General features: G+C 43.7%; 1 protein-coding gene and 2 pseudogenes across 1 annotated transcript; all 3 read left to right on the top strand.

Moving 5' to 3' along the window:
• The first annotated feature begins 18,569 nt into the window (after positions 1 to 18,569).
• Positions 18,570 to 18,678, top strand: LOC144756531 (5S ribosomal RNA; annotated as a pseudogene).
• An 18,723-nt stretch (positions 18,679 to 37,401) lies between these two features.
• LOC144752468 (ubiquitin-conjugating enzyme E2Q-like protein 1 pseudogene) lies at positions 37,402 to 120,256 on the top strand (annotated as a pseudogene).
• Positions 120,257 to 135,628: 15,372 nt separating this feature from the next.
• Positions 135,629 to 137,745, top strand: FNDC10 (fibronectin type III domain containing 10). The gene has a single exon (XM_078640921.1). The coding sequence runs from the start codon at positions 136,122 to 136,124 to the stop codon at positions 136,941 to 136,943; it is 822 nt and encodes a 273-aa protein (XP_078497047.1). The 5' UTR covers positions 135,629 to 136,121; the 3' UTR covers positions 136,944 to 137,745.
• The last annotated feature ends 123,454 nt before the right edge of the window (positions 137,746 to 261,199 follow it).

Here is a 261,199-nt window from a genome sequence, read left to right as displayed (position 1 = left end):
CTTGAAGACAGGGTATTATTAGATCCAATGCTGGATAAGGCCATTTCCCTAATATATAAAAAGATAATGAACAACACGCTGGACCACCTTGGAGCTCTCCGGGAGGCATGGGAAGCCAAATTAGGTATACTAGAAGATGACGCTTGAACAGAGGTAATACAGAGTACCGAGAGGTGGCCATAAGAGCACGGTTTCGCATTATACAACTGCATATTCTGAACTGATCATACACCTCAAGGGCGCTGATACATGGAATGGGTCGCAGTGCTACTGTACATTGGACAAGGGGCTGCGGAGAGGTGGGCACTTTCATTCATTCATACATTGTGGACCTGCCCCCGAATTCAGCAATACTGGAATGGGATTGTGCAAGTGTTGTCTGAGGTGGTGGGCCAGGAGATAAAACTGGATGCTCAATGGCATATATTATGTGTGACGGGATGACCTGTGGCCAAAATACACACAAATATGGTTAATGGTGGCAGACAGAGTGGGGAAAAAGAAATATTGCAAGGGCGTGGGGTGCAATTAAACCTCCTGGGTTTACTGAGTGGAAGGCGGACCTCAAATGGTGCTGTGCAGTTGAAAAAGTCATATACCAATGGTGTGGATGCCCGAGGAAGTGGGGCAAGATATGGGGGCGGTGGGTAGAGTATAGAGGGACCTGAAACATTTAAACGGTGGATGATGCCTCGATGGGAGGGTTGTATGGAGGTTCATAATTGTAATGGAATGTCATGGGGATTGAACACAATGATACTGTACTGTAATGGACTGACTGTATTTGATTAGGAGAGATGAACCCGATGCACTCAGACATTTGCCAAATGATTCTGTTTAACTAAAGTGTGCTGTCAGGTATTTGTTCAATAAAGAGAATTACAAAAATGAATACATTCCAAATGATAGGCAGATGATAGATCCATCACACTAAATAACGTGACATTTGAATGCATTGTCAATGCTTCCGAAAGGTTAAGAAAAGACTCATTATCCAGATTAACCTGTTTAAATCTCCTAGTTCCTCACATATGTGAATCCTCTTTCCCCTGTTGTTGACTGCCAAGCTCACAGATGAAACCCATTCTAAGGCCTGGATTTCTTCAATTACCCCATTTGTGCAAGAACTTGTCTAACTTCTCTTTCAGCTGACTTAACATAAGGTTTGGTACTTTTCTTGCTTTGTGAACCATGGGTTTTGCACCCTTCTTTCGTACTATCCTGTGCTCATGAACTTGGAGCAACCCTAAGTCTATTCTCAAACACCCTGGGAAAGGTTTCATCTGTATCCTAAGACTCACCCCCTGCCTCCACAATTGACCATTATAGCATGCTCGTTGGGGAGGTGGTTGGATTTAGTGTAATCTCCACATAACTTTGCTGTCTCCACTCCAGGAGCCTCTCCGACAAGTTAATCTTGCCTATTATTTCTGCGCCCTTAAATCGTAGCTGTATCACAGTGTATGCAATCAAATTAACCCTGATGCCCCCTCACCATCGAGGATTTACATCAAGTGCCCTAAGTTCAGTCCACGCCTTATCAAACGTCTCCAGGTTAACTCTCTTTTGAAGGCACACTGTGGCTTAAGGACCTCATTTGCTGCACTCCCTGTAGCGTCTCCCTCTAGCAAAACAATTACTATTACTAGACATGTCCTGAATTACCCCATGTGTAACATTTAACAATTCCCAAACTTTTCTCTTTCTCCATACGTACTTTATTCACTGATTTGGGATGAACACCAACTGCCGCCACAGTTATTCCCCATTCATTAATCCTCTCCAATTTACCCACCTCACCCTATAGTATCTCCCTCATGCACCCTGAGGCATGTTACTTGCCTTCTACTACCGATATGGCCTCCTTTAAGGCTGGATTTTTAAAAAGAATTCCTTGTTCACTTTAGGATTGCTCATGCATCTAAATAACTGGGCTCTGATCAAAGATTCAATGACCTCTCCAAATGTATACATATAGGCCACATTCTTCAAACAGGAAACGTAATTGCTGACTTTTTTGCTCTGTGGTCTCGCAAGCAATTTATGTCGTTTAGGTACAACATTGATTTTGGAGTCAAAATGTTAACTCCATCTTGACTGACATTTCATATACATCATGATGTGGTTCACCTTTGCCATTTCCAATCGATACCTCATCCAGGGTTTCATAAATCCCTCTTTCTTCAATGCCTATATTATGTAACAAGACTGTTTGTTTCTGTGCTGGATAAAACGTTTTCCCACTGACCACAATCAATTAAAAATCAAATAATCTTGTCCAACTCTTACAAAGTCGTAAAGTTTCTCCCGCCTCCAAGAGGAAAAGAGACAGTTATGATCACAACCACGGTGTCACTGTTTGCACGCAAAACAACAAACTAAGAGAACAAACTAAGATAGCATGCTAACACAACTGTATAATGTAACAAACTAACCTAAACTTAAATAATGAAATGCTTAAAACTATTGGATTATGGTTCTCCTTTGTGCCATATAGCTTGAGGCCAAGACACGTATACTCATCCATTTGTTATGCAATCCAGCTCATAAAATTGTTTCGTATGTTCTTGCAGTAGATTTAGAAGTGTGATGTGTTTCATCAAACGATCACTTACTCCTTGGTTTTTGAGCCTGCACACAGTTGTACATACATTAGAGGGCAGTTGTACCGTTATTATTTTTCTTGTTCGCACCACACCTGTACTTGGTAAACTGCACTATTTTTATTGTACTACTTCAAATATGGCTGGCAAAATCACGTGCCACTACGGCTATTAACCAATGACTGCATTCTGCCTAAAGACAGGCAATCTTTCTATGTCGCAGCTCGCGATTTGTTTTTTCTGGCAGGAATTCAGATGGAAACATAAGCGTCCCCACCATTACTGTTACGTTGCTTGTAGCTGCAGCTATGGTAAATAAAACCGTTTTGCACTGTTTAACATGTTTTACTTCAAAATCCTCATTCATTAGCAAGTTTATCTTTAAGATTTATCTGAACACAGAAATGTCCACTAGTTGCATCCAGGTTGGGAATTTGATGGTGTTCTTGCATCAGCCATCTTCCCACACTAGCCAAAGCAGGTTACCATGTGGACGCCCAGCTCTTGGAAGCTTCATTTTATTAGCCCAGCACCACACAATCAAGTTTGCATCCAACTTGATCCATGAACTTAGAGCACTTGATTCTGCAGACCCTCACCAACATTCTTTTTCCAAGGTGACATTGCAGTGTTATGGAAAAACAGAGCGACCATAACACCTTGTGAGCCCAGATGAAGGTTTATTGATTTGAAGGAAGTTCTATGCACCACCAGGCCAAAGAAAGGATTGGACCAAGCATAAGAAATTTGGTTGTCCTTCCAGGACAAAGAGTTATTGTTACCTGAAGGTGAAGAAATTTGAAAGTGCTGCACGTTGCAAAGCAACAGCTTTTCCGAAAACTGCTTTAAGGATTGTGAGAAGGGTGCAGCATTTGGGAAGGTTTCAGGGCTGCTGCTGTTGGAGGTGGTCAGTGGGATCCTTTGACCCCGGGAGCCTTCTGTGCCCAGTGGTATTACTGGGCTTGTTTCTTTAGCTGCTTAAACCGGGCAAAGCGATCCTGCACCTGGTAAAGCTGGTGGTGAGTACACAGAACCACATGGAATTAGATGAGGTGTTAACCTGCAAGAATACAGTTCCACTAAATGGTAATACCCAAAAAGGCAGTGTTTGAAAGGACTTGAGTACAGGTTAAATAGGATGTATCCCATGTTAGTGTAATTCTTTTCGAGTTCTATTGCTTTTGTTAATTGAGAACATTATATTTAAGTTTCATTCTAGGTATCTTGTCAGTCTCTTGGAAGCTCTGTAATATACTCAAATGATGTATTGCATCAATTTATTTACCAATATAAAAGTCTGCAGGCTAAGAGCAAAATTGTGCTGTGCCACACAAGTGTCTGCGCCCCCCTTAGTAATCTAGGCGTCTGAATTACAAACCAAATATATTGCACTAATCAAACCATAGCATACAGTTGACGACACTCCAGCTCCAGAAAAGTTTCCAATAACAAGTGTAAGCTTCTGAACCAGAATTCTGTAAGGACCCAGGGAGTTGCACATGGCGTCTAGTGGCATAGCTGAAAGTTAAAAGCCCATATGTTCAAATAGCCATAAGACAGTGCTGCAGTAAAGTTTACCATGCCCCACCAACTACGAAACACACAAATCTTAATTGGTAACCGGTCACTCAATGATACATTGGGCAGTAACCATGAAGATGATGTATATGTATGTGAGACATATGTATGTAAGACGGACAACGCCCTGGACGATTATGCAAATTAGTCACTGAGATTAAGCCCCCTACCCATCCCATCAATACAGGATGACATCTTGGACCATGGTGTGACAATACAAGAGTAAAGACCTCCAGTATACGGCTAGCGCAGCCAGACTACCTAAGTGTTCATCACAAATTATGTGTTGGTACACTTGAATGCCAAAATAGAAGTCAAAAATAACAAGGCCAGTATATTGACAACCAAAATATTGTCAGATTAACTTAACTGCTGAAGCTTTTCTATCCTAGTGCTAAACACGTTATTGGCTATTTGGGGTACTTCACACTTACGCCTCCATAACTTTTTTAATGCTGAATATGTGCCTTTTCGTTACTCAATATCTTGGGCATACTAAATGCACGCAGTGTTTGTAGATTCCCCTGGAAAGGACAGAGAAAATAGTCATAATATAGCTACATTTAAAGGGGGCATGTTGGAAAAATGGGGACAAAAATTCTGTATAAAAAGTCTGTTTTTCCCCCCTAAAAATGGCATCAATAAATGGTTAATTGTGCTTAAATCACCATCTTCCCCGCTTTCAGGAACATGCAGAGCCAAATCAAAAATCTTTTCTAACCACAGGTTTGGCATTTTTCTATGAGGTAACCTTTTTTCCAGATTTTTGTGCTTTCAACCAACTTCCAGTTTGCAGTGAAAATGGGCGTGATCCTGGAAAGCTATACATTTCTGAAAAGTAGATCTCATTCTAAATTCTGCAAGGGGTCATTTGTGTAGATCACTCAAGGTTTGCCCAAAGAAACAAACTGCTGAAATAAATAAATATTGAAAATTAGTTTTTCATCTGAAACTTCTTGTCATGATGTCCAATTTGCAAAAGCAATATACCGTTACATGTGCTAGACCCTTCTGGTCACGGGACTATATAGGGTTTGTAGGTTCTTCAAGAACTGGTGGTACCCAGACCCAACAAATGATCTGCACCTTGCAATGTGTTTTCATTGTGTACAGAGTATCGAGTAATTCATATGGTAAAATATAGAGTGAAAAATGGGTATGAAGGAAACCTATGTATTTCTGGAATGTATACCAAATAACTGACTTTAGGAGTAGTGATATTTCTAGATCTCTGAATCTATGGGTAACCATACTAGCCTGAGATTCAGAGGTTATTTTGCAAAATGTTTTCTTGTACACTGGCTTACATTTCAAAGGCACAAATGCAGAGGTGTTTGATTGGTAATATCAAATGTTCTACTATTCTGTCTTCCCGCACATCTGATAAAAATGGTACCTCACCTGTGTGGCTGGGCCTGACACCTATGGCACAATACACCCCAAAACTAGACCTGAAGATATATTTTACCCAGCAGAATCCATGTGGGGGAGGGGCAATATCATTAGCCCATTGCCGGGGGGCGCTCTACTCTCTAAAAACGTAATCTGCGCTGTCTGGGCTTTCTCCTCCGTCCCCCAGGGGGCAGATTCCCTTGGGGGTGGCAGAAATACCTTTTGGATGTGGGTGGAGTCCCCCCTCCCCCTGAAAAAGCTTTCTGTTCCACCCTCTGGCGGGCATGTTGGAGGTGAAGCCACCCTATCTGCCACAGGGGGTGGCAGAAAGACTTATTGGCCCAGGCAAATTGGTGTTCTAGCCCATTGCCTTGGGACGCCGCTCCCACCCTAATTTAAAAAGAATCCCTGTTGTCTAGTGTGTTTTATGCCTCCCATCCCTCCAGAGAGAAGATTGGTGGTATTAGCCCTACATGGCCCAGGGCGGGGCAGAAATACCTTTTAGGCTGGGGAGGGGATGAACACAAGTCCATTGCCAGGGCACCACTCCCCCCTGAAAAAAAACATAATCCCAGGTGTCTAGTGGTCTTTCTTCTCTGCTACCACCCGGGGGTGCAGATTAGATGTACCACATATCTGCCCACGGAAGGGCAGAAAGACTTTATGACTGGGCTGGGAGCGGGAGGGTTATCCAATGCCTGGGGTGCTGCACGTGCCTCAAAGTAATCATGGTGTATAGTGTTCTTTCAATATACTATTCAAAGAAATGCAACTTTGGCAACAAGCCTCTGATAACAGATGCAGTACAATTTGAGACAGAGATGACAAAGTCTATGGAAACTACACATGCCATCTTGTTTTGTAAGATATCAAAATGACCATGTATGCAGTGGTAGTCCTTGAGGCCTACAGAGTCTTCAAAAGGCAATTGGTGCTTGTAGGGGTTCAAACGCAAGGGAGCGCAAGCTCAACTTTGGTCCTTCATAATCAGTGGTAAGGAAGAGGCAGGACAAACTAGATTATGTATGAGACCTCCAATTAACTTTATATATTAAAAGGTAACTACATGGACTGTAGAAATGAGCAGGCAAAATGGCTATCCGGTAGCTGACTAAATTGCACCTATCAAATGAACTAGTGAGTCAGTCCCTCTACCAAACCCTTGCTGACTCTAAATAATGTGACACCTGAGGCTTGGATGTGTTTGGAATCAAAATCAGATATTATGCATAGTGGCCTGAAGTAAACCATACATGTTATTAAGTCCCAATTTCAGTCAACGAATGCAGCTTATTTTCAGTTTTAAAGATGACCTGCAAAAAACAGTGAGTAGGAAGTTAGTCAATCCTAAATTGGAAAGTTATGAGGCTAGCATTTCTTTCTCCCTAGACTGAGAATTTGTGATAAGATTAAGACGTTGTTTTGCATCAATAGGGTAGATTGTCTCATTTCATATGCATAGTCCGTAAACAATGGGGGTTAAATAATGTTCCCATCTTTAGTTATCCTATATGACTATATTTTGACTTATGACTATATATTTGGGACGAGTAAGACTACAGCAGTGTCTGCGGAGGCAATCGACACAAGAATCGCCCACTCTTTCCCTGCGTCCTACAGAGGTTCCGTAGATTCTCATTTTAAGTCATAGGCGCCTATGAAACTGTCAGCAGCGAGCAATTAAGTTAGCTGACAAAAGGTGGCAGGTGATTTAACTTATCCCTGTTAAACACAGTGCTCTAAATTCTAGACCATTCTCTTACACATCCGTACTGATGAAGGCCACCTGACCCGATCGTGAATCTTTCTGGCCGAAGCTTGTTGACCCCACATGAGGTGCAGTGGACTAATTACTAATCCACTCAAGCACCACTGTCTCTTTTTAACCATATCTCTTTTCTGACCAATAAACTTCTCACAAAAAAGGAGATTTTTTTAACCATTTTTACAACTGCCACTATCTAGACAGTCTCCCTCCAGGTGGGGGATTGTAGATCACTTGGAGAAGTGAGCACTCAAGTGATAAGACCCAACAATGATACTATCCACCTAACCACACCAGCCGAAGAACATACCACATACTGTGCTACCACATACTGTGCTATTGTGGTTGAGGGTCTCCGATCCTATTCTCTGGAGACTCTAGAATATGGACATAAGTGATTCTTTCTCCTATTGATTAAAAATATATTTTGTTGGTACCTTTCTCTTGTGGAGTGTCTACGATTCAGTGAAGTAAATCTTTATTTAAAATTGACATTGGACCTTGAAACGTTGTCAAATTGTTGTTCATTAGTGCTGCTCCCCTTTCTTAGCATGACTTTTATAAAAAGATAAAACCAAGTTAATAATTTGAAGTATGACTATTCACAATCAAATCAAAAGACCTTTATTCGGCCAAGTGTGCCCATAAAAGAGCTTTAAAAGGCATATTTAAAAAAAAATAGATGGTCAAATAGATACTAAAAGTCATAAAAAATCGTTGAGTGCAATCTATTAATATAGCAGCATAAATGACCGGGGGAACACTTAAAATGACTGACAGCAAACTAGTTATTCTTTGAACTTTGCGATACAGTAGCTTTTAAATTTAAGGCAATAGTCATAAAATGCACACAGATCGAGTACAATATATGCAAAACCGATACAAAATTAAGGTGATGCAATTTAGTTGGAAGAGCAGCGATAGTTGCACATTTTTGTGCATATAAAAGGCCGCTAGCAAGTGCTGCTGTCAGTAGTAGGTTCACTGTTTTAGTCGACAGGTAAAGGTAAGCTTCACCCAAAGGCTACCCTTCGATTGATTTGTCTGCATCTCACTGAGGCTTTGAGAAAGGAGGTAACCCTCAGGCATATATCACAGCTGTTCAGCAATTGCAAATGGAAGAATGCTCCCCTACATTTGTGGTGCCCCTTGTTATTTAATAGCGGTTTGAGAAAGTGTCTTCACAGAGGATCAAACAATTGACATAAAAACATAAGATGCAGTAACGTTTGCTCTGCTGTGCCGTCACAAGGACAGGGTGGCGCTGGTGTCTCCCCAAAGCGTAGGAGCCGCCAGACCATGCCTGCTCTGAAGCGGAAGAGAAGAGGCCTCTCCCAGTGCATGAGATCTAAGGATAGGTAAAGGGCAGGTTCAGCTGAAGCAAAAGACCTAGAAAAGATCAGCTCAGAGCATTTCAACAGTTCAGTTTTCAGCCTTCTTACCACACTCATTTCTAAGAATTGGCGCTTAACCCTTAATTTATCATCTTTTTTTAATGCTCTTAGGGATCATGAATAGGGCAGACCATTCCAGTGCGGCAAAGGTTTTTAAGATGTAGTCTAACCACAGGATTATTTGCCCCATGTCCAAGCTGAGGCAATCCATAATGATGTCTCTACATAGTGACGCCTCCGGGTCAATTATGTATGGCAAGATTCAGAGTGCGTGATAAAGCTGGAGCTAGACGACGGAAGGCACAAGAGCCTCTGACAAATACAGTTTTACTCAACTTGGAGAGGAGAAATGTTGTTCTAACTCCAGATCCCTGCCCCATAGGTGGCAGCCGGTATGCACAGGGTGTTGTAAATGTTTAAAGGAGGGGAAATGGTCCCTTTCCAAATGGGTCTTGGTAAATTAAAAATGGCTCCATCTGCTCTGCTGAACTTGAGACTTGAGCTGTTTAGCTGTGACTGCCAAGAACCTGTAGAGTTGAAAATTACATTTTAATAGCTAGAGTCACTTACACTGCTGAGCGGCTGTCTCCTGATAGCATGGGAATATTGATTTTACCAGGCCCACTGTGAGACTTTTCAAGATTTGTGACCAAGTCAAGACTGCTCATAAAGCAAATGAAGCGTTCCACCAGCACGCGTAGAGCATTAGGGTTATATGCTAGTAGGACTGCATCATCAGCAAAAAGCAGTGTAGGCACCTGGGTACGAGTGATCATAGGGGTATCTACAGTGGTCGAGGTCAGATGGGAACACAGGCTATTTATATAGACGATAAAAAGTAATGGGCCAGAATACAACCTTTGTGCACTCCTCGCTTAAGGGAGAATTCAGGGGTTGTTTCCTCATTATTGCCCACACACACTTTTGCTGCTAGATCGATGTGCAGCAAAAGTGCAGAAAATTCACTAGCGATAGCTCAACCCCAGGTCCAATAGCATCTGCCACATTGGTCCTGTTCAGAGTCAAATGCTGTGGATAGGTCCATGAAGGCCCGAAAGTGGGCAATGCTTAACAAAAGATGCATTTCTTCACTAACGGGCTCAAATTCATGCATTGCTCCACCATACCCAGCCCAGGACAGAACCCAAACTGGAAGGGGGAGAGGACGTTATGTTCTTGGGCCCATGTAGCGCAATGATTATAAACCACTCTTCCTATGGTTTTACTGCACTATCAATGAGTGACATTGGTTTATAACATTTTGGGGCATACGGTCTCCCTTTTTATGTGGAGCCTGGGCAGCGCTTGTGCTACTCTGTGAGGCATGCTGTATTGGAGTATGGACTTAAAGCTCCGCCCACTCGCCTCCCAACTTTTCAATTGGCTCCTGTTACTGTCCTTTCTAAATGCTATCTTTTGATTAGTGAATAGGCTTAGTAGTCCCTCCTTAGTACTGCCTTATCTGCATTTATAACCTCCCATGAGGACTGGACCTTTTACTGTGTTGTATTTACAGTCAGTGAGCACTATTTTTTTTTTTAAATGGCTTTATCTTATTGTACACAATAGGTGCTTTCCTGCAGGGGACCGCCTTTCAACTTTCTGCTGTCTCCTCCTTTTCTCCCAAGCGCCGTTCTTAATGATTCAGCAAAGCACGGCGCATACAAACATTTGGCGGCCTTCCTCGCTAATGGCACTTCTTAAAAAAATTATTCTCCTCTCTTCCTTTAAAAAAAAAGTGTTTTTATTTATAAACAAACTGGCATCAAGATTACAATGTGCGTGTCCCTTATCTTTCCACCCAACAACTGAAAGAAAATGAAGAAATCCTTTGCCCTAAAACAGGACAGAGGACTCCCAGCTTCTCATGCTGGTCGGCTTGAAGCTGCTGTTAGCTGCTGCTGATGGGCTGCACCGGCCCCAGTTCCGGTTCCAGGCCCCCTTCTCTTGGCTGTCCCCAGCAGCCCGGGAGTAGGGGGGTGGTGAGGTAGCAAGCCAGGCCAGTGGCATTAAGAGCCAGGGACTCAGCCAGAACTTAGATCCTGGCCTCACTCTCTATTCTAAATGCACACAGCACGAACATTATTTGCAAATGAGGGGCCTGTCCCTGATAAAACAAGCATTTGCAATGCAATAGGTCTCGCATTAGGAAAGTTTGAGCTATTGGCATTGTAAATGGCAATTTTTTTATTTATGTGTTGGTTTTGAAAATAGATACATTAATAGCATTGTCATTTACAATGCCAATAGCTTAAACTTTCGCAAATGTTACACCTATTAAATTTGTAATGCAATATGTAATGAGAGTGAGTGAGTGAGAATGAGTGGGAGAGTCAGTCAGTGAGTGGGAGAGTCAGTTAGTGAGTGAGAGAGAGTGGGTGAGTCAGTGAGTGTCTGGACAGTGAGTCAGTCAGTGAGAGAGAGAGTGGGCGAGACGGTCAGTGAGAGTCTGTTAGTGACAGTGAGTGGGAGAGTCAGTGAGAGAGTGGGAGAGTCAGTTAGTGAGAGAGTGAGAGTGGGAGAGTCTCTCAGTGATAGTGAGAGAGTCAGTGTGAGTGAGAGTGTCAGTGAGAAAGTGAGTCTGTGAGAGTGTCAGTGAGAGTGTGATAGTCAGTGAGAGTGAGTCAGCCATTAATGCAAGGCATTTGCAGGTAGGGTGAGTACTCTAAAGCTCAACTTTCATTGTGACAATGGTTCGAATATACTGCCATTGCCGCTGGGTGTTGTACTCATGTCAACATAATCCTGCATCAAATGGCGTTGGTGTTCAGGGATATTTGTGCAGTTTTAAACGTCATAAAAGCAGTGCTTACAAGGAGTGTGCGTTTTTTTTTGTTGTTTCTTTTTGCAGTTTTAAAGATCATTAAAGCAGTGCGTACAAAGGGTGTGTGCGATTAAAAAATTTTTTTGCTGACTTCTTGTATTAACTTTAAGTTGCGTAGGTTCCAACATTAGTGCTAGGAGTGTTCAGTGTGCGCGTACCAAACTACTATTCAAGAAATAAATATACTTAATATCCTCCTGTGATTGTTAGCTTGGGTGGTTGGGGGGGCTGAGCACATACTTATAACTCTGTTAAAGATCATTAAACCAGTGCTTACAAAGGGTGTGTGCGATAATAAAAAAGTTTGCATACTTCTTGTATTACATATGTTTGTAGATTGCTTTCATAATATAACTTCCCTTGCAAAGTCACCAAATAATAACTTTTGAAAAGCTGAACGAGGAGCACACCGACATCATGCCAAGAACAGCCTCGAAGTGTGTATGTTAAAACATACAACGCGAAAATAACAATAAAAAGTTCATGTTTTCCACCAATGCCTTGCATCAAAAGGGTCACATCAGAGCGTGGCAGACGTTTGTTCCGAACTGGAAATAGAGTTTGGCGAACAGCTGCGCGAGACCTATTGCATTGCAAATGCTTGTTAAGCTATGTATCGAAATCTCTGAATCTTCTGCTGTGCCTTATTGTATGAAGTAAAGCATATGCCCAGCATTTCTTGGTGCTAAATGGAGCATTATTAACTATAATGACTTCAAAGAGATTGTTTAAGGCAAAAGTTGGTGGCAGCAGACGCTAATGATGTGCACATCATGCCCCCAACTCAGCTAAAATGTTTTAATTTTAAAAGAATTACATGCGTGGTGGTCCAGTAAGAGCTTGTTATTAAGAAAAGTGCACATTCCCATGTATTTGAGTGATTTGCATGGAAATGTACGCAATTTTTAATCTGTTGTCATCCTTCTATAAAATTAGTACAACTGCTTAAAGCGTGACCACCATAGAAGCCAGGACCCCTGCCAACTTTAGCGCTCAGCTAATGCTGTGGACTGCAGATTACTTGGAATAGTCTACATGCACCTGTTTAAGCTGCTAAGCAGAACTAATTCTGTATGGAATTGTAAGACGCCTTGAGAAAGGCATCTGTAGGATTAGGCTTCAACACTACAAGGTAATCACTTGGCAAACTACTTAAGGGAAAGTGCTGTTGGCATGGTGTGGAGCAGTGTGCACTGCTGCCCCATGTCTCAGCCAGCCACACAAGAAGCATGGCTTTAGAGCAGACAGGTGATAGTGCCTTGTTTGAATGCCACCTCTTTTGTAAAGGTCTCTGCTGGGGGGAGATCAAGGAACTACCGTGTGATAAGTTCATTAGCATGTATTAAACATTTTGTTGCCTGTCACTGCTGCTTTTGATGATAGAAATTCTGAGAAGGGAAAAGGCCATTTTGGATGCTTTAGAACGGGCTAAGATAAAAAAAAACTGATTGCATCACAGAGTAGATGGGCAGTTTTTCGGTTAAGTGAGTAGACCTCCTGCCTTCATGCTCTCCTAAGCAGCATATCTACCTCGGGAATCTTCAGATCCGTTTAGTTAAAGGAATCCTAGCTCATTTGAGGCCATGTGTACAACTCAGTTTCTAGAATCTGGAAAAAAAGGCTACCGCATAGAAAAATGCCAAACATGTGGTTCCAGTCTGTGCCTTGTGATGCTCAAGTTGGTGTATTCCTACGCAATTAAGTAGAGCTAATAAAATGACCCAAGAACAGGTAGCTACTGAAATATTTCTCATATATGTCCGCCCAGGAGGCTGTTGGAGAAGCGCTGTCACAGGAAGCTGTGAATCACGTTAAGGAGTTGGAGGGTAGAGCAGGTCGCGGGCTGCGTTGCTTGCCCATTGCTGAGTCGGAGGTATGCGCTCACTAAGCAAGGCACATTCAGGAAAAGTTGCTAAGGGGCACTCCTGAAGTCAGGATTTAGAAAAAGAAATCAATGTAACAGGAATGGTGCAACATTCTCACAGTCGCCTGCAGTCGTCCTTTAGAATGTGCTTCCCGCCCCTTCTGTGAGAGCTGAGCCCTATTGCCTTTGCCTGTCTCTAAATTGCTGCAATATATCATGTACTTCAAAAGCTTGTATGGTGACTTTTATTGCAGAGCTGCATGCACTGAACCCCAGCAGACTCTACTGAATAGGGAAGTAAAGCGCACATAGACCAGCAACAGCCTGGCCTGGGTAAATTGGCACAAGAGTAAATTGTTATTATTTTATTTTTATAGAGACATGCCTAAAAAAAAAGCATTTGGTGCGACGTGGGCAGGGATTTCAGTGGGAAAGTAGCAGCAGAGAGACAGAGGTGCAAAACGCACGCACTCTCACGGAGTGCCTAACGTAAATGAAACAAGATGGCAGGCACATTTTGGATCAAAAGCATGTTTTTAAAAAGTGCTATGATATGTTTTGTTTTGTTATACTATGCTTTGCGATGCTATGTTTTGTTGTATTTTGTTATGCTAAGCTATGTTTTGTTGTGTTTTGCCATGTTTAGTTATGCTATGCTTTATTGTGTATTGTTATAGCATAACATAACAAAACAAAGCATAGCATGTTTTGTTATGCTATGTTTTGTTATGCTAAGCTTTGTTGTGTTTTGTTATGCTACGTTTTGTTATGTTGTGCTATGCTATGCTTTGCTATGCTGTTCTGTTTTGTTGTATTTTGTTATGCTATGCTTTGGTGTGTTTTGTTATGCTATGCTATGTTTTGTTATGCTATATTTTGTTATGCTGTTTTTATGCTATGCTATGTTTTGTTATGCTCTGCTATGTTTTGTTGTGTTTTGTTATGCTATGTTTTATGTTATGCTATGTCTTGTGTTATGCTGTGCTTTGTTATGCTATGTTTTGCTATGCTATGTTTTGTTATGCTATGTTTCGTTGTGTTTTGTTATGCTATGCTATGTTTGGTTATGCTATGCTTTGTTATGCTATGCTTTGTTGTGTTATGCTATGCCTTGCTTTATTTTGTTATGCTATGTTTTGTTATGCTATGCTATGTTTTGTTATGCTATGTTTTGTTGTGTTTCGTTATGATATGTTTTGTTATGCTATGCTTTCTTGTATTATGCTATGCTATGTTTTGTTGTGTTATGCTATGCCTTGCTTTATTTTGTTATGCTATGCTTTGTTTTGTTATGATAGGTTTTGTCGTGTTATGCTATGTTTTGTTAAGCTATGTTTTGTTATGCTATGCTTTGTTTTGCTATGCTATGCTATGCTGTTTTGTTGTGCTATGTTTTGTTGTGCTATGCTACGCTCTGTTTTTTTGCGATATGCTATGCTTTGTTATGCTATGCTATGTTTTGTTATGCTATGTTTTGTTGTGTTTTGTTATGCTATGCTATGTATTGTTGTTTTTTTATGATATGCCATGCTATGCTTTGTTTTGTTATGCTATGTTTTGTTGTGTTTTGTTATGCCATGCTATATTTTCTTTTGTTATTCTCTGTTTTGTTATGCTATGTTCTGTTGTGTATGCTATGCTTTGCTTTATTTTGTTATGCTATATTTTATTATGCTATGCTGTTTTGTTATGCTATGCTATTGTTTTATGCTATGCTATATTGTGTTTTGTTATGCTATGCTATGTTTTATGTTATGCTATGTTTTGTTTTGTTATGCTGTGCTTTGTTATGCTATGTTTCGTTGTGTTTTGTTATGCTATGCTATGCTTTATGCTATGCTATCTTTTGTTGTGTTATGCTATGCTTTGCTTTATTTTGTTATCCTATCCTATGTTTTGTTATGCTATGCTATGTTTTGGTGTGTTTTGTTATGATATGCCATGCTATGTTTTGTTATGCTAGGTATTGTTTTGTTATGCTATGTTTATTGTGTTTTGTTATGCTATGCTATGTTTTGTTGTGTTTTGTTATGCTATGCTACGCTCTGTTTTGTTGCGATATGCTATACTATGCTATGCTTTGTTATGCTATGCTATGTTTTGTTGTGTTTTGTTATGATATGCCATGCTGTGCTTTGTTTTGTTATGATAGGCTATGTTTTCTTTTGTTATGCTATGTTTTATTGTGTTTTGTTATGCTATGCTATGTTTTGTTATGCTATGCTTTGTTTTGCTATGCTATGCTTTGATTTGCTAGGCTATGGTATGCTATGTTTTGTTGTGTTTTTTATGCTATGTTCTGTTTTGTTGTGTTTTGTTAAGCTATGCTTTGTAATGCACGTTTTTTTGTTATGCTATGTTATGCTATGCTATGCTTTGTTTTATTATGCTATGTTATGCTTTGCTTTGTTATGCTTTGTTTTAATATGCTATGCTATGTTTTGTTGTGTTTTGTTATGCTATGCTATGTTTTGTTATGCTTTGCTTTGTTTTGTTATGCTATGCTATGTTTTGTTATGCTATGTTTTGTTGTGTTTTGTTATGCTATGCTATGTTTTGTTATGCTATGTTTTGTTGTGTTTTTTTTATATGCCATGCTATGCCTTGTTTTGTTATGCTATGTTTTGTTGTGTTTTGTTATGCTATGTTTTGTTTTGCTATTCTCTGTTTTGTTATGCTATGTTGTGTTGTGTATGCTATGCTTTGCTTTATTTTGTTATGCTATGTTTTATTATGCTATGCTATGTTTTGTTATGCTATGCTATGTTTTTTATGCTATATTGTGTTTTGTTATGCTATGCTATGTTGTATGTTATGCTATGTTTTGTTTTGTTATGCTGTGCTTTGTTATGCTATGTTTCGTTGTGTTTTGTTATGCTATGCTATGTTTTATGCTATGATATCTTTTGTTGTGTTATGCTATGCTTTGCTTTATTTTGGTATCCTATGCTATGTTTTGTTATGCCATGCTATGCTATGTTTTGGTGTGTTTTGTTATGATATGCCATGCTATGTTTTGTTATGCTAGGTATTGTTTTGTTATGCTATGTTTATTGTGTTTTGTTATGCTATGCTATGTTTTGTTGTGTTTTGTTAAGCTATGCTTTGTTATGCTCGGTTTTGTTATGCTATGCTTTGTTTTATTATGCTATGTTATGCTTTGCTTTGTTATGCTTTGTTTTATTATGCTATGCTATGTTTTGTTGTGTTTTGTTATGCTATGCTGTTATGCTTTGCTTTGTTTTGTTATGCTATGCTATGTTTTGTGGTGCTATGCTATGTTTTGTTGTGTTTTGTGATGCCATGCTATGTTTTGTTGTGTTTTGTTATGCTATGTTTTATTGTGTTTTGTTATGCTATGTTTTGTTGTGTTTTGTTATACTATACTATGTTTTGTTTTGCTATGCTCTGTTTTGCTATCCTGGTGTGGGGTTGTGTGTGTGTGGTTGTGTGTGTGTGGGGTTGTGGGTGTGTGGGTGTGTGTGGGTGTGTGTGTGGGGTTGTGTGTGTGGGGGGGTTGTGTGTGTGTGGGGGGTTTTGTGTGTGGGGGGGTTTGCGTGTGTGTGGCTGTATGTTTGTGTGTGGGGGGGAGGGGTTGTGTGTGTGGGGGTCGTTGTGTGTGGGGGGTTGTGTGTGTATGTGTGTGGGGGGATTGTGTGGTGTGGAGTTGTGGTTATGTGTGGGGGGTTGTGTGGTGTGTGGGGCTGTGTGTGTGTGGGGTTGTGTGTGTGTGGGGGTTGTATGGGGGGGTTTGCGTGTGTATGGTTGTGTGTTTGTGTGTGTGTGTAGGGTTGTGTGTGCATCTGGGGGGAGTGTGGGGGGTTGTGTGTGTGGGGATGTGTGTGTGTGGGGTTGTGGATGTGTGTGTGAAGGGGTTGTGTGGTGTGGGGTTGTGTGTGTGGGGGGTTGTGGTTGTGTGTGGGGGTTGTCGGGTTGATTGTGTGTGTGGGGGGGGTTGTGTGTGTGGGGGGGTTGTGAGTGGTGTTATAGAAGTGCTCTCCGTTTTAAATTGAACTTTTAATAAATACAGAGTACTATATATACATATTTCTAGGTGGAGGGGAAATTAGGTCTGTTGTGACATAATTTTTCTAAATTACGCTCAAGGCGAACACTTAAAAAGCAATATTTGTGCTGTTGTATGCAGTACTGTTATTCTGTCTCTTTGTTGAATGTTGATCTTGTGATGTACTTATTAATATAATATACAATGGATGCCGTGGTAGGAACAGCACTTCAACCACCACATGATCAGAATTTAAGACAATATTGGCCATGTTAGAGCCACTCAGATGTTCCCCAGTATACCCGCTGAAGCACGTCTTGAGAATACTTTTGTGCTTTAAATAAAACAGTAGGTGTTATTTACAACAGTTCAGTGCTGCCTGAGTTAGGCTTAATGTGCACCAGTATGCGTAAAGTGGCAAGGGGCAAGACTGATATAAGGCATGGTGAAGTGAAGGACATAGGGAAAAAGCACATTGTAACTGGCGCTTGTGAAAAGCTCTCTCAAAGAAAACAAGCTCTTGACATTGCGTGGCGGGGGCGGGGGCGGGGGAGCGGATTCCTTTGAAGTCTGATGCCGAGGCTCACAAGCTGCCCAATGGTGTGCTCTGTGCACACATGCACCGTAGGCAATCCGCCTAGAAAACACATTGGGAGCATTTTTTAAAGCCCCTACATAATATCTCGCAAAGCATTGCTAACGCAATGGCTATAGCGAGACCTAAAAAAGGACACTTGCAGCCAGAGCTTCATGGTAAAGAACTTTCCTCCCCAGAGTTCCCAAGGGAGCAGAAGAGCGGGTGAGCATCAGCTGCTGAGCGGCAGTACCTGCAGCCCCTGCCACATAGACAACTGGCCCAAGTAGATTGCCTTAGAGCTTTGTACAAAGCAAGAAAAGGCGCTTGGTAAAAACACCATGCTGCTGGTTTGCTGCTATTAATGTTGGCCCCTAAATAAGGAAGGTCCCATCCTGGGCATAATTGAAAAATAAGCAAGTGTAACACAAAGCTGTGGTTGGCATTCTGTAGGAAGCTTGCAAAGGAGGGCAGTTGGTGAAGGTAAGTATACAAATGTGGTTGAAGGTAGCCTGCTCCAGACACGTGGATAGTGTAAGCACAAGAGGCCTGAAATGAGATCCTCCGATGCCTTTGAACATACCACGCTGAATGCGCCCGATCTTGGAAGCTAAGCAGTGTCGGGCCTGGGTTATACTTGGATGGGAGACCACCTGGGAATACCAGGTGCTGTAGGCATTTTGCCTCTCGCTGAAACCAGCTGGTGCTCGTTCACTGCACAATCACATAGAACCTTCCACGCTAATGTCACTTTTTAATTTTTTATTTATTCTACTCTTGCATTTTTTGTTTCTTAAAAAAGAAAACGCCATCAAGTTCACAGTACGCTGGGCCGATTACTTTCCACTTGAAAATTGAAAATTGGGCTGTACTTTACACTGGGTCTTTTTACTAGTGTCATTACACGGTCTGCTTTATAAGTATAGTATAAGCACTATTTTCTTTAATGATCTTCCCCTATTCCACCCACAACAGTGCAGCATACCGTATGCTTTTAGTAATGTATTTATTTAAATTAAAGCTCAGTCCACTTTAACTATAGCGGTTGTGCTTATTTAATTTACAGTACGGTTCGCGTTCACTTTAACACCTTTGCCGCAGTGGACATTCCGCCGCGGTGCTGAAAAAAATGACACGTGCGCAGTTTGGACGGCTGGTGGCACACGCCCACTGTGACGTCAGACGGGCAGGGGCCGTCCAACGCATTGAAGGGATTAAGGCCGCGCTTATTAAATTATTTATCTTACAGCGCGGGCTGCTTTCACATTAGCGGCTTCACTTATTTATTTATATAAATAACAGTGCGGACCGCTTTCAGTTTAGCGGCCGCACTACGGAACCTTTCTAAAAATATATATTTTTATTCACTTTGGGTGAAAGTGCACCATACGCGCTTTCACTTTAATGTTGGTTGCGCCCCTTTCTTTAGATTATGCTCACTGTAACATTAATACAGCGTCTAGAGAAAGGGGCGTGGCCACCGTTAAAGTGGTTTCTCATTTGCGAGAGTTTGAGCTATTGACATTAAAAATAGCAATGGCTTTAATACATGTGTTGCGTTTAAAAACACATAAATAAAAGGCTTTGTCATTTACAACGCCAATAGTTTAAACGCTGGTAAATGCAAGACCTATTGCATTGAAAATGCTTGTTACATGAGGGCATGATGGTGGACAGAGCCCAAGAGCGGGGGATGTTTGTATTCAGAGAACGATTAAAGATGCTGGTGATCAAAGGACCCCACAGATCAATTCTGCATGTTATGAGGTTGATTGGGACTCTGTCAAGCCCTGTGGCTTTCCGACCCGAACTCTGACGTATTGCCAACTTTGCTTCTGATACAAATGTGGTATATGGTGGTGAAATGTGAGACACAGATCCTAATTTGTTACGGTACCGAAGGGGGATTTCCGGAGCATTACTAATCCTAATTTTTTAGCTGCATCCCAAACGAGCTTGCTGTTAATCTTTCCCTGCTCCGGCAAGCTCTCGAAATTCCCAATCTCTATTTTGTAAAACCTCCTTCCTAGATTTAAGGATGAATTTATAAGCCAGATGAGCGCCCCGAACCTCTGTTCATAATCATTGGGGTGATGCTAATTCAGATCTCATTCTGGGTGTAGAACGTAACAGGTGGCCAGGGTTGGACAGACCTTTAGAGCAATCAGGCCGTGTCTGACGGGTCGGTCTGACAGGTAAGTGCGTGGTAGTCTGTGGGCCTATTTTCTTGTCTGCTGGGCTGGTTTTTACTGTTGATTTCCCTGATATTAAAACAAACATTGCGTGCAGCAACCTCAAATACATACAGTCTTCCATACCTTACAAAACACTTATACAGTGTGCCTTTGCAAGGACAAAACTGCCCCAATTTGTGAATATGGGACACTTTTTTAGCTATCTAATTGACTAATGAAGACCACCTTTATTTTGGCGTCTTGCCTTATTTTCTGGCCCAGGGCGATCTTGCATGTGACAATTCTACAGATGGTTAGTGGATGACTGCAATGACTGTCTCCTGGCTATATTAGGACTCTATTTGACTTTGATACAATGAATGATAAGATTATCAATACTATGTTGAGAGATCTCCAGGCTTTTAGGGCTGGTTGTGGGTATTTTGCTCGGAGTCTGGTCAGTCAGTGGTTAATAAGCTATAACTGGGTTGCTGCTACTGTTGTTTATCACGGGTGTGCTGGGGTTAAAGTTATTACTGCAGTTCAGCTGGATAACCAAGTTACTGCCTGTGCACATCTGACTCTGAAGTGTGCCAGGACGAACGGTCAAGTGTTACCCCATGAGGTGGTGGTTTGGAACTCAGCTGCTGCATGACCCAGTAATCATACACAATAATCTCAATAAGAAAATATGTCTATTTGTAATTCCACATTTTCACCCTTTGGAAATGCCTTTGGCACCCACAGAGGATCTCCTAAAGTGAATACCAAACTGAAGAGGGCATCTCCTGAAATCTGCCTACTGTCCAGTGGTGGTGCATTTGCAATCTTCCCAGCTGAGCTGAGCAGCAAGGCTATACTGATGACCTACGCTAAGTCCCAGCAGTGGCTGGGACAGCAACACAGAATGTGCTGGCCTTGATCAGATGTCACTCTAGGCTGGTGATGTAGAGCTTCTTTCAAAGTCCAAATGAATAGAATGAATGGTTCTGGTGAGTCAATACTTTTCAAGGTCAAGGGAGCCTTGGTGGAATGCTTAGGACCAGTAAAGGGCTTTCTGTGTCCATAATCCATACTTCTGTACCAACTCCTGCTGCACGGGTCTTCCAGAGCTTTCCTTCAAAAGGTGGATGGAGGAAATAACTGCTGGTTAAAAGACAGTGGCTGCATGAGGGAGATTAGGCCTGAGTGAGATTGCTCCATATCCAGGCAGGCAGCAATGCAGGATTAAGGAGGATACTACGGGGCTGCGTATGAGAGTGACAGACCAGGCATCTGAAGCAGGCATTAAGGATCTATGATAAATCTAGTAGCTTTGTCAGTCAGCTTCTTATTTCAGCAGAGCAAAGTCCTGGCAGAAGCTGAACGTGGATTTGTTAGACCTCTGCCAGACGATTACAGTGCTCTGCAAGTGTATAAGACATGAAGGATATAACACACTCAAAGGCCAGTGGAGGCCGGCACAGGCACAGGTAAGAGCGGTGTGGGGGGGGGGGTTTAGTCGACAGACACCGGGATAGGTAAAATTAAATAAAAAAATGAATAAAACATCTTTCCTTGCCCTCGCAGCATTGGCAACACGAGGAGCTCAAGGTAAGTGGTTTTAGTTATTTTTTTTATTAATTTTACCTACCTCTGTCGTCTGTAGACTTCCCGTAGCCCCACCTTACCGCTCTTACCTGTGCCGGCCGCCACTGACAAAGGCAACATGGAGGCAGCCCTTCATTCTGGACTGCAGTCACCATGTCCTCTGGAACACAGCATTTGTGCACCGTGCCATGTGGCACATGGAAACAGCATGCGCTACTCATGGGTAACGTACTCTTGGGGAGAAGCGAAGCACGCCAGACATGGGAGTCTGAATGGAGTTTACACAGATAGCTTTGTTACACTTTCTCCCAGCTGTATAGATCCAAATACACCTGTACCTCACTAGAGCCTTCACCTTTAGTCTCCCATTAGCCTGATATGAAGGCAGCAGCTTCCCTTTACTACTGGTGGAGTATACTTTGGCTGTAAACCACAGTAGTAGAGGCGTGTTATGGTATGTGCTCTGCTGCTGGAGCTTCAGGAACATATGGAGTACCCACAGTGGTCTCACAAATGTTTATGTATAATTGAATGGAACATGGCAGGATAAACCAGTCTTTGATTGGTTTGCTTCAATTTTAGACATTTGCCCATGAATGAGAATTGAGCCGAATAAGCCATGTAATTTCCATGTCACACAAAACTGCTACATTGGCTGCTGCATTGTTCAAATAATACATGGAGAGCCAGATACTGAGTAATTATATTTATTTGCAGGTGTATATAGTGCACACTCGACCTTAAGGTATTGGGGCACTTTACATAAGCACCAGTTACATTACATAGGGTCACATTCATTTTGATGTACAAGGGGATGAAGTGATTTGCCGAGAATCAAAGGATGTTGAGCGGACACTGCTGAAACTCGAACCTGGTTTAAGAGTTTAAAAGTCAGCAGGTCTGGCCTGTAAGGCCACACATCCTCCCCCCATGCACTATTATGCAAATAATACTCAAGCATACCTCATAATTACCACCATATATGATATTACACATCTAAAATAAGCATGTGGCGCATTAAACCCTGGATGATTTGGCATTTTTTAAACTTAATCCAACTAATGTAATATTTCTTCCTTTACCTCGGAAGTCTTGTATTCTGTAAGTGAAGTTGTATCTTAATGGAATAACTGGGGTGGGAGAGGGCGTCATTCACTACAAAACCTCGTGGATTCACCATTGACAATAAACTGTCTATATCTAAGCATATAGTGAAATTATTGTCTAATTATCAACTTTTCCTTCAGTGCCTAAAATCTTTTGTGGCCAGAGAGCATTTCTGAGTCCTGATTTTGTCCAGGGTGGACAAAGATAATTCTAATTCGCCAAATCATCTTGCAGAGAAACGCAATGACTGTGATGTGTCTCTCAGCACCAGGAGAAAGACATCTGCTGATAGCTTCTACAGATTATCGTGCACCTAACACACTACATCAATACTTTTCAGGCTTTTCAACAAGGTTTTAGAATGCGCTGCCATTGAGGCCAAGGTTCCTAACACCAGGACTTTGAATTTAATTCGGGTATCTACAGGGAGCCGATGAGAGCTTCACGAGCAGGCTTTGCATGACCCAGCGCTCTGAGGTTAAGGCACAGTCTGGCTGCTGGATCCTGGAATGCTTTTTGTGGGGAGAATAGAGTGGATGACGTTATAGTAGTTGAAGCAGGCCTGAACAAGGGCTCTAATCATATCGATCCTCTATTAAGTTTGAAGGAGTGTAGCTATTCACAATCTTGGTCATAGAATTGACTTGGTGTCAAGGGCGAGGCCAATGTCTCAATGTACTTAAATGTGTATTGTGGGAACTTTTTCAAGAGACCCAAGGCAGGCAGGGGTTACTGAGCTCAGATAGTTTCAAAAGTTATTAAACAAAAGGTTCCAGAAGTGGATCTGCACAGAGCCTTCGAAAAGGTTAACTTCTACCTTTTCAGTTACTGATTGACTTATTCAGGTGTTCAATTTCTAATATTAAGTTGCAAGTTCGCCCGTACTTTATGAATAGTTGTTAAAATGACAAGATAACAAAATATTACTGCCATAGACCGTAGAGCATAATTGAAACAACTCTGTCGCATAATTGAGTCCTTCACACTTGCATGATTCCAGGGGCTCCTTGGTGTGGTGAGGTAAAGAGGAGCGAGGTATAAAGAAGAACAATTGATCAATGACTGGATTCGATCGACTTTTCCCTTTCTGATGGGAGCCTCCCGGGGTTGACATATGTCCCTTGCACCCTCTTCTGTGCAATGTTCATGCACCTGACTTCAGGCTCAATGACTTCGTGGATCTGTGAGATGACCTGACTGAGCACACTTTACTGGCAGTAACACCACAAGTGGTTGGACTCTCAGGGTCCCCTCATCACATACGCACGAGTCCCTATCATTTAGGATTGAGGCACGGAATATTCTTCTCTAAACAAACATGTTTTTTCCCATGTTTTCTCAATTCATCCTTTCCAAATTAATCCTGACTTCTGATATTTTTACGTTTCCATGTGTATTTGTATTTTTATTTTGTGAAGCACAAAACAACTGGAATGAAGCAGCTTCAAGGCCCTCAATGACTAAATATAACAATGACATTAATAATAAAAAAGAGTGAGAAGAGTTTTACTGTCTTGAGAAATATTGTATGATTTTTTTTAATTGACAATAAATTAATTATTTTGTTAAATTAATTATTTTTGTTGGTAGAGTGTTACACAAGGTCATATTTATTTTGGTGCACAGGTACATTAAGTGATTTGCCCAGAATCTCAGGATGTTGAGCAGACGCTGAGACTTGAATCGTCAAGCTGAATACCAATACACTCCCTACTCTTTTATCTCACTCTTGCGGTTTCCTGCTTTCCCACCATCTTTCCAGTTTGTGTGTATTTCCCTCTCTTGCCCTCGATAATTATCTGATGTGAAAAAATAAGTGCCGGTACCCAAAATGAAGTGCTGGTGGCTCCCTCCGGCAACCACTGTCTCAAATTAAGCACTGAATAAACCATAGCCAGGAAAACAGTAGGAAAAACACCCAAGACACGTAGTTACAATGGGAACTGGGTGTGGTAACTCCAGCTCCAGGCAATTCCACATTTCTGAGAGTTGCCCTCAGGGCTGGACTAGGAACCAAAACCGGCCTAGGCTAAGTGCTTGACCGGCCCCCCGCCCCCTCGCCCACTCGTCCCCTCGCCCGGGGGGTTGTGGGTGCCTCCGAGCTCTTTGCCAGGGCCGGTTTTCGGCCGATTTTGTTACAGGGCCGATTTTGCAGCAAGCTGCAAAATCGGCCCTGTAACAAAAACGGCCCTCCACCCGTGCGGCGCACCGGGGGATTGCCTGGTGCCCGCTATGGCCAGTCCGGCCCTGGTTGCCCTCAGAAAACAACTTGGAATACAGAGTTATGCCCGAATGCCATGATTACGATACCTAGAGAACAGCATATCGGTATTCCCACCCCCTTCCAATGAAGGCCTTAATGTTACTGCTTTTCGAAGTTTCTCAACCCAAGATTCTTGTATCCCAAGGTAATTTACTAGTGAAAGATACATCCCTTTTTCATATTATCACATGATCTCACATCCATCCTCACCCTACGTCCTCGGTTTCTCCTGCAAGCTGCATACTATGCATGCAACTTGGACCTTAGCTTCGGGGGTAGGGTGTATGGAGGAAGACACCCCCCGAATAATTTCTTATCGGGTCAGGGCTTGACAGTGTTCAGGGTCGGACTGGGACAGAAAATAGGCTGTACACTAATACAAAAGTGGCCACTATTAGTGAATTAAATAGCTGAAAATATCTGCCAGTGTTTGCAAATCGGGGCAGTTTTGAACTTATAAAGACATGCTGTATAAGTCTTTTGCAAAGTTTGGGAGACTGCATAGACTTGAACTTGCTGCAGTCAATGTTTATTTTAATATAGGGGAAATGAACAGTAAAAATAGATCCAGCAGACCGTGAAGCCACAAACAGCCAAAGAAATGGCCCCCACAATGACCTGTATAACCAAAAAGATTCTATCAAAAAAGTGAATAGGTGATGGTTTTTATAATTTTTAATTTTTAACTATTTCAGAAGTGGTACTAGGCTCTCTCTTAAGCATGGAAAGATGGGAGCACAATGTGCTTGTTAAAATACCCCTCACACACTAAAAAACCGTTAGTGTCATGCTTCATCATAGGGGTCTTCCCGCCCCTATAACGGGACGGACTACGCGGGAGCACTTAAATTGTGACAGAGGCTATGTGTGGGTGCATGGGTATCAGTGAAAGTGTAGGGACCTAACACTAGTGAGTGTGAAAAAAGTGAAAAAAGATTAAAAATTCCCTGGCTTAGTAGAAAAAAATAATTTTATTAACTTCTCTAGCTGGGAACGTTAAGAAGGGGTTGTGTGGTAGAGCATTAGCTGCTACCTAGTCACTGACTAGGTAGCAGCTAATGCTCTACCACACAACCCAAAAAAATAAATAAAATATATAATAAAATATTATTTTTTTCTACTAAGCCAGGGAATTTTTAATCTTTTTTCACTTTTTTCACACTCACTAGTGTTAGGTCCCTACACTTTCACTGATACCCATGCACCCACACATAGCCTTTGTCACAATTTAAGTGCTCCCGCGTAGTCCGTCTGGTCGTAGCACGCCCCGTCCCGTTATAGGGGCGGGAAGACCCCTATGATGAAGCATGACACTAACGGTTTTTTAGTGTGTGAGGGGTATTTTAACAAGCACATTGTGCTCCCATCTTTCCATGCTTAAGAGAGAGCCTAGTACCACTGCTGAAATAGTTAAAAATAAAAAATTATAAAAACCATCACCTATTCACTTTTTTGATAGAATCTTTTTGGTTATACAAGTCCTGCTCTGGAGGGTGATTCTGTCAGTACCTCTACGCTTCTCTTTTTGGTTTGGCCCCACACTGACCTGCCAGACCAGCCCAATGGGCAAAGCTGATTGCCCTTTAGCTTAACAAGGATATGCATGCATTCTTTAGCAAAATCAGGTTTAAAAAATTCTTTCAGCGTAGACATTGAGAAGATCAAGAAGAGACAAATAGTTTGGGGTGTAAACCCAGGTCAACATTTACACCTACTTTAGATATGTTGGGTCTGGAGGTAGGTGTTTTCGAGGAAGCAGTATTGAGAGATTTAGAAACAAATACAAAATGTATACTCCCAGTCCATCCTAATCTATCAGAAGGAGAAAGAATTTCATTCAAGAGACTACAAGAGAATAAAAAGATGACAATGAAACCCTGAGATAAGGGTGGAGGAATAGTTTTGATGGATACAGACCACTATGTACATTAAATCAACAAAATGCTAGCCGTACTTGTTTATCATAGGTAGATGAACACGGAAGTACTTGTGAAATTGAAGAAAAATTAAGTGAGGTCACCTCTATGGCCATTATAAAAGGGTTGAATATGTAAGAAAGAATTTTAATATCTCAACAAAAGTGACCCAGTCCCTAAGACACATACAAGTTAAAAAGGTCCTCCTCTGAGTCCCTTTATCTCGACTATTATTGCCATGATGGAACCACTCTTCAAGTATATTGATACTTTTCTGTGTCCCCTGATGAAAAAGCTTTAAGTTTTACATTAAAGATATAGTGGATTTGGTAAGAAAAATTGGAAATTCACCTTTCTATATGGATCACAAGATACAAGTAATATTATATATTGAGGCACATTATACGAATATACCGCAGAAGAAGGAAAATTAGATTATTGGTGAAGTACTGGCTAGGACACCTGGAGAACGACCAAATGAATTTAGTATGGAATGTTTGGCGATTGTACTTTACAATAACTTTTTAAGTTCAAGGGCAGTTGTTTCAACAAATCAAAGATACAAGTATGGGAGCATCTTGTACCCCAAGTATAGCAAATATTTTTATGGGAGTGTTTGAAGAGACACATATCTACAATGAGGTTGCGCCATTATACGAGAACATGAAGAATTGGGTCCATTTTACAGACATCTATTTCATTCGGAGTGGTGAGGAAAAAGTACTTAATGAATTTCTTCTATGGCTTAATTCTAGTAATTCAATCTTGAAATTAACAACACACAGAGGTAGAGCGAAGGTGGTGTTTTTTTACATCTGGAATGTAGACACAAGTGGTTATCAGGAGGTGGGTCTTTTTAGAAAACTTATGGCACAGAGCAGGCTCTTGCATTTTCTAGCCTTCATCCTAACTGTCAAAAGGACTCATTGCATTTGAACAGTTCCTTAGAATTAGAAGGAACTTCTCAAAAATGTAGGACTATATAAGAAATGGAAAAGAGCTAAAAAAGATATTGTATGAAAGAGGTAATCCTAAGCATTTAGTGAAGAGTGCTTTTAAGAGAGCTAAATATTCCTAACCAGAAGCCCATCTTTGTAATAAAGAAAAGAAGAAAGGGGAGCGATTGGTATGTGTCACAAATCACTCCAACATAAATAACAGGACCAGAAAGATCTTTTATTCCAATTGGAAGATCCTCAATATCAATAAGTAGAACCCTCAAATTGAGAAGCCTTCATATGCATACAGAAGGAATGACAATTTAAGAGACAGATTAGTACAACTTGGATGAAACAGTAAATAGAATGGACACAAATATCCTCAACAGGTGGTATCCCAGTAAAAGGGAACCACAGCTGTGGGAATTGTCCTGCCTGTGAGGCGGTGATTGTGATGGAAAAAGGGAAACATAATGAATGTAAAATATATCTTAAGGAGATGATAAAGAGTAAAAACCATAATCTCATGTATGTAAGTCTATGCCCCTGTGGCCTTGGATATGTAAGAGAAACTAGGAGAAAACTGAGAATTTAATTTGGAGACCACAAATCGGTGAGAGGGACGAAGAAAATACAGGCATCTTTAGTGGAGCATTATATCTAAGAAGGACAAACTGAGTTAGATCTAAAATGGCTGATCCTTGAGAAGTTGACACAACGTCAGATGAAATCAGAAATTGTCTTACGCAAAGAATAGGAATCGTTTTGGATGTTCTGCCTTAAGGCTAATGCGTTGGGGCTCAATGATGAAATTATCTGGAGGCGAATTTAGTCCATAGGTCCATTTTTATGATTTTTTGGTAGTTTGTTTACTTCCTCAGGTACCATTTGTTGACATTATGTCCAATGTAATCATCTTTGTTATGGACTACTGTTATAGCATATGATGCATCGTTCTATTTATTGAAACCACTCTTTAGTGTCTCATAAATGTAGGTAGGCACACACTAAATGAAGATAGTGGTAGTAGTTGGAAGGGAGAATGTAGTGTATAGCCTGTAGTAAAATGCAGGCAACGAGAATAAAGGTATGTAGGTTAAAATTTAAGGTTTCTGAGTTTTTTCCGAATTCTTGTTCTATGGTGAATAATTGTATGAATTCATGCATGGAGATATCAGTAGAGTGTGTAGGTAAAGAAAGATGATAGATATACATTACCCATGGATATAATCAGCAATCCAGCTACGTTTTAGATCTCATTTGAGTTACTGCAGATTATGTCATTTAATTGTATGTGTGACTACACTATGTATTATTTTATGACCTGGTAGGAGGTCGCTCTGGACTTCAAAGGATGGAGTAATGGTTAATTTCACAAGTGGGTAGTAGACTAGACCAAGAGGCGACTCTCTTGTATTTTGTTGTCATAGCGCTGTAAATATATAATACGGAGGTTGAAGCAATACAATATAGGGATTGATTGAGGCAGGTAGGTAAATGAAGGACGATGGTAGATAAAGATTCATTATGGACTTAGTCGACAACTCAGTTAGGTCTGAGTTGATGAAACTGTATGCCCTCTGTACCTATAAATGGGAGTTTTACTAGATCAAGATGGTGACTACGATTTGGTTGACAATCACATGACTTTATTAAAGTGTGGTTTAAAAGTGGATCACCTGCTTTGAATTGTCTGTCGACAATTTGTATATAATTATATGCCGACACCAAAAGAAGCTACTGTCTTAAACTCAGGAATGGCACAGAGGAAGGTCGATCATCACACTTAGTGTAAAAAAGGTAGGGTTTGGGTAGTAACTAAAGGAGGACAGTCTGGGGCTACTTTGTAGTGGGACTTAAAGTCGGTATTGAGAGATATATATATATATATATATATATATATATGAGTGTTAGGGGAGTGTGCACAGCAACATCTGGGAGTTTTGTTAGGAGATGAGCGCTGCATTATATGCCAAATATATATAAATAGGATGAGGATTTGAAGCGGCTGAATCAAGTAGTTGGAAGACTATGAAGATGTACTTGTGCCTTTTTTTCCATGTAATGTTTAGTCAAATTTAAGGGAATTTGGGATGAGCTAACACCTGAGTTGATATCTGGCATATGAAGAGCAGAGCAAATCTATGAGGAAATGAACCGACCAGATACAGCTGCGGGAGGGCTGTAACTCGAGCAAGTTACCATTTTTGGTGGAGTTAATACTTGTGTTAATAGTATACCTGATCTGTTGAAGAGTAGAGAAAGTATATGGGGATGTTAGTTGTCGTCATGTATCTGTGTAAAGGCAGTTGGTCTAGCAACTTTTCATATTGTATTGTAATATTTTGTCTCAAGTTATAGGACGCTGTAGCATTATCAAAAGAATACCAACTATTGTCATATTGTGGAGCCTTGAAATGTGATACCTCAAAAAAATGTGAGAAAGAGAGAAAGGGCGTTTTTGAACAGAAGTCGCATAATATGGTCCAGCAGTACCTCCTCTCTTTTGTAAAGAGTAATGTTATTGTTATACTTCTAGGGATTTCAGTTATATAGGTTTTTTTGTCGTTTTATTTCTAAGGTATAGTGACTATGTACAATCTCAAGTCATTTACCATAGGAGTTTGAAGAAGACACAGGTATAAATGTACTCAAAGAAGCAAGTAAAAAGAGATTCTACAAAAATACATGTGAGTGTATGATCTGGACATATATGTGTGTTTTTGGTTGGTATAATGGATACACTGTGGGTGATGCATAGAATAGGAATAAGATGACATCTGGGTCTTCTGCTGGTGAAGATTTGGAAACTGGTAATTTTGCAAGGATTTTGCTGAGGAAAAGAACTATGCTTAGGACTAAGGGTGGGCGTAGTTCGCGAAGTAGCGCTACGCGAAGTGCACTTCGCACTACGCGAACTTCAAGTAGCACTACACGAGCTGCGTAGTAGCATGTTCGCACTGTGCAGAATGCGTTTTCAATGATTGCACAGTGCGGACAAGCATCCGGCACTGTGCAAGCATTGAAAACGGCATCTTGCACAGTGCGAGCTGTAGTTTTCTGCTGCTCGAGTAGATTATTACTCGAGCGGCAGCTTTCTCAACGCGAACAGGTAGTTTCTCATTGAGAGCGGTCGCGAGCATGCGCAACCACTCACAATGAGAAACCTGACCTCCTCGCGTTGAGAATCTCGCCGGGATGTCATTTTGCTTGCTCGCGGTCGCGAACATGACGTTCAGGACCGCGAACAAGCAAAAAATGACCGCTGCACTACGCTACGCTGCACTACGCATGTTCGCACTGTGCTACGTGCAGCTCGCGTAGTGCGAAGTTGCGAAAACTTCACAAACTCCGCGAGCGTAGCGTAGTACTTCGCCCAGGGTTACTTAGGACCATAGAACATCAGCATGTAGTTCTGCATACTAACTCAGTATCTATGAGTCCGAATCTGACTAGCTATAGTGCCTCACTTGCCCTCCTAACCTTTCCAGAGAAACAAGTGAGTTGGCACCCCAGAACACAACACTCTTGATCCTCTCAGGGATCGCTTTAACAGGACACACACTTTTGCTCTCTCACTCGTATTTGTCCACAATATAATAAACAAGAGACACAAAGGAAGTTTAGAATATTAATTCAACCTATTGTGCAATGGGATGCAGTATTTGTACCACAACTAGAAAACAATTGCATACCAAAAATATTGTTAGCATGGTTAACAAACCATATACCATAAAAAGCCCTGACTTGTTAAACAACAGATTAGCCTACCCCCCCCCCCTTCCTACTGAAGCTAAATGGTTATATATCAACGATCTCTGGGATTAGTGGGGGACCCTGTACCTTAGCATATATAGATGGACTTTCTCAGCTGATGCAGTAATATTGCCTCAGGACCTTCGCTCAGCGTATGTTTAGAACTCCTGTCCTCAGTTATATGACAAGACATATTTGCTCACAGACAGCAGCTGCATTCTTGTGTTATGTCTAGGTGCTGGTGCCTGACCAGAGAGAATAACAAGGACATCTTTATTTTACCTTATCTATGGTGTTCGGACTAAATCCCATAAAAAGAACAGAACAAGAAAACATATGCAGGTTCTGTGTGAAAATACAATGTGACACAAAAACGTGTGTTTATAGAGTAACATGTGCAAAAGAAATATGGCCTACAATGTGCACAATTAGGGGAAACAACAATGGGCTATACAGGAAACACACAACAATAATACAAAAATGATTTAACCTCTTCAATGCGTCGGACAGCCCCCGGCCAGCCAGCGTCACGGTGGGCGTGTGCGTCAGACGGCCGGGGGCCTTCCAATCTGCACACGCGTCAAATTCCGCTGCACCGTGGCGGAATTTGCGCCGCGTCGAAGAGGTTAATGCAAGAGCATGAAGGTGCCTAAGCTGGCCTAGTAGTATCTAAGCCTAGAAATTGAAACAATTAAGTAGTTTATAGATTCAGTCTTAGCATTATGCTGACCTCATAGAATTTATTATTTTTTGTTATGTTTAAAGCAAACTTCCTGTGTTTTGCTGTGGAGTATAAAATAGTTGGACACAGGTCCTTAAGAAGGTGGTCTATACTAATTTATTCAACCAAATCCCCTACCTAATTGACCATTACCTAAGACCACCGGCTGGGACATAATGAAGGAAGACTATGAAATGTGGTCTGGTTGCTATGTGGTCAAGAAAATTACTGGGGGTAAATTAATCTTTTGGGGGGTTGAATGTTTGTGGCTTTGGCCGCTAAAAAGTGGGGTTTGTGATGTCTTAAGTAATATGCTTTTAGCAAATTGATGAAATTATGAGATGTATTGTGAAATTTGATGTCATGTTTTTTATTGTAAAATTGATGAAAGACATATAAATGGAGTAAAGTCTATTTTTGTAAGGAAACAACAAATAATTTTGTAAATATGACTGGGTCACTGTTTATTCAGTATTAATTCTATGTAAGAATTATACAGCCTAAGCTGGAATTTCTATTAATACTTTATAAGTTATGTCCACCTTTCACGGTCCTCAAAGTATGGGTGTACCCTTTATTTGAGGAGCCCAACAGGCTACTGGGCAGAGGTGGGCGAGACAACATATTAACAGGGAGAGTCAAGCAAGAACCAAGCCAAGGTTCAGAGTCCATGCCCGAAAGGGCTCTTAGAGCCAAGCTCAATCATTAAAAAATGTTGGTATGTAAGTATGCAACAATAATTATGTAAAAATGTAATAAAGTTGCTTTAAAAACGTGTATTTCTTTAGCATGCAGATACGTTCCACCTTAGTACTTCAGATTATATCAATGCATTGAGAGACATTAATTCAAAATAATGGTTTTACAATATAAACTTAGAACTAATCATCTCTCCCCACCCTCATGATAATGGCACTAATTAAGTCAGTTGTCCTGTGTAGCCTATATGTGGCTTAGTTTTTATAATATATTGATCAATATTATAGACTGATAGACTAAAATGTTTTTAATATACTGCACTTCCTGAACTCACACTTTTAAAAGTACTCTCATTTGTGATAACGGAAAAAAGGAGGCTCTGTGGAATAAAATATTTGCCTAGAATCACACTGTTTGTTCAAGTGGAAAAGCTGGGATTTACCCCAAATTTTCTTGTTTAATATTAAGAAATTCAGCTCCTAGATGGGTATATCTTTATCTCGCCTGTTTTACATCAAATGTCACTGATTTCTCATTAATTATTCTTGCAAGAACAGTGCTTCCCTGAGAGGAAACTCAAAGCCTGTGCTTGGTAGGCAATAATTATGTGCAGACTTATAACAATGAAGATAGCAGATTTTTAATTACTGTATAAGATATTGCAAAACAACAGGCTGACGAGTAGGTGTTACAAAGACCGGTGATGATGATCTGTACAGGAAGTCAAAAAAAATTCCAAAATGTCCAGAAAACAAATACTGTTGACTCAATGTCTTCTTGATTTCTGAAACATAGATTCAGAATTTGAGTACAAGTTCACCGGTCTACCGTAGCCACCTGATATAGTCAACATAGAAAAGTGTTGACCCATTTAAAAACAATTTCACGTGGGGTCATCATCAGGACAATGAATCCTGCTTGGGGATCCACAGTGCCTGGCAGTTCCAACAAATACTTTAGGAGTCGGATCATTTATGAACATATCGAGCGGATTCAAAAGCTTTCTGGAACACATGAACAAAAAGATGCTTCCTTACACATTTGACATATAGTGGGATGTTGCTACCTGTATGGTTCTGATGAAGACCCAGTGTGAATTTTTTTTAAAGGGGTTGAAACGGTGATACATTTCTATGTTGACTTTAACGGATGGTTTTTGTAGTAGGATCAACCACACATTCCCTTGTGTAGAGCTTAACTATGCCAACCACAGACTCCCTCATGTAAAGCTTATCCGTGCAGTCGTAGACAGGGATCAACCGCACACGCCCTCATGTGCTGTTACAGACAGGAGCGAACCACATTTAAATAAGCCTTGGTTGCACCTCAAAAATGGACAGCCTAGCCTGATCTGCCCCTTCTTATTATTTCTGAATTGGAATACAAGTGTTTTGTTTCAGCCTATTTGAACCTCATCACATGGTGCAGAGTGAATCCCTGCGCACAGCAAGTTCAGAAGTGACAGCAAACAAATCCATGCGATCTTGCCCTTGGGCATGATTTGATTGAACAGGAGAGGTGTAGTCCCTAGACAGAATTTGGTGCTTCCCGCTAAACTTGTCTCAACTTGAGAAGTCAAAGGTGACCATGCCAAAAATCAACAAATTTTTTCTACAAAAATGACAGACAATAAAGTATTAACCTTAAAGGTGTGATTTTAAGAATTTTAGGCATACAGGCCTAATTCAATATGGTCAGTCCGTTAGTCCATAAATCAGAGTGCAAAACCCAGTAGAAGTACAGAATCAATCAAAAACTCTGTAACGGTCAGATCATCAAAATACAGAGCAGAAAATGAGACAGAAATCCAGCCTTCTAAAGTGAGTAGAAACGGGCTCTCTATCACATCAACAAATCATATCTTTTTTTTATAGGGTTCTAAACAAAGGATTGCATACATTCACTATAGTAGTACATGGTTCAAGTGTTCTCAACCAATCAGAAATAAATACAAAAAAAACATACACAACTAAATACATTCAACAAGTTTCACATAATTCCACCACATGGGACTTCTCACAAGCAATCGACTACACATGGCACAGTAAAAGTCATATAGTACACGTTTCTCCCTGGGACAGCCATGTTTAAACTTCAATGTGTATACTTCACCCAGACCAATCTGTGAAAGACGTCATCCTTCTCTGTGGAATACATAAAATGTTATAGTGTACATACAATATGCAAGTCGCCCCTCCGTGAGCAACATACTTATCTTATCCTCATTCCCACCCCTTAGCACCATAGAAAGACATTAGACAGATAGTTGGTCATCACTGCGTAGTCGTTTATTACACCTTTAAAACAGAGTAACCTTTATTGTTCTTAACTGAAATGCTTGGCCATTTCAAGGCATAGATAAATCAATCAACACATATGTTAGCCAAAAGAAGTAGGTTATTTCCATTCCAAGGAATATATTTTGCAATGATATTATTTACATTCTAAGCATGGCCTTAGCCATCCGGATATTAATACACGCACTTCGGTAAAGAATCCAGCAGTGCTTGCTGTGCCAGCAGGCCCCAACTTGCACTGTTTTCATCCATATTAACTTTCAGTCCTCCATCCCAGCGAGGCACTGAACACCGGACACCGCCTCCAAAGTTTAACACAAAAACACCGGCATCTTCGGTAGGGCAGGAGAGTCCAGGACCACCAGCAGGTCAGTCCCCCCTCCAGCTAGCCCGGAGCCCCCATTGAATACTATCCCTGTTCCAGGGTCAAACAGTTCATGCCAAAAAGGAGTCCACACCATTTCTGGTGCCCGGGACCCCGCCAATCTAGTCCTTATTGTTAGGGATGGGTGGGTGGGTAACTTGTTGCTGGTCCGCCACCTCAGGAGCTCCAGTAAAGGACAAAGAGGGGTTCCTCCCCCTTCGCACGGCTTTTATCCTTGACGAGGAGCGGGCACGACCTCTTGCCTGCCCCCTCTGATGACGCTGAAGGGTGGCCGCCCACAATACTTTTCACTTCCGGCCTCCCCTCATGTCCCTCCTACTGGAAAGGACAGAAATAGTACAGGCTCATGCCCGAGATGCCACGCTCATTCTAGTGAGGTGTGAGATTGCAAGTCTATTCACGTGGTGCAATGGAACGTCACAGTAAAAATGGGCTCTAAATCTAGATTGTAAATTAGTTTAAGTGCGAATTTTCATCACTGCAAAGCATTAATTTCAGCAAAATCGCTAAATCACGATTGGCCCCCTCTATGTATTTACAAGCATCAATAAAGAATCCAAACATGTTATTCCTCACTTTTGGGTCTTTTCACCACAGTGTTTTACACAGATTTCAATAACTCTAGTGTTTTTGTTCTATTCACTAGAAGGGAGTCTGGAAATTCTGTAACGTTGGTGAGTACTTATTTCGAAGGGTTAAGGCAGTAAGGTTCGGCAACAAATGGCGTGGGCGATGCAGAGAAGAAGGAAACGGTGAGTGGGTGGTGGGGAGAGGTGTCCTTGAGCTGTAGAGAGCTCAGTCATTGGAAGCCCCCCGGGGCTTGAGGCTATATTCGCACTTTTTCCCTGAAGTGCTCTCGTCTGAACATTCCCATTAAAAGGACAGATTCGAACTCCAAGTGACGAGCTTTTACCGCTCCATAAAAACAGACACAAACACGAGGTCAGGTGACAAGTGGAGGGGCGGGAGCGAGGGGCACGGGAATAGAAAGAAACCTGCAGGCGAATTATAAGAGTGTTGGGGTCTGAATAAAGGAGACCGCAGCTGAGGCATGTTTCAAGAGGTTTATTCGAAAGAAAGCCTGGTGCCGAAAGCATTGGCAATCCGATAAATCTGGCCTTGGAAAGCTGGCGCAATCGTTTTTTAGGGCTCGGACTCCACCCCCTGAAAGGGGAGGAGTTAGAGAACTAATGTTAAAGGAGAAAAAAAAGAAGAAGAGGGCCTTGGAGAGAGAAATTCCAGACATTCCTTAGCGTTTTCTGTCATCTGGTCAGTGATTCGTCTTCCTTGTGTTTTCTTTTTAATAGGCTTGAAGTGATAGGGTAAATGTAGTTTTGTTCCGCCATTTTGAGGCATATTTCGTGCGTGCTCGCGCAAAGAAGTACATTAATTATATTTAGGAGCTGTCAGGGTGGCCGTGTAATGCATTGCAGATGGTGCGCGCGCGTTCACCATCTAGCAGTGTGTTTGTCGGGCGCGCGTCCTCCTCCTTACGTGCACACAGGCATATACGCCGTGTGCGGCTCCTTCCTGCCGGGTGCGCAGCCGGCGGCTGATGAAGGAGCTGCAGGACATCCGCAAGCTGAGCGAGCGCTTCATCACGGTGGAGCTGGTGGAGGACAGCCTCTTCGACTGGAACGTCAAGCTGCACCAGCTGGACAAGGACTCCACCCTGTGGCAGGACATGAAGGAGACGGGCACCGAGTTCATCCTGCTCAACCTCACCTTCCCGGACAACTTCCCCTTCTCGCCGCCCTTCATGCGGGTGCTGAGCCCGCGCCTGGAGAACGGCTACGTGCTGGACGGCGGCGCCATCTGCATGGAGCTGCTCACCCCCCGCGGCTGGTCCAGCGCCTACACCGTGGAGGCCGTCATGAGGCAGTTCGCCGCCAGCCTGGTGAAAGGGCAGGTAAGCTTTTATCTTAAGAGGGAGAGTACCGGCACTTCGCAGAAACAAGCCGGTACTCTGATATTTGCGTAGTGACACAAACTTTAGCCACACAGGAGAATTTGCACCCGTGCCACCCGCCGAGCAAGCACCTCGTAGAATCTTATCCTTTCCGAGGCAGAGGTCTCGATGATCTGCTGTAAGGGTAACATTTGAGAGAAATAGTATTTTAAATGGACAGGCGAGTGTTTGTAAATAGCAACACCGCCGCTGAGCCCCCTTCCATCAACGCAGTGTTTTTCCAGTTTCCTCCTCGCTCCGCCCGCGGTATTGCCCAAGATAGTTCGTTCATTCATAACGAGGCGGGACTTCTGCGAACTGTGCTCGTGAGTCGCTGACCTTTGAGCTATTTCCCTCGAGCGTGGCCCCTCCACCCGTGTCCTGTTACCGTGGTCTTAAATGACATGGGCTTCAAGGGCCCGAGGCAGCCCCCCGGTATGCCACCTGCTCCTGGCATCAGAATGGAGTGACTTCTGGGTCGCGGAGTAAGAAGGGAGGGTATGTATGGTAGACGTTTCCATACTTGTGTTGTATAGTAGGCACGGCGCTGTTTTCTGCGATTCATTTTCAACCGGGAATGTCATTCAGTGGAATGCGGCTTCAGAGCTCGCTTACATCGAGGCAGATACATCGAATGACCACGAGTTAGCTGAAGTCCTATCAGTGCACTTCGAGGCAGTTCAAATGCAACCCTCCCAAAAAGGATTCAGAAAATACGGATGATGGATTGTGTTTAGCCCAGTAGCTAGGAAGGATGCCACGGGCCCTGGACCAAGCAAGGAAAACGCACCCGTTCACTGCTGTAGGGATAGTAAAATGATCAGGCTTCAACGTGCCCCTTGGGCCTCTAGGCCCCAGTGCCACTGCACTTGCTGCACTTGCTGCACCAGTGGCACGCGCCTGGTTTATTCTTCACATACAGACACATCTGGGCCTCTGAAGACATGGTGACAACACACACACAAGTGTTTGGGCACATCACGGCTTGCTGGAAAGACACAGTAAATACTTTGAAACCACCATTGCCACTGGGGTCAGAGACGGGGCTGCCTTCTTACCACCCTTATTTTCGATTCACCCGTGGAAGGGGGATCTCTAAAGTGTTCTCCAAAGTTGGGGGGTAGGCACACTGCTAGACTGCTCAAGGTCAAGAAACAGAGATGGTACCTAGGATCTGAAAATTTGAAGGTTGTCTTTTACTATACCAGTAGGGGGCTCCAGTATATCTTTGATTTCAGCGTCATTGTTTTTTATTTTATAAAAACATACGATTAACACAATCAAGACTGAAATACATTGCTATCAAGTCACGATCAAGTTGGCCATTAAATCATCACCACATTAGGATTGATAAAATGACCGACATTAGCGGTTTTAGGATATTAAACCTAGAAATGCTGTAAAATAAAATGACAACAAACAGGGCAAGATTTTCTTCATTATCGCATATGAAAGCACTTTCAAATATGTGAGTTCAGGATACCAGTTGTACAAACACCGATTGTGTTCAATAGACTATAATGTTCATCTATAATAATCTGGGCCATTACAGGGTTTACATGACAACTGTCCTGCCTTTTAGTTCACTAATGGTTCATGTTTAAAAACGATCACTTGTACAAAGTACTTCTCAGTGCAGAGCTATAAAGTGACGTATTAATATCAAAGTTTCCACATGTTAAGGAAATGCACATTTTGTTTTATAATATTTTACGTGAAGTTTGTTGTATGTTTTACATAGCAAACATTTTAAGGGCTCGGCTCGTGCACAGGCTCTAAGAGCCAAACCAAACCCTTGACTGGGCTTGGCTCTCACTGTTAATTTGTTGGCTCGATCATCTCTACTACAAATTAAAATGTTCAATTCATGAAGGTGGTCTGCATTCTAAATAGAGCTAGGTCATGACGGGTCTCCAACCTAATGACTTTCTGATTATGTCTCCATGTGTGTGGCAGCGTCATACATAAACTTAAACTTTACAATCTACACCTCTGGAGTTTTGAGGCAGTTTACCGCGCCCCACATATGATCCGATTTACATTCTCAACCTTTACGAATGAGCGGATAACTCCGATATTCTGTGACAGACAGTCACACCTATGATTAGATGTTTCACATTGAACTCAAAACCTAAGTCGCCTGATCTTGGGAGGCCATCCTGTGATGCGTGTTCCCTATACAGAGCAAACTGGGTATCCATAGCTTTTGGGGTGCATAGTCTAAAAGGACTAACTGCTTCACCTGCATTAAGGTGTGATTCTCTCACCAGCTCAACTCAGATCATCCCTCCGTCTTACCAACTAAAGGTGTCTGCACTCTTGCAGTGTGCTAATGTGGCCAGATAACATTACTGGGCCTACTAGCTGGTGTTTACTCACACACCTATTCAATCAACCATGCGACCTTCACGCTGTTGCACCCATGCTAAGATAAAAGACCATCAGTTAACAGCATCGGATCCCATAAGACACAGTAGGGTGATTCACCATTAATCTTACAAAGATAAACCCCAGGCAATAATCTTCACCTGTATAATGCATGAAACTCTGGATCCGTACAGCGTTCCTCCTCACCCTTCTCTTTCGGACTACAACATCAGCATCAACACACTAAAATGTCTCAGATCTGACATCCAGTCAGCGTGCAACTGTTAAAAATAGTGGAGCAGCAGCAATCTGCCATTGAATACTAACTACTTCAGCTAAAGGCACATTTATTGCAAAAAGAGCAACCTCCACTTTGAAAATGCAGCACTATACACATTAACAAACAGCACAGATGATTCAGGGCAATGTAAGTCAATACCACAATAAGGAAAAAAAAGTGCAGGTAGGTCTCTTTCCAGGCACATTGACTACATGCACTACGTGCCCTGGATCTCTGTTACAAAAAAAACATGTAATACTGCTATGAGTTTTAGGAGAACTGACGCAGTCTATGATGTTTTAACGGAATACGTATTTGAATTTTATTATCATTATAGATGTCGAACTTTTCTAATTGTTCTTTTATGTAATGTGATTACATATTGTGCTATTATGGTTGTTTGTTTCAACTGAATAAAGCTGGGAGGAGTTTGAGAACTAATGTTAAAGGAGAAAAAAAAGAAGAAGAGGGCCTTGGAGAGAGAAATTCCAGACATTCCTTAGCGTTTTCTGTCATCTGGTCAGTGATTCGTCTTCCTTGTGTTTTCTTTTTAATAGGCTTGAAGTGATAGGGTAAATGTAGTTTTGTTCCGCCATTTTAAGGCATATTTCGTGCGTGCTCGCGCAAAGAAGTACATTAATTATAATTAGGAGCTGTCAGGGTGGCCGTGTAATGCATTGCAGATGGTGCGCGCGCGTTCACCATCTAGCAGTGTGTTTGTCGGGCGCGCGTCCTCCTCCTTACGTGCACACAGGCATATACGGCGTGTGCGGCTCCTTCCTGCCGGCCCGGGGAGCTGCTCTGCCGCTCTCTGCAGAGTACGGGCGACCGAGCGGCGAGCAGCATTCCCAAAAGAGGGAGCCCCAGAACCGAGGCCCACATCCGCAGGCCCATGAACGCCTTCATGGTGTGGGCCAAGGACGAGCGCAAGCGGCTGGCTCTACGGTTCCCGGATGTGCAGAACGCCGAGCTCAGCAAACTGCTAGGTAAGGCCCAGCGCCCAGAAGCTAAAATAGGCAACACTTAATAATAATGATTAATAAGACGAATTTCCAATCCTTTGCATAGCACTCAAGTTTTGCTTTAACTTTTTATGTACTCCATGTTGCCCTATAAGTATTGTCGGATTCCGTGAGATAGGTTGATTTGCCCAGGACCGCGAGGTTTGAACAGAAGCCTCCTTGCCCAGAGCCAGATAGCCCACTTCAGAAGAAATGCCTCCTACACTATTTCCTTAAACAACACTTGTAGTTGACTGTGCATAGTGTCCACACACTAGAGGCATCAGATCATTCCTACTATACATATATTGTTCCTAAAGAACCCGAGGTTAAAGCGAACGGGGCCCGATTGCCACTGCTGTATGTTACTGCTAAAACTGTTTATACATATTTTCATATTACTGATGCTTTCAGCGCTTAATTTGAGCCGGTGGTTTTCGGTGCTCGGCACTAGCACTTAAATGTCCGCACCGGCTTCAGTGACAGTCCACCACATGGTGGCGCGGTCTTTAATTTTGACATGTGCACAACAAACTTATTTATTAAGACAATATAGATTAAAAATGAATTCCAGCCTTCCACGCCATTATTGTAGCTTAGTGTGGCCTAAAACAGTTTGAATTGTCACACTTTTAGGAGTGAGATGGTTAGGTGGTTTGTTGGTAATGGTATTGGCAACAAAAAAAAAGGGAGGGGCAATATGTGGTGCAAGCTGCAGTGGTCTTCCGTGATGGGCCCTGGCACTTTTTTTTCTCCAATTTTTGATTTATTCTGATTTCGATATTGCATTTGAAGCTAATTATGTTACTAACGCTGGCGGTGAGTTTCGAGGCTTCTGTTAAGTATGATGCATTTCGACCTCGTCTCCTCCTCAGACGGCAGCATCACCCCCGTTCGTCCCCACTCACAGTTACGCTACTACGCATGTGTTCTACTGAGGGGTGTTCTATATCACATTAATGTCAAGCCCTGGCCCTATGAGGTGACGTCCCCACTCTTGTGTGATTGAGGGCGGGTCGCGCATTCTTCTTGGGCCTCTCTGGACGTGTACGGAGGCCGGGCGGTGTGCAACAAGTCACTTCTGGTTACAACCGACCCGAGCCAGTCTCGGACTGTAGATGACCCCCACTCCCCTTGTTTAACCATAGCGCTCCGACGCACTGAGAGGCTAATCAAGGAATTATTGCTTTTATGGACTCTTTCCCTGTTTTTTTCTTAGTTTAAATCGGACTGTGCGTGTGTGCTGAATATTTGCAGATTGCTTTTTAGAAACTAAGTAGACACTCGCACAGAGCGACTTTTATGGGAAGCCCCGTCGCTATGTAGGCTTAAAAACTCCTAAATGGCGCGCAGATAATAGTTGATAAAAAGACACTCGCGTGTTCTGATTTTACGGTACATTTTTCCGTAGAAAATTCAATGTAAATGAAAAGTATGTACTGGCAGCTTTCTAGCTCGCTGCTTGTCTTTTGCCACCTCTGGAATTATAGTGGTTTCAGTGGGGTAACATTAGCACCTGCTTTACCGTGCACAGGCTCAAGTTTCGATACCTCACAGGGTGGTTGATCACGTATTTAACACACGATACAGTTTGAATGGATGAGTGAATCAACTAGTGAGCCCCTGAAAATAAATAAATGCTTGAAGGAGTGAACAAAGCAGTGTCTAAACGAATGCATACTTTGTGCTTAACGCACCCAGTTAGGGCTTCGAGCGCTTTGGTGATCATGGTTAGAACAACGGAGGGACCGATTTAGAATTTAGACACTTGAGTTAAAGATGCTTTTTCAGGAACCCTTTGAATTGCATGAAAGGCACTTTTCAGAATGAGTATTTAGTTGGAGCAAAGTACACACTTTTAAAATGTTCAACTCTGCTGTGTACGAAAGTTTATGGATTTGCGTTTGCGTGCAGCTTCATGTGCACGCGCGCAAAATTAAAATAGTCTTGGAAATACAGGAAGGACATCACAGGCAGTAACGGTGCAATATTCTCACACTCACAAGGAGATCACTGGCAGTACACACCACATGAACACATTCCATAACACATAGCAACAATACATTGGCATTTACAATGCCATTAGCTCAAACTCAAATAAATCCGAGCCCGATTGCATTTCTAATGCTTGTTTGTACAAGCATATGCCACAATTTAAATTTAAAAACAGAAGCGCCCATAACCTTGCAGTAGAAATAATTTTTTTTAAAAAGTCAATATAATAAAAAAGAAAGATTAACGGCTGCATAACATTTTGCCAGAACTGTACATGTTCATAGCAGGCAGCAGAACTACTTACAGGCAAAGAAACAGTTTTACGTTTTCTTGTTCTTCATACTGTGTTTATTTCCAGTTTCATAGATAAGAAAGGCTAAGGTCTTAGAGCAAAGCTATTCGTCATGTTGCCAAGTCTGTCTCGAAACTGTTCACTTAGAATAAACATATGTCGTAGACTTAAGACACTGACAGGCAATCTTACCCTCAGGCAACACAAAACTGAAGAGCTCAAACGTGTGACAACACAGCTACAACTCAGACTACATGGATCCTAACAACCCAAGCGTCTGACTGCAAGTGCACCCAGATTGCACCAATGCTCCAGACGTAGGACTCTAAAAGAAGCCCTTAGTTAGAAACCATTTGAAGGCTCGCGCAGTACAAGGCTGCAGGTAGCTAAGCGCTTGAAGGCTGAGACATCTAACACAGAAGCTATGCATCAAATGAGAAAGTCCTACAGGTTCAGGACTTTGACAAAATAGCTATCCTTCAGGTACAGAGCTTTTACAGGCTCAGGCATCTGACAGCAAATATGCTTCCTAACCATATATGTTCAGGCCTATGACACTTCAGGTTACAAGGTATCAGTGGTGGCTGGTGAACTTTCAAAGTGGTGGGGTGTAAACTAAAACTACTTTGTGAACAAACCTGACCAACTACGAACAAACCTGACCAACTACCGGGTGGGATATTGCTAATTTTTTCTATGTACCTGAATGATGAGCTTATCCAGTTCATGGTTTTATTTAACCCCTCCCATGCTGGTGACGGAACCGCTCCGTCACCAGCCTCGGTCGCGCTGTGCTGGTGACGGAGCGGTTCTGTCACGAGCATGGGAGCGCCGCGTGGGCCCCCCCTAGCGCTTCGGCAGAATTGCCGCCACAGCGAAGGGGTTAATTTGGATCACTTTTTAGTCCTTTTGATCCAATATAAAATCTTTACTACTCTCAGAATGCAGAGAAACCTGGACTCAATGAGTGTTCTATCTCTGGTGGGGTTGCTCTGACCTCCGTTTAGGTAATACGTTAATTCATGTTATTGCCACTCCAAAAATTCTAAACTATACTTGATGGTTAAAGTGAACATATTTTTATTAAGTGCCCACGGAGGCATTTATTGCCATTGTGAATGATTTGTAAAAACTGCTTAAAGTCTGGCTTAGAGACAATGTTAGCCGTGTTGCCAGATTCATGTTTTTCAAAAGATTCATGATAAAAATACAAACGTTTTAGGTATATATTAAGGGGCTTTCAATCAGCCCTCTTCATCCATTGGTCTGGTCAAGAGTCATTCATATTTTGCTTTCTCTCTCTACTGCATATAGCTCAGCCCACTTCAGCCACTGATTCTCTTCACTAATGGCATTTTGTTTGCGCACAGCTGGCTACAAAGTAGTCCACTTCAGTGCCAGTGCTGATGGGCCAATCTCTGCTTGGATTTAATGCTTATTTTTGAGACAGGTAATCACCATCTTTAGATAGCAGCATTTTGATTTTTTTAACTACAGTATTTGTTAAAAAAAACACACACACATACATTAAAAAATATGCAAGTTTGCCAATGCCAGACCAATTGGCTTTGCCACTGCTTGATCAAAACTGCTTTCAGTGAATACTGGTATGACTCACAATTTGGATTCCGATAAGCAAGGTAGAACTATTTCATTCAGCTGTTATTTCTCTTACTATTTGAATGTTCAATCTTCCACCTGTGTTACATACTGCAGCATTCAGAGACTCTGGATCTGAATGTGGACTTGCAGCATAATATGATAGCAGAACAGGGGCGGCTCCTCCACTAAGGCGGAGGAGTGTCACCCCACTGCTCTCAGAGCAAGAAAAAGGAAAAATAAATGATAATAACATAGTTATCATTTTATTTTTCATAGCTATGGTGCTGGGTCAGTGCGGGGCAGGGCTGGTGTCACTGCTGGGAGGAGGAGTGGTTTGTGCACCTTAAGTGCGCATGACGGTTTGGCCGTCTGTCTTGGGCCGGACAAACAGTCCTGCGCGCTTAGCATGTTCTCCACCAGGCTGTTATACACAGTCTGGGTGGAGAGCATGCACCAGCTTTATGTCTTCGTCTGAGCGCCCAACCATGGCGTTCAGACCAATCAAAACGCAGCATAGCAGCGTTGTGATTACCTTAGAGGAGCATGTGTGCTTCCTCCTTCCGGGTTGAAGCAATGACAGTGGAGAGACGCCGGCCGGCGGCTGTGTGGAGGTTAGTGGTTTATTTTGTATATTTTGTCCTTTCAACCCCGGGACCCCCATCTCCAGCCAGCTGACACTGTTTTTTTTATTTGTGTGTCCTCATACCACCATTGTTTGCAACGTCAAGCTTGACATCCGACCTGTACCGCTCCAGGCTATTTGCAGTATCACAATAATCCTGCGTACTAGCCCGCCCAGTTTCCTGGTTGCTAGTTCCACGCAGATGTAATCATTGGACACGAGGGATTAAGTTCTTATTGTACCATTCCAATTCAAAAATTCATCCCAGATCTTAGAATGTGTGCCGGTGTCGAGTCATATGTCCATTTTGCAAATAGTTTTAACTGCCTAGAGCCGGTTGACCCTTGAGGCGGTACAGCGTCTGTCCATTTTTACAAATTTCTCTCCTAGTGAGAAGAATCCGATAAAAGAGTACGGCCCACCTGTTCGTCGATAGGGGCAAGGTCGGCTGATCCTCCAACCCTATCATGATCAACATTAAGCTTATTTTTGTATTAGTGCAGAGAATTTCATGTATTACTTTCTCAACCAACAACCAATAATCCTGTGACAGGTGATTCAAAAAACATATGCCGATCATCCGCACTTATCATACCACATCTGTGACATCTTGGGGCTACAGCTGTTACGAATTTTGCCAGTTTATTTAGTGTCCAATATAGCCTATTGACTGTGAAAAAATGGTTCCTTTTCAAATTTGCTGGCTTGACCACCTTATACAGCAATTTAAAAGAAAGTAGCCACATTCTCTGTGGTTCCGTCATCTGAATAGCACCATCCCAGAACTCATGTGGTGCTTTCAACTTCTTTTCTTCAGAGAACACCAGGGTCCGGTACCAGTCGGTAACTTCCTTCCTTTTCGGAGCCGTGTTCTGTAATTTCTTTTCAAACTCCCAAGTTCCACCGATCTCTATCCTATTTGCCTCCACATAGGATAACAACTACAAGTATTTAAACCTTGAATTGGACACCCCTGTCTTTGGTGTCAAGATTTCCCATGGCACCACCTCTTTAATCACCATGAGATCCCCTCATAGTGCAATTCCCTCCCTCCAAAGTGGAATGCTTAACTGGTCTTGCAAGCATTCTGGCATACCTGGTGAATCCCATATTAGTGCACCATCCGAAAAGTACCCCATTCCCAGTATGTTCCTTATTCCTACCCAGAGGATAAGTGCTGCCTTAAGCGTCTTCAGTCTAACTTTTTTGAAGATTCTTTTTTCCCCAAATTTGTAAAGAAACCCTTTCGTGCCCCACTCCTTAACCATCTCCTCCAACAGCCCACCCCACGCCATGGGCCCCGGTGTACCTAAGGGAGCTATGCACTTCTTGAACTGAAATGCCATGCAGTATAATCTTAGGTCCGGAAGTGCCAACCCACCTTCTGCCAATTTATGCTGCAATATTTTTCAGGACATTCATGCTCCCCTGGCTGCCCAGCCAAAACTACCTAATTTGCCCTGTATTTTATTATTCAGGCCTTTGGGGAAATTAAGAGGGACACAGTTAAAAAGAAATGTCAATTTAGGAAGTAACACCATTTTAATTAGATTTACTCTTCCATATAATAACAGCGGCAGGTTCTTCCATCTAGTAAGTGTTTTCTCGATGTCCTTTACTACCCTCTCTAGATTATGCTGGGGGATTCCCTCTAATGAATTAATAATACTTATTCCAAGATATCTGGTCTCTCTCTGTACACTTCCCCTCCATTCTGAAATATTCCAGCACATTATCCCGGTTTTCTCATTATTTACCGAATATCCTGAAAAAGCTCCATATTCTTTTGCTAAAAGCTCCACACTGGGAATTGTAACAGCCGAATCTGCTGTATAAATTATAAGATCATCCGCGTATAACGCGATTTTCTTTTCAAATGCCCCTGCGCTAAAAGAAATAACCTGTTCATCCTGGTGAAGCATCTGGGAAAATGGTTCGATATATATATATATATATATATATATATATATATATATATATATATAATATATATATCAAACAATAATGGGGACATGGGGCACCCCTGTCTCGTCTCTCTAAGAATCGAAAACCTCCTAGTGAGAGTGCCATTAAGAAGAATCCTAGCTATAGAGTGGTGATATAAAGCCTTTAGTGTTGTTATAAAATGTGGCCCAAACCCCATGATCTCCAATACTGCCCATAAATACTCCCAGCAAACACGATCAAAAGCCTTGGCGGCATCCACTGTAGTAGAAGTTGTAGTACCACACTTGATAATGATTTGATATGCAAATAATGACGCAAGTTTATTCGGACAGTAGAGATGGCCAGTACATGCAGTACTGGTGAGCAGATTACTTAGCATTGGTATGCAGTATTCTATACTGGTGAACAGTAGTGAGCATTGAAGAGCAGTGCACATACTAGTGCTTAATTTGTATTTAAAAAAAAGATAAGTGCAAGGGTTCTCGTCAGGATGCCACAGCAGCTTGCATCACCCATTGCCCCTGCCATGCTGCCAATGATAGTAACAACACAATGACATACCATCACACTCCTACAGGTGTGACATTTTCGACTATTTGAATCCTCCGAAGTTATAAGAATGGCTTGGGTTCAGGTGATAGAAATGTTTTAATGTATATTGAATTAATAATTACTTGTTGTTGTGGTCATCTCTAAATTAGTCAGACAGCGCCACCTTGTGGCAGACAGTTACAAGCGCTAGTGTGGCAAATTAAGTGCTGGTGCCGAGCACCGGAAACCACCAGCTCAAAATAAGCACTGCATGATGCGTCATACCCAGTGCTTTAATTGGGGGGAAAATAGTGCAGGTACTCATTTAAATATGGTGAGTGGGTGGGACTTGGGGGCGGGGCTAAGGGGAAGACATGCCAATACTTATTGACTTCGATACTACTTGCACCACATACCAAAACACCTGAGAATTGTTTTTCAACGAACAAAGCAGGTTGGTTTACTCATTACAGACAACGAAAACCAAACACGGCGATATTTTAACTTTTCCTTGCTATGTAATATGTGCAACATCAATACTGTTAATTGCTGTTGCTTGGCAGAATTCTATATATTGTCGAGTGACACAGAAAGAAACAAGCAGACATGCACACACAAAGCATTCCACACATCTCCTTTAATATAACTTCCAAGAGTGTCTCTATTCTCTCCCGACTTTCTCTCTCGTTTTTGTCTCACACAAAAACAATCACAGGCAAGCAGACAAGCATAGATAGTTAACAAAAGAATCAGGTGGGATTAAAGCCATTTGTACCTGGTTACCTCCCATGGCTTTCTTAATTACGCTGTCACCAGGCTGCCTCGATGTCTGTGTTTGCAACACAGCATGATGGTGAACACCCGGACGGTATGCAAATGAGCCAACGCTGAATTGTTCAGCTGGGCTCGGCTCAGGTCTACAGAAGTGCCTGGGCTATCAAAGAAAGGCCGCCAGCACTAGCGTTTCATGAGTACCGGTACTCTCCTCGGCAGTAGAGAAGTGCCGGTACTCCGAGTGATGAATCTAAGAAGTGCCGGTACTCAGTACCGGTGAATACCACCCCATTTAAAGCACTGGCTATACCACACGTTCTACCATGCGCCCTTTGCATCAGGCATAAGAGACAGCACTGTGGATAGTCTGAGCAGAGTCATTGACATTGAAAGGATGCTGATTTCTTGTCATAGTATCCACTGGTGCTTATTCTTATAATAGAACTGTTTAAGTACAACAATAGCTGTGGAACTCGAGTCGCTGAGTTACTTAAAACTGCAAGTCCCAGAAAGCTTTATGTAGCTAAGATCGTCTCATTGACTCCAAGGGTGGAAAGCCTTTTTGACTTTTCAACTTTGTTCATCATCTGCTCCTACCAGCAATCAGCATTTTTATCAATGGTGATGTATGCATAGTGTTCCCCTAGCCATTCTAAAAAGTGTGTACAACCCTTGATGTACACACCCTTCCCCGTGCTGATCTTAGTGCACCTCATTGTTCAGTACTGTTCACCTATGCCAGTGCTTTGCACACCAATGCTCCGTGCATTACCTTCCAATACTTAATACCGCCATCCAGTGTTATGTGCAGTGCTTAATTTGTAAAATAATAAGTGCCAGGGCCCTCGTCAGTGGAGACTTTTGCAGCTTGCACCATCCATTGCCCCTACCAGCGCTGCGAATGACAGTACAAACACACCTGCTAACATCACACTCATACAAGTTTGACCATTTAGTCTGTTCCAGGCCCACCTAAGGCTGTAAGCATGGCTTGGGCGGCAGCCAAAATCCATTTTTATTGTATATTGAATTAATAAACAACTGTTGTTGTGCACATCTTTAAATTATACAGACAGCATCACCATGTGGCAGACTGTTACAGGCCCCAGTGTTGACAATAAAGTGCAGGTGCCAAGCACCGGAAACCACTGCCTCTAATTAAGCACTGGCATCAAGACAAGTTCGTTCGTTCTCTCTCTCTCTCTCTCTCTCTCTCTCTCTCTCTCTCTCTCTCTCTCTCTCTCTCTTTCTCTCTTTCTCTCTTTCTCTCTTTCTCTCTCTCTTTCTCTTCTCTCTCTCTCTTTCTCTCTTTCTTTCTCCTTTCCAGTCAACTTGCTGGCTCATTGGACTTCTCCAATCTGATTGATCGGACTAGAACCTGAGGTCCACCCAGTTCATCTCTATATATGATTTTTACTGCTGGAAGATCAGCTTCTCCAGTCTACACTGCTACTGTTGGTGAGTCAAAGCCCCAGCGCTCTCAATGCACAGCCGCCACTGCAAGGCATCGTACAGAGGGAAATATGTGTATGCAAATCTGTCCATCAGGTTTGATCTGATAGGCTCAGACTATCAAGAGAAGAGGTGCCCCCTAGGTTACAAACATCTTCTAGGCTCAGGCTTTTGACCTCAGTACTATTCTTCAAGTTATTCCGATATCACCAGCTCGGACTTTGGGCAGTAAACTAATCTCTCATTGCACAGAGATCTTGCAGGTCAGTTCTTACAGGTGAGTTACCTTTCTCAGATATATTATTGTCACAGCAAGGCTATCCCTCAGTTTGCACAGATTACTTGCTCAGGCCACTGACAGCCATAGCTACTCATCAAACACAGAACTCCCACATATTCCAGCTTCTAGCAGAAAATCTATACCTCGTTCTACACAGATGTATGGCCTTTCATTTGACAACACAGCTGCCTCCCTGGTGACTAATTCTGGAAAATATCCCATCTCCTGAAACATAGATGTGCTGCTTCAAGATTCTGATGGATGGCTTTGAAAGGCAGAAAGACATGCCACAGTACAACTGGCCTGCTTCTTAAATGGCCCAGAAATAAATGTAAGAATGAATCCGTGTTCAGTGTTTGTAATAGCTTTTGTAAGAGATCTGTCCACCTTCCACCGAAACGTTCTGCGTTGATGAAGAGTGCTGTAGGGATGTATGACATTACAACGCATGCTTTTACATCGCATGCCTTTACAACGCAAGTATTACAACACAGTCCATTACAGCGCATAGTGCTTTGGGGTGCTGGAGAGTGAATAGTTTAATTTACTATTCCAACTCCAGTCCCCGTGGACACTAGGGAAGGTTATTGGATAGTAAATTAACCTATTCCCTATCCTAGAGTGCCCCCCAGAGCAATGCGTTGTAATAGTTTGCGTTGTAATGGTTGCGTTGTAAAGGCTCTGCGATGTAAAAGTTGCGTTGTAAAGGTTGTTTACCGTGCTGTAGTGTTATCTGATCGGCACACATATAAACAAAAGTCAAATTTTTATACTAAATGGTTATTTATTACATGTACACATTGCATATAGGTGATCCCTCGTATTATGGAAAAATTAAGGATCTAATTTTGTAAATATATAAAGAGATTTAAGCTTTTATATCAGCCATGCTGATTTTAAACAACATCTATAATGAACAGCTAGGTTATGCCGGTGTGAGCATGCTTTCTTCTCGAAAACTCAGGGCATATTTACAAGGGCTTATCGCCACCAGAACGTCACTTTTTATGGCTTTCTGTTGGCGATAAGACCTTCACCTTATTTGTAAGGCGGTGTTAAGCCCTTAACACTGCCTTGTAAATATGGCACTTTTTCACGCAGCACTTATCGTGAAAGGGGCGTGCAATGGGTGTTGCAGTGGGTGTTCCGCTGCAACACCCATTGCTTTTGATGCTGTCCCATATTTAAAATGGTGAAGTAAATATGGGGCACTGCCAAAAATAAGACCAGGGACAACCTGTCTTAACCTGCCAAAACAAGGAGAAATGATTAATTTCCCCTTGTTTTTGCTGTTTCTATGTGTGCTGCATTATGCAGCACACATAGAAAAAACAAATAACCACTAGTGATTGTTCATAGCCAGGAAGGTTTCCCTTCCTGCACATAAACAATTATTAAATAGTGAATAGTTGCAACTATGATGCAACTAGATTTAGCGCCAGCTAAGGGAGACGCAGGGGTGCGCCACATTCTTGTAAATACAATGCATCGCTGCATTTTTAAACTGACGGAGTGCGGCATTAGCAATTTAGGAGCTAAATGAGCTGCGCCAGTTCATTGTAAATATGCCCTCTCGTTTTCGCTTGGCACTCGAAAGCGAGAACGTTCAAATCCTTTTAGCTCAGCACAGAAACCTCTGCTGTGCATCTCTGTGTATTTCTGATTGTTTTTGTACGCGAACCAGGTCTGCCTTAGCTCCTACAATCTGCAGTTTCACTCTTAACCATGTCACTTTTTCTTTGACTATGTGAAAAATGTGTATAAAATAATCCAATTTGTAGACATGTTGGCATTTTATGCTGAATAACTTTGTGAGGGTGAAGCTAAGTTGGTTTGTTTTGCGAATATGAACTCCGTTGTTTTCTTAATAAACATGTTCCAGACTTCGAGTAGAATGAGAGAGCGAGTTTTTTTTAAATGTATTTACTGCTTTTGTGGCAGGAGTGTCTGAATTATGTAACAACAAAAATGCTAATTATGTGGCACGCTATTTAATTATATGCAAAATTTGATGCTCATTTTGTTAATATTATTTTGAAATTGTAATACTTTTGTAAATGCTGATATAAAACAGATACCAGAGCTATTGGAAATACATAGGTTTATGAAAAAAGAAAGTCTTGAACATTTAGCCGATCCTTGTAAATATGGTATCCCCCAAAATGTTATAATTGTATCTTGCACATATTTACATGAAGAGCGTTTTTAAAGCTGTCCTTTCAGCTTTCAGAGTGAAATAGTCTGTATAAAACAAACACAGTGTTTCACGTGGTAGTGAACAAGCTTACATGTGAACACTGGTTTGAATAAAATGCCTGCTTCTTTTATTCTGCTTCTCTCAATTATGTTTTAAATTGCATCTTCAGTTTTAGGTCTATCATGTTTTCACCATACTGGGCCTTTGAAAGCACCTCATTCCGCAGAGCAATAATAGTTTGTATTTGTCATTTTGCCTAACAACATGGGAGAGGTCTCTCCTTTTCCATTCTAGGGCTGGTACAGTTTGGCGGCTCATGAGCGCAGGTAACCCAACTGATACGTTGGGAGAGGACACATTTTAATTTGATCCTCCGAAGATGTCTCTGAACATTGATAATAGCGAAAATGTGTCTCTTTATATCGCATAGCAATAGCACGCATGCCATTACAACGTGGGTGTAGGAGAGTGGGGTCTGCAATCCCATGGCCACCCCAGATTTTTGCTTTTTGCTTCACTGGTTTACGACTTTCCCTGGCTGTGGGCCTGCTAATCAGACCCACAGCCTAGCTGTTCTCTCTCTAAATTACAACCATGTACCTTAGTTGCATTTTACCAATTGGTACTGGGCCACCTTATCAGTCCCTGTACAGCATACCTTAGGTATCCAGGGCATAGGTGTACTCGGGGCCTACCAGGGGCTGAAGCATGTATTATGCCACCCCTGGCTGGCCACCCAAACAGACACAACTGGCTGCACGACAGCTGGGGCAAGGTGGTGTAATCACCCTTTGCTTTAGATATAGTATACCTATATCTAACCCTAAAATGGACACATATATTCCTATCAGTCACTCCTATGGCAGGCCTTATCGATCCTGAAGGCAGAGTGCTTGGAATTATGTGAAATGGTGCTCTGGCATGAGCTGAGCCCGTTTGCAGCTTGCGGAACCAAGTCCAAATAGCTGTTCCATGATAACGCTATACCATATACTCTTAAGTGCATTATAATCCTCGCGGTTAAATGCTAACTTTGGTATAGCATTATCAAAACATGTCGAGTAAGGTGTCATACGAATTGGAATACTAACCCCTCGCCAATTCTGGCGACGGGGTTAGCATTTCACTCTTCTAGAGGGACACGACATGTATGTAACTGTGAACCCCGGTTAAAGTCAGACACAGCCTCAGCTCCACAAAATGGATGCTGCCACCGAGACACAAGTCTGCCCTCCTGCTGCTGGGAGTCCTTCCAGCAACGGAGGCCTGGACAAAGGGTTTCCTGTCAGGGGCGGTGCTAGCACCATCCCAGACAGGATTTTGTGTATCCCAGGTAGGCAGGGCTGAAAGGAAGGTAACTGCAAGTGGCACCCCGGTGCTCACTGTGCATAGGCCGACTCAAACCAGTTCCTGGGGCACCCCAGCCCCTGAGCTGGGGAGAGACCGGACAAAGGAGAGGGGTGTAACCATCCCCCTCCTGGTCCCACCCATAGGGCAGGACCTAGTCGCGTGCCAGCCCCTTTTCTTAGGATAAAGGTAGGAGCAGGCCCCCTTCCCAAATTAGATAATCTTGAATCTTGAACTACTTTCCACGAAAGGAACTCTTGACTTTCTCTGAAGACTCTCCCTTGTGGCTAAGGAGTAGCCACCCTGCACCAGCAGGCACCAACGAAGCTCTTGCGGTTTGCTGCAGGTCCATCCTCCGGATCAAGACTGCCCAGCTCGACGAGACCCGGATTCCCTGCCATCTCTGACCTCTACCTACATTATCCAGCCCAGCTGAGATTCGTGGGTGTGACGAGACCCGTGGGACCGGCCATCTTCAAGACCTGCACGACGCTTCACCAGCACGACCCCCGAGTGACCCTCGAGTAAGTGCACTGGGGTTTGAGAAGCCCTAACCCTAAGCAGCTCCAGCACCAAAGTCCAGCCCCCCAGCATCCACGAGGTCTGCGTGGGGCCCTTCTGCTTCTTTGCTGCTTGCCACGTTGTCCGGTCACTTGCCCGTTGGCTAGTGACCCTCTTGACGACGTACCACGATGTTTTCACCGCTGGTCTAGGTCCCCTAGACTGGCCCTTGCTTCTTGTCCAACAAGAAGTGCCCTGGACCCTCGTGGTCCACTCCAGACGCCATCTTGACTCCACCGCGTGGGCTTGCCCTTGTCAAGGTGTGTTGCTCAAATCCTGAGTCCAGCATCGCCGACAGCCGACAGCCTCGTGGGACAGCTCGCACCTCCAGCCTGGACGCCGACAACGCCTCCTGGCCCGTGTGACTGCAGAGTCCAGCGTCGCCCACTCACCTGGTCGAGGTGACTTCATCCGGTGCCATCCTGGTGCCCACATAATCACTGGCTAGTGATTAAGAACTAAGTCCCCTCTGCTTTCAGGTCGTCTCCTTCACTGATCCAGCCTTGGATCACACCGAACATCTTCACTGGTCGCCTGCCAGCAACATCTTCTTTCAGGCTCCATAGACTACAACGAGGATTCCCGACGTCATTTGAACCCTATGCAGCCGCAGCCCCTGGGCTAGGTAACTCGAGCATTTCGGTGCTCCAGCACAGGTTCACTCTCCTAGTGTCCAGATCCTTTTTCGTTTTTAGTCTACCTAGTCGGATTCGTCCGGAAACAGTAACTTTAGAAACGCTAGCATCCATAGACTTCTTCCCGCATCCCGCGTGAGAGTGCACACTCTGCACCCGATCTCCCTAGGCCTCCTGCTCCTAACCTTAGGGTTCAGTAGTGTAGTCCTAGCGATCCTGAAGCCTCTGGATTTTGTTACTTACCTGCTAGTATTTCGCATTCCACTTTTTGTGTATATGGTTTTTCGTGCCCCTCGGGCATTTGTGTAAATTGTGCAACTTGAAGTATTTTCATAAGAGTTTTGTATTGTGCTTAGCTCCCTGACTCATAAAGAGTTCAGGGTAGACTTGTTATTAATAAATATCCTATATTTTTATAACAACTTGTGTGGTGTCCTTTCACTTGGTGTTCAAGGGGTATATGTGATGGTAAAACAGCTGGCTTAACACGCCCTCTAGAGTTTAGCCTAAAGACTGCTCTTGTCCACGCTACTAGGATAGCTGGTCTAATAAGGTTGACTTACAACCAATCATCAATAAGGGTTGTTTGGTATGATACAAAGTGATCACTAGAATAGTGAGCACTATATATCAGGCCAACTTCTCACAGTGGGTATTACTACTCAATGTCAATTACAATGACTACCATTACAACGCAACATTTTACCATGACTCTACCTTTACCACGCATGCCATTACAACGCAAAGGCATATGTGGTAAAGGTATACTCATGGTAAACGTTTGCAAGGTAAGTGACTCTACCTTACCCTAAACCCTAATGTAGTACTGCCACAAAACCCTCCCCCGACTCCCAGTCCTTTCCCTACAATATCACTACACTACCCTGCACGACCCCCAACACTACCCTAAATCCTAAAACACTACCCTACACTACACAAACACCACAACACTACCCTAAACCCTAAAACTCTATCCCCAGCACGACCCTCCCCCTGCCCCCAGTCCGGTCCCTACACTGAAACACTACACTGCACGACCCCCCGAAACTACCAAAAACCCTAAATTACTACCCTACTCTACACAAAAACCACACCACACCACAACCCTAAAACCTAAAACACTACCCCCAGCACGACCCCCAGTCCGGCCCCTACACTGAAACACTACCCTGCACAACCCCCCAACACTACCCAAAACCCTAAAACACTACCCTACAAGAACACAACACCACAACACGACCCTAAACACTCCCCGCACAACCCCCAATCCGGCCCCTGAAATCTAACACTATCCTGCACGACCCGTACGACACTACCCTAATCCCAAAAACACTACCCTACACTACTAAAACACCACAACACTACCCTAAACACTAAAAACACTACCCCCGGCACGACCCTCCCTCTACTCCCAGTCCAGTCCCTACACTCTAACAATACCCTGCACGACCCCCGACACTAACCTAAAACACAACCCTACACTACACAAACATTACAACACTACTTCGACACTACCCTAAAAAAGTAACCCCCACCCCTTGCCCAATCCCCCTTACCTCTCTCTCCTCGTGGTTCCTCTCTCCTGGTTCCTGCTTCACATCGTCTGAATGGTGCACGTTGTTATGAGGAAACGGAACAGCCTCATTTTCCTCACGACAATGTGGATAGCCATTACATTGCATGCCTTGTAAAAGCGCATGCAATGTAATGGTATGAATAGTGATGGCTAAGCGTTGTTACATCGCATGTGTTATAACGCATGCGATGTAATGACTTGCGGGGTAACAGCCGCATTGTATTGGCTGTTTACCATTACGTTGTATGTTTTTCTGCAACTTTTTTTGCATACCATATCAGACTTTTGCTCAAACCTCTTACAAAATCATTGGCCCATCGCAAACGTAGAGAGGGTTTGTTCCATTGGCAACTATGGAATACATCTTCTATTTGCTTCAGGTTATGCTCTTTTTTAAAAGCTGCTTTTTGAACTAGGAAAATCATGGAGGGTCCATTCTGTTGAAACAATGTTTATCTGTTTGTTGCTTTTTAAACTCTTTATTTTATGCTTTTTATCATAGTTGAAACAACTTTTACCTATTTTATTTGGCACTTGAACTCTATTCAAATGTTAAAAAAAAACACAGAATAAGTGGGTTTGCTCCAATTGACCCGCACATCTACTGACTTTCTAAGTCCATAACACAATTTTTTTCTTAAATTCTACTTGTTCAGGGGTGTTTATCAATGGTGTTTTACACCCACTCACTGGGGTGTCAATCAATCTATGGACCCATAAGATCCTGACCAAATATTATATACACTACACCCAAGCACACCCGATCATTATTTCTATTATCCAATTATAGCATGTAATGTGTGGCACCAAGAGAATCCTTTCTCATTATCATACAGATTTCAACAGAGTCCTTAGTCCAGTTTCCTGAGATTCCTCTTCATAAAAGGACTCAAGTCATACTTTACAATCAGGTCCTGTGTACTTTATTTCAAATACAAAAGTGTTGGCATGAACAACAGCCGACGTGCGTTTCGCCCACAGGGCTTTTTCAAGGCTAAATAATTAAGTTTTGTATCAAGGATTGTGATTTGTAATTGTTCTGTACAGTTCAATGTATTGTTGATCGATTCCGTTTGCGTACTTAATTTGAAGAGAAGCGAACTCGCTCGAGAGAACTCCTTTGACCAAACAGGTGTTTGGACTTATCACGGTCCATAGAACGAGTGGGACACACCCTTGGAACATATGCGACTGCAGTTAATGATGATTACATGTATATGAGGTTTTCTTCAACCATGAAGATACGCAGTTGCTCCCCTATGGGAAATTGATTTTTTTAAGAGAAAATCGATCAGCATACCACCTGTAACATAGGCACGTCACACTATGAGGCAACTTAGCATTCAAGATATCCAGCCTTAAAAAGTGACATGACTCTAGATGCCCCCTTAAAATAAATCTTTCATTGAAAACAGTAAGATATAAATTTGATTGTTGTCAATTATAAACCAAGACAATTTTTATGACAAAGGAGGACCCAATATTTCCACCAGATTTTAAGTCCATTAAAGGATGAATTGTTTTTGTTCTATACTGTAAACAAAAGCCCATCTGCTAATAATTGGGGCTGTTACTACCATTTGGGCTAAATGGTCACCTCTTTAAACCTTGAACAGAGCAAAACAGCTGAAAGGTGACGCTTTAACTTTTGAAAAGTGTTTTCAATACTTGTAAGAACTTTTTGTTGAAAGCTGCAAATGTTGCAGCAAATGATGGACTATGCAACAAGTGTCACAAATCCATGTTACACAAAACATGTAGTGGGTGCAGAACCATGCAGTGCCAGTGGGCCTCCATGTTAAGGTTGGACACAGTAGTGCAGGAACCGACACTGTGGTCATCTTTGTCAACTTTGTTTACGTGTAAGAGGCACAGTGTGAGGCGCAGCCTCAAATGTGTGTCCCCCGTGCAGGGGGCAGGGGCTCTCGGCCATAGCCCCCCTTGCCTTACTCCTTAAGAGACCCCTGGTGCATGTTCTACCTGTGCCGTGTGTGGTGTGTCGTTGTGTGTCTGCGTCTTTTTCTGCGGTACAATTTTCCAATATACAAAAGCCACATTTATTGGCTTTGTCAACTTATACTCTTGACAATTACGCCCAGAGTAAAGTTCAAGAATCCAGAGGAATTGGGTTATCTTCTTAAACTGGAATTTCAGTCGAACAGCTCCAGGCATCTTCTAATAGACCTAGTTGCAACATATGGGGTTTTGGACATTAGACTGCAATGGACTAAGGGGTGTATCTCACCATATTGACTCCTGAAATATCGATCTGCAGATATATTGTGACCGTAACAAAGGTTACCAAAATGACGTCAAGATAGGTGAAGATATACTCTTATGAACTCCGCTGTGACAATATTTCAGAATTTGATCATATTTGGGTTGTGTGAAATTCCCGTATTTTGATTTTGCATAATTAGCGCAACATTTCGATGAAATGATACCTAATAATGTGAAATGCACAAAATAAGTTCTTTCATCAATTTTTGGTGCACAAATGCATTCCACGCTCAGAAATGGGGCAAAATACAAAAGCACAATGAAAGACAATCGCTCGCTTTCTGTTGTGCGCTTATGTTCGCAGCAAGGCACATTTTTCATTATTTTGTTTTACTACGAATAGTGCATTATTATGCAACATGGCACACTGGTGCAATTTCGATAACTCGACATAACAAGTGTACCGCGAAATTCCTAAAATTCGCCAAATTGCGCCATCTTAATAAAAATTTCTCCCGTGCCTAGGTAATATAGTCATGCTGTATCTATCAATCAATATTTAGACTGCGTCATTTCGAAAGAACATCCAGCTAATAGAACAACACAGGGCGAATCGACTGATTTGATTCTTGTGCCTGAAAGCGCCAGGTGCCGGGTTGAATTGGCAGGAAGGAGACGTGTTCCGTATGCCAGGCACTGGGCTGCGCAACGCGCCGGGTTGTTAGTATGCAGGCCCCGTGCTTCGAGCAGCAGCGACCCCTGCGAGGGACGCCGCTCACCCATCTCGGATTAGCCACGATTGATTTCTACGATCCTTCTCGACGGACCGGAGCCCGCAGAAGATTTGTTAGCTCAATGATTTGTTCAGGAGACAGGACTCGAATCGCAGGGAGATGAGGTTTCTGCAGACAATTAGCCCAGGAGGGGTGCCCCGAGCGAGAATGCCGCGTGTCAGAAGATTTACTCCAGATAGACCGCACGGGATTTCCTTTATAGCGTGGGCCGGCTCGAGGCGCTTTGTCAGGGTTCTATATGTGTTGTGAGGGAGAGCAAAGCGTGTCAGAAGAAACTGTAGTCTAGAGAGGACCAGGAGAGAATTTTTTTTTATAGCGTGGGCCAACTTAAAGCGCTTTAGTAATGTTGAATATGCGCTGCCTGAAAGCGCAATGCAAATATAACATTATTTATAAAGTTACATGCACCTGATTCTATAGTCCATTCCAAATAACACATCGCGATATATGAACGAAGGGTCCTTATCCAGTGGTCGAAGTAGTGGGGGGAAAAAAAAGTAAGGGAACTGTGGGCGGAGACTCCGAGGGCGTAGCTAACCCAAGAATTCGATCAGTGGGTGGAGTCAGAGGTGTGTCCAGAATGTGCCAAACATCCCAATTTTTTGTATTTGTTTGGCATTTCATCGACCAGTTACAGTTTATTGTGTTATTTATTTCAACCAATGGATTCACTTGATTATTTAATGTTTAATAGGAGCTATTGGCATTTAAATACATTCACAAATTGGGAAATATTTCCAATTACCATGTCCCAAATACGCTTAAAAGTGGAATCATAAGCCATTTGTCTCCAAGCCATGCAGTTTCTCTCATTAGCACTTCTCCCTTCTTCCACAAGAGCAGTTCAAACATGAATGGCAAAATATCCTAGTTTGCAAATGTTTTCTATATAATAATGGCTCTGTCATATTTGCCTCAAAATGCATCATCCACTGCAGAATGTTACAGTTTTAACTAATCATTTTTGTAGCTCAAATGGATAAAAAGTTACTAAAAAACGTGACTTGTGTTGCTGCAAAGTGGACAGCCCTTTTCAAAGATTGACTGATCACCTTTCTCACTGCTTCATTTGTATGTTATACTGATACAAATGAGGCAGAATCTTTGCAGAGACTTAACATGTGTAAAAATGTCTAAATAATAAAGTATAAGAAAATATATTTCATTACGCTGCAGCCTTTTTCTTGTTGCATAATTTAGTCAACACTGCATCATCATTTTGTCCCCCATTTCTGCATAATTCCAGTGGCTCCAGAGCAGGTAGCACATGTTAAAAGTGCATATGCATGAAGCAAAGAGACTGTGAAGTTTGCAACCTTAGTTTGGTGTGAGTGCAAATGCTGCATTGCCAATACCTGGTGAGTTGCAGCTACTACTGCTGAAACAAGGCCAATGGAGTTTTTTTTTTTTTTGTAGAGTTTTATATAGCGCGAACTAGACCCGAACCGAATCAGGTATCAGAGCGCTTTACATATTTTCCAGTTACGTTACATGAGGACACACTTTCATTTTTAGGCACGGGGAGATTAAGTGATTTGCCCAGAATCACATGAGATTTTGGCGTCGTTACCGAGACTCGAACCCAGATCCCCAGGTCCGAGGCCGAGCGCCCTAGCCGTTAGGCCAACTCCTCTCCAAAAAGAGGTACCAACGGGTGAGGTGGACTGGCCTCAATGGCAGGGCCGGCTTTAGTATTGGTGGCGCCCTGTGCAACAATGTTTACTGGTGCCCCCAATGATCACCTATGCCTCGGACTCCCTCACTACCACCCTTTAACAGTCCCGCTCAAGTCTCCATAACCAGACTCTTTCTCAGATGCATTTAATTTGATTTACAGCGCCACTCATACCAGTGTACAGTGTCAGAGCACTTTACATCACACACACTACACAGAGACAATCATTTATACGTATGTAAATCACTATATAGGAAATGCTACATAAGACAAAGGTGTAGAAGCCACATGACAACCATACATGCAGTATATTTTAATAACTCACTGTTCTATTTTAGAATTTTAACTTATAAACTGCAAGTAACAAAAGGATCTCTCTGACAAAAGCAGTAACCTACTAACCTAGTTAACATTAGGTGCACTTTGTGATCTGCATGGTACATGTTCTTTGCAGCAGACACATTAACCCTCCTTGCTACCTTTCCAGGAGTTAACCCTTCCACTAGACAAAACTCCCATCTCTCTCTAGGAAGAACATTAATCACCTAAGTTATCATGACATTCTCGTTGTTGCTGATAATTGCTGGAGGCCAGGAAGGAGGCTGCAATTTTTTTAAAAACCATAATATACTTGCAACACTACGCCCCCACCCGAAATAGGTACCCAGTGCGGTAACGCCGTTCGTACTGCCCTAACCTGCTCAAGGTTCATGTGACCTCAGTGACAGAGTCACAGTGACTGGATCACTGTTGCTCTAGGGTGTGCTGCTTCGTAGGCCTCCCCGCAAGACTGGAGATGAACTTCAGTATGGATTGTGGTGGACAGGCCTTCAAGGTTAACCCATAATTGACACCACTAGGGTACACCTGCTTGTGCTAAGACATGTGGGATACTTGTAAAGCGCACTGTTACTCTACCCGAGTGTCCTGGCGCTGTAGACCGCTGGGGAACCCGTCCTGGCTTTCCCTGTGAGATGCTCCCTTTCTGGGTATCTCCAGGGTGAAACCAGGCATCCCCGGCGTCTGTGGGGGGCCGTTGTAGAGATGAGGCAAGCTTAATGCCCAGAGTTACCGAGTGTGTTCCCTGTTTAGAGTAGGCACTGAGGCGAGAATTATCGAGTCCGTTGACCCTGGTCCAAGACCCTGCCGCGTCGTGAATTGAACCCTGGTCCCGGGCCGTTCTCTGCTTACAGGTCTGCCGCCTCTAACCAGTGAGCCACACCTCTCCACTATCAGGCCTTCTAAGGTCTAGTGAGGCCTTCTAAGGTCTAGCATGGGAATATGCTCCCACAGGAGAGTGGTCCGGTGGACTGGTCATGAAGGCTGAACCCGGTTCCCCACTTCCAAATTCGACAGCTCTGGCCATAGTGCCACATCCTCTCCCCCACTGAACACCATACTGCCCCACTGAGAGAAACTCGCACTGCCTTCAGCTACAACTTAATTGTGCCCGCTATAAACACTTGGATGTGGTTCAATTCAAAATATGCACTTGATATGAGTATTATGCTGCCTAAAAAAAAAGTGAAAGCAAACTCTCATAGGGAATGCAAGATTAAGTAAAGCCTGTGAAACGTAAGCAGAAACAACATGGTTACCTTAACGATCTCTCACTCACTATTCAGAAATCAGCGAGTGATTTACCTGAAAAGTTAAGGACATGACTACAGGGTACTGAAGGGAACTGTTTCAATGTCCATTGCTTATATCTTTACAAAATGCTAGTATGGTTTAAAAAGACCACATCCATAAACACAGAGCCATGGTACACATTTTGTTTTCCAATCCAACCAACAACCAGGTATTGCATTACAGCCAGGAATGGTGCACTTCCCCACCTGGGCACAACAATGCTGTTCAAAGAAAGACCAGAAAACAAAAGTAGCTCTTTACTGCAAAGTCTGTAAAGTGAGGCGGATGCGTTTGGATGTGAATGAAACCAATCTGGCCACTTTGCAACCACTCTGTCTTGCTTTATTTGGTTATGTATTTATTTTTCATATTTAAAACCTGTTATTTCTCTCCATCCCGGTGTGTTCGCTGGGCAGTAAGGAAGAGACAGAGTCATTATCCTTCTGTGCCCGTCTCCGAACGTTCACGAAAGCAAGCCCACCCTTATCTGAATGCCTTTGCTATTTCTGCCGTCCTGGGACGTAGTTTTGAAAAAGAAAAAGTAGGGGAACGGAATCGTTTTATTAAAAGTAGGGGCACGCTGTGCCCTTCTGATCGCGCCCACTTCAACCACTGCCCTTATCCACTGTGCAAATGGCCCAGTTACGTTTCTGTGGCCGACCGCCCTATGCCCTAAGAGTGCATATGCGCCCTTCACACACGCAGTAATTTCCATGTTTTTGCGACATGCCTCAAAGGTGCTGGTGGGCGCCTGCCAGTATGGAAATACATGAATTTGCATCAAGATGGGCGTCCACATTAGTAATAAACCATAGAAGCAGGACTTTAAGTGGGATGAAGAAACTGGGGGGTCTCTCAAAGGGGAGTGGGCCAAGTAATTAAGGGCGTGACTTAAAAACACCGAATCTAAAAATCTGTGCTTAGCATAGTTTGCCGCCCGACTTGTATTTTGCTGTTTCTGTCATTGCATCAAGATATATGATACACGTAACATCATACCTACAAGTCAGGACTATTGGTTTTGTCAATGGTTATTAGTTGCATTAGATAATAAAAAAGCTGCAGCTATGGCTTCTATATAATATTGAAAAAGCTTCCACTTAAAGCCCTGGGGACACCACGACAATGTTGCTGCTAATGAGTTTCAAAAAGAGAAGGGAAATCCAGAGAGAAAATGACTCCCTTTAAAGAGTTTCCCTTCCCCTACAACGCTCACCTGACATGATGGCATACCGTATCTTCTCCACTAGTGAGAAGTGAACAGTGTGAGCACGCACACATCGATATGCCTGCTGTCACTGCAGTCCGGAAAAAAACGACTGCCTGTGCCAGGGCACCAAACAGAGCCGATAGAGACCCATTTCAAGGCTCTCTTTAAAAAACTGCAGGTGCTCAGACCCAGTGAGACCCGGCCCACTTAAAGCCTTGCATAGAAGCTTTCTGAATACGCAATCGAATACTATTATATACCACTATATTATTTGGAAATAACATCTGTTATTTATGTTATGTTACTTTGTTATGTTACTTTGGTTTATATAGCGCCAGCTCACCTACAGGTCTCGAGGCACTTTAGACCAAAGAAACCACCCACATTCTTACCAGCAAAGGGGGATGAAGTAGTAAACATATCATCATATGGATCTAAAAGCCTCCCTAAACAAAATTGTTTTCAGCTGCTTTCTAAAGCGTAAAAGATTAGCCTCTTTACGAAGGGGATCTGGCAACTTATTCCTCAACAGTGGAGTTAGTATAGAGAAAGACCTTCCACCCCTTGTAGCCAATATAAAACGAGGGCAGGCCAACAGCTGAGCTGTTATAGGGTTTAGAAGGTTAACCGCAGTGCTAGATAAAAAATAATGTAATGAGCTATTGGGATGACTAAACTCACTCTTGCAGATGTAGAAAAGGTGCATACATGGGTTCAGCTTTTAGGTTTGGCCTAGGGATGGTGGTGTTTGTCTTTTACCTAGAGTCTAAAATTGGCTTTTGGATTAGTCTTACTGTTTTGTTTATTCTGCAGGTTTTGTTTCAGATATGCTTGTTTTTGTTTAAGAATGGCTCGTTCTCCTTAGTAAATGTAAAAAGAATTCTTCTCTCAAACAAACTTTAAAACTGTTTAAACTTAAAAAAAAAACCTGCCCCTTCCATTTAAGGCAAATGATCTGCATAAAAAAAAGATTAGATTGAAAAAGCGATCACAAACATGGTGGTCTGTTGACCCCAAAAGGCCACCATCCCGGTGATGGTCAACAATCACAGCAAGTCACAATTTGTGCCCTAATGTAAGAATGTTGATGTGGTTCTTCAGACTGTGACCCACTATGAATAGGAATTTTATGAACTGACCTATTAGTATGTATGCTGGTTTGCAAATGTTCACAATGGTCATAATTTGCAACCAGTTTTTTTGTGACCAGTGTTTCGTGCTTTTGTTATGTGCCCAGATTAGGCCCAAGTAATGGAGCTACACATTTTTCTTACATTGGCCTAATTGTGCACAATAACAGTTCTGCTGTGAACTTTGGCACATATATGCATGCTCAACAATTTTAGATTAGTTTATCTGAAACTACTTTGTTTACACATCGCTTTGCATAACATTATCACGATGCCTCGAACACCATGCACAAGGCTCTAGACGCACTATGAACAAATGTCTTTCTATCTTCATCCACGGGGCGACAGGGCTATCTACATATCCATAACATTGCTAATCTATATGCACAAACAAGGATGCTTTTTATTAAAAATAATGAGCATCCCAAAAGAGGAGGCACTTCAGCTGACACTGAGGGTCACTGCATGCTGAGACTTCACCTTGCAGCGGTCTGACATCTCCGTGAGGGGGTTTCCAGTTTGTGACCAAGACGGGCAACTACATTCTCTCCTACTAGGTAATGGGGGTTGGATCGTCACTTGGGGGGATTCTTGGCTTCACTCCAACACACACTCTAGGTACACGCAGAGTAGGATTTGCATAGAAGGAGTACGCCTGATTAAACACTGTTTTAGCACCATGGTAGAACTATATCTACTATTCACTCTTTTGGTGCTTGTAATCACTTTCATCTGCTTCTGTCTACTGATTATCGCGATACATATATTCTATATAAGAATAATGTTGGTTCAATAAATACATTGAAAACATCCCACTGAGTATTCTGTATATTCCCCTGATAACAAGTAAGGACGAGTGACTGAGCAAAAGGTTCTGCTTTGTTTCCACGATCCCCGAGGGGCCAGGGTTGTCATGTTTAGTGGTTGCCATAAATAATTCGCTCCCTGGTAAGGTTAGGGGGGCTTATGGTGGCACTGTGAGCTAGCTGGTCTCTAGACCAACATATCCTGCAAGGGTGCCCGGAATCAGTTTGGGCACCTCGCCCAAAGTCTATGTTGTCCAACAAACACGCGGATCCTACGGATTAGTAGGAACTACACAACACTTTCGGGTCTCTGTGCTTAGGACATTTGTGAATCCATCCACCAAATAGATGCAGTATCCAAAATGCTACTCTGAGTTGAAGGACAACGTTCATGGCCATCATCCACTTTGGACATTATGACCACTTTGAAATCCTCATAGGGTGCAGGCACTTGCAGTTGCTTTGTGAGACTAGAGTCTGCTCACACAAGGGTAGATTTAGGCACTGGAGAGACAACAATATAGATAGAGGAAGTGTGGAAAGCAGAACTACTAGAAATGGCTACAGTGTGGGTGGACAAGAGGCAGCAGAGTTTTTGGTGCCTCTTGGCGTGCCTTCACCTCTGCCTCCACCTCTTGAAGACCCTAAGAGATCGCCTACTGCCCAGCAATCAGCTGCCCCAGAAGGTCCTGGAACTCTGCAGCGGTCACATACTCCTGGTGGTACTCTATGTGGGGCTCAGGGATAGCAAGAGTGAATCTTACCCTCTGCTAGAGAATGTGAGGGTATTCACTTGCAGCAGGATGAGGGGTAACGGGGAGTGCCGTAAAAGGAGTACAGCTAGTATTTGGACTTGTGCAAGGGCTTCTTGGGAATGGGATGTTGGTGAGGTAAGCTCCCCTTTCAGTTTGCAACCAGGTCAAGGATCCCATCAGGTGAGAAGCAGGATATAGCAATTACTGCTTCACTGGAAATCCCAAAGAACAGTACGCACACATAGCATAAGTCCTCACAATTGTGCAGGAACTAGTGGGATATTTGTGAGTATACATGTTGCAGCTTGGTCCAGGCCTATGCACTTTTACCTGGACGTAGGAGTCTACCGGTTTGCTACTAGGTCCTCTCAGACCCACTACAACAAACACAGTAATAACAAGCATTTGCAATGCAATAGGTCTCGTGTTAGTAAAAGTTAGGGTTTTTGGCGTAGCAAATATTAATGCAACATTACTAGCTTGAATTTTGTTAATGTAGACCTATAGAGTGTAGTGTGGTACAGTGAAGTGGTGTAGTATAGAGTAGAGGAAATTATTATAGAGTGTAATGGAGTTGAGCGTGGAGTGGTGTTGAGTTGAGTAAAGTGGAGGAAAGTTTATAGAGGGGGAGTGTGTGCGCTTATATTACGATAAAATATAGTAATATTATGTAGGAATGAACGTATGAGAAATATAGATTGGTGGTACTACATTTGCTGTACCAATTTATTTATAATGTGTTTTGTTGTGCAAGGTGCCTTTACTTGTAACTGCTTGTTTAGTTGCCTGTTTGGGCTTCAAGCAGTGCATAAAACAATTGTATAATAAGGAATTTTCTGTAAGCAGAAATAATAGAGAAACATTTTGTACAGCATGCAAAGAGCTGGTAATTTAGTTGGAAAGATAGCTGTTTATAATATTTGAAGTGTATAAAGGCGCATAAAAGGCAAAAAGTTAGTAAGCAATGTTGTGCAAGCAAAAACTGTAGTGTAATAATGTGTACAGTATAAGGTTATTGGTAGCCCCCTGGTAATAGGGAGTGTTTGTAGGGTGATGGGGGCCTTGGGGCAGCCTATTTGAGATATAGTAGAGCTAAACAAATTGTGGGGAACGTGGGCTGTATTTAAATGTGTGATGTACGTGGCGAACTTTAGCGGCTGTTGGCTTATTTGTAATAATATATGATGTTTACATTGTTACAATTAAAGGTGTGTGTGTGTTAATGTGGACAAAAATACACGGGGAACAATAAAAAAGGTGTAAAAGAAGTTGTGTAAGGGTATATAAGATAGTAAGGCGCTATTGTATGCTAAAAAGATTAAAAAAATAAGCATTTGGAAGAGGAAAAAAAATTAAAGAGCATTTGTGTGGGTATTTAATAATGGAAATGGGCTAGCATTTAATAAAAAAAATAGAAGGGGCTTGTTAAAGAGAGGGGGAGAGAGGAACACCATGGATAAAAGCAAATAGTAGTGGCATGTAGGTAAAGCAGAAGGGGCCTGAGAGAAAGAGAAGAAGGGCATGTAGTTAAATCAGTAGGGGTTTAGAAATAAGGAGGTAGACTCAGGGAGGGAGGGAGAGAACGGGCAAGTAGTAGTTGGGTAAAAGTAAGTTGGTATTGTGTGCGAATGGGATGGTGTATTATAAAAAAAACAGTAGGGGCCTGATGGAGAAAGTGTAAGTTGGGAGCGTGAAAAATGGAAAGGAAATAGTAGTGGCATGTAGTTAAAGCAGAAGAGACTTAAGAAATAAGAAGGGATGAAGCAGGGCTGGAGGTGTGGCATGGCAAAGTGGTAGTTTGTGATAATGTGGGCAAAAGTATATGTGGAATAATAAAGAGAAGTGCAAAAGGGGATGTGTATGAGTATATAAGATAGTAAAGCAGTGTTGTATGCTAAAAATGGAAAAATAAGCGTATGGATGAGGGGAAAATGGAAAGGGAAGTTTCTTTTTAATTAAATGCAAAACCATTTGCTTTATTAAATAATGCAAATGGGTATTTAATAATGCAAATGGTTTTGCATTTAATTATAAAGCATTTTTTTGTTGTTGTGCCACAGTCATTATCATTTTCTGAGCTGCCCCGTCTGCCCTGTTACAGCTGTTAACTGTACATCACACAGGAGTGTGTGTTCTTATTGACAGTAAGCTGTGTTAGTAGTTGCTTGCACTAACTTGTTTTTGGGCAGGTGACTGTGAGAGCCATTGTACTTCTTGCTAACAAAACTTTTCAGCGCGCCAAGCATCACTGAGTCAGAAGAGCCTGTTGTGTAGCTTTGTGTGACCGGCTGCGACTGGTATGTTGGTGGCACTTTGTAGCTAGTGGGCAGCATGTAGAACTGGGGTGCACAACAAAGTAATACAGGTTGTGGCTTATGATGTGACTCGTATTAGAGTTCCTTGTTGTTCACATGTGTTTAATTTCGGATATTTACGTTTCCCTAATTTTCACTGCTTGAGTTTGCTTACGAGAAAGTGTCACTGATAGTCCTTGAAATGTCACCGATAATTACTCTGAAATTAAGAAGATGTCACACATAGCAATCCGATACCTTGGCAGCTATGTAAGCTGAACCATAACATATAAGGGATGACACAGAGCTAGGGAGGGAGCGAGCACGAAGTGTGATGATGCCGTGTGCAGGACACGTGTATATATATCTAAAAGGTATCCCAGGACGAGTGCATATTCTTTTGTGTTTTTAGTGGTTAATGCTGCTGTACGTGTGCGAGGAAGAAGGAGGGTGCATGTTAATGTGCTGCGTGCCATACACGTGCACATGTCCTGTCCTCTGAGTTTTGCTAACGGAGTTATACGTGTTCACAGCTGCTGTTGCTTGTACGTGTGCACATATTTGGAGCGGGTGGCGAGAAGCTGAGCAGCATTGGAGTAGCAGTTTAAATCGTACGTCCTTGGTAAAGCATTATGAGTAAGTGTGTGGCACGTGGTGTGCAGAGATTTGGGGCTTGCGTTAATGTGCAGTGGAGTTTTTTGTTTTGGTGGTTGGATAAGCGGTGTTGCTGAGTGTTTGTTGGGGCGGAAAGTCTCCTGCATGTCTCTGGAGAGAGTGCTTCCCCTGCCTTATTCTAATCTCCAAGCAAGTCACTCAAAAGCTACTGTATGGTTTCTAGATCCCTACCTCAGTGAGCATGAGTCCACTCAGGGTCTCCCTGTTTACATGGATTGAGACCCTAGAGCTTGGCTCTGAGGTCGAGGAGGCATGCCTAGTACAACCCTATTTTTCAGAGAATGGCTACTGCCCTCTCTATTAAGGCTGTGGTAGACTGACAGGGGTGGCAGCAATAAATCTATAGTCAGGAGGGATGAGTCCCAAGGCAGCCTCCTGACCAAGTCTGTGCAGTTTGCCATGCCTGTGGGCCTGTTGCCTTTGTCTACCTGATGTGTGTTTGGGAGCCCGTGGGTGTACTGGGGAAGAATGGTGATGTGAGCCAGTGTGAGGAATGCGAACTGTTCTGCTGCACATCCCAGCTCCCCTGTGCCCCTCCCTATTTCCTTGGAAAGGCCTGGTGGGCTGGGGTAAACACTCAGCTCTTATCTGGGTTTAGCTGAACTAACTCTGCGAAGAGGACCCTCCCCCACTGGTCAGGGCCTCCTGGGCTGGAGTTAATTAAAATACCTCTTTAGAGAGTTGCACAGCCTGATACCAGGAAGGGACCTGGTGCATGCTTTACCCATGCATTGAACACGCCATTAATGTTTTTTGATTGGATGTGTATTCAGGATGCAAAAGTAGCAGAACCTCTGATTGGATGAGCCTATCATTCAGAGGTGATAAAAGTCTGGCCTGAGTGGTCAGCTGTTGTTCAAGACTGATCTTTGACTGAAGAGGCGGCCACACCAGGTCCGTCTGAAGATAGCCAGGCGCGACCCGCAGTGTGAAGGCAGGAGATAAGACTCTGGTCACTGAGTCTGGAACTAAGGCATCAGCAGCATGGGAAAAGACCAGCTGTCTCTGTGAGGCTTGGGGGAGCGTGCGTTTTTGACCAAGGAAATTACAGACAGCTGCCCAAGGTGTGGAAAGGAAGCTTACGGCACATCAACGGATTTGGTGTGAGATAGAAGCTTGCGGCACATCAAGAAAAGCTGGTGGAAGGAAGCTTGCAGCACATCAAGAACAGCCAGAGAGAAGGAAGCTTGATTCTAGTCTTTGGTATCAAGGCTCTAGTGAATGAGAGCAGCCCTGTGTAACATGATCTGTAATATGCAATGCTTATTGTGTGTTTTCATGTTAACTGTGTTTTTATAGTGCTTGGTGTCTAGGCGCTATAATACTGTTTGGGGTCAGTACTCTGTCCCAGAGGGTTGTGGAGACATCTGGTTTTCACTGTTTATCCTAGTTTTATGTGTAGTATAATTATCTTGTGTGTATTAAAGTACTTTTCTTTCATAAAAAGTAAAGCACTGACTGGACATTGAGTTTATCAGCTGGTGGTACGGTTTACACTGTATTTGGATGTCTAACCCCAGCTCACCTCCTTGAGTAAGCCTTGGACTGCTCTGTCTCGCTACCCTGGGAGAGTCAAGTGCTGGAGAGGAGTACTTGGTCATCCAGTTTTGGGTCCACTAGTACTGAGGCCCCAGAACACCAGTGGGGGAACACTCCAGTTGATGCGATTGGAGCGCAGTTACCACTGAGTGCCCTGGTGCCCAGGAATTCGGGTCTAACATTGATGGCAAGCGGAGAGGGATCACTAGACTTCAGGATCAGTGGACACTGAGGCCAGTTGATAATTCAAGCAAATACCCATAAGCTATATGTAAAATGGCAGATAACATTGGAGAGGAATTGGAACTGCAGAACTTGACTGTGGAGCAATTAAAGCAAATGTGTGCTGAAAGGGGGTGGAAAGTCCCAAGGTCTAAGGACAGGGAGCACTTGATTAGCCACATGACAAAATGCTTTGAGCAAGAGGTCACGTGTGGGGAGTCAAGTGCTGGAGAGGAGTACTTGGTTATCCACTTTTGGGTCCACTAGTACTGAGGCCCCAGGACACCAGTGGGGGAACACTCCAGTTGATGCAATTGGAGTGCAGTTACCCCTGAGTGCCCTGGTGCCCAGGAAGCCGGGTCTAACAGTGTTTATAGGGAAGTGGCATCGGTTAGGGCGGTGGCTTGGAGTGTGTAAGTGAGGTTACAGTTTATAGTTGTGAACGTTGCTACTTTGAACATAGTCGCTAGCTTTGGCAGTAGATTGCAAATGTGAGCTAAAAATGAGAAGGAACGGTGAGTTTGCATTATTGAATTAACACTTGCGGCATCGGTCAGCTTGAAAATGGCTGTGCCAGGGACTGAGAGCAAGGAGAAGCCAGGGACTGAAAGTAGAATGGGCTTTGGAGAGAAGGAGGGAGGGAGGAAGCAAGCAGGAGGTGTGTTATGGTAAAGCGGTATTTTGTGGTAATGCTTGTAAAATGATGCGGGCAACAATAAAACAAGTGTTAAAAAGGCATGTGTATGGAGATATAACAATGCAGAAGGGGCGGCAATATGTATAACAAGCGAGCAGGACATGGGATCACGCCGTGCGCCAGACGCGTGCATGTCTCTTAACCCCTTCCATGCTCATAACGGCCGCGGCACTCCTACGCACAATTGATTACCCGCCTGTCCGGGAGAATCAATCAGTGGGCGGTGTCGTGACGAGCCCATCTCGTCATGAGCACAACTCCACTGTGCATCATGACGAGCTGGGCTCGTCACGAGCACCGCGGCACTGCGCGCCCCCCTCCCCCGTGCCGTGGGGGAATTACCCCCACGGCGAAGGGGTTAAACCAGTGCGCGGTGAGAGCGTGTGAGCGCGCGGTAGAGTGTGTGAACCTGAGAGGAGATGCCATGCGCGTGCACATTGCCTGTCCTGGCACGCACATGGTTTGTCTCCCTTCGCGAACCAAACCGAAAACAATAGTCTCGCCAAGGCGATCAGCGCATGTGCTGTGTTCTCTAGGTGAGACCTAAAAAGAATGTCTGGAGCGCTGGATGACTCACCCTACAGTACCAGTGGGAGGAGTCTGGAACTATTGAAATCTGTCCGATGTAAGTGCTCATCACACTGTGAGAGAAGCTCAGCTGACTGGTGCTGATGAGACATTCTGTGGGGTGCAAGTCAGACTGACTTTCCAAATGGGGCATACTGGTGAATTACAATCATTGTCCAGATCCCGTGCCCAGTGCCGCGCAAATATGGCTGGACTCGCTAAGGCCTCATGTATCATTCCACCATTCTGCTGAATACACATGCCTTTAAGCATTTCATCCAGCAAATATAGACTCTAGCATCCACCTTCAAGTCGCACACAGCGAGTGCACCCTCAATGCCTCATGGGTCAGGATAAATTTGTTCTCACTGTAGTGGTGTCTCATTTCGAGAAGGTGGTGAGATGGTATGAGAAGCAGATGTTCTTCACTGCTGTGATACATTTCTTTACCTTTATGCCCCTTCTTCTCGTACCAATCATTACTTTGAGGTGGATCCCACCTCTGTCTAAGACAGGAAAGAATACAGCGAGCACCCAAAGACTTCAGTGCTTCCCTCCCATCCTCCTCCTGGACATTTCATTATGACTCCTTCTCTGGCTTGCTGGAGAGGTGTTTGTACATGCAGGCAATGCATGATGGGAAGATGTGCATGCCCAATTTGATTGGACACACATGGCTTGGATGGATGCTGGACCGGCCTCCTTATGTTGTGTTGAGTTCTCCTATACTAAAATGCACGAATTGCGCACTGGACAGTGAGAGTGCTCATGTTAGCAGGGTCAATTGGCATTTGATTTTGAATGCTAGTGCCATCAGGGGTGGCTTTCATGTTGGCATTCACTTGGCGATTTGTTGGTATGGAGGGAAACCACTCCCCACAGGTCAGGGGCATGATGACTGACAGATATAAGGCAGTTGTGTCTTTCAATCACAGATATGTTACGTGCTGTATGAATCTTTAGTCATCAGTAACCCTAGACTGTTGTGGTCACAGTTTGCAGCGCAATCACAAGAGCGACACTGCTGCTTCTAATTAAGTATGCACTAAGGTTTCGGAAATTCACAAGCTTTATCTGAATCCATTCATTAATTTTTCTTGTATGCCATAAATTCCTATACGTATGCAGGGGTGTAGCTACAGGGGGGTGTTTGGGGTGCTACACCCCCCCTAATAAATTAATTTTCTGCTAGGTAATTGGGTACAGATGCTTTCAGTTAGGTATAGTGAGGTGTCTGTCGGATTTCTGCTCAGATTTTTGCATGTACTCTTTCAACCCTGTATGGAAAGTCCCCAAAAATGTGGTTTTACAAAATATTGTTTCTCCCACTTAGTACTCCTACCAATCCACGTTCCTCTCCCTTTCCCCTGCTCCTTAAGCCCCTCCCATGCGCCCTGCTTGTCGTATAATTTATTTAAACATTTTAAGCCAGCATGATTGTCGGGAAATATGACGCTCCCCCTCTCCTCCCCATTCTTAATGCCCACGCTGCACCCCTGTACCTGAGTTATGGCCTGTTATCTCCCTCACACGTGCGTTCCTGGTGCCAACATAGAATGCTAAAATCCAGTTACCTTTGGGATTCTAGGAAGGACGAGAAGCAGGAGGCGTGAGGGAAAATGAGGCTGCCCGGGCCACCTCAAAAGGGCAGCCACCTTAGTGCCACATTAGGCACACCACCACCCCTCTAGTTGAGGGGACCCCGGGGAGGAGTCCCCCATCCCGGCATGCCGGCCGCATCACTTTCGGTGCACAGATGGTAGGGGTGAGGTATTTATACCTGCCCCTGCCCATCTGGCAACCTCTTTTGCTCGGGACACGCCCTCTCCCACCCTACCGCATACCCGGCATGGCAGCTGGTGAGCACGGCTAGGTAGGACTGTTTAATGTTTTCATTTGTGATGCAGGCGGAGTTACAGGGCGATCCGAAGGTGGAAGGGTACAGGAGGGTACCTCTTCAGAAGCACTAGAGGGGTGCTGTGCCAAACCCCAGGAGTCTTTACTGCAGGACCTTGGAGAAAAGTCGGCGTCCCGCTAGTCCTTCAGGTGGTTGTAAGCCCTGAGCAACCAGGGGCTTGCCTTGCAACGCCCCGCCCTTAAAAGGGTGTGAGTAAAGTGGTGGACCGGTGGTTCACGGTATTGAAGGGGAGAATCCCCTCATAACGGATAGCACCGATTTGTTTGGCCACTGTGCAATTTATCTCTTCAGGCAGGCAGGGCAGTCGGTCAGTCATCGCTGCCTGCCGTTGGATTAACCCACCACATTTGCATACTTCTGTATGGAATAAACCTGCAGCAAACTTTTCCCAACAAAATTGTGTTTTGTGATTATTTATTCCAAGTGCATGTAATGTTCTGCAAAGGTGGGGAGGGTTGCCTATATAGGGACTAGGTGGAGGAGCCGTTGTGAGTGGTTGACTATTAACCGCCCCCTTAAATAAATCTATATTGACCTAATCTACGATTGTGTCTCTAACGTAGCAGTACGCATGGCCATCTTACTTGGAACACGTCATGGAGCACCGTTGGGCGTCGTTACTCTGCGAGGATTTTGAACAAAGTAAATAAAAGTTTGTTTGGAGATATAGCGATTCTCATTACTTTGAACATGCAATTGGGGAATGCAAAGGCTCATCACGTTGCTCTCCCAGAAGAAGAGGATTGAGATGAACATGGAAATGCACCGGGGATTGATCCTTTTGAGCGAATACGTAGATCAATTTACGGCTCTAAAGCACTTTCTTTCAAGAACATTCATGAAATCTAATGAAATATAAAAAGCAAGTGTATGCTTGATAGATTGCACGTTTTTTATGATTTCTTTAGTGCATATAGTTGTGTCTGGCACATGTTGTTTTGCAATCTGTAGGGCAGGGTATTATTGCAAGTATTTCCTTCAAATATGGCATTCTGATTAGTGGAAGCCTGGCATCCACTGTCATTGTACACTTGGAATACATCACACAGCTGGCACCCATTTTGGCTGTAGTAGTTTGCAAGTGTGGTCATAGGGGTGGCGGATCAGCCAGACAGTGAGTGGCATTATGTGTTTGAGGTGTACATGAGTTGTGCAGACCATTGTGGAGCGCTCTTCAGGCATCGTTCTAAATGTTTTTGTTAGACTAGGTAGCATTATGTTCTATTCACCTACACACTGTGTTTTGACCTCTGTTATTCTGAATGTCGTTGTAATGGATCTTGCGTTGTAAAAGTTTTGTTGTAATGGTAGTGCGTTGTGAAAGTTGCGTTGTAATGGTTGTTTCCCGTTAGTCTACAGTTATTGTTCATTACTGATATCGTATTCCCATGGCCAAAGGAGTTATGCAGCTGCAAAATTTTAGGCATACTTACTGATTTGGCACCTGATCCGTTACCTGCTGCATAATGTGCAGATTTTGCCAATAAAAAAATAAAACTGTTTCTAGCTCAAACGGATGAAGTTAATAAAATGCAGCTAGGTGTAGCTGTACAGCGGAAAACCCTTCGCAAAGGTTCACCTTTGAGTTGCTTATTGCTGCAGATGGGTGTTAAACAGGTACTAATGAGATGAAACCTTTGGTTAGACAGCATTAATGTGCAAAAATTACTAAATCATGAAGTATTGCTATCACAAAACGTGCCTTTTTTTAGGCGTGTCTGCCGAAGCAAATGTTATGTGCAGATTGCTTCTTTGCTATGAAGTGCCATTCGCACCATACTCTATAAGAAACCAATTTGTTTGGCTGTGAAAAGTGGGCAATGTTTATGTTCTAGTTGTTTAGTAGTGAGCAGTAGATGTTGCAGTGAGTAGATGTTGAAGGCATCATAGTGGTCCTAGCCAGGGGAAACAGCCACCACAATGCAGCTGTTTCCACGCATGTCAGTACAACGCAATCGTTACAACGCATGCAGCATTACAAAGCGTATACTTTACTACGCATATGCGTTTACCACGCATGCCTATACAACAAATTTTGTTGTAAAAGTATGTGAGGTAAAGGCATATGTGTGGTAAAAAAAAATATGCATATGCATGGAAACAGCCGTGTTGGTAGGCGATCCTCGTCATTAGAGGAAACGGAGAGACTCCTCCGGTTCTTCACAAAGACATGCACCACCCCCCTCAGATGAGCTCCTTGCACAAACCACAAGGAGATTGAACCTGGGCGGGGGCCTCTATTTTAGGGGCTGATGACCGGGAAACGTCAGGCAGGGGTGGTGTTTTATGGTTTAGGGTAGGGAAAGGGCTGGGGGCGGGGGGGTCATGCGTGGTAGTGTTTTGACATTCAAGGTAGGAAAAGGGCTGTGGGCTGGGGGGAGGTCACACAGGGTTTGTGTTTTAGGGTGTAGGGTAGGAAAAGGGCTAGGGTCCTGTGGGGGGTCGTGCAGGGTTAGGGTGTTAGGGTTTAAGGCAAGGGAAGGGTTGGGTTGGGGGCCAGGAGAGTCTCGTTGGGGTAGGATTTTAGGGTTTAAGATAGGGGAAGGGTATTGTTTTAGAAGGGTTGGGGCCCGGGGTGGGGTGTGCAGGGGGTCAGGGAAACGTTTGCCACACATATGCTTTAATCATACATGCTTTTGCAATGAATTTCATTGTAAAGGCATGTTTGGTAAAGGCATAATTATTGAAAAAATATGCATGGTAAAAGGTTTGCGTTGTAATGGCATTCGCATTGTAATGAATGCGTGGTAAAGGCATGCGTTACAATGGAATGTGATAAAACATCATACAACCCTTAACCAGCTCCCCTGCTGCCGGTTCAGTACCTCTTCCTCTTGCACTGCTAAACTGTGCCTGCCCTACTGGAGAGCCTAGATAGCCAGGCTGACAGCCAGCACATAGCCTCCCCTGCTGCCAGTTACTGCCCTAAGGGTTACCCTAGGCGCAAAGATGCAAAAAAGAAGGCCCTTGCAGACCACATCGAGGCTAGCACCAACCACACTAAGGAAGTCTTTACCAATGTCAGAGAGTTCTCCTGCCCAGCAGCCACCGAAAACTCGATCCAACCCTCACAGGAATTCTGCGACACTCTAGTTATCACTTCAACAACAAGATAGCAACCACCTACAGGAACGTTGACCCCAACCCACCGGCCTCCTCAGCCTCGCCACTTCTACGGAATCCACCCTGACCACTTTCTCACCGCATGAGAACAGCTTAACACACCGGCACCCACAGCCATAATGAACACCATCCACTCAGGAGCACCCACCTACCCATGCCCCCACCGCCTCTTAGACCTCAGAAGTGACAAGGTCAGTCATCAACTCAACGCCATCCTCAATACATTCATCACTACCTCCACCTTTCCGGATGCCTACTAACATGCGGAGGTCAGACCTCTCCTCAAGAAACCCTCTACAGACCCCAGCGATCTCCATAGCTACCACCCTATCTCGCTGCTCCTGTTTTGCTGCCAAAAAACTGGAGAAGGCCATCAACTTTCAGCTCATGAACATCTGGAGAAGAACAACTAGCTAGACTCTTAATCTGGTTTCAGAGCCAACCACAGCACTGAGACTGCCCTGATCGCTACCACAGACGGCATCCACACCCTACGCGACAGAGGGTAATCGTCCGCTCTGATCCTTCTCGACCTCTCCGCTACCTTCAACACCATTTCCTACTACACACTCATCAAGAGACTGCATCAGTTTTGAATCAAAGAAGATGCACTCAGATGGATGACATCATTCCTTATGGGACGCACGCAGAGAATCTGTCTTCACCTCGTAACCTGAGAGCACCATCTGCGGTGTTTCACAAGGCTCATCCCTCAGCCCCACCTCCTTCAACATCTACATGACTCCGCTAGCCGACATCATCAGAACCCACGACATCAACATCATATCCAACGCCGACAACACCCAGCTGGTCCTCTCAGCAGACCCCACAACCACGAAGACCAACTTCCACAATTGCGTGAAGAACATTGCAGCTTGGATGAAGGGCAACAGCCTGAAGCTCAATACGGATAAGACCGTAGTGCTGATCTTTGGCAACCATACCTCCCTATGAAACAACACCTGGTAGCCGGCGGAACTTGGACCCACCCCTACACTGCGACATCCACTTGGATAGCAAACTCACCATGAAACAACAGATCAAGGCCTCCTCTGCCTGCTTTCACACTTTCTGCATGATCCAATGAATCTTCAAATGGCGCTCCACAAGCACCAGAAAAACAATACCCCAAGTCCTAATCACAGACCTGCTGGACTACGGCAACGCTCTGTATGCAAGGCATCACCAGCAAACTCATGAGAAGGCTCCAGACGATACTGAACTCAGTGGCCAGACTGCTCCTCATCCTGGTCAAATGAGCCCACATCACTCAGCACCTGAGAAACATCCATTGGCTACCCATCCGGAAAAGATGCCAATTCAAACTCCTGACACACGCCTACAAAGCATTCCACAACCAAAGACTAGCATGCATAAACCTCTGCCTGAACTTCCACCTACCGTCCAAAAACATTCGCTCCACCTCCCTCTCCCTGGCACAGACACAGCACATCCACTGTAGTCATAATGGAGGACGCTCCTTCTCCCACCATGCTGCCTAGTCCTGGAGCGCCCTCTCCCTTTGAACATCACCCCGCGGGTGGACTTAAGGATGAAAATCAAGACCTGGTTCTTCAAATGAACCCAGCTTCCCAGTGCTTGGATACCCTCATGGGAGACAAGCTGTGCTCTACAAGTATTAAGTGATATGATATGATATGACAGTGCATAGGTGCACATTTATTGGCTGGTACCGTAAGTGGCTGTGTGCCTCTTTTTATACCAGATTTTGTGGCTGTAGTCAATGTTTAACACTGGTTAGATAGCTCAGTGGACTAACATACCTTTTAAAGATGTTGGGGTGCTGATCACTGGTTAAAATTCTGATAATGATGACTGATACTTTTAAGTGTGCAATGTTAATACAAGTATTAATAATAACTCAGTACTTAAGCCCTCATTACAAGGTGCCCTGTGCAGGATGACATAAGTTTCACACCTGACAAAATCTGGCACCAATGCATTCCGAATGTATTGTGTCATAATTTTCACTAATTCCAAGTTTTGTCCTAGAAACATGAGGCAGAACATGCAGATGTTGGTGTTTACTACCATAAAAACTACACATTTCAGTATTTACTGGGCATTTTCCACTGGTAAATTGTGCCCTGGAAAAAACTGAGTGGGTGCAGCATGTGCTGCACATAATGTCAAAAAGTACAATTGATGGATGGAATTCAGAACAATGTCATAAATTTACCCCAATGCAGAAATCTGGACCTAAATCCATCATTTTGTTTCTTCCCCCTGCCATTCCGGTTTAGACCCAGCCACATGCAAATCAGTCTTCACCCTGCTCCACATGGGAACAGTTCAGCCAGGACTGCCAGGCCAGGTCCTCCCCGGACTAGAAACAAGCATCCTAGGACCGATTCTGAGGTTTCACCCCCCTCCCCATCTGCCAGGCTAGCTTGACTCCAGTCGCATGAAGAGCACGGGTGCCACACATAAGGAGACTTAGTATCTTGAAATGTATAACAGCAACCGTGCTATCAAAAATATGTCATTCCAGAGCTAGATGAGAAGGTTTTCTTTAATATGTGACAATAACATGGTTTTTCAACCTAATTTAACCCAAATAAGAAGGATCTCAAGAAATTTAAAGACTGGCCAGAATAAATGGTTCAAACTTTTTTTTAAATTATAAATAGGCATCTAGGAAATAACACAGAATTGAACAAAAAAATAAATCTTTAAAGGCATATGTTCTAATTGACGGAAGTACAAAAGGGAATAAAATCGTTACCATCAAGGCCAACATTCCACCACCCTCACCTGCATTTGTTGATCCTTCCCCCCCCACTGTTCGATGCCCTCTCACCTCCATTCCCCCCCTTACTCAGGAATCATTTCTGGCAATCCTTCCCAAAGTGAAGTCGGGGTCTCCGGCGGATGTCTGTCCGGCACGTATCCTGCAGCAAATTTACTCCTGCTGTTCTGAACCCCCCATTGTCTTCCTCAACAGCTCCCTAGCACAGGGTGTAGTGACCCCCGCGCTAAAGGCAGCCACTATAGTACCCATCTTGAAGAAACCTGGCGCGGACCCTTCCATCTCGGCCAACTACCGCCCCATCTCCCTGCTGCCCTTTTTGGGCAAGGTGATGGAACGCCCCGTTACCGCGGTACTTAGCGCCCATATTGAGACCAATGGGGGGCTGGCATCTCGCCAGGCCGGTTTCCGTCCCAGACATTCGACCGAATCGGTTGTGGTCTCAGTCCTAGACAACCTCAGAAAGGGTATGGATGATAACAAATACCAGGCACTGGTCCTCCTTGACCTGTCCGCCGCCTTTGACACGGTGGACCATACCATCTTACTGTCCCGTGTAAGGGCGGCTGGAATCGGGGGATCAGCCCTGGTTTGGCTCTCCTCCTTTCTAAGGGACCGCACCCAGGCAGTGCGGCTAGGCAACTTCTCTACCACTCCCCTCCCTGTCACTTGTGGTGTTCCCCAGGGATCCTCTCTCTCCCCCCTACTTTTCAATCTCTATATCTTCCCTCTTATCTTCGCGCTCCAGCAGCTGGAGGTCACCGTGTACAACTACGCGGATGATCTCCAGCTCATCTTTGATCTGTCCTCCTCTCCCCTCTCTGTCTCTAACTTTCAGTCTACTATGACTTTCATCAGGGACTGGATGAACCACAACCACCTTAAGCTGAACCCGGACAAAACCGAATTGGTTCTCACCGGTGGTTCATCCAGCCCCTGGAACTCTCTCTTCTGGCCCCCCTCTCTTGGGCCTGCACCTTCTCCCTCAACCACGGTCAAAACACTGGGTGTTAAAATGAATCACCAGCTCACTCTCCACTCACAAATCAGCTCCGTTGTCTCTTCTTGTTTCCTCACTCTCCGCACCATCCGCTCTGTTTCCCGCTTTTTCTCCCCTCAGGCACTCAAGATTATCATGGCCGCCCTGGTGATATCAAGGCTGGATTATGCCAACGCCCTCTATCATGGCATTCCAGCATACAGCCTGCGAAGACTCCAGTCGATCCAGAACCAGGCGGCCCGGCTGGTTTACGGCCTCCCACGCTATCACCATTCCACCCCCCTTCTTAGGGAGCTTCACTGGCTTCCCGTAAAAGAACGTTCCCTCTTCAAGACGGGCTGCATGGTCTTCCAGGCCCGTCAGGGCACTGCCCCCGTTTTTATCTCTTCTTTAATAAAACCCTATGTTCCCACAAGAGAGCTCCGGTCTTCCTCTAAGTCCCTTCTTCAGATTCCCCGCTTCACACGTAAAAAGTGGGGTGGGGCCAACTTCTCCACCTTGGCCCCAACATTCTGGAACTCCCTCCCTGACCATCTCCGTTCTGCTACCCAGTACCTCTCCTTCCGTAAAGATTTAAAAACTTTCCTCTTCAATCAGGCTTTCCCCGCTTAGCTTTTCATTCCTATTACTCTTGTCTTTCCCCTCAGTTGCCGATCCTGCTCACTAGCGCCAAGAAACCGCATGGTGTACGCTGCGCTTTAGAAATTTTTTAAATTTAAATTAGAAATTAGCATCTCGTGGTGCTGTTTTTTTCAACAATTTTAAGCAACACTGCAATATGAATAGGTTTGCCTGCTTCTGTTTCACAATTTAAAGCTCCCCTTAAGACCTGAAAAGATACAATAACGCTAATAATGTCAATTGATATAGGTAGGGCTTTATGTGGAATAACAAAACTGGGGGGGGTCTCTCGAAGAGGCATGGCCTATGTAATTAAGGGCGTGGCTTAACACCACATGAGCCAAAAATCTGTAATTAGAATAGTGTGCCGCCCGACTTGTATTTTGCTGTTTGTGTCATTGCATCCAGATATATGATACAAAAAGTAGCATCATACCTACAAATCAGGACTATTGGCTTTGTCAATGGCTGTTACTAACTGCAAAAAAGAAGGGAAATCCTGAGAGAAAATGTCTCTCTTTAAAGGGTTTCCCTTCCTCCTACAACGCAGCTCACCTGGCACGTCATGCCTTGACCTCCACTACTCAGTAGTGAACAAAATGAGCATGCGCAAATGGATGTGCATGCTCTCACTGCAATTTCAAGAAAAATAAAATGAAAATGGACTACCTTTGCGAGGCCCGAAAATAGTGCCCGATAGAGACCCGTTTCGAGGCCCCCTGAAAATAACTGCTGGTGCTCAGACCCGGACAGACCGGGCCCACTTAAAGCCCTGGATATAGAACACACCATAAGGTGAGTGGTATCTCAGCAAATTAACCAGGGGTGTTGCTATTGCCCTGCAGCGTTTTTTTATTGACCTCAGAAGGATGAGAGTTTGTTAAAACCCCTGAGAAATCCACAGGGCCTCATTTATGAGAAATGACGCATCGCTGCGTGAAAGCAGCGATGCGTCACTTCTCAGTGCGCCCTCCTTGCGACATACCTGATGCGTCCTATTTAATGTATTACGCATCATGTCGCAAGGAGTTACAGATACGTCAGTATTTCTGACGTATCTGTAAGCGCAAAAGTGACGCTTTGCTGGAGTGTGTCACAAAAGTGACACAACTCCAGCAATGCTTCCTTTCACATGGGGCAAGCCCCATGTGAAAGGGCCTGCGTCAGTCTTATGCCTGCTGTGAGGCAGGCGCAAGATTTTGACGCAACGGTGTCCTAGAAGTGACGCAGTGAAATCTCATAGATTTCACTGCGTTACTTCTACGAGGCTTTTTACGGGGAACGCCCCCCCTGCATACATTATACCTGACGCAGGTATAATGTAGCGCAGGGGTTTACAATGTGACGCATCTGCTTAGATGTGTCACTTTGTAAATAGTGCGCAACAGGAGGCATGTTTTAGGCCACCAATGCATCACAAAAAGTGACGCATCGGAAGCGCAAAACTGACGCACGGCCTCATAAATGAGGCCCCTAGTCTCTTGTGAATAAAGAAGCGATCCCGGTTTGTTCTGGGAGGGCCGGTCTAGTTATTGTTTACAGAGACTGCTTTACCCGTGCCATTAAGGATTTATATATTACAAAATGCTGGCATTCATCCTCAGAGTGATTGCAAGCAGTTTATTTTGGCACCCACTTCTTGCCTTTATGGATAGTACCAGTAGTATTTGTAAATTGTCCTTAGTGCTTTGCTCGCTTGAGGATGTCAACATGATTTACAATGCAATATCTGGTGCATTTCACACACACTCTCCAGGGGAACATTAGCTTTCAATGTGTTCTTCTGTAGGCAGCAGTTTTATTGTGTTGAACGATAATCGTTTATGAGGACGACACGTTTTACGAGCCTGGCCTTTTGCTCAAGAGAGCGTGCCTACCGTTTATTTCGAAAAACACACTTAAGGTTGGGGGGAGGGGGCAAAGAGATTAGTGCTAGCATAGCAATTCTGTGTACTAAAGACCCTCGTTAGATTCTATGTCAGGACCTGATGGTCAGATTATGCGTCTCTAACTTTACTGCAAACTTAGCAGCCAATGAAAAACGATATAACATTTCAAAAACGACATTCTGTATTAGGCGCAATCATGGTATTGCATTTGATTTCCCTTCCCTGTTACTTTGTTCCACCACAACAGGCATATGATTACACAAGATCTTTGGGTGTTACCCACGGTCCTGGGGTTCAAACTGGAGTTTTATGTGACTCCCAGGCAGGTTTGTCCTCCTCTTCAGTTTTCATTTTCCCGACAAGAACAGAGGGGCATATTACCAAGCAGGGCGACAGGCAATTATCGCCGCTTTAGCGGCCGTTTTCGGCTGCTAAGCGGCGATAATTCTATCGCCCTATTAGCAAGCTGTGGCTAACTGATGTTAGCAACAGTGAGCGGTTTGGGGCCCGCTTTGCATGTCAGCGATGTTTATCGCTAATGATATGCAAAGTGGGCATACCCGACCAGTTAGCGACTGAAAGCAGTCGCTAACGTCGCTATCGCATATTAGCAAGGCAGGCGTAGCAATGGAAATATTTGCGCTAAGCGCGAATGTCTCCAAATACTAACACCTGCCCAGACCAGTTCTTAGCCATGTTATCCAATGGGAGGTGGATAACATGGCTAAGAGCATTTTGTCGCTAATGCGTGAATATCGATGTATTCTCTGCAAAATTCACGCATTTCGCCGCTATCGCTGGATATTTTAGCACAATGGAGAAAAATGTTGCTAATAGAATGTTTTCTCCGCTAACATATCCAGCGATAAAAAAAATGCGCTAAGCGCATTTTGCGATAAATATCGCTATTCTTTGGTAATATGCCCCAGAGTTTCATAGACTCAGTAATCCTGAGTCTCTTAGACAAGAATGTGATTTGTCATTCACTTGCCTATCCACAGGGATTCGTCCGTACAATCTACCCGGTGTCCAGGAAGGGCGGGAGTCACAGGGTGTATCTGAACCTGAACAATTTCAATGCCTGGATAATTTACAGGCACTCCAAGATGAGCGGATTCGCCTACAGAGGGACCTTCTTCAGGAAGGGGATTGAACGATGCGATTTGAAAGGTTCATATCTTTCAGTCCCAATTTTTACTCAGCTCAGGAAATTTCTCCAATTTCAAGGGCAAGATGCTTGGTTTGAATACAAGGCCCTACCGTTTGGTCTGTCACCAGCCTTTGGTGCTTTACCAAGTTGATGAGGCGAGTGGTAGACTCCTTGAGGATGAAAGGGGTTTATCTTATTGTATATTTAGACAATCTCACTCTCATTGCCCAGGATCGGGCTACGGCAATGGTCCAGCTGTCCTGGGTGATTCACGTCTTCAAGAAGTGGAATTCATCATCAATGTTCTCATGTCGGTGCTGGTCCCTTGCCAATGTGTAGGCTTTCTGAGGTTTCAGCTAGACTGTGGTGAAACCCAATTATGACTTCCTTTACACAAAATCGAGGCTATCAAGAGAGAATTGAGGTCCACATTGGTCAACCTGGCCTGTGTCCTTGAGGTCCCTGGCCAGGATAGTTGGGTTGTTGGCTTCATCTAGCCAGGTGATATTATTTGGCCCGCTTCTCTCAGACCTTCAATGTCTAAAAATAAGACAGCTCCACAAAGGCCTGTCTTCTGCGGAACAGATAGCCCTGTTCTTTGAAGCAAGAAAGGAGTTGGAATGGTGGTTGGCCCATATAGAGTTCTGGAATGGCCTATCTTTGAACTAATGCCGAAGACAATGATAGAATCCAATGCCAACCGGTGGTGCTGGGGAGCGAGATGTGCGACCGTCTGGACAGGGGGCCGATGGTCTCAGCAGGAACCACATTTCCACATAAATTGCCTGGATTTGTTCCGCGAATCCTTTGCCATTCAGATGTTATCCCAGCAGAAGTGCAATTGTTGCATGCTGTTGAAGATGGACATCTCAGAACAGTAAATCAGCAAGTTGGGTGGAACGAAGTAACCATCTCTCGATGAAGATCGCCAAGGTCTTCTGGTATTACTACCTGAAACATTGAAATCTGGTGATTGCAGAGTATGTGCCAGGCCAAAAAAATGTTGTGTCCGATTGAAACTCTAGGTATCTGATTGATTACAGTGATTGGAAACTGCCTTTCAGAGCGTTTCAAGCTTTCAAACAGCTTTGGGACCCATGTTTCATAGGGCTGCTTGCCTCTCAGTTCAACAAGCAGTTGCCAATGTTCTTCAGTTGGAGGCCAGATCCTATGGCTCGCAATATGGATGCCTTTCTCCAGGAATTGCATCCAAACCTGAACTATGCAATTCCCCCATTTGTGATGATATCCAGAGTAATCTAGCATTTCAGATGGCAGGTAGCAAAGTTGGTTCTGGTGACTCAGTTTTGGAAAGCACAACTTCCAGAGCTTCTGAAACTTTCCTGCTTGATGCGCTCTCCTTGACTTAGATATTCAATTTTATGGGATGTTAATATTGCCCTACGTCTTTTGGAGGGATGGCCAGGTATTGATATTTTATCCAGGTAGCAGTTGTCAGCTGAGTTGACTATGTTTTGTGCTTCATTTGTTTCAGCAGAGTGTTGGATGTCTGTGCTCTGGATTTAGCAAGTAGAGTATTTTTCCTGCATTGATTGTCCTTTACTATTGCTACAATAAAGGATTTTCTAGCTATTGCATTTAGAATGTTTGATTCTACTAAGGACACAGAGGTGAGGATTATCCCACCCATGTTGATGCTGTAAATGTTCTATGATTATAAAGTTGCTACCTACTCCTATATGCTATACTTTACTGGTGGTGATTGTTTTTATGATCACCATTTGTTTTAGGATCAGAACAGAAGCAAGACTGATTCGATGGATGAGGAAATCCTCTTCAAATTAGGGAGCTGTTGGTAAGCCTGCTTTCTCGGTTCTGGACGTTAAGGACTTTGGAGTTGTTGGTTGGTTTTGGATCTATTTTCGTATGACTGTTGAATTCTACTTTACCACAAAGAAAGAGAAATTAATCGTGTTGGAATTATTTATGGGAGCTTGGTCCCTATGATTGCTCGTTGGTCTATGGTATATGTAATGGCGTTCATGGGAAATGTAGTTTTTGAAATGTTACAATGCTTTTCATTGGTTGTTGTTAAATTTGCAATACAATTAGAGAAGCATAATCCTCAGTGTCCTTAATAGAATATTACATTCTAGAATTGTCTTTATCCGTCAACACAAACATAAATGAGAGTATGTAGTACTACGGCCAGAGCTGCTAGCTGTGGAACTGTGGAACCTGGTTCAAGTCTTAGCATCGACTCAACATTCTGTGATTCTGGTCAAGTCACTTAATCTTCTCGTGCCTAAAAAGAAAAGAAAAAAACTTTTCCTTTTGTATGTAACTGGTGCTCATGTAAAGCGATCCAATACCTTTGGGCTGAGTTTGCGTATATAAAAACAAAACACGCACACTTGTAAGGACTAGGCCTGGGCGGTAAATTCCATCTCGCTCGTGGAATTTGGGTAATTTCGTGTTCCACGGAGAACGCAAAATTGCCCAAAATTCTGCTTTCCGCGACTTCCCAAAATGTTTTGCTTGTTCGCGTTCTCAAAATGCGTTTTCGCAAGATATTTCCCCCTGAGCATGCAAACAGCGATTGCGAACAGTAAAAAAGCATCGCGAACAAGCAATTCCGCGTGTTCGCAGAGATTTTTTACCGTTTCGCAGAGATTTGCGATTATGCAAATTTCGCCCACCCCTAAAAAAGGACCACCCATAATAGTGTAATAACAATAGTGCCTTGGGCCCTAATATTGAGAAGAAAAATTGGCCTCCTGATTGCTGGGTGGGTAAAAAACATAATCCAGGTTCATTTGTTCATCAGGACTCTGAGTGGCCCCAGTGGCACTGCGTTTGCTGCACTACTGCTGGGTATGCCCGTGACACAAAGACAAGTACATGAACACATGAGCGCTTTGGTACCTCTGCTCTCACATTACCTCAAACCCTCCCCTTTCCACCATATTCACAACTTCCCCGCAGCTGTCTGGGTGATTGATCACCTCGCAGGTGGATGCTATTTGTTGTATGCCCAGAAGGAAACACCGAGAAATCACGTGTAATAAACTCTGCGCACAGAAGTGACAAGCAGCAGGAAGAACTGCCAGGTACAAAGAACAGCAGTTATTACTTTTCTGAAAAATCTGCCCACACCAGTGAAATTGTCATATTTATAACTATATACTTGCAGTGCAGGAAATGAGGGGAATCCAGGCGGATTCCGGATTCAGCAGCTATTATGGAGCTAGATCTGAAATATGCTGAATTTGCCCTGCACATTGACTGCTTGTGTTCTGCAGAAACCTGAAGGACCTTAGGTAGGTTTTATTTTCATTTCCTGCTGGGCCCAACACAAAGGCCTCACTGAAAGGGCAATTAGCCCTCCCTTTTTTGGAGTTTCATCCTGCCTGTGAGCTACCTGGAGCCTAAAACCTAGATGCCAATGCACCAGAGGGAAAGAAAGACTTTCAGCTTATCACATCACAAGTGCCTAAGAGGAAGTATGATTTGAAGACAGGTTTTTCAATGCATGTAATAGATATTCAAGTACTGTAAGAATGTCAGATGAATCTGTCTGCATGAGTAATTACACTAATAACGATTCACATAACACTTACCAAATATTTATTTTACTTTATTTCATTTATAACTGTAATGTAGGGTGCACATTGCACACAGATATAATACAAAGACAATGAATCGCACAAAAGTATAAATCAATGTACAGGAAATGTTGCTTAAGAAGACAACGAGGGTTACAAGTTGTAGGAGTCACATATCATCCATACTGGTAGGCATTATATATTAAGTGCTTTATCTCGAGAAACAAAGTCGGGATTTAAAAATTGGGGTTATCTGAATTGAGACTTTAATATTAATGAAAGCAACCTTTTCTTTATCAACCTTAAAAAATGAAAGATTGAGTAAAATATATGTTTCTAAACCTATGCCTTGCAATTTGCATGCAGCTCTTTGATGCCAGTTCATAGCTTACTATGCTACATTAGAAGAAATCTAACTTACGAACTGCAAGTAACAAAAGGATCGCTGTGACAAAAACAGCAACCCACTGAAGTATCTCCATTAAATTCTACAATTTGCATGTTACACGTGCTTTGCAGCAGCTACTTTAAGTCTCAATTGTGCTATATGATGAGTCAGAACTGTAACTAGACAAAACACAGATCACTCCAGTAAGTGGATTATTCACCAGAGTTATTTTACCACTATGCCTTAAAAATGTTTGGCACACAAAGATGTCTGCAACACGTACCTTAACTCTGTAAGATATTTTTTAATGCAGCCTGTTTGTGACTAATTAAGTAAGCCAAACAGATTCAATGTCACATTTGTCCTTGTTGCTAATTTCTTTGTGGCAGAGGTTTTAAAAAATATATCTGTAATTGACTATTAGACTCCGCCTTTCATGAAAACGACCCTTGTTACTCCACCCCCTGTCTACTGCTTACCTTGACTCTCGATTCATGAGATCCAGAGTAAATACTTTCCATTTCCAGCACTTTGTACTTGTGTATAATGCCTTCTAATCAGCGGCACTGGGATTAATAGTTACTACTACTCCTCAGTCAATGGTGCTCGTTTTATCGACTCCTCTAGGATGAAATTTGCTGGCTGGTTAGTAAGGCTTCATGCCACAGAGCTCTATATTACATACACCCTAATGTAAAGGCAGCCTTGAGGGCTGTGAGAGACAGAGAAAAGAGAGCGGTCATGCTTTTTATGGACTGCGGACAAGGCACTGTGGCTATGCCCTGTGTGTAGTGTACACCAGTAGCGGCTTGTGTTGTTGAAGAGTGGTGGGCGGGGGAAGTTGTCGCCAGATGACAAAATAAAAAAAAATTACAATTATAAAAAGCTTACCTACAGCCGAATGCGTAGCTCTGTTCTGCTCCTCTCCTATGCACGCACATGCTCCCAGACTCCACTGCGGCCAATCCTGACTCTGCTCTCATGTCTTGAGAGCAGCGTCAGGATTGGCCTGAATGCTCTGAATTTGTGCTCCTAATGATACTGAGAGCCTGTGCCTGCTGTCACCAATGCAGCTCGGGTGGAAGACAGTTTCAGTGCACATGGCGGTTAGGCCAAACTGAGAAGGCCGGCCAAACCGTCACGCGTGGTGACAACAGTGCCCACCACTCCCCCTGCAGCCAATTATCCCCCATGGCCCACCCCCAAAGACTTGGCAGGAAAAGAAAAGTAAAACAATAAAAAACATGTTTATTGTCATTTTATTTTTCCTTTCCTGACGTTTTGATGCAGCTGGCAGAGGGGCGACACTCCTCTGCCATAGCGTAGGAGTTGCTGCTGGTGTACACAGGGCATAGCATGATCGCATGCCCTCCTCTTGGCGCATATATGTCACAGCCTGATGCCTGTGTGCTGTGTACAAACTGGTGGGAATGGCAAGTATCCAACCCTATCCATAATGTCCCTTCATGCAGTTTGTTTTAGATAATGTCACAGGTGTTAATATATTTTGGCAGTTTTCGCTATGCCATTTGCTGAGCACATGGCATATCCATTCAGCCCAGTGCATGCAAATCACTGTAGAAAGCTGGGAGCCGAAGTAATGGGTATACACTATGACCACAGACCACATCCTGTGGGTACAATCTGCAGTAAAACACAAACAATTGAAGAAGGGTCTGAGGGAAATTTAAAGACCTGCCCAGTTCGTATCCCCCTAACTGTAATCCTAACAACAAAAGAACCGGGGGTCTATAACGGAGCTTCAAGTACTCCGAGCTGCTGCAAAACTCCTACATAAGTGAGTTAGGCGCTAATAGAGCTACATAAGTCTCTATATCAGAATGTGTGCCAGGACAAACCTGTCGAAGGACCTACTGAGATTGTTGGTAAGACCCGTACAGAGATGTGTTGGATTCCCATCAAATAGGTATGTAGATCAAGTGTTCTCATTTGGTCATCCAAAAATGGGGTGGTATGTCTCTTGATCAATGAGACCCATCCATCGCCCTTACTCAATTGGGTCGCACCATCAATCGCTAAGGTACCCATGAACAAATGATAAAGATGGGATCGAGTGCAGTGCAAAAATCAAAAGATGTGTGAGTTAAAAACAAGGGGTAAAAGGATCAATAGGCGAAAAACTCTAATGTAATTTGTCCTTTCCCTCAAACAAACAAGAACAATGCAGAGGAAGCAGTCTAAACATATAACTGCTTTTACATGGCCAAACAAACAAGAACAATGCAGAGGAAGCAGTCTAAACATATAATTGCTTTTACAAGGCCAACATGTTTCAGCCGGTAGGGACAAGATCCCATGGCTTTCTTCAGGGCCAGAGTTCTAAGCATTAGCTACTGCATACATAAAGTGAACGTAACGACAATCTGTAAAGGATATACATAAATAGTCCAAAATCGTGTTCCTCTGTACCAAAGGGTGTCTCTTAAATCTGTTAACAAGAAACAAGAAATAAATTGTAGTAAGTCCTATCAAAACAGGAAAGACCTGGCACTGGCTTCTACTAATTAAGCCAATTTATTTTACTAATGTTACTCACCTGAATAGTACAGGGAGTGTACCTCACCTCTCCTGTAACCCAGCTCAGGAAAAAGGAGGCCCCGCTCTGTGAAGGCAAGGAAGGGGTAATGAACGGAAGGGTGGACAGTACTACTCTATCTCTCCCTCCAATACATAATATAGCCCCTATAACAGTCAAGCTTCACAGAGCCACAAAAAATCCTAAGGGTGGAATAAGTCACAGAGCCCATAAAAGTCCCAGGTTCCCAAGAGCCATCACTTAATGTAAAAAGCTTTCCTCTAAATATGAGTGTCCTAAATAGGATGGAGCTAAACTGTAGCAGGTTTAGATCTAGGCTAGCAAAAGTTTGACAGACCAAGCCTGGTCTCATATTCCAGAAACATAGGTGAACCAGTCTATGCCACCCCAAAAGAAAAAAGGCCAAGAATAAATCCTAATGAGCCACTAACCTGTCCGGCGTTGTCTCATCGCAGGACCCGAGCTTGGTGGAAGGCAAAAAATGGCTGCCCACAGGAAGCTTATAAAGGAGATAGGGGCGGAGTATCACGTACTCTCGCGGGATTCGATTGAACTACAGAGTGATGTCACAATCCACTGTGTTGTAGTTCACCCAAGAACTACAAGATGACATCATTACGGCCATCTTTGTAGTTTGAACTAGTTCAAAAATAAAGGTGCTTTATTTAACCATAGCGCAAGCGTTTGCAAGCGCGAAATAGTCGACCGAGCTTATGTCTATTTATAAAGATCCATCAAAGTGGTCTCTGATACTGATCCCCAAATGAACCCAAAGAAAGGTAGCCAATGGTGGGAAGAGGGGAGGAGGAAGAGGGGGGCTGAATCATCCGCCCCTCACTTCAAAAACTGAAGTGGTAGAGGGCTGTCAAAACAGTACAATATTGTGCTGTGCCTGCCATATCAGAATAATGATGTTGCTTGTTAGTTCAAACTCACATATAGGCAAACAGTGTGCCAAGGGTACATCTGTAGAGAGCCCTAAAGGACCAAAGTGAAGGTGGGTGACCCTAGACTCAAAGGAAACTGAACCTAATACCTCCCCAGAAGATTCAGTGGTGCAGACTACAGCACACAGTGTCCCTAGCGAAAGAACTACCTCCATAAAGTGTAGTCTAAGAGAAAGACCCGCAGCTGGCAGCTGCTCTAAACAGTAAAACACAAACAATTGAAGAAGGGTCTGAGGGAAATTTAAAGACCTGCCCAGTTCGTATCCCCCTAACTGTAATCCTAACAACAAAAGAACTGGGGGTCTATAACGGAGCTTCAAGTACACCGAGCTGCTGCAAAACTCCTACATAAGTGAGTTAGGCGCTAATAGAGCTACATAAGTCTCTATATCAGAATGTGTGCCAGGACAAACCTGTCGAAGGACCTACTGAGATTGTTGGTAAGACCCGTACAGAGATGTGTTGGATTCCCATCAAATAGGTATGTAGATCAAGTGTTCTCATTTGGTCATCCAAAAATGGGGTGGTATGTCTCTTGATCAATGAGACCCATCCATCACCCTTACTCAATTGGGTCGCACCATCAATCGCTAAGGTACCCATGAACAAATGATAAAGATGGGATCGAGTGCAGTGCAAAAATCAAAAGATGTGTGAGTTAAAAACAAGGGGTAAAAGGATCAATAGGCGAAAAACTCTAATGTAATTTGTCCTTTCCCTCAAACAAACAAGAACAATGCAGAGGAAGCAGTCTAAACATATAACTGCTTTTACAAGGCCAAACAAACAAGAACAATGCAGAGGAAGCAGTCTAAACATATAACTGCTTTTACAAGGCCAACATGTTTCAGCCGGTAGGGACAAGATCCCATGGCTTTCTTCAGGGCCAGAGTTCTAAGCATTAGCTACTGCATACATAAAGTGAACGTAACGACAATCTGTAAAGGATATACATAAATAGTCCAAAATCGTGTTCCTCTGTACCAAACGGAGTCTCTTACATCTGTTAACAAGAAACAAGAAATAAATTGTAGTAAGTCCTATCAAAACAGGAAAGACCTGGCACTGGCTTCTACTAATTAAGCCAATTTATTTTACTAATGTTACTCACCTGAATAGTACAGGGAGTGTACCTCACCTCTCCTGGAACCCAGCTCAGGAAAAAGGAGGCCCCGCTCTGTGAAGGCAAGGAAGGGGTAATGAACGGAAGGGTGGACAGTACTACTCTATCTCTCCCTCCAATACATAATATAGCCCCTATAACAGTCAAGCTTCACAGAGCCACAAAAAATCCTAAGGGTGGAATAAGTCACAGAGCCCATAAAAGGCCCAGGTTCCCAAGAGCCATCACTTAATGTAAAAAGCTTTCCTCTAAATATGAGTGATAATGTCACAGGTGTTAATATATTTTGGCAGTTTTCGCTATGCCATTTGCTGAGCACATGGCATATCCATTCAGCCCAGTGCATGCAAATCACTGTAGAAAGCTGGGAGCCGAAGTAATGGGTATACACTATGACCACAGACCACATCCTGTGGGTACAATCTGCAGGACATGACCGAAGGCGATGTCCACTTACCTTTGGAGTTAAGAGAAGTGGATACTGAGAGTTTCCATAAATCACTTTACATTCCATATTCCTTGAGCCCACATAGCTTAGCCAAAGGACATGCGAAGATGGTGTGGTGGCAGAGGTATTGGGCACAGAATATGGCCAAAGTCCATGTCCTATGCCCAGTGTCTGTAGGACACATATAAAGGCCACGCTCAGAGGGTACAAGAAGTTGAGTACTGGGTACGGGATCCAGGATGTGGTACAAAGCCATGCCCTGAGATCAGTACAACTAGAGCTGAACCACTGTGACCAGTGGGACTGGGCTTGGAAGTGCTGGCAAATACTGGGCAAGATATGCAAATTGTAATTAACAATAACAATTTCAAAATCCCCAAAATTTATAGAGAGAATTGTTAAGACAAATTGTGGTTGCCTGTTAAGAAGGTTTCTTATTACGAATACAATTCACTACTTAGGATCAGAATATTATTAATGTTAAAAATATATAAAGAACTTTTTATAATTTAATTGCACTTCATATTTTTAACAATATTTTGTATTTATATTATATTTTAAAATAAAATATGTATTTTCTTTTATATTTTTAACATACATTTATACATATTTATACATTTAACTATTTTAAATAATTTAATTTAACATTATTCCCTATGGAGTTGTATTTTAAGTCACTGCCCCCATTATTGTCTATGAGGGAGTGTGGCTGCACCAGTGATTGACCCTGTGTAGTGCTGGACTTACTACAAAAGTTTAAGATACAGCAAAAGTGTAAGTTACTACAGAAGTAAAGTTTGTGAATACCGAAAAGTAGTAAACTTACTCACAAGAGTAAACTTACAAAAAAGTGTGAGTTACCATTGTGAATCAGGCCCTATGTTGTTTGAATAACGATGTTTTAAACTCTGCAATAAACCCTTGTAAGGTTGATGTTATTTATATGATTACTACATAGATAAAACTAGGTGAAATGTTTGTATTCATTTGTATGTATCACCAGTGCAGGGATTAAAATAATTTGCATGGCTTTGTAAATGTGTACAACTCTGATGTACATTTCTGTCTGACTCTGAGTGTGTTTCCTTCCAATCAGGTTAGCCATCATGTAACTGCCCTAAGGGTTCTCCCTTTTTCTCAACTAAGAAATATCAGAGCAAACCTTGACTTTCCAAGGAGCACACAGACAACATAGGGGCAAATTTACGACTTCTGGCGCATCTCTGCTAATCAGCAGAAATGCGCCAGAAGAGTTGCGACGCACCTGCCGGCCCGTGCGCCACCACTGATGCGCCACATTTACAATGGAGCGCACCGTGACACTCGGATGGGCAGATGCCTGACGCATCCCAGGCGGAAATGCGTCCCATTGCTGGAGTTCCGTCGAATGCGCAACGCAGCTCCAGCAATGCTAAGGGGTGCCCTATCCCTAACATGCTGCTTCAATCCTTACGCCTGCTTCAAGCAGGCGCAAGGTTTTGACGCAGCATGGCCCTAAAAGTGACTGAGTGAAATCTTGTAGATTTCACTCAGCCACTTTTAGGAGGCGTCCCTGCGCCGGAACCCCCCCCTGCGCAGGAACACCTCCATGTGGCGCAGGGCTTTACAACGTGACGCATCTCCCAGATGCGTCACATTGTAAGTACCCACACCATGGTGCTGGGTTTGTGCCGCCGCTGCGTCACAAAAGTGACGCAATGGCGACATAATAGAGGCGCAAGGGGCTTGTAAATCTGCCCCTAGAGCTTTAAGAGGGTGACTAATGTCCCCTTGCCTAGCCCTTGTATGGAATGACAGCAGTGGCAGTCTAATTTTTACTTTTGGATTCCGGTCTTGATTCCAATACAGCTATGAAGGAATTGCGCATTAGCCCACCACAAATAAAGTCTGTTCAGTGTTATGTAACTTGGGGCCCGCGGTGTACATGAGATCAAACTCAATGATGATAGACCCCTCACTGAGTGAGTGACTGTGTGTGTGTGTGTCTGTGTGTGTGCATGAGTGTATTCATGGATGTGCGCATGCCTGCAAAAAGAATAATATATATATATATATATGTGTGTGTGTGTGTCCATACTGTTTCATACATGTGCTTTGACAGATGAATGGTGGAATCAACAGGATTTCAATAATGTGGCAACACAAGATGGTGGTTGCCTTTTTGCTGGGCTGCCAGTGTCCTTTTCTGACATTGGGGCTTGCACATACTAAACGTATGTCTCCCTCACAGAAACCACCTGTCTCTTGGGTTGGGGAACCTTTCAGGTCCATTGATGTAGGCTTAAGTTCTCCTGCCAGAGTAAACCCCACCCCTCCCCCTTTCTTGTTTAGGATGTGTATTTCTTTGGAGATGGCCCTTCTGTCTGAAGTAAGTTCACATTTTCCCAGAGACAGACAGAATGAGAGTCAGGAAGGGCCAGCAGTCCTGCATTACCTAGACAAGAGGAGAAATTGCCAGATTCATGCCCCTCCATGACCCGTCGGAGGTCAAAAATAAAGACCACCTAAATGGGCAGGCCCTCAGAGGCAAATAAACAAGCACAACTGTCTTGTAGATGGACCTGACACACTGCCGGTCTGCCATGAAAACTTCTAAATCGTATAGAACACCCATGGACAGATGAAAGGGCTACAAGGCCATACCAGTGACAGACTGTCTGATAGGTAAGTGTTTATAACCAGGAGCACTGGAATTATAAGATTCTGCCGGTGCTGTGTTTTTTGCATAATTATGGATTTACCACATTTCCCACATTATCCATCATCTGCTTCATAACCTACAAATTTTAACAAAAAAAATGTGTTTCTCGCTCAAACAGCTCAAAAATTACTAAAACTTATGGCGACTTGTGTCCATTTCACAAGGGTTGACTGGTCATCTTTCAGTTGCTTATTGCTGTTTTTGGGTGCTGCTAAACTGGTACTAATAGAGGGAAATCTTTTCCTAGAGAGTGTTAATGAGTGGAGGTGGATTTGTTTTTAGAAAATGACATAACTGGCACAAAATGTGCCTCCTTATGCCACATAAATTGCCTTTGCTTGCCGCATAATTTAATCAACTCTGCCGAATAATTTGGCCCTGCTCTGACGAATAACTCCGGTGGCCCTGATTATAATATTTATATAGAGAGAGCTTTTAAGTATAAACTATTAACTAATTTTGGACACTTTTGAGACAACTCGGCGTGTTTAAATGTCCTTGAGAAATGTCTATGTGTGTGTCATTGGATCCAATGGTGAGTGCTTCGGCCGAGCTTTTAATCTGTGCCATGCGGATAAAATGAGTATCAATAATATCCAAGTGCCTAAAATGTGCAAGTCTGAGGTAGCAAACGTAAGATAAACAATGTATGCTCACTGACCTAGATGCGATTAAAGCTTTCTATATATTGCAATACCACCTGCTTAAATCTGCTATAACCAAAATAAATGCTCTGCATACACTTTATGAACGGAGACTGGGCAGAATAAAAAGTGCACATTTTTTAGGAAAAGACGCAGTCAGACAATACAGCAGATTCTGTATAAAAAAGTACTGTCTATTCTGTTACTGTCGTCTTATTTACACTTGGTTTATAAAGTTTAAAAGATAGAAAATCCTGGAATTTGTCATCGAGTTATTGCAAGCCATTTATTTTTAGAACCCGTTGTTGTATTAATGTACTGTACTACTTTTGTGAGTATTGTTCACCGTTTTACTTACATGAGGATGTCAACCTGATTTACACAAAACAACTCTCCAGGGGAAGATTGGCTTTCATACCTTCCAACGTGTTCATTCTTATGCTGCGGGTTTATTTTGTTGTTCATGAGGGTGACACATTTATGAGCTGATTTACATGTTTCTGTATAAATCAGGAGACGAATCAACATGGCATGCGAAAAAAATGAACCTGCAAATTATGGTAACAAATATGCGTGACTGACAATAGATAAAGCTGTTGATAATATGAGAACCCTGCGTGCTAAAACACACACGCAGGCATGCCATGGGCGTAACACAGGCCCCGGCAGTGCAGGCGAGCCCTCCAATCACAATGGGACCTAAGAGTCTTCAGGGGGGGTCCATTTCGCTCAAGGCCAATGAATATCTTTGCTATAACCCCTTCGCTGCGGGGGGGGGGGGGTTTAACTCCCCCGCTGTGCTGGGGGTCGCGCACAGCGCCCCCATGCTCATGACGAGCTCAGCTTGTCATGAGGCACGGCGCTCCGGTGCTCATGACGAGCTGAGCTCGTCACAGCTGCACCCGTTCCCGTGGAGGGCTCAGCACAATAGGGGAATTATCCCCGCGTGTGAGCGTTCCACGGCTGATGACGAGCTGAGCTCGTCATGAGCACCGAAGCACCGTGCCTCATGACGAGCTCAGCTCGTCTTGAGCATGGAAGGTGTTAAGGAGATTCGGGGGCTCTTCTTCACATTTTGCAGGGGGCCTAGGGTTGGATTGGGATTCAAAATCGGCCCGGGCACGCTAAAAAAAAGGGGCTCACATTTACATATTGCCCTTCCTCAAAACACTGCTTCGGCGAAATTTTATCTTAAAAAAAGGGGGGGGGGGTATAAAAATGCACATATCCGTTTACACTGGTGACTGAAAACAAGTGAGGCCACTTCTGCTCAGACGCCCTGCCCTGTTAAGTATGCATACGTTAATGAATGGGCCGACCCTGCGAGAGAAAGAAAGTGACACCTCTGCCTGATGCTAAACATGAGGTAATGAGAGCCCATCAGCCTCCAAAAAGGCCACTCAGACACCCACTGGGCCGCTGGCTGTATCCAAACAACAGCGACACTGCCCAAATCTGCCCCCCAGACTGCTCCAAAAAGCAGCCCACAGTTGGAACTTGGCAATGGCCCCTCGGGCATTGCCCGAGTGCCCGCGTTACCAATCCGGTGCTTAGGGGGCCCCATCTTTTTGAGTCATGCCACTTGCGCATGAACACGTGCACACACACCTACCCCATCCCTCCTTTTCAGAACAAAACATGCTGGGGTTATTAATAACCTAGGAGGTAGTTGGTGTTCCTTGTACTTCCAGAAGAAAATGTGCTTGACACAAATGCAGTGGCTGCTGCCACTAAAACTTGGTGGGCAGAGCGGAGGAGAGAGGGGAATAATTTTTTTTTTAAGTACCTGCTGCTCCTGGACACCGCCTCGGTGTTCCTCTGCTCCAGCCACCTCGGTGCTCCACTGTTCCCCACCCTAGCAAGTCCATACACCAATCTCATGTTTATTACCCAGTATGAGAGAAGCGTGGGGATTGGTCTGAGCGGGCTGAAATGCTGTTCAGTTAGGGACGGTGCCTCTTCTCCCACCCTGCTGTGCAAGACAGCTGGGTTAAAGAAATGTAAGTGTTCATGTCAGTTTAGCCATCCTAAAATGGCTGGCCAAACCGACATGCGTACTTACAGTGCACCTACCTCTCCTCCTCCCTGGGCCTAGATGCTGCAGATGCAGAGCATGGCCCCCTCCCCTTCCTAGACTCAGCGGACTGAGGCGAGGAAATGAAAAATAAAATGATAATAAAATAGTTTTATTATTAATGTATTTTTCATTTGCTGCCTTTCAGCAGTGAGGTGATGCTCTTCTGCCATAACGGAGGAGCCGCCCCTGCACAAATGATGTTTAGTAAAGTTTCGTCAAGCGGTGACCAGTAGCAGGGGAGGCTTCTGGGAAATCAGTTCATATCAGTGACAAGGGTCAGTTATAGGATTTTTTGGGCAGCGGGCAGAGAGGGAATGTTTGAGGCCCCTCTAATTTGCACACAGTGTGAAATCACAGGCAATGACATCACAGAAAGTGCTTCAGTTGACTATTGTTGAGCAACATAGCAAGAAACTATTTTCTTGGTGGGGATATCAGTTAAAAAAATGCGAACATCAATTTTAACACTAATAAAATAAGTACATATAGTTTAATTTTCGATTAATTGTAAATACAATATATTAGCCACATTGGGTGGAAAGGTTTGGCCTAGGTCGTTTCAAAGTGTGTAAGTTTAATCAAATGCTAACAATTTCTTTCTGGATTAGTGCATTAGATACGTATGTGTGTATGCAGTATTTATATAGGGCAAACCTAGCTGAATGGGTGCGAGGCACTGTAAAGGATTAAAACCAAAGACACGCTCAGCATGTGATAGGACTGCATCATGATGTGTTTTTTGGTTTTTTTAAGTTGAACATTCAGCTGTTTTCTAAAATGGATCTGGTTTCAGGCTGTCTGTGTCCGGATGGATATTGGGATATCATTACAGATCCTTGGTGCATAGATGGGAAATGCCTTTTGATTGTTTATTCTCTTTCCAACACATCACCTTCTTCTATACGAAAGAGTCCTTGATGCGGTTACGTAGAGAGCCACTGGAAAAGGCGAGGTTGTCATCCAAGAAGGCAGGGGTGTCAGTCATATAGTGGCAACCTAGCCAAAAGCCAGCGGAGCACGGTACAGTGTCAATGACAAGCATAAAGTAAAGGAGAGACAGGAAGGAGTTCCATCACGTTGGAATGATGTGGTCATATTTTTTCATTCCCTAGTGAGGTGTGATGCAACATGCAGGATGACCTTAAGGGGGCAGTTTTGATTAAAATTCCAAGATGCTTTTCCAGATACCCAGTGCAAGATAAGGTAAGTGCAAGAAAGATATCAAAGTAAATAAAAGTTGAAAACAGCTTTCCTTCTATTAACCCCTTCGGTGCTGATGACGGCTCCTGGTCATGTGCTGATGACAGCCGGGAACCGTCATGACCACGCCCGCGATCGGAATGTGCCGCACAGGCGCAGAATTCCGGACGCGGCGGAGGGGTTAAAGGCATCACCAAGTCACTGTAAAATATTAGAAACTACCAGAATCCAATCATATGTAGGAAAAAAAGGGTTTAATGTAATTTGCCATGAGCCATGGCTACAACAATTCTATCAAAATCCTTTAAATATTCTGATATTAATATTTAGTATACACTTACATGCTTCTAGAGTGCATTTCGTATTGTAAATGAGAATGATTCAGATTCAATTAACAGATTTGAGATACATCTCCATTCATTTGATTTCTCTCAGTTTTGAACAAAACCTGGAAAGCACACATTCAAATGCAATTAAATTATGCTGCGAGCCAGGCCCACTAACCAGCCCATTTCCTTGAGCCTGACCATGCTGGACTATGGTTGCGAAGCCTATGGGAGGGAGGCCAGGCCTCTAGGGTTGTGTCTGGTCAGTATTTTACCATCACAGACAGTATATTTATGTCTTAACCAGAGCAAAAGGGCAAAATATCTCAACAGAACATTTTGGGATATAATATTATAGAACAAATAATCCTTGTCTCATCAACTAAGTAAAACATCTCTCAAATTGGAAGTGCACAAAATATAAAGACAAATGGTGTAAGCAAAGGTCTTTAAATTAGGGGGAGCCCCCACCCCACTCCAGGCAGGCCTCAATTGATCTCAGGAGACACAGCCTCAGTAGTGGTTGAGATTAATTCAAGCATTTCATCCATCACTATTTTGAATACTTCAGTGAGTCGCCCTAAGTAGGATTGGAATGCTTAGACATGAGTTCCTTAAGCACTATCCCTGGAACCAAGCTCTACTGCTGATGAGCCCTAACTAAGGCAAGACCAGTCCTGAGTTGGTGGTGTCCTGTTTCAAGGAGGCCCTGGCCTGACATTTTGTCTGGACTGTTCCCATTGGAAAAGGGTCAAGATTGATTTACATATTGCTGGGTCCAAACTGGGGGCGCATAGTGTGCAAAATAACAATGGATTGGGATGCTGCCTAAACAATTAGCAGATGCCGAGATTAATTCAAGCATACCATCCATCACTTTTTGTGTACTGCTTTGTCAGTAGTAAAATACAGCCATAATTTGGGTGCATTGGACCCATGACCACACAAGACCATGGTCCCACTGTACTTATTGATAGGTACACCCTTCTGTGGGGCCTCTTGCCCTGGGCATTGCGGACATGGACCAGAGCTGCAGGGCCCAAGAGAGCAGGTTCCCTCCTTTGGGCCTCTCAGCACTGGACCATGGCTGGTGCATCTAGGGGAGTATGGCCCTTTACTGGACTACCCACATCTGAACCATGGCTGTGCGGTGTATGAGAGAAGGTGCCAGTGGCGTACTAATATATCCATGAGAACTGATGTATAAAAATGATGCCGGACGGTAAAATGCAGCCATAATCTAGGGGCATTGGGCCCCTAACATCCATTACCCCTGGTGCAACTTCACCTACTGTACTACTGATAGCTACACCCAGGAGAGAGGCCCCCCCATGAGCCTCACATCCATACTCCTGCACTGCTAAGCTCATGGGTTGATGCCACCTCCACAGGGTGTCAAACCACAGCTGAGTGCGAGGCCCTCTCCCAAGCCTCACAGCTCTGGAACATCGCTGTGAGGCCCATGGAAGAGATGCAAGTATCTCAGCACTGCTGACATGGGGCCTGGTGCAAAGTAAAAGCATCCCCTCAACCTTGTCCACTGGCTGCACAGTAAAATAAAGACATAATATGGGAACATTGGGCACTTAATACCCCTGGGTCCAGGGCTACAGCACCTGCTGCATTACTGATGGCTATTTTCCTGACATGGAACCATGCACAGACCCATGGTACAAAGCTCTGAGACAGTTTTGATTGGGCCTAAGGGAGGGTTCCACAGGAGGCATCCCTGCCTCCTGGGCCTTCCAGACGAGGTGTAGCACTGAGAGGATTAGGAATGGGAGCCCACTAACCTATAGGCCCTGCAGCAAATAACCATGGCTGTGAGGCCCATGGAAGAGTGGCCTTCCCCAAAGCCTTGCAATGCTACACAATCGCTATGGGGCATAGGGTAAGGGTCCCCACTTCCCTAAGGCCTGCAACCATCATCTAGTGCTGTGAGGCCCAGGAGAGAGGACCCAGAAGAGGTGAGCCCTCTACCATGAGACTTATAACAGTGATGTAGAGGTGCAAGGCCGGAGGGGTGCCATCTCCCCTTGACCACCCTACTATTATCCAAAGCTATGAGGCACAGGGGAGGGTGGCCCCATCTTCTGGGCATCACAGCTATGGTCTAGCTCTGTAAGGACCATGGGATGTGGCCCCACTGCACTGAGCATCACATCCATAGTCTGGTGCTGCAAGGCACAGGGGAAGACAGTCTCCTTCTCTGGTTCTTGCAGCCATGATCCCCAGTCACAGCTGTAAGGGCTAAATACGTGGCCAATTTCCCATTACCACTTCACAGGACAATTTGTGCCTTTGGAGAACGTATGCGTGGAGGCACATTGCGAGTGCAGAGACGTCAGAAGATGTTTATTGGGGTGCTGGGAAACTATGAGTCACATAGCAGATTTTTTAGGTTTCAATTGAAATCCACCCCTCTAAACCAGGCCTTGCTAAATGATAACTCAGGTGGAGATTGAGTTTATCGGTGTGATTAATCTTTATACTATATTTGAGTTTGAATTCCTTTAACACCTTCTGGAGAAAGCATTGAGTGCTCACGTTTGCAAATTTTGAGCAGCAAGATTAGAAAATTAACTGTGGTATCCAAATAGAGTGAAATAGTCTTACGCTTTGAAACATCAGGATCTACCACGCAAACTGTCCAGTAAATACCCACTGCCACAAGACCTTGTGCAACCAGTACGTTTTAACCATGGAACTAGGATATTTGACAGCTAATCTCAGTTTAATGATAGATGTTCTAAAGCTGGGTAGGGCCCATAACAGAGTGACAGTTCCCTGGGAGGAGCACTCCCTGTGCCTTGCCATCAGAATCAATGACACCTCAGTTGTGGTCTAGTGGACAAGTTAGAATTATGGAACAAGGATAAGCACTTTTTAATTCTTGCCTCACATTTGGCCAAATGGTGTGCTCTTGGGCAATCACTTTCCTGAACTTATTCCCAGGGTCACTGGAATTACTAATTTAACAAGCACTTAGATCCTGGGCAAAAAATACTCTACATGTGCCTTGTTCGCTGATCCGACAATATGGCTACCCTTTGAAACAGGCTTTATGTGAGAAACAGACACCAAGGGCGTACTGCCCTGCTCTGGCTCAGCTCGAGGTCCTGTTGGAACCTTGAGCCCATAACGAGTCGCCATTTCATGTCGTTTCTGCCTGGCACTCTCCCTCTAACCGGGATGTGGTGTTATGGTCAGAGCAGACAACTGAGTAACTGGAGAACCAGGTTCCAGTCTTTGTGTCAGTTCAACATCTTGTGATTCTGAGCAAAGCACTTAATCTCCCTGTGCCAAAAAAAAGAACGTGTTCTTATGTAATGTAACCGGTGCTCATGTAAAGTGCTCAAATACCTTCGGGTTGAGCTCAACCTATAAAGAAACTGCGAAAAAATGTTTCATTCACTCATTCAAAGCTGTTTCCATCTCCGGTTGCAACCTGGCTGGTTTTCTGCCGGCACCACCGGTATTTAATGTCCCGGTCCAAATCCGCAGACCTGTCATAGCTTATAGGTGAGGCTAAATATGATGTCATTTGTTAAGTTATCTGTGGTGCCATTTGAGTCATGAGCGGTGCATGAGGGAAGGACTATATTTGTCTTACTGACCATAACTGGCAAATCCCAGCACATTTCTAGATACTAAGCACTATGCCGCTTTCCCAAATGAAGATTTTCTAGGAAGGTATATAAGGGATAAAGTATCCCGTGACATACATTATAAGGATATTGCAAGTCACAGAGGAGTTCCATCACCGTACTGAGGAATGAGGCCAGCGGTCGAGTTCCTTTATATGGTTATGCAACTTCAAGGTCTCTGGCAACATCCTTATCGTGTCTGGTAGGGGGGTACTTTATCCCATATAATACATTGTGAGGGGAACAGCCTTTACAACGCGGGCATTACCACGCGCTGCCATTACTACGCTGCTTTTACAACGCAAGTCGTTTCAACGACTTGCGCTGGAGGGCGCTGATGGACAAGGAATAGTTTAATTTTCTATTCCAACACCTTCCCTACTGTAACGTGGGCTGGAGTTGGAATAGAAAATTAAACTATTCCACTATACAGCGCTTACAGCGCAAGTCGTTGTAACGACTTGCGTTGTAAAAACAGCGTTGTAATGGCAAGCGTGGTAATAGCCCGCGTTGTACTGTCATACAACCCATTGTGACATCATCACTTTTCCTACAAAACACTTCAAACTTTAATGCATAGCTCTTTCATATGAAAGAGAAAGCATGTTTGCAAAAATGAATAATAAAATAGCACATTTTGTGCAAAAGTAAACACATCAAAAACCTATTAGATATTTGTTGCAAAAGATATTAGAAACAGTTCAATAAAAGTCTGTTTTAAAAGAAAAAGCTGCTGTAGCTCAGAATGTGTAGAAACATGCAAAAATACTATAACTTTTCTATAATTATCTAAGGAATGTATAAAAATAACCATGTTCTTTCTGATCGTCACTGTAAATTCGAAAAATAGAGCAGAAGTAAGAAAAGCAACATCTCCTTTCCGTTGCTTTATACAGCTGGTCTGTAACCTGGCCTGACTTTCACTCTGGCACTGGCATCGAGCATTTTGACTTCAGGCCTCAACTGTAATAACTTATTACAGTTGAGTTCTGAATAGGTGTGTCACAAGTCGCTGATTACAAAATAATTAGAGTAAGCCATTAATTCAGGGACTGCAGAATCCTATGTATTACAGAAGAGATAAAGTACCATCTACGCTGCATTATGTGGTATTTTGCAAGTCAGCAAGGCGGTCCACACCCATAAAGAGGAATGAGGCTGGAAGTGCTTTTGCTTCGTAAATCTGACTTTAGTATTGCGTTGCCCTTGCAACACCTTGCATGACGCAAGGGCAACGCAATACTATCATAAATCTGGACCCTGGTGTTCTGCATATAGATGCTCTAGCGGGTAACCATGCACTTTACAAGTAGTTGTGTTGTGCTGTGTTATGTAATGTTATGTAGTGTTACGTTAGGTTAGGTTTTGTTACCTGAAGATTTTTCCCTATGTCACACAATCTGATCATGTTGCAGAAGCCTTGGCATTAGATGTATCATCATATTCTGGGCAGTTGTTGAATAATGTCATTGCAAATTTCCAAAAATAGTGAAAATAATTTTGGTAATGGCAATTAATTTTTCCAGCCACAAAGATGAGTTATAAAGTATTTTCAGTCCAACCGTTTTGCAAAAGTGGTGTTTGTGGTATCTTCCTCCCACCGTGTGCTGAACGACCAGTGTTTTAACGACTGATCTTCAGCTATTTGAAGCGGTTTGTGTTTTTTCAGTGGTTACACCAGGCTTATCCAACGAGGAGCTCGTGAGCTAATATTGCCTCTTCACCTACCTGTGAGTAGCTCTCCTGTGTGCAGCCCAGCCAACTAAATTAAACACCTTTACTCGATTTAATTCATCTATGGGTACCATAATTGAGGGCTGCATTTGAGATGAAAATGTGTGTATTTCAGAACTCATTCATGTTATACGAAAAATGGCCCAATTTTCAATACATATTAAAAGCTGATATATAAGTGATAGATCATAGTGTGGAGGAGAATTATTACTAATATCATTTTGGCGCATTTGGCATTGTGGCTATCGCTGCTATGTTATATCAACGTTGAGGCATTCAAAATTGACAAAGACTGCTTTTTAGGTCTCGACTAGCCGCGCGAAGCGCGTCTCCACCGAGAACCTTTTGTCGGCATGTGTGCTTCCCAGGAGACAATCCTGGCCGCGCGCATCGCCTTGGAGGCGATTTGAAACTGGCACGCGCCGACTGGCACGCGCCGCGCTCGGCCTGGCTGTCTCCTGGGAAGCGCAAACATACCCAGGCACACCTCCCCCTGCACGAGCGCAGACAGAGACACTCCCCCCTCCCCCCGCCGTCGCACACAGAGACACACACACAGGAGCGCACATACACTCACACACACGGGCATCCCCCAAGGCCCACTTACCGCCAATCCGGTGTTCTGTCGCCTCCGCGGTGCTCTCCCTCAGGCATGGGAGCCCCGCGTCACGCACTGCTCTTCGGACCAGGAATTCCGTGGGCGCGGGCTTCGCGCACAAGACGGAAGTCCCGCCCCCACGCTAGGTTTCGTTTTGGAATGCGCGTGCAGATATTGCAGTCATCTCGCCTGATCTCCAACAGAAACCGACAGCTATCCCCCCTGGTCAGGCTGCCCTCGATAACAAAGTAACCTCCACAGGCATGCGGCACTATGGGACGGGGTGGTTGGGAGAAAGTGGGCGTCCCTGCAACTGTCCGAGACATAGGGGAGAAGGAAGGCATTTATTTGACAGTTTTTAACTCTGTGGACAATTGTGTGAGTGGACCTTACAGTGACACTGTTAAACGAGCATTTGCAAGGCAATCGGTCTCGTCTTTGGGACCTTATAAGTATATAGCAATGCAGCACATTCTCGCATATTAAAAGGTATCTTATAGGAGTTGGCACATGAACGGTGTCCTCATAACATATATAACAGGGTGGAAATACATCTTTCATTGCAATACCGATGGGGTGGGTGCAGAGAAGTGAGTGCAGAGAAGTGAGTGCAGAGTGAATGTGCAGAGAAGTGAGTGCAGAGAAGTGAGTGCAGAGTAGTGAGTGCAGAGTAGTGAGTGCAGAGTGAATGTGAAGAGTAGTGAGTAGTGAGTGCAGAGTAGTGAGTTCAGAGTAGTGAGTGCAGAGTAGTGAGTGCCGAGTAGTGAGTAGTGAGTGCAGAGTAGTGAGTGCAGAGTGAATGTGCAGAGTAGTGAGTAGTTAGTGCAGAGTAGTGAGTGCAGAGTAGTGAGTGCAGAGTAGTGAGTGCAGAGTAGTGAGTAGTGAGTGCAGAGTAGTGAGTGCAGAGTGAATGTGCAGAGTAGTGAGTAGTGAGTGCAGAGTAGTGAGTAGTGAGTGCAGAGTAGTGAGTGCAGAGTAGTGAGTGCAGAGTAGTGAGTAGTGAGTGCAGAGTAGTGAGTAGTGAGTGCAGAGTAGTGAGTGCAGAGTAGTGAGTGCAGAGTAGTGAGTATTGAGTGCAGAGTAGTGAGTGCAGAGTGAATGTGCAGAGTAGTGAGTAATGAGTGCAGAGTAGTGAGTAGTGAGTGCAGAGTAGTGAGTGCAGAGTAGTGAGTGCAGAGTAGTGAGTAGTGAGTGCAGAGTAGTGAGTAGTGAGTGCAGAGTAGTGAGTGCAGAGTAGTGAGTAGTGAGTGCAGAGTAGTGAGTAGTGAGTGCAGAGTAGTGAGTAGTGAGTAGTGAGTGCAGGGTAGTGAGTGCAGAGTAGTGAGTGCAGAGTAGTGAGTAGTGAGTGCAGAGTAGTGAGTAGTGAGTGCAGAGTAGTGAGTGCAGAGTAGTGAGTAGTGAGTAGTGAGTAGTGAGTAGTGAGTGCAGAGTAGTGAGTAGTGAGTGCAGAGTAGTGAGTGCAGAGTAGTGAGTGCAGAGTAGTGAGTGCAGAGTAGTGAGTAGTGAGTGCAGAGTAGTGAGTAGTGAGTGCAGAGTAGTGAGTAGTGAGTGCAAAGTAGTGAGTAGTGAGTGCAGAGTAGTGAGTGCAGAGTAGTGAGTGCAGAGTAGTGAGTGCAGAGTAGTGAGTAGCGAGTGCAGAGTAGTGAGTGCAGAGTAGTGAGTAGTGAGTGCAGATTAGTGAGTGCAGAGTAGTGAGTGCAGAGTAGTGAGTGCAGAGTAGTGAGTGCAGAGTAGTGAGTAGTGAGTGCTGAGTAGTGAGTGCAAAGTAGTGAGTAGTGAGTGCAGAGTAGTGAGTGCAGAGTAGTGAGTGCAGAGTAGTGAGTGCAGAGTAGTGAGTAGTGAGTGCAAAGTAGTGAGTAGTGAGTGCAGAGTAGTGAGTAGTGAGTGCAGAGTAGTGAGTGCAGAGTAGTGAGTGCAGAGTAGTGAGTGCAGAGTAGTGAGTAGTGAGTGCAAAGTAGTGAGTAGTGAGTGCAGAGTAGTGAGTGCAGAGTAGTGAGTAGTGAGTGCAGAGTAGTGAGTGCAGAGTAGTGAGTAGTGAGTGCAGAGTAGTGAGTAGTGAGTGCAAAGTAGTGAGTAGTGAGTGCAGAGTAGTGAGTCCGGAGTAGTGAGTAGTGAGTGCAAAGTAGTGAGTGCAGCGTAGTGAGTGCAGAGTAGTGAGTAGTGAGTGCAGAGTAGTGAGCAGTGAGTGCAGAGTAGTGAGTAGTGAGTGCAGAGTAGTGAGTAGTGAGTGCAAAGTAGTGAGTGCAGAGTAGTGAGTAGTGAGTGCAGAGTAGTGAGTAGTGAGTGCAGAGTAGTGAGTAGTGAGTTCAGAGTAGTGAGTGCAAAGTAGTGAGTAGTGAGTGCAAAGTAGTGAGTGCAGAGTAGTGAGTAGTGAGTGCAGAGTAGTGAGTAGTGAGTGCAGAGTAGTGAGTAGTGAGTGCAGAGTAGTGAGTGCAGAGTAGTGAGTGCAGAGTAGTGAGTGCAAAGTAGTGAGTGCAGAGTAGTGAGTAGTGAGTGCAGAGTAGTGAGTAGTGAGTGCAGAGTAGTGAGTAGTGAGTGCAGAGTAGTGAGTGCAGAGTGAATGTGCAGAGTAGTGAGTAGTTAGTGCAGAGTAGTGAGTGCAGAGTAGTGAGTGCAGAGTAGTGAGTGCAGAGTAGTGAGTAGTGAGTGCAGAGTAGTGAGTGCAGAGTGAATGTGCAGAGTAGTGAGTAGTGAGTGCAGAGTAGTGAGTAGTGAGTGCAGAGTAGTGAGTGCAGAGTAGTGAGTGCAGAGTAGTGAGTGCAGAGTAGTGAGTAGTGAGTGCAGAGTAGTGAGTAGTGAGTGCAGAGTAGTGAGTGCAGAGTAGTGAGTGCAGAGTAGTGAGTGCAGAGTAGTGAGTATTGAGTGCAGAGTAGTGAGTGCAGAGTGAATGTGCAGAGTAGTGAGTAATGAGTGCAGAGTAGTGAGTGCAGAGTAGTGAGTGCAGAGTAGTGAGTGCAGAGTAGTGAGTAGTGAGTGCAGAGTAGTGAGTAGTGAGTGCAGAGTAGTGAGTGCAGAGTAGTGAGTAGTGAGTGCAGAGTAGTGAGTAGTGAGTGCAGAGTAGTGAGTAGTGAGTAGTGAGTGCAGGGTAGTGAGTGCAGAGTAGTGAGTGCAGAGTAGTGAGTAGTGAGTGCAGAGTAGTGAGTAGTGAGTGCAGAGTAGTGAGTGCAGAGTAGTGAGTAGTGAGTAGTGAGTAGTGAGTAGTGAGTGCAGAGTAGTGAGTAGTGAGTGCAGAGTAGTGAGTGCAGAGTAGTGAGTGCAGAGTAGTGAGTGCAGAGTAGTGAGTGCAGAGTAGTGAGTAGTGAGTGCAGAGTAGTGAGTGCAGAGTAGTGAGTAGTGAGTGCAGAGTAGTGAGTAGTGAGTGCAAAGTAGTGAGTAGTGAGTGCAGAGTAGTGAGTGCAGAGTAGTGAGTGCAGAGTAGTGAGTAGCGAGTGCAGAGTAGTGAGTGCAGAGTAGTGAGTAGTGAGTGCAGAGTAGTGAGTAGTGAGTGCAGAGTAGTGAGTGCAGAGTAGTGAGTGCAGAGTAGTGAGTGCAGAGTAGTGAGTGCAGAGTAGTGAGTAGTGAGTGCTGAGTAGTGAGTGCAAAGTAGTGAGTAGTGAGTGCAGAGTAGTGAGTGCAGAGTAGTGAGTGCAGAGTAGTGAGTGCAGAGTAGTGAGTAGTGAGTGCAAAGTAGTGAGTAGTGAGTGCAGAGTAGTGAGTAGTGAGTGCAGAGTAGTGAGTGCAGAGTAGTGAGTGCAGAGTAGTGAGTAGTGAGTGCAAAGTAGTGAGTAGTGAGTGCAGAGTAGTGAGTGCAGAGTAGTGAGTGAAGAGTAGTGAGTAGTGAGTGCAGAGTAGTGAGTGCAGAGTAGTGAGTAGTGAGTGCAGAGTAGTGAGTGCAAAGTAGTGAGTAGTGAGTGCAGAGTAGTGAGTCCGGAGTAGTGAGTGCAAAGTAGTGAGTGCAGCGTAGTGAGTGCAGAGTAGTGAGTAGTGAGTGCAGAGTAGTGAGTAGTGAGTGCAGAGTAGTGAGTAGTGAGTGCAAAGTAGTGAGTGCAGAGTAGTGAGTAGTGAGTGCAGAGTAGTGAGTAGTGAGTGCAGAGTAGTGAGTAGTGAGTTCAGAGTAGTGAGTGCAAAGTAGTGAGTAGTGAGTGCAAAGTAGTGAGTGCAGAGTAGTGAGTAGTGAGTGCAGAGTAGTGAGTAGTGAGTGCAGAGTAGTGAGTAGTGAGTGCAGAGTAGTGAGTGCAGAGTAGTGAGTGCAGAGTAGTGAGTGCAAAGTAGTGAGTGCAGAGTAGTGAGTAGTGAGTGCAGAGTAGTGAGTAGTGAGTAGTGAGTGCAGAGTAGTGAGTAGTGAGTGCAGAGTAGTGAGTAGTGAGTGCAAAGTAATGAGTGCAGAGTAGTGAGTGTAGAGTAGTGAGTAGTGAGTGCAGAGTAGTGAGTAGTGAGTGCAGAGGAGTGAGTGCAGAGTAGTGAGTAGTGAGTGCAGAGTAGTGAGTAGTGAGTGCAGAGTAGTGAGTGCAGAGTAGTGAGTAGTGAGTAGTGAGTGCAGAGTAGTGAGTGCAGAGTAGTGAGTAGTGAGTGCAGAGTAGTGAGTGCAGAGTAGTGCAGAGTAGTGAGTGCAGAGTAGTGAGTAGTGAGTGCAGAGTAGTGAGTAGTGAGTGCAGAGTAGTGAGTAGTGAGTGCAGAGTAGTGAGTGCAGAGTAGTGAGTGCAGAGTAGTGAATGCAAAGAAGTGAGTGCAGAGTAGTGAGTGCAAAGAAGTGAGTGCAGAGTAGTGAGTGCAAAGAAGTGAGTGCAGAGTAGTGAGTAGTGAGTGCAGAGTAGTGAGTGCAAAGAAGTGAGTAGTGAGTGCAGAGTAGTGAGTGCAAAGAAGTGAGTAGTGAGTGCAGAGTAGTGAGTGCAGAGTAGTGAGCTGCCTCAAGTGAAGTACTCTGGTACCCAAGGATGACTAGCAAACAATATTATTCACAACGTTGCTTACTATTCAGCAACATTTGACAGTTTGCAAATCATCTTTATACAACAATTCAGAGTTTGATAACAAATTAATGTAACACATTGTAATATACAATGCCAATAGCTCAAACTTTGATGCTGCGAGACCTATTTCATTGTAAATGCTTGTTTGCATTGCTACTGGCAATCCTGCCGGATGTACTGAGGTAATCACTGCTATTAATCTATGATATGGTGACCACTAATGTAAGCTTGTCTGATGTAGTCAATAGTACAACACTACTAACATTGGTAGCGCGGGATGATCTTCGTTGAACACAAGTAGCTCTGACAGAAAAGGTTGAAGACCCCTGTTTTTTACACCCTGCATCTGGTCTGTATTGGACCACTTGTCTCTTGCCAGCAATGCATGGCATGGAAATTGCAGGATGATAAAGAAAAACAACCTGAAATTTGAGCTGGGAAAGATGACTTCTGCCTCTGTTAAAACACGTATAAAAACAAATTCATTCTCACATTATTATGCCCGTGACAGCACCATACCACACATTATTAAATGACTGCATGACAGTTCTGCTCACATCATGTGTGCCACTTTTAAATGAGCCTTGCTTTGAAAACAACAGTATTCTGGAGCTTGCTGCTTTGCCAGCATAGAAAATGATGTTGGCTAAAAAGACTTTCCTGGCTCTGACACAAAGTATAGGAGGATCACATTCCGTGCTGTAAAATCAACTATTGTAATAAACTATCTTTGCAGAGCGCCCATATTTGGCCAAATGTACAATTGTTAACTTCATATTCCTATCTGCAATGTAACTTGACAATTCTTTGTGCTGTGCCGGATGTATCATCAACCTGGCACAGCAGCATAGAGGATGTTCACAAAGATTCCCAGCCAGAAATCCTGCCTCATAAATATTGATAATGCAGAATTTCTGTGTATCCTTCCGACAAGCTGCAGAAGCAGAGACGGAAGCCTGCGAGGGACAGCAGACCTCCCTCTCTTCATTCGCATTCTCAGTATGCCATCAAGGGAGAGAGATGCAATGCCAAGAGCAAAGGTACAGTGCAAGTGGGGCATGCAGCAGCTATATGGGACCTCTGCTTCCATCTACTGCCCACAGCTGACACTCACACATGAGAAACTGCCCCTCAAGGACAGCTTCTAATGTGCAAATGGTTACAGAGTGACAAGGCTGCTAACAGTTCAATGCTTTTCCAGGGCCACAAATAAAGGGAAATGTCCTTTTGCCACCCATTAAATTCACAGGGAATTGCATAGTTGATATTGTGATCGGCAAAGACATTTGCAATGCGCAATGTTACTTTATTCAATTGAGTGTTTGTTGGGCTCCCACAAAAGTCTGTCACTATGGGCAATGCAGGCTTTGGGAGAAAGACCATCTTTCCATACACCAGGCTCATTGATTGACACGTGTGAGCACTTTATTCAATTCTAACTTAATTAATTGCATTCTGGTATGTGCAGGTTTTGTTTTTCTTGCAATGCAGGTGTACTAATCCCAGAATAAAAAGAAAACAAATAGAACGCGAGGCCCAATGCGCAAGAGTTTTCCTTTTGTAAAGTATAAAATTTTCAAAAGCACAGATTTTGCAACCACAAAACGCAGAGTTGCAGTGTGCAAAGAGTACTTTGCAAATTAAAAATGTCTGTCTGACTCACAGAGTCATTTTATAAGCTTTGTGTAACAGAAGGTGAAGAGATGTGAAAGCAGTGGGATGCATCAATTGTTTGTAACACTAATTGTAGGTCGATCTTTCTAGACAGTGGAGCTGTCTGATTGTGAAATGAATATTGCAGGCTTACCAAGAACTTGAGGTGCTTGAAGTCCACCCATTGCTTACCATCGGTTGGCATTACTGTCACTCTCATTTACCTCCTTTTTATTCAATGGCTTACCTTGTCCATCTTGCATCTGTCTTTCCTATAGGCATTTCAAATTTACTTTTGTCTTTCCACTTCTCAATTTTATGGAACTACTTTTTTCCTTTGTCTTAGGCATTACACAAGAGTGCATGTGTTTTCCAGCTGTTTCCCTAGTGTGCTTGTGTCTTCCCCTTTCCTACTCTTTGTTGTTCTCTCACCCATGTGCTTCTCCAGCAAGCTCCACATTAATCTCTCTTGTGTGTTTGTTTTTCTCTCCCTCATGCCATGTTGCTCTCTCCCTTACCCATTCGCTGTTCTCGGCCCCTCCTATCCATGCCCTCCTTGTTGCTTTCTCCTATCTCCTGGCCCATGTTGCTTCCCCACAGTCGGAAACCGCGAGTTGGTTTCACCCCAGGCCTCCTGTGTTGGGTCTGAGCACTGTGTTTGTTCTAGTGCATTATGTTGATTCCACCCACATGCTTAAAAACACATGCTTTCACTCTTTTCATCTTTTTATTTACTGATCCCACTTAGATTGGTAAATAAAAAGAAAAAAGTGCCATGTTACTTTTCATGCACATGTATGCATGCTGTGTGCCTAAAAAATGCAGTGGGTAACCATATCATAGGCGTTGTTTCTATGCTTCCCTAGCATGATGCACCTTATTGGGGTGTTGTGCAGAATTCCTAAAACTCCATTGGTGAAGCCAATAGGTCCCAAAGCCAAGACCTATTGTCTTTGCCAATGCTTCCTTGCCTTTCCTCTCACATTACTTACGTTGTATTTGCCTTTTTGTTAGCTCTTATGGATACTTTCTCACTTCCATTTGGTTTCCCTTTCCACCTATTTAAATCTTTCTTCCTTTCTTCTTTCAACCATCTTTCCATTTTTCTTTTTATCCTTCTTTTTTCCCTTCCATCATTCCATCCTTGTAAAGTTCAATCGTTCCTTGCCGCTTTTCTTCCATCTGTCCTTAATTAATTCCTTTAATCTTTCCCTAAAAGCTTTAATCTTTTCTTCCATCTTTATATCCTCTGCCCTCTTTTCCTTCCATTCTTCCTGCATTCTATATATCCTAACATTCTTCCATCGAGTCATCATTCATTCTACCATCATTTACTCATTCCTCTTTTAGTATCATCATTCCATCTTTCCTTCTGTCCTTCCTTTGATTGTTCCATCCTTCACATGTCCATCCTTTTTTCCTTCTGTCCTTCCATCTTTCATTCCATCCTGTATCATTCCATATTTACTTCCATCATTCTACTGTTCCATTATTCCGTCCATTCTCCCATCAGTAACTCATTTTTGCCACTGTCCCATCTTTCTATCTATTTTTCATAAGCCCATCCAACTATCCTTCCATCTTTCCATATTTCTTTCCAAACATCCATTGTTCTATCCTTCTGTCCATCTTTCTTTTCGACATTCCATTTTCCTGTCATCCTTCCCTCCACGGTTCCTTCCATCATTCATTCCACAGTCATCCTTCCTTCCATTAGCCATCACTCCTTCCATCTTTCATTTAACCATTTCACCCATCCTTCTATCTTTCCTTTTATTTTCACATCTTTCCTTCCATTAGTTCATTTTTACCTTCATCTCCTTTCTTCTTCTGTCCTTCTTTATTTTCCTCTCTTTCTTATCTTCCATCCTTACTTTTGTGAAAGAAAGTTTTAAACATGTTCATTGAGCAAATATAAGTACAAAATAAGCCATCGGAGAGACAGTGCATCACCGCCTCAAGATATTGACTCAATGCTACCTCCTCACACAATCTAAATACATTTTCAGTTGATAAGCTGCAATGGAAAGGATACATGTGAATCTTTAGTTGGTGGGAGTTAGCAGGTGTACAGATGCCACTTATCAGAAAAAAGAAAAGATCCTTGAAAAGACATAGATAATTTATAATTCCAGACACTGAGCTCGTTGTTTTACAGATGCTTGCTTGGTGCCAGAATGAAAAGTTGAACATGTCAGAAACAGGAAGACTGAGCAGGCCTAAGTATAAAATTGCATATACTGTGGTTCAACATGGTTTCTGTAATATGTAAAATAAAATAGTATAAATCATAATAATGCAAAACAGGTTCACAATCCCTTCCCTTTGGTACCTTAGGTATAAATTAAAGTATATATAAAGCCATCTTTCTATGTAATTTAATAGCACATTCATCTTCATGAAGTGTTTCAAAAGTACAAACAATGGAGTTTATATCACTAGCACCATCTCCAGCAACTGTTAATAGAACCAAAAGCCAGTCCCTTTATTAGCTGAGAGTTTTTGAATGCTGCACATGCATAGTAATGTAAAGAATCATTACAATAATGAATATACCAAGTATTATTTCAAAGACTATCATTCCCTATCCCCAGAAATGTCCTTCAGCCATGGCAAAATCCCTTCGTAATCTAGTCTAAATGTTCTGCATCTTGTTTAGCTACTTAATGCTACTCTTAATTGTGTATTTGTTCATGAATGTTGAGTGAGTTGTTGGGTACATAGGTACAACATGGAGACCCCACTATAGTACATACTCCTCCCTTGGGAGCCAAAACTACATCCACAGCCATTCTGTTTCATAACCCCTTCGCTGCGGGGGGTAATTCCACCGCTGTGCTGGTGGGCGCGCACAGCGCCCCCATGCTCATGACGGCGCTCCGGTGCTCATAGCTGCACCCGTTCCCGTGGAACGCTCAGAAAGGCAGGGGAATTATCCCCGCGTGTGAGCGTTCCACGGCTCATGACGAGCTGAGCTCGTCATGAGCACCGGAGCAGCGTGCCTCATGACGAGCTCAGCTCGTCATGAGCATGGAAGGTGTTAAAATAACAGTTTGTTGGGCATCAAATCGATCTAATGCAAATCTTAATGCTTCAGTGAATACATTGGACATGTTTGACAAAACTTGGGCAGTTATTTTCTACTTCACAAATTGCCTGCACTACCCTATACAACAGGAAGAGAATGGAGAAAAAGTGCTTGGTTCCTGAAATGGTGTGGTGAAAACTGGCCAGCGAGAACCTGTTTGGAGTGTACTGGATCGGAGGAACTACATAAGCAGGGTAGCATGTGTCTGCCAAGTCTCTAGGCAACAAGAAAAAGTCTTGTTTGTGACAACGTACATGCCATATTCCTTATAGAGTTGAAAACAAGTGTCCATGACTCAGTGGCAATTCTGAAGTTAAAAGGGCCACATATCAGGGATCACAAATCATCCTAACATTGACCACCAAAGACACTGCTATTGCAAGTTTCACAGACAGACCCATGTGCAAGTAAGCACTGTGGGTTGGTGGGGGCATGATACCTTCATCGTGAATGTAAAGAGCCTTGTGTTCAACAGGAATTTTCATTAGGAAAGGAGGCACAACTCTATGTGGTGCCCATCAAACTACAGGTCGAGGCAAATTACTTCACCATCCCGAGGCAGGAATTATCAGCAAACTCACCTGGGAATTACTAAAATGAGAGGCACAAGCTCAGTCTATATGCCTCCAAAAGGAGCAATAGAGCCTCTCAATAGAAAAAGTAGTGAAATCTCTGAGGTGCAGCAAACGTTGTGCAGTTCTTTTCCACACAGATGCACCTCCCTACCACATGAAGTTCCAGATAGAGATCCAGAGGATGAGGCTTGTAGCAAAGATGGAAAGCCTGATCCACAGGGCAGCTCTGGTCTGAGAACAGAAACTGCAGAGACAACCAATTGCCTGCATTACTCCAAAACCACACAATCATTCAGTTCCAGCTCTAGATTAGCAGGTGAAACATATCAGATTAGGGGTTTGCCCATGATTTTCCCTGATGACTCTGGGTGTTGAGCACAGTGGAAATGTTCTTTGACCCCTAAGGATTTAAAGACTTGCTAAATAAAGAGTGAGCCTGATCAGTGGAGATGCGGAGGGGTGTTCTGAATTGGGGAATTGAGGTCTCTCAACAGTTTCTTAGCTAGTGATACAGCATCTATGTGAGTATAGAGATAAACCTTAACCCACCCAGAGAACATGCATACAATTAAAAGAATATATGAAAAACACATATTTGAATAATGTCCATTTCTAGATGGACAAATGGCCTTCAAGAAGGCGGATAGGTAGCAGGAGTGGTACTGACCTGTCTTCCAATATTATGGGCTTAGCAGGTGACACAGAAGTGCCAATAATTTGTGGAGACAGAGGGAAAGAAAGACGCATACCAATGGGTCGCAGCAGCATGAATCATTACAATGCTTCTTTCATGGGTAAGGCCATGGTACAAACTTGCTTGTTTGGTGTGTAAAACGTTTGGCGGCAACCACTTTCTTAATGCAGTCCCTTCACAATCTCTCAGGGTCTCTTTTACAGTTATTTCACTTTAGTTTATCGAACCTCGGTCAAGTGTTGACTTTCAACAATTGCATGCGAGGTGCACAGAGCATTTATAGCTACCAATTCTCCAACATCATTTATTAGACAGGAGCCATCTACCAGGCAGAAAAGATCGCTATTGTGTATTGGTGCATCTAAAAGATCTTTAATCAGGAGTTCGGTCACTAAAAGGCACTCATGTGGCTCACCCTTCTTGTAGGTGGGCACTAGCAAGGCTGGATTGAAAGAGGGATAGCTAATAATAATAACCCACATTTGTAACACGCACAATCACCCGTAAGGGTCTCTAGGCGCTGGGGGCCGTCGGGAAGATTAAGCAAGCTATTGCCCAGAGTCACATGGTGTTGGACTACTCTGCCGCCGGGGATCGAACCGTGATCCCCAGATTCCATAGTCAGTCACCCTAGCCGCGGCGCCACACCTCTTCCGGTAGCTAATCAGGGTAATGTGAGAAGTGGATAATAATACAATTTCGTACCGGGACAGTCTAGCAGTGGAGAGATGATGTGACATTGTAGTAAGTAGGAGAGCAGCAACAGAGTAGGGAATAGCATCAATAAAAGTGAATCAACACACAATATGTTCTATAACTTCTACAAAATGAACTGCCTCTGCAGCAGAATGCAAACAAAGGTTGAGCAAAGTGGCTACAGGATCAAGGACAAAAGAATAGGATGCAATGAGTTTATCTCATCCTTTTTATAATGCACCATATACTCCCAAGCGCAACCCTGTTTCGATCATGACAATACAATGTGAATAGTTTACTGTAGCTGGGCAAGCCCAGTTCAGGCACAGAGGTTAAAGTCTGCTTCACCTACACAAATGTTTGTGCTGCCTCCTCAGACCGTTGTAGGGGTATCTTTTCTAACACAATTTTAATGGGACAAACACCACAGTGAAACCCAGTACCTCCTAAATATACTTTTCTACCTTTCTCAAGAATGGGCATCCCTGATAGGCAGTCACTTGTGTGGGGCAACTTACGTATGGCTTCAATTTAATCAGCCAATAGATTTTGCTCTCCGTCAGAGATATTGTAAGCTTGATATTTTACACTGGGGAGACAAGCTGTCATTTTTCTTTTGAGGCCTTGTGCCTTTTCTAGCCAATTCAGTAATCAAATATAATGACTCTGTCTTATTCTTAGGTGGCAAAGGGAAGCAGTAAATAATCAACATACTGGACCAGCGTAGAATTCTAGGGGAAGACAAAGGTGTCCAAATCTCATTTTAGGGCTTGGGAAGAGATTTAAGGAGACTGTGTAAATCATCAAAAGGATCAAAAGAGGGAGGTAGAAGCGTTATCACGTGAGGTGTACTCTGCTTCCAATGCTTAACATATGGGTAATCACAAGGAGTGCACTCTCCCAGACTGTGTGAAGCCTGTGAGAATCTTCAACACGTAAGAGAAGGGGTATAGACTGTCATCACGAGTAGTGATAGAAAAGAAAGCTGAGCACTGATTCACCACAAAAAGCCCCCAGGCACTGCAAGAATACTGATGAGAATGATGCAGGATTGAACACTCTGGTAAAGCTGGAAATCACTGTTTCTTGATATTGATCAAGTCTGTTGGGACCAGGTGAAATGCACTGGTTTTCACCTGTGTAGCCAGATATTCCCTTAAGGCCGTGGTACTCATAGTATGGGCAGCAGGCCGCCAGCAGCCCGGCAGACCTTCCTAGACGACCCGCGGATCTTTTTCACGGAACCACATTTGTAGGTGCCAGGCTCCCAGACACTCTTAGTATACAGAAAAGAGGGTACTGGCGGGCATGCGCGACAACATCTTTCCTGCGCATGCTCCAACGGCCCTCTTTTGTGTTTCTCGAGACCCTCGGTGACATCGCACGCCTGGTGGGTAGTGAAGGCCCCCTTAAAGTCAGATGTTGCATATGCACAGTTGACTTTTATGGGGCCTTCTGAAAGCTTCCTGCTGCCTTTACCGATGGTGTCGCCGCTCACAGCCTGCTGTTTTCAACACCATTTACAGCCTTTGGGAACGGCCTCAGGGGGACTCCCATGGATTGGGCTAGCCTATACCCCTCCTCGCCCCCGCAGACCATCTTATTTGCGAGCCTGCTTGCTGCTTATTTTGATGTCACAGACTGTACAAAAATAAGCAGTCACCTACAGCTGTATTTTCAGCACTTATCTGTGCATACTTCGAACAGCAATTTAATAGTGTTCTAGGGCTGCCTAAATGATCCATGACTGATAACTAAAGGTAACAAAGACAGAAAAGTCACATTACAAAGGAATACATACTTTTTAATTAATAACCCTATTTGGCGTCAAGACAAGGTCTTTGCAGAACCTTTAAACACATGGCTGGCATTTTTCTTTTGGGCAACCCTACTTTATATTCCTTTTTATGAAAGAAATTCACACACTACTTCGGCCGCAAACCCCAGTGTAAATTTGGCCCCTGAGAAAAAGTTTGGGAAGACCCATGCCTTAAGGGAAGAAGGGCACCGGGAACCCTCATCATCAGCATTTATTTATTTTGGCATTTTTATTTAGCGCTGCTGGACCCATGAGTATCAGAGTGCTTTACAAGGTAGGTAGGCATATTAAGAAATAATCAACAATTTACAATGTGCAGAAAAATTCACAAAAAGGTAAAACATTGAATTAAATGCTAGAGTGGGGCAGAGAAACAATGGGATAATAAGAGGGATAAAAGGGAGTTGACATTAGGGAGAGAAGGGGGTGTAGAGAAGGGGAGGGAGAGAATGGAAGGAGGGAGAGCGGGTGGGTAAAAAGTGAATCATAGTGGGGCGGTAATGAGCGGGGTCAGAGTCAAAAACATTAGGAACCCGTGTTTGTTGAGGAGAAGTACTTTGAGTCTTTTTTTGAAGAGAGGGTAAGAGGGGTTGCAGCGAAGGTCTTTGGGGAGAGAATTCCAAATCGTCGGAGCAATATCAGAGAATGCACGAGATTGGGTCTTTTTACGTTTTAGTTTAGGAGGGATCAGCGTAAGGGAGTTAGTGCCCCTCAGGGAGCTAGAGCATCCTGCTTTTTGAAGTTTGCTTGAAAGGTAAGAAGGGGTGTTTTGGTGAAGAGCTTTGTGAGTGATACAAGCAATCTTATATGTGGATCGTCCTTTGAGGACAGGGGAGATATGGTCACATTTTTTACAATCAGAAATAAGTCTGGCGGCAAGGTTGAGAACAGATTTGATCGGTGCAATGTGAACTTTAGGAGTTCCAGCAAGAGTGGCATTGCCATAGTCAATCTTGGAAAGGACAAGTGATTGTACAACGATTTTGAAGTCATCAGCTGGGATAAAAGGTTTAATTTTTTTGAGGTGGTGAAGGGTAAAAAGAGCACTTTTGGCTGCATTTTTAATGTCACAAGAAGTTGGTTTATGCCGATCGTCCTGATTGTTTTGATTTCTCTCTTGTCCAATGAATTGCAGTGCATCAACTTGGACTCTCCAGGGGATAGCAGGACAACTGTCCCAGCCTATCTGGTGTTATTTAGGAGTCAAACTGAAACACGGTCAGCAGTGGGAAGGCTGAGTTGTAGAAATATCCCCATTGTTTCCTTGTGATCCAGCCATCTGCAGTATCGCCAGTACTGCCCTGCTTGCCTGCAAGTATGGAGGTGCCCACACGTCCCTCACCGGCAAGGGGAGGCCCTAAAAATTCTAAAATGATACGGGACTGAGGGACCTCTTGGTTAATTCTTCTAACTGATCTGTGGATGGAGTAAGCAAAATATGTGTTGCTCTGCACACTCTCCCCCTTGCTTTTGGACGTTATCTGGTTAATGCTGTGATACTAGAGAAGGAGCCATGGCAGCTGGATCAGTGGCCTATTTCAGGCACAGATTCATCCTTACAGGGTTTGTGTTTGAGCCCTGATGCTCCTTCCAAACTTCCCTTTCTGTACACTATTCTAAAGTCCACCCACTCTAATTCATGGAGTACACGCCTACAAAGATTCTACTGGGGAATCCTCCCTTCCATCTGCCCAACCAGTCTAACCCGTCCCTTGTACCTGGACAACTTATTGTTAAAGTACACAAATAAATAATCATAGCAGGAGAAAAATAAGCCTGCTTAGACCACTTTGCTAAAGCTGTCCCACCTCAATCAATCAGTCAATCAGCATTTCTAAAGCGCAACATTGTCACGCTTATGGGTATCTGGGAGCTGCGTCTCCGTCACAGAGTCAGGTCTTGAGTTTCTTTCTGAAGTCTGCAGTGCGGGGCTGTACGTAGCTGGGGGGAAGGTCTTTCTAGGTCTTGGTAGCGACGTCGCAGAAGGAGTGGCCACCACTGAGGCTGTGACGGATGTGGGCGGTGTGTGTGTGTGAGGGCGAGTGAAGAGGAGTGCAGGTGTCTAGAGGAATGGTGGAAGTTCAGTCGCTGATTGATGAAAGCAGGTCCAAGGTTATGAAGGGCTTTGTGGGTGCGCATGAGGATCTTGAACTGGCATCTCTTCTGGGCAGGGAGGCAGTGGAGGTCTCTCAGGTGAGGGGCGATGTGGGTACATTTGGGGATGTCCAGGATGAGTCTGGCTGCAGCGTTCTGTATGGTCTAGAGTCTTCTGAGGAGCTGGGTGGAGATGCCGGCATAGAGGGCATTGCCGTAGTCCAGGAAACGATTACGAGGGCCTGCATGAAGGTCTTTCTTGTGTTGGTTGGGATACATCTGAAGATTCTGCTGAGCATGCAGAGTGTGTGGAAGCAGGAGGAGGTGACAGCGTTGACTTGTCTTTTCAAGGTCAGTTCGCTGTCGAGGCTGATGCCGAGGTTGCGTGCATGGTTGACTGGTGTGGGTGTAGGATCGATTTCTCCGGGCCACCATATGTGGTCCCAAGCCGAGGTGTTTTTTTCCCGAAGAGCAGAACTACAGTTTTTTGGAGTTGAATTGGAGGCAGTTGTCTCTCATCCATTTGGCTATGTTGATCATGGCATTTCAGAAGTTGGTTTTGGCATAGGAGGGGTCCTTGGTGGGAGAGGATCAGTTGAGTGTCATCTGCGTAGGTGAGTATGTTGAGTCCGTGGGATCTGGTAACGATTGCAAGGGGGGGTCGTATAGATATTGAACAGGGTGGGGCTGAGGGATGATCCTTGTGGTATGCCGCATATGATGTATTTGGATGTGACGGTGAAAGGAGGCAGTCGGGTGCTCTGTGAGACGATCTACTGGAGGGTGTCTTGCTGTATGCCTATGTTGTAGACTCTGTTGATGAGGGTGTTGTGGGAGACAGTGTCAAATGCCGCAGAGAGGTTGAGGAGGATCGGTGGCACAGTTTCTTCATGGTTTAGGAGTGTTCTGATGTCATCTGTTGCGGCAATCAGGACTGTCTTAGTGCTGTGTTTGGCACAGAATCCTGATTGTGACTCGTCCAGTAGGTGGTTTTATTCCAGGAATTTGGTGAACTGCTGGTTGATGACTTTCTCGAGTACTTTGGCCGGGTAGGGGAGCAGGGAGATCGGACGGTAATTTTTTAGTTTGCTGGGGTTGGTGGAAACTTTCATTTGTAGGGGTATGACATCTGTGTGTTTCTATGTGGGAAGGTTGATGGAGGTGTTGAGGATGCTGGTAAGTTGTGTGCTGATTAAGGTCGTTATGAGGTCATAGAGGTTGTGGGGGCAGGGTTCAGAGGGTGCCCCGGAGTGGATGAAAGACATGATGTCTGAGGTGGTCAGGGGGGTGAGCAGAAACCAGTAGGTAATGGCTTGGACGATGATCACTGGTTGGTAGAGGGGTTGAAGGAGGCAGGTTGGAAGTTGAAATTGTTGTAGATGTTGGTGATCTTGCTGTGTAAGTAGACGGTGAGGGTGTTGCAGAGTTTTTGGGAGGAGTCGACAGTGTTCCCTATTGCTGTTTGGTTGGAAAATTCTTTGACTATTTTAAAGAGTTCCTTTGTGAGGTTGGCTGTGGGGTCAATGCAGGTAGTGATGGCTGCTTGCTTGGCTTGTTTGATGTTCCTGTGACAGTTGGTGAGGGCTGTTTTGTAAGCTGCTCTGTCTGCAGGGTTCTTGATGGTGTGCTATTGTTTTTCAAGTTATAGTCAATTACTCTTGGTGGTCCTGAGCTCTGGAGTGTACCAACTGGCCTGTTTGGAGGACTTTGTTGGATTTAGTAGTTTTCAGAGGTGCAATTTCGTCGGCGCTGTCAGTGATCCAGGCGGTGTAGTTCCTGACGGCCTAGTCAAGGTCTGTTGAGGCATTAGATTGGGAGGTGGTGAGGGTCCATAACTACTGAGTTTCAGTGATCTTGCTCCAGCTGCAGTGGGGGGAAATCTCATGCCTGGTGATGGAGTGCTGGGTCCTGGTGATAATGAAGTTTATAAAGGTGTGGTCAGTCCAGGTGAGTTCTGTGGTGTGGCTGAATTTGATTCTGCCGCTGGAGGAGAAAATGGGGTAAAGTGTGTGCCCAGCTTTGTTAGTGGGTTTGGTGACCACTTGGGTGAGGCCGATGTTGTTCAGGTTCTCCAGGAGGGCAATGGAGTTGGCGTTGTTGGGGTCGTCGATGTGGAAGTTGAGGTAGGATGTAGTGGTGAGAGTCGATTGCCAGGGGGGTGATGATGTTGGGGATGGTGCCAGAGAATGTTGCTCGGGGTCCCAGGGGTCTGTAGACAAGGTTGCGTCTTATTGTGGGTTTTGCATCGGTTTGTAGTAGGAAGTTAAGGTGTTCCATGAGAGGTGGGGGTTGTCGTTGGTGATGGTGCATCTAATGGTTCCTTGAAGAAGATGGCAGTGACTTTATCTTGTTTATTGGCGCGGTCTCGGTGTATCATCTTGTAGCCTTCGGCAGTGGCGGTGGTGATGTTGGGGTTTGAGGAGGGGTTGAGCCACGTTTTGGTGTTGAAGGCAACATCCGTGGAAAAGGTGATGATGGTGTCCCAGATTTCTGTGGCGTATTTGCAGAGTGAGCAGGCATTCAGCAGGATGCAATGAATCAGTTGCGGGATGTTCTTGGTCTTGTGTGCAGGAGTGGTGCGGGATCTTTAGTAGGTTATGACACAGGAGAAATGGCAGTGTCGGCAGCGGAAGGGTTATTTGGTGAATGTGGAGAGGAGGAGAGGAAGCTGTTGTTTTTGCATCTGGGGTCCAGGTCTAGGAGTTCCTTGGCTGTGTAACATCAGGGTGCCCTGGGTCTTGGGAATGGAAGTTGTCCAACGGGCTCTGCGTTGGCGGTGTGCTGGCGATGTGCCTACTGCGTGCAGTGGCTGTGTGGCTGTGCGACTCTCTCCATTAGTGGTTCAGGTAGTTGGTCCGAGGTGCCAGGCAGGGACCTGGAATGGGCAGCGCAGGGGCAGGGACAGCAGACAGTGCAGAGGCAGGGACAGCAGGCAGCACAGGGACAGCAGGCAGTGCAGGGGCCGGGATAGCAGCTAGCACTGATGCAGGGACAGCTGGGAGCGCAGGGACAGCAGGCAGCGCAGGGATAGGATGGCAGGCAGGTCAGGGACAGCAAGTAGCGCAGGGACAGCAGGTAGCGCAGGGACAGCAGGTAGCGCAGGAACATCACGCAGCACAGGGACAGCAGGCATCACGAGGACAGCAGGCATCAAAGCGACACAGTACCTTAAGCTGAGGGTCAAAAGAGATGTGGCCCAGCCCAGCCTCCTCCAGTCCCTGAGGGGCGCCGATGGGCCCGCCCTTAGCCCGGGCATTGTCTGCATCCCGCAAAGCGGGAGCGGTGGGGATCTTTATTGGCGGCTGGAACCATGAAAATCTGCTCAACCAGCTAGCTCAGCCTCCGTGGCTGCTGGGAAATCAATCAATCAATCAAGGGTATGTTAAGCGCAGCTACTCAACCGATAGGGCCTCAAGGCGCTGGGGGGAGGGGGAGGGGGGAGTTCAGGTACCGGATTTTCATGGCGATCAATCGAAGAGCCAGGTCTGGAGGGCTTCCTGAACTTGGAGAGTGTCGGAATTTCTCTGAGGTGGAGTGGGAGGGTGTTCCATGCCTTGGCCACTAGGTAGGAGAAGGAGCAACCTCCTTTGCTGGTCTTCTTAATGTGAGGCACCTTTTCCGGGGAGAGCTGGGCTGAGGACCCTTGGGGCACTCCGTAGGTGGTCGGTGTGGGATCCGAGAGGAGGTATGGGAGTCTGACTTGCTGCGTTCTGCCAGAGAGGAATGAGCAGATCCAGTTGAGGGCCTTTTTCCAAATCCCTGCGTTGTGGAGTCTACTGCGGGTTAGGGTGCGGTGAGAGACTGTGTAGAAGGCTGCGGAGAGGTCCAGAAGGATTAGGGACACAGTCTCCCCTCTGTTGAGGTGGGAGCGCATGTTGTCTGTTGCAATAAGGAGGGCGGTTTCGGTGCTGTGGTTTTTCCTAAAGCTGGATTGGGAGGTCGGTAGAGGTCCACCAAGGGTTTCTTCAGGAGAAAGTTGATCTTGGCGTGATTCCAATTGTCGGAGAAGGAGGTGGTCTCGAAGGAGCGGTTGATGATTCGGCGTAGCTCGGGCGATGATGTTGGCAGCTCTGTGGTAGATGGTATTGGGGCAGGGGTCTATGGGAGCCCCGGAGTGGATTGACTTCATGGTCTTCAGGGTGTCCTCTGTGGTGAGAACGGCCCAGCTGTCAAGTGTAGGCTGCGTAGTGATGAGAGTGGGAGGTGTAGGTTGTCATCGTCAAAGTTGTCATAGATGGTCTTAATTTTGTGGTGGAAGAAGGAGCTAAGTTTGATGCAGAGGTACTGGGATGGGGGATGTCTGTAGTCTCACTATTGGATTGGGCGAATACTTTGATAATGCAGAATTTTTCCTTACTATTGTGTGCGTGGGTGGAGATTCTGTGCAGGAAATGGAGTCCTGGTTTCATCCGGTGGTGGGAGGGGGTACGAGGCATTCTCTGCGCTCTCAGCATAGTGATGCAGGTGGCAGGAACAGGAGGGGAGACACCTCCTGGAGGGAGAGGCGTAGAGCAGCCTTTTGATGAATGAGCCACACTCCCCCCATTTTCCCTAAGGAAATTTCTCCCTTAATTTATACATATTCAAAACCCTGCGAGAACAGCATATTTGAACTGAACATTAACTCTAATTTCTTCAACCATCAAATATACTGTATAGATAGGACGTTGTGTAAAACTATCAATTTTCTCAGAATAATGTAATATCGCCTATTCAAGAATCTTATCCTTCTTGTTACGGAAACTGGTACATAAGGAAAAGAGAGTAGTAAGAATGAGGGGAATGTTCGAGGATGTGTCCTATCCTGTCTGATCTAAACACCTCATACTATGCTCACATGTATCTAAACTTAACAATACATGTTTATGCCAGGAGTGGAGAAAGGGGAGGGGAATAAGGGCTGGACCAATGGCAAGCACCTACTTAATTTATTGAAGTTTTTTGTACAGTGCTGTATGTGGTTCTTGAGCAGAGGTGGACGAGCGGCCTAAAGTTTGAGCCAGGCTCAAGCCAGGGAGAGGATGTGGCCTAATGGGCTAGGGCAGTCGATCTCAAATCTGGGGAACCGGGTTTGAGTCTTTGCAATGACGCTCAACATCCTGTGGTTCTGGGCAAATAACTTAATCTCCTCCCTGCCTAACAAAAATGAATGTGTCCTTGTGTTATGTAATTGTTGTTAAATGTAAAACGCTCTAATACCTACGGGTCGAGTTTGCGCTAGATAAAACTGGAAAAAATGTTGCTTGGCTGTGGCTCAGCAAGAAGTCATCTTACGCCATTGAGCCCAAAAAGAGCTGAGCTGTTAAGTGGCTTCTGCCTGCCACCTGCGCTCTAACTTAGCATGCTAAGAATTAAAGGAAAAAAGCATTATACTTTGATGTAAATCAGGAGAGAGGTAGTAATATCCACCCAGTGGCTGAGTGGCACAATGTGAAACCAGAAAACTTGGGCTTCCCCACTCGCCAAAATTGTGTGACCCTAACCAAATATTTTATTTCAGCAGGCCTCTTTAGTTGTCATTATTGGATTTGAGGGCACTTTGAAATACATGTGTTCAGGGTGTGCTATACAAATAGATCTCACCACGGTGTCTGATTTAAGTAGACTATAATGTTACTCCATGTAAGAATTTAGGCCGCGTATAGGGTGCACATAACAGGTAACTTGCCTCTTAGTTAACTAATAGCATTGCCGCCATGCCTGGGGCATGAATATTTTTTAACTAATTTTTAAAAAAGCGTCACTTTTAATTAATGCCTTTCAATGCAGTGAGATAATCTAATGTACAAAGTTGAATCACTCACGCACATTAAAGGAATCCGCTTTTTCGAATTGTCAAGTGTCTTCACATGGTTTACATGCCAAAAACGTAAGGGCTTAGCCCGGCTCCCTCTCTTAATGCGTTGGCTAGCTCGTATCTGTTCTTGAGTTACTTCAATGCCTTCTAACAATAACAAAGTCTGAACGTGAAGAATTTGCGGCCAGTCGGTAACTCCTGGTCTAGCTCTGTGATATGGGGTGACTAGCAGTCACACCAGGGCCGGCGCTAGGCATGGGCAGTGTGGGCAGCCGCCCAGGGCCTCGCGGGTGTCTAACTGTGATGGGGCCCCCCCACGAGCCCATCAACCTTTTGAAATGGTGCCATTGTAAAAGTGACAGGTGGGGAGCCCCCTCCCTTGGGGTTTGCAGCCATGGTGTAAAGTGCGAGGCTCACGGAGGGGGCCCCCCTCACCTCCTCACCTCGCCCGGCTGCCATTGACTGAAAAAGGCAATATGACACCGCATCGCTTTCAGGTGCTGCAGAGTGGGAAGGCGGGTTTGTGGCCGTGATCAGCCTAATCGATGCATCTGCATAACATCAGTTAGGCAGCTACTTGAACTGGCATGAGGTGTGAAGTGAGCCCTGCCCCTGCATGAATGAAATGCAGAGCATCCTGCAGGGCTCACATCACAAAAGGCGCTGCTCCTTCCATGGAAACGAGAAGACAGAAAATGGATAAAGGGCTTATTATTCTTTTCTTTTTTTGCAATTCTGTTTTTTTTTCTCAAACAAGCACGTTCATCCAAAACAAACATTAAAGGAGTAAAACATAAATAATAACTCCAGTTATAAGCGCTTGGTGTTTTTTATTTTCATGTAATTTACATGAACCGAAGGAAGAATGAGCAATTGGGTCTTTAAAAGTTTAGTGGAGATGCTAACATTCAGTGAGGGGGAGGAATGGGGGGGGGGGGGGGTGGTGGATCCCACATCCATCCTTATCACCCAAGGGGAGTGCAATGAACCCTCCAAGATATATCCAAGTGATATAACCCCTCAAGCCACTCACCATTCATTGCTGTATGCCTGAAAAGTAACACAAAGGCAGTTATGTAACAACAAAATTATGGGGTCCCTCTCTGCAGAATGTAATAATGGGCCCCAGAGTCTCCCAAATCTCACAGATATTCATTTGCCCTAGGCTTCATGGGAGCCCCCAGGTGGGATGGGGCCCTCAGAAGTGTTGTGGGCCCATCTGTGCTGCAGGGGCCTGTATTGTGCCCAGGCACAAGACGTGAAGCAATGTAAGAGGCCAGAGAGAAGAGTGGTGAATTACAGGGCATGTAGGGGAGAGATGGAACTTGAGAGTCAGAAACAGCGAATGGAGGGTAGAGGTGAGAGAGAGATAAAACATGAAGGGGGAGATTTTCAAACCTTTTGCCCTGGTTTTGTGTCACAAAAGTGACGCTAACCGGCGCAATTTTTTTTTGCTGCTATTTTCTTTCCAGCGAAAACTTGTTTTGCGCTGGAAAGCACCATCTAAGTAGTGCAAAGTAGTGCAAAGTAGTGCAAAGCAGTGCAAAGCAGCGCAAAGCACCATAGCGCTTCAGCGCTAAGGTGTGTGCATGGCGCACAGAGCTGAAACGAGTAACGGTGCAAGGGAAAGGGGAGGAGAGAGCCATGTGTCTGAAGATATGGTGCTCTCTTGCTCCCTCCCTGTCGCGCACTGCAGCGCAGCCTCACCGGGGAGTGGGGGGGAGGGGGCTGCGCTGCATCACATGACTTTTTTACATCTCCCCTAAAGAGTTGAGCATGGAGGGGAGAGGTGGACATGAAGGAGGCAGAACCTGTGAACAAAGTTGAGGCCGAAGAGAAAGATGAAAGTCAGGGCTTGGATAGGAGAGTTAGATATAAGAGAAGCAGAACCATCAGGAAAAGTTAAGTGTCATAGAGAGGGAATGGTAAGTGTTGGATGTAAGAGGGCAAGACAACCAAGAGCCGGTAAGAGGCTGGGGTAGAGAGGCAGGGGAGAGGTAAATTTCAGGAAGGTAGAACCAGAGAGATAAGGCTAGAAACTGCAGAGAGATGAGAGGTGAAGGGCTCAGCAGGTAGGTAGGAGGTGGGTGAAATATAGGCAGAATTTGGGAGAAAGGTAAGGGACAGTAGGTAAGATAAAGTGAAGTGTAGAGCATGGAAGGGAGACATGGATTTATGAGACAAACAGTGAGACAAGGTAAGAGTTAAGGGGATCAAAGAGGAGAGGTGGCTGTAAAGGGGACAGACCAGCAAAGAAATCTTAGGAGGCTGAAGGAAGAAATGAGAGGAGAATGGCAGTACATGGATGGGGTATGTAGATGTAAAAGAGGCACTACAATCAAGAAACCTTATACAGAGAAGAGAGAGGGAATGATGAGAGGTGGGTGTAGAAGGCCAGAATCAGTGAAAAAGGTAAGAGGCGGGGGGGGGGAGATGAGGCATACAGCATGGAGGAGAAAGGTGGATATAAGAAGGACATAACGAGAAAGAGAAGCAACAAAGCTGGGGATAGCAGAGAGATTGATGTAAAAGGTGCAGAATCCACAAAATAAGGTTTGAGGAAGAGATGAGAATAAGAGTAGAGTATGAATGGAAATAGGTAGTGTAAGGGGCAAAATCTGTGAAAAAAGATTAGTGTTCAAGAGGATGAAAATCGAGAGAAGATGTAAATGGGGCAGAACCAGTGACAAAAGTTATAAGGCTGGGGGAGAGATGAGCAGTGAAGGTAGTGTATTGATAAAAGTCATAGCTGTAAGAGAGACATAACCAGCAAGAGTACATATGCAGAGAGGCAAGAGAGAGAAGTGGATGGAAGAGAGAAAAAACAACAAAAGACAGAGGTGAGATGAAGAGTCAGAGAGGAGGGGAAGGTAGATGTTCGATGTGCACAACCAGAAAGAGAAAGTTAAAGGCTTGGTGAGAGATTAGAGATGAAGTGTAGATCAGGGAGGTAGAGTTTGATGTAAGAAGGGCAGAATCAGCAAGGAGAGAGGGAAGAAGGAAGGGGAGAGGTGTATGTAACGAAGCAGGAGCAGAAAGAAAAGATAAAAGGAAAGGGAAGATGTTAAAGGCATGGCTGGATTTAGGATGGCATAACCAGCAAAGAAGATAAAGACTGGGTGGAAAGTTGAGATGTGAAGAGTAGGGCAGGGACGAGAGATGTGGATTTAAGAGGGGAGGAATCTGCAAGTGAATATGAGAGGCAAGGTGGAAAGATGAGAGATAAAGAGTCGAGCATGGAGGTGTGAGGGTCAAAGATGGATGTAAGAGTGGCAGAACAAGAGAGTACAGGTAAAAGGCTTGGGCATTGGGGAAAGATAATACTAAAAGGAGAGCATGCAGAACGAGGTGGATGTAAGAGGGGCTGAACAAGAGGTGAGATAAAAAGTAAAGCACAGAGAAGAGAGGTGAATGAAAGTGGGCAGAATCAGCAAAAAAAGTAGGAGCCTGGAGGAGAGGTAAAAGTGTCTTTGAACTAGCATGTGCTGATAAGTACATGTAGCCTTCTGCCAAAGTTTTCAATTACCTGTCTCTTTATTTTCCAAGTAGAAAGTGTGGCTTAGATTTGCGATGTGTGTCATCCTTCACAAAAGTTTGTGATCTCGAACCATCCTTGACATGTCCGCGGAATTACAGCCTGCTCTCTCCGTACTATTACTACTCTTACTACGCTTTATCTTTCTATTAAATGTAGCTCCCATTTGGAAACCCTCTCCTGCCCATTTAATGAATGGATATCTAAACATCATAGACCCTGCCCTGACCTCCATTTCCAATATCGCCCTTACGTTATCATCTGTCTCAACCAATGTAGAAAAAAAAAAAAAAAAAACTAAAAAGCAGCGTTTGTTCCTCTGCTCAAAAATCCTTCAGCAGGCTCAAAGCTTCTCAGCATCTTCTAACATCTCTTTGCTGCCTTTTTCTGAAAAATCCTTGAAAAATAAGTCAACTGACAAATCTGTTTCATATAAACTAAATTGCTTCTTAATCGCTTGCTAGTTGGATTCTGACCTCTCCATAAGTTGTAAGCATTTCCTGCTGTGTCGAACAGTTTGTGCCTGATTCTTGATCAGGAAGGCAAAGCAGCCTTGATATTACTAAATTATATTGTTGAATTTATCAGTTTCCCATCTGGTGCTTTTGAATCAACTGAAACAACCTGGAATTCAAGGTATTCCCCTGACGTGGCTTCAGCTCTATCCTTTCTGAGAGGCCTGGTCTCTAACCAAGAAAATGTTTTGGACTTGCATGCAATCAGTTGCTTTTTGGATAAAGACAAATTCATTAAAACTAAACAGCAAAATATCAGACATCCCCATCTTTAAGGGGCCTGGTACCATACACACTGCTCTTTGGTGGCTTCTGGAGCTGGGTCAATCAACCACCATGGTTGTGTCAACAACAAAATCTTGGATTTATTTTCCAATGTCTGCTCTCTGTGTGTGGACAAATGGTGTGTTATCTACTTCTACTACATCCATATGCAATACCAATTTTCACCTGTCATTAAGCAAGACTGTTGTACAGTCAATTATCTTCTCACAACCAGATTATGCAAGTGTTCCCTGTCTTGAACTTCCCACCTTATGCATTTGGCACCCTTCAGATCATTAAGAACACTGATAGGATTCTAATCTGAGGCTGCTCTAGATACTCTTTCTGCTGATTACCGAAATCAAATGATCTATCAGTTTGCAATTGTGCACTTCTTAAAAGGGCCTGCTCATTCTTCAGTACTATATTAGTCCATCTGTTTATTCCAGAATCCTACGCTCTGTAACAGCCATGCACCTGTGCCATCCTAAAATTAGGAGGAAACATAGTGGAGGTAGATCTTTCTCCTTTCTAGCTGCAGAGGACTCGAAATGTCTCAGTCTTGAGCTACGGTCATCTTAAATCTTCTGGGGGAAAAACGTAAAACTGGCCTTTCAATACATTAGTATAGCATGTACCTTTTCCTTGGAAATTGTCATTCATCTCTTTCTATAAAACAATAACTAAAGAAATTTGCTTTATCTGCACAATTTGGTGTAATTTAACAAAAAAAAACCTGAGGAAAGGGGCAGGAGAAGAAACCCAAATATCTTGTAAAAGTAGTTTGCAGGCCTATTAGGTATCTGCTCCAACATGTTTTAAAGTTTAGCATTTGCCAATAACTGTCCAAGAAACTAGAGCCACTAGAACACTAGGTATCCTGTTTTTTACCTGGATAAACATTCTTGTCCCTATTTAGCCATCTCATCTTTATATCTTTAAGTTAGTTCTTTCTTTTCATCTCTTAAAAATGAAGTTTGACAGTAGTTGCCGGGATTAGGCATTCAGTTTGTGGGAAAGGTCTAGCTTCTGGTGCTCCTGCCACCCAACCTGTGTATGTCATCTGTGCCATTTCATCCTCTTATTTGTGCTTTCTGTTTACTGGAGCATTTTCAGGTCGCTCACCCGAACCAGCATAGATCCCTTTATTTTGATGTCCATGCCTGCTAAAACCAATCCATTGTATAGCTATGGGACAGTCTGTCTTAGAATTTTATTCATTCATTGATCTGGCAACGTCGGTTTTGAAGAAATAGAGGCCTAGCTTTTAAACCCCGTTTGACGTGTTGCATTTCCACATAATAGAGCTTAAAAAATATTTGCACTTATTTCATTAGGGCTATTATTTTTATTTGTAACCATCTCAGTGATACACATTAGAGAGGTAACTTCTTGCAAAGCTACTTCAACAGTGCCAGAAAATGATTAGTCAGTGGACACTTCTTATGATGTCACTTGCTGTGATACTACATCTTATGCAAATTAGAGGGGCCTCGCATGTTCCTATCCTGCCCGGGGCCCCACGAATCCTAGGACCGGCCCTGAGTCACACAATACGATTGTTGTGGCCAGGTGGCGGTAGGAGGGACAACACTGTGGAATAAGGAGCCCCCATTCTCCGGTCGATAGTTCCATCCGCAAGCAATCTTTCTACGCCTGGTAGTACAGCACGCATTTCCTCGTTACAATCAATCGTAAAACCGGTACAGAGATGCCACGTACGGGGGAGAAGGTTGGTGGAAGGGGGTTACGAGGGGGGGGGGGTGATAAGCGTGAACGTTCACTGACAGAGTCTCACACGTACACACAATAGACTAACACACCTATACACAGAACACGCAACTGCTCACCCATTCCCGCCCATGCATGGACAATATAAAACACATTTACAAATATATAAAGACAGGTTCCGGATATGCACATACTTGTACACATAAATGCATGCACACTGACGAGCACACGTACCACGCACTGATGCGCTCCCACGCATGCTCGTCATACAAGTTCCCGCGCGCACTGAGTGACAAACCCAAACACACCTAGACATGCTGGGCTGGGTAATCACCAGCCTCGGGTCACGAGCCCCGCTCAGCTGTGCCTGTCCGCCGGCTAGGACTGGGTTAACCCGTGTGCCTCCTCGCCATTGGCGGGCAGGAGGAGCCGCGCGCTGAATGCGCTCGCGCTGGAGAGCCGCGCGGGGCTGATGCAGACACCGCCTGCTCCAGGTGGGCACCTCGGGAGATGCGCCTACTGTGGGGAGACTGCTGGAGAGGCGGGCAGCTCGCTGATGCCATCTGGCATGGATGAACAGCCTCCGGGCGGTGCCAGCCAAGGTGCGCGAGCGCAAGGAGGAGAAGTCGGCCAGCGAGGGATGCGTTGCTCCAGACGGACCGACGATGACCTTGGTGTGCAGATGTGCCGGTGTCTGGAGCGGACCCGCTGACCCTCAGCTCAGAGCCCCTCGGCTGGGCACCGTAGAGCTGCAGTGCAGTCTGCTGCCCGCTGAACTGTATGCCAGGCACACCTGACTCTACCCCAGCCCAAGCATGCTCGCCTTCTTCCTGGGAACGCTGCAGTCCCTGCTCTGGATCTGTCACTGTGATTGGAGACCTCTGCCTGTGCTGGGGAGGCGGAAGGGCATTGGGGACCCGCAGGGGGGTGTGCCCAAGAGCACTGGTCTCGGGACCTGGGAGCTGTCCACCTGGGGTTTTGGTGAGCCCAGGAAGACCGAGTATCTGAAGGCGCCTCAGCTGCCCCAGAGGAACCCCAGAGGCATCATCGCCAGGAACCTGTCCCGACATGCCTTCAAGGAGTCCCTCGTGCCCAAAGACCCTCTCTGCCCATACAAGGTCCTGGGTGAGGACCACTCAAGCCCTCGCATCTGCTTCCGCACTCTGGACCGTAGCTTCCATTGCAACCAAAGAACCTGCAAACTCCATAGCTCCGGAGGGTCCTTGTTGGCCAACGTCTTGAGGAACAGCAGTGTGCTCCTGCAGTGGGACGCCATGGAGCCCCAGGACCTCAGGGGCTTTGCCCTCAACTGCTCGTGGAACGGCACCTACACGCGCTTCCAGTGTGACTCCGTCCAGTTGGGAGCCAGCTGCCGTGACTACCTCCTTACTGAAGTCCACGACAACGTGAAGTACAGAGTCTGCCTACATACCCTCTACAGGAACCAGAGCGCGCCGGCCGAGTGCGTGGACTTCACGGTGGAGCCGGCGGGCATGCAGGACATTGTGGTGGCCATGACGGCCGTGGGGGGGTCGATCTGTGTCATGCTGGTCATCATCTGCTTGTTGGTTGCTTACATCACTGAAAACCTCATGCATCCCGCCTTCACTAGGGCACCATCCAAAAGGGGGACATGAGGTAGGCCGGTGTGGGTCTCCCTCCGCCTTGTTGGCCCTGCTGGTGCAGGTGGTGTTGGCGGCTGTGACACAGGTGATGTAGGTTGCTGCATTGGGAGTGTTGGTAAGGGCTGCTGCATTGGTAGTGAGGGGTGGTCTGTTGTCTCTAGCACTATGTAGGAGGTCGCAGGTGGTAGGAGCCAGTGTTTTAAACATTGTGTGGGCTGTGACTAATAAATGTAAATCAGGTTATTCTGGGATATTTATATCACAGTCTGTTACTATCTTCCAACCCCCTTCCTCCAACCCACAGCCTTGAGCGACAGAAGGGACCACCCCGCAGTTTGTGTGATGGAGGTATGCATGCTCGTTTCTCTAGCTCTGAGCCAGTAATTGTCCATAACCTTGAGGTTTGGAGTCAGATACACTCCAGTGTACTTTCAGTCCGGTTTGTCTCAATATCTGAGAAACGTCAGATAGGACCAGACCCGAAACATGGCCAATCCTGGACACACAAGGTCTTAGCAACAGCATTGCTTTCTTAAAATAGCAGAGCACAAACTTTTTAGGGTACTTCATGTGCCATGTTCACACCATTCCTGCCTCAGACACCGTTTCAAGCGAGGATGAGACAGCAAACATTCTTCTAACAACATTTAAAAAATCCTATGTTAGCTTGAAACCCACTGTGTTCCCATGCGTGCAACAACGACTAAAAAAAGCCTTAGAATTGTATTGTTTTCTCTGTGTGTGTCTAGAAGACGTCCGTAGAGCTACTTAAGTGTTGATATCTCATTTTGCCTTATATAAATATATAGTCTTATGCTCGTGTCACTTTTATTCCTCGTCAATAAAAAAGACAGGGGACAGAAATAAAACCAGCTGCTGCAAGGTGCTGCTTTGAAACATGGCCGTCAGCCGTACCCTCCACGCCTATCTGTTTTGCATAATTATGGATACTGAGCCACGTTCATTTTTCAGGCACGCGGGTGGATCCCCCGTGGACACCCATAATAACTCTGTTCGGCCAGAGTAACCTTAAGTACTCAAAGTTCCTGCAGTATGGTGGTGTCAGAGCCAACTGAGAACAAGCCTATAGGGGAAATGGGGAATTTTGGAAAGACTGGTACCGTTGATGAGTCAGTAGGGTGGGCTGAGAAAGAGTCAGTCAATTTTCCAGACTTCTTAACGAGACTGACCCTTCCCCCATACCCACCGGAGCTTTGAACATTAATATGAATTCTGGAGGTTTAATGTCAGAATATCGAGCCACAAAGTACCAGCCGGCAACAATGTCGACTCCAAGATGTCGATTTCCAGTACCCCTTCAAGGTCTGTAGAAATAGGTCATTCATTTAGATTTACTGTTCTTAACACCACTTCTTATTATCTTGGCAATATATATCTAAAAATATGTCTACATGCTTAACTTGTAGATACTAGGTTATATTGCTCTGGGTCGATATTAAAACCTCGACATTGTGTAAAAGCTCCATTAAGGATGTCCAGGAGAAGGAACTGGTACCCCCTGGCTAGCTGTTTGCCCCCCATGGCACTGCACTTCCTCCCCCTGGTCTCATGGTCCAAGGAGGCGATGGCTGGAACAAAAAGTAAGCTGGGGTCTGAGCGCCCAGCTTCCTTCTGCTTGTCCAGCCCCCCATGCTGCTCTTTAGCAAATATTAGGCTATTTATGGAAGCAGGGTAGAACAAGGGGCCAACCTTGGGATCTGATCAGGTGTCCAAATGTGTGCGTGACATCACACCTGTCATTTTGGTCAAGGACATCCATGTTTTTTAAGGCACTCTTGGAAATTCTCTATTTCACAGTAGGTCAGTGTGTCTAAGATAACACGTATTCAGTGTGTCTAAGATAACACGTATTCACGCTGCTGGCTCTGCCGGGGGAGCGGTGCGGCGCTAGAGAGAATTTCATCCCAGAGTGACTCATTGAGCTGAAGCTGTCTGCCCTCTGTGAACCGAGTGATATTACGCCCCCCTTCGCTGCCAATATTGTCTGAACACCGCTGCCGACAAAAATAGTTATCCAGTTTGTTTTGAAGCATATCGGGGCGAGCGTGTTATCAAAAGAAAAGCGGCTGTCCATAAAATGTAGCACCTGGGGGACCTGCTGATGGTTTAGAGTGCTGAAAGCATAGCTGACTGTTCTACATGTCTCAGAAATGTGTATGTTGACAGAGGCGCAAAAATCCACATTTATATCACAGGTAAAATATGGTCTTGTAACAACATGAACACTTGTTTTTAAAAGGAAAAATAAAATATATAGCAAACCGAACAACTTTTCTCAGTGACTTCTGTTGTTGGTTCTTCAAACCCTAAAGTGTTGCCTCTGACTTCTGAATAATGTTTAAAGTGAGGTCGACAAAAGCTGTTGTGCTGTCACAAAACCAGCTCGTGTTGTTATCGAAACCGAATTAAATGCCAATTAAATTCGTTTTGATGTCACTGATAACTGCTGAGTCGACATTGATGTTTCTTACGATGTCCTTGAAAACTGCTGTGAGGTCATTGACACTTTTGGGAATGTCACCAAAACCTTCTGTGATGTCATAGTAAGCCCAGCCATTAGAAATTGTAACGGTCTGAAGTAATTTACATGATAAATGTCTCTGCTATTTACCTTTATTTTGAACTTTCATGTTATAACCTTTGTCCCTTGTCCTATTTGTCTAAAGGTCCTTGTTGAGAGTTTTCTTTATTTTTAATTTAGAAAGTAGGCCCGAGTACACCACATTGCTTTAATTCAGAATGTTACTAAGGATCTGGAGTTTCACCTGATGGATCATCTACAAAAGCAGGGGAATTATTCGGATCCTGGACACGTGAAGATTAACCCCTTTGAGCATTGCACCTACCTGAGGACTTAGGACTTTCTGATTTAGGAGATTCGGTGTGCCATTGACTGAACTAAGTACCATGGGCCTCATTTATGAGGCTGTGCGTCACTTTTATGCCGCCGGTGCGTCACTTTTTGTGACGCACCGGTGGCGTAAAAAATGCACCTTGTTGAGCCATATTTACAAAGTGACGCATCTAGGTAGATGCGTCACTTTGTAAACCCCTGCGCCACATTATACCTGCGCCAGGTATAATGTATGCAAGAGGGGCTTATTGACGCAAGGAAGGGTCGTAGAAGTGACGCAGTGAAATCTAAGAGATTTCACTGCGTCACTTTTAGGACGCCGTTGCGTCAAAATCTTGCGCCTGCCTTACAGCAGGCGTAAGACTGACGCAGGCCCTTTCACATGGGGCTTACCCCATGTGAAAGGACGCATTGCTGGTGTTGCGTCACTTTTGTGACACACTTCAGCAATGCGTCACTTTTGCGCTTACAGATACGTCAGAAATACTGACGTATCTGTAACTCCTTGCGACATGATACGTCATACATTAAATATGACGCGTCAGGAATGGCGCAAGGAGTGCGCACTGAGAAGTGACGCATCGCTGCTTTCACGCAGCGATGCGTCATTTCTCATAAATGAGGCCCCGTGAGTGGGACCACTGTATTGCCAACACTGTTGGCAAGTGCAATGTTCTCAAAGTTCTCTCTCATTCAATGGGAGATGTGGTTCAGGCACTTGCTGATGTTACCCATGTTCCTGCCTCCCCTTTCAGGCACAAATCGATTTGAGAATTATCTGCATACCAGGGTTAGATTGTAGATTAAATTCAGCGTTGTCAAAGATGTGCCCACTAACCCTACACTCCAACAGGTGGGGATTAGAATGGGACCTTGGGGAATGGCTGGATCAAGGCCAGGCCTGTGTGGGAGCAAAATGGGGTCCACTCAATAATTGAGCTCCAGTTCGATGAAAAGTTAAAGGGTTTTAGTACAAAAATTTAAAATAAGCGGTACAGAGTCAATGTCAGGAAGGATCTCAGATGCAAAGTTATACAAATTATATAAAATCAGAACATATTTCAAGTCCCAAATGAGCAGCATCATCAGAAACATATGCAAGCAGCATATCTAGTAGATTAGGAAAGCCCTCTGCCTCACCCTCAAAATTAAGGTGTTCTTATCACAATTCTTGGACAGGAAATTAGTAACACTGAAAAATCATAGTGATGTGTGCATGTATTATTTCTTTAGCGAATCAGAACACAAGAATAATACATATCATTGCCTTAATACATAAGTACCATCACAATTCTTAAAAAAAACATAATTCAATACCCTCTATGCTAATCTCATCTGGAGATCTTCGAACAAATATGAAACATTTTACGACAAGACTTTCTCTCAATGAATAGATCCAGTGAAAAAACAAATGAGATAGCTACTTGTTGCAATCTTACATCCACACTATAGAAAGTTAATTGTGAGCAAAGCAACACAGGTAAGAAAATACACTAATATGACCTTGGCTTAATTGTGCACTTTGGATCCTGTGGGCAGAAGATGTACACAGGCGGGGAAGCAGGAGAGAGTGACAGAAATGGCATCCATTTAGTCTAAAATGGCGGTTTACAGAGAAATGTGGCATAACTAAAACACATTATTAAATACACTTCAACATATAGGAATTTTGCTTCAATTGTAATAATGTTAATTCAGTCTGTATAGGTAAAATCAAGTGTAAAGAGACATATTAATTATCATTATCAATGCAGAAAAAATAACAGAAAAAACTCTATCAGAAATCCCTCACCCTTATTATTTTATAATAACTGAAGCAACAACTTTATTATTCAGGAATTCTCTCAGTCTGCATCAGTCTCTGCTTCTTTTTGAATTCTTCGCCATCTTTAACTGGTTGTAGACACGATCCTCGTTTATCTCCATTTCATAATTTTCAGACCAGTTTATCTTTAATCATCCCTTCTCATTTTAATATACATAATTTTTAATCAGACACCCAGATCATTTTAAAAAGAGAAACATAATAATTCCATGTCATTATAATTATTACTGGGGTTAATATAATACATGAACCCCCCCCACCCAAACTGTTGATTCATTCATCAACCTTGCTAAAACCCTCCCTATCTCACTAAACTCACAAACTTATAGCTTCCCATAAGCAATGCTCTTCTAAAGATTGAAGTTCACGAGAAACATTTGTCAGGTTTCTGATATAAAAGTTACTAATAGGGCTGTTATCAGGAATACAAGTGCAGTATCTCTTGACTTTTAGTACTTTGCTAACATCACCTTTCCTTGCAAGAAGAATATATAATGCTAAGGGGTTCAGCATCAACATTGCTCTAATAAATAGCAATACGTTCTGAATCAATTAGAGTTAGTGCTCCAGCCGTGCTTAAAGCAAGTCTATCCACCAATGTAGATAAATGTCTAATTTTCACATCATTCATTGCCAGACCTACAGGAGGCATAATAGCACTTAATATATCTAAAGCTATCTGTCCAAAACCTTTTTTCATTCTGCTTAAATCAAATGCATCATCTGTTACAGTCATATGATAAGCTCCAGGAAACACTAAAGCCAGACATCTACCCAATTACGTGGCAAATTACCACACACATAACAAACTCTGCTCAGAATTGGCTCTCCACGAACCAGATAATGAACACTTACAACATAGCTCCTTTCACACTCAATCTGCTCCACATAATGAGCCTTGCCGCTTTTAAGAGGATTACGATGCACCATACCAGTTTCACCTCTCGTCTTGTTCCATTCTCAATCTTGGATGTAGATTTGACAATTTAAATTCTTCTCTTAATGCCTTTTTATCTTTCCAATCCCTCACAAACTTCACTCTCCTCTCATTGTATCCTTAATAAATTAATGTTCTTCTTCACTTAAACCATCCATATGCCCGCTTTTAATAGTTTTTGTTTTATGCTTAATTTGTGCTAAACTTTTTAGAAATGTGCAATATTTACTACCATTATTAGATTCTTCATTCTCCATGATTGGTAAATTCTCATGTGACACATTAAAATCCGATAAATGGGGAGAGAAAAGTTAATTATTAATAAATATAGTATTAAACACTTCAAGATAGCCCATAGGAGATAGAAAGCTGTGTATATGTAACACCCTGACCTGTAGAAGAGGGGAAGGAAAGTACAACTAAAACATATTATCAGAATATTCCTGTGCCGTTTTAGTATAAATGTTATCTTCAAATCCATTAACAAAACTTTCCCTATGTATCAGTGTGCTATCTTTTACTCCATTATATACTGTAGTTAATTCAACTCTTGTGGAGATGTATCCCACTGGAGACAGTAACTACAACAACAGGCCAATTAAGGCTATTAATATTATTGATAAAACAGTTAAACAAATACTTTTAAAGCATTTGTTGTACTCCATTTTCTATTAAAACTGAAACAAATTAATCATGAGGCTCAAAAATAAAAATAAATGTCTTTAAAACAATAATAGATTTCTTCCTTTCTTCTTGTTTCTTTCAAAACAGTAATCAAATCAAAGCTTCAAAATAATTGTCTTTTTTTCAAATGTTCTTTCAATACAGGCTCTCAGAAATCTTTATTTTTCTCCAATCATTTTAATAGAAAGGTTCACTTTTACTTTATCATTACAGTCTTTTGAATCGTTTCAAAGGGTTTCTTCTTTCTCTTCTGAATCTCTTAAAAATTCACGTTCTAAGGAGTATTTCCAGAGATTTACTGTGCTATAAATCTCCGATTATGATCCGTCGTCTTCCTTTGACACTGTAACTAGTTATACCCCTTCAGGTGATGCATAATTTCTATTTGGTGTTCTCCTTCTTTCTGGTCTTTTATTAACAGGTGATTAATTTTCACTATTTTCTGAATCGAGCTCAACTTCTTCTGAACTATCATTGATTTGCTTTATTGCTCCTTGTTTCTCTTGTTGATAAAGCTTTTTTTTGCAGGTTCTTTTCAGAGACTTATTTCCCTTGGTTCTCTCTTTTTCACCTGCTTCTCTACTCACTGATGGACGTGCACCCAGATCAATGTCGACTGCACTGTTCACTATGAACTGCTTTATTCCTTTGAGAGTTCTTGTGACTCAAATTTCCTCTGATTTCTTTCATTGTTTGGATCATAGACTACTTCTTCCTACTGCCACTCATGCCTTTGACATTGCAACATCTCTTCTCTCTAATCCCTATGTTGAAACTGGACAACAGCGCCACTGGTAGAGGTACCAGGATCTCCACCAGACCTTTCCTTTTGACTGATCTGGACTTTTATGACTTCATTTTCTTCACCAGTATCAACATTTTCGACGCTCCTCTTGATCCACGCTGCAAACTTGATCTTGACCGTGAGAATCAGTGGTTGTTTTCACCACTTCTTTATCTGCCACATTCACTATTTCGTGTGAGCAGCATAGGTCCACTCCAGGATGGAGCACAGATCACCGCAATGTTTGTCATCAAAATCATGTGATAAGGTACCAGCTATCCTTCCTCCAGGCAGGTTTTCACAGATGTTTTTTCAAAGCACTATCCAGTCTCTAGGTTTCAATCTATGGCACATTGTTGCTTCTGCTAACACGTTCACCTCATGGGAGACAGATTTCACCATATCACCCAGACCTTTTGTAGTAATCTAGCATGGTGTCATCAGTTATTGAAACTGGCACAGCTGAGGGAGTTTAAGCCAACTTCATTGCTTTGCCCATAATCAATTCATGGGGCAATATATCAATCTTTTTTTTTGGAGTACTTCTGATGCTCATCAAAGCAAGAAAAAGAGCACCTTGCCACTTCAGACCAGTAAAAGAATATATGTTGGTTAGTTTGTTCTTGAGAGTTTCATTCACCTTCCCATCCACTCCGGAAGATTGAGGATGATAGCTACAATGGAACGTCTGATCAATTTGGGAGGTTTGTGCTGAAGTTACATTTGGCAGATAGAATGCTTCAAGAAATTCAGAAATGGAACATAGTGCACAGGCAGCCTTCAGTGCTTGATACTGGGCTCTCAAACAAGAACCATCAACAAATAAAGTCAGATCAGCCACTTCCAGAGGAGGTTCTTTAGTGTATGGTCCTGGTTTAGTAAATAATTCAGTAACCGCAATGCAATCATGTTCATTCTCGTCATCTTCATTTTAATCAAGGTCAATGTCTGCACAGTCTTTATATGGAAAAGCAAGTAGCATTGCTGGATTAAGTGAAATTAATCTCTTAATCAATATGTACTCTGCTGCAAGTATGGCTTGCTCATATCTGGTTAATCGACTGTTTGTCATATGCTGTGTTCTGGTGGGAATTAAAAGAATCTCCACTGAGTGTGGGACATATAGAGTTGAAGTATGTCTCTTCACTATTCCTTCACTTTGTTCAATAGGCACAAAAACAGCTGCAACCTGTTTCAAACAGCTAGAGAGAATTACAGCTACTAGATGCAACACAACTGAAAGGTAGACTACTAGGCTCATAATCCCACCATTTCTCTGGGTAAGGATTGTTAATGCAGACTCACCTCTCTCATGGCAGTACAAAATGAAGGTCAAAAATATAATCAGGCATCCCAAGGGCGGGTGCATTGCATAGACTCCCTCAATATTTGGAATTCCTCAGAACCCTCTTTGTCAAATGGTACCTGAACTTTTATGTCACTGTGAGTAAACCTTAATAAAGGTTTTGCATTCAAGGAAACATTTGGAAACCACTGACAACAGTAGTCGACAATTCCCAGAAACATCCCCGCCTCTCTCTGGGTGGTAGGATGATTCAAATGTATGGAATTGCAGAAATACATTCTTTTGAGACTTTCCTTGCACCTTTCTTAATGTGATGACCAAGATAAGTGACTTCTTTTTTACAATACAGCATCTTTGTTGAGGAAACCATGTGACCACTATCAGTTAAAGGATTCAGCAAAACAACTGTATCAAGTTTACAACCCTCTTTTGTCTTTGTTGCAACCAGCAGGTCATCAATATACTCCACCAAGAATGATTTAGATGGCAACCTCAAATTTTATAGATCTTTCTTCAGAATTCTACTCAAGATTGAAGGACTTACTGGATACCCTTGTGGGATCCTACACCAAACGAGAACTTTATTTTAAAAATGGAATGCAAATAAGAATACTCTCCTTGTGCAAAGGAACAGAGAAAAAAGCTTGGCATACGTCAATGTTAAGAGTCTGTCCTCAGGATCGGTTTTTTGATTAGTATGTCCACCTCTAGATCTAACCAACGCCTGAATTGCTGTGATAGCACAGAGCATTGGGAGGATCAAGCAGGGGAAGAAGGATTGGAGGGGGGAAGGAAAGGAAGGGAACAGCGGGGAGGGAGATCTGAAAGACACAAAGAAAGAGTATACTATGAGAACACTAACTCTCTTGATATGCCTAAAACATTTCCTTACACCATATATTGTAACTTTCTAGTGTCATCTACCTGTAAAGGAAAATACGTATTCGCAGATGTGCAGAGCTGCCTGACAGAACTGTGGATTGCTTTTGTATCACTGCATAAATACAAAAGGAATGTAATATGTGAACATAAATATCTACACACATACAAGACACAACAAGGTCCCGAGAGAATCACCCTTATGTAGCAATGAACATACCCATGTCTAAACTCCTAATCGAATCACAGGGGTAGAGTGTAGCCACTACCACTCAAGAGGAACCCCTGTTAAATAAAGGAGTCATAGACAGAAGGTTAATACACAAAAACACACAAGCTACTACTACTGTTACATCAATAGTGGATATGTGCAAAGGAAATACTTCATAGGAGATACACCAAAAGACCAGGGATCATGGAGTTCCGATATAATGCGTCTTATATGGGCAGGTGTAGTTCCCAGCATGAAAGAGACAAAACAAGGCTTGCCTGTGGACAGTACGAATATCAAAACAATAGGGGAATCACCCTGTGGATCTCAAAACATCCACTTCCCCGTCGGCCGGCAATACCGACCGAGTCAATATCCAGCAACTGAAAGTAACTGACCCCCAAGTGCAAGGTGCAGCTTGCAACCTAGTCGCGGTACAGGGTCATCAAAACTCAGCGATCCCGCTGATAACTCTAATCGGTGCAGAGCACTCTTACCGCACCGCGGAGATGAAACGAATCTTAGAAGCAGGCAATCCTGGCGTTCGGACTGGAATTCCCGACGCCGAGCCCGGGCTGTAACTTCCATTTATGCTTCCTCACGCGAGATCCACTCGCGTCATGGAGGCTCATGGGAATTGTAGTTCTTGGCTCTTGGCCTACAGGGAAGTGTAGTTCAATCGTGGCGCAATCGTGACAGTCAATGACAGAATACCATTCTGTATCTGAAGGAATTTGGAACAAAATCACTGCTATTTTCAGTATCATGGGACATCATGGAATGACAATTTAAATAATTTTTCTCAGGTCCTGCACAGTGTGCATTTCCGACTCGGTTTCTTTATTCCCATCAAGGGAGAGTTGCAAGGACTATTAAACAGTTCCCAAAGGATTCACTGATTAATCATTTTCTCAGTAACAGGTTTCATTACTTCTTCTGCTTCTTTTGCAAGTTTATACAGTTTGTTCCTGAGTAAAACTGCATCAGGCTTTACCTTAATTTTAACTGGTTCAGCATTTTTTATCAGTCCGATCACTTTACCAGAGAAATCCCATACCTCTTCTTTGACAGTGTGTCTGAAATCCTATGGTAGGTCGTCTTTGGTTAACAATTGAATCCTTTAATCTTGTGACTTGATTTTAAAGACTGAATCCCCATCTCGTGTTTCAATCACAACACTATCCGGTGAGCAGAAAATCACACAATTCATTTTGTAAAGCAAGTCCCTGCCCAGCAAATTTACAGGACTTGAATCAGGCAAAATGAATTGATGTTTATTCTCCATTTGTCCTATTTTAACTGGGATATCTGCTGTAACCTGATTAACAGTTTGTTTATTTCTGTCCCTACAATTTAGACTTCACTTTCTTGAGTGGTGTGAGTTTGGGACTTCAACAGAATAAACTGTGGAAAGGGTAGCCCCGGTATTGATTAAAAATGAAACAAGGAAGCCATTGACTTGACTATCAATGTATGGGTTACTTGGTCTACCTTTAGGACTGCTGCAAGTAAGCAATCATCCACCCCTCTCGGGCACCATCATTGTGAATTATTCCCTGAAGACAACTGATAAGAATCATCAATTAGTGCTTTCAGTTGGTAACCTAGACTATATGACCTTTTGTTTTTGATGTTTTGCTGCAACACTGGGGTTGAAGGCATCATCATGCAAAATGGTTTCTGATGATACATACTTTGCACAGAAGCTGATTAGTTGGGACCAATGACCATGTTTTTTTCTGCATCCGGGGAACAAACTAATTTTGGGTTCTATCTGAATTTTGTCTACAGTGCCCAATTTTACCACAGAAGTGACAAGCAGTGTTCCTCCTCACCATTTTAACATTTATATTCCCTCCTGAATTGTTCACCATCCCTTCTCCACGACCTTGCCTTTGCGTTGACCCATTTCCCATTTTCACAGCTTGCATTGGAGTAATTCAATTACCTCCAGCTTTACCATATTGAACATAACCTGTGTCTGAACCCAATAAATGATTTCAAGCACTCCTCTCAAATTGGTTAATCTGGGCAACCATACATTTCTCGTTGATTCTCTTCTGCTTCAAATCAAATCGATCATTACTGTATTTTGCCAGCTTCAAAATCTCAAATATACTCTTTGTCTGCCAGCACATTTCACTTTGCTGTATGTGATTACTCATTTCTGGATACAAACTCATAACAAAAGCAGAAACAAAACCACTGGCACCATTTTTCTTGGTATTATTTACTCCACTGTGCCTCTTGAAAATCTGCATGAGCTCTCATAATAAGCATGCACTGACTATTTTGGTTCTTGTGAGGATCTCAAACTTTTTGTTCAATTGTTATCCTTTCCATATACCCTCGTTTTCAAATATTCAATCCCCTGTCCATATTTGTTAGCTATCTCCTCAGGAGTATTATTAGGAGCAATCCTAGCTGGTTCTTCAGTTTGCCAAGCAACAACAACATTACATTCGAACCACAAGTCACTAGAGATTACAATTTCAAATAATGAATTCAAATCAATATACAGCATTTGTGAAATCGTTGTCAACCTGTGAACCCCCCTGTACCACCTTTTCGGCTCCTCTCATACTTTTGGAAAATTTGTAGTAAATACATAAAGATCAGCTCTCATCCATGGCACATGCGCTACATTTGTCCCAGGGACTTCTCTTAATGGAAACTCCAAAGTTGTACCTGCTCCTACTTCTGAGTCGCTAGCTGACCCTTTTGACTTGCTCTATTTAAATACTGTATACTTCCTTTTATTTGCTGTCCCTCTTTTCCATCTTTCTGTCTTTCTTCAAGTCACTTAGGGCCATATGTATGAAGCTGTTTTGCAATCGCAAACACTGCGAATCGCAAAAAACTATGTTTGCGATCGCAAAACACAGCCATGCTATGTATGAGCGACATCCCAATCGCTAAAATAGCGATTAGCAATTGGGTGAAAAATGGAATCTGAGAAAATGTTGCGAATTCGCAAAATGCCACACAGCCTTTGCGAAAATCGCTAACGAGGAATTCCTAAATTGCGCATTCGCAAAATGCAATACATAAAAAATTCGCAAATTGCAAAACCCCGTAATTCGCAAAATTGCTAATCGCAATTACCACCAAGTCTGAACAGGTGGTAACCAGGTGCAACATATTTAAAGAGGCCCACAATCCCACATTACCTTTCCACAATGGCTGGGCTGTATGTAATAGCCAGAAGGCTGCGACTCAGAGCGGCTGCACAGAGGAGGAGACGCCAGGAAAGGATCTTCAGAGCATGCATTACCCTGTTCCAGTGGACTGAGGAGGATATCAGTATTAACTACAGGCTTGATGAAGAGAGCATCCTGGACTTAATTGAGGAGCTCAAACCCATACTTGAACACCCCACATGCAGGACACACACCATCCCCACCCATGTACAAGTCCTGTGCTCACTGCACCTCTTGGCATCAGGGAACTTCCAGGGGCTGATAGCCACAGTAGGAGGGGCCTCAAAGAGTGCACTTTCGCGTTTTTTCCACGCATTCCTCAATGCAATGGTCCAGAGGCTGCATCACCACATCCACTTCCCCAGCACACCACAGGCACTAGACCAGACCAAGCAGGAGTTCTATCAAATTGCACAATTTCCCCACGTCATCGGTTGCATTGATGGGACCCATGTCGTTATCTCCCCTCCCTCCCAGAATGAGTATGTGTTCAGGAATCGCAAGTCCTACCATTCCCTGAATATACAAGTGGTGTGCAATGCCAAGCACATTATCACTGACATTGTAGCTAAATACCCAGGCAGCACGCACGACTCATTCATCTTTCGACTCACAAATGGGGAGTTTGGAGAGGGCTACCTGCTAGGTAATTGCATAGAAAACAGTGACACAATAGTAAAGTATAGCAATGGCAGGACAGTGTTTAACCTATTTCCTCTTTCCTCACAGGTGACAGTGCGCATGCTGTCCGGGACTTCATATTGACCCCATACCTAAATCCTGCCAACACAACAGTGCCCACACTGCCACCGGCAGTACCATTTAGCGGACCTTTGGTATACTCAAGAGCCATTTCCGCTGCCTGCATAAGAGTGGAGGGGCATTGCAATACAGCCCTGAGATCTGCTGCAAGATTGTGGTTGCGTGTGCCATGCAGCATAACATCGCCACCAGGAAAGGCACCCCAGTGGAGCTCACCAATTCAGAAACGATGAGGAGAGGCCAGATCCAGGATGCAGGCCAGCCGGTGTTATTGGTGCGGCAGCCGGGCACCAGAGGCGAGATGACATAACACACAACTATTTCTAGGTGAGAAATGATGACACAATGCTATGTATTCATGCTAACCTGTGTTTAATAAACTTGAGTTCAGGATGTATAACATCACACAGCTTGTCCCGCACATGTTGGATGCACTGTGCGAAAAAAACAATTGTTCACAGTTGTCTGTGTGCAATGGGTTAAGCCACCCATTGCCATTTGTCAGTCAGGGCACCTCAACGGTGGCGCTGACGTCCCATAGCTCCATGCCCGGATTACACATTATTCTTTTAGTGTCATCTGCAGCCCTGCCATGACGCACACTATGGCGCCTGTTCTGTGTGAGCGGCGGAGTGATTGGCTGTCCTCCTCCAGTGAACTGAGGACTGCTGTTCTACCAGTAGCAACTGTCTGCAGCTGGTCCACAGCACATGTGACCTAGACTAGTCCCCTGGCCACGTCCTGACTGCAGTGTGCCACCTCATGCTGCATGCTGATGCTGCGCCTTTACTGCACTGAGGGGGCTGAGGCCAGACGGTTGACAGCACTTGTAAATAGGTGAAGGCGTGTGTGGAGGTGCTGCCTCTACCTGGGCCTAGCAGCACGGTCCGCCCTTATCTCCGCACAGAGTGCCTCCAGGACACCCGTAATGCCCCTGAAGCCCACCCTAAGCTGCCTCTGAATTGCCCTTATGCTTCTCCCCTGCAGGTGCTGCACTTCAAGCATGTTCCCTTTGAGGCCGCTGAACACTGTCTCCTCTCCTGCCGCAGATGTACTTGGGGATTGGCATGCCCTGCGCCTGGATGGAATGGCTGGTGTGGGACTTGGAAGTGCTCGAGGTCTGGGTTGTGGCTCAGACTGTCCCTGGACTGCTTTGGCATCTTCATCAGTGTCACGGATTTCATCCTCCAGCGGTCGCAACGGAGCCACTGCAATGAGCCTGGGGCGTTTTGGTGGGATGACTGGGCTGCCCTCCTCCTCCTCCTCCTCCACTTGCCCTGGCACTGCTGCACTGTGGGACTCATCCTCCCCTCTGGGCCTCTGTCCCTGTGTTTCTTGTGGTGCTGTGGACGTAAATGCACACATTAATTTGCTGTCCTGCCTTGCATTGGTAATGCAATAAATTGATTGGCTGTCCTCCTCCAGTGAACTGAGGACTGCTGTTCTACCAGTAGCAACTGTCTGCAGTTGGTCCACAGCACATGTGACCTGGACTAGTCCCCTGGCCACGTCCTGACTGCAGTGTGCCACCTCATGCTGCATGCTGATGCTGCGCCTTGACTGCACTGAGGTGGCTGAGGCCAGACGGTTGACAGCACTTGTAAATAGGTCAAGGCGTGTGTGGAGGTGCTGCCTCTACCTGGGCCTAGCAGCACGGTCCGCCCTTATCTCCGCACAGAGTGCCTCCAGGGCACCCGTAATGCCCCTGAAGCCCACCCTAAGCTGCCTCTGAATTGCCCTTATGCTTCTCCCCTGCAGGTGCTGCACTTCAAGCATGTTCCCTTCGAGGCCGCTGAACACTGTCTCCTCTCCTGCCGCAGATGTACTTGGGGATTGGCATGCCCTGCGCCTGGATGGAATGGCTGGTATGGGACTTGGAAGTGCTCGAGGTCTGGGTTGTGGCTCAGACTGTCCCTGGACTGCGTTGGCATCTTCATCAGTGTCACGGATTTCATCCTCCAGCGGTCGCAACGGAGCCACTGCAATGAGCCTGGGGCGTTTTGGTGGGATGACTGGGCTGCCCTTCTCCTCCTCCTCCACTTGCCCTGGCACTGCTGCACTGTGGGACTCATCCTCCCCTCTGGGCCTCTGTCCCTGTTTTTGTTGTGGTGCTGTGGACGTAAATGCACACATTAATTTGCTGTCCTGCCTTGCATTGGTAATGCAATAAATTACACAGTTTTGTTTGTTACATGTGTCCTGACTGTCTGTATTTTTCCTTCACTGATCCACACATACTGCCTGAGCCTAGCTGGGTTTCACTGCTCCACTGTTTGGTTCATGTGACTACATCTCCCGTAATGCATTGCTGTGGTTGCTTGTGTGCCTGCACTGGATTAGCATTTCTGATGTGTGCCTGGGTCTCTCCTGGGTGTGGGGTGAAGTAGGTCGGTATCAGGGGTGTGATGGCATCGGAGCTGTCGAGATCGGACATGCCGCTCGCACTCTCCGGTAGCAAGGTCCCCTCGACCATTTCCTCCAGTGGCGTGGAAGTGGTGGTAGTGGAAGTCCCTCCACCGGTCTGTTTTGCCTCCTGCAGCCTGGCAGCAACTCTTTCCTTCGAGGACTGGCGCATATCATACCACGGTTTGCGCAATTCTTCCACGCTGCGGTGGGTGACGCCAATGGAGTTAACCTTCTCCTGTATCTCCGTCCATATTCTTCTTTTGCGGGTCTCTGGCACACAAAGGGATTTTCTGCTGAATAGCAGCTCATGGCTCACCACCATCTCCTGGATGAGCACCTCCTGCTCCTTTTCAGAAAACTTCTGTTTTCTCTTTCTGGTTGTTTCACCTTGCTGCTGCTCCTGTGTGGCAATTTCTCCTGTCTCTGTAGCAGTTCCCTGGTGCCTCAGCCCTCCTTCCAGCCTCTCATTCTGCTTCTGAAACTCAGGTGCAGCATGGGTAGTCACACTTCCTGGTTGTTCTGTCATCAAGCTGCACCTGAGTTTCCGATTAGCAGATTTTCGATTCCTTAATTGCGAGTTCGCAAATTCTGCGAATATGCAAGTAAGAAATCGCTATTTGGGTATTCGCAACTAATTCTGCGATTTTTAAGAAATCCCTAATTATTTGCCATATTTTATTTACATACCGATTTGCGATTCTCAAAATGCGATTCGCTACAAATCGCAATCTGAGAATCGCAAATTTGTTTTTTCATACATATGGCCCTTAATTCCATTGTTTTTCAATAACATTGTTAATGTGAGAACTTAAAGTCATTAAAACCAATTTCTTTATTTTATGATGGGTCAAATCCATTTTGTAATTTTGTATCACATTCTCCATTTTGCTGAATTCAACCTCACATTCATCAATTCATTCTTTCAATGTATCATGTACTTCATTAGCACATCTGTCTGCTTCTTTAATCAAAAACCTATTTTACCAACATTGCATAACAATGGTCTATTTAGATCAATTGTTCCTTGTAACATTGCTCCAAATTTTATTTTTAAAAGACCAACATTAATAGTTTTCTCTTTAGGAGTCTCTTCAACTACAACTGTAGTATGAGGTGTATCCCTTTTAATTAGAAAAACAGCATGGGTATCTCTGCTAGTACTCAGCAATGCTGTCGTTGCATTTTAAGGTGAGGCGCGTGCTACCGTGCTCACAACCACAGCTGTAGATGGACTCTACATCTGCACTGCAGTACTATCGCGTGCTAAAGCCATTTCTGGTACTCTACCATGTCCTATCGGTATATGGAGGAGGTCTGGAATACAAAATATCATTAAGAAAATTATCCTCCTTGTCTGTATCATGCTTTTGCTTTTCTCCCTCAGTGGTTTTCCTTCTATCATCGGTTTAGTTAATTATTGCAGGGCAAACTCTTACATTGTCCATCGTATCCTCCCTCCAACATTTCTCTTGTGGATCCCACTTGTTTTCTAACTTTCCTTCTCTGTGGCCATTTAATTCTATTTCTTTAATGCCTAAAAAATTGTGTGGGTCCAGGTAACTGCTTTCTTTCATTCAATATTTCTCTTAGGAAATCAAGCTTTCTAATGTTGATGGTACCGTCTAAAGGGAACTGTAAGTGTTTTTATCAAAAGCAGTATAATCATGCCATTCAGAAATCCAGGTACACATATAGAACCCAATGTCCCTCATCATTTTGTATGCAGACGTTCCCCCAGCAGGCGTTTTCAGACCCTCAGTAGATGGCACAACAGAACCTTTAGGCTTTTTAATCACAGCACCTATTATTGTGTTTCAAACTGATCAACAAATCACACAAAACAAACTAGCAAATAGAAGTCAATCCCAGGTGGGTCCCTATCACAGCATGGCTCTGTCAGCAACCAACCAAAGACAGCACAGCTTTGTGTTGCCATCTCACCAATCCTAGATCGGCTCACTGGCTGACTAACCAATCACAGTGCAACCTCTTTGTGAATAAGAAACCATTTGCAGAACCTTTCTTACTTAATTATACACAAAATAAACCTTGTCTGCTCAAACTACAAAGGAAGAAAATCAGCATTTTAAGGTATGATAAATCTCACCATCGATAGGCACAAGAAAACAAGAATAGCAACCTTCACAGTACTGTCTTAAACCAGAATTCACACTAGGTAAACTTCCATCCAACTATAATCCACCCTGCCTATCCAGTGCACTTAGGAGCAAAGCACATCAACTCGTTATCAAACACACAACCCTGAAAGAGAACACTCCTTAATTCAGAAACCCCTATTTGTGTGCATGCAGCGTCTCACAGTACGCACTTCCTTATGCAGAAAAGGAAACCACAATATCTTGAGATCTTGGATTTTGACGAATCCATAACCAAACCAAACCAACAGATAATAAAACAAAGCTTTATGAGAAAAATATCACAAACAGGAATATTCAACAATTCAAAACAACAGTAATGAAACCACAAACCGAGCATAACCAAACCCTTCACATATAACATAGCAATCTACCTCACAAACTCACACTTCAACACTCACCACAGACTCCTCAGGAACACACCTCACTTACAAAATTATTCTACTCTATCTATACTTACACTCTGAATTGTTCAGGAAGAGTACTGCAAGTAAGATCACTCGACATAATCTTGACATGGGGAACTACACCAGAAAATCCACTAGTCAATCAGTCCGTACTTGTAGACCCCGGAGGGTATCCACGCCCTGTGCTGCTTGTCTCAGTTGAAGAGCCAGGTCTTGAGCTCCTTCCTGAAGTGGCTCAGGGAGGGGGCGGAGGTGGAGGGAGAGGGTATTACAGGCTGTGGTGGAGAGGTGAGAGAAATAGCGTCCTCCTGTGCGGCTGCAGCGGATGCATGGGGTTAGTGCCAGTGAGAGGTTTGTGGTTGGTTGGTGGAAGGTCAGGTGGTGGTTAAGGTACTGTGGTCCTTGGCTGCGGAGTGCTTTGTATGCGTGGGTCAGGAGTTTGAACTGGCATCTCTTCTCGATGAGGAGCCAGTGGAGGTTTGTCAGGTGTTGGGTAATGTGTGTCCTCTTGAGCAGGTTGAGGATTAGCCTGGGTGCCTGGTTCTGGATTGTCTGGAGTCTTTGCAAAAGTTTGGAGGTTGTGGCGGTGCTAAGTTTGTTGCTGCAGTCGAGTCGCCTGGTGATGTGGGCATGCGTCATTGTTTCCATGCTGCTGAAGGGGAACAACCCAATAAGTAGTCGGGTCCACTCAATAATTGAGTTCTAGATCACTTAAAAATTAAAGCGTTTTATTACAAAAATTCTAAATAAGTAGCACAAAGTCAATGCCATGAAGGCTCTCAGGCGCAAATTTTTACATAGTATGTGAAATATTTTAAGTTCCAAATGAGCACCAGAATCAGTGAGAATTTAGGTAGTATCCATAGTAGAATAGGAAAGTCTTTTAGCTCACCTTCAAAATCAAGGTTCTCCTATACACAATTCTTGCATGGGAAATTAGTGATGCTGCAAAATCATTGAAGGTGTGAGAAAAAGTATAATTCCTTTAGCAAACCTAAACACAAGAATAATACACGTTATTGCATTAACACATAAGCACCCTCCTAATTCTTAAAAGAAAAATTAAACACCCTTTATGCTAATGTCATCCAGAGATGTTCCAACAAATATGAAACATTTAACATTAAGACTTTCTCCCAGTGATTAGATCAAGTGAAGAAACTAATGCAATAGATACTTGTTGAAATCTTACATTCACACCATAGAAAGTTAACTGAGAGCAAAACAAAACAGCAATGGAAATCAAATAATATGACCTCAGTTTGTGTGCTGCGAATCTTGAAGTGAGGGGATGTATACAGGGGGTTAAGCAGGAGTGAATGGCACAGATGGCATCCATTTTGTTTAAAACAGATTTCTAAAGAGAAATGTGGAATTGCTAAAACACACTAATAAACACACTTCTACACATCACATGAATTTTGTTTCAATTGAAAGCCATGTTCATTCAGCCTAAATATGCAAAATCAAGTGTAAAAAGACATCTTAATCATCATTATTAACTCCTTCCATGCTCAGGATGGCTCCTGGCCGTCATGAGTCACAGTAGGGGTGTGCTCATGATGGCTGGGAGCTGTCCGAACGTTGCCGCTTCGCCCACAGGCAAAAAATTCCCCGCCTGTGCGGGAAAATGTAAGAGTGGGCGGAGTTCGGACGGCTCCCGGCCGCCATGAGCACACGTCTGCTGTGACTCATGACAGTCGGGAGCCGTCCTGAGACCTGAGTGCCATGCCCAGCCCCACACCCCCTCGCACCGCGGCGGAATTTGCCCAGCAGCGAAGGGGTTAAAGTACAAACTATAAACCACCCAAAAAATTCTCCCACACCTGTCAGAAGCTTTTGTGATTCACAAGTCACAAACGTAATTTGTAGCGCCGCTCTTAAGTACATTGGCATTTCATTCAAAAGAAAAGCAATGGCCTGGGGCATATTTTAAGGCAGCTCAATTGTATGGTGCTATCTAGTGGGGACCAATGTTACCTGCTTCATCGTGACTATATCAGAAACGTTTTTGTGATGTATAAATACATTTAGCAGTGGTAGCGCAGGAATCAGAAAAAAGGTATCCTGGAGTATTTCAACCCCAACTTCACCACTCTCATGAGAGCTCTGGTCATAGTAGCCCATCCCACTGTTTAAGCATTTATCAGTGATCAGCTTACCGGGGAAATGCCTACATGTCAAAATGCTCATTCTGGCCCCACTACTTGTACTTGAAACAATGCAAGTAGCTATTGATAAGATGGGCTTCCAGGATAGGCGCACATCTAGTTACTGAATAAGAAGATGAAAATTTGAACACTTTGATTGGGAGACTATAAAGTCCTACTGTTCGTTTTATTGCTAAAAAATGACTAGAAATATTCCAGGGTGGTTTTTGAGATTAACATTCCTTAAAGGTTTTTCACCAGGATGCCATGGCACATGGTTTCTAAGGCCACTGAAAGCTTGGGAAGAATCAGGACTGCTTACCTGCAGTCCTACACCCTTCTACCTCTACCCACGCCTGAACCCTAAAACTCACACTTGATCCCTAGAATCACCCTTGCCTCTTCTTACCTCTACCCACCTCTGAACCCTAAAATCACCTTTATCTGCCTTAACGTCTACCTACCCTGAACCCTAAATCACCATTACCTCTCTTTCACTTTAGCCTTTCCAAATCCTAAAATCCCTCGTACCTCCCTTTCCCTCTACCCACCCCATAACCTTAAAATCACCCTTTTCTGCCTTTACCTCTACTCACCCTGAATCCCAAAATCACCCTTATTTCCCTTTACCGCTATCCCTTCCCTAAACCTTATAATCACTCTTCCCTTCCTTTACCTCTACCCACCTCTGACCTCTAAAATCACTCATACCTGCCTTTATCACTACTCACCCCTGACATCACCCTTTCCTCTTTACCTCTTACATCACTGAAACCTAAAATCACCCTTAACTCCCTTTACCTCTACCCATCCCTAAACCCTAAAATCACCCTTACCTCCCTTTACCTCTACCCACTGCCGACCCCTAAAATCACTCTGACCTCCCTTCACCTCTACTCATCCCTACACCCTAAAATAACCCTTACCTCCCTTTACCTCTTCCCATCCCTAAACCCTAAAATCACCCTTACAACCAATTACCTCTTCCCATCCATAAATCCTAAAATCACCATTTACCTATACCCATCCCCAAACTCAAAAATCACTTTTTTTTAAATAACGTACAAAGTATGATATTAAAAAAACAAATACTTACCTGTGTGTTAAAGTGCTGCGAGTGAAAGGTACAAATACAAATAACTGATTGGTAATTACCTGTGTGGTAAATAACTGCATAATAAAGACTGTGTGCAATGTCATTTGCAAGACATTTTGGGGCTTATTTATGAGAGCCCTGCGTCACTTTTGCACCACGTAAAGTGATACATGTGTGAAGCAGGGCTCTCATAAAGATTTATGAAGCCGCGCAGCCCATGTTAGACTAATGTTCTGATTTGTTGCCTTTACCTCAAATTGTAAAGCGCTCTGATATCCTTCGGGATCAAGTTCGCGCTATATAAAACTTTATAAATAAAAATAAAGCCACCCAGCATGGCTTTGAGTGGCCTCATAAATCATGAGTAAGCTAGTGCAGCTCAAATCGCTGCGTCACCTTTCTCTGTGCCCAGGAGGCGTTCTATGGGAGCTGTGGTGGGTTACTCCATGCAATACCCATGGAATTTGACACTGCCCCAGATTTACAAAATGATGTAAGCCTTGGGAAGTGTCAAATACGTAAGCCTCCCGAGGTGAGCCATAACAAGGAAAAATATGATAATTTTTCTGCGTTTTGTCCTCTTTCCATGTATACTCCATTCTGTAGCACCCACAGAAAAAGGAAAACGCCTCGAGGGTTTATTTCTGTCTGCAATGGAGACACCCTTGTACCAAGGTGCAAAAGTGCCTATGTTGGTACTAGGCTGCCAAAAACGCGCCAGCGCAGGCAGAAAGGACAGGAATGCACAGTTTTGCTTCCTGTCAATGTAAAGATTTAAGGCAACCATTCAGTAAATAATAATTGAATACTAAGTACTACTCAGTAAACAATAAAAGAACCAAAGACAACCAATTATTTATCAAAAATACAAAAACGGGCATTTATTGGTTATTAAGCAGTTAGAAAAAATATAATAATCATTCATTCACTTTCATGTCCATCATGCAGACTCATAGACACACTGAAAATAATTTAAAAACATTGTTGATATGATAACATTTTGCTCAACAATGGTAGGTTAACATAGTATATAAAAAGCAATTTCAATAAGAAGTTGAGTGGCACAAATTCGAATGACTGGTGGTATTCTACGTGCGTTTCTACGTGCGTTTCGTCACAACAGAGGTACCTTCGTCAGGAAGAGGGCACAGTAGGAACAATTGATGATTTGTCGATGATTGATAAAAGGCCAATCAAGTTAAACAGTCTATAAAGACTATGCAGATCTTGATGAATAATCTCAAGGCAAAAAGACGCTGTCAATACAGCATAAGTGAATGAAAAATGTAAGACCTCATGATGTTTCAACTGAGATTTGCTGTATGTCTAATAGATATTAGATGAATGATGGATTAAACGTCACCATTAAAGCCAGATAGCGCTGTGGTGTCTAATAGTGACCGAAGATTACTTCTGTATTTCCGGAACGTGATACAATGCTGTGCAGATGAACTGACTCATTAAAATTCTTTTTTGTGAATTCAAAGGTTATTTTGAGCCGATTAGGGACACCATATGGGGTTCCTTCTTTCCGCAAATACGTCCGTTTTGCTTCCTGTCCTTTCACTTTGGCATAGTGCAGCGCAGCAAGGTGTCTTGTGGTGCTGCACTATGCCAAAATACCATAAATTAGGCCCAATGTTTACTTACAGCAGGGGGCTTAGGGTCATATTATCAAGAAAGGGCAATACATTATTGCCACTTTTATCGGCAGGAAACTGCCGCTAAAGCGGCAATAATGGGCTTGATAATATTCCCTTGTGAAGTCCCATAGAAGCCCATGTTCTGGTGTTAACCTAGGCTTCGATGGGAATTCACAAGGGAATATTATCAAGCCCATTATCGCCGCATTAGCAGCAGTTTCCTGCCGATAAAAGCGGTGATAATGTATCGCCCTTTCTTGATAATATGGCCCTAAGTTCCTGCCCCCTGGTTACCATTGGTTGGCTTCATCATCATTCTCTTCCTTGCTTCACTTTGGTCAGCCAGTACTGGTTTCACTTACTCTTTGTGTGTTTGTCCCTTCCCTGGAGCGTGGACAAAGTACTGATTCCCTTGCTCAGTGTCCTTCAAACTGCTTGCCGTTTTCATAGGTATTTATTTTTCTTTTACTTACACCCTCATCTTCCTTCCCTTCTCCCACATTGTTGATTGCCCCACTCCCCAGAGGCTTCCAGCATTCTTGCTTGTCCTAGCCTGCACTCGCCCATACCACCTTGTTGCTTTCCTTGTCTACCCCCAAACCCCTCCCATATCTCCATTCGTTAATTGGTCAGGTACAGGTAAGGGTGGTAGGGTGGTGGTGCGGGGTGGGGGTGGGGTGGGAGGACGGTAAGTCAACAGACATCAGAATAGGTAAAATTAAATAAATAAATGCAACCTATTCCGTCATCTGTCGACTTCCCCCACGCCCGCCTCATTCCAGCGCCCCTGTATTAGCCGCAACTGAAAACAGATCACTGCCCCACTGGCCCCGTCATATCGCTTATCTTTTCTAATTTTCAATCATGCTGCATAGCAGCCACACTGCTGCACAACATCGCTAAAAGACATTGACAAAGCCAATAGCTCTTGCATAGCCGAGACTTATTGGCTTTCCGACTACTTGTATTTTGGGACTAATTTGGTGTAAATATATTCACTGTTGTTTTAGAACAGTATTTAACCCCTCCTGTGCTCATGACGAGGTCAGCTCGTCATGAGCCACGGCGCTTCGGTGCTCATGACGAGCTGAGCTCGTCATGACCGCGCCCGTTAAATGGAACGCTTGCATGCTGGGCTGATTCCCCTGGTGTGCTGAGCGTTCCATTGGAATGGGCGTGGTCATGACGACCTCAGCTCCTCATGAGCACCGGAGCGCCGTGGCTCATGACGAGCTGACCACGTCATGAGCTGTGTGTTGTGCGCGCCCCCCACCGCCCCCTAGCACAGCGGGGGAAACAGCCCCGCAGTGAAGGGGTTAATACAATTAGAAGAATTTCAAGAGACATGGAAGCCCCGCTGGCCATTTCACTTTTCATGACAAAGAAATCTGGTAGAGGCGTATGTTGGCAAGATGAGGAGAGGGCTCCAACTGCAAATTGGACTACGACAGAACCTGTAACAGGGGAAAATGTCTTATTTTACTAAATGAAATACAAAAAGATGCTGTGTTTTTGATCAGGCTTGCCTCGCTCGTGGATCCTTGGTTAATGAACAGGTGTTCCCAGTGTTCACAAAGCCTGGGCCCACGTGGAGACGTGGAGGTGAGAAGAATGTATCGCGGTGGAAAATACATTCAGTCCAGAAAGAATGAAACACTTTATAATTTCTATGCAGTGTTCTTGAACCAGCTGGTCGGCTTTTCAACTGTCATACCGGTTTCTGAGAAACATTTACACTTCAGGCGCCAAAGGAAACACACACAAAGACAAAGGACGTCAGAATACTGAATACAATAAAAAGGCAATAAAAGGAAAGTTGTGCACAGGGCATGGGAGACTACAGAATGGAGACAGTAAAATGCTGTTCCGAGTGGGCTCAGGGTTCAGTAACAGTAGGCACAAGGAATTGCTAGAGGCGGCACTGGTGCCCAGAGCCTGCTGGCATAACCAAATGCCCTGCTCCTTGTGGTTATCGGTAGTAAGGACAGTGCAAGCATAAAGTACACAGTCAGTACCAAAAGCCAGTAAGTATTGCTAAAACCAATACCAGGGACACACCAGAAGCAGGGGGAGTGTGCACAGGCTGTGACCATAAACCACATCTTGTGTTAAAAAAAAGAAATCGGGGTGGATACAGCCTACAGGACGTGTTATGTTAGCTTTGTTTGTATAGCGCATGGCTACCCCAGCAACAGGGCCTCCCAGCGCTTGCAGACATGCCAGCCAGGGTGGCGTAGCAGGATAAACAGTGAAGTGAGAGTATGAAGTGGAGGTCGTCCTAGATGGAGGCGTACAGCCAGGTTTTGATTTGTTTTCGGAAGAGCCAGTGGTCTTTTGTGGCGCGTGCCTCAAGGGGGATGGAATTCCATAGGGCAGGGGCCATGGACTTAAAGGACCGGCCGCCTGCTCTGCTCTTGCGTACCCTAATGGTGCGAGCAAGGTGGAGGTCTGCTGAGCGTAGGGCATGTGTGGGGACGTAAAAAGAGCAGAGTCCCTGTATTAGTTGGGTGCCCTGGCCATGTAGGATTTTGTGGGTTAGGCAAAGGGTTTTAAACTTAATTCTTTGTTTCACGGGCAGCCAGTGCAGCCAGCGAAGGATGTGTGAGGTGTGACAACGTTTAGGTAGGGCAAAGAGAGTGCAGGTAGCTGCGTTCTGAGCCCTTTGAAGTCTTTTCGTGACCATCAAGTTAGTTCCAAGCATTAGTCCATTACAGTAGTCCAAGTGGGATAGGACCAGGGACTGGACTATTAATTGTCGGGTGGGTGGCTCAAAGAAGCCCAAAATGGGCTTGAGGGTGCGCAGGCGGCGGAAGCAGGTGCCAACCACCTTTTTTGCGGGCGACTCGAAAGATAGTGAGTTGTCTAATTGGACCCCCAGATTCTTAACTTCATTCTTCGGAATCGGGGGTGAACCCATCGTCGGGGGCCACCAGTGATCGTCCCACTTCTGTGAGTCACGGCCAATCAGGAGCACCTCCGTTTTGGAGGAATTAAGTTGGAGACAGCTCTCCGTCATCCAGCTCGAGATGGCCATGACATCTTCCTGAAATTTTACCTGGTCCAATGCGGTGTTATTAGAGAAGGTAAAAATAAGCTGCGTGTCATCCGCGTTAGAGATCAATTTGATCTTACGTTCCTTGGCTAGGAGGGCCAAGGGGCAGACGTACACCTTAAACAGGGTAGGGCAGAGCCTTGGGGGACGCCGCAATTGAGAGGGAATTTGCTCGAAGAATAGGGTGGCGCCTGAATCTGGAAGGAGCGGTCAGATAGAAATGACGTGAACCAAGCCAGGGCCCCGCTGCTGACCCTGATCTCCCCGAGACGTTTGAGCAGGATCTCATGGGAGACCGTGTCGAACGCTGCGCTTAGGTCAAGCAGGGTCAGTGCTGAGGTGTTTCCTAGGTCTTGTGAGGCCCTCAGTTGCTCCGTGACTGCCAAGAGCGCGGACTCCGTGCTATGATTAGCCCGGAAGCCGTTTTATGGCTCGTCCAGGATCCCATTAGTTTCCAAGTATCTGGTCAGGGTAGAGTTCACATGTGCTTCCATCACCTTGGCTAGGTACGGCAAAAGGGAGATAGGTCTGAAGTTTTCTGGGAGGGAGGGATCCAGGGTGGGCTTTTTTCAGCAGGGGGATGACTTTGGCATGTTTCCAAGACCTGGAGACTGTGGATGGCTGGAGTTATGGGCACAAAGATGTGGCCAGTGGTCACCCCTTGTCTGCAGTATCAGCTAGACATGGCAGCAGCCTGTGCCTTAAATCACTGAGATAAGAGATACAAGCAAAAAGAGACTTGTTAAAGTACAGCATAGGCAAACTATAAAAAATTTTTAAGTGAACGTATGGTTACCTATCAAGATCAGTTAACAAGAAATAAAAAAATCCAAAAAATCTTTACTTCATGGGGACATTATGGGATACAAACCCAAACAAGCATTGGAAATGCAATAGGTCTCGCAGCATTAGAGTTAGTGCTTTTAGAATTGTTTATGGGTTTTTTTGTAAATCTTTAGCATTTTTGTTTCCTGTAGCCAATGCTAAAGAATAAAAAAAAAAAAGCCATAAACATTTCTAAAAGCTCTAACGGTGGGAGACATTTTGGAACACATGTACGTGTAATGCCAATTACTTCCAATTGGGTACAGGCAGACACGCTAATTCGATACTAGGAGTAAGCCCAAGATGATGTGCCCTCACGTGTATGTGATGGACAACACACTTGTAAATAAGTTATTAAATTAAACACCAAACAAGCCTTTACTTTAAGTGTCAGCCCTGTGTCACGGAAACCGCTGGTGAATCAAGATTGGGCTGTGCAACTAATCACAGGATAGTCAGGCGCTACACATTTTGCAGGAACCGTAAATAAGGTGTACAGAATTGATGCCAATTACAAGCCATAAATAAACAGATGGGACATGGGGAAGAGTGGCAAAGGAGTTTGCATATAACAAAACGTGCCCTCCTGCGTCTCCCATCGAAACTTCAGATATTAACTGCTACCAACTACAGTAGAGTTCTCTCAGTAGAGTAGCACACACCCAAAACTGTGCAGATCGATCCAGCTTGACTTCAAGAATCAACTGCCTAAAAAGACTGTAGCACACTGACCTGGACTTAACGATACGTTATTAAGCGACTTTTTATAACTAACACTCTCAAATGCAAAGCAACCCCTAAAAAAGAAAGTCTTGGTCGGAAATAAGCTTGATCACGAAAAGAAAACCTTTTTCTCGGCATAACGGAGCAAACAAACTCAGACACTTGCTGAGGCAGCATAAGGAAAAGTAGCAAAACAAGACGGAGGGAAGAGAGGGGAGGGGGGAGGAGAAATGCGACACGGCGGGAAGGGGCAGGCAGGATGACTCAGGGGAGGGGGCGGAGCGGGCTGGACTTAACGATACGTTATTAAGCGACTTTTTATAACTAACTCTCTCAAATGCAAAGCAACCCCTAAAAAAGAAAGTCTTGGTCGGAAATAAGCTTGATCACGAAAAGAAAACCTTTTTCTCGGCATAACGGAGCAAACAAACGTTATTAAGCGACTTTTTATAACTAACACTCTCAAATGCAAAGCAACCCCTAAAAAAGAAAGTCTTGGTCGGAAATAAGCTTGATCACGAAAAGAAAACCTTTTTCTCGGCATAACGGAGCAAACAAACTCAGACACTTGCTGAGGCAGCATAAGGAAAAGTAGCAAAACAAGACGGAGGGAAGAGAGGGGAGGGGGGAGGAGAAATGCGACACGGCGGGAAGGGGCAGGCAGGATGACTCAGGGGAGGGGGCGGAGCGGGGCAGAGCGGCATGTGGGTGTGAACAAGCCGGGCCTTTGAAGTGAAGCTAAGCTTCACTTCAAAGGTGTCGGAGGAATGCGGGCGGCTGTGCACGCGCTTTTAAGCTCAATGCACATGCGCATTGAGCTTAAAAGTCACGGGCACTGCAAGGAATCGCCATGATTCCTTGCAAGTTAGATAAAGTGTGGATGAGCCCCTATAGTCTCGCTTGCTCGATGCGCATGCGCATCGACAGGCGAGACCTAAAAACCACTGACATTACCCAGTTGTGATTAGCTCTGGCAAACCTCCCTCCAACCCTCAATGCTCACTCCAAAATGTATTACATGCATACATATGAACCACTTGATTGAATAGTACATTTCTGGGACAATCTACACTAAACTTTGCCCTGTGTGGTCTGCCTTGAGCATGTTAACACAACCACATTTGGTGTAGTATTCTTAAGAGGCACTACAGTAATAGGAAAAAAGGTCAGCGAGACAGAATGTAAGCTGGGAAGCCAAATTAATAACACATATTATTCAGACAAAAGTCATGCATAAATACACCAAGCCAATCGGGCATGCGGCACACTGGTCTGTTTTACTCACAATAACCAGACAAATACTACAAATAGAATACATAAAGAGAAATGTAAGCACAGCGACCATACCAAGTTTGCATCAGCAGTGGCTTTCTAGTGTGTCCACAGTGAAAGAAGCGGGGTTCCAGCAAAAGCACGTTGCTATTGATGAGAGTGATATGAAGAGGGGCTTCACAGTGAAAAATGCTACTTTTGATTCATTTTAAGTACCAGGTGCAAAGCACAAAGAACAGCAAAATATAATCGTAGTTTAAAATTAAAATATATGTTTGCCCATTTAAAAATACTTCCATCAGGAATAGAAATGCATTTTATTCCCTTAGGTATCTGTTTACTACCAGCTTCCAAAACTAGGGACTCTTATATTTTCATGTCCATACCATATCTAGTTACATTCCAAATGAATAACAACAAAGATGGAGGCTGGGCAGGGGCTATGCTGATGCACCCTATAGTGAAAAGGGCCATGGAGACAGTGGGCCCGATTCACAAAGGTCAATCAATCAATCAAGGTTGGTAAAGCGCAGATACTCACCCGCGCCGGCTGCAAGACGCTAGGGGGGCGGCTTCGTTGAGTACTGGGGTCCTTCGAAGAGACAGATCTTAAGGTCCTTCCTGAACATTTATGAGTAGTAAATGCCCTTTGTGAATGGGGCCCAGTGTATTTTAAAATCAGACAGATAATGTAATATAGAGAGTAGAGTCCATCAAGTGAATTTCCTTCACAATAATGGTGGAGGAATTTTAGTGGATTGTGCTCCATATTTAGAAATTCGCCTGAAATTGGAGAATGTTTCAGTTCACTCCAGACTGTAAACAAGGCACATAGGGCCAGATGTAGGAGCCCTAATACCGGTCGGTCGGAAACGGCCGATTTCGGCTGTTTCCGACCGTTATTAGGGTTTTCAGATGTAGGGGCATGTTATTTTAAGAATCGGTAATTTTACCGATTCGGTAAATATACCGAATCAGTAAAATACCGAATCGGTATATTTACCGAATCGGTAAATCCATATGTAGCTGACACTCCTAAGAGTGCCACCGGCCCTAAGAGTCGGTATTTTACCACACAATCCTATTGTGTGGTAAAATACCGAATTCAGGTGTGCATGCACATCTGTGCATGCACACCTGTGCAATGTGACACACAGACATGCCCTTAGGGCATGTATGTGTGCCACATGTCACACAAGCCTGTACTTGGGGTGCTAGAGGGTGTCAAAGTGACACCCCCTGCACCCTTGCAGGATTCGGTATTTACAGATTCGGTAAATACCTAATCGATATTGCCCATTGATTTCTATGGGCTTCAAGGCCCATAGGAATCAATGGGCAATACCGATTCGGTCTTGCTGTGCTTTTGGATTTCATACATCTTCAAATATTGGCTTTGATGATTTCCTCATCGACCAGTTTCTGATTTCTGTTTTTTTTAGCTGGATCATGACTGAGAATACATCACAGGGAAGAGATACAAAATGCCTTAGATATGCTGTGTAATTTCATTAGTGGATGGTATAGCATGAGGAAATGAAAGAAAATATCATGTACTGGCCCTATAAGTGATTCTCGGAACATTACTAAAAAACAATATGCCCCTGTCCAAAAGTTCGAGTCTTCTAGCCCTAGGAACCGCCAATCTTGGCCAACGCACCACTGCTTTGGCTGCTGCTCTGCCATTTCAGCTTATCTGTCTTTCAAGTTGTGATGATGGCCCAAGTTTTTGCTGGAGGTAAGTCAGGATATTCTGTACTGTGATGACTTATTGCTAAGTTATTAATGTGGATACACCTCTTCGCTCTAAGGCTTCCCTTATGACTTTGTCCAGCAAATAAGGCAGAAAAGGCTGTGACAATAATACCATTGTCACAAGCTCTTTCTACCATTTACTTTTCTTCCAGTTGTTAAGGTGAACAACTGCTAGAGACACTGTTTTAGCCAGTTGCCTTCTCTAGCAGCATAAACTTTCCTGAAAAAAGTTTGGGAGCTCAGTGCCATCTCTCAGTTTGTAGTGGTTGTGATTGGTCCACCTTCCAGGAGCTTGCATGTCATTCAGGGACGACAAAATTCCAGCTGTGTCATTTGAATGCAGGATGCTGCCCTACACGGTTGGTGTTCTGCTGTCATCTAATAAACCTATAAAAACACTTACCTTTCTGCCTGTCTTTCTTTGGAGGACTCAACATAACACACCTTTTCTTCTGTTTGACCCAATAATACTAGAGATGTTTCAAAGACACAGGACCACTGGCTTTTTCATCCAAGTTGGGTGAATTCTAGCTTTGTGCAGTGGCAGTTCCCCGCCGGCTTGGTGCTCACTAGTAAATTCCTTTCCCACCTACTCTCTAATTTTCTCAACCGATGGGCTGTTGTGGTGGTAATATGACCTATTTGCACTTCCCTGGATGATCTGCTCCTGAAACAGGAGTAGCCAGCCGTCTTTATCTGGTGTCTGTCACACAGTAAATCCTTGTCCACACACGCTTTAAGCCATCTTGGGTGAATTCTCGGTGAATTCGTATATTGACAGTTCTGTACCTGCCCGACCTTCACTGGTGCAGATGCATCCTCACACTCCCTTCCGGCACACTGTCTCATTTCTTCAGTCCATACGCTTTTGGGTGTGGAAGGGTTGAATGTGACCTGCTTGCACATCCCTGCAGGGCCTATCCCTGATATTGGAGCATCCCGCAACCTTTTTCTGGTGCCCATACATAGGAAGTCCTTGCCTGGCTGTCACAGAGGACCACTGGCCTCACCCACAGATCATGGACGTTGCACACTCATCAAGGAGTAGTCTGCACAGGTTTTTGTTGGAAATTACCATGAAGATGGCTTGCTGATACAAAAACTCTGAGCTAGGTTGACCAGATTAAAAAAATAAAAACAAACGGGACATTTGACAAAAATAGAAGTAGGACTACAATTGACTGAGGGACAAAGAACGAAATAAAAAGACAGTACTCAGCAACATAGAAAACACAGAAAACAAGGCACTAAAGGAAATAAATATGTGGGATGGTCTCAAAAATTAATTATAAACTATTTTTAATATGTATTAAAAATCCAGTTCAATGGTGCAGATTTTTCATCAAAATTAAGGAAAATTAACTTTTAGAAAAGTATCTTTTCTCTGCCTGAAACTAATGGAGGCTAATTTATTTTAATTTTTTATTGAGAGTTCATAAAGATAGAATATACTTTACAAGACACATTTAGTAATAGAATTAATACAGTACAGGACACAAAAAATACAAAAACGTGTTCAATTTTCATCGATTAAGAAACTTTATGTGAATAAATATAAACAGTCTGGCAGACTAATATTAAAAAGATGTGGTTACAGTTAAGTATCAGCAGAAAACCAACTAGGATTCAAATATACTCCAAAACTTTTCATATTTCTTAAGGGCCCCAGATCTCAGTGCATATTTTCTTTCCCTACCCTGAATACATAATAGTGTTACCTTCCATGCCTGAAAGGTTGGCACAAGATCTGTTTTCCAGGACTGCAAAATTAGGGATTTCGCGATTAAAGAGGCAATAAAAAGGGGCTCATCAAATGGAGTATAACTCGAAGAGCAGCCTAGGACAGGAATTAAATCATCAAAGATTATAGTGGCTTTGAGCTCAATAGAGAGGTATTTTTCTATTTCCTTCCAGAATAACTGAATTTTTGGGCACTCCCAGATAATATGTTTCCAGGTGCCTTTTTCTTCACATCGAAAACATTTGTCGGCGACATGTGGAAAGATACTGTGGAGAAAAGAGGAGGTTCTGTAGATTAACCATTTATTATAGAATTGCATGCGTTTAAAATTAGCGCAGCGAAAGATGGTTTTATTAAATGTATTTAATGGAGGCTAATTTGTGTTTACTCTCTCCCAACAAGGCATTGATTTTGAATAAGTGTGAAATACCTCCCTGGTGCAAACAACAGGCTGACCTGAATGGGTAGGGATGACTCCTCTGAACCCCACAGAATAGGCCAATTGTGTGCAGGGATAGGTATTCTTTTTGAATCTACAGTAGTGTCTAAACTTGCTTTAGTGTCAAATTCTGCTTGACAGGTCTGATGGGTTTACAAAAAAACCTTGCGGCACACTTGAAAGGGGAGAGAATTTGATGCCAAGTCGGTTCTCGGGGAGTCACTGTCTGATTTCTAATGGACTCTGAATTTGCCCAACCAGACTTCTGTTCCTGGGTTTATTGTTGGCACAGTGGCTGCCTCAAACTGGATTTTAGTGTTGGATGTAGGAGGACACTAGGATTACCACAGTACACTCTCTACACAGGCCCACTGCACTCGGAACCACATTTTAGTGTGGCAGAATGCTTTTAGCATCCTGAAAATGCCCAAAGTAGGAAGGGTTGGCCCAGGAAGTTTTATCCCATTGGTTAGGGCATGCCCATGAGTCATTCCCACGCACCTGCTAGTGCCAGAAATAAATGTCACACCTCCAGGCACCCACATGAGAACACATCCTGGACCTGTGGAAGATCAGAAGAGGACTGGACTTGCTCTCTTTGGCCTCAGAGGAACCTTCAAGGACTAGATCTGCTCGCTATTGTAGCCATAACAAAAACGTGGACTTCAAGGGTCATAAGGCAGACCTCCTATTTAAGCTACTGGGATGCCACAAGCTAAAAGATGAAGCAAATACCCAGCTGATCAGTGGCAACTGGCCTGGACGGGAACCTTTTGTCTGCCTATGCCTGACACCCTATGAGCCTCTAATTGCCTTCCCAAAGGCCCTGTGGTCCTTTAGAAGTGTTCTCCTGAGGTGAATTGGGACTTAAGTCAGAGGGTATTGGGACAAAGTCAGAAGATAAAATCTTTGACTAGAACAAACGTGGTTGGTGTATATGACCAATGCTCCTTCGCGGTCAGCCTGAAATTGCACCAACATGTTGCCCTACCTTGACCATTGACTACCATAGGTGCTTTGTGGTGTTATTTTTACTTAAAACTTTAAACATTCATATCTACGGTTCCCCTCTTTGGATCTTTGTCATTTTAGTGTCATTTTGTTTAGCAAAGTTTACTCTATTTTCCAATTTGGTTTGGGATTTTTGGAGCTTTGCATTTTAAATTTATTATTTTTTGGTACAGCATAAATACTGGTTAGTTAAGTGGCTTTGAGCGTTCACCCTGACAAGGGTTGCAATTATTCCTTGAGGTGGGTAGTCACGCACTCCAAATAATAATCCAACTTCTTACACATCTCCACTGTTCAAATGCTTCTTTAACAGCCAAAAGTAATTGTTCTAGGACAAAGTAAATATTTTGGATTTTGTAAACGTCTATGATTAGAAAGCTGTAGGCAGTGCTTAATTTGTGCCGATGGATGCCGGTATTAGACACCGGCACTTAAATCTTAACACTGGCACTTGTTTATAACACTCCACCACATGGTGGCACTGTCTGCCTATTATCACACACCACATTAATTTAGCAATTTAATAAACACTACAATATTGTAACAGCAGGCCATCCAAGCCATTGGCACTAGCATTTTGCAGATTAGCAGGATAGGGGTGGTGGAAGTTGCATTGGTCTGCAAAGTGATATTTTGGGCCTTGGCAATTATTTTTTTACAAATCAAGCACTGGCTTCTTCACTTTCCATATTTCGAATGCAAACAGCCCCAATGCTCGATGTAAATCATGTGTCTCTAATATCAGTGATCAGGTTGTTGGAGAATTGTGAACTTAATGAACTTTTCTTTTAGCCTTTCAAAAGCATTGGAAGTTTGAGGAGTCCAGTAACATTTTATTCCTTTCTTCATTACTTCGATTACTGGAGAGGAAATGTCTGCATTGTCTCTTACACATTTTCTGTAGTAATTTGCTAGTTCCAGAAAGCATAGTGTTTCTTTTATTGAACAATTGCTGAAATGTTTCTTTTAGCTATTGCCAAGAATGAAGCTGATAATAGAAAACCCAAATAGGTAACGGCAGTTTGATTAAAGGCACTTGTTTCAGGTTTCAGCCAAAAGCTGATGTTGCACTTATCTAGAAAGAACCTCTTTGACATGATTCTCCTGCATGTTTGTCTTATCTTTATGAAAATGTCAAAGCAGGATCAATGCAGACCACAACTGTATGTAGCAAGAGACCAGAAAAAATTTAGTAAATAAAATACTGCGGGAACATTACAGAGTTCGAATGGCCTAACTCGACACTCAAAATGCCCAAATGGAGTTCTGAAGGAAGTCTTCTGTTTAACGTCCGATGTCATGAGTATTAAATGATATGCTCTCTGAATCTATAGTTTGATAGGAACTGTTGCTCCTTTTACCACCTCCAAAATGTCGGAAATGTCAGAAATAAGTGGGAAGATGATATATATCCTTTATCCTCACTAAAACCATTACTCTGTGGTGTCTTTGTTGGTTCGAAATAATAACGAGACACCAGATAGAGATCTATAAGGAGTTGTTAAACATTGTTGATGTTGTTCTAAAGATAGTCTTGTAAAACCTGGTATTTTATGAGAGATAAGAAATACATTTCAACCGAAAGGCACCACAGAACCAGGTAACAGAGCAACAGAACAATCAAAATTTTGATGAAGTGCTAAGAAAAATCAGTAGATTCAGAAAATACATCGAAATATTCCTGATATTTGGATGGAACAACAGATAATTGGTATACAATTTCTGCAGTTAATGGTATAGACAAAAATGTAATTGTGGATTTTTCAAATGTGCAGTTTTTCACAAATAATTTTGATCCAAGGAAACATGGTCTTAGTGGCCCAACTGCTGTAAGGATTATGTAAATAATTCTCCTAAAATAATTTGATATCTGAGTTCCATGATTAATTCAAATTCCAAATTCTCATGATGTTCAGAAATGGTCAAATTGAGAGGTAGAGTTTGTTCTCTTACTAATCCTGAAGAAACTGAGCTACCATCCACATCATCTACTAAATGTGTATTCTCTTTTGGTATGATAGGAATCATATGACCTTTATCTCATATGTTTATAAATATACTTGAGGCCCTACAATCTATTAACGCAGGTACATTGAAGGAGCAGTCTAGGAACTGTAGTGTAGCCTTTGAAATAATGAATCCAGAAGTAAATTATCAAGCTGTCTGAGGCAATTTTCATAATCAGACAGGGGATATCCCATTAATCCTAACTGCATGGGTTCATCTGCGTTTCCCATGTCTGCTGATTTCGGAGGAGGAATCGCAAGAGATGGACGAAAAGCTTAGCTAGAAGGTTTTAAGGTTGTTTGATTTTTCTCTTTTATAATTTCCTTTCTTGAATGTGACTTCTGAGTTGGTCTAGCGAGGCGTACTAATTCATCCTTAATTTCTGAGATTTTTACCCTCTTCTGAAATTATTACTCAATGTGGGATTAACCCAATCAGTTTCTCAAGCTGAGGCCTTAAATTGATTAATTTATGTTGGTAAATTCCAATGATCCTCGCTGACATTTAAGAGTTCTTCTTGTGCCAAATAGTTATCCCCCTGTCAGTCGAACATGCCTTAAAGCTTCCATCAAGCAAATAATTGTCTAGAAGGGGACTAGCATAAAAATGTTAATGACCTGGCCCAAGGAAAGGCAGTATCAGGCAAATAACTAAAGATAAAACCAGCATCAGTGTGAAAAGCAGCATGAATATAAGGCATAAAGAAAGGTAAAATTAACTAAACAAGAGTCCACAAATTAGTTAAGACTACTGAAGATTAGTGTAAAACAGCATTTCTATTAGTAAAAACCTGTGCAATTTCGTAGTTCACTGACAACAGAAGATTTTGTATTTGACCTATACTAGAAGTCTGAGAGGAATTCTCTTGGTGATGCATTCAGTCAAGCGCAGTCCTTCTTGAAGTGACTTACAGATGTCGCTAGATGTGTTGGTAAGGCCCGTGGATTTCCCTTTCATAACTATTAACAGGATTTGGAGGATAGAAAGGAAAAGCACAATGAGAAAACTTCAGTCCACTTAGAGGGAAAAATATGACTGAAGCACCAAAAAGGCTCTGAGAAACAGGCAGAACAATAAGTAAGCAAATCAGAATAGCTGAGAACAAAGACATTTAAGAGAACGGGAAGCCTTCTGGAGCAAGGAACAAGCATGAGAGTGACATTCTGGTGTGTACAGCAAGTTGTTCATCCTTGTTTTAAATCCTCTATATGGCAAATCAGCTGAACAAAGAAAAACAGGAAGTAATTTCCCCCCCAAGATAGTTTGATATAACTAATACATCTGCCGCAGCTAATGGGCAATTTTCCCAATAGAATTCCTGGGCTGGATTAATTCAATTTACGAGGAAGGGGTCTAGATATTAGCTACTGGCAAAGGAAAAGAACAATCTAGAAAGTGGGCTTCTTCCCGCATTTCTACAGGAAGCAGCAGTCGGACAAGAAAAGCAGGTATGAGACCAGAGAAACTAGGCTGGCAAAGATATGGAAAATGTGCATCACAAATGAAGTTCAGAGATGCCAACACCTGCAGGTGACAGCGAAGACAGAAACCCAAAAGAAGGTGCTTAACATACTTTTTTATTATTTTCCAAAATAAATTAAAGACAAAAAACAACAGGCCCGAGATGGGGGCAAGCATTACTACATCCAAGTGGTAATGATCTGGAAGCGTCGTAAGTACAGAAAATGCATGCACAGACAATCAAACAAGTCACATGACACGTGGGTGAGACTTATGTGTGCAATAGTTCAGGAAGGTCAATCAGAACAGTAGAGGTTACAAATCAGCAGGGTACCAGATGTATGGTAGTGTACAGTCAATAGCTAAATAGAAGTATCAGAATCGTGGGGCATACTACCAACAAGTAGCGATATTTATCGCTAAATCGGCTTAGCGACGATTTTTTTTATCGCTGCCTATCGCTGGATATGTTAGCGGAGAAAACATGCTATTAGCAACGTTTTTCTCCATTGTGTTAAAATATCCAGCGATAGCGGCGAAATGCGTGAATATCGCTGAGAATATAGCAATATTCACGCATTAGCGACGAAATGCTCTTAGCCATGTTATCCACCTTCCTTTGGATAACATGGCTAAGAACTGGTCTGAGCAGGCGTTGGTTTTTGGCGATAGCGGGAATATTTCCATCGCTACGCCTGCCTTGCTAATAGGTGATAGCGACGTTAGCGACTGCTTTCAGTCGCTTTCAGGTTAGGTATGCCCAGTTTGCATGTCATTAGCGAAAAATATCACTGACATGCAAAGCGGGCCCCAAACAGCTCGCTATCGCCTAAAAGCTGTCGCTAACATCAGTTAGCGACAGCTTGCTAATAGAGCAATAGAATTAACGCTTAGCGGACGAAAACGGCCGCTAAACCGGCGATAATTGCCTATCGCCACCCTTGGTAATATGCCCCTTAGTGTTAATAAATAATCTTGGAGGGGCCGCCAGATAGCCTTCGGCCTAGAGGTAGGGTTGCAACGTTGCATACACTTCGCTTGTGGTGTTACAGTGGATCATACAGCTAGCCAGCCCTTAGAAGTTGGGCCCACATTGCTTCCCCAGCGTAGCGATATCTCCCTCTTGGTCAACATTAATTCCATGCCAATAAATCTGCGGATTGACTTAGGGACATCTGCTACATAACCCAGTAGCGCCATAAGGGGAACTGGAAGAATCTCAGTCTCTACCATCCGGGAAAGACGCTCAAATAAGTCGCCCCAATATGCCCTAATGTGTGGGCATGTCCAAGTCTGGTGTTCAAAGTCTGCACCTGGTGAGTGACATTTTGGACAGTTAGAAGATCTGGAGGGTCTATTCTGGCAAGTGAGCTAGGGGTTGTATATGCCCTGTGCAGAAATGTAAAGTGGAGCAGTTTATGTCGGTGATTTGGGGACATTAACGTAGTCTGTGCACAGCAAAAGGACGACTCCTTATCTTAGAAGAATCAGCCCAGGCCGATCCACCATTTCTCTCTAGTCTTCTCAGCTTGTGTAGTTTTCATGGATATGCTGGGCTTGTTAAGCTTAGAGATCAGCCTCTCCACATCGCGGTCAGATATTAGTATTGTCAAAGGAGGGACGTTGCAGGGGCAATGGGGTATGAGGGGATGCAGGCACACAATGCATTGTGCAGTCGGCGCAGAAGAAAGTGGTCCATAGGTGTAGCGTGTGCAAATTTGGTGTCATCGGCATGTATATGGATATGGCAGTTTGGAAACATATCTCCGGATCTCCAAGCGCACCTGTCAGAAGCTGGAGAAGAAATGGCTCCACGACCGAACACCAGACAGCCACACAGACCACAAAAACACCACCCGCAGACACCACCAACTCATCAGGACCGCCAAGAGGACCGCCTTCAAAGACCGCCTAGACAACAATGCACACAACACCAAAGAGCTCTTCAGCATCGTGAAAGAACTCTCCAACCCCAGCTCCAACACCAACGACATCCCACCATCGCAAGACCTATGCGACTTCCTGGCCACATTCTTTCACCGCAAGATCGCCGACATCCACGACAGCTTCAACTCCAACACCCCCGCACACACCACCGAGTCCACCACCCCTGCGATCACCACCCGCACCAGCTGCCTGACCGCCTGGTCCCACGTCAGCGACGAAGACACCATCAAAACCATGAACTCCATCCACTCCGGATCCCCATCCGACCCCTACCCTCACCACGTCTTCAACAAAGTCAGCACAACCATCGCACCCCACCTCCGGAAAACAAGCAACAGTTCCTTCGAGACAGCAACCTTCCCGGAAAGCTGGAAGCATGCCGAGATCAACGCCCTTCTGAAGAAACCCAAGGCGGACCCCAAGGACCTCAAGAACTTCCGGCCCATCTCCCTGCTCCCGTTCCCGGCAAAATTGACAGAGAAGATTGTCAACAAACATCTAACCCGCTACCTCGATGACAACAACATCCTGGACCCTTCCCAACCCAGATTCCGCAGCAACCACAGCACCGAGACCACCCTCATCGCCACCACTGAAGACATCAGGATCCTGATGGACAAAGGAGAAACAGCTGCCCTCATCCTCCTGGACCTATCAGCAGCCTTTGACACAGTCTGCCACCGAACCCTATCAGCACGCCTCCATGACGCCGGAATTCAAGAGAAGGCCCTGGCCTGGACCACATCCTTCCTCTCCGGCAGAACCCAGAGCGTCCGCCTCCCACCCTTCCGCTCAAAAACCACTGAGATCATCTACAGTGTCCCACAGGGATCCTCCCTCAGCCCGACGCTGTTCAATATCTACATGGCACCGCTCGCCCACGTCGCACGACAACATAACCTCAACATTATCTCCTACGCCGACGACACCCAGCTGATCGTATCCCTCACCGAAGACCCCCACACCGCCAAAGCCAACCTCCACAGAGGAATGAAGGCCGTAGTCGACTGGATGAAGGACAGCAGACTGAAGCTGAATTCAGACAAGACGGAGGTCCTCATCCTCGGACCCACCCCATCAGCCTGGGACGACTCCAGGTGGCCCACATCACTAGGCAAAGCCCCGGAACCCACAGACCACGCACGCAACCTGGGGGTGATTCTCAACTCCACCCTCTCCAAGACCAGGCAAGTCAAGATAATAAATCACCAGTATCACAACCCTGGTACAGTAGTTTTGTTTTCTCCACCTAACCAAGGCTTCCGAGACATGAGACTCACCCACCATATACTAGTACATTATCTACTCTCATAAGAAACTTGTGCTAAGAACATAGTTAATGTTCAAACTATTCAATACTAACTGAGTCATTGTACATCTTTTTTTTTGGGGGGGGGGGGGGGTTATGTAGCACAAACTCGACCCGAAAGTATCAGTGCGCTTTACATGAGCACCAGTTGCTTTACAGATGGACACGTTCATTTTGTTAGGCACGGGGAGATTAAGTGATTCCCCAGAATCAATGGTATTGAGCATCCCAGCCGAGACTCAAAGCCGGTTCCCTAGCTTCCAGGTCGACACCTCGGGCCATTAGGCCATATACATTGTACTAATATATTATTTTGTGCACTAGTTGATTGGAGCATTATCGACTTTACCTGCCTACATATTTTAACATTTACCTCCTTTAATCAAGCAATTGGAGAATCCTAATAGATTAAAGGGAAGGAACTCCGCCACCACTCTTTATTCCCTTCCTATTCAAATTTTACATAGCTCTGCATGTATTACATTACTTATAGGCTTTGTCCGAATGATTGCCTTTTCAGATAAACATGAACATTAAAATTAAGCAACCCTATTCGGTTGTCATTGATGACAGTTTGTGATTTTCTCTCTATTCACCCCTTCTTTTATAATTTATTCTTTTCTGACAACTGCAAGCAAGTGTAAAACCTGGTACCAAGCTTCTGTGTACACTTAACCAATGTAATTATGTCTATGACTAGATGGACACGACTTTGGCACCATAATGATGCTAATACTGTCGCACTACGTTGATAATATTAGATCTTTCTTCTTTTTATAATTTTCTAAATTAATACAACATGAACAGTATATGGTTTATTTGGCTGTTTGGTAATCCTATTTCCTCATTTGACACTGGTTATTTATTTTCTAGTGATCCTGACACAATGAGAGACCATGTGCTCAGTTACTAAGATGTTCCATAAACCAGGTATCTTCCACCTAATAATACACACCTTTTTTAATGAGATTTTTCAGTGTGGCTCCTGAGCACTTACACAATGTTCTTTGCCATTCTGAAACCACCTCGCCTCTTCTTTAACCTGACCCAGGGAGGAAGAATCAATCCGAGATCTCACCTGAGACCAGCCACCTCACTCAACTTCTTCAATGCATATTCTATTAACCACCCATGTTCTCCCATCCTGCATAACCTCCATGCCTGATTACTTTGGATTTTCCCTGGTACCACTCACTCTGCCTGTGCACAAACCACAATATGGATATGGAATAATCATGAAATATTGACCGAACAATTGTGTCTTCATCAAAATACGCCTGGGTCCCTGTGGCTTCTCTCCTACTCCATGTTATGCTTCCCAAGTACATAGAGCAAATCACCCTCATGCACGGTATATGCTCATTTTTTATATTTTTTATTTGATTAAACAATGTTTCTGTTCATTAAATATGAGTTATACTGTTGAAAAAGCACCAAGCCTGTGCACCAAGGGGTGAAACACATGTTTCAAACATCATTAACCTGCACTAAGTACTCGTACTTTATACACTTGTATTAATTCTGACAATGGGTAGATTAGTTAAATTACATCCATTGGTTGATTAATTCCAATGTTTCAATGCTCTCTACGTATGCCCACTAAAGGGTCAGTCCACCGCTTAACCCTTCTCCACCCCGCAGCCCGTCACAGCTTGATAAATATTTTTGTTTGCTCATCTTGGATCTTGCTTTGTTGCTAGCAGCTGGACCCATGGCTAGGCTCTTCCCACACATTCTCTGGCTTGCCTGCCTCTATCACACACATGAACATGACTGCATCTTTCACCTCCAGGAACTGTGCTATCTTCCACCACAGACCTTGCTCTAGCTACACCACTGCAGCGAATGTCCTAGCTCTCATCACACACACATGAGCAGGAAATATCATAGCTGCAATCACACCCCTTCAGGAGCTGACTTTCTCCCACCACACACCTGCAGTAGTTGCCATGTCCCTAGATTCCTTCACACACCAGAAATAACTGTTCTACCGCCCATCAAGCAACTCCTCCAATTAAGCAGTTGCAGGAACTGTCCTAGCTTCCACCACACACCTACAGGAGCTGTCCTAGATCCCAAAACACACCCGCAAGAGCTTCATTAGCTTCTTTCACACAAGAGCGGGGAATGTCGTAGCTGCAATAGCACACACCTGTAGGAACTCCCTTTGCTCCAATCATGTGCCCTGCACGAACTGCCCCAGTTTGCATCAAGCACTTTCATGAACTGTTATAGTTCCTGTTACACAAGTGCAGGAACCCTAGCACGCATAAACCACCTGCAGGAGCTGTCATTTCTCTCTACATGTACATGAAGGAACTCTCCTACCTCCCAATCATACACCTGCAGGAGCTGTCCTGTCTCCCCTCAGGCACCTGCAGGAACTTTCCTAGCTCCTTGCCATCCCGATAAACACTACCCTAGCTCCCATCATACACCTGCAGGTACTGCCCCAGCTCCCTTTATATACTTAAAGGAAGTCTCCAAGCTCCCAATAATATACCTGCAGTAGCTGCCCCGTCTCCTATCAGGCACCACAAACACTCAAAAGGTGTTGGGTAGAATGCCTGTAATAAGTCTTAACCAATTGTTTTCCTGCCACCATGCCATCTCAGTTTGGACTCAGCCATATGCCATTCAGTCATGAAACTGCTCCAATAGAAACAATCCAGCAGGAACTGCCAGGCCAGGTACTCTATGAATAAGACCAGCAACCCTAGACTGGTTTTACCCTGATTGAGGTTCTACAGTCGGGTGTAGCTTGGTTCCAGCAGCACAGCAGGCATGGGAATCATATCTGGGCATACCTTTGGCCGCTTAGGGTGGTACATCAAACACACAAAAGGTGATGGGGGAATGCTTGCAATAAGTCTAATCACTGGTAATCACAAGGGTGGCATTTCAGCCCATCTGATTTTTGCCCTCCATGCAATCTCAGTTTGGACCCAGTCATATGCAAACCAGTCTTGACCCTGCTCAAATAGGAAATTCAGGCATGTGCATGAACCTTACTAATCCCTTGCCATCCCTGTAGAATAGGTGCAGGCTCCTATCAAATACCTTGCAGGAACTAGGACAGATCCCTTCATGAGCATAAAGGAACTGTCCTTGGTCCCAGTCATGTACCTGAAGAAACTGACAAGTCTCCCACACTGTAACAGTGGGAGTTTGCTTAGCTTCAATTGTACAGATGTAATAACCATCCCAGATCCTTTTGCGCACCTGCATCAACTGTCCTAACTTCCTTTCTGTTCCTGCAGAAATTGTCCGAGCTGCCATAAAATACCTATAAGAACTGTCTTTGCTCCCACCCAACATGTGCAGGAACTGTTGTAGCTCACTTCATAGAAATAAAGGAATGGTCCTTGGCCACATTACACAACTGCAGGATCTGTTGTTGTAGCTCTCATCAGGAACTGCCATAGTTCACATCTCATCCTTGTAGGGGCTCAGCTAACTCTCATTACACACCTATAGGATCTGACTTAGCCTCCATCACACAGCTGTGGGAACTGTTCAAACACCTTTCACGTACCAGCAGGAACTGTCCTAGCTCTGAGAACACACCTGCAGGGACTGCCAAACAGGCACCTAGAGGAAATGTTCTAACTCCCTTCACACACATGCAGGGCCAGTCCTAGCTTGCATCGCATTACTGCAAAAAGTACTCTAGCACACTTCACACACATGCAAGCAGGGATTTAAGAGGGCTGGATTCTGCTAGTGCTCACAACAAGGATTATTATTTTTTATTTATTTATTTTTTTTTTTTTTTTACAGAAAAGAAAGAACTTTCCAACCCCCCTCCCCCAAACTGAAAAGGAACACCCCCCACCCTGCACCCCTGCAAAAAGCTAAAGAGCCACCCCAACCTGCAGTGTGCCTGTCGCCCTAGGACCCCTATTCTACACAAAGACCCCGGAGGAGGAAAGGCCCCCGTTCCACCCGCCCCCCGACCACACCAAGAACTAAAAGGAACAAACTAAAAACAAAATAATTATGCTGTAGAGGAACGCCGGCCAACACTCCTGAAAACGTGTTCAAAGTAAGACGTGAGAGCCGAACAGTCAGATCTCCGCACCACCTTCGGCACCACCAGGGTGAGCGGCGGGCTCAGTCTCAGGAGGACGGTCAGGCAAGGAGTCCAGCCAGTCATTAACAACATCTGGTCGATCAAAGAAAAGGGTACGCTCGTTATACTCAACCCGAAGCCTGGTGGGAAAGAGCACAGCATAGCGCAGGCCCCGGTCCCGAAGACGTTTCTTGGCACCACGAAATTCCATCCGTTGTCTCTGAACTTGTTGGGAAAAGTCCGGGTAAAAGTTCACCGTGGCATTTTCAAAGGCCACCGGGCCCTTCACCCGCGAAGCCTGCAGGATAGCGTCCCGGTCTCTATAGTGAAAAAGCTTCGCCACAATAGGTCTCGGCGGGGCTCCCGGCTTACCTTTGCCCCCCGGAACACGATGTGCACGTTCCACTGTGAAAAACTTAGTAAGACCAGAAGGGGCAAGATGGTTCAAGACCAGATCTTCAACTAGGAGATCCACCGAGTGGGGTTCTGGGTTCTCCGGCACACCAACCAGACGGACATTGCAGCGACGTGCCCTATTTCAAAATCCTCCAGGCGTCGGGTCATGAAGTCGTTCACCCGACGGAGATTCCCAACCTCCGTCTGGAGCTCCGATACGTCCTTCGTGAGGCTGGATGATTTAATATCCAATGATTGTACCCTTTCATTCGTCTTGCCGAGATCAGCACGAATCAGATTCACTTCAATAGCCACAGTGTCAAGTTTATGGGCCAAGGCCTCGTACTGTAGGCCGATGGATTCCCTCACGCCCGAAATGGCACCCATAATGTCCTGCAGGGAGGGCTCCGCCGACTCCTCCAAAACTCGCTCGGACGCTGTAATAGGACCAGGCAGGGCAGCTCCGGGGGACCCCTTAGAATGGGTATAGCGGTCCATAACATTTGATTGAACCGGAGCTCCGCGCAGAGGTGTTTTCGTCTTGCGCGTCTCCCTGTCCCCTCTGCCCGCCATTTTGATGATGCGTCACAAGGCGAGCCACCAGGGTCAACGGGCCCGACACCCAAATCGCAGGACCAAAGGTTCCAAAAAGGGGCACCACACGGGTAGAGGTCGCCAAACCAGCAAATAGTCCACAGGAAGGCCCAACAGCCGATCTGCCTCCAAGGATCAGTCCCTGCACGACACGCACACTGTCGGCCCAAGTCGAAACAGAATCGAAACCGAAACTTAGGAGGGGGACCCACAAGGCTGGTTCTCCTGCCGCTGTTGTTCAATTCCAGGACGGCCACAGAACCGCACCCCGTCCCGGGCGCACCTCAAGGGCGGAGCCCAAAAGTTCAGATCACCATATCTCAGGAATCCAATGTCCAAATCGATTTCTGAAAAGTGCCAGGGTCATCAGCCAAACGTCCTCCACATGAATTCTAGCAGGAAATCAGGATTCAGTCAGGATAAAATGCCGGGAGCGGCGAGGGTCCGGAGAGCGCTGTGCTCAAGCGGCCATCTCGGATGCCCGCCAAGCTCCTCCTCCACAACAAGGATTATTAAAAAAAGATTTTGAAAATATTCCTGTGGGGACTTATATTCATGTTCTTAACCTTATTGGCAAAAAAGACTGATTGAGTTCTAACAATTACTGTGAAAACAGGTTTTGAACAGTGACCAGGGCTTTAATTGGGGGGGGGGGGGGTCTGTAGGGGTCTGAGCACCCCCAGTTTTTTTTGGGGGGGACCTTGAAACAGGTCTCTAGGGGGCTCTATTTTCGGGCCTCAAAGGTAGGGTGACCAGACGTCCCGGTTTTTGTTGGTGTTTCGGGTGAGCATGCCTGTGCACTGCTTAAGCAAATCAAGCTAATGCACTCCCAGTAAACCTGCCATCCCCACACCAGCTCGATCAGAGGCGCAACTAGAGTGCCCACAACCAGAGGCGCAACTAGAGCCAAATTTCGGGGAGGGGTGTCTATGAAAAAATTTCGGTGGGGGGGCTGAATCTTTAAGCAATAGGCAGAGTGGAGCTGTAGGGGCTAGAAGGGGTGAAACAACAGCCATGCCACATTAACATGCAAATGGTCTTTTAAGGACCTGTGAAGTGCTCGGGTGTGGCTGTGTGTGCCCGGGAAGCTGTCTCATCCCGGGCCGCCACTCACGATGGGGGGGGGGCTGAAGCCCTTTGAGTCCAATGGGTGGTGCGTGCCTGACCGCAACTCCTTGGTAGTGTGCTTTCATCGCACCATTGTGTCGATCAATGGTAACTCAAGTGGGATCATTTAGCAGCTTAAACTACTTTGTGTGAGAAACTGCCTACATCTTAATATCTCTTCTTTACTTCTTATCATGGGAAACTTGCTTGTAAAAGTCCAATAAAAAAAAAGTTAGATGTGGAATAATACAAACGTGTTTGCACAGAAGGAAAATGTATATGACCGCATCATAACGAGGATGTGACAGCCCTATTTTGCAAGTGTGAGAACAGCAGGCTGGTTTTGTCTGCTGCGACGCTAGCCTGCAGCATCACCTAGTTGTTTAGAACACCACAAGCCTCTCTGCGTGTTTACCGCCAGTGTTAAAGCCACAGAGGGGCCTATTCAGTGTCCTGGCGGCAAGCACCCACTGGCATAACAACGGGCGACGAAGGGGAGGGAGGAGGGAGCATTTGCACTGTGGGCACAGTAGTAGGAAGTGTGGAGATGAAGGGGCTCTAAGAAGGGGTTAAAAACGACAAAGAATCATTAACAAGCAAATAGTCTTTCAAAGACCTGTGAAGTACTCGGGTGCTGCTGTGTGTGCGCCCCAGAAGCTGTCTCAGCCTGGGCTGCCACACAGAGTGGTTGGGGGGGCTCTGAGGAGTCCTAGAGCTGACGGCTTGTCAGAGCAGGGGGTACTGCTACACTAGTTATCTTTATTTAGACCACGCTCCTACTTAGATAGGCCACACCCCTTCTAGGTTTGCCCCGGCCCTATTAGAGCACCCCTAGTTTTTTTCCCACTTAAAGCCCTGACAGTGACTGTAAAAACATTTAAGGTTCTGCTTGCCAGAAATACAATCACTGTTTTCATTTCATGTTTTATTTCATCTTGCATTCCCTATGAGTATTTGCGTTTTTCATAATGTTCTGTTTCTGTAGTTTGTTTTTCAAGCAACATAGAACTCTGATGTAGCTAATACTGTTTACAGAGTTGCCGCTTGGTGTCTGGGTGAGTCCTGGTTGTGCGAGGGTGCAATTTAGAGCTCTTGAGTTGAAGCTAAAGACAGTGTGAGTGCTCAAAGTGCCTGTCAGTAGGTCGTAGTGGTCTTCAGAATACATACACATCCAGTCCTTTTCTTCTGGGCAGAGAGCATGGTCACCAGACCTGCCAACTCCTATGGTGCCCCCATTTGCCACACGATTTCGTCTCTCTTCACATGGTCACCCAGTGAGGGCCCAACATCACATGGTGAACAGTGGATTTCCAGATCGTTTTTGTAGGTAGTTACCAGCCAATGTCCATCAAAAGTTGTGAAAAGACCCCGGGACATAGACAACAGCCTCAATGACCCTTTGTTTTTGGGGAGGGATTGGGGGCTTGGTGAAGGGCAGAGTGCTTCTTAAATAGATCTTGGCACCAGGCCCTGCCCCCTTCAAGGCCCCGCCCTCCTCCTCACACTGTAAGGTTAATTTGTAAGTTGACAGGTATGGGTCACATATGTGATAATTTCAATTAAGCAACTGAAGGAACTGCCGTAGCTCTCATGGTGCACCTGCAGAAACTGTTGCAGGTTGCATTATACTCCTACACCTGCACAAACCGTCTTAACCTACATCACGCACATCCATAAACGGCCCTGTTTGCCTGCTTCGCGCAGTAGGAACTTCCCTAGCTCCTATCACACACCTGTGGGAACTACCCAAGTTTACAAGAAGGAACTTTCCAAGACCCATCCCTCCCTAGCTGCAACTGTTTTCACGCCTTACAGGCAACCCGAGCTGCTGGTCCGGCTTCCACTAAACGCTTTCAGGAACTGGCCTAGCTCCTATCAAACACACGCAAAACGAACCTAGGTACCATCGCAGAGTTTCATGAATTGTCCTGGATCCCATCACACACTCGCAGGAACTCTCATTTTCCTCATTCTCTGCCCTCAAGAACGGCCCTAGCTCCCACAGCACACTGCAGAACTGTCCTACCTCTCAGAGCTGCCAACTTTGTAAAAGAAAATACCCCAATCAGCGTGATCCCAACAATAGTTTTAAAAAAAACAACAACTCTGAATTGGGTACACCTGGCCCCCTACAGTTAAAGGCTCCATTGCCAATCCACTTGTTGCATTGTTTCTAGGTTTGCCCCCGAATGCCAATATTTCATAAATATATTGTCGTACTTGGTCTACAGCCTACAGTAAGCAACTTTTTAGCTATCTGATTCACTAATGGGGTAATTTTATTTTGGTGTCCAGGCCTCTGTCCCAATGCGACCCTGCATCTGACATCTAACCACAAAGTCACTAACCCACCATTGCCATTGGTTTGACAGGTGAACGACTCTTCACAGCCCAGCCCTTCTGTCCTCTTGGAGATGCAGATCTTTCGCCCTATGCCAGTGGTCTTCACATTTATTAATGCCGCTCCTCCCCAGTGGGAAGTTTTTTTTTTACAATTATTTTAATAAACTGGCAATGTTTAAATATGTCTAGACTGATTTAAATATTGCAGTTAAGTTATGTTACTGTTTTAAAAATGCAATCAAAATACATGATTGCCAAACATACTGTTCTGGTCAGGTAGGCCTTACTAACATGGAAAAGTATCCACCGTGCGATTATTAGAAGTGGGGGTGCAGGTTCAGAGACTATTTGGAGTCCCTTCCCTTTTGACACATACTCCCAGCTAAGATATAACTGACAAAAGTTGTTAGTGATGGTCCATTACAGAGCAGCCTACTGCCTCTATTTTTTTTGCGCTTTAAACAGAGCACTGTTATCAGCATAATGCTTCTTTTGGCCAGAGCCTCACCCCTGGCATTACTTGAGCAGCCCCCACCCCCTCTAGTTTGAAGACCCCTGTCTGTGCTCTGATTTTTCTCACAAGGCTGGTCTTCCTGTGGCCTGGCGTCATTGTGAGTTCCGATTGGCTAGCAGCCCTTGAACGCCTTACTACAAGTGTGTTCGTATTACCATGGCGACCAACTCCTGAGTCATGCTGCGAGCTACGCACGAGCACTAGGGATGACTTTTAAGAATAAATGGTTTTAATAAGCACGTCTAACCCTTTTACAGAACGACATTCTGCTGTCGGGTACAAAAGGGCCCTGGGGAGGAGTGTGGTCAGGAAGAGGTCTGGGGTCGGGAGGGAGGAAGGGAAGATAGGAGGAAGGGGAGGGGCGGTGTGGGGGAGCATCTCACAGTCATTTCTCACCTGCAGCTCCTGCCAGTGTACTGAAGAGACATGAGTAATAAGTGTGGGGGTGGGAGCGGGGGCAAAGTGGAAACGTATATCCCCAGCGAACGAGTTGACATATTAATGACACTTAGAACCATTTTAGGATGATAATAATATATAGGAATAGATTGCACGAACAAGCATAACAATAATGTATAGGAAAAACCTGCCGGAACACGAGGAGGTAAAAAGGTAGAGGCCAGGGGGTGATGGCGGATGCTGGAGACTGTGGGATTGGATTTGAACAAGTTATGAAGACCCTGTCCCGAATTAAGGCCGTCCTTTGGATTGGCGGCTATCTCATCAAACTAAGGCCAGAAGTGTTACAGGGAAGAAAATTGATTGGTCAGATCACAGGGCAGCATTTTTTGAGGCTGTAGCTAATTCGTCCATCAGGGCGGTGACAACCATCACTGGTTGTTTGTTTCTTTGAACCAGTACTGCAACCTGCTGGCTTTTTTCTAGGTTTGCGCTATACAAAACCCACTTACACACATATTTAAAACCATTTTAATTACACTGAGAATCGTGTTCTGCAGTAGCTGAGGCGCAGCAACAGTAATAAAAAGTATATTAACGCGATGTTCGAGGTACCCAAAGGATCCAATAAGCCACCCCAGGGAATTAAATCGGACATGTGTTAAAGAGCTGAGTGGCCAACACAAGCCAGCCATTAAGGAGGCAAAATATGTCATCTTTTCAGAGGCAATGTATAATGCTGAGATTACTACTGGGCCACTCTTTTTAAACGGGGCCCCAACCTGTTGTGGGAAACGAGCAGCTTTGTGCAGCAAATGAAATGGTGAACGATATGCTAACTGCAACTAACATATCGGCATGCATAAGCTGGGCAAAATGACTTCCTAATTAATTATAACTAATGAACTCAATATTAGAAATAATGCATTCAAATTCTGAGCCACTTTTTAGGGGAATTTAGTAGCAAATTGCATAATATAGGCCAGTAACCAAAATGCCAATCTGATGGTTTTAAAATATCAAAATACTGGTAGCTGTTTCCAAGAGCTTGAGGATAACTTCGTAAGGATCTTTGGTGGTACTCTTCCGAGTCACTTTTTTGGCATCTTCATAATTCCCTAGGTATCACATCTCAATGTTCTATAGTGTGCTTAAGCCCAATTTAAATGGTTACACAGTGCCCTTAGGGTGAACATAAAACATAATGGTCATACTTGACCATTTTTAGTGATGCCCCAGTTAGTAATATTCCACATAGATTTCCAGTTAGCATATTTGTTGTTTTTTCATAAAGCCTTCTTAGCACACTATGCAAACCTCCATATTGGGCTACTAAACACAATGCCTTTACTTGTCTCTAATCTGGTGGGCTCTGGCAGGCTACAAAAGGGTCTGAAGTAACATCAGCCTGGCTGGGTCCCGATGGAGTGTTCGTCGAGCTGTGCACTGCCCTGGTCAGCCTGCGTAAGGTGTATAAACTAGCCGACCCAAATCTAAGGGTTGAATCCAATTGCATGACTTAGAGACATCAGATGAAAGGAAAAGGAGGCGCCACTGGCAGGCAATAATGGGGTAGCAGACCGTATACTGTGAGCTAGAGGGTTCCTCCTTTCATCCAGATACTTGACTTGTTTGCTGTCCCCTTCTGCCACCTACCTGCTCTTAACATTGGCTAGGACTGCAGTGTCAACCTCAAGGCTTCCCTTCAGATTACATTAGGGAGGCTTTGTCCTGGGTCCCTTGGGGACAAGAACATGGAACTAAGGTGCTTTAGATAGCAGGGCCATCAGAAGGAGGCAAGGGGGTGAAGAGTGGTCCTTATTCCCACAGATGTTGAACAAGCATGATCTTTTTTTTAATGGTGGGGCATGTTACATGTCTAATACCAACAGATGGTATCAGACGCTGAGGCCCCCATTAGGATGGCGGGCGGATCCGCCTGCCATCCGTGCCGGAATGACCCCCGCCATATTAGTATGGCTCGGGGTCCGCGGCAGACGGAAAGACCGTCCGCCGCTTTTCCGACCCGGTCGCCTTGCGACTGAGCGGAAAGGGGTTCTCTATGGTGGCGGTGTCCATCAGACACGGCCAGCCATATTAGTATGGGCATTTTCCAATGCCTTACCGTGGCGGCAAGGCATGCAGAGTCTGCTTTGGGGGCCCGTTGCGGGCCCCCAGGGACTCCGGGGGGTGGGGGTGCTCATGGGGAGGTACCAATGGTACCCCCAGCATTTCAAAGAACAACGTAGCAGGCACCGCGCGGTGCCTGTCACATTGTGCTTTGAAATGCAATACATGTATTTTTACCATTGCGAAAAAAACAGGATGTGCCCGCTTCTGTGGCGGGCGCATCCTAATTTCCCCTACGGGAACCCTGCCCTTATGGCGGGCGGTCCCTTTCCACGATGGGATGGCGAGCGGGCAAAGTCCGCCCGCCATCCTAATAGGGGCCTGAGTGTTTACTGCTCCAGGCACCGCAGAAAATTCTGACATGCCTGTTTTTCCAGGGTATTTCCTTGAGCAGCAAGTGTTAGTTAGGGGTCCACAGTCGGAAACTACTGCTCATTCTCCCTTAAAAAATCAATGCTTGTGAATAACAAAACAGCCCATGCAGAGACTGCGTGTCTGGTAAGCAACATTTTTGGGTGTCGCGAGCAACATGTTGGGTCTACTGCTTTAGGATATTGAAATTCATTGCTAGCCATCATCTGGTGACAGAGGCGCACCTCGAGATGTTGAGTAGTGTCAGAGGGCGCCTAAGGTTCGGGCCCAGATCTTTGGACTGGGGTGAATGTGTGACATTGATCCACATTCTGTCCATCATTGTTGTGTTTGCAGTTACCGCTCTAAGTGTACTGGGGATGCTCAGACGTGAGTCCCAGGCACTCCACACCACTGGAATCAAGCTAGCCGGGCTGAAGAGAGGTGTTACCTCGAAACCGGGCCGGTCCTCGGATGCTTGTTTCCGTTCTGGGAAGGACATGGCTTTTGTAGTTCGGACTGGACTGTTCCCATGGGGCACAGGGTCAGCGCTGATTTGCATATCGCCATTGTCTAACCCAGGGTGGTGTGGAGTGGAAAAACGATGGATTTGGGCCCAGATCTTTGGACTGGGGTGAATGTGTGACATTGATCCACATTCTGTCCATCATTGTTGTGTTTAAGGTTAAAACAATGACATTTTATCTACTAGGCATTGCGGCGATCAATTGAAAATGGAAAAAGCTATTTAACTGGGCGGAGAGTTAGTACTCCATGGTCGACGCTGGTGGTAACAGAGGCAGATCAGCTTCGACTGGGGAAGAAATTGGAAGCATTAAAAAACAAAGAATAAGAAATAAACAATCAATCTAGATGCATGAGAAAATGGACCCCCTGCACCAGCACTGTCAAAACTTGCAATAATGTGTAGGCCTCTTTCATAGTAACATTTGCACACAATAGCCTCCGAAATGGAGAAATACCAAAATAATTAAGAGTTCAAAGATTGTTCCCTTATCAAAACACAGGCCCGAATAAAAAAAATTAAAGGCCCATATCCAACATCCAACATACCTTTTTGTGAAGGATTTTGGAAAGGGCAACCGAGTTCTAGATCAAATCTCAATCAATCAATCAATCAGGGATTTGTGAAGCGCACTACTCACCCGTGAGGGTCTCAAGGCGCTGGGGGTGGGGGGGTGTTCGCACAGCCTCGTGTCATCCGAAGAGCCTGGTCTTGAGGCTCTTCCTGAATGCTTGCAAATCTGGGTACAGAACTGCGCTTATAGAAGTCGAGAGTAATATTTTGAATGGTGTCGATAAGGGCAAGTCTGTCTGCTAATGTTACTTGATGTAACAGCAGCACAAATCTTTGGTGTGAGGCTTACACAAGGTGGTGAAGGTATCATAGCAGGTTGGAAATTGGTGTTCCTCTTTCCTTGCTGAGTGGTATTCCCAAGCGAAGGTGCTAGTGACTTTGTCAACTAACAGACTGGACAATTTTTGTGTTCCACAGAGATCATGCCTTTCCCCCTTGTTATTTAATATTAAGAGCAATCATTGCATAGTGTATTGCGTGACATGGGGGTGTCAGTTGATGGAGCGAGATTCAGAAATGTTTTCATTTCAACTCGTGAAGTCACACTTCCCTAATAAAAATGAAATAAGCTAACTATTTGTACTGTGTGTGTGTATTAATTCAACCTAGTTTATAGTTACATTCACGTATATACACGAGGGTTACTAACATGTGTGCTCATAAATGTGCTCATTGTTGCATTCTCTTGTACGTGGAGAATAATAAATTAAATTTGTCTATCGCTATGTCATGGCTAATAGCAGCTGTTTTAAATAATGGCATGTGCTTATTTTGCTTTCTTGTCTATGTAGTGTCATTTTACTTTACAGGTGCATAAAGAATCCTGTTGGAATAAATGAAGAATGGTAGATATAAATGCTGCTTTAATTGTACGCTTCAGCTAGGTAATTTAGACTAATGGGTTAATCATTAGCTATGGAGGGTGGCAACAGAACGAATTTTATTTCTCACATTAATTATTTTCTTGTGTTTGTTTATATAATAGTTTTACAAAAGCGGTTTGGGCCTAAGTACATTCGCGTCTGCTAAAATTCTGCTCGGAGCAAAAGAAAGTCCATGACAGATGAATTCCTGCTGCCTGAAACATTTTGTTGAGATGAGCTGACTGTTCCTTAGTCAAGCAAGGCCAAGGCCAGGAACCGGCAAAAGAACGTGCGACAAATTTCATATCCGAGGAAGCAAATGACTTTACTTGGTTAAATGTTGCAAACTGGAGGAAGCCTCGTTGTTCGAAAACTAGAGACAATCGACTCTAAGAAATTGACGGAACTGATGTTCTAATAAGTGGAATGACACGATGGCGTTACTTTTTAGCCAATGGGACTCCGAATTCAGCAGAAAAGTTATACTTTTGCTTAGATTAGCTTAGTGCAGAAAGGTATAAAAACTCTTCCCCGTGGAAGAGGAGTGCCGCTTCTTGCTGACCTTTGATGAGGGTGTCGTGCTGATGAACTTTCCTTGGAGCACGTAAGGGCCTTCAAAGACTTTACTCTTTTATTCTTTATTATAGTTAGCTATGTTAGGGACTTAGATTTTGAAAAATGCCAAACTGATAATTTCCATTTGCAATAATATTTTGTTTTACATAAAAACTGTCATAAGTATTTACAATGATTCTAATAAAAAATGATTTAATAAAGATTTCTAATGCATATTCCAAATAAGTAGCTAATAAAAATTTACTTTGGAAAACAAGCTGGTCTTGTTATTTCATGAGTTTAGGTTACCAATAGCAAGATCTTATCGCCACAGTGGCTTAATTAATTCGTAGGGTTTTGTAAATTATGATGAATTCATTCACCGCGGTTGTATATAAATGTATATAATTTGTGAATAGGTTAATTAGGTCACATGATTCAGTTGGTAAAAATATGTCATGATAGTTTATGGGCCTTGTAATTGATTTATGATTAATGGTGATTGTTGTGAAGTTGGGTAGCGTAGTTTATGACATATTTCCTATATGCCGCTGGATCAATTTCCTGGTAGCAGACTTGATGGTTGCTATGGTAACCAACATACATGGTAGTTACATAGGATCGATGTCTAACATATGTTGAGTTCGTTCTCGTGTTACATGGAAGGTTTTTTCCAGCAGCGTGAAAAATCCTAGTTGTACCGGTACAGTGTAGTGTGATGAGAAGGTAGTCACACAGTACATTTGATCTGTTTCAGAATTGTGGTATCGTCGTATATCACAAGTGTTGTGGCCGTACAGCACGTGTTAGGGATATAGGTGTGTTAGTTAGAGTATATGTATAGTGAGGATTGTCTATGAAATTGAAGCTTTAAGTATAGGGACAAAGAGCCCGTTCTAAAACTTATTGCGATAAAGTAATAGAATATATCCAAACTTGAGTGAAGGGTAAAATAACGTCGCTTATTTTAATAACGGTTCATGTTATCTGTGGTGGGTTAGAGTCCTGCCAAGATTTCATGTGTGTATGGTTAGGGATACTTTCAGTTTGAAAGTGCGTAATTGATTCTGTAATTTTCGTTCGAGCCAAACTTTGAATTGCTACTTTAAGTGCATTCAGAGGGAAACGCGTTGGTTATTTACTTGTTTGAAGGGTAAAGTAAAAATTTACTTTATCAACGAATGTATATCCTGTGAGAATAGCGTCGTCTATTCCATGTTAAGAATTCTTGTATGACTGTAAATTCTATCACTTTATTTAGAGAAACAGACAGATGAGTCTTCCTTTGTCGTTGTTAATTGACTTACATTGAAAAAGTGTTCTTAAAATGGCGCTGTGAAAAGTTTTTGTAAAGGAGGGGTGAGCGCTAAGAGTGAGACGCGAAAAACCGCAGCGGCTGTGCACGTCACATGGTCCGCGCAGTGATTGGATATCATACGTCACAGGCTGTACTCTGATTGGCTCACGTGACTTAGTCGAGCTGAGCACTGATTGGCTTTTATGGGAAGTTCCATTCTTATTGGTCGAGCAAGGTAGTGACGTAGCTCGAACCTGATTGGCTTGTTGGTGTGTTTCGCGCACGGATTGGTTGGTGTTACGAAACAACCATGAAACTTTTACGATCATTTCCAATTAAGTGGATTAGATTTTAAAATGAGTTATTATTACAAAAACGTTGAGAAAAAGCTTACAATGTTTCAGAAATTGAAAATTTTTATTTCACCTGACAAGAAAATTGAAACGCGAGGTGGTAAATGACTTCATAAATACAAAACACCTGCAGCGTATATGGAAGGTGAATATGGTTATCATACTGTTCTGTGGTTTGATATATGGAAACATTATACTAAAGATGACGGCGTATTGGTTTGGCCGGACGATGGTTCATTTAATATAAAAATTTTAAGGAATTTAAGAGAAAAGATGTCAAAATGTAAATTGATACTTGTATAGCGCACTACTCACCCGCAAGGGTCTCAAGGCGCTTGTACGAATACCGCTTTGGAACCCATCCTGGCTTTCCCTGTGAGGTGTCCACTCCTGGGCACCCCCAAGGTGGAGGCCAGGCATCCTTAGCGTTGTGGGGGCCGTTGTGGAGATTAAGCAAGCTATTGCCCAGAGTTGCAGAGTTATCAGGTCCGTGGAATTTTGAGTCCAAGACCCACCGAGGCGGGGAATTGAACCCTGGTCCCGGGCTAGACCTCTGCATCAGGGTCTGCCGCTCTAACCATTGAGCCACACTTCTCCACTGTCTTCTGTCAGCTCTTATACCTAAGCCTAGACCAACACAATTTGAAGCATTAGTTGAATGGGAAGATGAGATGTTTCAACTTCAGAAAGAAGCAAGTGGGATAAAAAGACCTCCAAAAATACCGAGTTACAAAAGAGAAACGCATGAAGATAGAATGCGTATGTGGAGACAGGGAGACATGTGCGATGGTCTTTATTTAATTAGAGAAATGGTTTTAGGGTCTCCAGATGAAAAGAGAACTGAAAAGAAAAATAATATTGCTGTAGAAAGTGAATCGGAAGATGCAGTTTTAGAAGAAATTTCTTCCACGAATAAAAAGCAAACTCCACTTAGACAGCCTTGTTCATGGTCTACTCCGATGGTTTCTACAGGAACCACACCAAGTGCACCTCCATTTAATGAATCTCCTAAATTATACCCAAATAATTCTGAATCTTTTGAAACTCCAGAAAGATTTGAAACCAGAACTAATTCTAGTGTTTATAATGAAAGCAGAAATTTTTCAGAAACTCCAATGGAAAGGGAAGCCCCATGAAATTTAACGAGAGCTGTCAGAAATGAGGAAGTTGCAAATACTTCAGAATATCTACGATCAAAAGAAAAATTAATTCAGCAGATAACAAAGGGTATGGAAGCAGTAACAGTTCCAGTAACGATTGGTCCTGTTCAGCCTGTTTTTGAGCAAAAGGAAATTAAACAGTCAGGTTTAATAATTCCATTAAATGCAGAAATTCAAAAGGTAGCTGAGAAATTTTATTCAGATTTGTCTGAAATTCATCGTGAGAAAACAAGAATGCCTGATTTAACTTTTAATCAGGGTTCTTTTAATCAGTCACCAATGGGTGCAGAATCCGATATTGAGACTCCTGAGAAAAGAGAGTCAAATTCAAAACTTGATGTTGCAAAATTGAAAGCTGATTTGGAAGAATTAATAATTGGCACAATTGGTCCTGACAGTCTAAAATTTTATCGTGATGATGAACTCCTGTTCATCTGTAAGAGCATTCAATGGAAAACAAAGAATAAATACGATCAGTTAGAAGAACTGGCAGTTGAACTGGAAATCGATTTGAGCAGATAAAAATTTTTGGGAAAACACTACAGATTAGATTTTACAGAGAGGGACATTGAGAATTTTAGCACAATGGGAAGAATACTACATATAAAAGAATTGATTGTTTACATCAAAAAGTAAGGTGACTTGAGTAAGTGGAGAGTGAAGTGGACTAAAAAGAAGGAAGATGAAAGGTTGGACAAACTGGATAAACTGTCTAAACAGTTTCCTATGAGAGAAATTGCAGGTGGAGGATATGTCCATGTCCCATGGTCAAGACAAGATATTTTGCTTTTCACAAATGACTTTCCTCGGCTAAGAGAAAGCCTGTGGAATGGTATCGACAGGTGGATAGATTCATCAAGATTTCAAAAGTTCTGTGGATTGATCTGGATGGATTCTTTGACATTGTTGTCCCATCAGATCTTTGGACAGAATGTAAAATTGCTGTGAGTTGGCCAAAAGAGGAACCAGGGCGAATTAAAGAAACAGGTGCTCCAGCCCCAATAGTCATGGATTTATATGAAAAAGTGATTTACTGGTTGAAAAATAAAATTGCCCCAAAAGAAGTTGATTGGGTAAAAATAGACAGGACAAATCAGGAACCAAAAGAATCAGTTTATTCATTTTATGAAAGATTATTACTGGTTTTCAAACAGTACAGTGGTTATGAAAAATTAGACGAGAAGGATATGAGTCATTTTATCTACAGATTTGTTTATGGTCTTAGACCAGAAATTGGAGAAATGATCAGGAATAATATTGTCGGATGGCAATCAAATTCAGTTGATGATATTTTGAGAAAAGCAAAATACTGTAGTGATGAATTAGAAGTGAAACAGAAAAAGTTAAAAGAAAAGGCAATGTGGGCACAAGTGAAGGTGGCTGAACAACAGATTGCAAGTCTTGAGAATAAAAATGTAAACTTTACACAGAATCAGAACCAGAATCAGGGTCAAGGAAAATTTTAAATTAATTTTAACAAATCAAAGAATAATGCTAGAATTGAAGAATTAAAACAGAAATTACCTTGTTTTAACTGCGGCGAAATCGGTCATTGGAAAAGTGAGTGTAAAAACCCACCCAGAAATTTTTAAGATGCATCATTTAACCCACAGATGCAGAATGATGTTGATCTGCAGCAACAGCTACAGCTACAACAACAGTTGAATGACCTGAGTCTTCAGCGACAGCTACAGCATCAGTTAGTGCAGCAACAAAATCAGATTCCACAGCCTCCATTTCCAAATTGTGGGGGAGGTCAAAAATATAATCCAGGTGTGGGATTCGGAGGATGTGATCAGGTAATAAGAACTCAAGGATCTAATTTGCAAAATACAACAGGACAATTTTTGTTGTCAGAAAAACAAGGAAGAGATTCTGATGAGTGCTTCTGACGGTGCCCGAGAGAGGGGGAAGAGTGTGTAATTGGAGCCACTCTTGAGGTTGACCAGACTGGTCCATTTGTAAATGGAAAAGTGAATGATGTAGTAATCACTTTTCTAGTGGACACTGGACACTGGTGCTACCCGTTCTACTGTTAGATCAGTGGAAATTGAAAACCTGCCTCTCTCTGGGGATACCATCCAAGTAGTCGGAGTAAGTAATCAGCAGATTAAAACTGATCTAACTGATCCTGTTAAGGTAGAAATTGGCAATTTTAAAGACGAACACAGATTTGTGGTTTGCAACAGCAGTCCAGTAAACTTACTGGGAAGAGATATATTATGCAAAATGAATTGCAAAATATATTGTTCACCTGATGGAATTGAATTACAAACTATGGAAGAAGATGGGTTATACCGATTGACAATGTTGTTAGTTGAAACAAGTGAAACAAAATTATTTTCTACATTTGAAAAAGAAAATTTACCAGAAGAATTAAAGGAGACTGTCAAAACTGAAATTTGGGATTTGACTGGAAATGAAATGGGTCTAATGAAACATATCGATCCAGTAAAAATTATAGTGAAACAGGGAATAGAATTTCCAAACATTCCCCAGTATAAAATGAAAGCAGAAACGATTGTTATTTAATATTAAGAGCCATCATTGCATAGTGTATTGCGTGACATGGGGGTGTCAGTTGATGGAGCGAGATTCAGAAATGTTTTCATTTCAACTCGTGAAGTCACACTTCCCTAATAAAAATTAAATAAGCTAACTATTTGTACTGTGTGTGTGTATTAATTCAACCTAGTTTATAGTTACATTCACGTATATACACGAGGGTTACTAACATGTGTGCTCATAAATGTGCTCATTGTTGCATTCTCTTGTACGTGGAGAATAATAAATTAAATTTGTCTATCGCTATGTCATGGCTAATAGCAGCTGTTTTAAATAATGGCATGTGCTTATTTTGCTTTCTTGTCTATGTAGTGTCATTTTACTTTACAGGTGCATAAAGAATCCTGTTGGATTAAATGAAGAATGGTAGATATAAATGCTGCTTTAATTGTACGCTTCAGCTAGGTAATTTAGACTAATGGGTTAATCATTAGCTATGGAGGGTGGCAACAGAACGAATTTTATTTCTCACATTAATTATTTTCTTGTGTTTGTTTATATAATAGTTTTACAAAAGCGGTTTGGGCCTAAGTACATTCGCGTCTGCTAAAATTCTGCTCGGAGCAAAAGAAAGTCCATGACAGATGAATTCCTGCTGCCTGAAACATTTTGTTAAGATGAGCTGACTGTTCCTTAGTCAAGCAAGGCCAAGGCCAGGAACCGGCAAAAGAACGTGCGACAAATTTCATATCCGAGGAAGCTAATGACTTTACTTGGTTAAATGTTGCAAACTGGAGGAAGCCTCGTTGTTCGAAAACTATAGACAATCGACTCTAAGAACTTGACGGAACTGATGTTCTAATAAGTGGAATGACACGATGGCGTTACTTTTTAGCCAATGGGACTCCGAATTCAGCAGAAAAGTTATACTTTTGCTTAGATTAGCTTAGTGCAGAAAGGTATAAAAACTCTTCCCCGTGGAAGAGGAGTGCCGCTTCTTGCTGACCTTTGATGAGGGTGTCGTGCTGATGAACTTTCCTTGGAGCACGTAAGTGCCTTCAAAGACTTTACTCTTTTATTCTTTATTATAGTTAGCTATGTTAGGAACTTAGATTTTGAAAAATGCCAAACTGATAATTTCCATTTGCAATAATATTTTGTTTTACATAAAAACTGTCATAACTATTTACAATGATTCTAATAAAAAATTATTTAATAAAGATTTCTAATGCATATTCCAAATAAGTAGCTAATAAAAATCTTACTTTGGAAAACAAGCTGGTCTTGTTATTTCATGACTTTAGGTTACCATTAGCAAGATCTGATCGCCACAGTGGCTTAATTAATTCGTAGGGTTTTGTAAATTATGATGAATTCATTCACCGCGGTTGTATATAAATGTATATAATTTGTGAATAGGTTAATTAGGTCACATGATTCAGTTGGTAAAAATATGTCATGATAGTTTATGGGCCTTGTAATTGATTTATGATTAATGGTGATTGTTGTGAAGTTGGGTAGCGTAGTTTATGACATTTCCTCTATGCCGCTGGATCAATTTCCTGGTAGCAGACTTGATGGTTGCTATGTTAACCAACATACATGGTAGTTACATAGGTTCGATGTCTAACATATGTTGAGTTCGTTCTCGTGTTACATGTAAGGTTTTTTCCAGCAGCGTGAAAAATCCTAGTTGTACCGGTACAGTGTAGTGTGATGAGAAGGTAGTCACTCAGTACATTTGATCTGTTTCAGAATTGTGGTATCGTCGTATATCACAAGTGTTGTGGCCGTACAGCACGTGTTAGGGATATAGGTGTGTTAGTTAGAGTATATGTATAGTGAGGATTGTCTATGAAATTGAAGCTTTAAGTATAGGGACAAAGAGCCCGTTCTAAAACTTATTGCGATAGAGTAATAGAATATATCCAAACTTGAGTGAAGGGTAAAATAACGTCGCTTATTTTAATAACGGTTCATGTTATCTGTGGTGGGTTAGAGTCCTGCCAAGATTTCATGTGTGTATGGTTAGGGATACTTTCAGTTTGAAAGTGCGTAATTGATTCTGTAATTTTCGTTCGAGCCAAACTTTGAATTGCTACTTTAAGTGCATTCAGAGGGAAACGCGTTGGTTATTTACTTGTTTGAAGGGTAAAGTAAAAATTTACTTTATCGACGAATGTATATTCTGTGAGAATAGCGTCGTCTATTCCACGTTAAGAATTCTTGTATGACTGTAAAGTCTATCACTTTATTTAGAGAAACAGACAGATGAGTCTTCCTTTGTCGTTGTTAATTGACTTACATTGAAAAAGCGTTCTTAAAATGGCGCTGTGAAAAGTTTTTGTAAAGGAGGGGTGAGCGCTAAGAGTGAGACGCGAAAAACCGCAGCGGCTGTGCACGTCACATGGTCCGCGCAGTGATTGGATATCATACGTCACAGGCTGTACTCTGATTGGCTCACGTGACTTAGTCGAGCTGAGCACTGATTGGCTTTTATGGGAAGTTCCATTCTTATTGGTCGAGCAAGGTAGTGACGTAGCTCGAACCTGATTGGCTTGTTGGTGTGTTTCGCGCACGGATTGGTTGGTGTTACGAAACAACCATGAAACTTTTACGATCATTTACAATTAAGTGGATTTGATTTTAAAATGAGTTATTATTACAAAAACGTTGAGAAAAAGCTTACAATGTTTCAGAAATTGAAAATTTTTATTTCACCTGACAAGAAAATTGAAACGCGAGGTGGTAAATGACTTCATAAATACAAAACACCTGCAGCGTATATGGAAGGTGAATATGGTTATCATACTGTTCTGTGGTTTGATATATGGAAACATTATACTAAAGATGACGGCGTATTGGTTTGGCCGGACGATGGTTCATTTAATATAAAAAATTTAAGGAATTTAAGAGAAAAGATGTCAAAATGTAAATTGATACTTGTATAGCGCACTACTCACCCGCAAGGGTCTCAAGGCGCTTGTACGAATACCGCTGTGGAACCCATCCTGGCTTTCCCTGTGAGGTGTCCACTCCTGGGCACCCCCAAGGTGGAGGCCAGGCATCCTTAGCGTTGTGGGGGCCGTTGTGGAGATTAAGCAAGCTATTGCCCAGAGTTGCAGAGTTATCAGGTCCGTGGAATTTTGAGTCCAAGACCCACCGAGGCGGGGAATTGAACCCTGGTCCTGGGCTAGACCTCTGCATCAGGGTCTGCCGCTCTAACCATTGAGCCACACTTCTCCACTGTCTTCTGTCAGCTCTTATACCTAAGCCTAGACCAACACAATTTGAAGCATTAGTTGAATGGGAAGATGAGATGTTTCAACTTCAGAAAGAAGCAAGTGGGATAAAAAGACCTCCAAAAATACCGAGTTACAAAAGAGAAACGCATGAAGATAGAATGCGTATGTGGAGACAGGGAGACATGTGCGATGGTCTTTATTTAACTAGAGAAATGGTTTTAGGGTCTCCAGATGAAAAGAGAACTGAAAAGAAAAATAATATTGCTGTAGAAAGTGAATCAGAAGATGCAGTTTTAGAAGAAATTTCTTCCACGAATAAAAAGCAAACTCCACTTAGACAGCCTTGTTCATGGTCTACTCCGATGGTTTCTACAGGAACCACACCAAGTGCACCTCCATTTAATGAATCTCCTAAATTATACCCAAATAATTCTGAATCTTTTGAAACTCCAGAAAGATTTGAAACCAGAACTAATTCTAGTGTTTATAATGAAAGCAGAAATTTTTCAGAAACTCCAATGGAAAGGGAAGCCTCATGAAATTTAACGAGAGCTGTCAGAAATGAGGAAGTTGCAAATACTTCAGAATATCTACGATCAAAAGAAAAATTAATTCAGCAGATAACAAAGGGTATGGAAGCAGTAACAGTTCCAGTAACGATTGGTCCTGTTCAGCCTGTTTTTGAGCAAAAGGAAATTAAACAGTCAGGTTTAATAATTCCATTAAATGCAGAAATTCAAAAGGTAGCTGAGAAATTTTATTCAGATTTGTCTGAAATTCATCGTGAGAAAACAAGAATGCCTGATTTAACTTTTAATCAGGGTTCTTTTAATCAGTCACCAGTGGGTGCAGAATCAGATATTGAGACTCCTGAGAAAAGAGAGTCAAATTCAAAACTTGATGTTGCAAAATTGAAAGCTGATTTGGAAGAATTAATAATTGGCACAATTGGTCCTGACAGTCTAAAATTTTATCGTGATGATGAACTCCTGTTCATCTGTAAGAGCATTCAATGGAAAACAAAGAATAAATACGATCAGTTAGAAGAACTGGCAGTTGAACTGGAAATCGATTTGAGCAGACAAAAAATTTTGGGAAAACACTACAGATTAGATTTTACAGAGAGGGACATTGAGAATTTTAGCACAATGGGAAGAATACTACATATAAAAGAATTGATTGTTTACATCAAAAAGTAAGGTGACTTTAGTAAGTGGAGAGTGAAGTGGACTAAAAAGAAGGAAGATGAAAGGTTGGACAAACTGGATAAACTGTCTAAACAGTTTCCTATGAGAGAAATTGCAGGTGGAGGATAGGTCCATGTCCCATGGTCAAGACAAGATATTTTGCTTTTCACAAATGACTTTCTTCGGCTAAGAGAAAGCCTGTGGAATGGTATCGACAGGTGGATAGATTCATCAAGGTTTCAAAAGTTCTGTGGATTGATCTGGATGGATTCTTTGACATTGTTGTCCCATCAGATCTTTGGACAGAATGTAAAATTGCTGTGAGTTGGCCGAAAGAGGAACCAGAGCGAATTAAAGAAACAGGTGCTCCAGCCCCAATAGTCATGGATTTATATGAAAAAGTGATTTACTGGTTGAAAAATAAAATTGCCCCAAAAGAAGTTGATTGGGTAAAAATAGACAGGACAAATCAGGAACCAAAAGAATCAGTTCATTCATTTTATGAAAGATTATTACTGGTTTTCAAACAGTACAGTGGTTATGAAAAATTAGACGAGAAGGATATGAGTCATTTTATCTACAGATTTGTTTATGGTCTTAGACCAGAAATTGGAGAAATGATCAGGAATAATATTGTCAGATGGCAATCAAATTCAGTTGATGATATTTTGAGAAAAGCAAAATACTGTAGTGATGAATTAGAAGTGAAACAGAAAAAGTTAAAAGAAAAGGTAATGTGGGCACAAGTGAAGGTGGCTGAACAACAGATTGCAAGTCTTGAGAATAAAAATGTAAACTTTACACAGAATCAGAACCAGAATCAGGGTCAAGGAAAATTTAAAATTAATTTTAACAAATCAAAGAATAATGCTAGAATTGAAGAATTAAAACAGAAATTACCTTGTTTTAACTGCGGCGAAATCGGTCATTGGAAAAGTGAGTGTAAAAACCCACCCAGAAATTTTTAAAATGCATCATTTAACCCACAGATGCAGAATGATGTTGATCTGCAGCAACAGCTACAGCTACAACAACAGTTGAATGACCTGAGTCTTCAGCGACAGCTACAGCATCAGTTAATGCAGCAACAAAATCAGATTCCACAGCCTCCATTTCCAAATTGTGGGGGAGGTCAAAAATATAATCCAGGTGTGGGATTCGGAGGATGTGATCAGGTAATAAGAACTCAAGGATCTAATTTGCAAAATACAACAGGACAATTTTTGTTGTCAGAAAAACAAGGAAGAGATTCTGATGACTGCTTCTGACGGTGCCCGAGAGAGGGGGAAGAGTGTGTAATTGGAGCCACTCTTGAGGTTGACCAGACTGGTCCATTTGTAAATGGAAAAGTGAATGATGTAGAAATCACTTTTCTAGTGGACACTGGTGCTACCCGTTCTACTGTTATATCAGTGGAAATTGAAAACCTGCCTCTCTCTGGGGATACCATCCAAGTAGTCGGAGTAAGTAATCAGCAGATTAAAACTGATCTAACTGATCCTGTTAAGGTAGAAATTGGCAATTTTAAAGACGAACACAGATTTGTGGTTTGCAACAGCAGTCCAGTAAACTTATTGGGAAGAGATATATTATGCAAAATGAATTGCAAAATATATTGTTCACCTGATGGAATTGAATTACAAACTATGGAAGAAGATGGGTTATACCGATTGACAATGTTGTTAGTTGAAACAAGTGAAACAAAATTATTTTCTACATTTGAAAAAGAAAATTTACCAGAAGAATTAAAGGAGACTGTCAAAACTGAAATTTGGGATTTGACTGGAAATGAAATGGGTCTAATGAAACATATCGATCCAGTAAAAATTATAGTGAAACAGGGAATAGAATTTCCAAACATTCCCCAGTATAAAATGAAAGCAGAAACGATTGAAGGTGTCATTCCTGTGATTGAAAAATTCATTAAAAAGGTGTATTAAAAAAAATTGAGAGCAGCCCTTGTAACTCACCGATTATGGGGATCAAAAAGTCAAATGGAACGTACAGGATAGTTCAGGATTTGAGAAAAGTTAACCAAATTGTTGTTCCATGTTGTCCAGTTGTTCCAAATCCAGCAGTCATTCTTTACCAAATTCCGCATGATGCAGAATGGTACACAGTCATTGATCTTTGTAATGCGTTCTTTACTGTTCCATTGCATCCAGAGAGCCAAGAAATCTTTGCTCTCAGATTTCAAAATAGGACCCTTGCGTGGTGTAGAATTCCTCAAGGGTATACAGAAAGTACTTCTATCTTTAATGAGTTGTTAAAGAAATCCTTGGAAGATCTTAATCTACCTGGCAGGTGAACATTAGTGCAGTACATTGACGATCTGTTAATAGCTGCAAAAACAAGAGACAATTGTGTGATAGATACGATTACTCTTTTGAATCATTTGGCTGACGAGGGACATAAAGTGTCCCCTGCAAAATTGCAGTTCTGTAAACAGGAAGTAAAATACCTTGCACATAGAATTGCGAAGGGAATGAGACAGGTGACGATTGAGAGAATAAAAATGATTCAGGGAATGCAACCTCCAAAAACACAGAAACAGGTCAGAATGTTTTTGGGAATGGTTGGTTATTGTCGTCAATGGATTAGTGGATTTTCAGTAATTGCAAAACCACTACAAAGATTGACAAAATCAGATATAAAAGATCCAATTGTTCTAACTGAAATTGAAATGGAAGCTTTTGAAAAGTTAAAAAGAAGTCTATGTGAAGCTCCTGCTCTAGGCATGCCTGATTATATGAAGGATTTTGAACTGTACTGCAGTGAAAGGGAAGGGTGTGCTTTGTCTGTGTTGATACAGAGACATGGAAACACGAGAAAGCCTATTACTTATTTCTCAGCAGTTCTTGATCCAGTTGCAAAAGCCTTACCAGGTTGCTTAAAAGCAGTTGCAGCAACTAGTTTTAGCCTTGAACAGAGTGAGGGAATTATAATGGGATTTCCTGTAAAAGTCTATTTTCCTCATTCAGTTGAAATTCTTCTTACAAGGAGCAAAACGCAACATTTGACAAGTAATAGATTGACAAAATATGAAAAGATAATTTTGGGATAAGACAATGTATTAATTGCAAGGTGTGTGAATTTAAATCCTTCCACACTGTTACCTGATACTGAAATTAGTGATGAAAATAATGTGGAACATGAATGCTTGGATGTTATGGAATACTGTACCAAGCCAAGACAGGATATTAAAGATATACCTTTGCCTGAATCAGATTATGTCTACTTTGTAGATGGATCCTGTCTAAGATCAGAGGGAGGTGTTTTAAAAGCAGCATATTCAGTCTGCACAGTGGCAGATGTGGAAGAAGCATCATGTCTTGAAGGAATTCGTTCAGCACAAGTGGCTGAATTAATTCGTGCTTGTGAGCTGGCAAAAGATCTGAGAGTCACCATAATTACTGATAGTCAGTATGGGTACTGAGTTGTGCATGATTATGGACAACTCTGGTCTCATAGAGGCTACATGACATCAGCAGGTTCACCAATTAAAAATGCAGAATTCATTAAAAGATTAATTGATGGCATACAGTTGCCTAAAGAAATAGCTTTAGTAAAGTGTACAGCTCACAGAAAAGGTGAGGATTTTATCACTAAAGGGAATGCTTATGCAGACGAAATTGCAAAGTATTGCGCAAGAAATAATTATGCACTTAATCGGGAGAAAAACAAAGAATTTGATTCAAGTTCACTAATGCTAACATCAATTGTTGAGACATGGCAAGAAATCAGAGATTTACAAAATGAAGCTGATGATGATGAGAAAAACACATGGTTGAAAGCAGAATGTAGACAGAGAGATGAAGATGGAGTTTGGACATACAAAGATGGCAGGGTAGTTTTACCAAATTGCATGATTGCTGACATGGCCAGAATGTACCATGGCCCTGGTCATATTGGAAGAGATTCAATGATTAGGCTTTTTAAAGAAACTTGGTTTAATACCAAGTTCAGAACAATTGCAGAGTCTCTCTGCCAAAGGTGTTTGATCTGCCAACAAATGAATCCAAACAGGAAATCAGTTGTGGGAACAGGAATAATAGGTCGAGAGGGTGGTCCTTTCACCAGGTTACAGATGGATTTCATTGAAATGCCCAAGCACAACAGATTGCAATATGTTTTGGTGATTGTTTGTCTGTTTTCAAGATGGGTAGAAGCTTTCCCCACACGACACAATGATTCAATTACTGTAGCAAAATTGCTTTTACGTGAGATTATCCCTAGGTATGGATTTCCTGTGACCATAGAGAGTGACAGAGGAGGACATTTTGATAACAGATTGTTGAAATTAAATTGATCTGTGAAGCCTTACACATTGAGCAGAAATTGGACTGTGCATACAGACCAAAGGCATCTGGAGTTGTAGAGCAAATTAATGGAACAATTAAAAATAGAATTGGAAAGATGTGTCTAGATATAGGCATAAAATGGACAGATGCTCTTCCACTTGTTTTGATGACTTCGAGAAGTACACCAGATAAAAAGACAGGTCTGAGTCCTCATGATATTATCATGGGCAGAATAATGAGACAAGCATTTATACCAATAGGAAAACTGTTGAGCATTAATGACAGTGCAATTTTGGAGTATTGTAAAAAGCTGTCTGACGTCGTGACTTCTGTGTCTAATCAGGTGGGAACTGAAATACAGTCAAAAGACAAAGTGCAAACACATGATCTGAGACCTGGAGATTGGATCAGAACAAAAGTTCACCGAAGAAGAAACTGTTTGGTTCCGAGGTGGCAGAAACCAAGGCAAGTGATACTTGTAACGACAAATGCAGTAAAGTGTAGGGGAATAAAAAGGTGGATTCATCCAAGCCATACTATTCCAATACCTACACCTGAAAACTCTGATGAAGAGAGTGATACAACAGCTGATTCAGATTCTGAAGAAGAAGCTGAGGAAAATCCAGATTCTGAAGATCGACAGAGATGTCGACATCTGGAGAAACCTTTAGTGAATGGAAAGGATTTGGAAATTATTGAAATAGATTCTAAAAATGATGAAGATCTGTTAGAAAAAGAATATACACAAGAATCTAATAAAGATAAAGAAAGAGAAGTTGAGAAGAGAGAAAAATCGGATCAAGTTCAGAAGCAAGACCAGGAGAGTATCGAATTAGCAGAGAATAAGCTCTGAAAGCAGGAACAAGAAATCTGGAACTGGGAAGTTGAAGGTAATTGATGAAGTGGAGGAAGACGAATTGCCAAGTACCAGTGATGGAATAAAAAGTATAGTTCCTAACGGAGTGAAGCTGCCAATTAGAAAAGATCCTGAGTCAAGAATTGAAATTTCTGACAGTGATTCTGGAAAAAGTGATGAAGATTGTCAAAGGGAAAGTGTGAGAAAGAGATCTTGGAAAACAAAAACTAATGTGACTGAACCAAAAAGGAAAATTTTGAGAAGAGGTGAAACCTGGCCAAGTGAAAACGGAGGTTTGAGAGTCAGACTAATAAAAAGATCAAAGGAGCAGGTGAATGAGATTACTAGTCAAGAGGATCCTGAAAAGAAAGCAGAAAAAGGAAGGAAAATAGAGGTTATCTCTAGGAAAACAAAGAGAGTTTTGAGGCCAAATCAGAAGTATAAGTCTCCTGAATGGGCTTATATAATAATCCCACCTGTAATTGAGATAAATAGTTGCAGTCAGGAAGAAATTGAGGACAATAGTGACAATGATTAAAGTACTAATCTGTTAGAGTTTAGCTTTCTGTTTTTGGCATATGGCATAAGGCTGAAGAAATTGTGTTAGGTGACACAAGGTCGAAGAAATTGTGTTTAGTTAGAAAATAACTTGTGATGCAAGGCCGAAGAAAAGTTGTTAGAGAGTTAAAAAAAAAAAAAAAAAAGGATGGTGTTTTAAAAATTTAGGTTTTAATTAGATATAATTTTACATTTTTGTTTTTCTAAGATAAAACTAACTAAAATGCCTGTTGTTTTGAAACGTAGTACTTCAAAATATTCCATTCTTAAAAATTGCTGTAAGATGACTCTGATATGTGTTCTCATATTAATTCTGCTCTGGTTAGTGTTGGCTGTTATTTTTCCTTTCGGGATCGATAAGGAGATGTACAAAGTCAATATGACAAGCAAAGCTTCAGTTAGTCAAGACAAACTCATCAAGATAGGTCTGTTAGTGATTTTTCTAGCAATACATTTTCAAGACTTTTGGGAGAATATGTTAAGGTTATGAGTGTCAAAGATTGCTATATCTGTGTAAAGTTACCTGCTTCTGTTTCTGAGGGAGTGACAGACAATATGCTTCCTCTTACTTATGGCATAACCTGCAGTGTGATAGCTAGCTTATTTTATCAGACTGGTCGCTTGGAGTACTATTATTCTAATTATGATGAGATTTTTGCTAACCTGAAAATTGAGAATGCTTTAAATAAACACAAACAAGCCAAACAGATGAGGGATTTCTTTTTAGTTACTAATGAACTCACCTATGAGTATGCTTACAGAAATAATCTAACTTGCAAATTAAGAACAGAGGAAAAGACTTTCCTGAACTTAGTTGAAGAGAGAAGGGCAATCTATAAGAGGAATGAAAAGGTCAAACAGACCAAATCTAAATTTTGGCAGAAAGAGGATGAGAAGTTTAATGGCAAATCTTTTGACAATGTTGCAATTCACATAGATAAACCAATTAGTGGTAAGTTTTGCATTAGAAGAGATAATACTCTTTTTGATAATTATTTTGTAGGTGCTAGTAATTGTGAGGACACTTATCAAATCATGGGAGGTTGGGGATTCAAAGGTGGTAAAGATCCAATTTTTCCTGGGATCTATTTTATAAGCATGGGCGTAAAATCCGCTCCGCTCGCGGATTTTTCGGATTTTCGGCAAATTCGCAATCCGCGAACTCTCGCGAATTTGTCGAAAATCCGTGAATCCGCTCGCGGCGGATTTTTTGCTTGGATGCGGCGCGCGGCGTGGTGCACGGCGTTCACTTTCCGTCATTAAGCGTTTGCCGAGTTGTTTTTCTCGATCATATTTAGCGAGTGCCGCGCCAATTTGGATCTTGCTGCGTGATCCCGCGGGAGTTTGGCGCCCGCGAATACGTAATCGCGGCTTGCCACCTTGCACAGCATACCTCGCGAGAGTTCGCAATTGCGAACACGTAGTTGCGGCGGAAAGGAACAATCTCGCACTCGCGAAATAGAGATTTTGCAATTCTGCACAAGAAAATCACCAGCAAACAGGATAAACCTTCAGAAAATTATGATTTTTATCAGAATCACTCCTCAGGTTGACATTTGCATGGCCTTTTTTTTTGCAAGGAGTCCATTTTTGGGGGGGGGGGAGGAAGGAAGTGCCCCACAGTCTCCAACTTCCTGTTCCTGTCCAGCAGGCTCCTCCCAGTGCTTTGTCCATCTCACGGTCACTTTCATTTGGATCTGGAGCTGGAAGGATTACTTTTTGTGGGTGCTGCTGGATATTTGGATTTGAGGCCTTTTTTGACTGTCTTTGGATCACTTTTGGATTAGAAATCAACTTTCACAAGTAAGTTTGTTTGGGGCATTACAGTTGCTGCAAGTACAATTTTGGAACTTTTTCAGAACATTAAATAAATTATATTGTTGGTAGCCACAGTATCCAGTAGGACCAGGGTTGGTTAGGGGTGCATGATACAACTGTTTTGTTGAATTTAAACACCATTGAGGCCATGGATGGGCTGGGATTGTGCTGATTTTATTGTTTTTTGTCGTTTTTTTGGGGCTGCTGGTGGGGCCTTTTGCCAAGGGGTAGTGGTGCATGGACTGAGTGTGCCTGTAGTGTGGTCTCACTCTCTTTAATGTAAACATCATGGATGGCATTGGATTGTGGTGATTTCTGGCTGGTTTTCTGTTTTTTGGGGTTGTACTGTTGATGTGGACTGTGGCCATGTGGGTGGTGGTGGTGGCCATCTTGAGTCCTGGCTGGTACAGGCAACATGTGCTTGGGGTGTAAGGGGCCATTTTTAAGAGAGGCAGTGTCTGAGGCCTGCACTTATTTTGCCTACTTTTCATCCATTATGCCCAGGGGTAGTGAGTGTTGCATGGGCCTAGTGTTTCTGAGGGGTGTCTTCTTGAATTTAAACACCATTGAGGCCATGGATGGGCTGGGATTGTGCTGATTTTATTGTTTTTTGTCGTTTTTTTGGGGCTGCTGGTGGGGCCTTTTGCCAAGGGGTAGTGGTGCATGGACTGAGTGTGCCTGTAGTGTGGTCTCACTCTCTTTAATGTAAACATCATGGATGGCATTGGATTGTGGTGATTTCTGGCTGGTTTTCTGTTTTTTGGGGGTGTGCTGTTGATGTGGACTGTGGCCATGTGGGTGGTGGTGGTGGCCATCTTGAGTCCTGGCTGGTACAGGCAACATGTGCTTGGGGTGTAAGGGGCCATTTTTAAGAGAGGCAGTGTCTGAGGCCTGCACTTATTTTGCCTACTTTTCATCCATTATGCCCAGGGGTAGTGAGTGTTGCATGGGCCTAGTGTTTCTGAGGGGTGTCTTCTTGAATTTAAACACCATTGAGGCCATGGATGGGCTGGGATTGTCCTGATTTTATTGTTTTTTGTCGTTTTTTTGGGGCTGCTGGTGGGGCCTTTTGCCAAGGGGTAGTGGTGCATGGACTGAGTGTGCCTGTAGTGTGGTCTCACTCTCTTTAATGTAAACATCATGGATGGCATTGGATTGTGGTGATTTCTGGCTGGTTTTCTGTTTTTTGGGGGTGTACTGTTGATGTGGACTGTGGCCATGTGGGTGGTGGTGGTGGCCATCTTGAGTCCTGGCTGGTACAGGCAACATGTGCTTGGGGTGTAAGGGGCCATTTTTAAGAGAGGCAGTGTCTGAGGCCTGCACTTATTTTGCCTACTTTTCATCCATTATGCCCAGGGGTAGTGAGTGTTGCATGGGCCTAGTGTTTCTGAGGGGTGTCTTCTTGAATTTAAACACCATTGAGGCCATGGATGGGCTGGGATTGTGCTGATTTTATTGTTTTTTGTCGTTTTTTTGGGGCTGCTGGTGGGGCCTTTTGCCAAGGGGTAGTGGTGCATGGACTGAGTGTGCCTGTAGTGTGGTCTCACTCTCTTTAATGTAAACATCATGGATGGCATTGGATTGTGGTGATTTCTGGCTGGTTTTCTGTTTTTTGGGGGTGTACTGTTGATGTGGACTGTAGCCATGTGGGTGGTGGTGGTGGCCATCTTGAGTCCTGGCTGGTACAGGCAACATGTGCTTGGGGTGTAAGGGGCCATTTTTAAGAGAGGCAGTGTCTGAGGCCTGCACTTATTTTGCCTACTTTTCATCCATTATGCCCAGGGGTAGTGAGTGTTGCATACTTGCATGGCCCTAGTCTTTCTGTGGGGTGTCTTCAATATAAACATCATGGATGGCATGGGATTGTGCTCATTTTTCTGTGTTTTGTCGATTTTTTGGGGTGTATAACTGAACTGATGTTCCTCTGTCTTCCATTGCTTTTAGGTGCACAAGACTCAAGAGAACCACCAGTGCCAGGAAGAAGTCCTGCAGCGGTGTGTGTGTGCAGCATAACGTCACGCGACGTCACGTCTGGACACAGACAACTCTGCAACTCGTGCAACTGCTGCCTGCTGTTCTGACCTGCTCTGAAGAAGATGGCCCCAAAAAAAGTAACCCGTAGCTCCTCTAGCAAGAAAGTTGCCAGTAAGGAGCAGAAGAAGCAAGTTACCAAGGAGACTGGTGTGCCACCCGCCCCTTTTTTTGGGAGTAAAAAAAAAAGTATGCCTGCAGCAGCAGCGGGATCTGCTGGGGACCAAGCTGGCAGCAGCACCCCCGCTCCATTGGGCTCAGTGCCACCACCACCACCACACCAACTTAAGTCCAAGCCCTTGAGTGCTGCAGAGGCAGCCAGTATAGTTCTTCAATCACCATCGACCAGTGATGTTGGCTCATCGCAAGAAAGCAGCAGCAATGTCCCTCAATCAACACAGGTTGTTGTAGCTCATCTGACGAGTGTTGAACAACCACAGCCGCAACAACAATCACATGTGCAAGTACAAGCCCAAGTACATGTGGAAGGAGAGGCAGCGCAAGGAGATGCGCAAGCAGAGGTGCATGGAGGGTCACAAGTGCCCACAATAGTTGTTCCTCCCGAAGTAGGGGCACATCAGGAAATCGACAATCAAGGCGAGGTATCATTTGAGGAAGCCACTCCTCCTGATGATCCTTCATTGTCTTCCACACCCCTAGCAAGGAAGAGATCAAGGGTGGTGTCTACATCTTCTTCAAGCACACCTCCTTCTGATGATACGGATCAAACTTGGGAACCAGCACCACTACCGTCTGAGAGTGAGGCACACCATGATCCGACAAAGGTAGTTAAGCGTAAAAGGAAGCGCGTCCAAAGTCTCAGAGTTATGGAGTGTGATGAGGCTCAACAAGAAGTGGCGGATACTGCTGCTGAGGAAGACTCTGCCAACGACGACCCAGTCATCATAAAGGTCACTGCAGCCCCAGCGGGCATGCAGCAAACAGACATTTTGACCCTAGCCCGAAGAGCTGCTGAGCGTGATGATGATGATGTTGTCGATGAGGAGGCAGTGGAAACACCACAATCATTGGAGTTAAGTAGTACACCAACTCGTCCCGCTTCCATATTTCTTTCTGGCAAGAAGAGACCTCCATCCACCTCGACCTTAATTAGTGGCGGTGAAAGTGCACAACGTACAAAAGTTGGGCAATCCAGATCCTCCACTTCATCTGGCATTAGCTTCATGACCACCACCACCAGTATCGCCGCCTCCTCCAGGTCCCACAGACACTTCAAGTCCCCAGTTTGGGACTTCTTTACTGTCAAAAAAATCCAAAGTTTGCCATTTGTACCCTTTGTAAGGTTGCAGTTAGTCGTGGTAAGCCAGGTACCAACTATGGTACCGGAGGCCAGAGAGGTCATCTTAGGAGACAGCACACTGTCCAATGGTTTGCACACCTAGATGCGATCAAGAAAGGCCGAATTCAAGGAAACGTTGATGTTGCATCTGATGATGACGAGGAGGAAGAAGACGTGTCAAACACTTCCCTTACACCCAGTACCCCTGTCAGCAGCACACCCAATGTGAGGCACACTAAGAGTGTTGGAGCGAGTGAGACACCAACGCACAAAAGTTCACCAGCGAGCAAAATTGGGTCAACGAAGTCATTATCAGCCCGTAAATGCTTGGTCCAGGGCAACATTAGAACAATGCTTACTTCAGACGTGCCATATGAACGCAACCACCCACTGACGCGTCTGTATAACACTAAGCTGGCTAAAATGCTAGCTGTGGACCTTCTCCCTTTTTCTTTTGTAGAAGCGGTAGGTTTTCTAGAATTAGTGGCAACGCTCTGCCCTAAATGGAAGGTTCCTAGCCGGTTCTATTTTGCCAGAGTTGCGGTTCCAGCACTACATGAAGATGTGCTGGAGGCGATTGGGGCAGCTTTGCAGAAGAGTGCTGTTCACACAATACATCTGACAACAGACATGTGGACCAGTGGCGCAGGCGCTGATTACATGTGCATCACTGCACACTGGGTCTCTTTTTCAGGTGTTAAAGCAAAGCTAAACGCAGGTGTTGACCCGGACAAAGTTTTCAAAGCTGCTCGGAAACATGCAACACTAGCCATGTTTGGCTTGGAGAAAAGTCACACATCCCAAAACATTTTGGACGAGTTTGACAAAAAGGTCTTGAAAATGCTATCCCCAAAAAAACGCCAGATTGGTTATGTTTCCACGGATTATGGCGCCAATGTAGTTAAGGCCATGGCGCTGGGTCGCTATTTTAGAGTGCCGTGTTTGGCGCACTGTATCAACCTGGTAGTTCAAAAATTCTTGAGTGATAGAGACAGTGCAGCGTTCGCGGTAATGGCCACCTGCCGCAAAATGTGCAACCATTTCAGCCATTCTTTTAAGGCCCGGAAGCATCTGAGGAGGCTGCTACTTCAAAGTCGAATACCAGTGAAAGCACTCATCCAGGAGGTGGCAACACGTTGGAACTCAACCTTCTACATGCTTGAGCGTCTGTATGAGCAGTATACGGTACTCGATCACTATTTCTTCACAGAGGGTACATCTCAGAAGGAGGACATGCGGATGGGTGCGGCGCAATGGGACATAGTTAAAAGCCTGACAGACATGCTTCGTCCTTTTGAGTTCTTCACGCGTGCAGTCAGCCAGGAGGACTGTAATTTGGGAAAAGCTATCCCATTGTTGTGCATGCTGGAGCACCAACTGATGGCGGTGTCTTCTGAGTTTGAAAAAGATGGAAAAAAAAAAGACCATTTTATTTTGTCTGAGAAATTATTAGAGCGCCTACGTGGTGATGAACGTCTTCAAAAGATCAAGTCAGAACAGCATTACATTTGTGCTACTATTCTGGATCCACGCTACAAAAAGGCGCTGGCAGGCGAAGCATTCTTTCCTTTTGCTGATGCAGATGTTCAAAAGTACAAACATTGGTTAGCCTGGTCAGCCAAGAGGTTTGAAAAAGAACGGCAGGTTATTGAAGGAGAAGACAGTACATCAGCATCAGCATCAGCAGGCCATCCCCAGTCACAAGAATCCACTTCTGCACCTGTGGCTGGGGCACAAGTGACCTCTCAGCCGTTAAAGACACCGGCAAGTGGATCATCTGCACCACACACAATGACAACACTAACAGTGGCTGCGGAGGAGGATTGGCTAAGTTTGATGGGGTATGGTTCTCGAAAAAATGTCACAGGCACAGCAAAAAGTAAGCAAAGTGGAGGAACAGTTGATGACCTTGAGTCGATGGTGCAGGACTATCTGAATGACTCAACAGAGGTCTTTCTTAATGATGAGCCATTGCAGTATTGGCATGGGAAAAACAATTGTGGCCAGAGCTCTCCAACCTGGCTATAAACTATTTGTCTTGCCCACTCGCAAGTGTGTCTTCTGAACGTGTTTTCAGTGCTGGTGGTGGCATTGTAACTCCCAAACGGAGCCGCCTCTCGCCCCAAAATGTGAAGCGGCTGACAATGATCAAGATGAATCAGCACCTCATACCACCAGATTACAAAGTACGAGAAAGCACGCCGCATGAAGACGAGGAGGACGGCAACGTAGATGAGGGGATTTGTTCTCTGTTCGGTGGCACTGACCTCATCCTGCCTGAATTCGCAGAGTATGATGACGAAATCTTCTTCTTATTCCCTGACACCGAGCCCTGAAAATGAGACAATGAATCAATAACTTTCTTTTTCGTCCTTATTCACTTTTATTCCTGTGTGTCTCTCTTTCTTTGTTTTGCACAGTTAATTTAATTCACACTTTAATCACCTAATCCTAAAAACAAGACCATCAGCAGAACTGTCTTCACTTGTTTGCTTATTGATTTGAAGGTGCCGCAGTCTACATTCCTCAGGTTCACAAGTTCTGAAGAACATGCTCCTCTATCCTCCTCCTCCAGACTGCGATTTCCCTCAAAGCAGAGTGCTGGATTACGCCCAATGAAGAAAGACTCAGCACTTGTGGGGGTGTTCTACTTCTTTGCGGGTGAGTTGACGGATTTGGGCCCATTGCTGTGAAGCTCTAATAATGGATAAAAGTGTTTTGGACCAAATATGAGGTGGAAATTTCTTGCCGTTTTTGCTGACTTGCTTGCCTTTGAGGTGCTCTTTGGCGGGGTTCCGGGTGTTTGTGGGTGAGTTTTGGGGTCTGGGAGCACTGCTGCGACAGTCTAATCTTGATTGCATTTGCTTTTCAGGAAATCCGTGGTGGAAAACAGGAGTTATGATGATTGATGATGACCTAGCTGCACAGCGCGTTTGGACCAGAAGGCCGAGAGATATTGTAAGTATGAGATTTAGCTTTTTCGCTGTTTGGGGGTGTTGTCGCATGGTTTTTTGCGGGTGGGTTGGCGGGTCTTGGCTGGGGCATTCCTGGGAAGGTCTAATGCCGGATAGAAGTGTTTTGGACAAAATCCTTAAGGAAAAGCCTTTTTTTTGCTATTTCTTCTGACATCTTCCTCAATGTAGCGTTTTGGGGGGCTTCCTGCTGTTCGTGGGTGGGTTGCGGCCGGGGTCTCTGTCGAAGCACTGCTGCGACAGTCTAATCTTGATTGCATTTGCTTTTCAGGAAATCCGCGGTGGAAAACAGGAGTTATGATGATTGATGATGACCTAGCTGCACAGCGCGTTTGGACCAGAAGGCCGAGAGATATTGTAAGTATGAGATTTAGCTTTTTCGCTGTTTGGGGGTGTTGTCGCGTGGTTTTTTGCGGGTGGGTTGGCGGGTCTTGGCTGGGGCATTCCTGGGGCATTCCTGGGAAGGTCTAATGCCGGATAGAAGTGTTTTGGACAAAATCCTTAAGGAAAAGCCTTTTTTTTGCTATTTCTTCTGACATCTTGCTCAATGTAGCGTTTTGGGGGGCTTCCTGCTGTTCGTGGGTGGGTTGCGGCCGGGGTCTCTGTCGAAGCACTGCTGCGACAGTCTAATCTTGATTGCATTTGCTTTTCAGGAAATCCGTGGTGGAAAACAGGAGTTATGATGATTGATGATGACCTAGCTGGTAGTAGCTGCACAGCGCGTTTGGACCAGAAGGCCGAGAGATATTGTAAGTATGAGATTTAGCTTTTTCGCTGTTTGGGGGTGTTGTCGCGTGGTTTTTTGCGGGTGGGTTGGCGGGTCTTGGCTGGGGCATTCCTGGGGCATTCCTGGGAAGGTCTAATGCCGGATAGAAGTGTTTTGGACAAAATCCTTAAGGAAAAGCCTTTTTTTTGCTATTTCTTCTGACATCTTGCTCAATGTAGCGTTTTGGGGGGGCTTCCTGCTGTTCGTGGGTGGGTTGCGGCCGGGGTCTCTGTCGAAGCACTGCTGCGACAGTCTAATCTTGATTGCATTTGCTTTTCAGGAAATCCGTGGTGGAAAACAGGAGTTATGATGATTGATGATGACCTAGCTGGTAGTAGCTGCACAGCGCGTTTGGACCAGAAGGCCGAGAGATATTGTAAGTATGAGATTTAGCTTTTTCGCTGTTTGGGGGTGTTGTCGCGTGGTTTTTTGCGGGTGGGTTGGCGGGTCTTGCCTGGGGCATTCCTGGGAAGGTCTAATACCGGATAGAAGTGTTTTGGACAAAATCCATAAGGAAACACCAGTTTTGGCACTTTTTGTAAGTTAGGGTTCGTTAGGGTTAGCCCTAGCAGCAGGATTGCATGTGTTTCGGGGTGTTCTATTGCAACGCAGTTCTGGGGTTTTAGAGCACTGTTGGAGCGATGCTGGCTATGGATACTTTTGCTTGCTTGCAAGTGGTTTGAATACAATCCACGGTCTGTATTTGGGCCTACTGTTACTTTCAAAGTACGTTTTGTCTCCATTTTTCTGCTAGGCATCGTTTTTGGAGATCTGATTGGGGGTCTTCTACATTTTTGCGACTGGCTTTAGTAAGGGTCTTGGTAGGAGCATTGCTGGGAAGGTCAAATTTTGTTCTAAAACACAGTTTACAGTACACCTACCTTGAGGGGAAAGATCCGCTATAATATTTTGGCCATACTTATTTATCCTTAAAAAGGTGACTCAGACAGAGCACGCAATTTCAAAAATATTCTACTGTCTATTAGGGAAATCAAAGTGTGACTTTTTGCACCACACAGCATGCATACCTTTTATTTATTTATCAGTGGTATTGTAATAGCAATTCCTGTTTTCCGTTCAATAATTACAGGCCGGGTTTCAGTCAACATCCGCCAGGCAGGCAGTGGACAGGATGTCTTCTGTCAGTGGTCACCAACATTGATGGACGAAGCGTCAGCTGGAATGGAGGAGTGCCGCTAATAAGAGGAATTGTTTGCTGCATGCAACTTACTTACCAAATTCAACAGGACAACTCCAACAACATACAGAATACAGATACAGTATCCATTGTTTTCTTCTATGAGTGTGACTGCATGTGCTTAGCTTTAGTTTGTACCCAAAGATTTCTTTATCTTCAATTATTGTTTGTCCAGGCTGTGCTTTTTTTTTCTTCTCTCAACAAAACCTACCCAAAAAGAAACCCCCATTCCCATCCATTTTCCAAACCCTAACCCTCTTCCCCCGGGCTGTGTTGTTTTGCTTGATGTCTGACTAAAATGACATCAATAATTCCACACACTTGCTGGGGAGGATAAGGTCATAGCAACAGGCTGGTGAAGGAATACGAGGATATCTTCTAGACTTACTCAGCTTCAGTACTATATCTTCTTGTAGTAGGAGCCAATGTCAAATAAATTCAACGCAAGTACTAGTTATACTTGCAAGCAAATACTTTACCATTTGTTAGGCTACATTATGGCACTGTTCTAGTGTACTGTCACCTGCTATATTCTCGATCGTACCGTAACCGTTGTAATGCTACAGTAAGGACAAACCAGGTTTTGTTTTCTTTTTTTCCATAGGCATGCAACTGCCACTGTGTCACACCACTAGTACCACCGCAATGAGGAAATTTCACCCGCCCAGGATTGCCAACGTTAATCCCCATTTCACGTGGAGCCAGCCCTGGGCCTAGCCCTAATTTCTAACACAAATTACAGGTAAGATAAGCGTTTGGTGGGAGGTAGTATAATGGAGTATTATTTAGGACTAGACGAGAGATTGACGGTAGTACTACTAAAGTCCTACGACTGTTCAGGAAAACAAACTTACTGTTACACCCCCGTCCCCCACCCACCAGACTGAAAAGCAGTAAAAAACAGGTATGGTCAGATAAAGTTGAAAAATGTATATTTATGTAGCCCTAACAAAATAATCTCCCTCAAGACCCACCCTAACCCCAACGATTGTCTTTGAAAAGTCCCAAAAAGAACCCAACTCCCAAATCCCACCCCCCAAAAGTCTCTAAAAAAAGGGCAAGGGACACTCCACTACTGGAGGGTGCTGGTGCATTTTGCGGCATGGGCATCATACTCCTTGCGGAGGGTGGCAAGCTCGAAGCGGAGGCCCTCTACCAAGTTCTTATAGTTCTGGACCTCCTGCTCCAGGTAGGACATTCGGACTCCTAGGCGGCGTTGGCGTGCCTTGCAGCTCCTGTGGGGGGCAGCTGGTCTTTCTGTTGCTTGGCGGTGGCGGTTGGCTTTGTTAGCCCGGCTCGGTCCCGCTGGAGCACTGCGCATGCTGGCGTCCCGTCGGGTCACGGAGGAGGATGCAGCTGTCCCAGTCGAGGATGTTGTTGTTGCACCGGTCGACTGCGTGTCCTCCTCCTCCTCCAGGGCCACCAGCCGCCGATATTTGGCGACAGTGGCATCCAGCCTCCGTTGCCGGGCCATTCGAGCCTGCTCCCTCCGTGATGTTGATTTGGAAGGAGCAACTATATGAAGAAAGAAAGACATTCAGCCTGATTCATGTAGGTAAATTGCACTCGCAAAGGGCCAGATTCTGAGAATCTGGCCCTTTGCGAGTGCGATTTTTGCATTTGGTATTCATGATACCAAATGCAAAAATCGCTATTTAAGAAGTCGCAAATATGCGAGGAATAGCATTTAAGGAATCTCTATTAGAGATTCCTCAAATGCTATTCATGACACAAAACAAAATAGCGATTTTGGACTTTTGGGGCCGCTATTTACCGAGAGGTCAGACCTGTCGGTAAATAGCAAAAACTCAGAAAAATGCTTTTAAAAGCATTTTTCTAAGTTGCATGTTGCACACACACATGTCCTTTGGACATGTGTGCGCGCAACACCTGTTCAAATGTGCATTTTAGGGGTGCTACAGGGCGTCCTTTGGACACCCCTGGCACCCTTAAAATCGCTATCTCATTTGCGAGTAGCAAATTGCTACTCGCAAATGAGGGATACTCCCCATTCATTCCTATGGGCCTCTTGGCCCATAGGAATGAATGGGGAGTATTTGCGAGTAGCAAATTGCTACTCGCAAATAAAGAACATGTAGGAATCGCTATTTAAGTAGCAATTCCTACATGAATGCCGTTTTGCGTGTCCTCAATAGCGAATCGCTATGATTCGCTATTAGGGACACGCAAAACGGCATGTACATGAATCAGGCTGATAGTCTGTAACCAATGCTCCTTAGCATTAATAACACAAAGTGATTGAGCCGAAAGTTGGGTCACAGTACAAGTAGCAAATTGAAAGCACAGTACATAACTATTGAGGACAGTATCTATGTAACCTCCCACTTCTGCATCCTTGCTCTAACATTAGTGGTAGTTTAATGAACAAATTCTACGACCACTATGGACTTCCATCACAGTCGACTATGACAGTACACCAGTCTTATTCTTCTCTCTTGTTTAGGAAAATTGGTACGTTATCTTATGCAAGCCGGCAGAATGGCAGCACAGTGAACTTGCACCCGAGAAAAACAGTTGCACACCATGATGAGTGAGACAGACTTGCGTTACTGTACCGGTCCAGTACATGTAGGTGGTGAAGCTATTACTTTTCTATTACGGGTGGCACTGAGAATACTCTGTTACAAGGGCTACTGCTTAATTAATTTACCTTTCACCCTACAGTGCAAATGAGTACTAGAAAAGGAAAATGAACAAGCTAAATAATTTGATTATCTATCACTTCACATGGGACGTATTTGATGACATATGGGATGACTTTAGGTGCTTTGCTTAATATTGAGTGAACAGTGATACACCCACACATGAATGACGTACTACAACTAAACTAAAGTTATTAAGAGAGGTACGGAGTGTCCACCGTAATAACCAGATATATGCTGTGCTTGCAGTTGCAATACAAAGTACTGCTACTATTCATGGTAGTATTGGACACATTTACAATTTCTTTTCCTTGCCTTCCCTACACTGGAACGGACGTGCGGGTGCGGTGGTACATGCTCTTCAAGGTAACACTTAGTTTATCCAGCGACCATCTACTCTCTCTAGATACACATGTGCTATCTAAGAGTCAGAGAATACCATGCTCCAGGAATCCATTCATTCAAAGTATACGCACACATACAGTTTCTGTTTCACCCACCCAGGCTGCTGTCCTTCCACCCATCCTTGCTTCATCATTGACCCAGCCATGCACCATACCATATTCTTTCCTTCCCAGCCACCTCGGGGGCCAAGCAAACACATATCGTTCTTCTTTGCCAGCCATCATACAATTTCGCGTCCCACTTACTTACACCCTTCTTTTGCTTTTCGTTCATCCCATCCATCACGTTCATCTAAGAACTTATTGGGATTCTTCTCACCAAAAACTTCACAGCTAAGTCGAAGTACATTTCGAGGAGGCTACTACCTGGTTGATTTGTAATACACCCGTGCAGAAAGCACACTATGCAGTCTTCAATCTCAATAAGTAAGGAATATATAGCTTACCTGTTCCCGCCACCACCGTGCGAACCCCCACAGGACCGTCCGCCGGCTCTTGCACCGCCTCCTCCCCAGAGTCCTCCGAGTCCTCGCCCAACACCGCCACCTCCGCGCTGGCCCCGTCACCAGATGTTCCACCTACAAAGTACATTTAAGAATGTTAGAATACACCACTCACTACTATATAATATTTGGTCTAGGAGTAATAAAGAAATGTTAAAAAAACAGAATACAATGTAATAATTTGTGACTGTCTACTCTAAAGTAAAAATGTCCCTTTTTCCAGGGAAGGCTGTTGTCTTGCTGCACTTTTATGCACAACTGATGAATGCTTGCTTTTTATTTTTAACACGCACCACTTTTTCTCCTAACAGACAGAAGCTTGACTCCTAAGAACACGACCAGGATCAAGTTCAAACCAGGTGAGAGCTCGGCTCGACCACAAGAAATGTGTCCAATTAATCGTCAGCACTAAGCACTTTTCCGTTTTCAGTTAAATAGTTTTATGACAAAGTAGATTTTAATAAATGTGTTTACTTTTAATAAAGCTTTTAAACATAAATAGACTCTGTGGTTTTTGGTCCTCCAGACTAGAGTGGATGAGCTAAAGGTTTTGGAATTTTTGCAAGCATGAGTGCCTCTGACACTTCTTGACTGTGACTCCGTACTCTTGTCCTGCGTACGATAATCTAGAGATCATTGGGGATCAATCATCGGTGACTTCGGGAGCTAAATGACTCTGCCACACTATCTAGTCAGTAAGGAGACAGTGCATAGAGCTATTGCTGAATAGAATGGGAGTACAATGGAATTGCCAAATGTCCAATCTTAGTTAGCTACACAGACAGACTAATAAGAATAATCTAGTAATACCACATGGAGTCATATTCGAGGCAGGATAAGAATTTATATTCAGTCTACAAGAAGATCAAAGACGATTTAGAAAAAATCGAATGAGGAACGCTAGGAAAAAATAGGTACTCTTTATTAAAATTTAAACTTACTGGGGCCAGCAAAGGAGCCCTCGCCTGCCCGATCCTGGCCTGCATCCTCCTGAACAGCACCCTCCTCCTGTGTCCTCTTGCCCTTGGGGGGAGCTGATGTACAACATGAAAGAAAGAAAGACCAGAAAACATGGATGAGATTTGTCAACCAAATCAAACATTTCAAAAGAACAATAACAAAATATTTTGGAGAAATAGCAAATAGATAGACAACTATTCCACGGGATCTATCTCATGTGGTATACTACGTTATTCGTATTGCCTGATTTGCGGACCGTTGACTTAGAAAGTTCCTATGTAACTCAATAAACAGACTACTAAAGAGGTTTGCCTAGGCCTGGCAGGCAGCAGTCCGCAGCACGCGAAGTGACAGACAAAGTCCATCCTGCTTGCATATCAGTGAATACTCAAACTATCAATCCACCGACCACCGCCACTATTTCTTCTTATAGCCATGTGTCTAAAGGAAGGACTGGACTTCAGTCTGTTGGGGCTGATTTAGAAGTCCCTTGCGGCTCATTTTCCTCCATTGTTGCATGACTTTTGTGACGCAGCGGCAGAACAAAAGACTCGCCATGGTGTTGGTGCGGCGTATATATGCATCACGTTGTAAAGCCCTGCGCCATCAGGGGGCGTTCCGGCGCAAGGGAGGGCGTACCTGCGCAGGAACGAATCCTAAAAGTGGCTGAGGGAAATCTACAAGATGTCAATCAGTCACTTTTAGGACAATGATGCATGACTCAAACCCTGCGCGCTTGAAGCCGACGTACGGCTTGATGCAGCATTGGGGAGATAGGGTACCCCAGAGCATTGCTGGAGCTGCGCCATCGTTGGCACGCAACTCCAGCAATGCGCCGCCTTTACGGCACAGATGCGTAAGGCTTCTGTGACATTTTGGGCCAATGGGTGGTGGTGGCATGGCACACAATTACTGCCGCACCCCTGCTACTTTGCAGGGATGCGCCGGTAATTGAAAATATGACCCTTAGTGTCTAGCATTACGCAGTTCTTATCTTTACACTACACTCATACATAATTTCTCAGGCCAATGAAATGAACACAAAATACAAAACAAATAAGCATAGTAGCAAGCAAGGCTACTGAGAAGGAGAGCAGTGCACCTGAAATGCATAGAAGATTTTGAAATATAATTTACCTACAATGTAATCGGCAGCATTATTGCTCTTGGTAAAGAACAAAGATTTGCAAATGACAGAGCCGGATAAAACAGAGTAGTGATGAATAGCTACTACTACTCACCAAGGCCGGGGACCTCTACGCCGAGCGCGTCCAGCAAGTCCCGCTCCCGGTCCATGACATCTGTCCAGCGGTGGGTGGCCTGGTTATATGTGCGCCGGACCCCAGAGAGCTGAAACATGGCCCGGCACACCTTCTCCCACCGCTTCCGGCGCTCCCGGATGCCATAGCCGGTTGCGATCTTGCCGCCTCCCAGGATCGTCTTGGGGAGGCGGCGCTGGACGTGAAAGATGAGTGCGGCCACCTCCTCCGCGCTAAAGATCTCCCGTGGCACCACTTGCTCCCCCCTCAAACGCCCGCACGGGAGCCGGTCACGGGGTGCGGGACCCTTCCCCTTCTCAGGGTGCTTCCCGGCTCCCTTTACCATGGTCTGGGCAGAAATAAAGTTAAATGATAAAGAAGAAATAGAATAGTGAAGAAGAAAATAAAAGAGTTTAAAAAAGTAGTTTAAAAGTAACTAAAAGCAGCAGAAAACACAAAAATATAGAGCTAGAAAAATAGAGGGATAGATTAATAAGTAAAATAGATCAAATAAACTTCAAACAAGCAAAGGATGGCAGAGATTCAGAGAGGATACAGAAAGCATGCCCAGAACCATAGCAATGAATGAGAAACAAGATGGCCGCGCCCGTTCCCGACCGCGTGGGTAAGTTCGCGCGAGATTTTCCTCGCGAGCACGCGCGAAATTGTACTAGCGAGCAGCATTAACATTTGTAACATTCACTGTAGTGCTTCCTGAGGGGCCCCTCCAGAGTTTGCAACTATTCTATGACCCTGCTATAACCCAAACAGCAGGCTCATAGAATAGCTACAAGTAGACCATAAAGGTCCTGTGAAAAAAAATTTCACTGCAACAGAAAGCAAATTACAGATAAGGAAGGAAGCAGGTGCCAGCCAGACTGGAACTTTCTAAATAACTGACACATTAATCAACCCCAAATTAATTCATGGCAGTTGAAGTAGGGGAGGTGTGCTTGCTTTTTTCACCCCCCATAAACTACAGTGATAAACAAACCTAATGGGTGGCAGTGAGGATGTACCAGAGGGTGGCATGGATGTCCCAGAGGGTGCAGTGGTGAAACAGAGGGTGCTGTGAACCTGTGATGATAAACCAGACGTAGAAACAACATAGTCGCGGCCGTTGCGAGCCGAAAAGTAAGTTCGCAATTGCGAAATTGTCCCAAAATCGGCGCGAACGCGCGCCAACACAAAAAACGGGAAAATCCGCAAATCCGCGAGAGTTCGCGTATCTTCGCGGATTACGAATCCGTAAATCCGCAAATTCGCGTACGCGAGATCCGCTAGATCCGCCCATGCCTACTATTTTATCTGTGGAGACAAAGCTTATTATAATCTTCCGGACCATTGGTACGGGACATGTTATGTTGGTCTTGTTTTTCCAAAAATATTTCATGTTGACAGAAATGCAGAAGGTTCGTTTGAAATCAGTAATCATGTAAATAGGTTCAAAAGAGAAAGTTTCTCAGAAATTTTGGGAGATATTTTTGAGGCAGTGATACCTTTAGTAGGAATAACCCTGAATGCAGGAAGAATTAGAAAATTGTCCACAATTGTTGATAGATTATCAACTGATACAGCAGGTGGTTTCCAATTAGTGGATACCGAGGTCATTGCGGTTAGGTCAATGGTGATGCAGAATCGCCTTGCCTTAGATATACTCCTAGCAAAAGAGGGAGGAGTCTGTGGTATTTTACATGTCCAGCACTGCTGTACATATATCCCAGATGAAAGCAAGAATATTGAAATGTACATTAGGAACATGACAGAAATGCATTCAGAAATAGTTCCCTTAGAAGAAGATGATTTTACAGAACGTCTTTCAAAAAGATTTCAAGCTATCAAAACTTGGTTTCAAGAAATTGGTGGTTCAGTTCTTGGCAAGATTCTAACACCTTTGTTTGTTATAATTTTTGTGATAATTTTGACAAAGATCAGTTGCATGTTACACAAGAGAAAGAAAGACATGAAGGAAAAGAAAAGAATTTACAAAATCAGAAAGGAACAAGAAAGGGAGATTGAGTTAGAAGAGTTACACAGAGTTCAATATGATAGTTGTAAAGATTTTGCTGAAACAAATCTTTAGAAATACTAACACAGTGAAATCGAATCATATTCTTTTAGGTAAAATTTGTTAAATTTTGGGTGTGGTGTGGTGATTTGTAAATCACCAGATGAGGGAGTTGATGGAGCGAGATTCAGAAATGTTTTCATTTCAACTCGTGAAGTCACACTTCCATAATAAAAATGAAATAAGCTAACTATTTGTACTGTGTGTGTGTATTAATTCAACCTAGTTTAAAGTTACATTCACGTATATACACGAGGGTTACTAACATGTGTGCTCATAAATGTGCTCATTGTTGCATTCTCTTGTACGTGGAGAATAATAAATTAAATTTGTCTATCGTTATGTCATGACTAATAGCAGCTGTTTTAAATAATGGCATGTGCTTATTTTGCTTTCTTGTCTATGTAGTGTCATTTTACTTTACAGGTGCCTAAAGAATCCTGTTGGATTAAATGAAGAATGGTAGATATAAATGCTGCTTTAATTGCACGCTTCAGCTAGGTAATTTAGACTAATGGGTAAATCATTAGCTATGGAGGGTGGCAACAGAACGAATTTTATTTCTCACATTAATTATTTTCTTGTGTTTGTTTATATAATAGTTTTACAAAAGCGGTTTGGGCCTAAGTACATTCGCGTCAGCTAAAATTCTGCTCGGAGCAAAAGAAAGTCCATGACAGATGAATTCCTGCTGCCTGAAACATTTTGTTGAGATGAGCTGACTGTTCCTTAGTCAAGCAAGGCCAAGGCCAGGAACCGGCAAAAGAACGTGCGACAAATTTCATATCCGAGGAAGCAAATGACTTGGTTAAATGTTGCAAACTGGAGGAAGCCTCGTTGTTCGAAAACTAGAGACAATGGACTCCAAGAAATTGACGGAACTGATGTTCTAATAAGTGGAATGACACGATGGTGTCACTTTTTAGCCAATGGGACTCCGAATTCAGCAGAAAAGTTATACTTTTGCTTAGATTAGCTTAGTGCAGAAAGGTATTAAAACTCTTCCCCGTGGAAGAGGAGTGCCGCTTCTTGCTGACCTTTGATGAGGGTGTCGTGCTGATGAACTTTCCTTGGAGCACGTAAGGGCCTTCAAACACTTTACTCTTTTATTCTTTATTATAGTTAGCTATGTTAGGGACTTAGATTTTGAAAAATGCCAAACTGATAATTTCCATTTGCAATAATATTTTGTTTTACATAAAAACTGTCATAACTATTTACAATGATTCTAATAAAAAATGCTTTAATAAAGATTTCTAATGCATATTCCAAATAAGTAGCTAATAAAAATCTTACTTTGGAAAACAAGCTGGTCTTGTTATTTCATGAGTTTAGGTTACCATTAGCAAGATCTTATCGCCACAGTGGCTTAATTAATTCGTAGGTTTTTGTAAATTATGATGAATTCATTCACCGCGGTTGTACATAAATGTATATAATTTGTGAATAGGTTAATTAGGTCACATGATTCAGTTGGTCAAAATATGTCATGATAGTTTATGGGTCTTGTGATTGATTTATGATTAATGGTGATTGTTGTGAAGTTGGGTAGCGTAGTTTATGACATATTTCCTATATGCCGCTGGATCAATTCCACAAGTATATAGACAATACTCAGTTAATTACCTTAGTACTCATGCATCCATTCATCCTTACACTCACTCATTCCCAAATTCACCTTATGAAACAACCATAATAAAACATACATAGTCATCAACACATGGCAGATACATTAAAAGAATAAATGTAGAAAAAAAAGGAAACATGCTGCCATCTAAACATGGCAGGCATATGCTTGATATAACAAAACTAAATATAGAAGTGGGTATCTGTTATACAGAGGTTTTTTACAAAGTTCACCATTGTTTTAAAGTTCCAGCATAGCTGCCACATTTAGAACCAACGTGTTGGCAATCTTGGAATGGTACAACAATGAAACACTATGAACAGCAGCATTCCATAATGATCACCTGGATTACAGGAAGTAGTCACGTGGGGTGTGGTGCACTGCAATGTAGTAAGTGACAAGCAAGCAACCTGTTAGGACTTCCAAGAGAGTGGTTGTATTCGCTAAAGAAAAATTCAAATAAAACGAGGCGAAGGAAAGGCGAACTATCAAGGAAGAAAACTGAAGACTAAAGACCTGGCTAACTTGCCCTGACACTAAATCACATTTATTTTCAGGTGGATGTGCAAATGTGACCAGAAACTGCCATCATTCACAGGGCAACAGAGCCAATGACTGATGTGGACAGAAACATTACCCTGGGTAGTACACTGTCATGGATGGAAGCAGAGTGTAAGAGATACTCAGACAGACCAATGGCAGAGAGGGCTGACTCAAATGCCTTCAATGTATTAATATGGCTGTATATTTAAATGTCATAAAGAAATGGGTACTAGAAAATAGCCCAGCACTCAAACCTTCAGAGACACCAATACCCAATGATGTTGGTTATAGCGCAAACGTATTATTCGAATTTGGGCAAATTATAGATAAATGTTCTTAGAGTCCATGATCATTCATTTGATTCCAAAAGTGTTAAAATACATATCTATCCACACAACTCCAGTAGCTTCTTGATTTCTTTCAGATTTAATTCTTAATCATCTAAAGGATTCTTTTTTAATTCAAGTAATATATATTTATATATATATATATATATATATATATATATATATATATATATATATATATATATATATGGATATATGTATTATTTAATCATGTTTTATTACAAGAACCTGGCAGACAGATAAGCCTGTCAGGCTTTCCGAAGAGATTCTAGCAAGAATCTTTAAAGTGGAAATAGTTGATCCCTAGGGTTTGTCAGAGGGTGTACCTAACACCAAAATCATTACCTACAAGGATAATCCGTGACATTTCAAGTAACAAAATACCTATCTGTAGTCTTTGATACAAAGTAACAACAATCCACCCTTAAATGTCTACTGACTTTAACTTATGCTTTCCACAATCAATATGTCAAGCTTACTGCCCTTAAAGCAATTTTCCATTACAAACAACCAGGACTAAAACCTTCATCTTTGCCTTGTCACCATAACCAACTCAGACCCACTGTGCTGGTTATAAGCTTTCTCACAATGCATCTATCAGGTTACTCACAATAAAATTACAAGTATGTCCAAAATTACAGTTATCAAAACAATGTAAAACTCTTACTAACAGGGCCTAATTAAATATTACCATAGAGCATATCTAGTTGGACAGTTTAGTGGTTCAAAACACCAAGGGCCTGATTTGGATGTCGTTTGGTAAGCCTGCGACCGCTCATCGGAGGCTTACTGACCGACATCCTTGGTTTGAACTCCGACCACCGTATTTCAACGATTGCAGCCGGAGTCCAAACCTGCCGGTCAAACAGAATGGCATCCCATGGGCTCAAGGGGCCCCAGCCAGACGGAAACCGCACTTAGTGCCAGATGTACGACCTGCAAAATAGCGCCTCGCAAATTGCAACTCATTTGCTACTCACAAATTGCGAGGCTCGTGAATATTAATGAGCCTCTCGCAATTTGCGAGCCCATTGGGAATAACAGGCCCTCCCAGGGATGGTGGCCTGCTGGGCTCAGCAGACCACCATGCCTGGGACTACTTTTAAATAAAAAGGGGGGTCTTCTCTGCTTGAACCACGCACACCGTGAGGGCAACGGCCTCTGCTCCTTCGAACAGCGCCGTGAGGGAAACGGCAAGTCCCGACAGCTACCGCCTAGACACGCTGTAGATCAGGCGAACTACATTTCCCAGAAGCCCCGGGGGCCGCGCACTACTGTGACGCCACCATCGCGCCTGGAGGCGCTTAAGAGCTCGGAGCGCCGAGCACTCCTGGGGGTCTTCTCTGCTGGAGCCACGCACACCGTGAGGGCAACGGCCTCTGCTCCTTTAAACAGCGCCGTGAGGGAAACGGCAGGTCCCGACAGCTACCGCCTAGACACGCTGTAGTTCAGGCGAACTACATTTCCCAGAAGCCCCGGGGGCCGCGCACTACTGTGACGCCACCATCGCGCCTGGAGGCGCTTAAGAGCTCGGAGCGCCGAGCACTCCTGGGGGTCTTCTCTGCTGGAGCCACGCACACCGTGAGGGCAACGGCCTCTGCTCCTTTAAACAGCGCCGTGAGGGAAACGGCAGGTCCCGACAGCTACCGCCTAGACACGCTGTAGTTCAGGCGAACTACATTTCCCAGAAGCCCTGGGGGCCGCGCACTACTGTGACGCCACCATCGCGCCTGGAGGCGCTTAAGAGCTCAGAACGCCTCCCGCGTTGCGGGACGCGCGCGGGCAACGCTGGACAAGGGCGGGGCAGTCTGTGCAGTCCTGGCAGACCGAGGCAGGGCAGGGCCACCCCCCCTGGTCGTTGCTATACCTGAGAAGTAAGCATCTGGACATATTTGTATGACTGTTTATTCTTGTTTTTAATATTACCTTTTGTTTCACATTATTAGACAGGAAGTACTTTGTAAGGTCATAGTTATCATTTTGTCTGCCTATCCCCAACTAGCCGTGATTCCGACGGTACTAACGCTCTTGGGGTTTATACTCAGTTATCACTAATGGCTAAGAACAAATCAACTATGGACAACTATTTAGTTAAAATGGTGAGCAAGATTAACAACGATAGAAGAAAATCACTGGGTCGGGAAGATCCGCCAGTGATAATTACTACATCCCCTGGTGCCAGTAGTGGTTTGATTTTGTCCTCTCCTCCTATTTCTGATGTTCTAACTGATGTCCCACTAGTGGAGATCCCGACAGTACCAGTTGTCGATAAGGACGTACCAGATTAGGATTTACAAGACGACTCCATGGATGCATCACTACGGTGCTCTCCAGTTAAGAGAGCGGTAAGTAAATGCAGGAAAACACAGACTAAGCGGAAGGAACACACCACAAGAAAATACCTGAAATAGTGCAGAGGAACACCATTGGTCATAAGGAGACCATGACTATTATCAGTGGCACCAATATGAATTCTGACCTTCTGGACCATATAGCCAAGATGTTTGAGGCCAAATTAGAAACTGTTGTTAAGCCTCTAGTGGCAAAAATAGATTTTCTGACAGCTGAAGTGTCTAGATTGGATGGTCTTCTAACCCAGACAACTAGCGATGAGAGCTTGAAACCAAGGGAAAGGGACACTCCACCTAATAATGTTGTACAGAAGCCATTGGTGGGGAGGGCAAGCACAGCTAAAGTTAGGGAGACTGGCCGATCGGCTGGTCAGACTACGCAGATTAAAGTGGTCCCAACGAATATAGTGGGGTCATCAGTCCAACCGAGGAAAGTACGCCCAATTAATCTCCCACCAGATTGTGAACCATATGTTGTCGTACTTTCCAATGTCCCACCCTTAGACACTACACAGCCCAATTTCGGCCAGGAATCACATGATTCGCTTAAACATAAAACTGTTTTGTGGCTGAATAAGAACTGTGGGTTCCCGATAAACTATTCAGACCAGATATTAACAACGAGACGGGTACCCTGGATTGGTAATGCCAGGAAAACTTGTAGGGGCGAATGTATTATTATCAATTTTAGACACCCTCAACACGTTGCGACTGTGCTACTTAGAGCAGCATCCCTGAAACTGGGTGAGAATAGTGTGGGTGTGCATCCCTTGGGATACTTTTATAGCCATTTAGCCAAGGGTTCTTTGCATAATACCACAAGTAGGCCTCCAAATTCTAGCATAAGTCCAAACTTCGAGATCCCAACTCATAATAGATATCATGCACTGAGTACTTTGGACCAGAACGATTGACTCTTGTCGGTTGGCAGTCTTGGTTTAGGGCAACTCCTAATACTCAGGTTGGGAAGTTACATACGAATAATCTAGAGTTTGAGCAATTACGGATAGTGGTGCCCACTTTGATTAATAATGATAGCCCTAGACTTGGTCCTGCTTTGATGGCAGCGGTGAGCGATCAGATTTCTAACTGTGCTGGGGATAGCAATGGCAGCCCAGGAGATGTAGGATTATGCTGTACCAGTAGCACCGCGCTTGAGGGAAATATCACTGGAAATATTCCAATGGAAGGAATAAGTATTATAACTATTCCCCTAGATAGTACATCTATGCAAGATACATTGTTGAATGCAGCCCCACTCAGTCTCAAGGAAAATGTACCCGTAGGATTAATATCATGGAATATAGCAGGCATAGCTAGAAATCTACGGGACCTGGTCTGGTGCTCCTACATTGAGGATTATGATGTCATCCTCCTCCAGCAGACTTGGGCCTTAGTTACCCCGCATAGGCTCGGGTATAAAACTTTTCACTGTGACGCAATTCCATCAGTAAGAGGGAGAGCGTCGGGGGGGCTGGTGATCTGGGTAAGAGTTAATTTAGAAATAGAAGTTACTCTATTGTCCATTCCTTCCCCGGATTTATTGGGATTAAAGATGGTGACAAGGAAAAAGGAATCTGTATATCTAATAAACATATATAATAGACCACATCCACTTAATAAGGAATCATAGATAGTAGAGCTACTGGATTCCTTCTTAGATACACTAGGACCAAATACGGTAGTGGTAGTAGCGGGGGACTTCAACTGTAAATATGAACCAGTGTTGGGCCTCGATAACCTACTTGATGAACAGGACATGGCAAATGATATCCCGATTTTGTATTCCACTGGGTCAGTTATATGCACCGTAGCAGCAACTCAACTTTTACAGTTGACAGTGGGGCATGACTTAAGGGCATGTAATGGCCGCTTACAGTCTGATAGACCAGCAGCCCCAACCTTTTGTAAAGGTAACTGCAAGTCACATATTGATTTTATAACGGTCTCTCTGAGTCTATGGTATTTAATTATTGACTTTAAAATAGGTATCAGGACAGAGAGTGACCATCTTCCACTTCAACTATGGCTAAACCCTCAGCCCTTCATATCTAAATCAGCTGAAGAGGTCGCATTGAATAATTCTTTTGGGGAACTGCAGGTATCAAATAATAGACGTGCTCTGAGATGGCCTTACATCCTGGCTAAAGATTCGACGATGCTAAACATTTATAACACTTTCTCTGATACCATTGCATCTTGCCAGGAGCCCTTACTGGGCTCCCAGGGTGTGTTAGACCTACACTATCAACTGGTAGATGCTCTAACTCCCTTTTTGAGTAAAATTTGTAAAAGGGATAAGAACCCAAATGAAAGTCACTTAGAGTTAGTTAATCCTTGGTACAATAAAGAATGTCGTCAAGCAAAGTCCCACTTGATTCAGGCTGTTAAAACTAAGAAATCCCAGTGCATAAAAGATAGTAGGCATGCATATAATAAAACCCTGACTCAGGCGAAAAAAGAGTGGGATGACGCATTATGGGATGATCTACTAACTGCAGCAAAATTGAGAGATCAGAGTACCTTTTGGAGTTTAATATCGAAGGGGAATAGAAAGGGTAGATCATATAAGGATATCTACCTAGACGAAAAAACATGGTGTGACCATTTCACTAAACTCTACTCACATGACGAAGAGGGGTTGCCCATACAAGACCAAGAGAACAACCTAGCATTGAGTACTGTTCCCTTACGATTTAGTATAGAGGAGACCATGCAGGCTCTACAGGCCATCAAAGCAGGCAAAGCCCCAGGACCTGATAAGATCCCGGCGACTTAGTAAAGCACGATGTGGAAGTATGGGGGCCTTACATTAACTTTTTATGTAACTCCATAGTGGCTGGAACACCAATTCCTGATAGTTGGAAAGGGGCAGAAATTGTAACAATTTTTAAAAAAGGGGATCGTTATGATCCGGGCAATTATCGGCCAATTAGTTTAATTGATCTTTTACAGAAGGTTTTCGCCAGACACATTTTAAATAGACTTTTAGAATGGATAGTGGAGACTCAGACATTGACCAAATATCAAGCAGGGTTTAGGTAAAAAATCAGTACGGTGGATCAAGGATTTAGATTCACGTGCATCTGCTGGAAGTATATTAATATAAGAAAGGGCAGCCTATACGTGGCGTTTATAGACTTGAGGGTCGCCTTCGACCTCGTCCCGCGTAATCTCCTGTGGCCCACACTAAGAAATATGGGGGTCCCCGGTGAGCTACTCCAAGAACTCATTAGACTACACACAGGGAACTATGCCAAAGTCAGATGGGGGAAGGGAGGTGAAGTATCAAAGCCCATACCTGTGAGTCTTGGCGTGCGCCAAGGCTGTGTGCTGGCGCCTACGCTCTTCTCACTATATGTTAACGATATACCTACATATTTAAGGGACTGCGATCATGACTCCCCGAAGCTAGGAGATGAGGCAATCACGGCACTTCTTTTTGCCGATGATACAATCCTCATCTCTCAGAGTTCGAAGGGTCTCCAAAATCTGATGAATTCATTCTATGGTTATTGTGTAGAGAAAGGGTTAGAAATAAATTCGTCTAAAACAAAATATATGTCCATAAACACGCAAAAGTCCTTTAGGAAGAATTTGGCCTTAAATAATCAAAAACTGGAGTATGTGGGGAGTTTCAACTGTCTAGGTATTATGTTGGATAGTACCCTTTCATGGAAAGGGCATCTGGTAAAAAGTAGATTGTCCTTTAAACAAAATTCGATGCCCATTCTAAAAGTGCATGGCCCAAGTCATTCTAAAGCTATCACGCCGGCACTTGAAGTATTTAAGGCAAAGGCCCAATCAGCGGCACTTTATGGTGCTGAGGTTTGGGGGCATTGCTGTAAAAGCAACTTTGAATGGGAAGAAAATCACTTCATACGTAGGTTGCTAAAATTACCAACTAGAACTCCCCTAGTTCCAGTGTTCCTGGATATTGATCTTAAACGGACAGATTACCAAGCAATTTTAAGGACATTGTTGTATTGGGTAGGGCTTTGGACAACCCCGGAGCTGTGTAATTATAAAAGTGGATTGATAGAAGTTATTCAGATTGATGAGTATAAGAAAATTGCATGGTTAAAACATATTTCCTTTTGGTGTACCAGGTTAGGGTTGTCCCATTACTGGGAAGAACCTCAGAATATGACACCCCCAGGTAAAAAACTCCTAAAGTCCACTTTCTGGTCTTATGTCAATGGTGAGCTACTCCATAGTTCATCCATTGGCATATTGACCCAGAAATTCCTGAATGTAAAGGATAATGCTGCATTTGAACCATTAGTCGAGCTGAGCACTGATTGGCTTTTATGGGAAGTTCCATTCTTATTGGTCGAGCAAGGTAGTGACATAGCTCGAACCTGATTGGCTTGTTGGTGTGTTTCGCGCACGGATTGGTTGGTGTTACGAAACAACCAGGAAACTTTTACGATCATTTCCAATTAAGTGGATTTGATTTTAAAATGAGTTATTATTACAAAAACGTTGAGAAAAAGCTTACAATGTTTCAGAAATTGAAATTTTTTATTTCACCTGACAAGAAAATTGAAACGCGAGGTGGTAAATTACTTCATAAATACAAAACACCTGCAGCGTATATGGAAGGTGAATATGGTTATCATACTGCTCTGTGGTTTGATATATGGAAACATTATACTAAAGATGACGGCGTATTGGTTTGGCCGGACGATGGTTCATTTAATATAAAAAATTTAAGGAATTTAAGAGAAAAGCCTAGACCAACACAATTTGAAGCATTAGTTGAATGGGAAGATGAGATTTCAGAACGAAGCAAGTGGGATAAAAAGACCTCCAAAAATACCGAGTTACAAAAGAGAAACGCATGAAGATAGAATGCGTATGTGGAGACAGGGAGACATGTGCGATGGTCTTTATTTAATTAGAGAAATGGTTTTAGGGTCTCCAGATGTAAAGAGAACTGAAAAGAAAAATAATATTGCTGTAGAAAGTGAATCAGAAGATGCAGTTTTAGAAGAAATTTTTTCCACGAATAAAAAGCAAACTCCACTTAGACAGCCTTGTTCATGGTCTACTCCGATGGTTTCTACAGGAACCACACCAAGTGCACCTCCATTTAATGAATCTCCTAAATTATACCCAAATAATTCTGAATCTTTTGAAACTCCAGAAAGATTTGAAACCAGAACTAATTCTAGTGTTTATAATGAAAGCAGAAATTTTTCAGAAACTCCAATGGAAAGGGAAGCCCCTAGAAATTTAACGAGAGCTGTCAGAAATGAAGAAGTTGCAAATACTTCAGAATATCTACGATCAAAAGAAAAATTAATTCAGCAGATAACAAAGGGTATGGAAGCAGTAACAGTTCCAGTAACGATTGGTCCTGTTCAGCCTGTTTTTGAGCAAAAGGAAATTAAACAGTCAGATTTAATAATTCCATTAAATGCAGAAATTCAAAAGGTAGCTGAGAAATTTTATTCAGATTTGTCTGAAATTCATCGAGAGAAAACAAGAATGCCTGATTTAACTTTTAATCAAGGTTCTTTTAATCAGTCACCAATGGGTGCAGAATCAGATGTTGAGACTCCTGAGAAAAGAGAGTCAAATTCAAAACTTGATGTTGCAAAATTGAAAGCTGATTTGGAAGAATTAATAATTGGCACAATTGGCACAATTGGTCCTGACAGTCTAAAATTTTATCGTGATGATGAACTCCTGTTCATCTGTAAGAGCATTCATTGGAAAACAAAGAATAAATACGATCAGTTAGAAGAACTGGCAGTTGAACTGGAAATCGATTTGAGCAGACAAAAATTTTTGGGAAAACACTACAGATTAGATTTTACAGAGAGATTTTACAGAGAGGGACATTGAGAATTTTAAAACAATGGGAAGAATACTACATATACTACATATAAAAGAATTGATTGTTTACATCAAAAAGTTAGGTGATTTGAGTAAGTGGAGAGTGAAGTGGACTAAAAAGAAGGAAGATGAAAGGTTGGACAAACTGGATAAACTGTCTAAACAGTTTCCTATGAGAGAAATTGCAGGTGGAGGATTTGTCCATGTCCCATGGTCAAGACAAGATATTTTGCTTTTCACAAATGACTTTCCTCGGCTAAGAGAAAAGCCTGTGGAATGGTATCGACAGGTGGATAGATTCATCAAGGTTTCAAAAGTTCTGTGGATTGATCTGGATGGATTCTTTGACATTGTTGTCCCATCAGATCTTTGGACAGAATGTAAAATTGCTGTGAGTTGGCCAAAAGAGGAACCGGAGCGAATTAAAGAAACAGGTGCTCCAGCCCCAATAGTCATGGATTTATATGAAAAAGTGATTTACTGGTTGAAAAATAAAATTGCCCCAAAAGAAGTTGATTGGGTAAAAATAGACAGGACAAATCAGGAACCAAAAGAATCAGTTCATTCATTTTATGAAAGATTATTACTGGTTTTCAAACAGTACAGTGGTTATGAAAAATTAGACGAGAAGGATATGAGTCATTTTATCTACAGATTTGTTTATGGTCTTAGACCAGAAATTGGAGAAATGATCAGGAATAATATTGTCGGATGGCAATCAAATTCAGTTGATGATATTTTGAGAAAAGCAAAATACTGTAGTGATGAATTAGAAGTGAAACAGAAAAAGTTAAAAGAAAAGGCAATGTGGGCACAAGTGAAGGTGGCTGAACAACAGATTGCAAGTCTTGAGAATAAAAATGTAAACTTTACACAGAATCAGAACCAGAATCAGGGTCAAGGAAAATTTAAAATTAAGTTTAACAAATCAAAGAATAATGCTAGAATTGAAGAATTAAAACAGAAATTACCTTGTTTTAACTGCGGCGAAATCGGTCATTGGAAAAGTGAGTGTAAAAACCCACCCAGATATTTTAAAAATGCATCATTTAACCCACAGATGCAGAATGATGTTGATCTGCAGCAACAGCTACAGCTACAACAACAGTTGAATGACCTGAGTCTTCAGCGACAGCTACAGCATCAGTTAGCGCAGCAACAAAATCAGATTCCACAGCCTCCATTTCCAAATTTTGGGGGAGGTCAAAAATATAATCCAGGTGTGGGATTCGGAGGATGTGATCAGGTAATAAGAACTCAAGGATCTAATTTGCACAATACAACAGGACAATTTTTGTTGTCAGAAAAACAAGGAAGAGATTCTGATGACTGCTTCTGACGGTGCCCGAGAGGGGGGAGAGTGTGTAATTGGAGCCACTCTTGAGGTTGACCAGACTGGTCCATTTGTAAATGGAAAAGTGAATGATGTAGAAATCACTTTTCTAGTGGACACTGGTGCTACCCGTTCTACTGTTAGATCAGTGGAAATTGAAAACCTGCCTCTCTCTGGGGATACCATCCAAGTAGTCGGAGTAAGTAATCAGCAGATTAAAACTGATCTAACTGATCCTGTTAAGGTAGAAATTGGCAATTTTAAAGACGAACACAGATTTGTGGTTTGCAACAGCAGTCCAGTAAACTTATTGGGAAGAGATATATTATGCAAAATGAATTGCAAAATATATTGTTCACCTGATGGAATTGAATTACAAACTATGGAAGAAGATGGGTTATACCGATTGACAATGTTGTTAGTTGAAACAAGTGAAACAAAATTATTTTCTACATTTGAAAAAGAAAATTTACCAGAAGAATTAAAGGAGACTGTCAAAGCTGAAATTTGGGATTTGACTGGAAATGAAATGGGTCTAATCAAACATATCGATCCAGTAAAAATTATAGTGAAACAGGGAATATAATTTCCAAACATTCCCCAGTATAAAATGAAAGCAGAAACGATTGAAGGTGTCATTCCTGTGATTGAAAAATTCATTAAACAAGGTGTATTAAAAGAAATTGAGACCAGCCCTTGTAACTCACCGATTATGGGGATCAAAAAGTCAAATGGAACGTACAGGATAGTTCAGGATTTGAGAAAAGTTAACCAAATTGTTGTTCCATGTTGTCCAGTTGTTCCAAATCCAGCAGTCATTCTTTACCAAATTCCGCATGATGCAGAATGGTACACAGTCATTGATCTTTGTAATGCGTTCTTTACTGTTCCATTGCATCCAGAGAGCCAAGAAATTTTTGCTTTCAGATTTCAAAATAGGACCCTTGCGTGGTGTAGAATTCCTCAAGGGTATACAGTAAGTCCTTCTATCTTTAATGAGTTGTTAAAGAAATCCTTGGAAGATCTTAATCTACCTGGCAGGTGAACATTAGTGCAGTACATTGACGATCTGTTAATAGCTGCAAAAACAAGAGACAATTGTGTGATAGATACGATTACTCTTTTGAATCATTTGGCTGACGAGGGACATAAAGTGTCCCCTGCAAAATTGCAGTTCTGTAAACAGGAAGTAAAATACCTTGCACATAGAATTGCGAAGGGAATGAGACAGGTGACGATTGAGAGAATAAAAATGATTCAGGGAATGCAACCTCCAAAAACACAGAAACAGGTCAGAATGTTTTTGGGAATGGTTGGTTATTGTCGTCAATGGATTAGTGGATTTTCAGTAATTGCAAAACCACTACAAAGATTGACAAAATCAGATATAAAAGATCCAATTGTTCTAACTGAAATTGAAATGGAAGCTTTTGAAAAGTTAAAAAGAAGTCTATGTGAAGCTCCTGCTCTAGGCATGCCTGATTATGAGAAGGATTTTGAACTGTACTGCAGTGAAAGGGAAGGGTGTGCTTTGTCTGTGTTGATACAGAGACATGGAAACATGAGAAAGCCTATTACTTATTTCTCAGCAGTTCTTGATCCAGTTGCAAAAGCCTTACCAGGTTGCTTAAAAGCAGTTGCAGCAACTAGTATTAGCCTTGAACAGAGTGAGGGAATTATAATGGGATTTCCTGTAAAAGTCTATTTTCCTCATTCAGTTGAAATTCTTCTTACAAGGAGCAAAACGCAACATTTGACAAGTAATAGATTGACAAAATATGAAAAGATAATTTTGGGATCAGACAATGTATTAATTGCAAGGTGTGTGAATTTAAATCCTTCCACACTGTTACCTGATACTGAAATTAGTGATGAAAATAATGTGGAACATGAATGCTTGGATGTTATGGAATACTGTACCAAGCCAAGACAGGATATTAAAGATATACCTTTGCCTGAATCAGATTATGTCTACTTTGTAGATGGATCCTGTCTAAGATCAGAGGGAGGTGTTTTAAAAGCAGCATATTCAGTCTGCACAGTGGCAGATGTGGAAGAAGCATCATGTCTTGAAGGAATTCGTTCAGCACAAGTGGCTGAATTAATTCGTGCTTGTGAGCTGGCAAAAGATCTGAGAGTCACCATAATTACTGATAGTCAGTATGGGTACTGAGTTGTGCATGATTATGGACAACTCTGGTCTCAGAGAGGCTACATGACATCAGCAGGTTCACCAATTAAAAATGCAGAATTCATTAAAAGATTAATTGATGGCATACAGTTGCCTAAAGAAATAGCTGTAGTAAAGTGTGCAGCTCACAGAAAAGGTGAGTATTTTATCACTAAAGGGAATGCTTATGCAGACGAAATTGCAAAGTATTGCGCAAGAAATAATTATGCACTTAATCGGGAGAAAAACAAAGAATTTGATTCAAGTTCACTAATGCTAACATCAATTGTTGAGAGATGGCAAGAAATCAGAGATTTACAAAATGAAGCTGATGATGATGAGAAAAACACATGGTTGAAAGCAGAATGTAGACAGAGAGATGAAGATGGAGTTTGGACATACAAAGATGGCAGGGTAGTTTTACCAAATTGCATGACTGCTAACATGGCCAGAATGTACCATGGCCCTGGTCATATTGGAAGAGATTCAATGATTAGGCTTTTTAAAGAAACTTGGTTTAATACCAAGTTCAGAACAATTGCAGAGTCTCTCTGCCAAAGGTGTTTGATCTGTCAACAAATGAATCCAAACAGGAAATCAGTTGTGGGAACAGGAATAATAGGTCGAGAGGGTGGTCCTTTCACCAGGTTACAGATGGATTTCATTGGAATGCCCAAGCACAACAGATTGCAATATGTTTTGGTGATTGTTTGTCTGTTTTCAAGATGGGTAGAAGCTTTCCCCACACGACACAATGATTCAATTACTGTAGCAAAATTGCTTTTACGTGAGATTATCCCTAGGTATGGATTTCCTGTGACCATAGAGAGTGACAGAGGAGGACATTTTGATAACAGATTGTTGAAATTGATCTGTGAAGCCTTACACATTGAGCATAAATTGCACTGTGCATACAGACCAGAGGCATCTGGAGTTGTAGAGCAAATTAATGGAACAATTAAAAATAGAATTGGAAAGATGTGTCTAGATATAGGCATAAAATGGACAGATGCTCTTCCACTTGTTTTGATGACTTTGAGAAGTACACCAGATAAAAAGACAGGTCTGAGTCCTCATGATATTATCATGGGCAGAATAATGAGACAAGCATTTATACCAGTTGGAAAACTGTTGAGCATTAATGACAGTGCAATTTTGGAGTATTGTAAAAAGCTGTCTGACGTCGTGACTTCTGTGTCTAATCAGGTGGGAACTGAAATACAGTCAAAAGACAAAGTGCAAACACATGATCTGAGACCTGGAGATTGGGTCAGAACAAAAGTTCACCGAAGAAGAAACTGTTTGGTTCCGAGGTGGCAGAAACCAAGGCAGGTGATACTTGTAACGACAAATGCAGTAAAGTGTAGGGGAATAAAAAGGTGGATTCATCCAAGCCATACTATTCCAATACCTACACCTGAAAACTCTGATGAAGAGAGTGATACAACAGCTGATTCAGATTCTGAAGAAGAAGCTGAGGAAAATCCAGATTCTGAAGATCGACAAAGATGTCGACATCTGGAGAAACCTTTAGTGAATGGAAAGGATTTGGAAATTATTGAAATAGATTCTGAAAATGATGAAGATCTGTTAGAAAAAGAATATACACAAGAATCTAATCAAGATACAGAAAGAGAAGTTGAGAAGAGAGAAAAATCGGATCAAGTTCAGAAGCAAGACCAGGAGAGTATCGAAAAGCAGAGAATAAGCTCTGAAAGCAGGAACAAGAAATCTGGAACTGGGAAGTTGAAGGTAATTGATGAAGTGGAGGAAGACGAATTGCCAAGTACCAGTGATGGAATAAAAAGTATAGTTCCTAACGGAGTGAAGCTGCCGATTAGAAAAGATCCTGAGTCAAGAATTGAAAGTTCTGACAGTGATTCTGGAGAAAGGGATGAAGATTGTCAAAGGGAAAGTGTGAGAAAGAGATCTTGGAAAACAGAAACTAATGTGACTGAACCAAAAAGGAAAATTTTGAGAAGAGGTGAAACCTGGCCAAGTGAAAACGGAGGTTTGAGAGTCAGACTAATAAAAAGATCAAAGGAGCAGGTGAATGAGATTACTAGTCAAGAGGATCCTGAAAAGAAAGCAGAAAAAGGAAGGAAAATAGAGGTTCTCTAGGAAAACAAAGAGAGTTTTGAGGCCAAATCAGAAATATAAGTCTCCTGAGTGGGCTTATATAATAATCCCACCTGTAATTGAGATAAATAGTAGCAGTCAGGAAGAAATTGATGACAATAGTGACAATGATTAAAGTACTAATCTGTTAGAGTTTAGGTTTCTGTTTTTGGCATAAGGCTGAAGAAATTGTGTTAGGTGACACAAGGTCGAAGAAATTGTGTTTAGTTAGAAAATAACTTGTGACGCAAGGTCGAAGAAAAGTTGTTAGAGAGTTAAAAAAAAAAAAAGGGGGGTGTTTTAAAAATTTTGGTTTTTATTAGATATAATTTTAAATTTTTGTTTTTCTAAGATAAAACTAACTAAAATGCCTGTTGTTTTGAAACGTAGTACTTCAAAATATTCCATTCTTAAAAATTGCTGTAAGATGACTCTGATATGTATGCTCATATTAATTCTGCTCTGGTTAGTTTTGGCTGTTATTTTTCCTTTCGGGATCGATAAAGAGATGTACAAAGTCAATATGACAAGCAAAGCTTCAGTTAGTCAAGACAAACATAGTGCAACAAACAAAGCTAACAAAGTTATTGATCACAGACCAGAGACTCATCAAGATAGGTCTGTTAGTGATTTTTCTAGCAATACATTTTCAAGACTTTTGGGAGAATATGTTAAGGTTATGAGTGTCAAAGATTGCTATATCTGTGTAAAGTTACCTGCTTCTGTTTCTGAGGGAGTGACATACAATATGCTTCCTCTTACTTACGGCATAACCTGCAGTGTGATAGCTAGCTTATTTTATCAGACTGGTCGTTTGGAGTATTATTATTCTAATTATGATGAGATTTTTGCTAACCTGAAAATTGAGAATGCTTTAAATAAACACAAACAAGCCAAACAGATGAGGGATTTCTTTTTAGTTACTAATGAACTCACCTATGAGTATGCTTACAGAAATAATCTAACTTGCAAATTAAGAACAGAGGAAAAGACTTTTCTGAACTTAGTTGAAGAGAGAAGGGAAATCTATAAGAGGAATGAAAAGGTCAAACAGACCAAATCTAAATTTTGGCAGAAAGAGGATGAGAAGTTTTATGGCAAATCTTTTGACAATGTTGCAATTCACATAGATAAACCAATTAGTGGTAAGTTTTGCTTTAGAAGAGATAATACTCTTTATGATATTTATTTTGTAGGTGCTAGTAATTGTGAGGACACTTATCAAATCATGGGAGGTTGGGGATTCAAAGGTGGTAAAGATCCAATTTTTCCTGGGATCTATTTTATCTGTGGAGACAAAGCTTATTATAATCTTCCGGACCATTGGTACGGGACATGTTATGTTGGTCTTGTTTTTCCAAAAATATTTCATGTTGACAGAAATGCAGAAGGTTCGTTTGAAATCAGTAATCATGTAAATAGGTTCAAAAGAGAAAGTTTCTCAGAAATTTTGGGAGATATTTTTGAGGCAGTGATACCTTTAGTAGGAATAACCCTGAATGCAGGAAGAATTAGAAAATTGTCCACAATTGTTGATAGATTATCAACCGATACAGCAGGTGGTTTCCAATTAGTGGATACCGAGGTCATTGCGGTTAGGTCAATGGTGATGCAGAATCGCCTTGCCTTAGATATACTCCTAGCAAAAGAGGGAGGAGTCTGTGGTATTTTACATGTCCAGCACTGCTGTACATATATCCCAGATGAAAGCAAGAATATTGAAATGTACATTAGGAACATGACAGAAATGCATTCAGAAATAGTTCCCTTAGAAGAAGATGATTTTACAGAACGTCTTTCAAAAAGATTTCAAGCTATCAAAACCTGGTTTCAAGAAATTGGTGGTTCAGTTCTTGGCAAGATTCTAACACCTTTGTTTGTTATAATTTTTGTGATAATTTTGACAAAGATCAGTTGCATGTTACACAAGAGAAAGAAGGACATGAAGGAAAAGAAAAGAATTTACAAAATCAGAAAGGAACAAGAAAGGGAGATTGAGTTAGAAGAGTTACACAGAGCTCAATATGATAGTTGTAAAGATTTTGCTGAAACAAATCTTTAGAAATACTAACACAGTGAAATCGAATCATATTCTTTTAGGTAAAATTTGTTAAATTTTGGGTGTGGTGTGGTGATTTGTAAATCACCAGATGAGAAAGATTATGGAGCGAGATTCAGAAATGTTTTCATTTCAACTCGTGAAGTCACACTTCCATAATAAAAATTAAATAAGCTAACTATTTGTACTGTGTGTGTGTATTAATTCAACCTAGTTTAAAGTTACATTCACGTATATACACGAGGGTTACTAGCATGTGTGCTCATAAATGTGCTCATTGTTGCATTCTCTTGTACGTGGAGAATAATAAATTAAATTTGTCTATCGTTATGTCATGACTAATAGCAGCTGTTTTAAATAATGGCATGTGCTTATTTTGCTTTCTTGTCTATGTAGTGTCATTTTACTTTACAGGTGCATAAAGAATCCTGTTGGATTAAATGAAGAATGGTAGAAATAAATGCTGCTTTAATTGTACGCTTCAGCTAGGTAATTTAGACTAATGGGTTAATCATTAGCTATGGAGGGTGGCAACAGAATGAATTTTATTTCTCACATTAATTATTTTCTTGTGTTTGTTTGTATAATAGTTTTACAAAAGCGGTTTGGGCCTAAGTACATACGCGTCTGCTAAAATTCTGCTCGGAGCAAAAGAAAGTCCATGACAGATGAATTCCTGCTGCCTGAAACATTTTGTTGAGATGAGCTGACTGTTCCTTAGTCAAGCAAGGCCAAGGCCAGGAACCGGCAAAAGAACGTGCGACAAATTTCATATCCGAGGAAGCAAATGACTTTACTTGGTTAAATGTTGCAAACTGGAGGAAGCCTCGTTGTTCGAAAACTAGAGACAATGGACTCTAAGAAATTGACGGAACTGATGTTCTAATAAGTGGAATGACACAATGGCGTCACTTTTTAGCCAATGGGACTCCGAATTCAGCAGAAAAGTTATACTTTTGCTTAGATTAGCTTAGTGCAGAAAGGTATAAAAACTCTTCCCCCTGGAAGAGGAGTGCCGCTTCTTGCTGACCTTTGATGATGGTGTCGTGCTGATGAACTTTCCTTGGAGCACGTAAGGGCCTTCAAAGACTTTACTCTTTTATTCTTTATTATAGTTAGCTATGTTAGGGACTTAGATTATGAAAAATGCCAAACTGATAATTTCCATTTGCAATAATATTTTGTTTTACATAAAAACTGTCATAACTATTTACAATGATTCTAATAAAAAATGCTTTAATAAAGATTTCTAATGCATATTCCAAATAAGTAGCTAATGAAAATCTTACTTTGGAAAACAAGCTGGTCTTGTTATTTCATGAGTTTAGGTTCCCATTAGCAAGATCTTATCGCCACAGAGGCTTAATTAATTCGTAGGGTTTTGTAAATTATGATGAATTCATTCACACGGTTGTTTATAAATGTATATAATTTGTGAATAGGTTAATTAGGTCCCATGATTCCTTTGGTCAAAATATGTCATGATAGTTTATGGGCCTTGTGATTGATTTATGATTAATGGTGATTGTTGTGAAGTAGGGTAGCGTAGTTTATGACATATTTCCTATATGCCGCTGGATCAATTCCACAAGTATATAGACAATACTCAGTTAATTACCTTAGTACTCATGCATCCATTCATCCTTCCACTCACTCATTCTCAAATTCACCTTATGAAACAACCATAATAAAACATACACAGTCATCAACACATGGCAGATACATTAAAAGAATAAATGTAGAAAAAAAGGAAACATGCTGCCATCTAAACATGGCAGACATATGCTTGATATAACAAAACTAAATATAGCAGTGGGTATCTGTTATACAGAGGTTTTTTACAAAGTTCACCATTGTTATAAAGTTCCAGCATAGCTGCCACATTTAGAACCAATGTGTTGGCAATCTTGGAATGGTACAACAATGAAACACTATGAACAGCAGCATTCCATAATGATCACCTGGTTTACAGGAAGTAGTCACGTGGGGTGTGGTGCACTGCAATGTAGTAAGTGACAAGCAAGCAACCTGTTAGGACTTCCAAGAGAGTGGTTGCATCCGCTAAAGAAAAATTCAAATAAAACGAGGCGAAGGAAAGGCGAACTATCAAGGAAGAAAACTGAAGACTAAAGACCTGGCTAACTTGCCCTGACACTAAATCACAGTTATTTTCAGGTGGATGTGCAAATGTGACCAGAAACTGCCATCATTCACAGGGCAACAGAGCCAATGACTGATGTGGACAGAAACATTACCCTGGGTAGTACACTATCATGGATGGAAGCAGAGTGTAAGAGATACTCAGACAGACCAATGGCAGAGAGGGCTGACTCAAATGCCTTTAATGTATTAATATGGCTGTATATTTAAATATCATAAAGAAATGGGTACTAGAAAATAGCCCAGCACTCAAACCTTCAGAGACACCAATACCCAATGATGTTGGTTATAGCGCAAACGTATTATTCGAATTTGGGCAAATTATAGATAAATGTTCTTAGAGTCCATGATCATTCATTTGATTCCAAAAGTGTTAAAATACATATCTATCCACACAACTCCAGTAGCTTCTTGATTTCTTTCAGATTTAATTCTTAATCATCTAAAGGATTCTTTTTTAATTCAAGTAATATATATTTATATATATATATATATATATATATGTATATATATATATGAAGAACTCCCCTCCACAAAAGAAAGGACAGAGGCCAGAGGGATTTCCAGGGAAGAGACCAGCTTTATTTAGCGACTCCCAGCAATGTTTGGCGAATGCATTTCGGCATCGGCCTTCCTCAGCGCCTTATCATTGCGTGTTCAGCCTCAGCAATGTCCTGAATCTGTCTGCATTTGAATACTGGTCCGGACGCTCCTCCCCCAAGCTTAGTGAGCTCACCTGTTGATTGCCGCTTGAATGGACGGACTTCAACTCCCAGAATGCCAAATGTCAGTCTTTCTGGGTCGGTGGTGTGGGGAGCCGATTGCGTGGCAGGATACTTGTCCAGGCGATGCAGGTAGGTGGTGGGGCTGTACATCGAGGTTCACCAAAGTCCACAAGCCCCTCCCTGGGTCCCTCGTCCCTCGTACCGCTACTGCCCTCGAGTCCTAGTCAGCAATGTAGGCAGGGACAGCCGTAGGCTACAGCGTCCAATGGAGGTAAATTACCTCACTCCGCCCGTGCTTCCCCGAACTGGAAGGCGGACCCTGGATTTCTCTATGGATATATGTATTATTTAATCATGTTTTATTACAAGATCCTGGCAGACAGCTAAGCCTGTCAGGCTTTCCGAAGAGATTCTAGCAAGAATCTTTAAAGTGGAAATAGTTGATCCCTAGGGTTTGTCAGAGGGTGTACCTAACACCAAAATCATTACCTACAAGGATAATCCGTGGCATTTCAAGTAACAAAATACCTATCTGTAGTCTTTGATACAAAGTAACAACAATCCACCCTTAAATGTCTACTGACTTTAACTTATGCTTTCCACAATCAATATGTCAGGCTTACTGCCTTTAAAGCAATTTTCCATTACAAACAACCAGGACTAAGACCTTCATCTTTGCCTTGTCACCATAACCAACTCAGACCCACTGTGCTGGTTATAAGCTTTCTCACAATGCATCTATCAGGTTACTCACAATAAAATTACAAGTATGTCCAAAATTACAGTTGTCAAAACAATGTTAAACTCTTACTAACAGGGCCTAATTAAATATTACCATAGAGCATATCTAGTTGGACAGTTTTAGTGGTTCAAAACACTAAGGGCCTGATTTGGATGTCGTTTGGGAAGCCTGCGACCGCTCATCGGAGGCTTACTGACCGACATCCTTGGTTTGAACTCTGACCACCGTATTTTAACGATTGCAGCCGGAGTCCAAACCTGCTGGTCAAACAGAATGGCATCCCATGGGCTCAAGGGGCCCGTCAGCCAGACGGAAACCGCACTTAGTGCCAGATGTACGACCTGCAAAATAGCGCCTCGCAAATTGCAACTCATTTGCTACTCACAAATTGCGAGGCTCATGAATATTAATGAGCCTCTCGCAATTTGCGAGCCCATTGGGAATAACAGGCCCTCCCAGGGATGGTGTCCTGCTGGGCTCAGCAGACCACCATGCCTGGGACTGCTTTTAAATAAAAAGGGGGGTCTTCTCTGCTGGAGCCACGCACACCGTGAGGGCAACGGCCTCTTCTCCTTCGAACAGCGCTGTGAGGGAAACGGCAAGTCCCGACATCTACCGCCTAGACACGCTGTAGTTCAGGCGAACTACATTTCCCAGAAGCCCCGGGGGCCGCGCACTACTGTGACGCCACCATCGCGCCTGGAGGCGCTTAAGAGCTCGGAGCGCCGAGCACTCCTGGGGGTCTTCTCTGCTGGAGCCATGCACACCGTGAGGGCAACGCCCTCTGCTCCTTTAAACAGCGCCGTGAGGGAAACGGCAGGTCCCGACAGCTACCGCCTAGACACGCTGTAGTTCAGGCGAACTACATTTCCCAGAAGCCCCGGGGGCCGTGCACTACTGTGACGCCACCATCGCGCCTGGAGGCGCTTAAGAGCTCAGAACGCCTCCCGCGTCGCGGGACGCGCGTGGGCGACGCCGGACAAGGGCGGGGCACTCTGTGCAGTCCGGGCAGACCGAGGCAGGGCAGGGCCACCCCCCCTGGTCGTTGCTATACCTGAGAAGTAAGCATCTGGACATATTTGTATGACTGTTTATTCTTGTTTTTAATATTACCTTTTGTTTCACATTTTTAGACAGGAAGTACTTTGTAAGGTCATAGTTATCATTTTGTCTGCCTATCCCCAACTAGCCGTGATTCCGACGGTACTAACGCTCTTGGGGTTTATACTCAGTTATCACTAATGGCTAAGAACAAATCAACTATGGACAACTATTTAGTTAAAATGGTGAGCAAGATTAACAACGATAGAAGGAAATCACTGGGTCGGGAAGATCCGCCAGTGATAATTACTACATCCCCTGGTGCCAGTAGTGGTTTGATTTTGGCCTCTCCTCCTATTTCTGATGTTCTTACTGATGTCCCACTAGTGGAGATCCCGACAGTACCAGTTGTAGATAAGGACGTACCAGATTAGGATTTACAAGACGACTCCATGGATGCATCACTACGGTGCTCTCCAGTTAAGAGAGCGGTAAGGAAATGCAGGAAAACACAGACTAAGCGGGGAGGAACACACCACAAGAAAATACCTGAAATAGTGCAGAGGAACACCATTGGTCATAAGGAGACCATGACTATTATCAGTGGCACCAATATGAATTCTGACCTTCTGGACCATATAGCCAAGATGTTTGAGGCCAAATTAGAAACTGTTGTTAAGCCTCTAGTGGCAAAAATAGATTTTCTGACAGCTGAAGTGTCTAGATTGGGAGGTCTTCTAACCCAGACAACTAGCGATGAGAGCTTGAAACCAAGGGAAAGGGACACTCCACCTAATAATGTTGTACAGAAGCCATTGGTGGGAGGGCAAGCACGGCTAAAGTTAGGGAGACGGGCCGATCGGAGGGTCAGACTACGCAGATTAAAGTGGTCCCAACGAATATAGTGGGGTCATCAGTCCAACCGAGGAAAGTACGCCCAATTAATCTCCCACTAGATTGTGAACCATATGTTGTCGTACTTTCCAATGTCCCACCCTTAGACACTACACAGCCCAATTTCAGCCAGGAATCACATGATTCGCTTAAACATAAAACTGTTTTGTGGCTGAATAAGAACTGTGGGTTCCCGATAAACTATTCAGACCAGATATTAACAACGAGACGGGTACCCTGGATTGGTAATGCCAGGAAAACCTGTAGGGGCGAATGTATTATTATCAATTTTAGACACCCTCAACACGTTGCGACTGTGCTACTTAGAGCAGCATCCCTGAAACTGGGTGAGAATAGTGTGGGTGTGCATCCCTTGGGATACTTTTATAGCCATTTAGCCAAGGGTTCTTTGCATAATACCACAAGTAGGCCTCCAAATTCTAGCATAAGTCCAAACTTCGAGATCCCAACTCATAATAGATATCATGCACTGAGTACTTTGGACCAGAACGATTGACTCTTGTCGGTTGGCAGTCTTAGTTTGGGGGCAACTCCTAATACTCAGGTTGGGAAGTTACATACGAATAATCTAGAGTTTGAGCAATTACGGATAGTGGTGCCCACTTTGATTAATAATGATAGCCCTAGACTTGGTCCTGCTTTGATGGCAGCGGTAAGCGATCAGATTTCTAACTGTGCTGGGGATAGCAATGGCAGCCCAGGAGATGTAGGATTATGCTGTACCAGTAGTACCGCGCTTGAGGGAAATATCACTGGAAATATTCCAATGGAAGGAATAAGTATTATAACTATTCCCCTAGATAGTACATCTATGCAAGATACATTGTTGAATGCAGCCCCACTCAGTCTCAAGGAAAATGTACCCGTAGGATTAATATCATGGAATATAGCAGTCCTAGCTAGAAATCTACGGGACCGGGTCTGGTGCACCTACATTGAGGATTATGATGTCATCCTCCTCCAGGAGACTTGGGCCTTAGTTACCCCGCATAGGCTCGGGTATAAAACCTTTCACTGTGACGCAATTCCGTCAGTAAGAGGGAGAGCGTCGGGGGGGCTGGTGATCTGGGTAAGAGTTAATTTAGAAATAGAAGTCACTCTATTGTCCATTCCTTCCCCGGATTTATTGGGATTCAAGATGGTGACAAGGAAAAAGTAATCTGTATATCTAATAAACATATATAATAGACCACATCCACGTAATAAGGATTCAAAGATAGTAGAGCTACTGGATTCCTTCTTAGATACACTGGGACCAAATACGGTAGTGGTAGTAGGGGGGGACTTCAACTGTAAATATGAACCAGTGTTGGGCCTCGATAACCTACTTGATGAACAGGACATGGCAAATGATATCCCGATTTTGGATTCCACTGGGTCAGTTATATGCACCGTAGCAGCAACTCAACTTTTACAGTTGACAGTGGGGCATGACTTCAGGGCATGTAATGGCCGCTTACAGTCTGATAGACCAGCAGCCCCAACCTTTTGTAAAGGTAACTGCAAGTCACATATTGATTTTATAACGGTCTCTCTGAGTCTATGGTATTTAATTATTGACTTTAAAATAGATATCAGGACAGAGAGTGACCATCTTCCACTTCAACTATGGCTAAACCCTCAGCCCTTCATATCTAAATCAGCTGAAGAGGTCGCATTGAATAATTCTTTTGGGGAACTGCAGGTATCAAATAATAGACGTGCTCTGAGATGGCCTTACCAAAAACAACAAGTGATGGACTGAATGTGGATCAATGTCACACACTCCCCCAGTCAAAAGATCTGGGCCCAAATCCATCGTTTTTTTGCACTCCACACCACCCTGGGTTAGACAATGGCGATATGCAAATCAGCTCTGACCCTGTTGCCCAATGGGAACAGTCCAGTCCGAACTACAAAAGCCATGTCCTTCCCAGAACAGAATCAAGCATCCGAGGACCGGACCGGTTTCGAGGTAACACCTCTCTTCAGCCCGGCTAGCTTGACTCCAAGTGGTGTGGAGTGCCTGGGACCCACGTCTGGGCATCCCCAGCGCACTTAGGGCGGCAATTGCAAAAACAACAAGTGATGGACTGAATGTGGATCAATGTCACACACTCCCCCAGTCAAAAGATCTGGGCCCAAATCCATCGTTTTTTTGCACTCCACACCACCCTGGGTTAGACAATGGCGATATGCAAATCAGCTCTGACCCTGTTGCCCAATGGGAACAGTCCAGTCCGAACTACAAAAGCCATGTCCTTCCCAGAACGGAATCAAGCATCCGAGGACCGGACCGGTTTCGAGGTAACACCTCTCTTCAGCCCGGCTAGCTTGACTCCAAGTGGTGTGGAGTGCCTGGGACCCACGTCTGGGCATCCCCAGCGCACTTAGGGCGGCAATTGCAAAAACAACAAGTGATGGACTGAATGTGGATCAATGTCACACACTCCCCCAGTCAAAAGATCTGGGCCCAAATCCATCGTTTTTTTGCACTCCACACCACCCTGGGTTAGACAATGGCGATATGCAAATCAGCTCTGACCCTGTTGCCCAATGGGAACAGTCCAGTCCGAACTACAAAAGCCATGTCCTTCCCAGAACGGAATCAAGCATCCGAGGACCGGACCGGTTTCGAGGTAACACCTCTCTTCAGCCCGGCTAGCTTGACTCCAAGTGGTGTGGAGTGCCTGGGACCCACGTCTGGGCATCCCCAGCGCACTTAGGGCGGCAATTGCAAAAACAACAAGTGATGGACTGAATGTGGATCAATGTCACACACTCCCCCAGTCAAAAGATCTGGGCCCAAATCCATCGTTTTTTTGCACTCCACACCACCCTGGGTTAGACAATGGCGATATGCAAATCAGCTCTGACCCTGTTGCCCAATGGGAACAGTCCAGTCCGAACTACAAAAGCCATGTCCTTCCCAGAACGGAATCAAGCATCCGAGGACCGGACCGGTTTCGAGGTAACACCTCTCTTCAGCCCGGCTAGCTTGACTCCAAGTGGTGTGGAGTGCCTGGGACCCACGTCTGGGAAGGACATGGCTTTTGTAGTTCGGACTGGACTGTTCCCATGGGGCAACAGGGTCAGAGCTGATTTGCATATCGCCATTGTCTAACCCAGGGTGGTGTGGAGTGCAAAAAAACGATGGATTTGGGCCCGGATCTTTTGACTGGGGGAGTGTGTGACATTGATCCACATTCAGTCCATCACTTGTTGTTTTTGCAATTGCCGCCCTAAGTGCGCTGGGGATGCCCAGACGTGGGTCCCAGGCACTCCACACCACTTGGAGTCAAGCTAGCCGGGCTGAAGAGAGGTGTTACCTCGAAACCGGTCCGGTCCTCGGATGCTTGATTCCGTTCTGGGAAGGACATGGCTTTTGTAGTTCGGACTGGACTGTTCCCATGGGGCAACAGGGTCAGAGCTGATTTGCATATCGCCATTGTCTAACCCAGGGTGGTGTGGAGTGCAAAAAAACGATGGATTTGGGCCCAGATCTTTTGACTGGGGGAGTGTGTGACATTGATCCACATTCAGTCCATCACTTGTTGTTTTTGCAATTGCCGCCCTAAGTGCGCTGGGGATGCCCAGACGTGGGTCCCAGGCACTCCACACCACTTGGAGTCAAGCTAGCCGGGCTGAAGAGAGGTGTTACCTCGAAACCGGTCCGGTCCTCGGATGCTTGATTCCGTTCTGGGAAGGACATGGCTTTTGTAGTTCGGACTGGACTGTTCCCATGGGGCAACAGGGTCAGAGCTGATTTGCATATCGCCATTGTCTAACCCAGGGTGGTGTGGAGTGCAAAAAAACGATGGATTTGGGCCCAGATCTTTTGACTGGGGGAGTGTGTGACATTGATCCACATTCAGTCCATCACTTGTTGTTTTTGCAATTGCCGCCCTAAGTGCGCTGGGGATGCCCAGACGTGGGTCCCAGGCACTCCACACCACTTGGAGTCAAGCTAGCCGGGCTGAAGAGAGGTGTTACCTCGAAACCGGTCCGGTCCTCGGATGCTTGATTCCGTTCTGGGAAGGACATGGCTTTTGTAGTTCGGACTGGACTGTTCCCATGGGGCAACAGGGTCAGAGCTGATTTGCATATCGCCATTGTCTAACCCAGGGTGGTGTGGAGTGCAAAAAAACGATGGATTTGGGCCCAGATCTTTTGACTGGGGGAGTGTGTGACATTGATCCACATTCAGTCCATCACTTGTTGTTTTTGCAATTGCCGCCCTAAGTGCGCTGGGGATGCCCAGACGTGGGTCCCAGGCACTCCACACCACTTGGAGTCAAGCTAGCCGGGCTGAAGAGAGGTGTTACCTCGAAACCGGTCCGGTCCTCGGATGCTTGATTCCGTTCTGGGAAGGACATGGCTTTTGTAGTTCGGACTGGACTGTTCCCATGGGGCAACAGGGTCAGAGCTGATTTGCATATCGCCATTGTCTAACCCAGGGTGGTGTGGAGTGCAAAAAAACGATGGATTTGGGCCCAGATCTTTTGACTGGGGGAGTGTGTGACATTGATCCACATTCAGTCCATCACTTGTTGTTTTTGCAATTGCCGCCCTAAGTGCGCTGGGGATGCCCAGACGTGGGTCCCAGGCACTCCACACCACTTGGAGTCAAGCTAGCCGGGCTGAAGAGAGGTGTTACCTCGAAACCGGTCCGGTCCTCGGATGCTTGATTCCGTTCTGGGAAGGACATGGCTTTTGTAGTTCGGACTGGACTGTTCCCATGGGGCAACAGGGTCAGAGCTGATTTGCATATCGCCATTGTCTAACCCAGGGTGGTGTGGAGTGCAAAAAAACGATGGATTTGGGCCCAGATCTTTTGACTGGGGGAGTGTGTGACATTGATCCACATTCAGTCCATCACTTGTTGTTTTTGCAATTGCCGCCCTAAGTGCGCTGGGGATGCCCAGACGTGGGTCCCAGGCACTTAACACCACTTGGAGTCAAGCTAGCCGGGCTGAAGAGAGGTGTTACCTCGAAACCGGTCCGGTCCTCGGATGCTTGATTCCGTTCTGGGAAGGACATGGCTTTTGTAGTTCGGACTGGACTGTTCCCATGGGGCAACAGGGTCAGAGCTGATTTGCATATCGCCATTGTCTAACCCAGGGTGGTGTGGAGTGCAAAAAAACGATGGATTTGGGCCCAGATCTTTTGACTGGGGGAGTGTGTGACATTGATCCACATTCAGTCCATCACTTGTTGTTTTTGCAATTGCCGCCCTAAGTGCGCTGGGGATGCCCAGACGTGGGTCCCAGGCACTCCACACCACTTGGAGTCAAGCTAGCCGGGCTGAAGAGAGGTGTTACCTCGAAACCGGTCCGGTCCTCGGATGCTTGATTCCGTTCTGGGAAGGACATGGCTTTTGTAGTTCGGACTGGACTGTTCCCATGGGGCAACAGGGTCAGAGCTGATTTGCATATCGCCATTGTCTAACCCAGGGTGGTGTGGAGTGCAAAAAAACGATGGATTTGGGCCCAGATCTTTTGACTGGGGGAGTGTGTGACATTGATCCACATTCAGTCCATCACTTGTTGTTTTTGCAATTGCCGCCCTAAGTGCGCTGGGGATGCCCAGACGTGGGTCCCAGGCACTCCACACCACTTGGAGTCAAGCTAGCCGGGCTGAAGAGAGGTGTTACCTCGAAACCGGTCCGGTCCTCGGATGCTTGATTCCGTTCTGGGAAGGACATGGCTTTTGTAGTTCGGACTGGACTGTTCCCATGGGGCAACAGGGTCAGAGCTGATTTGCATATCGCCATTGTCTAACCCAGGGTGGTGTGGAGTGCAAAAAAACGATGGATTTGGGCCCAGATCTTTTGACTGGGGGAGTGTGTGACATTGATCCACATTCAGTCCATCACTTGTTGTTTTTGCAATTGCCGCCCTAAGTGCGCTGGGGATGCCCAGACGTGGGTCCCAGGCACTCCACACCACTTGGAGTCAAGCTAGCCGGGCTGAAGAGAGGTGTTACCTCGAAACCGGTCCGGTCCTCGGATGCTTGATTTCGTTCTGGGAAGGACATGGCTTTTGTAGTTCGGACTGGACTGTTCCCATGGGGCAACAGGGTCAGAGCTGATTTGCATATCGCCATTGTCTAACCCAGGGTGGTGTGGAGTGCAAAAAAACGATGGATTTGGGCCCAGATCTTTTGACTGGGGGAGTGTGTGACATTGATCCACATTCAGTCCATCACTTGTTGTTTTTGCAATTGCCGCCCTAAGTGCGCTGGGGATGCCCAGACGTGGGTCCCAGGCACTCCACACCACTTGGAGTCAAGCTAGCCGGGCTGAAGAGAGGTGTTACCTCGAAACCGGTCCGGTCCTCGGATGCTTGATTCCGTTCTGGGAAGGACATGGCTTTTGTAGTTCGGACTGGACTGTTCCCATGGGGCAACAGGGTCAGAGCTGATTTGCATATCGCCATTGTCTAACCCAGGGTGGTGTGGAGTGCAAAAAAACGATGGATTTGGGCCCAGATCTTTTGACTGGGGGAGTGTGTGACATTGATCCACATTCAGTCCATCACTTGTTGTTTTTGCAATTGCCGCCCTAAGTGCGCTGGGGATGCCCAGACGTGGGTCCCAGGCACTCCACACCACTTGGAGTCAAGCTAGCCGGGCTGAAGAGAGGTGTTACCTCGAAACCGGTCCGGTCCTCGGATGCTTGATTCCGTTCTGGGAAGGACATGGCTTTTGTAGTTCGGACTGGACTGTTCCCATGGGGCAACAGGGTCAGAGCTGATTTGCATATCGCCATTGTCTAACCCAGGGTGGTGTGGAGTGCAAAAAAACGATGGATTTGGGCCCAGATCTTTTGACTGGGGGAGTGTGTGACATTGATCCACATTCAGTCCATCACTTGTTGTTTTTGCAATTGCTGCCCTAAGTGCGCTGGGGATGCCCAGACGTGGGTCCCAGGCACTCCACACCACTTGGAGTCAAGCTAGCCGGGCTGAAGAGAGGTGTTACCTCGAAACCGGTCCGGTCCTCGGATGCTTGATTCCGTTCTGGGAAGGACATGGCTTTTGTAGTTCGGACTGGACTGTTCCCATGGGGCAACAGGGTCAGAGCTGATTTGAATATCGCCATTGTCTAACCCAGGGTGGTGTGGAGTGCAAAAAAACGATGGATTTGGGCCCAGATCTTTTGACTGGGGGAGTGTGTGACATTGATCCACATTCAGTCCATCACTTGTTGTTTTTGCAATTGCCGCCCTAAGTGCGCTGGGGATGCCCAGACGTGGGTCCCAGGCACTCCACACCACTTGGAGTCAAGCTAGCCGGGCTGAAGAGAGGTGTTACCTCGAAACCGGTCCGGTCCTCGGATGCTTGATTCCGTTCTGGGAAGGACATGGCTTTTGTAGTTCGGACTGGACTGTTCCCATGGGGCAACAGGGTCAGAGCTGATTTGCATATCGCCATTGTCTAACCCAGGGTGGTGTGGAGTGCAAAAAAACGATGGATTTGGGCCCAGATCTTTTGACTGGGGGAGTGTGTGACATTGATCCACATTCAGTCCATCACTTGTTGTTTTTGCAATTGCCGCCCTAAGTGCGCTGGGGATGCCCAGACGTGGGTCCCAGGCACTCCACACCACTTGGAGTCAAGCTAGCCGGGCTGAAGAGAGGTGTTACCTCGAAACCGGTCCGGTCCTCGGATGCTTGATTCCGTTCTGGGAAGGACATGGCTTTTGTAGTTCGGACTGGACTGTTCCCATGGGGCAACAGGGTCAGAGCTGATTTGCATATCGCCATTGTCTAACCCAGGGTGGTGTGGAGTGCAAAAAAACGATGGATTTGGGCCCAGATCTTTTGACTGGGGCAGTGTGTGACATTGATCCACATTCAGTCCATCACTTGTTGTTTTTGCAATTGCCGCCCTAAGTGCGCTGGGGATGCCCAGACGTGGGTCCCAGGCACTCCACACCACTTGGAGTCAAGCTAGCCGGGCTGAAGAGAGGTGTTACCTCGAAACCGGTCCGGTCCTCGGATGCTTGATTCCGTTCTGGGAAGGACATGGCTTTTGTAGTTCGGACTGGACTGTTCCCATGGGGCAACAGGGTCAGAGCTGATTTGCATATCGCCATTGTCTAACCCAGGGTGGTGTGGAGTGCAAAAAAACGATGGATTTGGGCCCAGATCTTTTGACTGGGGGAGTGTGTGACATTGATCCACATTCAGTCCATCACTTGTTGTTTTTGCAATTGCCGCCCTAAGTGCGCTGGGGATGCCCAGACGTGGGTCCCAGGCACTCCACACCACTTGGAGTCAAGCTAGCCGGGCTGAAGAGAGGTGTTACCTCGAAACCGGTCCGGTCCTCGGATGCTTGATTCCGTTCTGGGAAGGACATGGCTTTTGTAGTTCGGACTGGACTGTTCCCATGGGGCAACAGGGTCAGAGCTGATTTGCATATCGCCATTGTCTAACCCAGGGTGGTGTGGAGTGCAAAAAAACGATGGATTTGGGCCCAGATCTTTTGACTGGGGGAGTGTGTGACATTGATCCACATTCAGTCCATCACTTGTTGTTTTTGCAATTGCCGCCCTAAGTGCGCTGGGGATGCCCAGACGTGGGTCCCAGGCACTCCACACCACTTGGAGTCAAGCTAGCCGGGCTGAAGAGAGGTGTTACCTCGAAACCGGTCCGGTCCTCGGATGCTTGATTCCGTTCTGGGAAGGACATGGCTTTTGTAGTTCGGACTGGACTGTTCCCATGGGGCAACAGGGTCAGAGCTGATTTGCATATCGCCATTGTCTAACCCAGGGTGGTGTGGAGTGCAAAAAAACGATGGATTTGGGCCCAGATCTTTTGACTGGGGGAGTGTGTGACATTGATCCACATTCAGTCCATCACTTGTTGTTTTTGCAATTGCCGCCCTAAGTGCGCTGGGGATGCCCAGACGTGGGTCCCAGGCACTCCACACCACTTGGAGTCAAGCTAGCCGGGCTGAAGAGAGGTGTTACCTCGAAACCGGTCCGGTCCTCGGATGCTTGATTCCGTTCTGGGAAGGACATGGCTTTTGTAGTTCGGACTGGACTGTTCCCATGGGGCAACAGGGTCAGAGCTGATTTGCATATCGCCATTGTCTAACCCAGGGTGGTGTGGAGTGCAAAAAAACGATGGATTTGGGCCCAGATCTTTTGACTGGGGGAGTGTGTGACATTGATCCACATTCAGTCCATCACTTGTTGTTTTTGCAATTGCCGCCCTAAGTGCGCTGGGGATGCCCAGACGTGGGTCCCAGGCACTCCACACCACTTGGAGTCAAGCTAGCCGGGCTGAAGAGAGGTGTTACCTCGAAACCGGTCCGGTCCTCGGATGCTTGATTCCGTTCTGGGAAGGACATGGCTTTTGTAGTTCGGACTGGACTGTTCCCATGGGGCAACAGGGTCAGAGCTGATTTGCATATCGCCATTGTCTAACCCAGGGTGGTGTGGAGTGCAAAAAAACGATGGATTTGGGCCCAGATCTTTTGACTGGGGGAGTGTGTGACATTGATCCACATTCAGTCCATCACTTGTTGTTTTTGCAATTGCCGCCCTAAGTGCGCTGGGGATGCCCAGACGTGGGTCCCAGGCACTCCACACCACTTGGAGTCAAGCTAGCCGGGCTGAAGAGAGGTGTTACCTCGAAACCGGTCCGGTCCTCGGATGCTTGATTCCGTTCTGGGAAGGACATGGCTTTTGTAGTTCGGACTGGACTGTTCCCATGGGGCAACAGGGTCAGAGCTGATTTGCATATCGCCATTGTCTAACCCAGGGTGGTGTGGAGTGCAAAAAAACGATGGATTTGGGCCCAGATCTTTTGACTGGGGGAGTGTGTGACATTGATCCACATTCAGTCCATCACTTGTTGTTTTTGCAATTGCCGCCCTAAGTGCGCTGGGGATGCCCAGACGTGGGTCCCAGGCACTCCACACCACTTGGAGTCAAGCTAGCCGGGCTGAAGAGAGGTGTTACCTCGAAACCGGTCCGGTCCTCGGATGCTTGATTCCGTTCTGGGAAGGACATGGCTTTTGTAGTTCGGACTGGACTGTTCCCATGGGGCAACAGGGTCAGAGCTGATTTGCATATCGCCATTGTCTAACCCAGGGTGGTGTGGAGTGCAAAAAAACGATGGATTTGGGCCCAGATCTTTTGACTGGGGAGTGTGTGACATTGATCCACATTCAGTCCATCACTTGTTGTTTCTGAGATGGCCTTACATCCTGGTTAAAGATTCGACGATGCTAAACATTTATAACACTTTCTCTGATACCATTGCATCTTGCCAGGAGCCCTTACTGGGCTCCCAGGGTGTGTTAGACCTACACTATCAACTGGTAGATGCTCTAACTCCCTTTTTGAGTAAAATTTGTAAAAGGGATAAAAACCCAAATGAAAGTCACTTAGAGTTAGTTAATCCTTGGTACAATAAAGAATGTCGTCAAGCAAAGTCCCACTTGATTCAGGCTGTTAAAACTAAGAAGTCCCAGTGCATAAAAGATAGTAGGCATGCATATAATAAAACCCTGACTCAGGCGAAAAAAGAGTGGGATGACGCATTATGGGATGATCTACTAACTGCAGCTAAATTGAGAGATCAGAGTACCTTTTGGAGTTTAATATCGAAGGGGAATAGAAAGAGTAGATCATCTAAGGATATCTACCTAGACGAAAAAACATGGTGTGACCATTTCACTAAACTCTACTCACATAACGAAGAGGGGTTGCCCATACAAGACCAAGAGAACAACCTAGCATTGAGTACTGTTCCCTTACGATTTAGTATAGAGGAGACCATGCAGGCACTACAGGCCATCAAAGCAGGCAAAGCCCCAGGACCTGATAAGATCCCCGGCGACTTATTAAAGCACGATGTGGAAGTATGGGGGCCTTACATTAACTTTTTATGTAACTCCATAGTGGTTGGAACACCAATTCCCGATAGTTGGAAAGGGGCAGAAATTGTAACAAGTTTTAAAAAAGGGGATCGTTATGATCCGGGCAATTATCGGCCAATTCGTTTAATTGATCTTTTACAGAAGGTTTTCGCCAGACACATTTTAAATAGACTTTTAGAATGGATAGAGGAGACTCAGACATTGACCAAATATCAAGCAGCGTTTAGGTCAAAAATCAGTACGGTGGATCAAGGATTTAGATTCACGTGCATCTGCAGGAAGTATATTAATATAAGAAAGAGCAGCCTGTACGTGGCGTTTATAGACTTGAGGGCCGCCTTCGACCTCGTTCCGCGTAATCTCCTGTGGACCACACTAAGAAATATGGGGGTCCCCGGTGAGCTACTCCAAGAACTCATTAGACTACACACAGGGAACTATGCCAAAGTCAGATGGGGGAAGGGAGGTGAAGTATCAAAGCCCATACCTGTGAGTCGTGGCGTGGGCCAAGGCTGTGTGCTGGCGCCTACGCTCTTCTCACTATATGTTAACGATATACCTACATATTTAAGGGACTGCGATCATGACTCCCCGAAGCTAGGAGATGAGGCAATCACGGCACTTCTTTTTGCCGATGATACAATCCTCATCTCTCAGAGACCGAAGGGTCTCCAAAATCTGGTGAATTCATTCTATGGTTATTGTGTAGAGAAAGGGTTAGAAATAAATTAG

Source organism: Lissotriton helveticus, chromosome 5_1 (genome assembly GCF_964261635.1).
Source record: "Lissotriton helveticus chromosome 5_1, aLisHel1.1, whole genome shotgun sequence".
Classification (NCBI taxonomy): Eukaryota; Metazoa; Chordata; class Amphibia; order Caudata; family Salamandridae; genus Lissotriton; species Lissotriton helveticus.
This window is presented reverse-complemented; position numbering and strand designations above follow the sequence as displayed.

Excerpts from the sequence above, each read along its gene's own strand:
- FNDC10 (XM_078640921.1), top strand. The coding sequence starts at position 136,122 with ATGCTCGCCTTCTTCCTGGGAACGCTGCAGTCCCTGCTCTGGATCTGT.